The sequence below is a fragment of the Elephas maximus genome, chromosome 23 (genome assembly GCF_024166365.1).
Source record: "Elephas maximus indicus isolate mEleMax1 chromosome 23, mEleMax1 primary haplotype, whole genome shotgun sequence".
NCBI classification, from domain to species: Eukaryota; Metazoa; Chordata; class Mammalia; order Proboscidea; family Elephantidae; genus Elephas; species Elephas maximus.
In genome coordinates, this window is record NC_064841.1 from 79,542,203 (window position 1) to 79,830,560 (window position 288,358).

The following is a 288,358-nucleotide window of genomic DNA, read 5'->3' on the forward strand; positions in this document are numbered from 1 at the left end:
AAAAAACCCACTGCCATCAAGTCGATTCCGACTCATAGCGACCCTACGGTACAGAGTAACACTGTCCCATAGGGTTTCCAAGGAGCGCCTGGTGGATTCGAACTACCGACCTTTTGGTTAGCAACCACAGCTCTTAACTACCTCACCACCAGGGTTTCCCCATCCTAGTAAATGCACAGCTGTTCACTCAGTTGCAGTCATACTTTGCTCCACACATCCAGTTCATCACAAACTTACCCGTTTTACCTTCACAAGGTGTCTAGAATACAGCCGCTTCTCACTGACACCACAGCTACCATCGCTATCTCTGCCTGGACTACTACAACAGCCTCCCATGGATTTCTCAGTCTCCATTCTAGCTTCTCCTATAACACTCTGTTCCCCACAGCAGCCATAGTGATGTTTTTAGAATACAAGTCTTATCCTATTCAAAACCCTCCAAAGGTTTCCCAACACACTTGAAATAAAATACAAAATTCTTACAGCCTTCAAGGGCCTGTATCAGGGGTCAGCAAGCTACAGCCCAGGGGCCAAATCCCACAGGCTACCTATTTTTGTAAATAAAGTTTTATTGGAATGCAGCCACACCTGTTCATTTACCATTTCCTATGGCTGCTTTTGGAAACCCTGGTGCTGTAGTGGTTAAGTGCTATGGCTGCTAACCAAGAGGTCAGCAGTTCGAATCTGCCAGGCACTCCTTGGTAACTCTATGGGGCAGTTCTACTCTGTCCTATACGGTCGCTATGGGTCAGAATCGACTCCAGGGCACTGTGTTTTTGGTTTTTGGTATGGCTGTTTCTGAACTGTAACAGAAGGGCTGAGTTGTTGTGACTGAGACTGTTTGGCCCACAAAGCTGAAAATATTTACTCTCTGCTGACCCATTCTACACGATCTGAGTCCTGGTTCTCTCTGTTCTCCCGTCCCTCCTTTGCCTCCTTTGAACTCTCCTCTCACCACGCTGACCTTGCTGTTTCTCAAACATGCCTCCCCCTCAGAACCTCTGCACTTACTAGGCCTCTGTCTGGGTGCTCCTCCCTCAGAGAAATGTTGCTCTCTCTTCATATTCAGGTTTCTGCTCCAATAGGGAAGCTTCTGTGACCATCTGAAACAGCAGCCCATTCCTCCATATCCCCTTATCCATTCTAATTTTCTTTATAACACAATTTCCTTTCTTTCTCCTTTCCTCCCTTCCTCCTTCCTCTCTGCCTCCTTCCTTCCCTTCTCGCTTCCTTTCTCCTTCCATCCTTCCTTCCTGTGAATCCCCAGCTTCTGCCCACCCTGTTTTATGTGACTGTATCTGTCTGGTTCTCGGCTGTATCCCTATGCCCAGAACAACGCCAGCACACAGCAGAAGCTCACTTAAGCTTTGTTAAACGAATGACCGTATGCCTGAATGAATCTTCTCCTTCTACCTGATTCTATAACCTCATTTCTCTGTAATTACCTTGGAATGGATCGCCTTTGATCATTTTGTCTTTACTCTCAAGTATTCTGCATACCTCTCTTCCTGCCCCAAATATCTTACCAGGCCCTCTTTGCCTTGACTTTCATTTCTCTGCCTTTTCTTCCCTTCTTTTGCCTTAAGCAGGAGAATACAAGACCAGCCCACTGCTTAACCACTACGCCACCAGGGTTTCCAAAGCATATATTTAGAACATTGAATTTATCCAATAAGACTATTGATGTTAAAATTTTCTCCTCCCCACAAAAGGCAGTTTTGTTTTATTTTTCTCTGAGTGCATTTTTGCTTCAGTCTACTAATTTGTTCCCACTGACATTTTAGGGTTAGCTCTGTGTTTTAAGCAGTCATTCTTTCTTGTGTTATGAAGAGACTGCTAACGGACTGTGAAAACAGCTCCCCTCTAGGTGTGGGAGCTGCTCGGCTGAGCTTTGAACTTTGACTGGCGGTGTTTGCAGACCTCCCCCGGAGAGTCCTGCTGCGCTGCGCTGCGCTGCTTGGCTGCAGGGGACTGGCTTGCTGAATTAGAATGGCAGGCTGCTTGCTGGTGCTCAGGGGTCTTTTCCTTGTCCTCTTACTTCATCAGACCGAGCAGGCAGGTAAGTGTCTGGCTTATTTCTGCCCTTTTGAGTGGAGTTCCTGGGTGGTGCACACGGTTAACATGCTCAGCTGCAAACCAAAAAGTTGGAGGTTCAAGTCCACCCAAAGTGGCCCTGGAATAAGGGCCTGGCAATCTATTTCTAATAAGTCAGCCATTGAAAATCCTATGGAGCAGAGTCCTACCCTGACACACATAGGGAGGCCATGAGTCAGGACTGACGTGGTGGCAACTGGGTCGCTATTTTGTTTGTTTTGTTTTTTGGTCCCTTTGAAACCATCTGCCAGTAGATTTGGGAGGTGATTCTGTCTTAGGAGCCAAAGGAGCACCTGAGTGACCAACCATCAGGCCTTAATTCACCTTTCCGAAAGAGCGCTCACTTGGTGGCAAATATGTTGAGGATGATTATGTCAGTTTGAAAAAAAAAAAAAAGCAGATGCCAAGAGGGAATTGGGCATGTGGAGATTTATAGGGGAAAGTTTGTGAAAGAAAGGGGGAATGGGAGTAAGATGAGGCAGAGAGCCCCCAGAGGACAGTGCAAGTCTGAGACCCAGGAAGGAGGAAAGGAGGGCTGGTAGGAAGAGCCCAGACTGCAGTGCAGCTCTGAGGACATTTGCAGACAGACGATCAGGAGTCCTCCGCAGAGACCACCTGTTACCTGTGTCCTGCCTCAGGCAGAAGCACCCTGGCTCCCACACCCCTGCCAGGCCCAGGATTGGCTGAGAGCAGTCTGGGAGGGATGGCCTCAGAGTGACTGACTGGGGAACCTGAAGGTGCTGCCTGCCAGCTACCCTCCTCGCAGCCATGGCTCCACAGTCGTCCGCTAAAGCTGCCCATCAGACTGCCTAGGGTTCCATCATCGGCCCCATTAAGGATAGGACGGAGATTCCTGTGGCTTGGCCATCTCCCAGCTCTGACAAGGCTGACCCATTGAGCATTTAGAGTTACTAATCTCTTTGCTAAGAGGGAGGCCATGGTGAGAAGGTTCTTGCTCACTCTGCTTTAACATATGAACACTTACTAGACAACAAGAGACGTCATGAAAGACAAAGAAAATGGAAGGAAAGAATCTGAAAAGCTTTTGTGATTTGTATGACCAACTCTGAAAATCAGAGGAAGTGGAAGTGCGCAATTGCTCTACAGTGTGAAAATGGTTTAATGGCTGCTTCAGTGAGTCAAGTGGTCTGACCTTCCTTTACGAGGAAATTATGACCCCTGTTGGAGTTTTTAAATTTTGACTCTGTCCTGTATGAGTCGGAATCGACTTGATGGCACTGGTTTTTGGTTTTTCATATTCTATTACAAAATTAAATATTGTAAATGGAGGCAGTATAGAAACTGAGGGCTTTTGGTGTCTAGGCCTTGAAAACCATTTTGGCTCCCAGTTACCTTCCTCTGTGATGCAGCATTCCTTCTCATTCTGACCCCAGACTCAGCCCAAGGCCTCTCCTCTTCTACTTTACCCAGCTTCCTAAATGGCAGCACTGCCCACCGGTTGCCAACCCAGATGCCTGGGAATCTGTACCCATCCAATCAATCACCTCCCTGTCCCACCCTCCATCCAATCAATCACCTCCCTGTCCCACCCTCCATCCAATCAATCACCTCCCTTTTCCATCTTCCATCCAGTCGATCATGGAGGGTGGGAAAGAGATTGGTTCACTTTTTCCCTTCCATCTCTGCTGCTGCCACCTGAGTTCCGCTCGCCACCACCTGTCTCCTGAACGTCCAGTGTGGTAGCCACAGGCCACATGCGGCTACTGAGCACTTGAAATGTGGCCAGCCCAAATTGAGATATCTATAAGTTTAAAAAAATACACACCAGATTTCAAAGACTTAGTACAAAAGTAAGAATGTGATGTTCATTAATATTTTTTAATATTTATTACATGTTGAAATTATAATATTTTGGACCTATTGGGTTAATAAGTATATTGTGGAAATTAATTTTGCCTTTTTTTTTTTTAAATGTTTTTGAATGCGACTGCTAGAAAATTGAACACTATATATGGGGCTCACTGTACATTTTTATTTGACAGGGCGATGCTGGGTAGTCAGTCTCCTAATTGGTCTATCTGCATCCACTCTTTATCTCCAGATAATCCAATGTCTACACAGTAAATGGAATGATTTTTTAAAATGAAGCTGGTCATATCACTTTTCTGGTTAGAACCTTTAGAAAAAAATTCCAAACCCTTGACATCTTGTACCAACTAGGATTGCTGCTGTTGTTGTTTGCTGTCAAGTCGATTCTGACTCATAGTGACCCCATGTGACAGAGAAGAACTGCCCCACAGAGTTCTCTAGGCTGCAACCTTCACAGAAGCAGATCACCAGGTCCTTCTCCCACAGAGTGGCTGGGTGGGTTCAAACCACCATCAGAGCCCTGAACCATTTCCACCACCAGGGCTTAGTTTGGCTCTAAGTAACAGAAATACAAAATAACAGTAGCTTAAAAAAAAAAAAAAACACAATAGGAATTTGTGGAATTTCACTTCTAGAAGTATTATGGGTTGTATAGCTGGGAAAGCCCTCCCAGTAAAAACTGAAAATGGATTAAATATTTTTAGATCATTTTCAACAAATGCATCCCTGGGTTGGCACAAAGGTAAGACTTCAACAGAAACCAAAAAAATAAAGAGAAAATAGGAGGTGAGTATCAACACTACCCTTCACCCTTAGGGTTTCTACTGGAACTCGATAGCCTTGAGCTTCTGTTTTCGGGAATGCACAGAGCACAAGACACAGGAGATAAAACCAAGGACCTGCCAGAAGGCATCGCCTTTATTCTATTCCAACTCATGGTGACTCTATGTGTTACAGAGTAGAACTGCTCCATAGGGTTTTCTGGGGAGGAAACCTGGTGGTGTAGTGGTTAAGAGTTCAGCTGCTAACCAAAAGTTTGGCAGTTTGAATCCACCATGCGCTCTTTGGAAACCCTATGGGGCAGCTCTACTCTGTCCTACAGGGTCACTATGAGTTGGAATTGACTCAATGGCAATGGGTTTGTTTTTTTGTTTCTTTTGGTTTAATCTTTGGAAGCAGTTCTCCAGACCTTTCTTCCATGGAGCTGCTGGGTGAATTTGAACTGCCAACCTTCTGTTTGCATCTCATTGGCCAGTGCTTATTCCCATGGACACACTTAGCCCCAAGGGAGCCCAGTAAATAAAGGTTCTATTCTGGCCAGCCATGTGCCCAGGTAAAAATCAGGGGCTCTAGTTTTTTTTTTTTTTTTAGTCTATGACAGAGCTCTGGTGGCGCAGTTGTTAAGAACTATGCCTGCTAACCAAAAGGTCGGCAGTTCTAGTCCACCAGCCACTCCTTGGAAACCCTATAGAGCAGTTCTACTCTGTCCTATGGGGTCGCTATGAGTCGGAATTGACTCAACAGCAATGGGTTTAAGGAAGTTCTATGGCAAGGAGCCCTACTGATGCAATGGTTAAAAAAAAAAAAAAATCCATTGCCATCAAGTCAATTCCGACTCACAAGTGCAAAGGTTGAGTGCTAGGCTATTAACCAAAACAGTTCAGTGGTTCAAACCTACCAGCAGCTCCGTGGGAGAAAAGACCTGGCGCGTGCTCCTGTAAAGATTATACCTAGGAAACTGTATGGGGCAGCTCTACTCCGTAACACATGGGGTCACTATGAGTCAGGATCAACTCAACAGCACACAACAACAACATCTTCCTGAACTGTGAGAAATAAATTTCTATTCTTTAAAGCCACCACTTGTGGTATTTTTTGTTATGGCTGCAGTAGATAACTAGGCTCTCTTGGAGCCTCAAATTCTTAATTCATAAAACATTATTGTATCTGCTCCACTCCACCTAATTCATAAGGGTTGTTCATTCATCCAACAAAAATGAATTGCAGACCCACCATGTGTCAGTCAGCAGCGTTGGACATACAGTGGTGAGCGAAAGACACAGCCCTGTCCCATGGAGCTTAGAGTCTGATGGGGACAGGAAAAGCGAGCCGAAGATAGAATCAAGGCAGCTAGGGCACTTGCTCTTATCCCAAGTTCTTTTGAAAAGCAGATACCTTAGTACTTGGGTAAGTCCGTTAACATCCATACAATCTACACCTTTTCTTGCTCTACAGTATTTCTTTCGGCCTCAAAAGCAAACGAAGTTCTGGTAAGATGGAAGCGCGCTGGCAGCTATCTTTTGGAAGAACTTTTTCAGGGAAATTTGGAAAAAGAATGTTATGAAGAAATCTGTGTTTATGAAGAAGCAAGAGAAGTATTTGAAGATGACACAACAACTGTATGTACTCCCACCCCTGTGAAATCACGCACTTCTCTAAATTTAAACTTCTGCTGCCTTAAAGAATATAATATCTCAAAGAGACTAAGCATAATTAATTAACCTATCTACTTACTCTATGTGGTTGACATGACCCTAATTTTACAAATAAGGAAACCGAGACTTAGAGTTAAATAACTTACCCTCGATCGCGTAGCTACTAAGTGGTGGGCCTGGGATACTAACTCAGTATTGTACTTTTAAACTGTTTCTTCATATTAAGAAATTAAGCACATTGATTAGACTTCCACATTACACACGTCAAGCAGCTTGTCATTACCCTGACAATCACCCTGCTGGCATTCTAAATATCAGTGGATTAGCTTCCAACATCATAGTAACGTGCAAACAGCACAACAGATGGGTGGTGGAACACTTGAAAAAAAATTCTGGTCATTGTTTAGTGATTGGAATTGAAGTGAATTTTTTATATACACATCGCATATTTTTGTAGAGAGTGAAAACTTGAATGGGATAATCTTACAGTTGTTTTTGGTTTTTTTGGTTTTTTTAATCACTATCTCTTCGTCTACAAATGAATAGTTGCCTTAACACGTTCAGCAATGAGCCAAAGCCCCAAAGCCTACCCCACTCAGGAGAAAGATAAAACCAGTTCTGACTTCCATGGTGAAAATTTGGCACATTTGCATATGTTGGTCTGGAGGTCAGCTGAGTGCAGCTATTAATTTTTAGAAATTTTAGAAATTAAATTTTATCCCCTTTTTGTTTTCAGGAGCCCTGGTGGCACAGTGGTAAAGAGCTCAGCTGTTAACTAAAAGGTCGGCAGTTCAAATCCACCAGCCGCTTCTTGGAAGCCCAATGAGGCAGTTCTACTCTGTCCTATAGTCAGAATCGACTCGACAGCAACGGGTTTTGGTTTCCAGAAATTTTATTTTGGAAGCTTTGCAGTGTCTGCCTCTGTTCCACCCCCTGGCCCATAGCCCCAGGTCTGCTAGAAAATTAACCAACAAGACTCAGTCACAGGACAGCTAACCCAGTGTCTGGGGTCATTTCTGCTGGCTCCCTGGGGAGTCAGGAGAGTAGAATTCACACAGCAAGGGCAGGATGGAGATTTAACGTTAGCTTTTTCTTTATTCTAAGGCCCCTAAAAACGTTGACAGTTTGAATCCACCCAATGGTACTGTGGAAGAAAGGTCTGGCAATCTGTTTTCTTAAAGATTACAGTCAAGAAAGCCCTATGGAGCAGTTCTATGCTGTAACACGTGGGGTCACCACGAGTCGGGATCAGCTCAGAGGCAACAGGTTTGATCTCTTCTGGGCTCAAAGAGCTTTTCCAGCTTACAGTGTGAGCCCAGCTCTGGATTTCAGGTATCTCTTCAGAGCAGGTGGCCCGTTGTTTTCTTGCAGCTTTTCCAGCCTGGGGTAGACAAAGTTGATCAGAGAAAGGTGTCAAGCTCTCAGCTGGTTTTGATTCTGGTACGTCTTTCCAGACTCTGTCTCTTCCCGCTGTTTTGCGTGAAGTGATGATAAGCTAAAAGAGCTTTGTGGGTGCCACCTGTAGGGTCCTCTGCTGAGCCCCCTGAGGGGACAGGCCCAGAAGGGCTCGTTTCTAAGGACAAGCATTCTGCTCTAAAAGGAGGAAATCCTCAAGTCCCTCAGGTCCTGTTCTACTGACACTACAGTCTTCTCCACATCATCATTGTGTCTGCAAGTGTCCTCCAGCAGCCCTGGAGGTGCACAGACTGCACCAACCTTAAGGTTTCGCTTTGTTTTACGGGTGATTTCTTCATGATGGAGACTTACTTAAATTAAAGACAATGAGGTCAATACCACTTCCCACTCTACTGGAACAAATGGCTATTCCCCTTGGGGAGGAAAGACGACATTTAGGAGACAGAGGTAAAGGTCATTGTGTCCATTGTCATAGACTGTTCACCCTTCTCTAAATAGGTGACTAAAATTAGATGTACCTGTTATTGTTAGGTACAGTCAAGCAACCCTATGTACAACACAATGAAACGTTGTTCGGTCCTGTGTCATCCTCACAATAGTAGGTATGTTTGTATTAGGTATGTTTGAGCCCATCGTTGCAGCCGTTGTGTCAATCTCATTGAGGGTCTTCCTCTTTTTCACTGTCTACTTTACCAAGTATGATGTCCTTCTCCAGGGACTGGTCCCTCCTGATAGCATGTTCAAAGTAAGTGAGATGAAGTCTTGCCATCCTTACTTTTAAGGCGTATTCTGGCTGTACGTCTTCCAAGACAGATTTGTTCATTCTTCTGGCAGTCCAGTATTTCAATATTCTTCGACAACACCATAATTCAAAGGCTTCAATTCTTCTTAGATCTTCCTTTTTCATTGTCCAGCTTTCACATGCATATGAGGTGATTGAAAATACCATGGCTTGAGTCAGACACACCATAGTCATCAAAGTGACAACTTAGCTTGTTAAAACTTTAAAGAAGTCTTTTACAGCAGATTTGCCCAAGGCAATACATCATTTGATTTCTTGACTGCTGCTTCCATGGACGTTGATTGTGGATCCAAGTAAAATGAAATCCATGACAACTTCAATCCTTTCTCCATTTATCATTGTCATGGATTGAGTTGTGTCCCCCCAAGATATTTGTCAACTTGGCTAGGCCATTATTCCCAGTATTGTGTGGTTGTCCACCATTTTGTCATCTGATATGATTTTCCTATGTGTTGTAAATCCTCCTTCTATGATGTTAATGATGCAGGACTCAATCTGTAAGATTAGGTTTTGTCTCTTTTGAGATATAGAAGGGTAAAGAGAGCAGAGAGACATGGCGACACCAAGAAACAAGAGCCAGGAGAATGGCGTGTCCTTTGGATCCAGGCTCCCTGTGCTGAGAAGCTTTTTTTCCAGGGAAGATTGATGATAAAGACCTTCCCCAGAGCCTACAGAGAGAGAAAGCCTTCCCCTGGAGCTGGCATCTTGAATTCAAACTTCTAGCCTACTAGACTGTGAGAGAATAAATTCCTCTTTGTTAAAGCCATTCGCTTGTGGTGTTTCTGTTATAGCAGCACTAGATAACTAAGACAATCACGATGTTGCTTACTGGTCCAGTTGTGAGGATTTTTGTTTTCTGTATGTTGAGGTGTAATCCATACTGAAGGCTGTAGTCTTTGATCTTCATCAGGAAGTCCTTCACTTGTGTTATCTGCATAATGCAGGTTGTTAATGAGCCTTCCTGCAATCCCGATGCCGAGTTCTTCATACAGTCCAGCTTCTTGAATTATTTGCTCAGCATACAGATTGAATAAGTATGGTGAAAGGATGCAACCCTGGCACACACCTTTTCCGATTTTAAACCCTTGCTCTGTTCAAACAACTGCCTCTTGTTTAATGTACAGGTTCCTCATGAGCACAATTAAGTGTTCTGAAATTCCCATTCTTTGAAATGTTATCCATGATTTGTTATGATCCAGAGAGTCAAATGCCTTTGTTTAGTTAATAAAAACATAGGTAAACATCTTTCTGGTATTCTCTGCTTTCAGCCAAGATTCATCTGAATCCGGCTTGAATTTCTGGGAGTTCCCTGTTGATGTACTGCTGCAACCATTTTTTAAATTATCTTCAGCAAAATTTGCTTGCATGTGATATTAATGATATCGTTTGATAATTTCCACTTTCTATTCGATCATCTTTCTTTGGAATGGGCATGAATGTGATGTCTTCCAGTCAGTTGGCCAGGTAGCTGTCTTCCAAATTTCTTGGCATAGACAAGTGAGCGCTTCCAGCATTGCATCTGTTTGTTGAAGCATCTCAATTGGTATTCCGTTCATTCCTGAAGCCTTGTTTTTTGTTGTTGTTGTTGTTGTTTGTTTTTTGGTTTTTTCACAAGTGGCTTCTTCCTTCAGTACCATCAGTTCTTGATCATATGCTGCCTCCTGAAATGATCGAACATTGACCAGTTCTTTTCAGTACAGTGACTCCACATATTCCTTCCATCTTCCTTTTTTTTTTTAATTGTGCTTTAGGTGAAGGTTTACAGAACAAATTTGTCTCCCTTTCATTAGTTTATACACAAATTTTCCCATGACATTTGTTGCAGTCCCCACAGTGTGTCAGCATTCTCCCCATTACCACCCTGAGTTCATTTCCACTTGTCCGATTTCCCTGTCCCTTTCTGCCTTCTCATCTTTGCTTTTGGGCAGATGTTGTCCTTTTGGTCTCACGTAGATGATTGTTGTAAGGAGCACTTTCCTCACAAGTGTTTCTGTTTATTTATAGGCCTGTCTATTATTTAGCTGAAAGGTGATCTCTGGGAATGGCTTCAGTCTAAAGGCCATAGTCTCAGGAGTTCCTTTAGTCTCTCTCAGGCCAATATATCTGGTCTTTTTTATAAGTTTGAATTTTGTTCTACATTCTTTTCTCCCACTCTAACCAGGACCTTCTATTGTGATCCTGGTCAGAGTGGTCAGTTGTGGTAGCCAGACACCATCTAGTTCTGGTCTCAGGCTGGTGGAGGCTCTGGTTCCAGTGGTCCGTAGGTCCTAATCGTTCCCTTGAGTCTTCGGTTTTCTTCACTGTCCTTTGTTCTGGATGGAAAGAAACCAATAGTTGTATATTAGGTAGACGCTGGTAAGCTTTTAAGATCCCAGATACTACTCACCAAAGTAGGACATAGAATGTTTCCTTCTATCTTCTTCTGATGTTTCCTGCATCGTTCAATATTTTGCTCAGCACATTGCCGTGGAGTCAATTCCAACTCATACCTACCCTATTGGACAGAGTAGAACTGCCCCATAGGGTTTCTAAGGATCAATTGTTGGATTCAAACTGCTGACCTTTTGGTTAATAGCCATAGCACTTAGCCACTCTGCCACCAGGGCTCCTTCAATATTACAACTCAAAAACGAAAAAACCCATTGCCATCAAGTTGATTCCATCTCCTAGAGACCCCATAGGACAGAGTAGAACTGCCCCATATGGTTTCCAAGGAGTGGCTAGTGGATTCAAACTGCTGACCTCTTTGGTTCTTCAGTTCTTTCAGCTTGAGAAGTGCTGAGCATGTTCTTTCCTTTTGATATTCTAACTCTGAGTCCTTGCACATTTCAGTATAATATTTTGTTTTCTCAAACTGCCCTTTGAAATCTTATGTTCAGCTCTTTTACTTCACCATTTCTTACTTTTGTTTTTCCTACTCAAAGTTCAAGAGTAAGTTTCAGAGTCTCTATTGACATCCATTTTGGCCTTTTTTTCTTTCCTGTTTTTTTAATAACCTTTTGCTTTCTTCACATATGATGTTCTTCACGTCATCCTACAAATCCTCTGGTCTTCGGTCAATAGTGTTCAATGTGTCAAATCTATTCTTGAGATGGTCTCTAAATTCAGAAGAGGTATATTCAAGGTTGTACTTTGGCTCTCGTGGACTTGTTTTAATTTTTCTTAGCTTCAACTTGAACTTGTGTATGAGCTATTAGTGGTCTGTATTGAAGTAGACCCCTGGCCTTGCTCTGACTGATGATATTGAACTTCTTCATCATCTCTTTCTACAGATGTAGTCGATTTGATTCCTGTGTGTTCCATCCAGTGAGGTCCACGTGTATAGTCATTGTTTATGTTGTTGATAAAAGATATTTCTGATGAATAAATTTTTAGTCTTGCAGAATGCTATCATTCCATCTCTGACATTCTTTCACCAACGCTATATTTTTCCTCTACTGATCTTTCTTCTATGTTTCCAACTCTCACCTTCCAATCACCAGTAGTTATCAATGCTTCTTGATTGCATGCTTGATAAATTTCAGACTGCAGAAGTTGGTAAACATCTTCATCTTTGGCATTGGTGGTTGATGCGTAAATTCAAATAATAGTTGTATTAAATGATCATCCTTGCAGGTGTGTGGATATTATCCTGTTACCAATAGTATTGTACTTCAGGATAGATCTTGAAAAGTACCTAGTTGATAGAATTATGGATAGCTTTTATTTTCTTTTTCATTTTAAAATTCTTTAGGAAAAATAAATAAAAATTTTTTCTTCAAAGTATATTTTTCCAATTTTCAAGTGCAGTTTCCCTGAACATCTGGATCAGAAGGCTGTCTGGTGGCCTCTGGGGGTCATTCCTTTCCTCCCAGGGTGGGGGAGTGTCCCAAGCTCCCCTCCTCAGCCCTGGCCTGGGGGACAGGGTGGGGAGTGCCTGGCCAGCTCCCCACTCTGCCACGAGTCCCAGGGAGCCTCATTTGGTAAAGCAGGAATGTGCCCAGTTTGCTTAGAGCCTTTATGTGGAGTTAGGAAGACGTGCGGTCCAGAATTTGTTTCTAAAATACTCCGCCTGCATCCTGACAAGCAGTAAAGAGCTCGGATTTATCACACCTGATTCTTTGTGGTGTGGGAGGAGTCTGAGCTGAGGGAGTCAGCACGGAGGAGCCCAGGATAAAATGACTGCAAGGGTGCTCCATTCCTTCCCATGCTCAGCATGGTCTGGGGAGTGAACAGAGAAAAGGGGGTGTAGAGTCGGGGGTTCCTAGCTAAGAGAATATCAGGGTCCCACTTGCTAGCTTCCCTACATGGACCTTTCCACAGGGAGATTTCCAGCTTGTAGAAAGGGGAGCACAAGGTGTAAGACTGGTTTCTTTTCTGAGGATCTATGAGGCTGTGAACGTGGATGTCCTTCACAGCACATGGTCACAGTGAAAAAACACTCCTTTCAGGCTTGATAGTGAGAAATACAAACACAAGTTGCCTTTATTATGCCCAAATGCATGGATCCAAAAACAAACAAATGAAAAAAAAAAAAAAAAAAACTGTTGGAGAGTCATGGGTTCCAACTTATGGCGACGTCACCTATAAAACATGAAAAATTCAGCCAACTGCCCTGAAGATTTGGTATTCCCCTGGAGGAGTAAAAGATGACACTGATGAGGCTGTGGTAACGCTATTTGTGTTCACTGTCACAGATTGTTTCCCCTTCTTTAAATAAACCAAAAACCAAACCCAAGCCCTTTGCCGTTGAGTTGATTCTAACTCATAGTGACCCTATAAGACAGAGTAGAACTGCCCCATATGGTTTCCAAGGAATGGCTGGTGGACTCAAACTGCCGACATTTTGGTTAGCAGCCATAGCTCTTAACCACTATGCAGCCAGGGTTTCCTCTTCTTTAAATAAGTAATATAAAATATGCATTAAATATATATAAAGAATTTTGCATTCTTTGGTTAGACCAGCATTTTTCTATTAGGTGAGATAAGATCAACATTTTCTTATTTTGAAGTCCATCTTGAGGAACAACTATAGAAAAATGAATGTCCCATTTGTAATATTTTTATGTTTTAATTTTACAGAATAGATTTTGGAAATGGTATATGGGTAAGTGATTTTCTTTCATTTCTCTTTTAAGTATTATTTCTGATTAGTTTACCTTGAGATGAGGTAAGGGAGTCAGCCTAAGAACCCTTGGTAGTTTTTGGCCAGTGGATTTCAACCTTTTCAAACCTCAATGGCTCCTGGAACTACAGACATAACCCCGAGTGCCCTGGAATTATTTCTTCATGAGGATGTTTATCAGAAAGCTCCCACTTTTTTTAGGGGTGCCTCAAGTATATCCCGACAAGTCATCTAAGGCAATAGTTTTCAAAATATGCTCCCAGAATCTCAGAAGTTCATAGAGCTTCTGGGACTGCTTTGGGTAGGGGAGGAGTAGGGAAGGCCCTCACCCCTTTAACCAAAGCAATTCCCTTCATCTGCATTGCTTCTTGGGTTTTCTGGTAAAATTTATTTTGAAGAAGGCGTTAATTTTTTTTTTTTTTTTGTAATTTTGAAAAGCAGTGGCTCTACTCTAGAGTATTTTGGCTTGAGGGATGCTCAGACATTCCTGTGGAAAGAGATTTTGGTGGATGGTAGAGTACAGTGAGGACACCTGGTACTTAGTGCTCAACTACTAGACAGAAGGCTGGTGGTTCAAACCCACCCAGAGGCTCCCTGGGAGACAGCCTCAGCGATCTGTGTCTGAAAGGTCACAGCCTTGAAAACCCTATGGAGCCGTTCTACTCTGTACACATGAGTCTCCATGAGCCAAAATTAATTGGACAGAAACTAATAACACGAGTGTAATGACAAAAAGAGGAAAAGACATAGGGGTGACTGGAGGCGGGAGTGGACCAAAGCTTTGAAATTAGTAACAAAATAGTTCAAGTAATTATCAAGCAATCATGGTGTTAGTTAAGCAAAGAAGAAAGTAAGGTTGAAGAAAGGGAGAAAAGGTTAAGAAAGGGGCCTTGTGGGGAACAGAATCTGCTAAAGGAGGACACTGAGGGTTTTTCAGCATCGGGACCTTCACACGCCCAGCCACACTGGGGAGCTGTGCCCCAGCTTTCTGTGTGCTTGACAACTCAGCATTCCAGAGCCCTGTACCCACAAAGCATGGCCTGCAGAGATAAGGGGCGGTCAGAGGTAAAATTACTGAGAGGCTGAGAGACCCACTCACCCTGCCTCATCTCCTACGAAGAGGTTTTCATCTCCCACCTGTTGCTCTTCCTATAGGTGGCACCCAGTGCGACTCCCAGCCCTGCCTGAACAACGGGTCATGCCAGGACAGCATTCGCAGCTACATCTGCAACTGCTCCCGTGGCTATGAGGGCAGGAACTGCGCCTACGGTGAGGCCCTGTGCTGGGCTGCTGCCCAAAACCCTGAAGGCAAACTGCTTTAGCCACAGGCTTCACGGTTCAGACGGACCTCAAGTCTCTTTCCATCCAGGCTTTCCTCTCGGTCAGGACCGTCTCCCGGTGGTTAAGGGCAGGTTCCAGTGTAACCCACTTGAGCCACCTTTGACCTCATCCCAGGCGAAAACCTCTTGTTCACAAGATTCTTCATGGAAAAAGCCACTCACATGTGACAGCCGCCGTTCTTGAACTGCCCTTTACCCTAAGTACTAACTCCCCAATATTTTTCATGGTTTAGGGTCCTTTTTCTCTTCTTCCCAAGCCCACCCCACCTAATCCATTCATAATCCAGGTATCTGAGTTCCTAGAATACCGTTTATCATAAGCTGGAAGGGTATAGCATCTGGAGAGTAAATTCATAAGGTTTAGAATTTCAGTGTGAACTTTAATCAGCTGGCTGGCCTCACCCCTTAATACACCTCTCACAGTGGGTGACAATCTCAGGGGACCTTAGCTTTCTAATTGGCTCTGTGTTTGTAGACATGGAAGGATATCCACAATGGATTGTGGAGTGTGTTTAGCGGGATACAGAAAATGATGTGCAGATAGCTTTCACACTGTAGTTTTTGAATTTATGGGCTTACGTTTTGACTAATTTTGTAAAACTTTTCCTCTATACTATGTACCAAATATTTGTTATCAAAGAGAAACAAAGTAGAAATGTTACTTTTTCTGCCTGATATTATTCATATTTCAAAATTTTTCATGGAAAAAATAGGTCCTAAAAGATTAAAAGATGACCTGGCTGTGGAAAATGACATTTCAAAAGTTTTTTGTCATAAGTTAATTTTTCATTAATCAAACTCTACAGAGTGATCCTCACTATTCAACATTCATTTAGTCAATGAACATTTATTGAATATTTTTTTCTGGGTATGTAAGCATACATTCAATGACAAATCAGATTCTTGGCCTCAAGGAATTTGCAAATTTATAATTCCTTAATTTAGGCTTATCCACTTAAATGGTCAAACTTTAGGTTGACCATATAAAAGTGAATCTTTCTAAAAAAGATGAAAGACTTCCTCACTTAAAAGTAGCTGTATCATTTAACCTTTTCTTCACACTTATGGACCCTCATGAGCATGTGTATTATTGCAATATATTTGTCTAATATTTTATGTTTTCACCATGGTCAGCTTTCGTTTCCCACTACAGTAGCTTTTCTCTCTAAATTCACTACTTCTATTTTTCTGCTTTCTAGGAAAACATGCTAAAGCTTGCTAGAACGGAGTGTCAAGTCAGAGTGCATAGGCTCTGACCTTGGAAAGCACGTAATAGGTTCTAAGAAAAGACATAAATGATTATTGAATCAGAAGAGGTTTTTTCTTCCAAATTTGTATACTAGAGCTTTCTAGTTATATTCTAAATTATTAAAAGTCTAATTTTAAGGATCACTTTTTTTTTAAGTCAATTAAAATAATATTTTTCTAAGATTTCAAAGTTATTTGGCAGCTAGTGCCAATCAGTAAGAGAAAAATGCTTGAATTTCACAGCACAGCGTCCCCTTAAGGAGCCCTGGTGGCAGAGTAGTTAGGCATTTGGCTACTAACCTAAAGGTTGGCCGTTTCTCCACAAGAGAAAGACCAGGAGATCTGCTTCCGTAAAGATTATAGCCAAAAAAACCCTACCGAGCAGCTCTACTCTGTCACATGAGGTCACTATGAAACAGAATTGACTAGACAGCACCCAAGAACAACACTGTCCACTTGGAATCCTGAATTCCTTAGTAGAGAATGAGATTCTTAATCATTTGTACAAATTGATAGTTATAATGAGAGCCTAAACCTTCTTAATTAATAGCTATCTTCTTAATACAACTTCAGACAGAATCCTAATGAGTAAATATTCTGTTCTCTCTGTATTTCCTGGTTTATAGAAAACTGACCATCTTCTCTTTGTAGTCTGTGAACACATAAAATGTTGCTCTTTTTCACTATAAGTGGATGAATAAGTAATCTGTTTTGGCCAAACTTACTGAAAAAGGAGGATTGTGAAAGCAGCTCTTACAGGATATTTCCAGGGACTAAAGCCGGGCTTCCTGGGGCCACGGGGACCATCCAGTGTCCTACAGTGGTCAAAATCAAGCTCTGGGACTAGGTGGTCAGGTACTGAATCCTGGTTCCTCTGTCTCAGCTGTGTGACCTAGGAATGCTGCCAAACCTCTTCAAGTCTTGATTTCCTTGTCTGTGAAATGGGGGTGACAATTCCTGCCTGATTGGGCTGTTGTGAGCCTTCAAGTGAAATAATGCAGTAAAACCTTTATCTAGATGGTGCCCAGCACCTAAAGTGGAGTCTTATTAAGCAAGCATGTAAATTAGGTGATACAACTGTAGACATTTTATTTTATGTAGATTAAAAAAAGAGTAGAATTATATTTGCAGATTCATTGCGTATTATATATTGCATACCATGATATACTTTCTACATACCAATGGATGTATGTACACAAAACCATGTCTACTGTACATTATAGGTAACCTAACAGGCTTTGTGCAACTTTCACCTTACATGCTGACTTTTGAATGAAGCCCATGGGTAAGATGTTATCTCCACTGAAGTTATGTTGTATGTTAGCATTATATGTTAGCTATCATCATCCAGAACACAGGAAAAGTGATCCATATTTATGAAGTCCTGGTGGCGAGGTGGTTAAGAGCTCAGGCTGGTAACCAAAAGGTCAGCAGTTTCAATCTACCAGCTGCTCTTTGGAAACCATACAGGACAATTCTGCTCTTTCAGGATATAAAAATGCATGCAGCAGTATGGAAGGGCACAAGGCGATCGTCTTCTCCCAGGGCCATCTTTAAACAGCTTTTGTCCACTGTGCTAAGGACTCAAGTCATGACTCATTTAAACCAGCCTTCAGTTCCTCAGGAACACATCTGTCTACCCCAAGCAGGTTATTTTGATAATTAACGTGATTGGAAACTTTTAATATTCGCTCAAGGAAGAAAACAAAGACGACTGAAAGCAAAGCAAATTCTTAGAATATGTGAACTCCAGCAGATGAGCAGAACACCAGAGGTTTCCAATTAAACCTCAAAGGGACTAGGTAACCTTAGGGAGCATCTGTCCCTGTGTTCCGTTGGGTAAACACAGTATAAACGGCTCTTTCCACGTGAGATTTCAGGTGAAATGGTTACCAGAAGCCAGCAGTGCTCAGCAGGGCTGTTCTTTCTAACCTATTTTCTTTTCATTGATACATTAGAGACATTCCCAACAGTTTTCTCCTGGGTATACACAGACTAAACTGACGTTAGGAAGAATTCCTTGACTGCCAGGATAGTAAAACACCGAACTGATACCTAACCGAAGTCAAGAAATAAATGATCAGCCAATCATGTCCACTAAACGGTTATAGTCAAAAGGCTTACAAAATGGCTTCTCAAAGCTACTTCCAGTTCAATGACCCTGTGACTGCTGTGTCACAGAAAGAAAGGAATAACCAATTTTCAGCTTTTGGGAAAAAACTGGTGGTAGATCCCAAGACAGGAAATATATCTGAGACCAAGTTAAATTTTCTAAGGGCAAATAAAAAAGGTTGTCACTCTCTAAACTTTTGATTCCTGAAATATAAAAATGTGTGAAATGTTTGTATGAAGAACCAACAATTGGAAAAGAATGAGAACATTTGGACTGAAAAACCAGAACCCAAATGTGCAAAGAGATTATAAAAAAGACTGTTTTTCCATATTAGCATTTTCGTAATATGATTTTTCCTTCTCAGCTAAAAATGAATGTCACCCAGAGAGGACTGACGGATGTCAACATTTTTGCCATCCAGGACAGGAGTCCTATACGTGCAGTTGTGCTAAGGGTTATAAACTGGGTGCAGATGGCAAGTCGTGCGTTCCAAACGGTAAGTTCTCAAATGAGAAGAAGTACTCTCATTCCTGCAACTGTGAACTCATATCCCATACTTTTTCTGTAGGAAAATCTCACAGGCCACCTCTTCTTTTCGTAAGGAAGAGTAGCTATAATTTATCCTGTAATCCTTGACACCGTATTAAGAGCAGTGATAAAACCAAAAACCAAACCTGTTGCAATCGAGTTGATTCTGACTCATAGTGGCCCTGTAGGATGAAGTAGAACTGCCCCATAGGGTTCCAAGGAGTGGCTGGTGGATTCGAACTGCTGACCTTTTGGTCAGCAGCCAAGCTCTTAGCCACTGCACCACCACAGCTCCAGAGCAATAAGAGTGCCAAAAAAGTGCTGCTTTTGTGATGAGGCCCAAATTATATTTTCTGAGTTAATTCTTAAGTACCCGTGGTGAGTAACCTATAGTAGGTAATTTCACTACGCTTTATGTATGCATGAATTATCACAAACTAATCAGCACTAAGAAATGACTTCAATAGTTAGCACATGAAAAGAACCTACTGTTTGACTTGGAAGGTACTGATTTTTTTCCTCATTTTGTCGACACAAATGAAGAGAAGTGTGCATGTGGGATCCTGAAGCCTGAATGCATCGTGGAACTAAAGAAAAGCAATCAGGATCTTCAAAACATCCCATGGCAGGTAACAGAAAAACACTTTTTAAATGTGTTTTAATTTTCTGTTACAAATATCACCTTACTTGTTCTTTCTACTTCCTTTGCCAAATAAAAATGTAATGACTAAGTGAAACAGACGTCATGATTTAGGTGAACTAAATTTTCACATTTTCAAAGCACTTTCTAATACTGAATTCACAACTTCAGCTATCTTCACTGTTTGCTCCAAAAATTATAACATTTACAGCCCCCTAGGACCTTTCTTTTGTACTTCAAAAACTGTTACCAATACCGTTTTTCTTAGAATATAAACATCTTGAAGGCATTGGCTCAAATTAGCACTTCAGATTGTAAGCCACTCTGAGGTGGCACCGCTGTGCCGCCATCTGGGAGGCAGAAGGCCCAGCTGTTAAGGTTTTCCTCTCCAACGAATTGGATTGAATTCCATCTCCATTGTCTTGTTCACTCGATTTTCTCTTTGGCATTCATTTTTGTTATTTTCCTCTTTTCTCATTTGACTGATTTAAAAGTTAAGCACTATTTCTATTTTGTGATTACTTGTAAAATTTTTAAATACATAATGTAGCACTATATAATTGGTATTTTTACCAGTCTCCTAAATAATTTCAAGTACTTCACTCTAGGCTCACCTGCTATTTTATTTGGCATTTTATTCTTTTTTTTTTTAAACTCCATAAAATAGATATTATTATTATGGCCTTATGCCATCAATATTGGTTTAGATTTTCCCATGTTTTCCATTTTCCTTGCACCTCAGGCCTCCTCTGATCATTTTCTTCTGCTGAAATAAATCCTTTAGAAGAGGCATGTCCAACAAAAATATAATGCAAGCCACATATGTAATTTAAAATATTTTAGACCACACAAATAAAAGTAAAAACAGATGAAATTAATTTTGATAATATATTTCATTTAAACCAGTATATACAAATGTCATTATTTCAACATATAATGAAAACAAAAAATTGTTGTTATTAGGTGCAGTCAAGTCAGTTCTGACTCATAGCGCCCCCACCTACAACAGAAGGAAACACTGCCCAGTCCTGCGCCATCCTCATGATCCTTGTTATGCTTGAGCCCATTGCTGCAGCCACTGTGTCAATCCATCTTGTCGAAGGTCTTCCTCTTTTTCGCTGACCCTCTTCTTTACCAAGCATGATATCCTTCTCCAGGGATTGGGCCTTCCTGATAACATATCCCCAAAGTATGTGAGACAAAGTCTCGTCACCCTCGCTTCTGAGGAACCTTCTGGCTGCACTTCTTCCAAGACAGATTTGTTCATTCTTCTTACAGTCCACGGTATATTCAATATCCTTCACCAACACCATAATTCAAAGGCATCAATCCTTCTATCTTCTTTATTCGTTGCCCATGCATACAAGGCGGTTGCAAACACCATGACTTGGGTCAGTCGCATCTTAAAGTGACGTCTTTGCTTTTTAACACTTTAAAGAGGTCTTTTCTTTGCAGCAGATTTGCCCAAAGCAATGGGTCATTTGATTTCTCGACTACTGGTGTTGATTGCGGATCCAAGTAAAATGAAATCCTTGAGAACTTCAATCTCTTCTCCAGCTATGGTGATGTTGCTTATTGGTCCAGTTGTGAGGATTTTTGTTTTCTTTATGTTGAGGTGTAATCCATACTGAAGGCTGTGGTCTTTGATCTTCATCAGTAAGTGCTTCAAGTCCACTTCAGTTTCAGCAAGCAAGGTTGTGTGTGTCATCTGCATAACACAGGTTGTTAATGAGTCTTCCTCCAATCCTGATGCCCCATTCTTCTTCATATAGTCCAGCTTCTCGGATTATTTGCTCAGCATACAGATTGAATAAGTATGATGAAAGGATACAACCCTGACACACGCTTTTCCTGTCTTTAAACCACACAGCATCCCCTTATTCTCTTCAAACAACTGCCTCTTGGTCTAAGTACAGGTTCCTCATGAGCACGATTAAGTGTTCTGGAATTCCCGTTCTTCACAATGTTGTCCATAATTCATTATGATCCACGTAGTCACATGCCTTTGCATAGGCAATAAGACACAGGTAAACATCCTTCTGGTATTCTCTGCTTTCAGCCAAGATCCATCTGACATCAGCAATGATATCCCTGGTTCCATGTCATCTTCTGACAGTTCCCTGTCAATGTACTGCTGCAACTGCTTTTGAATGATCTTCAGGAAAACTTTACTCAAGCGTGATAATAATAATATTGTTGGATTATTTTCACATTTTGTTGGATCGCCTTTCTTTGGAATGGGCACAAATATGTAACTCTTCCAGTCGGTTGGCCAGGTAGCTGTCTTCCAAATTTCTCACATAGGTGAGTGAGCACTTTCAGCACTGCATCCATTTGTTAAAACACCTCAAATGCTATTCCATCAATTCTTGGAAACTTATTTTTCACCAGTGCTTTCAGTGCAGCTTGAACTTCTTCCTTCAGGACCATCAGTTCTTGATCATATGCTACCTCCTGAAATAATTGAACATCAGTCAATTCTTTTTGGTACACTAACTCTTTGCATCCCTTTTATCTTCCTTTGATGCTTCCTGCATTGTTCAGTTTTTTGCCCACAGAATTCTTCACTATTGCAATTCGAGGCTTGAATTTCTTTTTTTTTCAGTTCTTTCAGCTTGAGAAACGCCAAGAATGTTCTTCCCTTTTGGTTTTCTAAGTACAGGTCTTTGCACATGTCGTTATAATACTTTGTCTCCTCATGCTGTCCTTTGAAATCTTCTCTTCAGCTCTTTTATTTCATCGTTTTTTCCTTTTGCTTTAGCTACTCAATGTTAAAGAGTGAGTTTCAGAGTCTCTTCTGAGATCCATTTTGGTGTTTTCTTTCTTTCCTGTCTTTTTACCATCTTTTGCTTTCTTCACTTAAGATGTCCTTGATGTCATTCCACAACTCTTCTGGCCTTGGGTCATTAATGTTCAGTGTGTAAAATCTATTCTTGAGATGGTCTGTAAATTCAGGTGGGATATACTCAAGGTCATACTTTGGCTCTCGTAGACTTGTTCTAGTTTTCTTCAGCTTGAAGCTGGAAATGAGCGATTCATCTGTTCCATAGTCAGCTTCTGGCCTCGTTCTGACTGAAGATATTGAGCTTTTCCATCGTCTCTGTCCACAGATGTAGTTGATTTCATTCCTGTGTATTCCATCTGGTGAGATCCATGTGTATAGTTGCCATTTGTGTTGGCCAAAAAAAGATATTTGCAATGGAGAAGTCACTGGTCTTGCAAAATTCTATCATGTGATCTCCAGCATCATTTCTATCACCAAGGCCTTATTTTCCAACTCCCAATCTTTCTTCTTTGTTTCCAAATTTCGCATTCCAACCACCAGTAATTATCAATGCATCCTGATTGCACATTAGATCAATTTCAGACTGCAGAAGTTGGTAAAAGTCTTCTATTTCTTCATCTTTCGCCTTCGTGGTTGGTGGGTAAATTTGAATAATAGTAGTATTATCTGGTGTTCCTTGTAGGCGTATGGATATTATCCTATCACTGACAGCATTGTACTTGAGAATAAATCTTGAAATATTCTTTTTGACAATGAATGCAACACCATTCCTCTTCAATTTATCATTCGCAGCATAGTAGACCGTATGATTGTCTGATTCAGAGCGGCCAATACCAGTCCATTTCAGTTCACTAATGCCTAGGATATCGATGTTTATGTGTTCCGTTTCATTTTTGACAATTTCCAATTTTCCTAAATTTGTACTTGCTACATTATACGTTCTGATTATTAACGGATGTTTGCAGCTGTTTCTTTTTATTTTGGGTCATTCCACATTAGCAAATGAAGGTCCCAAAAGTTTGACTCTATCTGTGTCATTAAGGTCGACTCTACTTTGAGGAGGCAGCTCTTCCCCAGTTGTCTTTTGAGTGCTTTCCATACTGAGGGGCTCATCTCCTGGCACTATATCAGACAATGTCCACACTGAGGGGCTCATCTTCTGGCACTATATCAGACAATGTTCCATTGCTATTCATAAGGTTTTCACTGGCTAATTTGTTTCAGAAAGTAGACCACCAGGCCCTTCTTCCCAGTCTGTCTTCATCTGGAAGCTCAGTTGAAACCTGTTCACCATGAGTGACCCTGCTGGAATTTGAACACTGGTGGCATAGCTTCTAGCATCACAGCAACACACAAGCCCCCCCAGTACAACAAACTGACAGACACATGGGGGAATAAAAAATTAGAGATTTCTATATTCTTTTCCTTTCATAGCATATCTTCAAACTCTCGTGTGTATTTTACACTTACAGTGCATCTCAGTTTGAACCAGTTACATTTCAAACGCTCAGTAACCACATGTGGCTATGACTACCATAGTGGAAAACAGCTTCAGAAGTTCCTGTAATGAAGGTCTGTGAGTCATACATCCTTTAAGTTTTTATTTTGGTGAAAATGCCTTTATTCCACATTTCACCCTGATTCTTACAAAACAGTTTTTCTAAGCCTACAGTTCTAAACTGATACTTTTCCTACTAGCTCTTGAAGATATTATTTCAATGTCTTAGAACTTCCATAGTTGCTGTGGAGAAGTTGATTGTCAGTCTAATTACTATTCCTTCATAGGCGATATGTCTTTTCTGGATGCTTTTAATATCTTCTCTTTGTATTTGGAATTCCTCCATTTTGCTACACTCTATGACTAGGTGCAAAGTTCTTTTTATTTGCCTATCTTGGGTTTTGTTATGTTTTGGAATCTGTGAATCCTTGTTTCTTCAGAAAAAAAGTGCTCTCACGTTACAATGCAGTGGCTAAGAGCAAGCTACTGGATTAAAGTCCCAACTCTGTTACTTATTAGCTATGTGACCTTGGATCCTTGGAAAAATCATTTAGTGTCTTTGTCTCAGTTTCTTCATCTGTAAAATAAAGGAAATGATAGTATTAAATTAGTTAGGGTAGAGGCTACATGTGTGAAACAAAGACACAACATGGCTTAAATAAAACAGATTCTCAGTCAGCTGGTACAAGCTTAAAGGGCAGCTCTGCTTTATTTTGCTGCTCTTCCATTACCTAGGGTCTTGTCTTCATTAGCACGACTGAAGCTGGGTCACTGCCATGCCCCTGTTCTAGTCTGCAGAAAAAAAGTGAGAGAAGTACAGGGAAACCAGTTTTGTTTAGGCAAGTGAAAAGGAAGTTGTACATATCATCTCTGTTCACAGTCCATTGCTAAGAATTTATTCACGTGGCCTAACTTAGCTGCAAGGGAGGCCGAGAAAGTCTCTAGCTAGACATTCATATATCCACCTAAAGACTCTGTTGCAATGGAAGAAAAGGAAATGGATTTGGGGACACACTTAGCAGTCTGCCACAAGTTCCTAGGTCATAGGATTGTTAAATGAGGGGGGATGAAAGCCACTTCAAACATTGTCTGCATTGAAGGCTTTTCCTGGCAGCAATGTGGACAATTGGGTGGAGAAGAGAACATACCTCAAAGACTATTGTAATAATCCAAACTAGAAATGAAAAGGAACTGAATGAAGATTGTTGTTATTATGTGCAATAGTCAGTTCTGATTCATAGCGACCCTACATATGACGGAACGAATGCTGCCTGGCCCTGTGCCAACCTCACAATCGTTGCTATGTTTGAGTCCATTGAGTGAAGGTATAGTAGATAAAATGATGGAAAGGAAGGGACAAAATGACAGAATAATTTCATTATCAGCTTAATTAGTTAATTTTTTCTCTATCTAATATTGCTTTTCCTCCTTAAGTTTTCTAAGGCCCATGGAATAATAATATTTCCACTCTTTTTATCATTTTCTGTCCCATCGGTGAACTTAGGCAAACCTCAGAATACGGATGGAATAGATGGACAAATGGCTCGATGGGCACATTTAATGATGTCCACAACAAATGATGTTGGTGGTCTAACTCTACTGGTTACATCTTCTCGTCGGTTTCCATATCTACTCAAGGGAGTATTAGCTGCCATTTTAATTGACAGAAGAAATATTAATATCAATGAGAATAAGGGCTATAACCTATGAAATGAGGATTCTCTAAAAACAAATTAAGTATATTTGGAGGAACATTGACTTAGGAAAGCTAAATACTATTAAATTTTTATTGTAGTGCTATAAACAGTTCTGAAGTTAACTGAATTAATATACAGTATTTTCCACTAAGTTTCCAATACTAAGAGGATCCAACAGAATGCAGAAATCATTGAACGATATCATTAATATCACACACAAGGGTATAATTTTGCTGAAAATCATTCAAAAGTAGTTGCAGCAGTACACTGACAGGGAACCGCCAGGAAGTCATGCTGGATTCAGAAGCGGACATGGAACAAAGGATATCATTGCTGATGTCGGATGGATCTTGGCTGAAAGCAGAGAATACCAGAAAGATGTTTACCTGTGTCTTCTTGACTATGAAAAGGCATTTGACTGGTGGAGCAGAACAAACTATGGATAACACTGCAAAGAATGGAAATTCCAGAACACTTAATTGTGCTCATGAGGAGCCTGTACTTAGACCAAGAGGCAGTCATTCAAACAGAACAAGGGGATACTGTGTGATTTAAAGTCAGGAAAGATGTGCATCAAAGTTGTATCCTTTCACCATACTTATTCAATTTATATAATGAGCAAATAATCCAAGAAGCTGGACTATAATGAAGAAGAACCCAGCATCAGGATTGCTGATTTCAGTTTCAGCTTTGTGATATGCAGATGACACAATCTTGCTTGCTGAAAGTGAAGAGGACGCAAAGCACTCACTGATGAAGATCAAAGATCACAGCCTTCAGTATGGATTACACCTCAACATAAAGAAAACAAAAATCCTCACATCTGGACCAATAAGCAACATCATGATAAGTGGAGAAAATATTGCAGTTGTCAAGGATTTCATTTTACTTGGATCCACAATCAACGCCCTTGGAAGCAATAGTCAAGAAATCAAAAGACACATTTCACTGGGCAAATGTCCTATAAAAGACCTCTTTAAAGTGTTAAAAAGCAAAGGAGTCACTTAAAGGACTAAGGTGTGCCTGGCCCAAGCCATGTATTTTCAAATGCCTCATATGCGTGTGAAAGCTGGGCAATGAAGAAGGAAGGCGGAAGAATTGATGCCTTTGAATTATGGTGTTGGTAAAGAATATTGACTGTCAGAATAATGAACAAATCTGTCTTGGAAGAAGTATAACCAGAATGCTCCCGAGAAGCGAGGATGTCAAGACTTCGTCTCACATAATTTGGACATGTTATCAGGAAGGATCAGTCCCTGGAGAAGGACATCGTGCTTGGCAAAGTAGAGGGTCAGCGAAAAGAGGAAGAAGCTAAACAAGATGGATTGACACAGTAGCTGCAAAGATGGGTTGAAGCATAACGATTGTGAGGATGGCACAGGACCTAGCAGTGTTTCATTCTGTTGTACACAGGTTGCTGTGAGTCAGAACTGACTCTACTGCACTTAACAACTGACTCGACTGCACTTAACAACAACATTTTCCAATAAAACTCTGAAAAAGAGAATTAGTAATACATAGAGTTGAAAATTACTTTTAGAAGTTATTTTTTCTTACATTCTAATTAAGAAATTGGTCAGTCAGTTGCATTGCATTTTACTAAAACTCTAGAAGACTAATGCTACAAATGCTATCTTTCCTCAAACTTGGTTTTATGCACCTATAAAACAAGGATAATAATATGCTTCAGAGTTGTAGTGAGGATTAAAGATGTGTAGAAATTAAAGATAATGTACCTAACTTGTTAGTCAGTAAATGGCAACAATTATTAATAAACACTTAAAAAAAAGTTTCAAAAAATGAGGCTGAATTTTTTTTTTAATTTTTATTTTGCTTTACGTGAAAGTTTACAAATCAAGTCAGTCTCTCATACAAAAATTTATATACACCTTGCTATATTTTTTTTTATATATATATATATTGAGTCAGAATCGACTCTACGGCACTGGGTTTTGGGGTATATACCCCTAATTGTTGTCCCCCTAATGAGACAGCACACTCCTTTGCTCCACTATATTTTCGTGTCCATTCAGCCAGCTTCTGACCCCCTCTGCCCTCTCATCTCCCTTCCAGACAGGGGCTGCCCACAGTCTTAAGTGTCTACTTGATCCAAGAAGCTCACTCCTCACCAGTATCGTTTTCTACCCCATAGTCCAGTCCAATCCCTGTCTGAAGAGTTGGCTTTGGGAATGGTTCCTGTCTTGGGCTAAGAGAAGGTCTGGGGACCATGACCTCTGGGGTCCTTCTAAGATTAAGTCTGGTCTTTTTATGAAAATTTGAGGTCTGCATCCCACTGTTTTCCTGCTTTCTCAGGGATTCTCTGTTGTGTTCCCTGTCAGGGCAGTCATCGGTTGTAGCTGGGCACCATCTAGTTCTTCTGGTCTCACGCTGATGTAGTCTCAGGTTTATGTGGCCCTTTCTGTCTCTTGGGCTCATAATTACCTTGTGTCTTTGTTGTTCTTCATTCTCCTTTGTTCCAGGTGGGTTGAGACCAACTGATGCATCTTAGATGGCCACTTGCTAGGGTTTAAGACCCCAGACACCACTCTCCAAAGTGGGATGCAGAATGTTTTCTTAAGAGATTTTATTACACCAATTGACCTAGGTGTCCCCTGAAACCATGGTCCTCAAACCCCTACCCCTGCTACACTGGCCTTCGAAGCGTTCAGTTTATTCAGGAAACGTGTTGCTGAGGCTAAAATTTTTTGAAAAACTTTTTTATACTCTTCTAGGCATTTTTCCATTTTATTAGACTAGGTAAAAGTAAAATAATTAACATTTCTTGAGCTAGAACCTGGGCTATGTGGGTACATGCTTCATTTCATTTAATCCTCATAATAACCTCTTATATTCTCTGTATTACATTCCTGGTAGTATTCTTTGCTATGAGACCTGCTTTGTCTGGTATTAATATAGACAATTCAGCTTTCTTCTGATCAATGTTAGCATGGTATATCTTTTTTTTCAAACTTCCACTCAATCTACTTATATTTTTATATTTAAATGCATGTTTTATAACTGTTTTATAGGCAGTGTATAATTGGTCTTGCATTGTCATCCAATTTGACAAATCTCTGCCTTTTAATTAGGGCATTTAGATTCTTTATTGTTATTATTGATATGGTTAGATTTACATTTACCACCTTGCTATTTGTTTTCTATTTTTCTTATCTGTTCTTTTCCTTTTCTGCCTTCTGTTGGATTAATCATTTTTTCTCCTTTATTGGCTTATTAGCTATAATTCTGTTTTGTTTAATGGTTGCTTTAGGGTTTATAGTATACACCCTTATCACCGTCTACTCTACTTGTAACTTACATTATACTCCCTCACCACAGTAGAAAAACCTCATAACAGTATACTCCCATTTGGCCCCTACTGACCTTGTGCTATTGTCAAACATTTTACTTCCATATATGTTACAAACCCTACACCACATTTTTATTATTTTTAACAAGTTATCTTAATAAAAGGTATAAATAGAAAAAAATCTTGCATATAAACAGTAGTTATATGTTTAATGGAATGCAGCTACCATTTCCAGTGCTCCTAATTCCTTTGTGTACCATACTTCCATCCGGTGTCAGTTTCCTACTGCCTGAAGGACTTCCTTTACTATTTCTTATGGTGCAACACTGCTGCTGATGAAGTTTTTCAGCATCGTATTTCTGAAAAAGTCTTTACACTTCACCTTCATCTTTGAAAGATATTTTATCTGGGTATAGAATTCTAGGTTGACAGGTTATTCCTTTCAGTGCTTTAAACATGTCATCTCATCATCTTCTTGCTTACCATGTTTTCAAAAAGAAATCCACTGTCATCACTGCATTTTTTTCCACTGTACGTGTCCCCCCTCCCCCCACCCCCAGTTGTCCTTGAAATTTTCTCTTTACCACCGGATTTGAGCAATTTAATTATGATGTGTCTTTCTGTAGTTTTCTTTGCGTTTCTTGTGCTTAGGATTTGTTGAGATCCTTGGATCTGTGGGCTTATAGTTTTTATCAAATTTGGAAAAATTTTAGCTGTTAGTTTTCCAAATATTTCTCTTGTTCGCCCACCTGCTTTGGTAACTCCAATCACACATTAAGCCATTTAAGTTCCATAGCTCAGTGATGGTTTGTGTATTTTTAAATCTATTTCTGTGTTTCATTTTGAATAGTTTCTATTACCATGTCTTCAGTGTTACTAATCTTTTCTTTTGCAGTGTCTAATCTATTAATCCCATTTAGTGTATTTTTAATAGTTTTCATCGCTAGAATTTTAATTTGGATTTTTTAATATCTTCATCTCCACTTAACTTTTTGAATGTAATTCAATTACAATGGTTTTATTGTTCTTATCTGCTAATTCTAACATTTCTGTCAATTCTGGGTGTTTTAATAGAGTTTTCTCATTATGGGTCACATTTTCCTGCTTCTTTGCATGCCTATTTATCTTTAAATTTTTGCCAAACATTGTGAATTTTGTCTTGTCAGGTGGTGGATATTTTTATATTCTATATTTTTTAATTTTGTTCTGAGATGCAGTTAAGAAAGTGGAAATAGTTTGATCCTTTGAGATACAAGATTCATTAGCTAAGTAGGGCCAGAGCAGTACTCAATCTCAGGATAATTATTCCCTAATTACTGAAGCAAGACTTTTCTATGTGTTCGACTCAATGTCCCATGAACCATGAGGTTTCCCAGTGCAGCTGGGGAAACAGACACTACCCCAGCCCTATGAGTTCTCCTGCTAATACTTTGGGTGGTTCTTTCCCTGACCTTAGCAGCTCCCTCACATGCACACGCTAGTGGCTACTCTGCTGAAAAGGGAGGCCTATTTAGGATCTCCAGAGTTCTTTCTCTACGCAGTTCTCTCCTTTCCAGTACTCTGTCTTGCAGACTCTAGCCACTTTGGTCTTCCTGGGCTCTCAGCTCTATCTCCTCAATTCAAGGAGTGCATGCTGGCTTTTGCCCAGGTTATCTCTTCCTTCCTTCCTTGTGGGACAGAAACTCTCTTAAGGCAGTAAAATGAGGCACTCATCTCTCAGAGATCACTGTCCTTTGTTGCCTGATGTTTAGTATTTTAAAAACTGTTGGTTGGTATATTTTGTAGATTTTTAATTGTTTTAAGTGGGAAGGTAGATCTGATCTGTTACTCCACCTCAGCCTGAAGGGAAAGGATCAGCTACATCTTATGGCTGAGCAAACAAAAGCCTACGTTGTGGCTTGTTGAAGCAAATTTAAACATCAGTCATCTGTCTCCAGAGCAGGTATTTTTAACTGCTACACTGTATGGCCTCCTAATCCTGCACACTATCGCTAGCAATTGTCTGTTTTGACTTTTAAAGGTAAAATTAACAGATTCCAAAGGAAAAGACTTCTGTGGTGGTGTTATAATACAGGAAGATTTTGTACTGACAACAGCGAAATGTTCACTCATGCACAGAAACATCAGCGTGACAACGTGTAAGTATTTTATCATGAATTTTAATAAGATCACTTTGGAAATGAAAATTTTCCTGTGTAAGAATGAAAATTTAAAAGCTTCCTAACGCAAGACAGACTGAAATCAGCTTCAGTAATACTGAGATACTCATTATACAATCAGAACATATACATAAAACACCTAGCAGAATGTCTGGGCAGAGTAAGCAGGTAAATGTTAACTAATATTTAGTGTAAGAAATCACAACCTATAAAAATATTACCTCATTTGACACTGAAACAGAGCAGTTGTGGTGGAAGAGATAGGTAAGTAGCTGCAAGTCATAAAAGTTGGGTTCAAATTCTCTACCATATGTGAATTTGGGCCATGTCCCTGGGCTTATTGTCTGGCTTACCTGTGCCTGTTTTCTTATCTATTAAAAACTGGGCAATGATTTCTATAGGGAGGTTATAATGGTTACATAGTGACCTGTGAAAGTGTCCTATCAAATACCACGTGAATGCTAGCTTATGGCTCTGAAGAAGCTTAAAATACACTTTTACTCATCAATTTTCAATAAAAAAAAAAGTCAGCCTAAAAGCCTACTTCTAAATAGCATAATCATGATTTACTTGAAGTTTTTCATTTCTTCCTACTTTCTGACCACTTCACTCAACTCCATTGTATTCTCCCCACTTCTCTCCACCCCTCCAAAAAAAAAACTACAGAACTGAATTTGTTGTTGTTTTTTTCTTTGAGACAATGTGAGGAGAGGTCATGGAAATTAGTTGAAATACTTTATTCTTGTTATCATACTAAGCCTCTGTCTAGTAACATGGTTCCCTGAGAAATTAGTTTCTAATTATTTCAACCCTGAAAACCACTTTAAAAACTGGTAATTGTTCATTATTTCAGATTTCAGTAAAATGAGTAACGACCCACTGACGGTTAAGAAAATTCATGTGCACATGAGGTACAACGAGGACACTGGGGAAAATAACTTGTCACTGTTAGAGCTGGAGGAACCCGTTCAGTGCCTCTGCAACGGGCTCCCCATCTGCATGCCTGAGAAGGACTTTGCGGAACACGTTCTCATTCCCCGCAAAGCGGGCCTTGTCAGCGGCTGGACAGTCAATGGGACTGAATTAGGCGACTCACTAGTGAAGTTGCCAGTCACACGTTTGGACAGTGAGGAATGTGAAGAAGTACTTAATGTGACAGTCACAACAAGAATGTACTGTGAGAAGAGTGACTTGGGGGCCGGGCAGTGGGTGGAGGGAAGCACTGTCACAAGAGAACACAAAGGCACTTGGTTTTTGACAGGGATTATGGACTCGTCACATACAGAAGAGTATAGACAGGTGTTTCTTTTCACCAGGATATCAAGATACTCACTCTGGTTTAGACAAATAATGAATAATTAAAAGTCAGCTAAACAGAGTAAGATATGTGGTAGAATTCCAAATTTTAACTGCAACCACGGGGATAAACTGAAATTTTTAAAACAACTGTAAGGATATTACAGCTTCAGAAAAGCCTAGTCAGCATACGAACTACCAGAGTTACTGCTTGCTAGATCATTACTAAGTGTTGTGATCTTCCTATAATTTTTTTAATCTAAAGAGAGAGCTTAAAAGAGAAAACACATATTAATACATTAGTAATAAAACCCAGTTTTCTAAAATTATCGTTTTCAAATCTAATGCTTTATGATGCTAATGAGTCAATGAACATACTCTAATAATAAACATACTATAAATAAGTGTATGTCTTTAATATGGAAGCTTGTAAGAACTGCTGATCAGTTATGCAGTAACCTTATAATTCTGTTGGGTTTACCTATTGCCAGTGGGAGTAAGATCGTTGCTACATGTTGGAAGAAGTTAACTAGAAGAGGATTTACAAGCAAGGATAAAGATAATACTAAAAGGGAATATTGTATAGAAGCATTTTAGAGAAAAGGATTGGGAAGCGTAGAGAGACTGAGCAGGCAGAAAACTTTCGGCCTTTAAAAAAGGCTTGTGTACCAGGAAATGTACTTGCTGACCGAAGGAAACTCACAGACTCCAAGGCGGCCGCTGATTCGGGGTCTGAAAGCTTGCATCTCTCAGCTCTGCTCCTGAACTAGCTCTGTGACTCTGAAACAGTTACTTTTTGCCTCAGTTTTTTCATCTCTACATGGGAATACCTACAGTATCTACCAAGTAGGGCTAAGTGAAAGCTACAACCCTATTTAGCACATTTGTTGAATAATAATCTATTGTCATTGTGAAGACTGCAGTTTGAATCAAGAATAGAAAAGATAGAGTCCAGAACAAAACATTGTGCTTCCCTGGTGACCGTAAGAACTCTAAGTGGGGGTTTTAATTTGTACTGAGAATGAAAAGCGAGAGCAAACGGGTAGGAATGATGTAACGGTTTTTTAAGTTAATCAAAGTGAGTAGCAAAATTGCTCAACTGAGTGTATATAGTTTCTGGCTCAGTGGTTTAAGTACAATAAAAGAGCTTTTTACAGGCTTATGGCTCCGTGTACTCCATGGCACAAGGCGGGAGAGAAAACGGGAAACCAAGTAGAAAGTCTCTAACTTCAGACACACAATCCTTGGTGAAGGTGGCCTGCCTGGGATCTCTTTCTGTAGAAGAGACTTGCTGAAGAGCAAAAAGGGCTTTATTTTTAAGGGACTAAAAATGTAGGCTGATTTAAATATTCTTTTGAGTTGACAATAATTCAGATTTCTAAGTCTTAACTATTCTTAAACATGCTAAGTATCTGTTTTATTTTCTGGTGTTCTGCTTTAATCCCAGAATTAAACTTTTTTTCTTTTTTTCAGGCGGAGGGGGGGAGGCAATCTGCACATGAATTGGTCTACTCTAAAAGAATTGGCAATGCTAATCTAACTCAGACTAACGGGGAGAGCACTGGGGAGCTAAGGTGAATTTAGAAGTCTCACTGAAATTCAGTTGCATTATTTTCAAACTACCATAAGGTAACTGGGCCATTAGCTTAAATTCTACCGCGTGTCAGAGTAGGGCTGTGCTGCAGAGTTTTTAAACGGCTGATTCTTTGGAAGTGTACAAACAGGCTTTTCTTCTGAGGCACCTCTGCGTGGACTCAAATCTCCAACCCTTCTGTTAGCAGTCAAGCGTGTTAACCATCTGTACCACCCAGGGACGCCACTTAAATGCCAACTAATGATTTAAAAAAGAAAAAACATGCATTGCAATATTTACATAAATAATGCTGCAGAAATACAAGCAATCTTGTTTATGGTATTAATTTGCATTTCAAATATGAATCTGCTAAGGTAGAGTAGAAAACCTATTTGAAAAGTATTACAAACACAGCATAAGGAGAAGTAAAGCAAGTGAAGAATTTCATTACGGTAACTACGGGCTCTATGAAACAACGACTATTACAGAGAAGGCTAAAGGCTTGAAATGCCCGCTGAGACATGGACATTCAAAATGAAAAGAACTGCTCTCTTCGCATATGAAGTTTAATAAAATGGTCAGAAAGCACTTGAGATAAACAAAACAATAAAACTCAAGGTATGGGAGCTAGCTTAGCTTTGGTGACATTTTAGAGGGGCCAAACTACTTTACACTTGGGCAGAGATTAACGCCGATTATTTGATGTCTGTGATAAACAAACACAATGTTAAATGTCTTTGTGTATGCTCCTGTACTTGACCTAGGCCACTCTGCACACAGGCTTTTATACAAACAGTATATATACGCAAGTGAATTTATTGCTAACTGTAAACATATATTGCCTTAAACTGTCACTATTCAATAAATTGCCTGAAAATGTTGACAAACCTCAGCTTTCTACTATTAAAACCAGATGTATGAAATTCATGGTTATAGAAATTCAAATATTCAAATTACTAATAAAAACAAAACTTTAACTGGATGTTGAAGGATGGTTGAGGTCTTCTGCTGAGCGGTGGAAAGATCAGATTTCCACAGGTGATGCTGTTAGAGAAGAGTGGCCCAGTGGAGATAAACCTACTACAGAACACATACAGAAATATTGCGCACGCCCCGGAGCTGGTCTTGCCAGCGTGCAATCGTCTGCGGCTGCCCCAGTGGCCACACTTTTCTGTTATGGAATCTGGTGGCTCGGTTTACCTTGCTGCCGAGTGGGCAGAGAAACAGCCCTAGAGGCCAACAAGGATTCACCTGCAGGAAATCTGCTACGTTATTCTACGTTCAGAGTTTAGAAGTGGAGTTTATGTTCTCCCAGCTTGAATCTGGATGTGACTAAAGCAGAACTTACACTACACAACTAAGGAGACTAGGTCATCAATGCTGACATAGCTTCCACCTGCTTCTTTTGGGATACTCACTCTTGGAACCCAGCTACCACGCCATAACAAAGCCCAAGGAGCCTTTGGAGAGGCCCACGTAAAGTGGAACTGCAGACCCTGGACTGCAGCACCAACGTGCCTGCCACACGAGTGTGCCATCCTGGAAGTGGACCATCGAGCCCCCAGCACGGTCGCCCCAAATGATGCCACACGAAGCAGAGACAAACTGTCCTCACTGAGCCCTAACAAACTGCAGATTTATGAGCAAAATTAATGAGTGTGTTACTTGAGGCCACCAAGTTGTGGAGTGGTTTGTTATACAGCAGGAGGAACCTGACAGAGGCGCCAGGTACACAAATGGAAGTCTTCAGCTATGTAGCTACTGCAGAATAAAAGGGAATTCAAAATTTATAGAATGATTCCTCTGCACAAAGAGCTGCTTTCAAATTTGATGACTTTACAAAGATGAGCTAAGACAGTTTCTTAGCAAGTTTTCTTCATTAGCAATTTTTTCATGAAGAGAGGAAATATGCATACCCTGAAAAAGATGAAAATAATAGGCTATAAAACCTGGAAATATTAAATAAAATTAAATTCCACTTTTAAAAAGAAACCTTTTTAATATTTAAAAATAGATGTAGCCTGGAAGATATAATAAAAAATATGCCATCGTATAAATTCAGAAAGTCTTTTTATAGAAAGAGTTACAAAAAATTACAAAGTCTTTATGAATAACATTTACAAAAAGAAAACTGGGTAGCTGCCTTAAAGACAAAGCCTCCTTTGCAAAAACTTCAAGAATGCTTCAGAGCCAAGTAAGGTGTTCTCATTTTCTGAAAAAGGAGTTCTAGGCTTTTGCGAGGTTAACATTAGTTGTGAATGATAAACGAACACTTCAATTTATCTGTACGTGCATGCTGGCAAACTTGGTCTCACCATCCCTGAAAGGGGGGCCTTGAAAAGCTTCCGTGAGTAACATGACTGATGCTGTCAGTGCTGACTTCGGCAGCCTCATTAGAAACACAAGTAACGAAATGCTCCTTCCATCTTCACAGTTGTACAGTCAACAAACTGTAGACAGTGGGGGGAACGGATTTTGCTTGCTCACAACCAGCTTCTGATGCTGATGTGATATGTAGCCTTTAATGTGACCCTGTAGGAGGAAAAAAAAAGTAGAATTGGCTTTATTTCCAGATTTGAGCTCACCAAAGATGCTGAGTGATTTAATTAACTAGTCCCTTAGCAAAAGCATTTAAAAAAAAAAAAACAACAAAAAACCAAACTAGTTGTTGTCAGGCTGATTCAATTCATGGTGGCCCTGTATGTGTCTGAGTAGGACTGTGCTCCATAGGGTTTTCAATGGCTGCTTTTTTTCAGAAGTAGACTGCTTGGGCTTTCTTCAGAGGTGCCTCTGGGTGGACTCGAACCTCCAACCTTTCAGTTAGTGACCAACTGCTTACTGTTTGCACCACCCAGGGGTATCTCTCCAGTAATAGTGCAATTTAATGCAATGGGATGACAATGAATACATATATATGACAGAAAACATAGAAATATATATTACATACACGTACCCACTCTCTATAAAGTTTTTTGAATCTTATGGTATTTCCTGGAGAAAAAATTAGCTGTATTAGAAAATATCTTCACAAAAGCAAAGGACCTTTTAGTAATTTTAATATCCTTACATTAAAGACTCAAATTCTAGATCAAATTCTATTGCGAATAGCTGTTTAAATTAAAACAGGGAGATCATATACCATATATATGAGATTAGCCAAAATACACTGGACTTCATCAATATCCACGTCTTCTACTTGCATGAATTTCAAGGCAACTAGAAAAGCATCAAGAGACAACTGGTGTGTTTTGAGTAACAAATACCTGAAAGAAGAAAAGAGAAGTCTGTTTTACTAATTAATAAGATAGAGTACTTCAATGGCCAAAAAAAGGTACAGGGGAAAACAAAACAAAACACCTCTTAATAAACATTTTCTTACCTGTTAGATCCATAGGTACATTCTAAAAATAAAGGCTATTAAATATAATTTTGACTTTTCAATTTCAAGAAGCCACACTACAAATATATATTTTTATATTTACTGAAGATTTCATTGAATCTAAGGTGTGTATTTTTTCACATTTTAGTATCTCTGAAATCAGGATGTATCTTACAATGGACAGTACTTTTTAGTCAATAAAATATTGTCATTACAATTTTTTATATGCTACTACTCATAGATAAAAAAAAGCCTGATTTTGTTTGAGGGTTAATTAACATAGGGAACTAGGTCTCAGTAAACTTCCGGAATTAAAAGGAACGAGCGTATGAAGATTTAACTTTCTGACAGATAGGCATGATGGGGCAAGCTTTAGTTGGTCATAAATAAAGAAGCTGAGCACTCAGTCTTACACTCTCTGATAAAATGTGAAGTATTTGATTCTTAGGGCCAACATAAAAAAATATTTGTTACAATATCCTCTTACCACATATAACCTTGTGTTGTATCAAAAAAGTAAACCGTCTGTCCCAAAACTGTAGACAGAGCATTTGTTTAATCGTCTGTCTCAACACTGAGGCAATTAGGAGGTGATGGGAAGGCTTGGGAAGTTTAATTTTACTCCACACGATTAAAGGGAAGATTACCATCCTTGTCTCCAAAGAATACATATCCCTTTTACTGTAACATTTTTCATAACTTGACAGCCCTACTGTATGAGGTACACGAAGAGTGTAGCATTAATTAGTTAAAAAGAAAACACTTTGCTCACACTTTTTTAAAAAGGTTTCTGTAGGTGATGATCTTCAGCTTTTCAAGAATAAGGAAAATGCCACAACGAATGAAAAACGTCTCATGTTTGCTCAGAGCTTCGTTCAGCAGTAAGAGGTTGCCTTCACTGGGGTTGACAGAGGGAAAGAGAGGCAAGAACAATCGTAAAACACAATCCCAGAAAAAGATATCAGCAAAAAGCAATTATTTCTTACACAAGATTAGAGAAATTTCTTTTAATTTTATATTTTAAAAGATTCCACGTGATAAAGATAAAACACTCTACCTTACAGCTTTGGTGACTTCAGCAAACTGCATAAGATGATATTTTTTCAAAAGTTCAATAGTTGGCATGTGACCCTAAGACCAAAAGTGAATTTTTCAAAATAAAAACGTTTCCACTTTAAACAGAATTTTTTTCAATAAAATTCTTATCAAGGAATTAAATGTAAGACAAAATGCAACTTGTGTTTTTTTTAGAAATTCTCCTCAAGTATCTGAACAAGGATTAAAAACATCACCGTATCCCAAAAGAACACTAGTCAGAAATCAGAAAACCCACACAAGTCCAGCTTTGTCGTTCAAATGCATGTGACCATGACCCTATTTTCTCTGGGCCTCACGTCTCCTATCATTTATACAAATAACAGGAGGGGTGATAGCTGGGGAAATCGTAGCATAACTGTAAGATTGAGAATCAGTTAGAACATTTAAATCTGAGTGTCTCTATGAAGAAGGTCCAGACGTGGAGAGGGACAGGAACGGCACTGCTGCTTTCCCTTTATAAGTTATTCTGAATTACTTAAGTTTTTAACCGTATTTATATATTGCTTTGAAAATTAAAAACAAAAAACTTTAATGGGGGGAGAGAAAGCTCTATCACTTTGAGAATGTTTTAGTCAATTAACTTATCACTTACTTGGCATTTCTTTACAAATATCAAAGATTAATTTTTGGTGACTAAATAAAATACCTACAGATAGATTGGAACGACATTTTCCTTTCTTGGTTATGTAACCCATTTCTATTAACATTAACCACTTTAGATTTTTAGGGGAAATGAAAATAATACGCACTTTTTATCTGTCATATATGAGGCTTTTGAGTTAGTACTTTTAAGAAACAGAAGCAGAGGCAAAGCCTTTCTAAAAGGAACTAAAAATACTCCCCACGGAGAGACACGGGTCAGGTCACATACCAGTGCTTACTCGCTCTCTATTTTGAGATGTGCTCACACACAGGTCAGGCTGTGATCAAGTATACACCATCTGCTGTATTTTTAAAAGTTTACTAACCTCTTTAAAGCAACATGATCTATAAAAGCTGAGTAACAATCACTTACCAACAGCATTTTTACTGGAAGCAAATATATCAGGATCATCCGTTTGTTCTTCTGACTTGAGCGGTGACAATGCTCAAAGGCAAATGACAGATACTCCTCAGCTGCAGAAAAAGAGTCCACCGTCCCCATCAAAAGCTATACCAAGAAGCCAGCACACCCTGTACAAGGCAAGCTCGTGGAAGCTCCACAGATACATCCAAACTCCCTGAGGGAGCAAATTACTGGGCTGAGGGCTCTGGGGACCATGGATTGGGGAACATCTAGCTCAACTGGCATAACATAGTTGATAGAGAAAATGTTCCACATTCTACTTTGGTGAGTAGCACCTGCGGTCTTAAAGTTTTATGAGTGTCTGTCTAAGATACTCCACTGGTTTCACCCCATCTGGAGCAAGGGGTGAAACAAAAGACACAAGGGAAAGAGTAGTCCAAAGGCCTAATGGACCACAACTAGCCCTGCCTCCCCCAGACTGAGTCCAGCACAACTAGGTGGTGCCCGGCTACCACCACTGACTGCTCCGATAGGGATCACAATAGGGGGTCCTGGACAGAGCTGGAGAAAAATGTAGAAAGAAATTCTAACTCACAAAAAAAGACCAGGCTTACTGGCCTGATAGCGACTGGAGAAACCCCGAGAGTATGGCCCCCATACTCCCAGTAATGAAGTCACTCCTGAGGTTCACCCTTCAGCCAAAGATTAGACAGACCCATAAAACAAAACGAGACTAAAGGGCACACCAGCCCAGGAGCAAGGACCAGAAGGCAGGAGGGGACAGGAAAGCTGGTAATAGGGAACCCAAAAGTTGTGGGGTTGTTAACCAATGTCATAAAACAATATGTGTACTAATTGTTTAATGAGAAGCTAGTTTGTTCTGTAAATTTTCATCTAAAGTACAATTGAAAATATATATATAGAATTGTGTATAGAAAGAAAGAAAAAACTACAGTTGGAGTCAGATGATTTTGATTTAAAATCCAACCCTGCAACTTAACAGTTTGTGTCCTTGAAGAAGCCTTTTAACGTTTTTAACCTTATGTTCATCAGTTAGAAGATATTTAACAACCTCATAACATTGTCAACCTCATAGGACAGTAAGGCTTAAATAGGACAGATTTAGCAGGATGATTTAGGGTCTACATTGCTTCCCTTGAATATTATTTATAATGTTGAAGCCCAGGTCATAAGGCTATTGAGGAGGCAGAACCAGGACTGGGAAGCCAGGCTTACCCTCTCCCTGTTGTATAGGTTTGCTTAGGACTTGGCACTGACTGGAACTATTCTGCTTCCTGTGTAGCCTGGAGTGGTCACAGTCCACAGGCTAGTCAGCTTTGGCTGTAACAAGCCTTTACCATTTTCCCAATGTATGTACAAATTATGACCCTTACAACTTGTGCAGGGACCACAGAACAGTTACAGCATGGTCTGTCCTGTTGCTAGGCACTTGTTTGTGTTTCAGGTAGAACCTTCACAGGGCGGGGCAGGCCATTTAGGATGAAATGACACTCTGCCTTCTAGCCAGCGGCAGAGCTGAGGTGCCTCCTGGAGACTCTGGGGGCCTGCTAACGGCTACAACGATGATGCCTTCCAGTTAGTTCTGTGGCCGCTGTGCAGTGCTTCCGTGGTGCTGTTTGAATTATGGTCGTACACTTCAGCATACTTGAATTTCCCTTGGAAAATATGGTATATACTGCTTTGATTACTTTTACAGTGAAAAGTCAACATGCTTTGAGGTAAAAAGAACAAGCCAAGTGATTTTCTTCGTAAGTTGAAGAGTATGATAAAATTGTTGTTACTTGCTTTAAAAAAAAAAAAAAGCTACACCAAAAGCACCTAAATATATCTTTAATAGTAAACCCTGCATTTCCTGCCTGCTCCTTATTCCCCCATTTTACTCTTATATAAAAGGAAAAAGCCGCTTCCTTTATGATTATAAAAAACAGCTGCCCAGTTTCATTTCAGTGATCAGTGATTTTTCCTGAGTAAAATTTATAGCACTAACTTCAAACACGACCGCCAGGAAAGTCCTATTTAACTGAGGAAATTGACTTTCATTGAAACTGTTATTTGCCTAAGGTCATCTGGCAAGCCAGTATGATTAACATTTTAAAAGTTTAATATATATACACATAAGTAGCAAGGTACTCTGAGGTCAAAAGGCGGAGAGAAAACAATTCCTTATATTCCATTCAAAGAATAATCATACACTTAATTACTTCACAAAAAAAGGAAAAAAGGATATCCATGATAGACTGTAACACTCTAACATGTATTCTAGAAACCTCATATAGATTAAAGAAAAAAAAAACAAATCCACGCCAATCAACCAACTCATAGCGACCCCGCAGGACAGAGCAGAACTGCCCCATAGGGTTTCCAGTGAGCAGCTGGTGGATTCAAGCTGCTGACCTTTTGGTTGGCAGCCAAATGCTTAACCACTTCGCCACCAGGGCCCCAGTATGGATTAAGAAACTTAAAATATAATATTCATTTATTTAATCAACTTTAAAACAAAGAAAGAATGTAACATTGTTTAGACATATATGCTACCTTAATAAAAAAATACAGTGATTGTGTTCTCTGAAACTCTACCACTTAAGGTGCTCAAAATGCAATGTCTTATTTAAAATTCTGCAAAAAAAGATTAACACCATACCTTGCTTAAAGTCACTATCAAACATAGCCTTGCGTCCAACATAGTATTTGTATGTAACTCTCTGGGCGGTGGTATAATCATCTTTCAGATTTGAGCTGTCGATTGCTCTAATTAGAGGTTTACACAAATGGAGTTTATTGATCTACAATGAATAACAATCCATTTAAAATATTTTTTTAAAAGGCAGGTAGTATATATAAACATCTACTCCACTAGGCATATGCCTCCTTAAAATGGGAATTATAAACCCTATTTCGCGCATCAAAATTAGATATTGAATAATAAAAACTTAGATAAAAAACTACACGGCATATGTCACATTCACTTTGGAAGCACTTCAAAGACAGAGTCACCCTCCAGGACAGCTGAAGCTGATGTTCCACGATGAACCCACGTGACTGTCTGCAAAGACATGCTGTATGTAGTAAAGCAACATGGATAGGGAGAACACATCAAATATGTGATATGAATTTAAAGCTCCAAGAACAGATTATCCCAATTTCAGCTGTTGACATGTGATAGAGCTACACTCCATCTGGTCAACTTTACGTTGCAAGGAATGATTTATTTATCCATCTATCCATCCATCTACTTTTAAATAGTTAATTACTACAACAGAAGGTAGTAGGGACTGGAGTGAAACCGCCTGCATTTAAAGCCCAGTTACGCCATGCTGGACCAGTCACTCAGCATACTGGCGCCTTCGTCTGCCCTAGAGATGGTAACTCTGCCTCACCGGACTGACATTTAAATACAATGATACACGTAAAGCGTTGACAACAGTGCCCTGTACTTAGCAGGCACTCAGTAAACGTTAGCTGTTACGATTACGAACAGATTATGATCATTTCCCAAGCAATGTCAGGGAGGCTGGCTATTAATTAAAGAGAAATAACACAATATCTGGGAATAAGGGAGAGAGGAAATTTATACAGGTGTAAATTTTTTTATTATAAAATACCCAACGAGAAGCTTACCTTAAAATAAATTTTAAATAACTGATTCACCAGAAAGAGCATTCCCCACTTCTTAGAATCCTCTATACCAGCACGACTACGGAAAAACAATTTTTAAAAAGTTATATAGGAAATAAAAATTTTATTTATAAATCACAAAATAAACCTGCTAAACAAATTAATATCTTGAGATAAAAATCCCACAGCTCAAGTCAAATAAAATTATAAAAGGTGTCTTATCTAACAGGTAAAATTAAAAAGAGAGCAAACCAGGAATTCTGACCCAATATTTGGGTGATGCATTTCCCCCGCTGCACCGGTTTCTTCATCTGAAGACTGCTTAGTTTGCAGTGATATTATATAAAAGCTAATTGTTATAAAACATTTTTTTAAAAGCACATTTTTACTCTTATCATTACAAACAAAATGAATTACTAAAATATTCAACATGGATGAATCTCAAGAACACCAAGACATAAAAGTTCCAGAACAGGCAAAACAAATTACCACGTGAACAAAACCACAACAGTGGCTGCCTCTGGGTGAGGATGAGGGACGGGCTGTGAAGGGCAATGAGGAAAATTTCAGGAGGGATAGGCCTCTGAAGAGTGGTGTGGGTTATATGGTTGTACACATTTGTCAAAACTTAGCAAACACACAGTTAAGATTTGTGTAATTCATTATATGTAATTTTACCTAAAAAGACAAAAGAGAAACTCGGGTTTTGATTTAGAGGAAAGTTTACCGATGCATGCTGCAATGTTTAGGGGAAAATGCACTGATATCTGCAATTTCCTTTGAAATGCATAAAAAAGGAGATAGACTGATGGATGGTTAGAAGGGAAAGATCCACGGATAAATTTGATAAAGCAAGTAAAGTGATTCTTTCACCTTTGCTGAATGTTTGAAAATTTTCATTAAAAAATCTTGAAAAAAAGTTCAGAGCTGAGTCGGCTACGTATTTTTATTCTGCAAGTGCGTCTTCTTCCACAAAACTTACAGGCTTTCAGAGCAGTTAGTGCCAGAAAAAGAATGCCCGATGGCAGGGTGCCTGGAAATACTAAATCCAAGGGCATGAAGTCAATGCACATGAAAATACAAGTACCCAATATGGAAAGCAAGCCATGGAAAAATAAATTACTCAAGACCAAAACGCGCCAAACATTTAAAACAGTCTAAGAATATTATTCAGTTTTAAAATATAATTTTTAGGATAACTGTTTAACTGCTATAACCAGCTCTTTTATATGATTTTTGTCACTAACTAGTTGTATGACCAAGCGAGGCACTTCCTCTCCAGGTTTCACTTTCCTCACCTGTAAAATGGGGACATATAATAATAATGTTCCATCTACCTTGAAGTGTTTAAAAAAAAAAAAGGAAAAAATGCAGACGAGGACTTTGTAATTTATACTAAATGCCATATTGTACTTATGATGATGCCCCGGCCAGTCTGGCACCAGGGGCAATGGTCTCTTTTGGAGAAATGTGGCAAAAGTAGTAACGCCCAAGGGGAAATATTTGTCACTTGACAACCTTGAAGTTGCCAAGGATTTCATTTTACGTGGATCCACAATCAACAACCATGGAAGCAGCAGTCAAGAAATCAAAAGACGCATTGCATTGGGCAAATCTGCCACAAAGGACCTCCTTAAGTGTTGAAAAGCAAAGATGTACTTTGAAGACGATGGTGCGCCTGACCCAAGCCATGGTATTTTCAATCACCTCGTATGCATGTGAAAGCTGGACAATGAATAAGGAAGACCGAAGAAGAACGGACGCCTTTGAATTGTGGTGTTGGTGAAGAATATTGAATATACCATGGACTGCCAAAAGAATGAACATATCTGTCTCGGAAGAAGTACAGCCAGAATGCTTGTTAGAGGCAACGGTGGTGAGACTGCGTCTTACATACTTTGGACATGTTGTCAGGAGGGATCAGTCCCTGGAGAAGGACATCATGCTTGGTAAAGTACAGGGTCAGCAGAAACGAGGAAGACCCTCAACGAGGTGGATTGACACAGTGGCTGCAACAATGGGCTCGACCATAACAACAACTGTAAGGATGGTGCAGGACAGGGCAGTGTCTCGTTCTATGGTATATAGTGTCACTATGAGTCGGAGCCAACTCAATGGCACCTAACAACCACAGTATCACAGAAAAACAGACATTGTATGGTTTCAGAATGGCAAAAGATCAAAAAACACATGGAATCAGTATGTTGGTGAAAAAACTGACTTGCTCTGTGATAAATGTGTTATTTGCAATTTCAGATGGGCCCCAATGAGCACCCCCAAATACTTTAGATTGTCCCTAACAGGGTTCTCAGCCTATTTCCTAGGTTGTCCCTAAACAGGGTTCTCTGCCTACTTCCTAGCACACTCGTGCCCATTTATCACTTACCAAGAAATCCAAAACCAAATCCGTGGCTGTAGAGTTGATTCCGACTCATAGTGACCCTATAGGACAGAGAAGAACTGCCCCGTAGGGTTTCTGAGGAGTGGCCAGTGGATTCTAATCGCCGAACTTTTGCTTAGCAGGCGGGCTTTTAACCACTGTGCCACCAGGGCTCCCTATCATTTACCATTCCCTCAATTTCTTATGCCAAATATGTTCCCTCTTCGATCAACAGTTAATTTGTCGATCTCTTCCTGAATTCCCCCCCTCCTTTTCTTGATACTAGAATAGTAATTCCGAGTGAAACCTCTGCCTTTTTCTACTACTTTCAGTCCCTTTTCCCAGTTACCCTTTATTTAACCTCTTAAATGTTGCTGTTCCACTAAATGTCTTTTTCTTTATTGAGATATATAACTCACATGCCATCAAATCCATCTTTTTAGGTGTACAATTCAGTGCTTTTTCAGTCATTCATAAATTTGTGCAAGCAACATCCACTATCTAATTCCAGAATATTTCATCACCATAAAAACAAGGCCCATATTGGTTAGCAGTCAGTCATTATCCCTCCTCCCTTTACCCCGGCAACCACTAATCTACTTTCTGCCTCTAAAAAACCCAAACCCATTGCCATCAAGTTGATTAGGACTCATGGCAACCCCGCAGGATAGAGCAGAACTGCCCCCATAGGGTTTCCAAAGTTGTTCCCAGAGAGGCTGGTGAGTTTGAACCATCAACCTTGCAGTTAGCAGCCAAACGCTTAACCACTGTGCCACCAGGGCTCCTTTTTCTGTCTCTATAGATTTGCCTATTCTGGATGTTGTTGTTGTTAGGTGCCATAGAGTCAGTTCCGACTCACAGTGACCCTATGCACAACAGAACAAAACACTGCCCGGTCCTGCGCCATCCTTACAATCGTTGCTATGCTTGAGCTCATTGTTGCAGCCACTGTGTCAATCCATCACGTTGAGGGTCTTCCTCTTTTCCACTGACCCTGTACTCTGCCAAGCGTGATGTCCTTCTCCAGGGACTGATCCCTCCTGATAACATGTCCAAAGAATGTAAGACGCAGTCTCACCATCCTTGCCTCTAAGGAGCATTCTGGTTGTACTTTTTCCAAGACAGACTTGTTCGTTCTTTTGGCAGTCCATGGTGCATTCAATATTCTTCGCCAACACCACAATTCAAAGGCGTCAACTCTTCTTCCGTCTTCCTTATTCATTGTCCAGCTTCCACATGCACTATTCTGGTTATTTCATATAAATGGAATCATATAGTAAGTGTCATTTTGTTCTGACTTCTTTCATTTAGCATGTTTTCAAGGTTCATCTGTGCTGTAGCATGCATCACTTTTCTATGGCTGAGTACTACACTTCATTGTATGGGTATACCACTTTTTGTTTATACTTTTATCGGTTGATGGTCATTTAGGTTATTCCCACAAATATCACAAAATCTAGACAAGCAAAAATCTTTCCCTTTGTTATAAGGCAGTCTGATGACATAAAACTGCCAAGGTGTAGTCTGCCTTCTGTCACCCCCCCAGTGACAGAGGGTGCAACTATCAGCCTGGATCACTGAGAACAGCGGTTCCCAAACTGCAGTGCCTGAGCAGCCGAAGCAGCAGCAGCACCTGCCAACATGTGGAAATGCCAGTTCCCAGGCTGCTCCAGACCTAACAAATCAGAAATTCTGGGGGCTGGACCCAGCAATCTGTTTCATCAAACCCTCTGGGGGGCTGGACCCAGCAATCTGTTTCATCAAACCCTCTGGGCGAGTCTGCCGCTCACTACAGTCTGAGAACCAGCGATTCGGGTTGGGGCTTGGCAAACTACAAACCACAAGCCAAATCTAGCGAAGCACCTGTATTTGAACAGCTAGTGAAATAATAATGATTTTTTTGTTTTTAAATGGTTGAAAATCATCAAAGAATAATTTTCCATTAAATGTGAAAATTACATGAAATTCAAATTTCAGTGTTCAAAAACAACGAACACAGTGTTTTATCAGAACACAGCCGCACACACTCGCTGACGCGTTGTCTACGGTTCTTTTCACGCTCCCATGGCAGAGCTGAGCGTGGCCGACGAAGCCTGAAACACCTGGCCATTTACATAAAGAGTCTGCTCACCCCCATCTCAAGGACAAAGAGTGCTGAAAAATGAGAAGTTGGAACGCTTTCTAGGAACAATAGTATTTGTTTGTTTACATGGACAGCTTTGCTTTACCTTTCTCTATAATTTCTAAAACTCACAAATAGGCGTGTGATTATTAATGGAGGATGCCATGGGGCTTCAGGAGAAAAATGGAAACACTAAAGTAGAATCAAATGGGAAAGTACAAAATTTAAAAAATAATTTTTAATTTCTAAAATAGAAACAAATAATGGCAGAAAAGATCAGTCAACTTGAAGGCAGGTCAAGACAAATTACCCAAAATGAAGGAAAGAGAAAAAAAAGATTAAAAATAAATAATAATTACTGAAAACAAAAAATAAAGAGAAAACAACAGCCAGAGTAAAAAAGACCCATTATATACTGGGAACAATGGTAAGAATGACAACTTACTTCCCATCAGAAACAAAGGAAACTAGACGGAATGATGTTTTTAAAGTGCTAAAAGAAAAAAACCTGTTAATTTGCTAGAATTATCTAGCAAAATGATTTTTCAAAAATGAAGAAAAATGAAAGCTTAGAGAGTTCATTTTAAGTAGACCTGCACTTAAAAAAGAAAAGAAAAAAAAAGCTAAAGGAAGTTTTCAGGGTAAAGAAAAATGACACCAGATAGAAACACAGATCTACAGGAAGAAGAGCTCTAGAAATGGTAGATACATGGCTAAAGAGAAAAGCCGACTTACAAAACACTTGATTATTTTAAGCAGAAATAACAGCAGTGACTGGGCAGGTTTATAACATATGTAGAAGCAAAATATATGACAAAAATGGACAGGACAGGAAGAGGCAAACACTGTTGGCAATTCAAGAAGGACGACATCTGCCTTCCAAACCCTTACTTACGTGTCACTGGCACAGACACGAAAACAGCTCATCAATAATTCTGCTGCTTTTTCCAACATGTCCCCAACTTTGCTTTTTCCTTTCTTTACCAACTGTTGATCCGCCTAATGGAATATAAAAGCACTTATTTTTTATTTCCTCTAGATTCCTTAATTAAAAAAGAAAATCACAGTGCAGCTAAGAACAAAAATGGCTACAATGAGGAGTCAAAGGCCCAAAAGGTCCTGGAGAAATCATCCAGTCTATAATTTTTTTTAAAAAATTGAGAAATCTATAGATTATTCCAGCTCTTCCACAAATCAAATCTCCCTTCAACCAAGTCAAGCTAATAAATTACTATTTTTCATACCTACATCGCACACGGCATTATGCTACTAAGGAGCTTTTTCTAAGTCACTAAACTTCACATCGCCTATGAATTATAGCCATAACCCTTGAAACAAAAACTTTTCTAGATACTAAAGTCAATACAAAGTTTGACTATTCCCTTGTTTTTAGGAAGACAGTCTTAAAGAGGAAAGAATCTGTTTTCTCCCCCTCAGTCTTTGTAACAGTGGTTCTCAAAGTACATGCATGGATACCTAGGGGCCTCCAAGATGCCTGCAGGGGAGCCACACCATCACAGCGACCTTCACAATGACAAGAAGCCATTACTTGTCTTTTTTATTGTACCGACATTTACACGGAAGGTGAAAAAGCACTGGTAGGTGAAACCACTGGAGCCTAACAAGCGGCAGCCATTGCACCCTTCACCGCCATGCACGTGCAGTGAACAAATAAGAACGCTCGTTTCACTTTTAAAATGTCCTTGATGATCTAGTAAAATTTAATTTTACTAAGTCCTGATCCTTGAAGACATCTTTGTAATGAAATAAGAAGTATTTATAAAGCATTTCTGTTGCACACAGAAGTAGAGTTGTTTTCAGGAAAAGCATTTGGGCAGCAGTTTGAGTTCCAAGTTCAACCAGCTGCTTTTCTCATGGAACAAACAACTGACAGACAAACACGGTCATCTGGGCTTGGGTATCTGGCAGGCCATTTTCTCAAAAACAAATGAAACAAGACTGTCAGTTCTAGGCAAACAACTGACAGTATTTGTTGTTAATGATAACATTCGAGCTTTCAAGTCAAAAAGAGAATTTTGGACAACTTGGACTGACACCTTCAGGTGGCAGCTTCCTTGTTACTTCAGGACCTTTCTGATGAGGTCACTGGATATGCTAACAAATGTGGGGTTTTTGTTTTGTTTTTAACGTAATGAAATGTGTCAACATTCAGAAGATCCGTATAACCCAACAAACCAGTATTTTCCAAATGACAGTAATGTTACGAAATCATACACGGGGAAAAGATCCATTCAAAGTGCAAAAAAAGACCAACAGATTTTAACGTAACAGAAAATGCAAAGTTCACTGACAGGCATTTCGGAGTCCACACTGTAGCTAACCTTTAAAAAACTACCTCTGGAGAGTTCTGGAATTCTGTCAAAGACAAATATCTAACTTATCTGAAAAGGCTACTAGCATACCCCCTGCTTTTCCAGCGATATCTGCGTGAGGCCATATTATCATACACTTCAATCAAAACAACACACTGCATCCGTACAGTGACTGCAGAAGCAGACACGAGAATCCAGATGGCTTCTCCTGAGCTGGACATTACAGTGATTAAGATATAAAATAATGACACTCTTCATAGTAGTACATTTTGTTTGTTTTGGAAATAGTTATTTTTTATTTAAAAAGTTATGTTACCATATAAAAAGTTTATTATTTTAAATGTATAAATAACTTAAAAAATTTTCCCAGTTAAAATCTCTAATACAGTAAATATAAATGAACACAACCCAAATAATCAAAAGCCCTTACGCATAATCGGTAATTTTTATTTACCATTATTATATTCTTCAGCTCTAAGATTCCCATTTGACTCTTCTTTTTATCTTGCATTTCTTTGCTGAGACTTTCTATGTTTTCACTTATTTCGTGTGTGTTTGTAATTGCTCACTGAAGCATTTTTATGATACTGCTTTAAAATCCTTGTCAGAAGACTTCAAAATCTATGCCATCTTGGTGTTAGTTTCTGTTGTTTTTTGTCATTCAAAATCAAAAAAAGCTGAGATTTTCCTGGTTCTTGGTATGAGTGATTTTTAATTACAGCCTGGACATTTTGGACATTATGTTATGAAACTCTGATTTTCTTTTGTTTTAGTAGGTTGTTTCTGCTGACACCCTGCTGGGAGTGGGGGCAGACCATCACTTCTTTGCCTCTGGGTGAGAGTGGAAGTCCAGGCCCCCTACTCAGCCTCCTCTGACACCAAACCAGCAGAGAGACAGAAGGGCTTCTCGTTACCACCAGGTAACGGTGAAAGTCTAGGCAAGTTACCACTTGGCCTCCGCTGTCAGGGAGTGAGGGGAGCCTGCAGTTTTTCCAGTAATGTCTGGCTGGAATACAGCAGTTAGTTTCAAAAAGATTTCTGTTTTGTTAGGCTGTTTTGCCCCTTTCCTGGTCCCTTAGCAAGAAAGAGCAGTTTTCTTGGGGCTTGCTTTGCCTGTGCCTGCTGGCATTTCCAGATTTCAGGTACCCAGTCCAGGGTGTACAGATACAAAGAAACCCAGGGAGCTCAGGGCCATGTCACTCCTTGAGTCCCACTCCACCTCCTTCCCCCCACCTTTCAGAGTAATGTTTGCTTTACAACTTCCAGGGTTTCTACTGCATTTAACAGGAGAAATAGGGAGAACTGTCTACTGCCTCTTGTCTGGAACCAGCCATCAATAATTCTGAAAACTGTAAAGGGGTCCTTAGACCAAAAAGCTGAAAAATGCTGCTCCGTAACTGGCTTATGGTGGCCCTCAAGGGGAAACTTCTATAAAATCCAGGATCTTTACCTTATCATACCCTGACCTTTATCGTAAAAACCCTTAGCTACTGCCTCAATCTACATTAAGCTGGAATTCCTAAAATAGGGGTGGCCAGGACACAGGTTCAAGTGTGAAAGAGAACACGGATTCACTCGTTTGTGCGTGGCTTACCCCCTTTTTAAGTAACCGCATACCATAAACAGTTAGCCATATACAAAAACATCTCCCTCCATACATACAGTGTGAAAACCTGAGCAAATGTTTATTTAAATCTGTTCATACCAGCCCAAAAGGAATAATTAGGTAAGTTATTCTTTATTTATTGCTCTCCTTTTTTTTTTTCCAAATACATCCCAACCCCCACTCACTCCTCAAAATTTTTCAGAAGAATGACGTGAAATTAAGCAACAGACAGTCACAGAGTTTAGTTTTAAAATGAAAGTGACAGGAAATTAAACTTACATTATTGGCAAATACTCGAAGGTCAAGTGCTACTGCATACATGATGGGCAAAGCCCTAAGGGACAAAAAAGCAAATATATTTGAAAAGGTTATGAAGTCAGAGATCTCATCACCAGAGGCAGAAATAACAACAAGGCCCAGGGTCCTGTACAGAATGGGAGTTCCTTGTCCCCTCCAAAAATATGAAACTGTTTCCTTCCTTACCTTCCATTCAAGGCAGGCTGAAGTTCCTGGGCCCCTCGTTCAACGTAGAAGCCCAACAACAAAAGGCTGCACCCCTGCTCCCCAGACGACCTTCCCAGCAGACCCAACTCTCCTCAAAGGCCTACACCCCGGTCCATCTAGATGCCTGAACCTGAGACGGCACCTCCTCACGCTCTTCTGAGGGCGGTCTCTCCCCCTCCACTCCCCACTAGTACTCAAGCATTGCCACTAAAACAACTATTTGCTTTAGTAAGATCCCCTAACAGGAACCAGAGTATGTAATGCACAAAGCGCCATACAACAATTTTTTAATCCAGCTGGCAGTACTGGTCTTTCACGTGTAAGGTAAGTCTTCACTTTCAAAGGAAAAGGTGTTATTTTTAGTAAAAAAATTTATTGCAAGACTGCTTTCAATTTGTATAAACAAATTTCAGTATTTACATAGTTTGTTAATAAATCTGGGCAAGGAATTTAAAATAACCCAATTATTATGCATTACATCACATCAAAGGAACTGCAGTTGATCTACCTCTTTTATTCAATGTTTGAAACCAAAAATAAGTTCAAAATTGACAATTAAAAAGGAAAACAGTATTTAATAATTATTTGGGGGGATGGAATGACTGAGAGTAAAAGTATTTTTTAAAAATTCTGCAAATAACCTGACTGACCTACCACATAGGTTTACACCGGCTGCTGGGACACTACAGCGCATGCTGGTATTACCATGTGACAGCACATAAATATCCACATAAAAATATCCACATAAAAAATATATATTTATTTAAAACCAATTTTTAAAAAGCTTCTGCTTGAAATTGCCATTTGCCAATGTACAGCTGCTTCCGTCCACACTTACCAATTTTCTTCTTTGTGGGCCTGAAATGCTCGCAGGAACGATGTACTATATCAAGAAAAATATGACGTACGAAATTCAAATGATGCTACATATGATAAAAATAAAGAACAAGGAGGATTTTAAGTTTTAAAGGGTACAGGTCACCTTTTAGAAGTTTATGCTCAAAGCAGTACCAATTTCTTGAACAAAACAAACAAAAAAAGGTATGTCTACATTACAAGTATCTGAGCATCATTAAGTATATCTATTTCACACACACTTTGTCCAAATTAAAAATGACTTATTGTGATGCAGTTTTTAAAAATCAACAATGTCAAACATTTTATTTGGTTTCGTTGAGCCTAATCACATTATATGTAAGATAAGTGCTTTAAAAGTCTGTAATATAAAGTTTACTTTAATTAGAATTCTTGAATTCAAAGAAGACTTAGCTACCTAGTAGCCCACTTGCTTCTATGTATATTAAACAAGACAGTCAAAAACGAAGTAAACTAAAGTCTAGAGGCATGTATTAATACTTGGAACACTCACTCGTTGATTAGAGCCTTAGCTATAAAATATTGCTTGAATGATTTGAGTAAGAAATTGGCTTAACTCAGGTCTTCAGCGACCACGATCAAATGACAATGCATATCTGATTCCACTCTTATCCATCGAAGCCTGAATTTAGAAATTCTGATGTTTCAAAAAATTTAACCAGTTCCTATAACTATACTTAATGCCCTTAAAGCAAAAATATTATTTTCATAATAAAACTAAATAAAATCTTTAATTATAATCAATGGTCCTCCTTATATTTAAGTAACAAGATAACAGTCTTAATATACATGCTAAATTTAAGTACACAAGTCAAACAGCTAAAATGAGATTCTCTTCCAAAAGGTTTTCATTCCTTTCTAATTACAGGTATGAAAAATTGGCCCAATCTTTCAAAATTTTATACTCCAAATAATGCACTGCATTTGTTCTATACAGAACAACTAAAACAAATAAAAAAAGATATTGGACGATCACAGTCTGACATTTGTATGCTTCTATGAAATCATGGTTTCCCACTGCGTAAGTGCACCTGTTAAAGAAATGGCAGGAGATTAGGAACAGGTCAGAACATATATTCATATAGTAAATGCCTAGAAGTAAAACTATCTAAACCACCCATCTTACTTCTGTCACATGATACCCCAGTTCTCCAACTGACCATGGAATGAAAGATGGAATTCCCTATTGATAGGTAATCAAAAGCTGAAAGGAAGATAAAGAACACACAAATGAATATTTGAACTAAAATGGGTGGGTACAAGATGAAATCCCACATTAAGTTTTGAAACTGTTCTTTCAAGTCCCTGAAAAGAAAAACCCAGTCCCAAGAAGTTTTATTAATGTCTATTGATAATATACCGTGGACCTTTTACTGTATTAGTGGGTTGGCAATGAAGCTTTAACTAGATTCATGGCTAGGTAACGTCAGTATTGGTCAGTTTCATCATCAAACCTAGGACCCTACCAGACACCGCAAAGTGCTAGAAAATCACCGGGTGCCTCGTTGCTAGAATGAGTATGGTGGTGCCCCAACTCTGCTAAAGGTCTTATCAGGCTTAGAGTGCTTCCTTGCTTCCATACCCCATCTGCCCCTGTTCTGAAACACTGGCATTCAGGCAGGTTAATCGAATTTCACATTGCTTTAGTACATTAAGCTTTACACGAATTGATGCTTTAGAGATGAGAAAAGTAAATACAAAATAAAAAGTATTTTGCTTCATTCAGCTCTAGTTTATTTCCTGGTAAAGGCACAGAGACTAAAAAAAAAGACATATTTCCATGAATAAAGCAAGTCATGGTTGGGTTCCACGCTATTAAATAAAAGATTGCTTACCACATAACAATATGATGAAAGTTAAGTGATGTTTTTATAGTATTACACGACACATATACAGAGATACACAATCACAATTTATTTTTAATTTTAAAAACATACACGATGCTTGCACTGAAGAAGTCTACTAAAATTTGTGAAGTATAACTTGGCAAACTTGTCACAGGCTTTACCAAAGTGAAATTACAAATGCACTTTTCTACGTTGTCAAAGCAAGTCGGTCACCGCTGACATCAACCGCATGAGGTCAGATACAATCCCTGCTCAATCCAGCAACCCCCACTTCAGTGTTTTTCTTCCTCACCAACGTATTTTACCTCAAATGAGCCGCAAACATTTCATCGTAAGGAGGTTCCAGAACTTGCTGACACTTCTCTTCTGGAGACGGCAGCTAATTTATAAGAAGAAAAATGACAAAAATAAAATTAATAGGCATATAAAGAATTCAGTGTATAGAAGGAGCCTTAGACAAACCTGTTTCGAAAAAAGTTACACTTCACGGTTAACACTAACACTTTAAACTTTAAAAAACTCCCAGTGCCGTCGAGTCGATTCCGTTCTCATAACGACCCTATAGGACAGAGTAGAACTGCCCCATAGAGTTTCCAAGGAGCACCTGGTGGATTCGAACTGCCGACCCTTTGGTTAGCAGCCGTAGCTCTTAACCACTATGCCACCAGGGTTTCCCTTTAATCTTTAGCACCTCTGAAAAAAAGGTTCACTCCTTTAACAACCATGTATCAAGCACTGCTTAGGTACGTGAACCAGAACCTACAGACAATTCAGTTTTGCCACCACAGCCAGGTAATACTCTAAGCACTTCCATACACATCCCAGTACTTAAGAGGCAGTCAGTCAGGAAATATTTACTCAGCAGCTAATCTCTGCCATGTTACATATAAATGAGATAAAATGAGCTGCGAAAACACCACTTTAGAAATCAGCTCTTCAAAGCTGCCGTCTGTCTCCTGGTAACAGCACCTACCCTCTTTGTGTCCTAGGTTAGAGTAACTGAAATTTATTTTTTACTTTTCCTTTCCTCACAATGGCCAAATTTTAGATAATTTGAGCATCACACTGGATTAGCACACATTGAATTAAAAAAAAAATTTTGAGTCCATAATTGTACAATAAATAATACACACATATATAAATACATACATATAATACCTACATATATATATACATATTTAATACATGTGTATATAAATATATATATATAAACAGTACATACATAGCGTACATACATATGTAACTAGTACATACGTACATAAATAGTACATACACGTGTAACTAGTACATATATATATAATTAGTACACAGATACATAAACAGTACATATGTATATAAATAATACATACACATACAACAACATCGGAGAGACCATCACTACAGGAAAAGCTGATTCAGACAACGGCCATCAATGAATGAAACATGAGATGAAAGGTTAATGGGGAATTTTACAATGAAGGGATCAACCTCAGATGTAAAATGGGATGGAAGGTTGTGTGCCTCCTGAGATAATGCAGTAGGAAGCACCCAGCACCACCTATTAAGTACCCTAACCAAATAAATAATTCTGGCCAAATACACAGAACCCGAGTCTAACCAAGTCTCTGGCACTGACTCCTATTTAAATCAATGGTTTTCAACCTTGGCTGCACATTAGAATCACCTAGGAACCAAAAAAAAAAAAAAGCCTGTTTCCACCCCTCTTCTCCACCCCTCCAGACGAATTTAACTGGTCCAAGACACAGCCTACACACACACACAAACACGCACGTTGCCACTGAGTCGATTCTGACCCATAGCGACCCTATAGGACAGAGCAGAACTGCCCCATAAGGTTTCCAAGGAGCAGCTGGGCTGGTGGATTCGAACTGCCAACCTTTGGTTAGCAGCTAAGCTCTTAACCACTATGCCACCAGGGCTCCAGACACAGCCTAACCACTACCAAATATAATCATCAATATTTAAGCCCCTTTTCTTCCAAAGAAGCCCTGGTCATACAGTGGTTAAGTGCTCGGCTTCTAATCAAAGAGTCAGTGGTTCAAACCCATCAGCCCCTCCGTGGGAGAAAGATGTGGCAGTCCGCTTTCCTTAAAGACTAAGGCCTTGGCAGGAGGGGCAGGAAAGCTGGTAAAAGGGAACCCAAGGCTGAGAATGAGAACGGAGGCTGCTGACATGTCATGGAGCTGATAACCAGCGTCACAAAACGATATGTGTACTGCTTAACGAGAAACTAGTTTGCTCTGTAAACCTTCACCGAAAGTACAAAAAAAAAAAAAAGACAAAGGCCTTGGAAGCTATATGGGGTAGTTCTATTCTGCCCTACAGGGTCACTATGAGTCAAAATCGGCTCAAAGGCAACGGGTTTTTTGGTTCGGTTTTCTCCCGTGAGAAAAATTTCGCTCCCCAATAACAATATGCTTCAATATTATACAGGGAATCAGTAAGGAAACAGGACTTTGTAAAATTCAACAATATTTTCTACTGAAAGTGTTCTTTGGATATCACTTATTCTCTAAAGCCAGGAAAGCACATTTTAGAGCAGGTGTCGGCAAATGTTTTCCATAAAAGCCTGACAGGAAATACGCTAGGCTTTGCAGGGCACAAGGTCTCTGCTGGACCCACTCAACTGTGCTGTTGTAACACGAGAGCAGCCACAGTCGGTATACAGACAAGTGGACACAGTTGTGCTGTTGTAACACAAGAGCACACACAGTCGATACACAGACAAGTGGACACGGTTGTGCTGTTGTAACACGAGAGCAGCCACAGTCGATATACAGACAAGTGGACACAGTTGTGCTGTTGTAACACAAGAGCACACACAGTCGATACACAGACAAGTGGACACGGTTGTGCTGCTGTAACACAAGAGCACAGACAGTCGACACACAGACAAGTGGACACGGTTGTGCTGTTGTAACACAAGAGCAGACACAGTCGATACACAGACAAGTGGTCACGGTTGTGCTGTTGTAACACAAGAGCAGACACAGTCGATACACAGACAAGTGGACACGGTTGTGCTGTTGTAACACAAGAGCAGACACAGTCGATACACAGACAAGTGGACACGGTTGTGCTGTTGTAACACAAGAGCAGACACAGTCGATACACAGACAAGTGGACACGGTTGTGCTGCTGTAACACAAGAGCACAGACAGTCGACACACAGACAAGTGGACACGGTTGTGCTGTTGTAACACAAGAGCAGACACAGTCGATACACAGACAAGTGGACACGGTTGTGCTGCTGTAACACAAGAGCAGCCACAGTCGATACACAGACAAGTGGTCACGGCTGTGCTGCTGTAACACAAGAGCAGACACAGTCGATACACAGACAAGTGGACACGGTTGTGCTGTTGTAACACAAGAGCAGACACAGTCGATACACAGACAAGTGGACACGGTTGTGCTGCTGTAACACAAGAGCACACACAGTCGATACACAGACAAGTGGACACGGTTGTGCTGTTGTAACACAAGAGCAGACACAGTCGATACACAGACAAGTGGACACGGTTGTGCTGCTGTAACACAAGAGCAGCCACAGTCGATACACAGACAAGTGGTCACGGCTGTGCTGCTGTAACACAAGAGCAGACACAGTCGATACACAGACAAGTGGACACGGTTGTGCTGTTGTAACACAAGAGCAGACACAGTCGATACACAGACAAGTGGACACGGTTGTGCTGTTGTAACACAAGAGCAGACACAGCCGATACACAGAAAAGTGGACACGGTTGTGCTGCTGTAACACAAGAGCAGACACAGTCGATACACAGACAAGTGGACACGGCTGTGCTGTTGTAACACAAGAGCAGACACAGTCGATACACAGACAAGTGGACACGGTTGTGCTGCTGTAACACAAGAGCACACACAGTCGATACACAGACAAGTGGACACAGTTGTGCTGTTGTAACACAAGAGCAGACACAGTCGATACACAGACAAGTGGTCACGGTTGTGCTGTTGTAACACGAGCAGACACAGTCGATACACAGAAAAGTGGACACGGTTGTGCTGCTGTAACACAAGAGCACACACAGTCGATACACAGACAAGTGGACACGGTTGTGCTGTTGTAACACAAGAGCAGACACAGTCGATACACAGAAAAGTGGACACGGTTGTGCTGCTGTAACACAAGAGCAGACACAGTCGATACACAGACAAGTGGTCACGGCTGTGCTGCTGTAACACAAGAGCAGACACAGTCGATACACAGACAAGTGGACACGGCTGTGCTGTTGTAACACAAGAGCAATCACAGACAATAAATAAACAAGTCGACGTGGTTGTATTTTGGTAAAACTTTACTTACAAAACGAAGTCTGGGCTCTATAACCTGCTGACCATTTTAGAGAGTTAGAAAACAAATGGAAGACATCGTGGTACAGTGGAGCCAGCATGACTTTTGGAGACAGACAAGTCTGGATCAGAGTCAGCTTAACCACGTCTGAGCTGTATGATCTTAGATAAATCACTTAACCTTTTCTGAGCCTCAAAGAGTAGTTACTAAAATTAAATACAGTAATATAAAATACATATCTTAGTATTCAACATCATCTTAGTATAGTGTCTGACGCATAGCACTCAATGTTACTTAAATTGGAATTACGAAAATTATAAAAGAATTTCGAACTTTTCAAGTAAAATTGGTATTAGTTTTCTTCTTACTCAAACTTAAGAAACTGGCTGCCCTGTAATTCCCTCTAGGCCTGTGCCATGACTCTTTCACTTACTTGAAGCCGTGGGTTCGCAACATGAGGATGCTTAAAAGACACCAACTCTGCACAAGACGTTCCATCTCTGCTGTCAATTGCTTCATAAACCTACATTTGAAAAAAGAAAACCTAAGTAGAAAATGAAACACCCTATTCTAATTGGAAACCCTGGTGGCAGAATGGTTAAGAGTTCGGCCACTAACCAGAAGGTCCAAAAGTTCAACAGTTCGAATCCATTAGGCACTCCCCGGAAGCCCTATGGGGGCAGTTTTACTCTGTCCTGTAGGGTCACTATGAGTCGGAATTGACTCAATGGCAACGGGGTTTTTTGTTGTAATATAACCTGAACAATAGTTACCCCATTAAAATTAATTTTCTCTACTTTGATAGTAAGAATAATCAAAACATAACAAGTAGGTACTCTCATATGCCAGTGACAATAGCTACATTTCAAAAGAGGATCTTCTGGGGGGAAGGAAACAGGTTATTTACTCTTAAAAATGACGAAAAGGTAGAATATCATTATTTGCATATTAATGAAGGTGAATTATTTTATTTTCACATAACCACACTGACATTTGAAAATTCACTTATACAGCATATGAAAAAAAAAAAATCAGCTTAAAAAGCACCAAAATCAAGACTAAACCCATTGCCATCAAGTCAATTCCGACTCATACAGACCCTACAGGACAGGACACAGGAGAACTGCCCTATAAGGATTCCAAGGAGCAGCTGGTGGATTCAAAGTCCCGACCTTTTGCTTAGTAGCCGAGCTAGGTGGAAGCGAAGCATGAGAGGTTTCTCTGAGGCAAAGGGACAAATAATGGACATCCAGGACGTGAAACCACAGAGCTGCAGCCAACGATGCGTATCTGTGGAGAACGTCACACAGAAAATGGAATAAAATCCAAGGATCCAATCAGATGCAGAGAATGTTGACACAGGGTAACATGCGAAGAAAGGACTAGAAGACTGGAGGGTTCTGATGCTCGACAAAACACGTAAATTGAGGTACACGTTCCCTTGCACTTGGATTTGCCATTAATGTTTTACATTGCTGTGAATACAACTATATACAACTTTATTTTAAATATTGTATTTGTACTTCCACCCTACTGCTTAAGAGTCAATTTTGACTCATACGACCCTATAGGACAAAGCCAGAACTGCCCCATAGGGTTTCCAAGGCTGTATACCTTTATGGAAGCAGACTGCCACATCTTTCTTCCACAGAGCGACTGGTGGGTTCGAAATGCCGACCTTTCAGTTAGAAGCTGAGTGCTTTAGTCATTGCACCACCAGGGCTCCTGTGTTTGTATTTAGTTATCTATGAATACTTTACATAAAAAAATTATTTTTTGTTCAATTACATGACATATAACTTCATTGTTGTTATGGTTAGGCGCCATCAAGTCGGTTCCAACTCCTAGCAACCCCACGCACAACAGAACAAAACAACGCCCAGTCCTGCGCCATCTTCACAATCGTTGTTATGCTTGAGCCCATTGTTGCAGCCACTACGTCAATCCATCTTGTTAAGGGTCTTCCTCTTTTTCACTGACCATCTACTCTTCCAAGCATGATATCTTTCTCCAGGGACTAGTCCCTCCCAATAACATGTCCAAAGATTGTGAGACAAATTTTTGCCACCCTTGCTTCTAAGGAGCATTCTGGCCGTGCTTCCAAGACAGATTTGTTCATTCTTCTGGAAGTCCACAGTATATTCAATATTCTTTGCCAACACCATAATTCAAAGGCATCAATTCCTCTTTCGTCTTCCTTATTCATTGTCCAGTTTTCACATGTACACGAGATGACTGAAAACACCATGGCTTGGATCCTGCGCACCTTAGTCCTTACAGTAACATCTCTGCTTTTTAACATTTCAAAGAGATCTTTTGTAGCAGATTTGCCCAGTGCAATGCCTCGTTTGATTTCTTGACTGCTGCTTCCATGGGTGTTGACTGTGGATCCAAGTAAAATGAAATCCTTTACAACTTCAATATTTTCTCTGTCTATCATGATGTTGCTTATTGGTCCAATTGTGAGGATTTTGTTTATGTTGAGCTGTAATCCATACTGAAGGCTCTGGTCTTTGATCTTCATCAGTAAGTGCTTCAAGTCTTCTCCACTTTCAGCAAGCAAGGTTGTGTTATCTGCATAACGCGGGTTGTTAATGGGTCTTCCTCCAACCCTGATACCACGTTCTTCTTCATATAGTCCAGCTTCTCAAGATTTACTCAGCATACAGATTGAATAAGTATGGTGAAAGGATACAACCCTGACGCACACCCTTCCTGCCTTTAAACCACACAGTATCCCCTTGTTCCCTTCAAATGACTGCCTCTTGATCTGTGTACACGTTCCTCAAGAGCACAATTAAGTGTTCTGGAATTCCCATTCTTCGCAATGTTATCCATAGTTTCTTATGATCCACACAGTTGCATGCCTTTGCATAGTCAATAAAACACAGGTAAACATCCTTGTGGTATTCTCTGTGCCTTAGTCATCTAGTGTTGCTGTAACAGAAATACCACAAGTTGATGCCTTTAACAAAGAGAAATTTATCTGCTCACAGTCTAGCAGGCCAGAAGTCCAAATTCAGGGTGTCAGCTCCAGGAGAAGGCTTCCTTTCTCTGTAGGCTCTGGAGGAAGGTCCTTCTCATCAATCTTCCCCTGGACTAGGAGATTCTCCACACAGGAACCCTGGGTCCAGAGGACACACTCTGCTCCAGGGGCTGCTTTCTTGGTGGTATGAGGTATCCTCACTCTGTGCCCTTCCCTTTCTTTCCTTTTATCCCTCGTAAGATAAGAGGTGGTGCAGGTCACAACCCAGGGAAACTCCCTGTACATTGGATCAGGGATGTGACCTTAGCAAGGTTGTTACAATCCCACCCTAATCCTCTAATCTTGCCTCATTAGCCACAGGCAGAGATTAAGATTTACAATACATAGGAAAATTGCAGTCACAAAATGGAGGACAACCACACGATACTGGGAATCATGGCCTAACCTAACTGATACATATTTTGGGGGGACACAATTCAATCCATGACACTCTGCTTTCAGCCATGATCCATCTGACATCAGCAGTGATCTCCCTTGTCCCACGTCCTCTTCTGGATCTGGCTTGAATTTCTGGCAGTTCCTTGTTGATGTACTGCTGAAATGGTAAATAGTTTAAAAAAAAAAAAAAATTTCCATTTGAAATAAACCTTTGTGGGACAACCAGAAGAATGAAATAAAGGACAATGAAAGAAATAGTGAGTGTGGGGCAGAACTCAAATTCACATAAAAAGACCAGGCTTAATGATCTGACAGAAACTGGACAGAAGCCCGAAACTACGGCCCCCAGATGCACTGTTAACCCAGAACTGAAACCATTAACGAAGCCCCCTCTTCAAATATTAGACAGGACTATAAAACAAAAATAATACACGTGAGGATGGTGCTTCGTGTCACAATCAGATACCTGAGACCAAATGGGCGGCTCCTGTCTGGAGGCAGGATGAGAAGGCAGGAAGGGACAGGAACTGGTTGAATGGACACAGGGAACCCTGGTAAAAAGGGGGAGTGTGAGGTGACATTGTGGGGAGTGCAGCTAATGTCAGAAAGCAATATGTGAATAAATCTTTATGTGAGAAATTATCTTGAGCTGTGAACTTTCACCTAAAGCACAACAAAAGAGAAAAGAAATATCTACGGCCTTCAAGAAGCCATGAAAAGACTGACCCTTCTGGAGGAAATATATTCAAACTGACATTCATTTAAGTAAAACATGATTTTTAAAGGTGGAACATACAAGAAATTGTGAGGTAAATTAATTCAACCAGTCCCCTCCACACAGAAAATAAATAATGCCCAGTGAAACCTGTAGCACAAAATAAAAAGGGCAGATAAGGAGACACCTTTGCTATGACCTGTTGTTAGGAGAAACAATTCTCCTTGGGCTTCTTGTACTCTGAGATTTGCTGTTTGTACCATGACTTCAAGGCCCTGACCAGTTTTACTTGGGCCATAACTCAGGGCTATTTATATACCTGATTACCCTGAGAGACGTGGCGATGTCTCCCTGAACGCAAACAAAAAAAGCAGACTTGCTTACTGCTTGCTGTAAAATTGGTGGATTCCCCCAGTTCAGCGTTTCTCTCTTGCACGTGTGCACAGGCATCCATTTTGGCCACATGCACCACTCCTATGGGTTTTGGGGCAAAGGAGTAACCTTTGCAAACATGCTGATGCCCATGCTGCTTGGGATACTGAGAGTAACGAGGTCCTGTCTCTGACTTGGGAATCCCTTGTCTTCTGCCAGCATTCAACGGTCCATCAACAGATGAATGGATAAACAAAATGCTCTTGTTGTTAGCTGCCATGGAGTATTCTGACTCACGGTGACCCCACGTGTCACAGTGTACAACTGCTCGAAAGGGAACAGAAGTAGATCACATTTCTTCCACGGTACTGCTAGGTGGGTTCGAACTGCCAACCTTTACATTAGCAGTTAAGGACAAACCGCACCACCTAGGGACCTTGAAACAATATGTGGTCTACATAAAACATGGGACTTTAGTCAACCACAAAAAGGAATGAATTTCTGATACATGCTACAAAATGGACGAACCTTCAAAACATTAGGGCAAAGGAAAGAAACCAGGCAGAAGAGGCTGATACTGTGTGATTCCCTTTATATGAAATGTCCAGAAAAGGCAAATCCATACAAACAGAAAGCAGGTTAGTGGTTGCCAGAGGTTGGGGGAAAGAGGGAATGAGGAAGTGACTGCTTAATGGGTAAGGGGCTTCTTTATGGGGTGATGAAAAGTTCTGGAACTACGGAGTGGTGATGGCTGTACAGCATCATGAATGTGCTTAACGCCACTGAACTGTATACTTTAAAATGGTAAAATTTTAGGTTATGTATATTTTACCAGGAAAGGAAGGAAGGAAGGAAAGAAGAAAGGGATGGAGGGAAAAGAAAGGAAAACAGGAAGAAAAAGAACTGACCACTATATATTCAGCAAACATTGAATAAATCTTTATGGTTAGAGAAGCAGATAAGTGAAGCAGTGTTAAGAGATAAGGTTAAACAGATAAGCAAGGCCCATATGACATCCCAAGGTTCTGGAACTCCTCTTGTTGGAGACACAGAGGCAGATGTTCAAATTTTCTTTAATAAAATAAGTATCATTTACTGAGTATACGTGGTATTCCAGGCACTCTGCATTTATGGTCTCATCTAACTCATGAGAACTCATATGAATCCTGTGTATAGGTAGAGAGTCAAAGGAGTTACATAACTTGTCTGAAGTCCTAGTATTAGTAAATGGTTTGGTCAGGATTTGAGCTGAAGTCTTACTGTCTTTAAGAACTATGCTCTCTTTCCTCTACTGGGCTTCATTTACAAAGGCCATGTAGAAGAATCAGGTAAATTAAATAAAGAGCTACTAAAATATCTAGGTAACAGATAAAGAACAGATGGATATGAGTGACACTGAGGAGACAGACCTAACACGACTAGAGTGTATGTAAAGCCTGGAGTGTAAACAACTGTCCACGGGAACTAAGGTAAAAGAGGAGTCAATTTTTCCCAGGTTCCTGGCATTGATGAAGGGGTAAATGGTGATGTCACTCATGTATAACGTTCCTACACAACAAATTAAACATTGTTAAAAAGTGTAGGTATTACCGACTGCCATTTGGTATTAGCAAATCAAAGCGGCACTTATTTTTAAAAAATTTAAGAATCTGTTGTTTACACATATAATTTAAGTGACATGCCAACCCCACCAGAAATACTTTTCTCCATCAGAATCAGGAGGAAGTAGACTCTTCAAGGTCTCACATTAGTAGGGCATCTGCCTTTGGCAAAGAGGCACACACATCTTCATAGAGTTCTATCCTGGACCCATTTCCCTACACACATTCCACTTTTTTCCTGGATCATCCCATCCCTCTCAGTCTTTCCCACCATCTGTATAGCAAGGAGTCTCAGATTTACATCTTTAACCCAAATTTGCCTGTTGAGCTCAAGACTCACTTCCAGTAGAAGCTTTCTTACCAGCCTCATGTTAACTGACTTAATAGGATAAATGACTCTCTCCAAACCCTTGTAAAATACATTTGCTGATGTCCAAGGCATGATGACAACTTATGCTAGTAGGTTTCACACTAATACACCTCAAAGTTTTGCCAGCTGAGTTGTATATGTACCCAGATTCATGTTTTTATCATCAAATCTGTTTTTGCTACTTGTACATGTTATGGCAAGTATGTACTTCAAGGACACCACTGAAATTTAAATGTTTCTCTACAGACTAAGTTGTATATTTTAGAAAGGCTCGTTAAAGGTGAGTCTCTGAAAGAAAAACGAAATTAGGTGTGGGCAAGAAAATTGTAATAGACTAAGAAAAACAAAATTCTAGAGAGATTCTATATTCAAATACATACATATACGCTTCACAAATGTGTGTCTTTGTTCAAATTCAAATAAGCTGAAACTGGAAAACATGAACTGCAAAGATAAGGCCAACGCAGATCTACCCTTATGGAAAAGGTTTAATGTCTATATCAAAAGATTGGCAAATGAATGTACACTTCTATGCTTTAAATTAAAATAAAAGCACGTATCCGTTTTTTCATGATTCCCATTTTAACCAACTTCCTCAATTAATGAAACAACTACTGGCCCCAATCACATCAGACTCTAGTTACTGCCAGCTACCTCTCTTTACCTGGCTGCCATGTCAACATGTCCAAAACTAAATGTTTTTCCCTACAAATCTGTTCCACTCATCCATTGCCCAAGTTAGAATAGGCATCATTCTGGACTCCTCTGTCTCTTAACACACACATTCCCAATCACCAAACCTTAGTAATATTTCTTTCAAGTATTTCTTTATTTCTTAAGTCCATTCCCTCTGTTCCCTATCCTTATTATGACTGTTCTCGCTCTGGCAATGAACATAGTTTCACGGAAAGAAAGCAACTTTTGACTCTAGAGAGATCTATATTTTAACTATACTTCTGCCACTTACAGGGTACACTGACGTGAGACAAATTTTGTCGTTGTTGTTGTTAGGTGCCACAGCATCGACAACTCGTAGTGACCTCATGTGATAGAGCAGAGCTGCCCCACAGGCTTTTATTCTAAGCTGTAATTTCTAGGGGAGCAGATCACCAGGTCTTTCTCGTGAGCTGGATGGGCTTGAACTGCCAACCCTTCGTTTAACAGCCGAGAGCTTAAGTTGTGCCACCAGGGCTCTCTGACACAAATTTTACCGGTACTTTTTTTTTTAAATGGTAGTAATTGGAGCCCTTGTAGTGCAGTGGCTAAGCGCTCAGCTGCTAATGGGAAAGGTGGTTCGAACCCACCAGCTGCTCCGTGGGAGAAAGATGGGGCAGTCTGCTTCTGTAAAGATTTACAGCCTGGGAAACCCTATGGGACAGTTCTACTCTCGCTATAAGTCAATTCAATGGCAAGAGGTTTGGTTTTCTGGTTAAATGGTAGCTGTTGTTGTTACATGCTGACGAGTCAGTTCCAAATCACAGCAACCCTTTGTACAACAGAATGAAACACTGCATGGTCCTGCGCCATCCTCACAATTGTCAATAGGCTTGAGCCCTTTGTTGCAGCCATTGTGTCAATGCATCTTGCTGAGGGTCTTCCTCTCTCACTGACCCTCTACCTTACCAAGCATAATGTCCTTCTCCAGGGACTGATCCACCCACTGACAACATGTCCAAAGTATGTGAGACAGAGCCTCACCATCCTCACTTCTAAGGAGCATGCTGGCTGTACTTCTTTCAAGACAGATTTGTTCATTCTTCTGGTAGTCCATGGTATATTCAACATTCTTTGCCAACACCATAATTCAAAGCCATCGATTCTTCTTTGGTCTTCCTTATTCATTGTCCAGCTTTAGCACGCACATGAGGCAAGTGAAAATATCATGTCTTATTCCTCAAAGTGATATCTTTGCCCTTTAACACTTTAAAGAGGTCTTCCGCAGCAGATTTCCCCGATGCAATAGGTCATTTGATTTCTTGACTGCTGCTTCCATTGGCGCTGATTGTGGATCCAAGAAAAAACGAAATCCTTGACAACTTCAATATTTTCTCCATTTATCACCATGTTGCTTATTAGTCCAGTTGTGAGGATTTTTGTTTTCTTTATGTTGAGGTGTAATCCATACTTAAGGCTGTAGTCTTTGCTCTTCATCAGTATGGTAGTAACTATGACTAAATATTGGCTAGCACTAGGACTACAACAGTCGCATAGTTGCTAGCTCCATCTCCTATTTGAATTACCTCAAATTCATCACTTCACATTTCCACCAGTGCCTATTCGAAACAAAAATGGGACTAAACCAGACCCTTGGTTAAGACTTCAATGGCTGCCCAAGGGCTAAATCCAAACTTCTCGGCGTCGCTTACAGGCTCTTCAAGGCCCACGAGAACCCACGCCTCTCCCGCCGCAGCCCCCCGCATCCCTAAATCGAAAGCACCGACCATTTGGTTCCTCCCTGAATTCCCAGCAAATCCAGTAAGTCTATATACCCAAACCATGATTAATTCCCATCTTGCACACAAGAGCTCAGAAATACTCAGCAAACACTAGGTGACCTGCCCAGCAGACCGTGAAGCTGTGTCTGGGTACCGTATGTCCGCACCCCAGCCCTGTCGCTTCACACTAATGCAGGAAAGGCTGTGACGTCGACTCTCGGTTCGAATCCCTCCCAGGACACCCATGTCACCGCCGCCCATCAGTAAAGCCCAGGAGCCAACGGAGCAACGGGCAGGGAAGCAGTCACAGACCTCAAGAGAACGGAACACAACGGCGACAGCGGCCGGGGGCGCCCGCGCACTGCCACTGGTCCTCCCCCAGCGAAGAAATTACCTGCTGCAAGTACTGGTTGATGGTGATGTGCGCCATGGAAGCGGCGGCCAGTCCTGCGCTCAGTCTGGCCGACACCAGCCTCTCCCACTTCCGCCCGCGCGCTGACGTCACTTCCGGCCCAGCGGCGGAGCGCGCGCCCGCCGCCCGGCCACGCCTTCCTCTCGGGGTCGCTGGGAGGGGGCGCTCCCGGGGGGCCGGCCCTCTTCCACCGTGGGCTGAGGGAGGCGGCTGAGGGATGCTCAGGGAGGAGGCTCAGGGGGGAGGCTCAGCGGGGAGGCTGAGAGGGAGGAGGCCCAGGGAGGAGGCTGAGAGGGAGGCTCAGGGGGGAGGCCCAGGGAGGAGGTTCAGGGAGGAGGCTGAGGGATGCTCAGGGAGGAGGCTGAGGGAGGAGGCCCAGGGAGGAGGCTGAGGGATGCTCAGGGAGGAGGCTGAGGGAGGAGGCCCAGGGAGGAGGCTGAGGGATGCTCAGGGAGGAGGCTGAGAGGGAGGAGGCCCAGGGAGGAGGCTGAGAGGGAGGAGGCCCAGGGAGGAGGCTGAGAGGGAGGAGGCCCAGGGAGGAGGCTGAGGGATGCTCAGGGAGGAGGCTCAGAGAGGAGGCCCAGGGAGGAGGCTGAGAGGGAGGAGGCCCAGGGAGGAGGCTGAGAGGGAGGAGGCCCAGGGAGGAGGCTGAGGGATGCTCAGGGAGGAGGCTGAGGGATGCTCAGGGAGGAGGCTGAGGGATGCTCAGGGAGGAGGCCCAGGGAGGAGGCTGAGAGGGAGGAGGCCCAGGGAGGAGGCTGAAGGATGCTCAGGGAGGAGGCTGAGGGATGCTCAGGGAGGAGGCTGAGAGGGAGGAGGCCCAGGGAGGAGGCTGAGGGATGCTCAGGGAGGAGGCTGAGGGATGCTCAGGGAGGAGGCCCAGGGAGGAGGCTGAGGTGCCTTCCCGGCGGACTTCCTCTCGCCAGCTCTCAGCGAGGCAGCTCCCTCGCTCGCGTTCTCGGTTTTTGTTTGGTTCCACCGGCAGGCGCAGGACCACAGACTGGGGCAATGGGGGTTTTCATGGGAGTCCCTGGGGAGCCGAGGGTTGCCGTTTCTCGGCGGAGAACAGCCTCATGGCCTCGCTGCCGCGCGATACCCTCGGCTCCTGCGTGTTCAAAGGAAAAATCCCACCGCCGACGGGGACGGGACCGTGTCTACACACCCTTCCCCCGACCGCCCTGGTCCTCGGCGCCCCGGGCCGCGCACGCGCGGTGGCAGCGGCCGGTGTCCATCCCGCTGGCAGCGCGACCCCGCGGGCCCGTAACGAGGGCGGGGGCTCCTGGGGGTCCCGGGGGTCCGGCCGCTCCGGGGCCCCTCGGCCTCTCCGTACGAGCTTCCGCCCGCAAAGGGCCGCGCCACTGGCGGACCGAGATGGGGACAGCCATGAAGAGCCGGCCCCGAGTCCAGGGCGCTGCGCCGTGGGGCGGGGGACCCGGGATCGAACAGGGGACCAGGCGCGAATCGGCGGTTGGGAGCAAGCTCGTGGAAGGCCCGGCGGTGCCGCGGCTCGCGCGGCCCCGGCCCCCTTCCCGAGGCGGAGTCCCGCGGCCCGGGCCGGGGCAGGGGGCGGGCCCCGGGAAGTGGAGGCCGCTGGCGGGGGCGGAGAGGAGGCCGGGTTCCGGCTCCGGCCGGCGGCGGTGTTTACGGCGCGCGGGCGCAGGCTTCCAGCGGGCGGCCGTGCGGGCGCGGAGAACTTTTATCTGGGAGAAGGGACGGCCGGCGAGGGACGAGCGGGGCGGCGGCCCCGGGCGCGCTCTCGGCGGAGGCTCCCGGGACTCCCTTCGCTCCGCGGCCGCCGGCGAGGCCTAGCTCGCACCCCGGAGGGGCCGGGGCACCGGGCAGGGGCGGAGAAGGAGGCGGGGAGAGCAGGCCGGGGCAGGAGGAGGAGGAGGAGGAGGAGGAAGCGCGGCCGGGCCGCGACTGGAGGCGGGAACAGGCCGAGGGCGGGGGTGGGGCGGAGCGGCCGCCGCCGGTTTGTTTTCTCGGCAGTAGACATGGCAGACGAGACCCCCAAAAAGGGAAACTTTTCGGCTCTCGTCGGGCACACCAATGGCCTCACGAAACCTGCCTCCCTGGCAGCCGCCGCCGCCGTCACCACCAAACCTGGGGGCGGCAGCGGCTCCAAGAAATTAGTGATCAAAAATTTCCGAGGTAGGTGCGTGAGGGCGAGCGCGCCCGGGCTGGGGGAGGGGCGGCGGAGCCGAAACGGCCTCGGGACGGGCCTGCCCCGCGCGGCCCCGGGGGCTGGCGGACACAGCGGCCGGGCCAGCACGTCCCGCCGGGGCGACGGGCCGGGGCGCGGGGCGCGGGGCGACGGACGAGGGCGCATGGCGACGGTGCGGGGCGCGGGGCGACGGACGAGGGCGCATGGCGACGGTGCGGGGCGACGGGCCGGGGCGCGGGGCGACGGGCCAGGGTGCGGGGCGACGGACGAGGGCGCGGGGCGGCGGGCCGGGGCGCGGGGCGGCGGGGCGGCGGACGAGGGCTCGGGGCGACGGGCCGGGGCGCAGGACTACGGACAAGGGCGCATGGCGACGGGCCGGGGCGCGGGGCGACGGCCGGCCGCGGCGGTCCCGGGAGGAAGGGGCGGCCGAGCGACTTCCTGCGCCCCCCGCCGGCGGCGGGTGCGTGGGGCCGCGCGGCGCGGACGTCGGAGCGGCGACGGCCAATGGGGAAGGGGCGCGGGTCGGCCTCCCTGCGCACGCGCCGCGCTGACCTGCGCCGACCTCGGCCGCGCTGGACCCTGCGGGGTCGGGGACCCAGAGCCGCCGCGGTGCTTCGGGGTCCCGCCGGGCCTGCCCTCTGCGTCTCGGCCTTCTGTCGGCCGCCGGCTAGCTTTCTAGTCTGTGCTGCCTCGTGAGATCTCTGTGTAACGTGGACATCACTTTGGTCCAGTTCCCAGGGACTTTTGGACTCCGTACACCTTTCCCGGTACCGAGTTCAGGGAGGTTTGAAATCTTGTGCGAGACTAGGACGGCACATCCCTCCCCTAAGATAGAAAGAAAGAGGCCCAGTGAGTCGGCAGTTTAGCCTCCTGACTCAGGGCGCGTACCCGGAGCTCAGCACTGTGCGCCTCAGGACGCAGACCCTGCAGAAATAGGGATCGTCCGTTAAGTGTGTACACACGGACTTTTTAAACTTCACCTGACCGCCCTAAATATGGGACATTGGAGATTTATACCATATCAGGTCTTCTTTGTAGCAGTGTTTTGTTCTCATGACTCTATGCAATTGATAGAAAAATCATAAATTAGATAAATAATGTATGGTGATTGGCACAGCTGAACCAGAATAAGCCACTACTGCGCGCGTCACTGTACTTTCTGTTACTTCCTCCACCTCTTACCACCTCTATCTTGGATAATATCTCAAAATAAGCATCTTTGATGCGGGTATATACAATTACAAGCTTACTCTTTACCTTCCAATGTTAGATAATTTATATCAATTTAAAATTGCGTAGAGCTTAACTGTGCCACGTTTATAATGTTCTGATGTCAACTTGTTAAGGAAACTAAGATGTGTAAATTTGAAGTATTCATCCTAACTAACTATTAGTACTAAGTATTGAAATAAAGATGTTACCGTTGCTTAGTCCATAACCCAAGGAATTTATAAATGCAATACTTTGAATTTGGAAAACTTGATTTTCCTGTTTTTTCTGCTTTTAAGTATTTTTCTTTGAGAACATTTTAGAAGATGTGTTACTGTCCTGTGGCAGCCCTTCTCCACTGATTCTCTTTCTGAATTTACAGACAGACCTAAACTGCCGGATAATTACACTCAGGATACATGGCACAAGCTTCATGAGGCAGTGAAAGCCATACAAAGTAGTACCTCCATTAAATACAACCTCGAAGAGCTCTACCAGGTAAGGGTCCAAATGTAGTAAACTGTAGAGTTTGCTAGAATTTCTGTTGAGACGTGAATGTGGAATTTTCTTAGACCTGGAGAAGTTCCTCAGAACTTGATTTGGTTGACATCTTGTCATTACAGTTACCTGGTTGTCTCTCTAGTTGTTTAAACGCATCGCCCAGTTCCTGTGAAATGTGATACAGGTGAAGATTCTACATTCCACTTTAAGAGAGTCAGCAGTGACAGAATATGAATCCAGAATGTCTCAGTATGTTTGCCTCAAACAGGAACAACAGGAGTCCTGTGAAAGTGGGTCCTGGTGTGTTTTTGTTCATTGGTTCTTATTGGGTTTTTATTTTGTTTTCAGGCTTAAGCTGCCTGGGAAGATTTTAGTTATCACATTGCAAGAATAAGGTGGGATGTTTTTCAGAGCCATACGATTCTAGTAATTTCCAAATACGTAGCAAATTATTATTATCACATTATGTTTATGAAATTCTTAATTGTTTTTCTTGTTAATATAGATTTCTCGCTTCATTGTGTTTTGTGATTAATTGCTGAAATGAAGTTCTGTAAACACATTTTATGTTTAATATGAAGTAATGAAATTCCATTTTTCAAGGAAGAAAATGGTTAAAAGAACATTTTATTTGAATTTTTCATTTACAACCTGACTGGTTTTTCTGATTTTTTAAAGAATAACATTCATTAACTAATAGCGGCTACGTTTTAGGCTACAATATCATATCACACAATTATTTCCATTAAAAAGGCTTGCATTTTTAAAGTTACCTTTTTTTCAGATGATGTGAGTGATTGGATTATAAAAATTATGGAAAATACAAAGCAAAAATTACCTATGCTCCCACCAGTCAAAGAAGGTTACTGCTGACATTTTCATGGACATAGTAAATAGTTTGTCTTCCTGTATGTGTTTATGATGTTTTTAATCAGCTTTATTGAAATGTAATTTACACATAATAAAATTTTTTCATTAAGTGTACATAGTTCAGTAAGCTTTAGTAAATGTATACAGCCGTGTAACCACCACCATCAAGACGGGCAATATTTCCATCCCACAACTTCTCTGAGGCCCCTTGCGTTCAGTCCTGTCCCTGACTGCCAACCATCTGCAATTTCTCACTGTATTTTTACCACTTCTATATCTCAAAAAAAAAAAAAAAAATTTTTTTTTATTTATATCTCATCTAAATGTAATCATGCATTTTATAATGCTTTTTATCTGGTTTCTTAGGATAATGCTTTTGAGATTCATTCACGTTGTATGGCAGTAATTTCTTTTCATTGCTCAGTAGTAGTCCACTGTATAGATATACCACAATTGGCTTGTTCATTACCGCTTAATGGATATTTGGTTTCTGTTTTTTTACTGTTGTGAATAAAGCTACTGTGAACAGTAGTGAATAAATCTTTGCGTGGGCATATGTTTTTATTCTAGGTAAAAACCTAGAAGTGGGATTGTAGGGTCATATGGAAAATACATGTTGTTTAACTTTATCAGAAATTTCCCGTCTTCAAACTGGGGGCACCACTTTGCGTTCTACCAGCAGTAGGTGAGAGTGCCAGTTGCCGCACGTCCTTGCCAGCATTTGGTATTGTCAGTCTATTTTAACTTTAGTGCTCTAGAAAGTATATAGTGCGATCTCTTTGTGGTTTTAATTTGCATTTTCCTGGTGACTGATGATAGTAAGCATCTTTCATGTGCTCATTTGTCATCCATATATCTTCATGAAGTGTCTGTTAAGATCTCTTGCCCATTTTTTGAGTTGTTTATTTCTAATTTTTGATTTTTGAGAATTCTCGGTACTTTCTAGGTACAAGTTCTGTATCAAATGTTTCCCTTGTAAATATTTTCTCCCAGGCTGTGGCTTGTCTTTGGATTCTCTAACAGTGGCTCTTGAAGAGCAGTAGTCTTTAATTTTGATTAAGTCAAATGTACCAATTTGTTCTTCTATGGATTGTGCTTTTAGTATCTAAGAATTCTTTGCCCGTTCCAAGGTCACAAAGATTTTCTCTTATTTCCTTCCAGACATGAGGTATAAATTCAGGTTCAATTTTTTCTGTGTAGATGTTCAGTTGTTACAGTACAATCCGTTGAAAAGGCTGTCCTTTCCCCACTAAACTGCCTTTGCACTTTTGTCAAAAATAGGGTTTTTGTTTGTTTCCCATCTCTCAGAGATCACTGTCTTTCGTTTCCAAGTACCTCGTGCCTTGAAACTTGTTTCATATATTTTGTCTGCTTTTTGGTTATTACAGGTGTATAAGTAAACCCTGTCCCTCTGCTTACTTAAGTCCTGCCTAGTACCTAAACTCTCATAGGGCTTAAACAGTGTTTCCAGGTGCCCTGGCGTACCTGTGTGCTTCTGTGGTAATCTCAGGACTAGGGATGCTTGTACCCAAAACGGCAGTCACAGGATTGCTCGCTATGATGAGACATGACACGTTTCCTATAGACATCTCAGAAGATCCTGCTCACCAAGGTTAAGTTCGGGAGTAAATTGACCCCCTCACTGATCGTCGTCGTGTGCACTTAGTCATCTCCTGTTGTATAGGCAGACTCTGGCCCACTGTAGAGAAACACCAATGAATCTAAGTACATAGTTCAAGAGTGAGCAGCCTCAAATTTTTTGGAAGCAAGTTCCAGTTGCCATCGAATCGATTCTGACCGTGGCAGCCCCGTGTGTGTCAGAGGAGAACTGTGCTCTGTAGATGGATTCTGACCGTGGCAGCCCCGTGTGTGTCAGGGGAGAACTGTACTCTGTAGATCGATTCTGACCGTGGCAACCCCGTGTGTGTCAGGGGAGAACTGTACTCTGTAGATCGATTCTGACCGTGGCAGCCCCATGTGTGTCAGGGGAGAACTGTACTCTGTAGACGGATTCTGACCGTGGCAACCCCGTGTGTGTCAGGGGAGAACTGTACTCTGTAGACGGATTCTGACCGTGGCAGCCCCGTGTGTGTCAGGGGAGAACTGTACTCTGTAGACGGATTCTGACCGTGGCAGCCCCGTGTGTGTCAGGGCAGAACTGTACTCTGTAGACGGATTCTGACCGTGGCAGCCCCGTGTGTGTCAGGGCAGAACTGTACTCTGTAGATGGATTCTGACCGTGGCAGCCCCGTGTGTGTCAGGGGAGAACTGTACTCTGTAGATCGATTCTGACCGTGGCAGCCCCATGTGTGTCAGGGGAGAACTGTACTCTGTAGACGGATTCTGACCGTGGCAACCCCGTGTGTGTCAGGGGAGAACTGTACTCTGTAGATCGATTCTGACCGTGGCAACCCCGTGTGTGTCAGGGGAGAACTGTACTCTGTAGGTCGATTCTGACCGTGGCAGCCCCGTGTGTGTCAGGGGAGAACTGTACTCTAGGTCGATTCTGACCGTGGCAGCCCCGTGTGTGTCAGGGGAGAACTGTACTCTGTAGACGGATTCTGACCGTGGCAGCCCCGTGTGTGTCAGGGGAGAACTGTGCTCTGTAGGTCGATTCTGACCGTGGCAGCCCCGTGTGTGTCAGGGGAGAACTGTGCTCTGTAGGTCGATTCTGACCGTGGCAGCCCCGTGTGTGTCAGGGGAGAACTGTACTCTGTAGGTGGATTCTGACCGTGGCAGCCCCGTGTGTGTCAGGGGAGAACTGTGCTCTGTAGGGTTTTTGGAAGCAGATTGCCGGAGTTTTCTTCCAAGGCCCCTCTGGGTGAACCTGAACCACCAGCTTTTCAGCTACCAGCCAAGCTCATTAACCATTTGCACCCTGGGAGCAAATGAGATGCCAATTGTAAGTAGAGTAATTGTAAAAGTAGTGACCTCACGTCTTCCTGATCTCTGATAAAGCAGTCGGACGGTGCCTGTGACTTGGTGTTTCAAAATAAAGTCTCAGGTTTTTTCCGAGGTGATGTGGTATTTACTTTTCAAAAAAAATCCTATGTGAAAGTACCAATTCTCACCAAAGCTTGAAAGGTTTTTGGTTTTTTTGTTTTGGTTTTTCTTTTTTTTGAAAGTATTTGTAATAATTTAAAGGAGGACCTCTTATATTTCATGTTATTCCGTCTCCTCCCAGGGAGATGTCTTATCTTCCTGGGAAGGCCTCTTCCATCCCATATAAACTCTTCAGGCAGCCTGTCTGGGAGAAGGTAATTTCTGTGTGTCTGTTTCCAAGCTCCTTAATGGGTTTTTGTCAACTCTGTTTTTATTTGCTAAAAAGGGGACTCAAGGTATGGTAATGAAGAGAATCTTCACGCACACACAACATCCGTAGTCATTTTTCTCTTACAATATGAGAAGGATGCTTTAATTGCCAAGATTTTTTCCTGCTGTTTTTAAAGACCTAAGTTTTAGATTCGTAATAACCATTGCTGATGAGAGTGTATTTTACGTTTACAGGTATTAATGCTAATTGTCAACCTAATAAGACAACAGAAAACTTAAGACTCATTTGTTAGAAGGTTGCAGAGAAAGGCAAAGTGTTGACTTCAGACTGATTTTTGACACACGGAAACAAACCTCTCAGAGAGATCTACAAGTTCTGAGAAAAGCCATGGCACTTGTCTTGAGTCATGTAGTAATCTCTCTCTAAGATCCTCATACCCTTGATAGTTTTTAGTGGAGAACGGTACCAGAGTTATGCATTGGATGTGTTGATAGAACTGGAAATACTGATTTCAAAAAGAGGCACAGAAAATGGCAGACAAATAGCCACACTTTTTGATGGAGAAGTTTTAGAAAGTAGCAAGAGTCTGTTCAATACGTACGTTAACTTAAAAAAAAAAGCAAGGATAAGAATATACAAACTCAAATGTATTACCTGTTGCCATGGAGTCGATTCCAACTCATTGCAACCCTATAGGGCAGAATAGAACTGCCCCATAGAGTTTCCAAGGTGTGCCTGGTGGATTCAAACCACTGACCTTTTAGTTAGTGGCGATAGCTTTTAACCACAACACCACCAGGGTGTCTTCAAATATATTAGGTCTGATAAAGATATATTATACAGTAGCTTCCATCACTGAATAAAGTGAGCGTTCGTGTTAGCAGTTTACTTTTAGCATTTGGAACTGTGTATCTATTATGTACTCAATATTGGTAAATACAGCCAGGCTAGGCTGTCGCTGGTTTTCAGCAAAGCTGTCGCCTTTAGAAAACTACCCTCTTGTTTCTCTTTTCACTCAGATTTGGAGTCCTAATTTAATTTTTATATTGTTATTTATTCATTTCTTATAGACAGGGACCTGGGGGGTGTGGAGCACTCTTAGTATCTTTCTCCACAGTGGTGAGCCTATTCCAGTTTAAATGTGCCTCCCCACCAACGGGGACCCTCATCATCACGGTTATTGCATAATGAGGAGTTACAGCTGCTGAGGGAAATTTGATTAACTCCATCCTACTCCTGTCTGTAATAAGAACACTGCTGGCCTTTTAACATGTACTGTAAAGTGAAAATAGCCTATACTTAAAATACCAGATGGGTTAGACTTTTGCCTTGCCTTGTGCCCACAAGCCAGTGTTTCTTTTATAATAGCTTGACTAAGTCTCCGTGTGTGATGCAGTTTTGTTTGCTTTGCGTTTTTGAATTAGTGATTGCCTGCTTTTTTTCCTTTGTGATTTTTTATTTTATGACGCATTTCTTTCCTTTTTCTGTCTCATCTCAACTTTAATCCTAAGGGTCTTTATGTGAAACAGGTAATCTTGCAGAATTGGTATACCTTAACTTAATAATTTAATAAATGTTGCATAGTTCTTTTTATCCCACAGGTCAGTTTTTTAGTCTTTTGGTATCCCACACTTGAAGGGAATTACCTTGTGCAGGGAAGTATTTTGTTTAAGTAGCAGTAAATATACTCTGTGGTATTTGAGCCTAATGTGCTTGTTTGTTTTACTTTAACATGCTTGTGTATGATAATAGATACAGTGATCTGAAAAATGAGAGCAAGCTGTTAAGGAAACTAGAATTTGTGCTGCAGTGGTCTGTCAGAGCCACTGATCAGAAAGCAGCAGTTAGGAGAGTCTGTGTTGAGGGGGTTGTGCAAACAATACTTTTCCATTTGGCTAAGTTTATACACAGGAAGAAATCTTTTTCCTAATTCAAGTAAAATTCAAATGTTTCTTCTTCTCTACCTCCAATTATTGGATTGGTTAGATTTCTTTTCTCTGGAATGATTCTTAAAAATATTAACGGCCATGGCACGCTAATACTGAGTGCCTAGGAAGTGCCTTGTACCCCTACCAATTAAGAATTTGAAGGTATTTCTGAATACTGTATCGAAAGTTGATTAATTCCACAAACTCCTCAATCTCAAAACTTATTTGTGAGGAAAGTTCCTACGATGTGCTGCTCCTAAAATACTCAGGGTCTCTACCATTAATGAACCAGCAGTATGGGTAGAGAGACAAGGACTGTTCAGTCTTCTGAGGTAACTAGGTGGCTGTAACTTGAAGAAGCAAATGGTGACTCAGGAAAAGACACTAAGAAGGTAGCCAACACCTGGATTGGTCATCTGGTGCTGCTGTAACAGAAAAACCGTAAGTGGATGGCTTCAGCAAAGTGAAATTTATTTTCTCAGTCTGGTAGGCTGGAAGCCCAAATTCAGGGTGTCAGCTCCAGGGGAGGGCTTTCTCTGTCGGCTCTGGAGGAAGGTTCTTGTCATCACCCCTCCCTTGGTCTGGGAGCGTCTCAGCACAGGAACCTCAGGTGCAAAGGATGCGCTCTGCTCCCAGTACTGCTTCCTTGGTGGCATGAGGTCCTCTGTATCTCTCTGCTCGCTTATCTCTTTTATATTTCGAAAGAGATTGGCTTAAGCCATTCTCTAATCTTGTAGATCTCCTCAGTATAACTTCTCCTAATCCGTTTTATTACATCATAGCGATAGGATTTACAATGCATAGAGAAATCACATCAGATGATAAAATGGTCAACAGTCATACAATACTGGGAATCGTGACAGAGCCAAGTTGACACATATCTTTGGGGGACACAGTTCAATCCATGACACATTTGTTTTACTCCATGTTTGGCTCCTTGTTTTGAGATACCCCAAACTCTCAATTTTAAAACAAAATTAATCTGTGATTCATACAGTTAGTATGTGCCACATAGAACGTATGGGAGAAAGTTGGTTATCAGATTAAACAATGACACCACATCACAACAGGAAAAGGTTGTTTTGAGACACAGACTCTTGGTCCATGAATTAAAGTATTCAGAAAATTGTCCTCATAAAGATTTTTTTTCAACATGTACCATTTAGCTTATCCTAATTTTTGTTGAAGAAAATACATTACCTTCACATATCGTGTAAAGAACTTATTTGCAATTGTTAACGTTTGTGTGATTCACTAATGGCTAGCTATTGGAGCAAAAATAGCTTTGTTTTGAGGTTATCCTGGATTTTTTAGGAGAGGACAGGATGGCGTATCTTTGACTGGATTGTAAAGACATGAATACAAAAAGTGATGGGATTGAAGCATTAGAGAAAGGAATGGAAGGATATAAATATAAAATGTAGATAGAAATCGCTTATTTCTGTGGTAAGAAGATAAAATGGAGGGGAAAAGCTTACGTGTTCTGTTGTTATGTTGATAATGAACTTGCTCAAAAAGATTATAATTTTTTAGTTGTCATCATTCCGTGTTCTTTCCTGATGTTTGTAAAAATGCTTTCATGTGTTCTACATGGTAATGGGTATTTTTTAGTTGTCATCATCCATGTTCTCCCCTGATCTTTGTAAAAATGCTTGCATGTGTTCTGCGTGGTAGTAATATTTTTTTAGTTGTCATCATTTCATGTTCTCTCCTGATGTTTGTAAAAATGCTTGCGTGTATTCTGCATGGTAATAATCATGGCATTTTTAGTTTAGGTTGATATAATATGTAGCAGTTCCCCGAATATCATTTGGATTATTTTTCATTTTTCTTACCATTGTAAATACTGCTACAATGAATATCTTTATAAAAATTTAAATTATTTTTTTTCTAGTGGAATATAACATTTGAGTTAAACTCGGACTCTTTATTTAAAGTGTTTTCATTTAGTACCTTCTCACATTTTTTAAATGATTCAAAACTAGTTAGTACAAAACCACACATCTGTTTACAGTATTTAGTATTTAGATTGAATGAGATCCTGGTTTTGTACATGAGATTTGAAAGGAAATTTTATAACCGTTAAGAATATACAAACATTGTGTTTTTTTGTGTGTGGATTAAAATGTTTTAAAAAATATATTAAACAGCTTGTTTATTAAGACAAAGCTAAGCTAAAGTAAATTATACATTTAGCCTACAGCAAGAATAAGAAACACCACAACCTGGCTGTGTTGTCTGGGCATTCAGTTTTTTCTCCTTCGTCGTTACTGAGCTGTTGAGGGTGCAGTGCAGAGAGCAGGGATTGAGCTCCTATTGCTCCCCCGCCTCTTTGGAGCGTGAGCATTGAGGGAGACGCTCTTCCTTCTAGAGCAGTGACGTTTTCATCCCGATGTTACATTATAATCATCATACACACATAGCTCTCTTCGTCCCCCTGGCCTCCACACTCAGACTTAATAAAGCAGAATACCCAGAAATAAGACAATGGGACTGAAATACGTTCTAAAGTTCCCCCTTGTGATTGTGTGGCCAGGCTTAGAAACTATTAGAAAAAAAAGGATATTTTGAGATGCTTAAAAATTGTACAGGTACATTGCATGATGTTGTAAGTATTGTAGATAAGCCGTCAAAACTGCATTTCTGTCTTAATTATCGTTATCTACCTTTTTAACCAAACTATTACTGGATTCTGGTGTTCACCCGTAATTGCTCTAAACTTGAACAAAATAAACCATTTATTTGTAGATGATGTAAGTACTGTTGGGGTGGGGGTTTGCCTTTCTGTTAGGATTATAACTAATGTATAGATAGTTTTTTAAGAACTGATTTGTTATTTGAATAATGATTCTATTCCTTTTGTTTTTAGGCTGTTGAAAATCTCTGTTCCCACAAAGTTTCCCCGACACTCTACAGACAGTTACGCCAGGTTTGTGAAGACCACGTTCAAGCACAGATCCTCCAGTTTAGAGAATATCCTTTTTTGGCTGATGAAATTTCTCCTCATTACCTAAACCTTCTGAAACTGAACATTAATAGGTAAAGAGTTAATGAGTGTTCTTAATATTAAAGCACAGCTTTTTAAAGTTCCCTTTTATTTTAAGAATAAAAAACTTAAATTTGTTTCATGTGACTTGATATAATAGATTTTTTAATGAAATTTTTACTATTTGAGTTACTTTGCTGGTCTGAATTAAAGGGAAACAACGTCCATTTACTAGATCATGTTGAAGTGTCTAAAATATATCTTAAGTTTGAGTTTTCCTGTCCTTTATTCTATTAAAAACGATCTGTATTAGTTTTCTATAATGTGTAACAAATTACCACAAACTTAGAGGCTTAAAACAACACGGAACCCCCAGCTGAGTTCTTTGCTCAGGGTGTCACAGGCTGAAATCAGTATGTTGGCAGGGCTGTTGTCTCATCTGAGGCTCAGGATCGCCCTCCAGGCACATTTAGATCGTTGGTAGAATTCAGTTCCTTGGGGTTGTAGGACTGGGTTCCCCCTTTTTTCCTGGCCAGAAACGGGGGTCACTCTCAGCCTCCCTCAGGTCCTTGCCTTGTGGCTCCTCCCTCTCACAGGGTGGCTGTTTGCTTTCTTCTGGGCCAGCAGGAGTATCCTCTCTGGTCTGCTAAGACAGTCTTATATAACGTAACCTAATTAAGGGAGTGATTAATCCATCCTGTTCAGTCATGCCACACTCATGGAGAGTGGATTATACAAGGTGCGGATGTTGTGGGTCATCTTAGAATTTTGCCGTCCCACCATCTATGACTCAGATGTCTGTAAGGGAAATTCTGGGCTCTTTAGCATCTGATACAAAATCCTATACAAGCTGACCTCACTCTAGTTCCCCAGCCTCCTCTCATTAATAAAGCCACACACATCTCACTGTGTAGGAATTATAAAGTGGGTTGTATAATTTATAGAAAATCTACTCGTCACTGTAATTTTCTGGGCCTCAGTTTCTTCACGAGTAAAATTAAGTGGTTGGAACCTGCTCGTTTCTAAATTCTAGCTCAGGAATCATATCCCCTCCACCCTACCCATCTCTGGAACCCTGGTGGTATAGTGGTAAGAGCCCTGCTGCTAACCAAAAGATCAGCAGTTGAAATCCACCAGCCACTCTTTGGAAACCCTGTGGGGCAGTTCTACTCTGCCCTGGTAGCGCAGTGGTTAAGAGCTCAGGCTGCTAACCAAAAGGTCGGCAGTTCAAATCCACTAGCCACTCCTTGGAAACACTATGGGCAGTTTTAATCTGTCCTATAGCGCTGCTATGAGTCAGAATCAACTTGATGACAACAGATTTATTTTGGTTTTTTTTGTAGGGTTGCTATGAATCAGAATTGACTTTATGGCACACGACAGCAACCACCACCCATCTCTCTCGCTTTGAGAAACCATAGCATTAAAAATTCATGGACATGAAACCCCAGAACTGTCACAGCAGTTCGTATTTCCTAGTACTGAGGCTCTCAGTTATTTGCATGGCAGTGAAGTCCAGGTGGTCTAGAGAGCGACATCCCAGTTGGGGACAGTATTTGCAGTATTCCTCACAAGTGAATGCCTGAAGCCAATTCTAGTTCTCTTGCCTTGGCATCAGTAAGTACACCTCCATAGCATCTTCTGGCAGAGCTCTGTGCTAAAGATTATGAGGCTGTTCAGGACAGCAGTGACCACGATCAAAGGTTTGGGGAACTGGTAGGTGTGCAGTAAGTGTGTCCAAGCAGGCGTACTGTGAAGGCACACAGCAGCTTCCACTCATAATTTCAGTAAGCAGCACCACAGTCCCCCGCAAAGGAGCCAGGTGACAATTCCAGGAATCCATGGCCATGATGTTCATATCTTAAAAGTGGTCTGACTTTTATAGGAAGTTAACGGATTCCCAAGCCTTCGCTCTAAGATGTAGGAGCTTGTAAGAGTGAACTGGTGTTATTGTATCCTAATCGCGTTCCAGTTTACTTAAAAACTAGGAATGTACTTTCTGACTCCCTATTCAAATTATCCTCCTTCCAGTTTAGCCTACCCTGTGGATTGTACTAATTTGTTCATTAATGCACTCTTTAAAAAAAAAAAAAAAAAGCTTATTTTCTGTCTACTCTGCTAGCACTGGTGTTCGAAAACAGAAAAAACTGTTGGGACAGATGTGATTGCTCCTCCCCTCCACATGGTCACAGCTCTGTGGTGGAAGAGACCTCGATGCTGTGAAGAAACCATGATCATAAAATTTATTTTAATAAGAGGAGAAATTAAAAAAAAAAAAAAAAACACTTTTGGGTGGCACAAACTGTTAAGTGCTCGACTGCTAGCCAAAAGCTTGGTGGTTCAAACCCACGTGGGGCACCTTCCGAGAAAGGCCTGGCAGTCTGTTTCAGAAAGATCACAGCCTTGAAAAACCTGTGGAGCCATTCTGCTCTGCACACGTGGGGCCGCCACGTGTTGGAATCACTTCAGTGGCGGCTAACTACAACCACAATACTAAGCATTTCAGTCGTGAGGCATCTTGAGCTCAGAAATGTTAAATGTTAAAGGGACAGGAACTATAATATATAAAGCATTTGGGGTAAAATTCACAGAGAAAGTGACATTTGAATTGCGTCTTGAAGGATGAGTATGATATAGCCAGATAAAAAGGGTGAATGAGGATGTTATGGGCATCAGAAACTGAAATATGAAAGAGGTTTTCATGAAAACATTTGCATAGTTTGATGTGACTGTAACGCGTAAGGATTAATGGAATATGAGTCTGTAATGCTGAATTGAGGTTTGAATTTTAATCTCTGCATATACCGTTGAGTTGGACTTAAATCCTGTGACCATCAGAGTTCTTACAGACTTTTTAAGCAAGAATTCTATATAATTAGATTTGTGTTTTTGGAAAGTAACCTTATTTGATGAAATAAAGTAGGAAGACCAAAGACATCATGGCACTTTTTAAAGACAGCATGTATTTTTTAAGTATCTACGGAGGGCCAGGTATAACGTTAGGACCTGGGAAAAGTAAATATGAAAAAATGAGATTCTGGCATTTTAGAGCTTAAAGGCTCGTAGGGTTGGCAGAAACATAAATATAAACATTTCTGAAACAATATAGTAGGGTTTTAAAAGATTCAGAGCTGCTGCGACGTAAAGAGCAATCAGGTCTGCCTGGATAAGTGAGAGCACTCCACCAAAGAGCCGATGTCTGACTGTGTCTTCAGGGTCGAATCAGGAGTTGGCTAGGTGCCACAGGAGACAAAGGCGTTCCAGGCAAAGGGAAAGTGTGTGCAAAATCATGATACTGAGATAGGGAACAGTAAGGGGTTGGGAGCAGGGAGGTTTGCCGCTGATGGGGAACCTCTAGCATGGGAAAACTAAAAAAGTTTGTCTCAGAATTGTGAAGGAGCCTTTGTTGAACTAAAAAGTTGGGATTTTATCTGACAGAATAAGCTGAGGTATTTAGGCAGCAGAGTGGCACAGTTTTGTTTTCTAGAAAGGTAATATTGCCTTTTTTTATGCATTACGGTGTGTGGGCTACAATGGGTAGTAGTTAACTGGACAGTGAGACCAATTAGGAAACTACTTAATTCTAATAATTGTGTCCCCAGGACATGAGGAGGGTGGAACCAAGGCAATAGCAAGGGAGATAGAGAAGGTGGTAAGCTCAAAAGCAAGTTGAGAGTTGAGAGGGAGAGGATTGATGGTGGTGTGTTAGGGGAAAGAGGATGGGGATTAGAGAGTAGAGTTGTGGCAGACAGTTCGATTAATAACCAGTTAAGGAAAGAAAAAGGATTGGGAACAGGAAAATTAGTTTGATTTTAGACAAGTTGGGTATGAAGTAGGCAAGGATACGTCAAGGTAGAGACGTCTTTATGCAGTTGGAACTCAAGATACGGATCAGATGGTTGTAGACATGGATGAGATTGCCCAGGAAAAATGAGTAGAGCAGGAAGAGAAGGTGGCAGAGGACAGAATCCTGGTGAAAGTTTAAGGTGGCAACTGGTTTGTAACTGGTAAATAAAGATAGTATAATGGGCTTCAAAAACTGGGGAAACGACAGATTACGGTGACTAAAGCATTTAAGCTGCATTCATGTGTTTGTTCAGGAAGCAGACTTTGTGCTGGGCGCTAGGGATACAAGATGAATAACACTTCCTGCCCTAAAAGAGCCCATTTTTGCTGGTGAAGAGGGTTGTAACTTAACCCAGTCTTGTAATTGGCAGTGTTCATGCTATTGCGGGTACCCTCTCTCTCACTTGGCAGAGGATGCTAAACAAGCTAAGCTTCTTTAGGTTTCTTCTGCCTTGGAGATATTCCAGCACGTCTTGTAACTCTGCTTTCTAAGACTCAGGGAATGCCACCTACTTTATTTTGATAGTATCCTGAAGTTGAAGCCAATGACGAAGAACTCAAGGAGGCTTCAGGAAGCACTTTGTAGATTGAACAGATCGAGTGTCCAAGTAGAAAAAGAGCTCATGGGAAATTGAGTAATCAACTGTTACCTCCTTAGGCTACCACATCCTTTCACTTGTTCATTTATTTGATAAATTCTGTGTGTCTGCCCATTTCCGAATACATGATCAGCTGTTGATGTTATGCCTATTCCAGATATAAAGGGGACTCCTACACACGCGCATCCCATCCAGAAGCAGCCACTGCTGGAGCGGTCGTCACAGGGCGGAAACCATGCTGTATAGCTGGACTCAGTTGCATGAGTTTTTCTGAAATACCAAACCAGACTATCTTGAGAATCTAAACCTTGAAATAACGAGCAGAGCTCACTCTTCCCTTCTCTGACTCAGCTGTACAGTGTTGAGCCGAGGAAATGCTAAGACGCCAATTACTTAATCATAAGTGTATTATGTTTTTGTTGTTAGCTGACGCTGAGTGGCCCCGACTCGTGGCAGGACAATGGGATGGAATGCCGCTTGGTCCTGTGCCGTCCCCATGATTGGTTACTCATCGGACCATTTTGGTCTGCAGGGTTTTCTTTGGCTAATTTTTCAGAAGCAGATTGCCGAGCTTTTCTTCTTAGTTTGTCTTAGTCCGGAAGCTCCGCTGCAAACAGTTGAGCTTCATAGCAACACTCAAGTCCCCCTGACAAACAGGTGGTAGCTTCACATGAGGTGCACTGGCCCAGAATTGAATCCAGGTCTCCCACATGGGAAGCAAGAATTCTACAACTGAATCACCAGTGTCCCCGTTTTGAGTTACAGGTAAATTTATTAGCCACATTTTCTAGATGAAACTAAGGTCCAAGGCAACACAGCTGGTAAGTAGGTGAGCAAAATAGGTATAGCTTCTGCCCTCATGGTTTTGTAGATTGATGAGGAAGGCAGTAATTAAACAGTCACATAAAAATACGTGTAAATTTTGGTAAACATTAGAAAATGTTATTATTAAAGATGATAATAAAGAGACCTGATTTAGGTTAGAAACCACTGCTGTTGAGTTGATTCCAACTCATAGCAACCTTATAGGACAGAGTAGAACTGCCCTATACGGTTTCCAAGGAGTCGCTGGTGGACTCGAACTGCCGACCTTTTGGTTAGCAGTCATAGGTCTTAACCCCTATGCCACCAGGGTTTCCTGATAGAAGTAAGAGAATATCAAAGGTTGAGTGACTGGTGATTAATTTATGATGTGGAATGAGCGATATGTAATTGTTATCTCAAGGTCTGCCCACTACTGCCGAAGCCAGCGTATATTGCACAACTTTCACTGGGATTATAAAAGCTGGAAAACAGATTTTAGGAAATGTGGGTCGAAAATATTACCTGACCGTTTCCTACCCCAATATAAACATCTTTTTGGCTTCTTTCTTTTTCTTCTTTTTTCTCTTTCTCAATCCCTCGTGTTTCTTACGTCACTGTAATCACACGGGAAGCGTAGTTTTGCCCATGGTGTATTACAAGCATTTTACCCTTAGATATTTTGTTTCTTGAAGACCTGCCTGACACCTTATTAGGCTGCTTAAATCCTTTAACTAGGATTGGCCCTCCTCTGAAATTAGAAAAAGAGCAGTCATTCTGAAAGTAGAGCCAGCATGGTTGTTGGGAAACCTGTCTGAAGAATAAACCGTAACAAGCTTTCGATGAGTCTGGAAGACGGCGGGCGGGTGGTGTATCTTACATCCTGGGATTACTCATGTGCAACACTGTTGCAGATTATACCTTACGGTCTAAAACTGATTTGGATATTTAGAAGGCTAGAGCTTAGTAAATACCAGACTGCTTGGTATTAACTTATTTCATAGTGCTCACAGGAAATAACAGAAATTTTTAGTTGCAGATCTGTATTGATTTTTCAGACCTATTCAGGTAAAAGTACTTCTTATTTAATGAACTCTTCCAGTTGGGTGTTTCCATCCTCATAAAACAATGCACCAGAGAGCTCTGTGCTGGCTGTTGTCGCACCCCCGTCGCACACTGACATCAGGTTGATTGGTGTCAGTTCAGGTCCAGTGAAGCTCAGTCCTGAAAGCTCTGTAAAAGGAAGGTGGGGATGGTTACACAACTGGAAAAATGTAGACAGTGCGACTAATTGGTACGTGTAGAAACTGTTGAATTGGTGTGTATTTTGCTGTGTATATCCTCAACAACAAAATAAAATGATGTTAAAAAGAAGGGAAAAAAAAAAAAAAAGCTGTGTAGAGCCAGTTAAAACTTGCAGGATTTTCATCACGTGGCGGATATCTCTTGTTTAACACTTGGAGTCGGAACCTCTGAATTACTGTTGTGATGTCTTCCAGGCTTGAGCATTAGATATAGCCTCATCTAAATCTCCTGACAGGTTTTTGTTTTGCTTTGTCCCTTTTTTTTTTTTTTGTCCAGACTGTATAAGGTTCCTAATATAATCGTTACAGTTTTGAACAATTAATAAAAGAATTCTTCCAGAATTATTGACCACTGAACTCTCAGGCCTTCCCCTGTGACTGACGACCTAGTCGGAACGTATTGGCAGCGACTCTTGAGAATTCAGCAAAGACTCCACAGTAAACAGAGTCAAACGTTTTGGCCAGGACAGTGGTAGTTACGGTCATCTACACTTAGTATGAACATGATGATGTTAAGTGTCACCAAGTCGATTTTTGACTCAAAGCGGCCCCATGTGACACAGTAGAACCACCCCATTAATGTTTTCTGGGCTGTGATCTTTACCGAAGCAGATCCCCGGGTGTTTCTCCCACAGAGCCACTGGATGGGTTCACACCGCCAGCCTCTTGGTTAACAACCAAGCACATAACCATTCCACCACCAGGATAAGGCTGCAGATAGGCCCTTTATTCCCTCAACTATCCTCTTAATTTCTTTTGTTCCCTTCCTAAAGTCCTTCCGTCTGGTTCCCGTCCTCTTATTATCCACATACTCTGTTAGACTTCTGTTTGCCAGCTGAAGACTCCAACACTAGTCTGATTTGTACACATCAGGAACTTGACTCTGCTGTGTTTTTTTTTCTCCTCTCTTATATACCAAGAATTTTATATGTAATGTCACAGCAGCTCGGAGGTGTAGTGGGGCTCTGTTATACATGAGTAAACTAAGGCCTGGGGAAGCTGATAAGTGGTAGAGCCAGGATTTAAACCTAGGGGATCCCATGCTCTTTCCACTTCAACAAACTAGTATTTTGTTCTGTAAAAAGGTTGAGAAGATTACATGAGAATGAATGTGAAAAGTACTTTGTAAAGAAGCTTACAGAAATTGATTATTCTGCTTTTCATAAACTTGTGCTCATTTGTCCCAGGAGTCCATATTCTAGCTTCTTTTTCCAATATATTAACATTTTGAGCCTTTCTTAAAATAAATAGTCTAAGAATTAGGCTTAGAGTGTCCGTAATTTGGTGTATGAATGAGATCTCGTCTCGGTTTTGTAGAGCATCATTTCATTGGGGCTACAGGATAACCCTGAGCCATTTTTCTCTATGTAGCCAACCCTTTTCCTACTGCCAGCCTTCCCTATGCTATTAATAGTCAATCTGCTTACTAATTACTGAGACAACCGCTGGCTATTTACAGTCTTCAAGAACTCAGATATGAAATTACATTTACTATCTGCTCTTTGCAGAGTAGAGCCTTTAGTCCAGTCCAGCCACCCAAATCCGTAGAGCTTAGTGACCTGGTTGTTAGTTTCAGCTGGCAGGGGTCTGAAAGTAATCTGGCAGTGAAGTAATGAGAGAAGAAAGGGAAACTGGAAAGGGGGTTCAGAAAGGGAGTGATAAGAGGTGAAAGAGAATTACAGTCGAGGGAAGGAAAGGTGAGTACAGGTAGGGTTAACTACAATTAAAGTAATGAGATGTGGAAACTAATAAAACACATTTATGGCTTTTGAGTTTCTGGTCTTTCAATATTCCGATTATTAAATGATGTCTAGTATTCTATGGAGAAGAGAGATGAAATTAAGGGATTAAAATTTCAATAATTACATGACCAATGTTTTTAAAGTTTTCCTTAGCAGGTTCTGCACAGACTCACTAGATAGTGTTTTATTTTTAAAAAAGATTAACACATGCTGGCAAGATCATTGCAGACAAATGGTAAGCTTATGGACTTTTTCATTAATACTGTTTTTACATGTGGTGCAATCACTCCCTGAATTTACTGATGTTTTTTCTGTTCTCATTTATATATTTCTTCTTTTGTCATATTAAGCCTCTAGTTTAGCTAGACAGGAAGGCGATTTAAGTAACTGAAAGTCTTTGTCCTCTTTCAATTCATCTTTTTTTTTTTTACTTTAATCAAAACATATTCTCATTCATCTTCCCACACCCAGCTCTGGGCCAGATGTGAGCTGAGACATGGAAGTTCTGTTTAGGATTCTGTTATGAATCAAATGCTGTCGTCGGACCCCAGTGTAGTTAAACAGCAGAGAATCAAGAAGAGTGGGGAAGGTGAACTCTGCTTGCTCCTGAACAGGGCAGACTAATAACATGGCTCTCAGACCAATCAAGGGGCTGACATACAGTGACAGTGAAGCCCAGTCTCTACCCGAGAACGTCCATAAACTCCAGAATGAGTCTCTAAATTTTTCCTGAATCCCAGTTACACCTGGTAATCAAGCCTGAATTCCAGGACTTTCTCGCAACTAGGCTACCAGAGTCTTAGACTTTGTAGACATATTGATTATAATTTGATTTTATGTATATGAAGTTTTGGTGTGATCTGGCAATTAAGTGAGAGAAAAGGTATTAATAGCTTTCCTAAGTAGGTTAAATTCTTTTGTAAATGAAATAAGGCGACAGTGAATGTGACCTTGGTAGCTGCTGAAAATAGATGAATAGTTCCTGTGATCCAGTAATTGAATGTCTTGTTGGGAAGATTTTGTTTACGTATATAAGCAAATCTATCCAATAGGGTATAGTAAGTTCAGTGATAGAAGTATTACAAGGTTGCAGGGTGCTGTGATAGTGAGGTAAAGGGAACAGCTTTATTCCTCACTATTTAGTAAGATAACCTTGCAAAGTACAGTCGAGAGTATGTGGGGGGCCAGGAATCTCCTGATAATGCTAATGTAACAATGCAACACAACAATGTTAACAATAAACTACAACAATGTAACAACAATGTTAACAGCATAACATAACAATGTAACAACAATATGACAAACTTTTTTTAAGTTTAGAGCACTACCAGTCTAATAAGATTTGCCACATTAGTCAGGAAATAACCAAATTTAAAATCTTTATAGTCAGATTCGCTGGATAAAAGAGATGAACGTTGAACATCGAGGGCAAAAATGAAATAAAAAAAAAAATCAAACATGAGGGCCTTGATGGGCGGCATCTTTCCATCCAGAGACAGAGACTATTAGGTTTGAGATGACTGGAATAGTTATAGTTAAAAGGTCTAATCTTGAATATTTGTTTTAAAAAATAGGTATAAAGTTGTCTTCTTTTAACTTGCAGATCATGATTAGAAGCATTTTCTTGTTTCTGGATCGCACTTACGTGCTTCAGAACTCCATGCTCCCTTCCATATGGTGAGTGTCTGTAGTCTGGTGTACTGCGTCAGCGACCGCAACTGCAAGTGTAAATCTGGTCTGTGTTGTCAGCTGATTCATTTGGTAAAAATGTATATAGCCATTTGTTTCTATCTTTTATTTGAAATGTTTGGGTCCAAGATAAATCCCTTAGACGTGAAGCGCTGATGTTTCCAGCCAGCCAGTAAGGGGTGAAGGGTCGGTGCCAGGGGCAGGCAGGAGGGCCGGGAAAAAGCAAGTTCTTTTACTCTCTCCAGTTCACCTTTAGGTTCATAGCTAAGGCATTGGGGTAGAGGGGCTCCTGAGGGGTCCCCAACTATGAAGCAGAAGTGTTCTGAGTCTGCGTTTCTTTAACTAGTGATTGCACCATCAATAACAACAGACTTCAGGAAACCTGCAGCCGATGTCACACTGCTCGCTTCTGCTGTTGAAGGACTGAGGAACTGATGTACTCTACTCTGTGAAAGCTTGCCGGCTGCTCGTGAAACCACTGTTCTAAGTGTTTTAACATCTACTTAATTACTTAATCCTTAGAACAGCTCTATAGGGGAGGACCCTTATAGTCCCTATTTTATAGATGAAGAAACTGAGGCACAGAGAGGCTAAATAACTTGCTCTAGACGACACAGCTGACAAGTGACGGAGCTAAAATTGCTTCTTGGGCTGTCTGGCTGTAAAAATCTCAGCCCTTTATCTATAAGCATAGTTTATAACTATGTCTTATAAACTGTAAACGACGTTTGTAGCATAAATAGGTTATACTGCCTCTAATCTATAAGAGACAGAAAAGCTGAAATGACAGTATAGTGTAGTAAGAATTAGGATTAAGGTGCATGAGAAATGCACAGTGAAGAAGTCCTTAACTCAGCCTCTGAGACAGAGGTGAGAACTGGAAGAGGAAGAAGGAATCAAGCTGAACCGTGACCAGTTTTTTCCCCCTTGCCATGTTCGTTTTGAGGTTCTCCCTCTTTGAGAACAATCTTCTCGCTCAATAAACCCTTTCAGCTCTCAAAGACTCACTGATCCAGTTTTTCTTACAGCATGCTTATTTAAGCTATATCCAAATGGATATCTTTACAAGGAACAAAAATGAGAATTTAGAAAATGAGTTTTAAGTTTTGCCCTCTCTAGACCCAGTAACTAGAGGACACTGAAAAAACGTGATTAGAACACGGCCTCTGTGGGAAACACAAGAACTGCATTGTGACTAGAGCACGGCCTCTGTGGAAGATACGAGAACTGCAGTGTGACTACAGAGCACGGTCTCTGGGAGATACAGGAACTGCAGTGTGACTAGATAGTGGCCTCTGTGGGAGATACAAGAACTACAGTGTGACTAGAGCATGGCCTCTGTGGGAAACAAAAGAACTACAGTGTGACCTAGAGCACGATCTCTGTGGGAAACAGAAGAACTGCAGTGTGACTAGAGCACGGCCTCTGTGGGAAACACAAGAACTACAGTGTGACTAGAGCACGGCCTCTGTGGGAAACACAAGAACTGCAGTGTGACTAGAGCACGGCCTCTGTGGGAAACACAAGAACTGCAGTGTGACTACAGCGTGGCCTCTCTGGGAAACATAAGAACTGCGGTGTGACTAGAGCACGGCCTCTGTGGGAAACAGAAGAACTGCAGTGTGACTACAGCACGGTCTCTGTGGGAAACAGAAGAACTGCAGTGTGACTACAGCACGGCCTCTGTGGGAAACATAAGAACTACAGTGTGACCTAGAGCACGGTCTCTGTGGGAAACAGAAGAACTGCAGTGTGACTAGAGCACGGTCTCTGTGGGAAACAGAAGAACTGCAGTGTGACCTAGAGCACGGTCTCTGTGGGACATACAGAAACTGCAGTGTGACTAGAGCACGGCCTCTGTGGGAAACACAAGAACTACAGTGTGACCTAGAGCACAGCCTCTGTGGGAAACACAAGAACTGCACTGTGACCTAGAGCACAGTCTTTCTGTGGGAAACAAAAGAACTACAGTGTGACTAGAGCACGGCCTCTGTGGGAAACACAAGAACTGCCGTGTGACCTAGAGCACGGCCTCTGTGGGAAACACAAGAACTGCACTGTGACCTAGAGCACAGTCTTTCTGTGGGAAACAAAAGAACTACAGTGTGACTAGAGCACGGCCTCTGTGGGAAACACAAGAACTGCCGTGTGACCTAGAGCACGGCCTCTGTGGGAAACACAAGAACTGCACTGTGACCTAGAGCACGGCCTCTGTGGGAAACACAAGAACTACAGTGTGACTAGAGCACGGCCTCTGTGGGAAACACAAGAACTGCAGTGTGACCTAGAGCACGGCCTCTGTGGGAAACACAAGAACTACAGTGTGACTAGAGCACGGCCTCTGTGGGAAACAAAAGAACTACAGTGTGACTAGAGCACGGCCTCTGTGGGAAACACAAGAACTGCCGTGTGACCTAGAGCACGGCCTCTGTGGGAAACACAAGAACTGCACTGTGACCTAGAGCACAGTCTTTCTGTGGGAAACAAAAGAACTACAGTGTGACCTAGAGCACGGCCTCTGTGGGAAACACAAGAACTGCCGTGTGACCTAGAGCACGGCCTCTGTGGGAAACACAAGAACTACAGTGTGACTACAGCACGGCCTCTGTGGGAAACATAAGAACTGCGGTGTGACTAGAGCACAGCCTCTGTGGGAAACAAAAGAACTGCACTGTGACCTAGAGCACAGTCTCTGTGGAAAACACAAGAATTGCACTGTGACCTAGAGCACGGCCTCTGTGGGAAACATAAGAACTACAGTGTGACTACAGCACGGCCTCTGTGGGAAACATAAGAACTGCGGTGTGACTAGAGCACAGCCTCTGTGGGAAACAAAAGAACTGCACTGTGACCTAGAGCACAGTCTCTGTGGAAAACACAAGAATTGCACTGTGACCTAGAGCACAGTCTCTGTGGGACATACAGAAACTGCAGTGTGACTAGAGCACGGCCTCTGTGGGAAACACAAGAATTGCACTGTGACCTAGAGCACAGCCTCTGTGGGAAACACAAGAATTGCACTGTGACCTAGAGCACAGCCTCTGTGGGAAACACAAGAATTGCACTGTGACCTAGAGCACAGCCTCTGTGGGAAACACAAGAATTGCACTGTGACCTAGAGCACAGCCTCTGTGGGAAACAGAAGAACTGCAGTGTGACCTAGAGCACGGCCTCTGTGGGAAACAGAAGAACTGCAGTGTGACCTAGAGCACGGCCTCTGTGGGAAACATAAGAACTGCGGTGTGACTAGAGCACAGCCTCTGTGGGAAACACAAGAACTGCGGTGTGACCTAGAGCACGGCCTCTGTGGGAAACACAAGAACTGCACTGTGACCTAGAGCACGGTCTCTGTGGGACATACAGAAACTGCAGTGTGACTAGAGCACGGCCTCTGTGGGAAACACAAGAACTGCAGTGTGGCTAGAGCACGGCCTCTGTGGGAAACACAAGAACTGCCGTGTGACTAGAGCACGGCCTCTGTGGGAAACACAAGAACTGCCGTGTGACCTAGAGCACGGCCTCTGTGGGAAACACAAGAATTGCACTGTGACCTAGAGCACGGTCTCTGTGGGAAACACAAGAACTGCCGTGTGACCTAGAGCACGGCCTCTGTGGGAAACACAAGAACTGCAGTGTGGCTAGAGCACAGCCTCTGTGGGAAGGCTGAAAGAACTAAGCTGATGAGATGCCCTGGAGGCTGTTGATGGGTAGCCACTGAAAGACTCTAAGCTAAAAGTGACATGAGGAGATATTTTAGAAAGATCATTCTAACGGCAGTAGTGGGGGTAGATTAGAGCAAGGCGGGCCTGCTGGCAGAGAGCCCAATTTAAAAATTAGTGCAGTTGTCTGGGTAAAGAACTGAGACATTTTCAGTAAATATGTAGAAAAGGGTATTTAGAAGATAACTAGATAGAAATAAGGTGTCTTGGTATATAAGTGTGAAATTTGAGGGAGTGGGAGTCTAGGTTTACGCCTAGATTTTTTAATTTGACGCCTGGTTGGGTGGTGGTGATGTTCATAGAGAATGTATACAAGGATGTGGGGTATATTTTGGGGAAGAAGATAATACATTGAATTTGAGATACCCAGAAGAGCGGCCTAGACAAGAGAGGAGCTAGATGTGGGAGTCAGCGGTGCCATATTCCTGGGTACAGAGGGGTTCCCTAGAAGAGTATGAACAGTGGTGGTTTTCAGCTTGGCAGTATGGCCCACAGGAGCATTGGGAAGCCAGTGGGGTTGTTTTTTTTTTTTTTTTTTGATTGCCATGATGATTGAAGGGAAACAACTATATTTAGAATCAAGAGCCCGGGATGCTAAGTGTCCTACAGTACCTGAAAAGACCTACATGATGAATTGCCTTGCTCTAAACGACAGTAACGTTGAAAAATAATGATGAAGAGGGAAAAGACAAGAGGGCAGGATTAAACCTCCTGTGTACAGGATAGACAGGGAAGCCCATGAGAAATAGAAATACGAAGAAGTAACTGTTAGAAAAAGAAGGAAAAAGGCAGAAAAGTGTGATTAAGCAAAAGGAAGAAAGAGTTTTAAGAAGGGAGTGGTCACACGTCAGATGAAAGCGATTTCAGGTAGGATATGATCCAGATGGGTTCTTTTGATTATAGAAATAAGTTATTAATAATAGCACATTAGTGAAAGTCTTTTCAATAAGGTGCTAGAATAGAATGAGAGGACGAACAGAAGTGGAAGTTAGAGGGAATTAAGATAGGGTTTTTGTGTTTGTTTGTTGCAGGTGAGAGACTTAACTCATGTTTAAGTTCGGAGGAGGAAAGGCCTCCTGGAGAAGGAGAGGTGGAGGACACCCATGCCAGGGGATGATTGATGGAGGGAGGTTTTTGATGAGCTGAGAGAAGAGGAGGCAGTCCACATCACAGGTGGAAGAAGCAGGGGAGAGCTAGCAGGAAGCTAAGGCCATTGACACATGATGAGTTCTTTCTTGTTCGTGTGTGAAGGAGGAAGTGGTAGGTAGGGAACTGTGAGGAAGAGGTGAATCTTGAAATGGGCGTGAGGGCAACGGGAAGAAGTGCAGACCAGGCACGTGTAGGATCACCCTGCAGCAGCGAGAGTCCTGCAGAGCCTGGAACCATCGTCAGCATGATTGTAGCAGTATCCTGAACGTAGAAGGAGAGAGGCAGGTGACTGGTTAAGAGCCCTCGTGGCACAAATGGTTATGCGCTCGGCTGCATAAGGTTGGCAGTTGGAACCCACCCTGCAGCTCTGGGGGAGAAAGACCTGGCAATCTGCTTTCATAAAGATTATAGCCAAGAAAACCCGATGGGGCAGTTCTGCTCTATCATGTGGGGTTGCTATGAGTTGAAATCAACTCCACAGTTCCAAATAACAACGAAAGGCCTTACTCAGGTAAGTTTAGTAGTTTATGGCAGGACAAGAGAACAGAATAGTTCAGGGTATTGGTCTGCAGGTGGTGAAAGTGATGGACCACGTGATGTAATCTGTAGGTACGGATGGACGTGAGGCCAGGGAGACTGAGCTATTGGGAAAAACTGCAGAGGTCAGTGAACTGAAGATATTAATGGGGTTGTCGTTGTTAGCTGCCATCGAGTTGGCCCCCAATTCATGGCAACTCCGTGCATAACAGCTCCGACCATTGTGTTTCATAGGGTTTTCATTGGCTGGTTTTTCAGAAGTAGATTGGCGGGCCTTTCTTCCTGGCCTGTTTTAGTCTGGAAGCTCCACTTAAAGTTACTTAGCGCCATAACAACAGCAGGCCTTCACTGACGGGTGGTGGCTGCACCGGCATGCACTGGCTGGGAATTGAACCCTAGCCTCCCATGTGGAAGGCAAGAATTCTATCCCTGAACTATCACTGACCCTCTTAGTGGAGTGGAATAGAAATAATGAACATTTATTTAGCACCAATTACATGCTTGGCACTGTTTTGAAATGTTTTACAAGTCTAAATGAATACATTTAATCCCCACTTTACATGTTTACATTAATACATTAACATTTCCATTTTACAGTCAAGGAAAGAGAGGCACAGAGAGGTTCAGTTCCTTGACCAAGGCCATACAGCAAGCAAGTAGTAGAGCCAGGCTTGAAACCCAAGCAGTCTGTCTCCAGAGCTTGCACATTTAACTGCTATAGTTTACTGCCTGTACCTTGTGATTTAGGGATTATATTTGAAATATATAATGAAAGCTCGTGATATGTGGCATGTTCAGGGAACATAAAAATGCTTATTAAGATTACAATGAACAGTATATGGGATAAGTGGCTGGAAATCTACCTTTTGAGTCTTAACTATAGGTGTAACTCCCAAGAACCCTATACACAGCCTAACTATCTGTCAGCCACTACTGCTCCCTCTGCACTCCACCATGCCCCTAAAATGCCAATTCAGCCTATCTGGATAGGGCCCGGGGCATATGTATTTTTTTATCTACCTCCCCTCCCGTTTAATATGGTTAGCCAATTCGGAGACGTGCAGAAGTTTTTAAGCACAGCGTTGAGTGACATTATCAAATAGGTTTTACAGACAGCTGAATTACCTTTTTAAATTAAAAAAAAAAAAAAAAAGCTTCAAGTTTTGGTGTGTGTGTGCTTTTTTTTTTTTGTAATGACTTGAAGTATGATAAACTCTTAAAGTCACATTTCAGATTATATTTTTCAGTGGAAAGGACCAAATATAGGAGGGTACCAAGTGATCTGGAGAAAATAGAAAATTTGCTGGATGAGAGAGCACCAGTAGAAGGATGACAGACTGGAAAGGAAAAGAACACCGAGAGGCTATTAAAGGGTGGTAGAACAGGAGTAGGGATAGTGATTTCCAAAATCCTTCAGCATCTGTAATCACTCACCCGTGAACAATGGTGTGTACCATGCACTAAAGACAAGCAGATTTTTACAATATAGGTTTACTTTTTTTATAACAGTTTGCCTGACCCACTGCATAAAATAGCACAGCCTTGTTTTGGGGAAGAAACACGAGGCATACTAGACTGGGCAGGAAAAAAAAACTTGTCACCTGGATTTAGAGAAAATTAGCAAACCAAGTTTTTTTTGATAATAATATAGCTGGAGCTTCACCTAAAACTTTTAGAAGTGTGAAACTAAAATATAGTTTTGTTGGACGAACGGAAATGGGAACCCAGGGTGAAGAAGGGGAGAGTGTGGACGCATCGTGGGGTTGGCAACCACTGCCACAAAACAATTTATGTATTAATTGTTCAATGAGAAACCAATTTGCTCTGTAAATTTTCACTTAAAGCACAATAAAAAAATATAGTTTCTTTTTTTTTTTTCTACTGTTCGTACAGGGATATGGGATTAGAACTGTTTAGAAACCATATCATTAGTGATAAAATGGTTCAGAGTAAAACTATTGATGGTATTCTTCTACTAATTGAACGAGAGAGAAATGGTGAAGCTGTGGACAGAAGCTTATTGCGAAGTCTACTGAGTATGCTGTCTGACCTTCAGGTAAGTATCTTACTATTCTAAATACACCAATAATATTTTCCTGTAGTTTATAAGGAAAAAAAACTTGAATCCCTCCCTAATTACCTACGCCAAAATAAATAGATGTATCAAAGATTTAAGTATAAAAATGAAATCATGTAAGTATTTCTTGAAAACATGGGAGATTTTTTCTTTTTAATCCAATGAGAGAACAACTCTAACACTAAACCAACAGCCTCAAAAGAAAAGATTGATAAATAAAGCTACATAAAAATACAGATATCCTCGTGGAAAAAAATAACTAAACAAAGACCACACAGATAAAAGATAAAGGTCTGAATTCTTTAGTACATAAAGAGCTACTACAGACATAGACCCAGCGCTCCATAGAAAAACGTGCAGGTGACTGAAGCAGCACTTTGACAGAAAAGCAAGGGCACATAGACAGTGGGGCTGCCTCGCTCTTCGCCTGAATCTGCCTGTAAGGTATTAGCCATTGAATGATAGTTCCGGACAGCTCGTTGATACAAGGAACCACAGTGGTGCTGAGTGGGATCCCTCAAGTATTGGGATACGTTAGCACATTAAAAGATAAGTTTATTTTTTGTAATTAGTAAGTAACTGCTCATTTCTTAGGTATATAAAGATTCATTTGAACTGAAATTTTTGGAAGAAACTAATTGTTTATATGCTGCAGAAGGCCAAAGATTAATGCAAGAAAGAGAGGTGAGACTGCGTTGTTTCTGAATTCTCTTTTCTGTGGGTATGCATCTAGTTGTCAGTTTCAGAATGTTTGTCTTTTCACATACCTGCAAACGTTTTATTGAAAACCTTCTGAGGGCTACAGTCTACTGAAATGTTACAGTAGTAAGAATTTAATTTCTTTTCTTTAACTTAAAAACTATTTTATTGCCCTCCGTCCTTCCAAATAAAAAAACATTAAGATAGTTTCTGAAGTATGTAAAGGAACTCACGTTCAAGCAAGAGGATAGGAGATAAGTCCTAAATAGATAAATTGAACGTATCAAATAATTTCATCTGTGAAAAGCATTGAAAAAAAATTACCTAAATAACAAGTGATATGAACAAAAAAAATTTTTAATGGCCAGTTTCTCAGGTATTAGAACATAGTCCTTCTAAGTTAGCCCCTGTGGACTTGTCACCCATGTGTGTCACTTGTTAATCATAGGCTGGACCCCAGCCGTTAGTTCTTAATCCTAATTTTGGGGAGGAAGTTTTATGTCAGGTGCTTGGCATGGCTCCAGCCATCCAGATCAGAAAATGCTGTAGCAGATTTCCCGTGTTGTCATGGGACTGTAGGGAGACCTTTTGCCAATGGAAATGTGAAATGTATTATGAGATCTCCAGAGGCCACATGGCTTGGTGTCCTCAAATGAAGAGCCAGCCTGTTGGTTATGTTTTCTTGCTAATCCCGTCTGTTGCGTGGGAGACGAATTGCCATTAATTAAGCTTCTGTACCCTCCAACCCAAGTGCTGATTGCTCATTTTCCTGTGGACCTTCATTGATGGAGGAAGAATATTGTGGTACTAACCCAGGTCATTGTGAACAGGGCATAAGAATAAAATGCTACCTTTGTGTTAATTTTAATCTCGAATTAAGTTTAAGGAAGCTTTCTACTGTGTGTTCCCCCTTACACACACATAACTTTCCATTTTATACGCTACCCACCCCCCCCCCAGGTTAATCTGTGTTAATATTTGGCTTGTACATGTATTCTGGGATGGGGAGCCAAACCAAAAAAACCAAACTCGTTGCTGTCGAGTCGATTCCTGCTTATAGCAACCCTATAGGACAGAGTAGAACTGCCCCATAGGGTTTCCAAGGAGCGCCCGCCCGATGGATTCAAACTGCCAGCCTTTTGGCTAGCAGCCATAGCTCTTAACCACTGTGCCACAAGGGTTTCAGGGATTATGTAATTTATAAGCGAAACCTAATATTTGAGTTCCTTGGTATTCAAGAATCTTTCTTACTAAAGTGATTGTTCTGTTTAAAAGGTTCCAGAGTATCTTAACCATGTAAGCAAACGTTTAGAAGAAGAAGGAGACCGAGTAATTACGTATTTAGACCACAGTACACAGTAAGTGCTATTTACTTAGTTTTTGCAGTTTCACCATAGGTTAAACCTTTTCCTAGCTAGTTACTGAAATAAATAGCATTTTAGTAGATTAATTCAGTATTATCTAGAAGTATTTTTGCTGTAGCATATGCTGCTTATATTATTTGTCATTGTTCAGCTATTATAAGGGACATTTTTACTAAGTGCTGTGTTGTGATTTTTTTGTTCAAAGAAAGTAATTCAGGCTAGAATCTGGGGGTTATTAGACAAAAGGAGTTGTACTTATATTAATGGATTATTGGGAGATACTTATTTTGAACTTATTGGACATCTAGTTGAGCCTCTCAATCATACTATTTTTACTTTTCATCTAGTTCTTTTTTCCCCCCTCTAAAGCTGGGGTTGATAAGTAGCTAGGGAAAAGAAAAAGGGAGAAATGTTGTGAGTATCTGTGTTTTGGCATGGGATATTCTCTCAGGTAGTAAGAGCAGAGGCATAGAAGAAAAGAGATTAAAATGATAGAATGTGCAGAATTTGTTGACTCATTGGTTTGGCGAGAGAAGGGGACAGACAGGATGAAAGAAAGGAACAGGATTATGACAGTCTGAGAATACAGAATTGAGAGGACATGAGAGAAAAGATGAAATTGCTTTTAGGCATATTGAATTTGATGAGCCTTTATGAACTCCAAAATGTCCAGATAAGTGCAGGTTGAGCTGAAGCCACACAAGGTAGCTCAGGGATTACGTATATGGGGGATGCTTACACTTGGCTGAGGAGTAGAAGAAGAGCCCACAAGAGAGACAGAGAGCAGATAGCCACCGAGGCGCAAGAAGAAATACAGGAGAGAATGGAGTCAGGAAAGCCCAGGGAATGATAGATCAGCAGATGTTGCCAGTAGGTCAAGCAAGGATAAAGCCTTTGTTGATTTTGTTCACATGGGTAACTTTTATGAAAATACCTATAGGCCTTAAATAACCATTCTTAGATTTTCTTTCTTGTAAGAAATTAACAGATATTTGAGTGTCTGCTAAATTTTCCCGTTAACAATATTTTTATATAGTATTATTCTCTTTATATGTGTGAAATGGAAAAACAGGCCAAACTAGACAATGTACTACTTAGGGATAAGGTTAGAGACCAAAGGCCTGAATTCTAAGGTTAAGGAGAGCTGTTTATAACAGAAAATGTTCAAAGTCTTTTCAAGCCTTGAGGTCATGTGGGTGCTGCATTTTAGTGATAACAATTGTACTTTAGAGGTTGACATAATAATCACTACTGACACCAAATTCAGGTGTTCAGCATGCGTTTTAGGGGCTCTAGAATCTTCTCTGGAGTTTATATCTGCTATTCAGGTAGCTGTCAGCAGGTGATAGTAATGCCGTAACATGGAGGGCAAAACTCATTGAAAAAATAAAATAGAGCCTACATGCCTGCTACCAACAAAGCCTGAGGCAATCTACTTTTATTCCAAGACATGATTGCCTTTCTGCTGCTGTCCTTTTCTGCGAAGCTGTTGACCCATTTATGTTACTCAGTTTGCAAAGAGTAAATTGTTTTGTTTCTGACGCTTATTCTTTTTGCCCTGTATAGGAAACCACTAATTGCTTGTGTGGAAAAACAGCTCTTAGGAGAACATTTAACAGCAATTCTGCAAAAAGGTAAGTTTCCTAACTCTTGTGTGACAAGCTGAATGTTGTTTCGTTGCTAGGTGCTGTCAAGTTGGTTCCGACTCATAGTGACCCCGTGTACAGCAGAACAAAACACTGCCCGGTCCCATGCTATCCTCACAATCGTTGTTATGCTTTGAGCCCATTGTTGTAGCCACTGTGTCAACCCATCTCTTTGAGGGTCTTCCTCTTTTTCCCTGACCCTCTGCTTAGGAAGCATGATGTCCTTTTCCAGTGACTGATCCCTCCTGATAACATGTCCAGAGTGTGTGAGATGTAAGTCTTGCCGTCCTTGCTAGTAAGGAGCATCCTGGTTGTCCTTCTTTCAAGACAAATTTGTTTTGAATGATGGCCCTTAAATTATTAAGAAATGAAGTGAAACGTTATAAATAACAATATAAGAGTATTTGTTATTTTAATAAAACAGTTAGTAAAAATCTTTCTTAATAAACTTAGTAGTCTGTGAGGGAGAAGAAGAAAAAAAAATCTTAAGAGTTTTAGTGAGAAAGAGTTCAGTGAACTGTGTCTGTAGAACTGCAATTGACTGCTAAAGTCGCAATAAATACTACCTGGGCTGAAAGGTCCCAAGAGATCCTCTAGATAACAAAAAAACACTTTGAAATGTGGGTACCAGGCCAAAGGGCCTTATGCCACCCTTACTGTACAAATAGCTTTTCAGCTTGAATACTTACAGTAATGCTTGTTTTCCCTCATTGCATTATTTATCATGTAAACTCTGCAACACAGGTAATGATCAAAGAGCTTTTGTGAATATAAATACGCGTAGTTATTCACAACTATCACTAGTATTATTCAGGTGTGTTAAATGGTATAATACCCTTTGGAAGCTAGTATTAGATGAGTTACCAAAATTTGTGGTCGCATTAAGCCAGAGTATACTTTTCTATCCCAATTATCTTTGAAAAAGCAGCAAATGGAAAAAAGCACGTAATATTGCTAATTGTAGTTTTAACTTAGACTTTACATTCGTTGATGGTGATATTAAAGCTTTGTTAAAGACTAATTCAAACCTGGGTGCTTTGAGTACCGCTGAGACTGCGTCTTGTATCCTGTACGTTTAGAAGTTAATGGTGATGCACCTCATTCCATGTCCTCTTTTTATTTCTGGCCTTCGAAGTAGGCTTCTTTCTCTGAACACTGTAACAAACACAATCTAAACTTGTAGCACTTCAGTGCTTAAGGGGACTTTTTATAGCTCTTAAGTATTTAATGTTACCATTCGAAAGTCATTTTAAGTATCTTTGGAAACAACCGGATCTCCTCTAAGCTTTTGGAAAACATAAAGTTTAGTTTTGGGAGGGCCCTAAATAGTACCCAGATATATTCTGGTTTGGGTTCTACTTCGCCAGATAATAGTATTATGTCTAATGGATTATTTAAAATTGGGACCTCTAAGCAAGACCAGAAACAAGTCAAAAGGGAAGAGAATTAAAATTGGGCGTTGTTGCGCATCTGCTATTGTAAACTACTGTACTTTACGTTAATATCTTTCAATCTTAGATCAGTCCTGTGATACCATCCCCGTTTTAAAAATAATAAAACTGAGGCTCAAGAAAGCTTGATATTAGCATCCCAAATCACATAGCTTGTAAGTTGCAGTGCCGTGATTCAAATCGGGGTATGTTTTTCTTCTGTACCACGCGGAAATTCATGCAAGTGATGTGTTTTCATGTAAATGAGGCCTTAATTTATTGTCTGCCGTAAAAATAAATGTATTTAGAATTTGTATCAGGTGTTTTAAAAAATGAGTCACTTTACAAGAAAAAAGATTTCAAGAAAATAGTAGCTTTGCATAAATTGCTTCAACACGTACTTTGATCAGCAAAATCATTTCAAGAAAATAGTAAATGATACGTGTAAAAGGCTTCCTCTAAATTGTATCAGAAGTATTTAAAAAGCAAAAAGCTATCATTTTAGAATTTTTTAAAAAGACATTATTTAGGGTTTCAGTAAGATAAATTATAAAATTAAAAGTTATTTGGTATTTTATAATAATTTTTTTTAAGTTATTTACATCAGTAGATGAAAACATAATTTAGAGAATAACTCACCTTTGGAGGTCTTGGTGAGGATTTGTAATTATAACACCAGCATGCAGTTTAAAACTACCTGTGTGTGTTCCTAGTGCTACACCAGCATGCAGTTTAAAACTACCTGTGTGTGTTCCTAGTGCTGCCGTAACAAACTACCATAAACTGGGTAGCTTAAAACAACAGAAATTCACTGTCTCTCATTTCAGGAGGCCAGAAGTTGAAATCAAGGTGTTGGCAGGGTTTGTTCTTCCTGGGGGGCTCCGAGGGAGAAACCATCCTGTGCCCCTCTTAGCTTCTAGTGGTCCCAGCAGTTGGTGGTGCTCACGTTTTCTCCTCTGTGTGTCTCTGTAATGCTGTCTTTCCCTGTAGGAACACTAGTCATTGGTGTAGGGTCTGCGTGAGGCCAGTGTGACCTCATTCTGATTACCTCTGGAAGGACCCCATTTCCAAATAAAGGTCATATTCTGAGTTTCCAAGTAGACATGAACTTTTGGGGAATACTGTTTAACCCGCTGCACCACCTTCAATGTGTGACATTGCACCCATTTTACAGAAGAGCCTAAGCTGTATGAAGTAACGTGACATTGTTACGATAAAGCAGATATCTAGACTATCTATAAGAACTCTTCTGATTGAAGTATGGTTTTATAAAATCTTTATAAAATTCAAATATCTAAACAGTAAAAACTTTAAAATGCTATGTTGAATATTTTAAAATATCTGTTTAACAATAAATATTTTTCTTGCAGTTTATTATATATGTGAATAAAAGTAATCAGCTAAAAAAAAAAACAGATGGAGAGCTTGTGCTTTGACAGTAAGCTTCCTGACCGATGGAATAAATCAGCCCTTAACCTAGAACTTGTACGCCTCCTGGGTTAGATAATTGTATAAGCATTTTTCAGAAGATGGTTGCTTTAGTGAAGTGAGAGGGCTTTTAGTGACATGAAAAAGTAAATACATCTCCCAACAAGCTCAGGAAATGAGATTCACCTAATAGAATCGATCTCAAGATATTCAACTAGACCCACTTGTGTATACTCCCTAAATTTCTAAATTATGTATTAACCTTTTTTGGGAGCATATTCTAGTTCAGTTTTCATTAATGTTGATTTACCAATGTAACGCGTTAACATTTACTGTATAATTTCAGGGCTCGATCACTTACTTGATGAGAATAGAGTGCCCGACCTCACACAGATGCACCAGCTGTTCAGTCGGGTGAAGGGTGGTCAGCAGATACTGCTGCAGCACTGGAGCGAGTATATCAAGGTACTTAGGTCTCTGTGCTGACGGGGAGCAGGACTTCTCCCTTCAAAGTGCTCGTAGTGCCCTGGCGAAGGAATTGAAGTATTTTGAAGTACCTTTTGTTCTTTGATCATAGATGATAAAGAGGACAGTAGTCTTCCTTTTCCTTCCACATCACCTCTTTAAATATTTAACTTTATATTTTTTTAATATGACCCCAACAGTAGTGAATATCATCCCAGTATATGTCTTAAAGAACAATCATTTGGCCATTTGTCGTCAGCATTAATACTGGTTTAATTCTGCAATCATGATTTTCAAAAGCTAGTAGTTTTTTGAAATCTGTTTTTAAACCTGAGCTCTTCTCATGTTTTTGCTAAATGTGAACTTACAGACATTTGCTATGTTAATATTAGGTTGGTCCATATGCTGATACATTTCCTAGCAACCCAAATATAGGATATACTATTTAAGCTTCTATTTTAAAGCATGTTTTTCTACATATATAGAATGTCCAATTCAACCCAAATACAGAGGCTTCTTGGGTATCACCTTTCAGTTATTAAAAGAGGTGTAATCATTTTAGTTGCATATAATCAATTAAGGTGCATTGTACCACTTCACTGATAGGTCTTCTTCAGAATTTCCCTGGCATATCTCTTGAATGGAGCCGTGGTGACGTAGCAGTTAAGAGCTACTAACCAAAAGGTCGGCAATTCAGATCAACCAGCCGCTCCTTGGAAACCCTATGGGGCAGTTCTGCTCTGTCCTTTGGGGTCGCTGTGAGTCAGAATTAACAGCACACGACAATGGTAAAAAGAGAAACAAAACTTCCAGGAAATTATGCCCCAAATGGTTACATGCTGTATTATTCCATTTATATAATATTTTTGAAATGACAAAATTTAGAAATGGAGGACTAATAGTTAACACGTTGTTAGGGATAGGTAAAGGGAAGAGATGTAGGTGTGGTTATAAAAAGGAAATCAGCACAATCCTTGTGGTGTTGGAACGGTTCAGTACCTTGACCTTGATGGTGGGCACGTGAACCTACACAGGTGATAAAAAAGTACAGAACTTAATATACCCACAAACGAGCACAAATAAAACTGGGGAAATCTGAGTAAGATTATTAAAGAGTACAAGTGTCAATATCCTGTTTACGATATTGTACTATAGTTTTGCAAAATGTTACCACTGGGGGAAGGAAACTGGGCAGAGAGTATGTGGGATCTCTCCATATTGTTTCTTACAACTATATATGAATCTATAATTATCTGCAAAAATTTGAATGAAATAAAAAGATAAACAGAAGATTGCCTGTTGCCTTATGGAACAATCAGCCTGAAGTCTGCATGTGGAAAACCTGTGCACATACAGCCTCAAGATTTTGTATGGTCACATTTAAAGTCATAACTGAGTTATACCACACCAGCAATAAAGCTTTAAAGAAAAGTTGATGAAGATTTATAAGTTTTCTTGCCATTGAGGTATTCTTTAGAGAGATTATGTGCTGAACTCAGGGAGTTCACCTTTGCAATTTTCAATCTGTGTAGCAAAAATCAGAGGTGGTTTATGGCTGTTACTCGTTTGTATCAACCGTAAGCAGCTGTGTCATGACACAGTGGAAAGCTGCGTTCAACACAGCATGTCGTCAAAATAAAGCTGGCCCTTCTAATTGAAAAATAGCCTGGGAAACTGACCAGTGGGCATGATGTTAACTTGTTAAGACAAGGTTTGTGTGTGTGTGTTTTTAAGTCATATACATGTATTATTTAACATACAGTCAGTACAAAAGCCTATAGAATAAGAAGTAAATCCCCCCCAGCTCTGCAGGTCATACAGTTTCCCTCTCAAGAGGGTATTTATATCAGTTTCCTTTCTGTCTTTTCACCGGTAATCTGCCTGCATAGCAAACATGATGTCTAAGTATGTGTGCATATTCCATTAAGACCAGTTTTTCCAAAAAATATATTTAATAATAGTTGTATTCAGCACATCTTCACTTTGTAGTTTATGTTGTCAAACAATTAACTATTGTTGCCACAGGTAAATTTTTAGTAATGTTCAATATAACGTTTATAAATAAAAAATAGAGGGCAAAAACTGGAGCTGTTCATGATTAGAAGTGAAGGAGAAAGAACACTATGGTATGGAAATCCAAATAGGTGCAAGGTAGGCACCTTCTCAGGATGTGTCAAATGAGCGGCTGTTCCAGGGCTAAATAAGTATGACCTGGCTCAGTGTTTACAGAAGAATTAGCTGTAAAACACCACTCAAGTAGGATGGCCTGTCACAGTCAGATACACCGTATCTTTGTCCCAAGATTCGCAGTGCACGTTCGTGAATAAAACTCTTTCTGCGGTTAGAAATATGCATGTCTTGTTTCATTCCCAATATTTTTTAAAATGTACTTGGCCACTGAACTCCTCTGTGATGGCACACTCATTAATCTTTACTAGGGGAGTTTTTAAGTAAAAGTTGTTAAAAAGCAATGGACATTTTCCCAGTAACTTGTAAATTCTTCCAGAAACGGCATTGTAACACTGAACCATTAATTATATAGTCACTGAACAATTTTTAAAACGTGGAGTAAATTTATGAAACTCTTTTCAAATTACTTAACATTTAATACCAAAAGTAGTTTATATTAAACTATTACAATTGTTCGAGAGCAAGAGAAGTAATTTTTGGTATCATAAATTTGTTGACAACTTGGTATTTATTTGTTTTTATAGACTTTTGGAACAACAATAGTTATCAATCCTGAAAAAGATAAAGATATGGTGCAAGACCTGCTAGATTTCAAGGATAAAGTGGACCACATCATAGAAGTGTGCTTCCAGAAAAATGAAAAATTTGTCAACTTGATGAAGGAATCCTTTGAAACGTTTATCAACAAGCGACCAAATAAGCCTGCAGAATTGATTGGTAGAAAAAAATTTTTTCTTTAATATTTTTTAAATATGGAAAAATAAGGCAAAACTCAAGCAAATTTATTCCCCAAATGCCCGTGCTCTTCATGGGAAGGGAGAAGGAAGGCCTTGTATCAAACCTTCTTAGGACCCATGTTTTCAAAGAAAACCGTATACACACATGTGTCTTCACAAGTAGAAACACGTGGTGCTTCCACAAGGCGAATGTAGTAGTCTTGTAAAGAAATGAAGCTTGACCTCACAAAAGAAGGTCCAGTAAAGGTTTGTTCTGCTGATGTGGGCCTTGTTCCTTAGAGGATATGAATTTATGTTTACTGGACTAGCAGCTTCAGAGCTGTGTTTTGTAAAGATCAACTTAATTCTCCATCTTGATTACAAGCAATTAATTTGTGTGCAGAAACTGGATTGAGAAGGTTTATTATATATGAACACTTCTGCATTATGAGGACAACTTCTTCAGCCTCTGGATAAAATTCAAAATGAGATTTCTTAATCACCGTCTTTGCATCCTCTATTTAGTATTAAAATAGAATAAAATTGAGATCTCAAAGGTAGCACTTTTTAAATTGGACTGAAGATGCCTTTTAACTCCCTGAGGAAAAGGGAACCTAGAAAATTCATAGATCCACTAGAAAATACTGAGATGAGAACAGTTTTTACTTTATACAGTTACTTCATGGTAATATCCAAGTATGTCAGGATTCCTAGAATTTCACTACTCAGATACTCTGCAAAGGGATAGAAGAATAAGGGCGGCGAGGAGATACACGTGATACAGGGTTAGACAGGAACTGACGATTGTTGAAGGTGTGCAGTGGGATGTCACGCTCATCATACATCTGTCTGCTTCTGTACAGCTTCAGCATTTTCCATCATAAAAAATTAAAAAAAAAAAACAACAACAAAAGAAATTCAAATTCACAAGGCAATATGATTTTACTTTTGCACCACTTTTTTGATTGTGATTTCTCTAGAAGAAGCCTCATGTTTAGTTCTTGGGAATTTGGGCTTCTGGAGGTCTTGGGTCCTGTAACTGTACCTTCCTCCTCCCTCCCTTCAGCCGCCCCTCCTAGCTGATCTGTGTAGCCTGGGAAACAAGCGCCTAGTAAAATCACTGTTACTCTGTACTCAGGGATGAGACAGTGTCCCCTTGAATTTGACCACTTGAAGCCCTGAGAAAATTCCTTCTCTTTGAGAAAACCTGGTCAGAGTTTATCATACCACATCTTGAAGATAGGGTATTCCAGAATCAGGAGCAATAATGTAATATGAAACCCAACCATATAATTACTTAACAGGGTAATTTTTAAACGTGAGGATTTTCTTATTTTACATAATATAAAATTTTTTAAAGGCTCTTTTACTTAAAAGAACAAATTCTCTTGCTTAAAATGAACCATGATGTCTTTTTAAAGTTCCCTGCCCTTGAACATGCCTTCAGTTTGCTGGTAAAAGCAATACACATTCATTAAATCAGTTATCTTTTTACTCTGAAATTAGAAAAGATATTTAAGCAAACTTTAAAAATTCAATTTTTAGCTGTGTTAAAGTTTTAGAGAGCATTCTCACGTGATTTGAAAGTAGCTATATTAGAAAATTAGATATTTCCCTTTTCTGTCATAAAGTAGTATTTTGGAAAAGTTATTGTAGAAATTAAAGATGTTCTTTTTTTCTAATTTAGAAAATGTGTTGTGTAATGGCCACTTATCTCTGACATAATCTAAGCTTTTAATCTCGCAGCAAAGCACGTTGATTCAAAGTTAAGAGCGGGCAATAAAGAAGCGACAGACGAAGAACTAGAGAGAATCCTTGACAAAATTATGATAATATTCAGGTTTATTCATGGTAAGAAATATTATATATTATTTTACTAAAATCAGGTACTTATAAAATGCTATAAAATCAAAATGTCTTAATTTGGGCCCCGTTTTTTCTTGAGTAAATTGGCAGAAACATTTTGCATTTTCACGTTAATACAGAAAACAGAGTGATAGAGCCACTGATTGAGTTGAAAGTATTCTTTTGTGGAAATTTAACACAAGAAATTTCAGTATCATTAAAGCTGATGTGCATTAAGGTGAGGACTTTTTAGGGTTTTTCAGCAGTCAAAGTATTATATTTGTGTGCTAACTGTCTAATATCTCATACTGTTCTTGTTTGGTTATAAACAGGCAAAGATGTCTTTGAAGCATTTTATAAAAAAGATTTGGCAAAAAGACTCCTTGTTGGGAAAAGTGCCTCAGTAGATGCTGAAAAATCTATGTTGTCAAAACTGAAACACGGTAAGCATGTGCGGACCCGGGCATTTCCCCTGCGTTTAGAGAATTCGTTGCAGTGGTAATTGTTGCTTCTGGTACATTTTCAACAACACCTTTACTTTGTAACAGAGTGTGGTGCTGCCTTTACCAGCAAACTGGAGGGCATGTTCAAGGACATGGAACTTTCAAAGGACATCATGGTTCATTTTAAGCAGGTGAACTTGTTTTCTCAAGTAGAGCAACTTCTTAAAAATTTTAGATTATGTAAAATAAGAAACTTCTCATCTTTAAAAATTACCGTTAATGTTTTATATATATGATACCATAAATGCAAAGGAAAAAGAAAAGGAACCCCTAAAAACTTTGATTTAAATGAGTCTAATATTACACTGATGACGTAGAGAAGAGGAAAGATTTCAGGTGACTTTAGAACACGTTATTTGGCTGTGTATCTTCAGTGGGATATATCTAAAGACTAAAATTAATGCAGACAAATGTTAAACTTTTTTAAATTGCAGTGTTTATTTTTTTATAAATTGTTTATCTTGGATTTCTCTATTTGTTTTTAGTATATGCAGAATCAAAGTGATCCAGGCTCTATAGACCTGACAGTCAATATCCTCACAATGGGGTACTGGCCAACATACACACCTATGGACGTACACTTAACTCCAGAAGTAAGTGTGTTAAAGAAGATCTTGTCGATTTTTCATACCTGAGTACTGCCAAAGCAGCATAGGCTGTCCATTGTTACACCTGTGCCGTGCACAGACATGCTGTCTCTCAAGAAGTATTTAACGAGAGTATTTTTAAGTCAGACTCTCAAAATTAAAAATCAAAATATTCTTGGTGTAGTGTCTGGAAAGCAGCATTTCAGAGTAACCTCGCTGTGCATGAACGTCCGTCGCAGCCTGCCGGTGGCGCCCGTTGACTTAGCCTGATTTAACTTGCTCGCTGTTAGTGAGAGCATCAGACTGAACACGTCATCCGCACAGGCATCTTGTTTTACAAGTTGTTTGCTTGTAGAGTTGTGAGCTTTATATGTCTGGATATTATTTCTTTCCATTTTAGACAGTGCTAAATAAAGCCTTACGAATGGCATTGTTTAGGGCCTTACGTGCCAGCCGTAGCTCTAGTTCTATAGGGAATTCACAGACACGAGAGAGGACCTGTGTTAGTGAGCTTTACGTTCAGCGGCAGGAACAGGCATGTGCAGCAGTAGTTGTGACGCAAGGTGAAATGGGGAAGGGGCTTCACCAGAAGGACAAGGGAGTGAAAGAGATGGATTCTGATTTGGAACCAGGGAAGGTTTCCTGGGGAAAGTGACACTTAAGCCCGGTCTGGAAGATGAGTGGTACTTTCATAGGGTTAGGGCCGGCTGGCCAAGGGGACGGAAGGAGCAAAGAAAGGCGTAGAGCTGTGGCGCTGTAGAGCCTGAATCACTTGTCTGGCGTTTGACGTTGACTGTGCCCTCTCCCTTGAAACTATTTCTTCAGTGTGTAAAACAATATTTGTTCTTGACTTTCTTCTGTTTCTGAACCCACCGGTCAGTTGCCTTTATAGTTTGCTTCTCCTTTCTCAGCCTGTAAATGTTCAAGTTCTCCAGAATTCACTCCTCAGAGCTCTCCTCAGTCTTCCTCACACTCTTCCTCTGTGACTCATCCTGTACCCACTGCCAGGCTACGCCAACCAGCTTCTGAGCTTCAAGTGTGTGCACACTTGCCAACTTGAATATATTCAGATATCTCAAACTCAAGGCCTCCAGAATTACTCTTCACCCTTCATTTTTCTTCCCTAAATCTTGCGTCCTGTGGAAACGGTACTACTATTGTAGCCAGTTTTTCCAAGGCAGAAACAAGGGAGTTGCATTCCCCTCACTCTTCATCTGCCCACCGTCTTCTCTCCGTCTTGCGTCTCTCCTCTTCTTTTTCCTGCTGCCCTAATTCAGTCCCTTCTTGTTGCTCATTTTTTTACTTCATCTGAAATGTCACTTTCCTACTTAAAGTTCTTGAATCCCTCCTCCCCCACCCCACCCCGCAACACACACATATATTTTTAGAAAAAAAGCTAAACTCCCCCACTAGACATAAAGGCTCTTAGGGTCGGCCTTGCCTCCTCCTAGCCACTCACCCCTTGTATTTTATGCTCCAGCTCTATTGAACGACTTGGCAGCTCCCAGGTCAGAGCATTTCTCTCGTGCCTCCATGTTTTCCATTAAATGGAACCTCCTTCCCCAGACATCCTCCGTGCTCTGACCTAACAAACTGACTTGGTCCTACTAGTGAAGACTCAGTTAAGACTTCTCAGCAGTCACTTTTGCCAGAAAACCATCCCTGACCCCCTCGCTGTATCACTTGGGATTAAGCACCTCAGTCCACCCTTGCCTGCCTCTAGCATAGCACTTACCACATTGCAGGTTTTTAAACTTTACTTTGAAATAATTCAGACTTATAGAATGTTTGCAGAAAAATGGTTTAAATAATTTCCAGATGCCCTTGACCCAGTTTTTCAGCGTTTTGTTACGTGTGCTTTATCATTCTCTTTCTCTGTCCCGCCCCACCCGTATATATAGATTTTTTTTTTCCCTACACCATTTGAGAGTAGGTTGCCTCACACCCCTTTACTCTTATTGCTTAGTGAGTTCCTGAGAACAGAACCAGAGTACAGTTGTCATATTCAGAAACTTAAAAACCTAACATCCATACAGTACTTTTATCTGATATATGATATGGTCCATAGTCTAATTTTATCAATTCTCTCACTAATGTGCTTCGTAGCCTTTTTTTTCTGGTATAAGGTCCAGTCCAGGATCACATGTTATTATGTTTAGTAGTCATGTTTTCACTCTCCTTTCATCTGGAACTCAGCCTTTCTTTTTCTTTCATGACACTGACATATTTTGAAAGTACAGCCCAGTTTTTATAGACTGTCTCTCTGTTTCTGTTCCCTCATGATTCAGTTCAGGTTATCCTTACCTGTGTAATGTGTGAAAGGGCACGTGATAAACTATTGTTGCTGTGCTGTCAAGTCGGTTCCGACTTACAGTGACCCTGTAGGTCAGAGTAGAACTGCCTCATAGGGTTTCCTAGGCTATAATCTTTACGGGAGGAGATCGCTAGGTCTTTCTCCCAGGGAGCAGCCATTCCATCCGTCAGCCTTTTGGTTAGCAGCCAACTATTTAACCAGTGCTCCACCAGGGCTCTTTCTGCCTCGTACTAGTGACATCAACTACGATCATTTGGTTAGAATGTTAAACCTGGTTTCTGCACTGTCTTATTCGTATTTTTCTCTTTGTAGTTATTAAGGAATTTGTAGGGAGATGTTTTAAGACTCTGTAAACCTCTTTATTTCTCATCAAACTTTGACCAACTTGATTATTCTTGTCTGAATCAGTTTTTACCTTGTTGGTTACAGACTGGTGATTTTTTTTTTCTTGCTCCGTCATTCCGTCTATATGTTTAGTAGTCTCCATTTTGCACCTTTCACTTCCATTTACTTATCTCTGTTATCTTTATCATTATGAATTCATGGGTTCTTATTTTATATTTTATGCTCCAGTTGTACTAGATCTGGCCAGTGGGGGCACCTTGCAGCTGGCCCCTGTGTCCTTTTGACATGCCTGTCATTGTTTGAGTACTCTTTATTTTATAGCAAAAGATGGTCCAGGCTCACCATACTGTATTTTAATTAGCTATTTTTAAAAGTTTCTAGATCCCAGTAGACAGAGCCTGTTAAAGTCAAGGATTCAGGATGTTAACATTGATATCTGAAACAGTACCTAACAAACTAGGTGCTTAATAAATGTTTGCCAAAAGAATATGTAATCTATTATTTGGAACATGAGAAGGTGAAAACATATAAAGTGAACCTAGAAAGATAGGTTTGTGCCACATTGGCTAGTTCTACACTAAGAAATTTTTATTTTTGTCACCAGGGAAGGAGAACTGTCAAAAGTAAGTTTTATGTTTTGTCCAAAAGAAACTCTTTAATCTTTTATACACATAAACATGATCCTCCCCTGGACTTCTCGTTTTTCTATAACATAACCGTGGTGCTATTATGGCATCTAGTAAACAATTTAATACTGTCTAAGCTAGGTCACTGCACTTGGCGGTGTCCTGACGACACAGCTGCTTTACGCTGATAGCCTGGGCGTGCTTCTTACGCCCACTTTCACTCTCAAAAGTGTTTAGTTTGGGCGCATCTGCATGCTTGCTGTAATCTAATACTCATATACATATTTTCCCCAGTTGTGTCAATTGATTTTTTTTTTTCTAGTGTCTCAAAAAATTTTTTTCTTAGTTTTAGTAAAATGACAGTGTATGATGCCAATGAGGTTACAGTCAAACCAGCATGCCCAAATATTGCTGGTGGTGTGCCAAGTCAGAGCAGCCTTTTCAGAATACGGTTTGACAGGACGTGAAGTAAATAGGGAAATGTTTGCGTTTTCAAATCAGTGATCAGAGTTGAGCAAGCCGAATGAGTGAATACATCTAAAATGCCTGGAACGGTAGTTAGCACACAGAAAGCGCTCACGTTAGCTGCTGCTGCTATTATCCCCACTACTAGGAATTAATCCCAGTGAAAGAATTTGTTGGAAGAAAAGAAGGTATGCTTTAGGAGGCTTCTCAAATTACTGATTTTATTTTTAGGGAATATGTTTTATGAAAGAGTCCTTATCTTTTAGAGGTGTATACTGTAGCATTTGAAAATGAGATAATGCCTGGATTCGATGTTGTCAAAGATAGAGAAGGGTACACTGGGATGATTATCCTAATTTTTCTGCCTGCTTCTGTATGTTTGGTAAATCCCATAACTAAAATTTGTAGAAGCAAGATGTTTGTTACAGTATCAATAAAAAAACCCGTTGCCGTCAAGTCGATTCCAACCCATAGCAACTCTATAGAACAGAGTAGAACTGCCCCCATCAGGTTTTCAAGGCTGAAATCTTCACAGAAGCAGACTGCCACGTCTTTCTTCCCCGAGTGGCTGGTGGGTTCAAACTGCCGGCCTTTTGGTTAGCAGCCTAGCGCTTAAACCCCTGCGCCACCAGGGTTCCTTTGCAGTGGACTACCCTGACACACGTACTCACTTAACTCAGGCCATTTCAGTAGTGTTGCTCAACACAGCTATGAAATGGAATGGTAAGGAATCTTATGATCAACCCTGTAATTTAGGACAGCAGTTTTATGGATTGTTGTTGTTCTTAGGTGCCATCGAGTCAGTTCCAGCTCACAGCTACCCAGTGTACAACAGGACAAAACACTGCCCGGTCCTGCACCATCCTCACAGTCATGGTTATGCTTGAGCCCATTGTTGCAGCCACTGTGCCGATCCATCTCGTTGAGGGCCTTCCTCATTTCCTCTGACCCTCTACTTTACCAAGCATGATGTCAAGCATGATCCTTGCTTCTCAGAAGCATTCTGGTTGTATTTCTTCCAAGACAGATTTGTTCATTCTTTTGGCAGTCCATGGTGTATTCAGTATTCTTTGCCTCAATCCAAAGGCATCAATTCTTTGATCTTCTTTATTCATTGTCCAATTGACAACACCAAGGCTTGGGTCAGGCGCACCTTAGTTTTCAAGGTGACGTCTTTGCATTTTAACACCTTAAAGAAGTCTTTTGCAGGAGATTTGCCCAATGCGATGTGTCCTTTGATGTCTTGACTGCCGCTTCCATGGGTGTTGACTGTGAAATGAAGTCCTTGACAACTTCAGCGTTTTCTCCGTTTATCATGATGTTGCTTACTGGTCCAGTTGTGAGGATTTTTGTTTTCTTTGAGGTGTAATCCATACTGAAGGCTGTGGTCTTTGATCTTCATTAGTAAGTGCTTCAAGTCCTCTTCACTCTCAGCAAGCGAGGTTGTGTCATGTGTTGAAAAAGTAAGAGGATACCAGTTAAGGGACAGTCGCAGTGGTGCATATAGGAGATAAATTCTAGCAGAGAAAATGTGAAAGAAAGGATGGGATTGAAAACCATTATTAGACAAAATTAATATAACTTAATTTTTAGAAGGAAGAGAATGAGAATTCTGTTAAGTGCCTCTTAAAGTGATTCCTGCGTGCTAAGTGCTGTCCTGGGCTAAGTGTGCGGGGTGAATGAGACGTGGATCCTGGTCAGTAGGAGCCCACAGTCTCTGGGGAGATAGAGTACATGTGTGCAAGAGCAGTAGGTTATAAGTGCTGTCAGAGAAATAGGTACAAATGTGAGTGTATGAAAGTGTCTGAATTATTTTCAGTCAGTCTATGTCAGAAAGGCTTCATAGAAATGTGATCACTGAGCTGAGTTTTGAAGGATGAAGAGGAGTTTTCCAAGCAGACACGAAGTTGACAGGCATTACTGAGAACAGCTTGCACAAAAGGAGAGAGGCATTAAAAGCTTATTGGGTTCAGAGAACAACAGGTGTTTATTCACTCAACAAATGTTTATTTAGCACCTGCTATGTGCCATGAGGAAATTATGTAACAATGAAAAAACCAGGTGTGGTCCCTGCCTATTTTTAGCTTAATGTCCAAAGTAAATAAATAACAAATTGAAATAAATTCTATGAAGGATAAGAACGGTAAGAGAGGCGTCTCAGAGAAAGCAGTTCTGAAAAAGGAGCTGGAATTGTTAGGGAGGTAGGTTACTAGGTCAGGCTGAGGAAACAACGTGAAAACCTGAGGTGAGATGGGAAGGTACATTCAGTAAAATGAAACAAGGTAGACTACAGAGAGCCAGGGGAGGGGGCACAAGACAGGCCAGTGAGGTCAGAGATCCCAGAAGAAAAGGGGCCTTGTAAAGCCACGTTAGAAATTTTACTCTTGTCTGTGGCCATACCACCTGCATGTGCCCGATATCGTGTGATCTTGGGAGCTAAGCAGGGTCAGGCCTCGGTAGTACTGGCATGGAAGGATTTTACTCTTTATGGTAAGAGTTTGGGGAAGCCATCCAGTGACATTAAGAAAGGAATAACCTGATTGCCCAGGGAAAGTGTATAGAGGGAGGAGAGTAAAGGGATGGAATATAGAACCCTGGCGAGTACCAGCATCTGTGGAGTGCGTGGGAAGACCAAGAAGAAAAAGGCTAAGGAGTAGAGAGATGGGGAAGCCCAAGAATTGAGTATCACAGACGTCAGGAAGGAAGAAGTCCTCAGTCAGCTGTTTGAAAAGCTATTGAGTGATCTAGCTACATGAAAATTGATGAGAGTCCATTACATTTACAACACAGAAGGCGTTGGTGACCTCCGATGTAGCAGTTTGGATACACATAGAAACCAGATGTGAATGGAGTGAAAAATGAAGGAGATATGGAAGAAATAGAAATATATGTAACAGCAAAGGGAAGCTCGAGAAAACATATAATGCAGAAGAAAAATTATATAAAAAGCTGTATCAGAGAAAGACAGTATTTAATCCGTAAAATAAGAATAGGTAGAAAGTTTGGAAGCTAAGAGAAAACCTCCTAGAAAGTAATAAAATTAATGCCTAGCCCATGTAGTAGTTTCTCTGTCAAGCACTAGTCTAGCTGCTTTACATCACAGCAGTCAGTACCCATTATACAGATCAGGAGATGGAAGCCCAGAAAAGTTAGATAACTGGCCCGAGGTCAGAGCTAGATAGTAGCAGAATGGAATTTGGACTTGGGCAGTCTGGATTCCGGATCTACACTCCTAACTATTGCACCATCCTGCCCCAAGGGAAACGCAAAGACAAAGGAAATAGGAGGGGAAGAAAGATAAAAATTGACGAATTTAAGTGATCCAGTAACATACACCAAACAGATGTCCCAGAAGTGAAGAATAGGGGGGAAAAAAAAAGGATGTTCAAAGATATAACACAAAAATAATCCCAGTTTTCAGATTTAAATGAAAAAAGTGACAACAAGGCGTATTACCAAATTTCAGAACATTGAAGATAAAGAGAAAATTCCAAAGAGTTGGGGGAAGCCGGTCAGCTGCAGATAGCTAGCATTTAGACTGGGGTCTGATTTCTCAGTAGCCCTGGAAGCTAGAACAGTCGTGGAGAAATCCAGTCCTCATCAAGAGAATGTCTAAACCTGAAAAACAAAACCAGCATGTCATTTAGAGATTTGGAGATAAATACCAGAAGAAACAGCTAAAAGAAATGGAAATAGTTGTCTCTTAAGAGTGGGACTGAAAGGGGTTGCGGGGGGGGTGAAGAGACGTGGGCTAGGCTGCTCTTTTACAGAAATTGCAGTACCGTTTGGCTTTAAAACTCTACATGTACATTTGATAGAATTTTTTAGTTTTTTGTTTTTAAAGAAAGGAACCCTATAATCAATCAGTAATTTAATAAATATGTAATCTTTTTTCTCCCAATGTGTGAATTGGAAATGAATTGAAGACAGGGGGTACAGACAGTATTTCTGGGGAGTTTGGCTGTGAAGGAGTGCAGAGAAAGGGGCTAATAGCTGGACCTGTATTCAGGAGAGGACAAGCAGCATCTTTCTGTGGAGGGTTGTCAGGTAAAGGAGTTTGCTGTTTTTGGACACTGTGCCACAGTTTAGGCCCTAAACTGTAGCTGATGGGTGGGGCAGTGAAGGAGTTGGGATTTTAGAGAGGCAAACAGGATGAATTGGGGAGGCGTGGAGGATGAGTGAAAGCAAGCAGCTAGTAGTCTATGTGTGGAAAGTGGTGATGGCCTGCACTAAGGAGAGGCGGGGCAGATTTTAAAGAGATTCACTAAATTCATTGTAAGACACATTTTCTTTCACGTTTGGACGTCTCTGGTTTTAGAATGCACTGACTGCCTTATTTTCTTAATGGTACATAAAATAATTGTATGCCTTACAGTCGATAGTGTCATGTGTTAATGGAAAGTAGATAAGAGTTGATGGCTATTTGTGGGCAAGAGAGAAAGATGGATAAACTAAGCATAAATGAAATTTCTGGCCTCACTGGAATGAAAAAATGAGATCATCCAGTGAAATCTGAAGATGGCCTGAGCAAGCTGCTGTGGACCTGCAGAGATGGTCTCTAACTTTAGGACAGCATCTCTCATTTTGCTAGCTAATCAAAAAACCAAACCAAACCCACTGCCATCGAGTCGATTCCGACTCATAGCGACCCTGTAGGACAGAGTAGAACTGCCCTGTAGAGTTTCCAAGGAGTGCCTGGCGGATTCGAACTGCCGACCTTTTGGTTAGCAGCCTTAGCACTTAACCACTACGCCACCAGGGTTTCCTTGCTAGCTAACAGTCTTCAGTGTATGTACTGACCGCTGACCATAGGGAGCCCAGGTGTGGGAATGTGGACTACTGCAGAATACAACCTGTCTTTACTGTTAAACAAATTCAAACATTATTCCACCTGTAATGGAAAATCCCAATGTCCTAGAATGGTAAACATTTTAAAAGGCAATAGAATTCAGAAAAATAACTGTTAAAATACAGAACCCATCTTTTCTTTCGGCTGCAAAACAAATGTTAAAACTTTGTAAATTATATGTGTGATTCTTTAGATGATAGTGTTTAGCATAATTAAGATTGTTGGGTTTTTTTATGATTCACAGATGATCAAACTTCAGGAAGTATTTAAGACATTTTATCTCGGAAAGCACAGTGGTCGAAAACTCCAATGGCAGACTACTTTGGGGCATGCTGTTTTGAAAGCAGAGTTCAAAGAAGTAAGTTCTTTGTCTGTTTCATTGTTTTTTTTTTTAATTTTTTTAAGTATGCTAGTAAATTTTTTTAAATTGGGATTGTATTTTGGTAGTAAAGAAAGGAAAAGATTGGTTCTGTATGATTGAGCACGGGCTTTTCTAAGTCAATAAAATTAATTTCCCTCGTAATTCTTTTATTAGTCAAAACACTGTCTAGAGATATTGGGGAAACTCATGTAAATACGTTCCTTTTAGTGTTTCCAAAACAGCTCACCTCCTTGGAAATTAAAGTTGATACTTGAATTCTAGAATTAAGAAGCAAGCAACTTAGCAAAATATATACACGATATTTGTAACAGTTAAAGGGTTAATAGTAAAAACCATGTGAGATCAGTATCCATGAAAACATGATTAAGCTTCTCTCCTCATCAAAGGATGCAAACAACAGTACGATAGGATGCCACTTTTTGACTACCAGATTGAAAAAAGCTAAAAAATTTTTTTTTAGATAGTAACTTCTGCTCACTGCTGAAAGGAGCAAACATGGTGATGAGCTTTATGAAGGGCATTTTAGCAAAATACATCCCAAAACCTTTCAAACCATGCATGCTTTGTCTTAGTAGTTCTAATTCTAGGAACTTACTTTAAGACATTTTCACAGATTAATAAATAAGAATATTTTTTGCAGTGCTGTTAGTAAGAGTGATAATTTTGAATCAAGGGGGGAGTACATATATCGATAAATGAGAAAAACATGTTACAAAATAGTATACAATATAGAGTCCCCTCATATTCTCATTTAACTTCAGTTTAGCATATAAAATTCAATTATGTCCACTAAGTAAAACCATAAAATTCATGTTTTACGTAGATACTATATATCTGTGCATTGCTTTGTAAATTATATACATACATTTTTATTGTATGCGTATTATTGCACGAGTTTATATACATAAAACTACACATTCTACTCCACAGTGTCATGAAATTTAATTTCAGTTACCTTCCATTTCAGCCTTATTCACTGACTTATAAGTGAACCTCTGCGTAATATGTACCAACAGCAGTGACTGAGCTCTCTCCGTTCATAGAGAAGGAAACACCAGAATTGGGATTGCAGCTATCTCTGGGCCGTTGCATTACTAGGTTAGGACCGGGGTACAGACGAAGTACCTTATCCTGCTACATTATCCCAGTATATGATTTCTTCATGCAGTCAGTTTCTCTTTAGGAAGAAATGAGTACTTTAAAAAGCAAAACTAGTTAGCATTTTCCCACGCATTAGTTTCGGTGTGTGTGTTCTAACTGTAAGCGGTGAAGCTCTGCAGCAGGGACTTCGTGAACAGACGGGGGACTGCTTGAGATACAAGCCTAAGTCTGTTTGAGTCGTGCACGTTACAGGAAGGTGGAAGGGGAAGCTGGGCTGAAAGGTTTACTGTCATTTATGTACTTAGTCCTTCGTTTAATAAGGTCGTGCCTTCTCTTAGTGTGTCCACTGAGAGAACTTCAGGAGGATTAAAAAAAAAAAAGGTTGAAGGAGCTATTAGGCTGTGTCGGGCATCAAACGATGGTTATTCTTTCTTGTTCAATGGTATTTACCAAGGAGCTTTTACTACTTAAAAATATTTCGAGAGAAGAATTTCTAAGTATAATCCCTAATGTTTGTATTGTTTTATAATCAATATCTTGATTTCTTCTTATTTGGTGGGTATTAATTTTTTACTCCCCTCACAGAAGGTTTGAGAACAAAAAAAGTCCTCTTACAATTTTTCAAAGATTGTATAAACACAGCTTCGAAAGTAATATATTAATTTTTTTTTTGTTTTTTAAGGGAAAGAAGGAGTTCCAAGTTTCCCTGTTCCAGACGTTAGTGCTTCTCATGTTCAATGAAGGGGATGAATTCAGTTTTGAAGAAATAAAAGTGGCTACTGGTATAGGTATGAAGAACCTCTAAATGAATGTATAGTTTTCAGGTGTCGGTATTTTCAACACATGTTCGTTTAAAGAGAAGACGTGGACTGGGTCTCCGCTGTCTTCACACTTTGTGATTTTTTGTCGGTTATTGTTCAGTGTGTTCCTTTAATACCGACCCTTGCCTGCAATTTTCTCCCGGTTCAGAGGACAGCGAACTACGCAGAACGTTACAGTCTCTGGCTTGTGGGAAAGCGCGTGTGCTGGTGAAAAGTCCAAAAGGGAAGGACGTCGAGGACGGAGACAAGTTCGTGTTTAATGGAGAGTTCAAGCACAAGTTGTTCAGAATAAAGATCAACCAGATTCAGATGAAGGAAACTGTATGTACCGACTTGACCTTAACTTACAGGGTGTTCGTCAGGGAGCCGCTCGTTCTTGTACTCGGCTTCCTGAGCGTTAGAGGTCTGGGGTGTATCTCTAACACACTCGGCTTCCTGAGCGTCAGAGGTCTGGGGCGTATCTCTAACACACTCGGCTTCCTGAGCGTTAGAGGTCTGGAGCATATTTCTAACATACCTAGTTTGAATACATAATGAGTTCACTTTAATGTAGCTTTCATTAACTCTTTATATTCACAATAGGAATGAAAATCAGAAAAATATTTAATAGTTATCATTCCTATTCACAAAAATAGCGTGTCGGATCTTCTTATATCAAATTCTGTTAACGTGGAGAGAACATGTAATTTCTCAAACCCAATTACTTTTTATTTTGCGCAGTACATTTCAGCAAGTCTGTGACCCTCAGCCTCAGGTAGAGATTCTGGAATGGAAGTTGTGGGGCCTCTGGAGTCAGTGGACCCACTGAAATTGTGTGTGTAATACTGTGTGTACAAATAGAGTGTCTCTAGTTTTGCTCAGGCTCTCAGAAGAATCTTACCCAGAATGGGTTATGAACCATACGCTCTAAGGCCGAAAGTGCAGAGGACTCTCGCAGTCCTAGGCTGCCATCACACTTACAGACAGGAGGCCCAGATGGCCCTCTGATAATAGTCACAGTCTGTAAAAGGGTGTCCAGCTGGCCCCATCTTGTACACGTACGTATCAGATCTAGATGGGAGCGAGTAGTAGCCTTGAGAAGGAGCGAGGTCAGCTCAAAACACAGCTGGAATTGATACGAAGTACTATCACAAATACTTTCTCCACCTCCACCAGTAGACGGTGGTCGCTTCACTTGTCCAGCTTTTACCTAGAAGTATTAAAATGAGCCTACTCAGAAAATACGTTCAGTTTACGTGAAGAAAAATCAAAAAGACCAATAAATATATAAAAGATGTTCACTCTTGTCAATTTTTTAAAATAATATTCCATTTTTTACCTGTCCACTTGGGAAAGGTTAAAAAGTTTGATAATATCTAGGGTTGACAAGTATGTGGGTAAACAGGCATCCTTTCTTTCTTTTTAAAATGAGAAATTTTGATTAGTACAACTTTTTTGGTGACAGTTGGACATCTCTGTTAAGATTTTAAATGCTCATATCCTTTGAAATTCCTTCATACTGTTAGGAATTTATAATAATTAAAGAGTGTAAAATTTAAGAGTTAAAATTCAGAAGTGGAAACTCATCTGTTTCCCCGAGAGATAAGCACTCTGACCACTTCTTTTGTAGTTGAATACCTGATGTGCTTATGTAATCGTAAAAAAGGGAGGGATCACTGTATTTTGTTCCTTATTTTGTAGTTGTATACCTGATGTGCTTATATAATCGTAAAAAGGGAGGGATCACTGTATTTTGTTCCTTCTTTTGTAGTTGTATACCTGATGTGCTTATATAATCGTAAAAAGGGAGGGATCACTGTATTTTGTTCCTTATTTTGTAGTTGTATACCTGATGTGCTTATATAATCGTAAAAAGGGAGGGATCACTGTATTTTGTTCCTTCTTTTGTAGTTGTATACCTGATGTGCTTATATAATCGTAAAAAGGGAGGGATCACTGTATTTTGTTCCTTATTTTGTAGTTGTATACCTGATGTGCTTATATAATCGTAAAAAGGGAGGGATCACTGTATTTTGTTCCTTATTTTTAGTATCACAGACCCCATTGCCCTTGTTGAAAGGTATGTAGGTTGTTTCCATCTTACGGCAATCAGAAATAAGGGTACGTTAAATATCCTGATACAAACAGTTTTGTGAACTTCATACTTATTAGATTGTTCCTTTAGTTTAAAATTCTGGCTCTGGAATTGCTGGGTAAAAACTACTTTTTTTAGTTTGACCACTCTTGGCCGAATTGAAGTCTGATGGATTTTACTAGATTACAACCCGAAATTTCATGAGCATGCTTTCTCTCACCTCCACCTGCCTTTTGCCCACACTATTCTGACAGGTACAAAAATAATTCATTGCAACTTTAATTTAAATTGCTTAGATTTCTAGTAAGATTGATCGTCTTTGTGCCAGTTAGTCATTTAGAAAAATTAATGTACCCTTTCTAGTCCTCAATTCCTCATCTTTTGAAATAGGCATAATACTGCCCCGAAGATTGTGAGGATTAAGTGACTAATGTTTGTAAAGCTCTTAGGCAAGCAGCTGTCAAGCAGTCAGTAAACGCGGCTGCTGCGGCCTGGTGGCTAACCATTTGTAATTTTCTCTTCTTCTAATTGCTTGTCCAAGTCATTGTTACATTTACTGGAATGTCTTTTTCTTATTAATCGGTAGATGTTATCTTCGTATTTCAAGAACACCCCTTGTCATTTATGGCAAGTCATTGTCTCCTCTTTTGTTGTTCTAAGAATTTTTTGTTTGCTTGTTTGTTTTCCCCGCGTGAAAATTCTTAAATATAGTCCTTTAAACGGACTGCAGGTTTAATTACCTCCATAAACCACTACAGTGAGGCCAAAAGAAATGGATGGTGCCCAGATACAAGCACAGAACATTTTGATCAAGGACCCGTCAGGTAGATCCTGATCTAAAGGAGGAAAAGTGTGGAACAGGATTTCAAACTCATACGGAAACCAGGCTTAACTACAGCCATTGAGACTGGGGGAGCCCTGAAACTAGTTCCCAGAAATAATTAAACCTTGAACCAGAACTGTCCCAGAAGCTATCGTTAAACTAAATGACAGTTTAGCCTAATTAATAAAAAAATGTTTGCCTTGAGCATAGCCCTCTTATAAAGGATTACTTATATAAACTTAATCCGACAACAGTTAACCTAAAGCACAGATGAGAACTTGAAGGGGCAGAGAGTCTAAATTAATGGTGATGAAGCAGTACGGATAGAGACAGTGAGAATGATGGCACAATGTGAACTGTCTAACCGTTGTTATTGAACAGCTCACGGAGAAGCTGTGAAGAGAGGTACATTGGGTTGTGTATGTTACCACCAAGAAGAAATAAAATATTTTTTTAAAAAAATCATGGAACTCACTTCTACCCAGATACACATGGGGTTGCCGTGAGTTGAAATTGAGTTGTTAGCTGCTCTTTTTTTTTTTTTTGCACTTAACCATGTTTAGCTGCAGAAAAATATATATATAAATATATGTATTTTTACATTTAACTGTGTTTCACTGCAAGTATATGTATACTTATATATATTTTAATATATACATATACTATATATTTTAATATATGCATATGTTCTATATGTATATAGTCCTTTATGGTTTCTGGCTTTAATGTCATGCCGAAGAAAGACCTTCTTCCCTTAGCCCAAAAATTTAAAATTAATAGTCTATATTATTTTTCTAGTAGTTTTTACATTTAAATCTTTGAGCAATATGGAAATTATTTTAGTATCAGAAAGCAACCTAACCTCCCCTCTCTATTTTAACACCAGATTGAAAATACCATCCTTTGGTAATTTATTTGAATTGTCACTTATCTATCAAATTAGTACATTATGGATCAGTTTCTCAATTCTGTTCTAAAAATTCTGTTGATTTATTTTCTAGCCATCACTCAGATTCTTACAATTGATATACCTGTTTGTACAAGTTTATTCTCCCAGTGAATTTTAGAATCATTTTATCATGTCTTTTCTTCCCACAAATAAGAAACTGATATTTTTATTCAGACTGCATGGAATTAACTTGCAGTTTTCACCTTAAATCTGTATTATCTTCCGATTCACTTAAATATATATATATATATATATATATATATATATAGTCAAATCTTTTCATCAGAGTTTTCTAGTTTTCTTCCAGTCTTGCACATTTCTTACTAAATAGTTACTACTAGCAAGTTACAAATTTTCATTCATTCAGCAAATATTTACTGAGCACCTGTGGTGGTCCAGGTCCTCTGCAAAGTGTGGGAAATTAAGCCATTAACAATAAGGAATAAGTCCCCACCTTGAAGTAGCTTTCAGTCGTGTCCAGAAGACAGATAGCAGACGATCACACATTGACTGACTTGTTACAGCTGAAGTCAATGTTATGATGGAAAGGTGCAGGAAAGCCTCACATAATACTGTGGATCGGGGCAGGCGTTCCCAAAGGAATGAGCTGAGCATTTTTCAAGAACTGAAAGGAAGGCCCGTGGCTGCAGGTTGCTGAGCCAGACTGAGGAGGCAGACACCAGCCAGATCATACAGAGACCAGTCAAGCTTATTAGTGATTTGGGAAAGCACTGAAGAGTTTTTAAGCAAGAAGGGCCAATGAAATACTGACCCCCTATAAGAGGGATCTATTTTCTTTATATTGTTAGCCAGTAAGTACCAGCGTGTACATATTAACACTGTTTGTCTTTGTGTATTTATCTTATATCTAGGTGCTTTACAGAACATTCATTAGCTCTGATGGTTTTTCAGTTGGTTTTCTTGGATTTTCCATGTCATTTGCAAACAATGATCATTTTCTTGCCCCACTTCAGTGTACCTCTTCAGTTTGCTCTCTCTTACATAGCTATAACCATTAAAATAATGTTTTTAAGGGGTAGCAGTGCTACTAGGCTTCCTCATCTTTTTTCTGACTAATTTTATCTCTTGTACGAGGAATATTAACCTTTTCTGGGGTCATGGATCCCTTTGAAAATCAGATGAATGCTATGGGTCTGCTCCCTTCCTGGAACATATTTCCCTTATGTACATGCACAGACCTCTCTCCCTGCCAAAAAAAAAGAAAACATGTTTTTTCGTATGTAACGCCCCATTAGGTTGCTGTTTGACATTAAACTGATAATTCTATTTACTAATGTTTCTGGTAACTGCTGTTTATCATGTTCAGATTCTTTCCTTTTTTTATTATTCCTGGTATGCTAAAGTTTGTTTTAAACCAGGAATAGAATTTGAATTTTATTATGACTTTGGCATCTATCAAGAAGATCGTACGATTTTTACCATAAAACTATTACTGTGATCATTTCAATTACATAATAGATTTTTTAATGTTAAGTTAAGCTGACATTTGTGGAATAAATCGTGATGGGTGTTACATTTTGCTTTGTTTACTATGCTGCTAGATTTAATTTACTAATGTCTGATACAGGGTTTTTGCAGCTTTTTTATAAAGGAAATATACTTACAAAAAGTCTTTCAAAAAAAAATTTTAAGTTTTGGTATTGGAGTTTTGCTCTTTTTGGAGAGCTGAGCTTTTACTAAAGCAAATAAATGCATAACAAAGCAGGATTCATCTGAAGTTCAGCTCTTCTTTGCATCAAAAGAAATTTTCTCATAAAACTCAATGAGATGAAATAATTAATGCTGAAACTGTATCTTTATACTTGGCTTTTTTTCCCCTTTTTTGTACAGGTTGAGGAACAAGTTAGCACCACTGAAAGAGTGTTTCAAGACAGACAATACCAGATTGATGCTGCTATAGTAAGAATAATGAAGATGAGAAAGACTCTTGGTCACAATCTTCTAGTTTCTGAACTGTATAATCAGCTGAAATTTCCAGTAAAGGTAAATGTATTAGCTTAATTAAGTTTACACACACACACACACACACACACACACACACACATACTGCCATTGGGTCGATTCCAACTCGTAGCAACCCTACAGGACAGAATAGAACTGCTCCATAGAGCTTCCAAGGAGCGCCCGATGGATTCGTACTGCCCTTGGTTAGCAACTGTAGCTCTTAAGCACTGCAATTAGTCTAAAACTTTGAAGGACTTATGGGAGTCCCATCTGACACTAGTAAGTATTTGATTCCTGTAGCCTTGAAAGGAGGTCTGTGCATACACAGTATTTTGCTCAGCTTACGGGACATGGCTGTGTATGTTACTCTTTCCTACCACAAGCCACAAGTGTTTTTCCACTTTACAAATGAAGACACCAAGCAGTTAAACAGTAGACTTCATGGTGAGACTAAATAGTGGCACCTAGCTCTTCTTTTACAGGTAATAGGTTTTTCACCCATATCTTATAAAATATATGACCTATCACAGAATAGAAGGTTGTGCTATTTGGAAAATAGACTGTATATTATATATCGTGTCGTGTGTGTGTATGATACAGGGAGACCCCTTGCTCATAAATTCCTATATACACATTTGCTTCTTAACACAGCGAAGTTGGCGGTAGCCTTCCTAGGCAGAGACAAGCAGTTAAGTATCATGTTATATATGGACTCATCAATTCAGTCATCTGTTTTTAGCAAAGGAGCACATGGAGTTTTTGATTATACTATATAAATATAACATATAGTAAATATATCAATTTATTTATATAATAAAATGTACTTAGGGAGAAATATTGTTTAAAAGGATGAAAGTTCTCCAATAAGACATTATCAGATATCCCTTGTAAAGAACAAATATTTGTTACATAATAGATCTACCATGTGATTGTAAATAATGATTTAATAGTGATTGTAAATAACGTATATACGTTTCACAGATTTCAAGTTTTCTGCAGAAAGCCTTGCTCTGACAAATTCACATGGAAACACTTTTGATCAAGATATAATATAATCTTTGTCTTTGAAGTAGGGAATTTTACTTTATTCATTTCATGATTATTTAAGTAATTATAATTATATCATTTGTCCTTGATGTATTATATTCTTCTATGTTTGTAAATTTAAAGTCAGTATAATTGGGATTTTGTGTGTGTTTTGTTTTTCCTTTGTAGCCTGGAGATTTGAAAAAGAGAATTGAATCTCTTATAGACAGAGACTATATGGAGAGAGATAAAGACAACCCAAATCAGTACCACTACGTGGCGTAACGAAGTCAGCAGACTATTTTCTTTTAGTCTGTGTTTCTTTTAAAACACTAGAATGTACCTTCAGAGGAATGAAACACATCTGTGCTGTTTCCAGGCCTTTCCGTGATTGAACCAGCTTGTGGATTACAAGGAAAGGAGATGATTCTAGGGTCATCCTTCAAGAGGCTTAAGGATTTTCAAATGGGATATGTATCTTTTTTCCCCTCCAGTTCTTCTTGTTCTTTTTGGCATGTAAAAGATTGCTGCTGCTCTGTGCAAAATAATTTTGAGATTGAACAAGAAGATAGTGGCTAAGAGAAGCTCCTTTATAAGGTCTTACTCTTGTGTCAAAAGCTGAAAGTTTGGTTTTTTTGTGTGTGATCATGAATGCACAATTACAAAGACCCTAAATGCTGCATTCTTTAGCTACAAAGATTACTTAGGTATTCCTGAAGACAAGGTATCTTAGTGGATGAACACTTAGATTGGAAATAGGAACCCTTAATTGGTGAACATTAGGAGGAAGCAGTCAGTGTTAAAAACTGGCTGATCAATTATGCAACCTAAATACTGGCATCTGTTTGTTTCATTTGTTTTCAGATAGTTTTAAACTTTGGTGACTGATTTTTTCATAAATCAGGTTTCTAGGTGAGATCTCTGATGTGCCAAAAGGACATTGTGTGTCTGATGTTTAATAGAGTGAGACTTTAACATGTTTATTTTGCCCGAGTTATTTGTAATTTTCTGTTGAAGGGTTTTGGGAGGTTAGTGTGTTTGTGTTTACCATTCTAAGATTGAGTCTAGCAGTGCCTGTTTTTTGCATTAGGGTAACTGCTGTTTGATTTTTTTTTTTTAATGGAAATATTTGTATTATTGCTATAATAAAGTTTGGTTTTCTTTTTACAGTATGCACAGGGACAGTAATTGTTCTATGTACTATACCACTGTAAAAGGTTTTATAGGAGACTTCAAAGTCTTGACATTGTGAAGCAGAAGTTATTTTGTCGAAAGATTAAAAGGATTTTGTTGGTATCTGGTTTCATGTTGTGTATGTATAAGTGAGGTTGAGCAGCAAAGTTGCAAGTTCAGTAGTGATGTTAGTATGGTAACTACGAAAAAGATACTTTTGTGGTAACATTTAAAAGTACTTCTTTATATTTTACAAAATAGCATGTTTCATTTTGATTAAAAACTACCAAAGGAATTTTGATCATGGTATGAGTATTTAAAGCAATATTTTCTGGAATATGCCAAGTTTATATAATTTGATTTTGTGAAAAAAATTCTCCCTTTTTGAAACGTGCGTGTTTAAAATATGACATCTTATGGGTTTCCATATTAAAATCTTCACTCTAAGTATCATTATTTCTATATTTGTAAATGTTCATTTGTGAGTTCTATAATAAGTGGTCTTTAAACGAACGCATAGATTTCTACTTATATTTTAAGTTCATTGTGTCTAGAGATTGTTAATATTGTAATTTAAGGTAGACTTACTTTGAGTAAAATTAGTTTACTTAGCCTTAAGAATACATTAATAAAATGTTGTGGTATGCAAAGTACACAGCCCTCATAACTCTTTAGTAACAATAATTCTTTGCTAAAACACCAAACAAAAAGAAACCAGAAGTAGGGAAATACCCGTCACCCTTTCATATGATTATTCTCTCCTGTTCATCTCTACTACAAACTACCAATTAGGAAGAAAATTGATCTTACTGACTTCATGATGATTAAGGGAAGTGCATTTTAACATTCTATTCGTCTGTATCCATGCTCTTATTTATCAGTATCATTTAATGTTTTGTTATAGTTAAAGGTTAAACTGGTAAAACAAATAGTACAGAGAAAACAATTAAAAAGCTAAAGGCATTTAGACAAGAAAAAGAAGCTATAAAATTGCACAGGAGGAGAAAATTATTTGCAGATCAGATGATTTTATACCTGGAAAGTTTAAGAGTAGCAAATGAAAAAAAAAAAATCAAGTTAATTACATACAAAATTAACAGAAGTCAGTAAGTAGCCTTCCTGTATGTATACAACCTGTTACAAAATATAATGGAAGATCCTTTTTTCTATAGCAACAAAAAAGAAAAAAGACCCAGTAACAGAAAAATGTATCAGAAGAATTTTAAAATTAAGAATACAAAGAAGACCTGAATAAATGGAAGGTACACACTATTCTTACATGTATCATAAGATGTCAAACCTCCCTTGCTTTATAAATTTAATTAGAACCCAAATAGATAAGCAGATTCCAAGGTTCAAATTAAAAAGCAGTTTGCAAAATATTCAGAAATTGCTTTAAAATATATCATAAGGCTATGTCTTGGTTATCTACTGCTGCTATAACAAATACCACAAGTGGATGGCTTTAACAAACAAGCATTTATTCTCACAGTTTGGGAGGTTAGAATCCTGGATTCTGGGTGCCAGCTCTAGGGGAAGGCTTTCTCTGTCAGCTCTGGGGGAAGGTCCTTGTCGTAAGTCTTCCCCCAGAGCTGACAGACAAAAAGCCTTGCCCTGGCGCTGGCACCCTGAATTTGGACTTGTAGCTTCCTAAACCATGAGAGGACAAATTTCTCTATGTTAAAGCCATCCACTTGTGGTATTTCTGTTATAGCAGCACTAGATAACTAAGACAGAGTTTTTGGTACCAGGAGTGGGGTGCTGCTCTAACAGACATCTACAATGTGGGAGTGGTTTTGGAATTGAATAATGGATAGAGGCTGAGTTTTAAAGTGCCTAATAGTGAAAGCCTAGATTGCCTTGAAGAGGCTGTTGATGGAATTATGGACATCAAAACAATTCTGGCGAGGGCTCGGGAGGAAGTGAGGAAAGCTGTAACACCGGAGATGGGGCAGACAGTGAGAAGCAGCAGCAGAGAAATTGCAGCAGCAGAACCAGGAGACTGGTGTGGGAGCAGACCCATGGAACAAGAGACCTGAGAGCCTTCGGGCAGGAGGCTTCCTGGTGGAGTGGGGTGCCTCCGGGCACTTACAGGTAGAGCTAGGCTTGCTGACCCACAGAGTGAGAGAGCTGAGTGCCTTCCTGCCAAGGTTTACTGGCAGAGTGGGGTGCCTCCAGGCACTTAAACTGGTAGAGCTAAAGAGCTTTGTAACACTTCCCAACTGGGCTAGCCCCAGGGGCTGAGAAACCAAGGAAATAAGAAGCAGAAGCTGAAGAGACAAGAAGCATGGGAAGCAGAGCTGCCTTGGTCTCACAAGGTAGGGTCACTACCTCTAGGGTCTCAAAGGGTGGGACCACAGCCTGCCACATTTCAAAGAGTCAGATCTTCACCATTTTGGTTCCAGAGTGTGGGGCTGCCATGCCCAAGGGGCAGAAGAATGGGGCCTCCCAGGTTCAAGGGAGTGGGAGTGCCACTCAGATGGACTAGGATAATGGGGTTGCCCAAATCTGAGGGAGGAGAGTTGCTGTCCCAGTGGGCCTGGAAGATGGAACTGAAGCCCAGGGCCAAGGGGCCTCTCCACCCAGAATCCAGAGTGTGGCCATTACCCAGAGACTGGAGTGCAGGCCATTGCCTAGATGGTCTCAGAATTATTTTCAAGCCTCGAGAGCTCATGTAATGTGTTCTGCTGACTTGGTGCCTGTTATCCCTTCTTTCCCTCCAATTTCGCCCATTGGTAATGGAAATGTCTACCTTGTGCCTGCTCCACCATTGTACTTTGGAAACGATGAAGAGAAATTTTGCCCCAGGATGGAATTTGCACTTGGAATTGATCTAAGACTTTAGGGATAATGTGATGGGGTGAATGTGTTTTACATGTGGTAAGGACATGAATTTTGGGAGGCCAAAGGGTGGAATGTTATGGATTGAACTGTGTCCCCAAAAATGTGTGTCAACTTGGCTAGGCCATGATTCCCAGTATTGTGTGGTTGTCCTCCATTTTGTGATGTGTTTATCCTATGGTTAAGTGCTAAGGCTGCTAACCAAAGGGTTGGCAGTTCAAATCTGCCAGGCACTCCTTGGAAACTCTATGGGGCAGTTCTGCTCTGTCCTATAGGGTTGCTATGACTCAGAATCGACTCGACAGCACTGGGTTTGGTTTTGGTTTGGTTGTAAATCCTAATCATTTATAAGGATCAGCACAAAGCTGGTTCTTATGAGGCAGAGGTTAAAGATGTCCCAGATGTCGAGCTTCTCCAAACTGCTGTGCCACTCCATCATCTCTAACACCAACTACTCCCTCTCCCCTCGGTACTCACCTTCCCATCTTTGGGTTCCCTAAATCACTGCAATGTCTCACAGAACTCATGAACTGTATAAAGGAAGTGGCTCACGCAGTTGTGGAGGCTGGTAAGTCCCAAATCCGTGGGTCAGGCATTGGCTTCTCCCAACCTACATGGCTGCAGGGGCTGATGAACCCAAACTGGCAGTTCAGACCACAGACGCACAAGGCTGCGGAAGCTGGTGAATCAGGTCAGACAATAGTCTGACGGCCCATGGGACTATGTAGGCTGGCGAATCCCAGAGTCTGCAGGTCAGACAGCAGGCCTCTGGTTCAAGTCCCAAGAACTAGAGGTCAATTGATCACTAACTGGCTGCGGGATCCAGATGCAGAGAGAGAGAGCGCCTCACCAGGACACAAACATGCATCTTAGATGCAGTCCACAAGGGTGGGACTTGAGTCACGCCCTCCTGCAAGGCTGGGACCCAAGACACACCCTACACCAATCCTGCCTCATCAACATGTAGAAGTCAGGATCCACAACACACAAAATGGAGGACAACCACACAATACTGGGAATCGTGGCCTAGCCAAGTTGGCACAGAACCCCAACCATCACAGGTTCCGTATACCTTACTGCGTAGTACCACTCAATCGTGTGTGAGTCACAGACCGTGGCTGGAAGGGCCATATTAGGTGGTAATTCGTTACACTGTACCTAACTTCTGATGTTAATTAGCAGGATTAAAAGCAGTTATGTTAATGAGGCAGGACTCAATCCACAGGATTAAGTTTTATCTTGAGTCAGTCTCTTGAGATACAAGAGGGAAGAGAGCAGAGGGACTTCATTACCACCAAGCAAGGAGAGCCAGGAATGGAGTATAGCCCTTGGACCCAGAAGCTCCTAGACCAGGGCAAGATTGATGACAAGGACCTTCCCCCAGAGCTGACAGAGGGAAAGCCTTCCCCTGGAGCTGGCACCTTGAATTTGGACCTCTAGCCTCCTAGACTGTGAGAGAATAAAGTTCTGTTTGATAAAGCTATCCACTTGTATTTCTGTTACAGCGTGCTGGATGACTAAGACAGGTTGCATTTCTGCATATTTGCAAGTATTTGGGAATCGTCCTGCAGAGGTGGCTTAACGGGCAGAGGAAAGTCCTCTATAGGAGAGTGATTGGGATAGAGAGTACAGGCAGAGGACATGGTGGGGTATTTTTTCTAGTCATGTTCAGCTGTTTGGTTGCAGGTAAAGAGTAGGCAGGAAGTGGGAAATAGGCAAGGATTTCACCAAGGCTGGGGTTCTGTTGTTAGAGAGGGGTAAGGTGGTTGAGTGTGTATGCAAGGGGGTGATCAGTTATACTGAACCATGGAATGAATCTAAGCCAGGAATGAAGAGATGCGAGGATGTGAATGGATGGAGGTAACGTACAAGGAAAAAGTGGTAAATGGGCTGAAGCTCACTGCAGGATCGAAGAGTTGTTGGAGTTAGGATATTAAAGGGAATGTGTAGGAAATATAGGAGGTGGTGACAGAAGTACACACTTAAAATTGAAAGGAGGAGACACAGTTAATGGCAATTACAAATCTAGGGTAATATGGGAGTGTGTAACTGAAGTAGGGTCAAGGACAAGATCATGGAAACTGAAGGGAATAAACCTAGAGGACAAGGTGTCATCCACGTGGATATTGAAATAATAATGATGACAGGCCCTAAAACCTGCAAGTGATAGAAATCATAGGGTCTGAAGGTGATGGCAACATGGAAAGAAGAGTGGTACAGTCCCTTGGTGTGTAATTCAAAGAAGCTGGTTTTTTTAAGGAGTCGGGAGAAACAATGCCCTGGAGGTGGCAATGAGTAGAAAACGGAACCCCTATTCTATCTCCAGCCTCAGTATTGATGAAATATGGAAGAGAAAACAGCCACCACTTGATAGACTGCAAAGAGAGCAGGGTCCCCAGGGGACAGGTTTTGGTTACATGAAGGAGGTGACCAACTGTTAGGAGTGCAACTTTTTCGCTACTGATGTTTCTTTCCATGTGAGGGAGCTCTGCTGGTATGACATTTCCTGGTCTCCCTCCAAAGGGGAGACGTATTTATGGTAATCTGATTGGTGAGTGTAAAAATAGCATGGGAGCAGTGTCTGACCTCCTGTAACTTCACGAGGGGGAAGGAGAATCAAGATCAACAGCCCAAGGCTGATTCCTATGAGGTGGAGGTCAGATATGCCTCCTCTCTCCGCCCTCTTTACCAATTCTGACACCAACCATCCCTCCCATGGCTCTCTCTACTTCTCTGCTGGGTTCGATAATTCAGTGCAATGGCCACACAGAACTCACAGAAAATATTCACGATTATGGGGTGTATTAGGGAAGTAACAGTTACAATTCGAGCTAAGGAACACTCAGGACACAATTCTTCTATGAGGATAGCCTCTTCCCAGCTGTGCTCACTGGCACGCCTCTTTCAGGCTTTTGGTCTCTGCCTAAAGGCACTCAGCTTTCTGTCTCCATGGGCCAGGAAGCCCATCACGCCTGCTGTCTCCTGCTGCCGGGTCTTGCTGCCTTTGGTGCTATATAGTTCTTCCTCTGTCTCTTGGTTCCGGGAGCTTCTCAGCACAGGGATCCCGGGTCCAAAGGACATGCTGGCTCCCAGTAGTTCTTCCTTGGTCATGGGGGGGATCTTCTCTTCCCCACCTCTGGGATGGCTGACCTCAAGCCCAGTGTTTTGGCAAAACTGACTAATCCCTTTTGTGGGAGACAATTACCATCTCAGTAGAGTCCCACTCAGTCACTTGGGTGGGAGTTAAAAGACCATGGCTAGAAAGGCCACACAAAAGTGACCCATCACACTGCAGTGAGTTTGGAAAAAGAAACAAGATATGTGTGCCCCAGCCTCTTTCTACTTGGAGTAGGCCTGCCTGCAGAGAGCACAGGTTCTAGTCTTCTCCGTGTTAAAAACTGTATAAGCACTGACCCCTGTGTAGGTAGGCCTGGGATGATCCAGAACTACCTGTGGCTGAATCTTTAGGTCTACCTAACACAGAAGTGGAAACCCTGGTGGCATAGTGGTTAAGTGCTACAGATGCTAACCAAAAGGTCTGCAGTTCAAATCCACCAGGCACTCCTTGGAAACTCTATGAGGCAGCTCTACTCTGCTCTATAGGGTCGCAATGAGTCGGAATTCGCAACAGGCAATGGGTTAATATAGAAGTAGTTTATATCTATGGCATATAATTTGATTATTAATTTCATTAGGAATAACAATGGTAATTTGATCTCTGTCCATCTTATTCTTTTATTTATTTATTTAGAACTTAGGCAGGGAAGAAGAGTGCTTTTTATCAGGAATATTCGGTGAAAACGTTTGAGATGTAAAGAAAGGGCTCAATTTCCAACAGATTGTGAGTTCCAGAAAGATCTATAAAAAGGACTTGGGCTTTGGAAAGAGGTGGGTGTCATGGATTGAATTGTGTCCCCCCAAAATATGTGTCAACTTGGTTAGGTCATGATTCCCAGTATTGTGTAGTTGTCCTCCATTTTGTGATTGTTGTAATTTTCCTGTGTTATAAATTCTAATCTCTGCCTGTGGTTAATGAGGCAAGATTAAATTGTGTTAAAAAGGATTAGGGTGGGTTGTAACACCCTTACCCTGGTCACATCCCTCATCTAATGTAAAGGGAGTTTCCCTGGGGTGTGCCCTCCACCACCTTTTATCTCTCAAGAGATAAAAGGAAAAGGGAGCGAGCAGAGTAGGGGGTGAGAGGGTACCTCATACCACCAAGAAAGCAGTGCCAGGAGCAGAATACGTCCTTTGGACCTGGGGTTCCTGCACGGAGAAGCTCCTAGACTAGGGGAAGATTGATGACAAGGACCTTCCTCCAGAGGCAGCAGAGAAAGCCTTCCCCTGGAGCTGATGCCCTGAATTTGGACTTCTAGCCTACTGGACTGTGAGAGAATAAAATGCTGTTTGTTAAAGCCATCCACTTGTGGTTTCTGTTACAGCAGCACTAGGTGACTAAGAATTTGGTACCGAGAATGGGGTGCTGCTCCAGCAGATACCTAAAATGTGGAAGTGCTTTTGAAACTGTGAATGGATGGAGGACTCAGAAGGAAGTGAGGAGTACTGCTTACACCAGAGATGACGTAGATGGTGAGAAGCAGCAGCAGAGAACTAGCAGCAGCAGAACCAGGAGACCAGCTCAAGACTGCGCTGGAACCGACTCACGGAGCAGAAAATCTAAGTGCCTTCCAGCGGAAGTTTACTGGCAGAGCAGGGTGCCTCCAGGCACTTATCAGTGGAGCTACAGAACTTTGGAAAACTTGCCCCAGCAGGCCAGATGTGAGCGTGAGGCCCGAGGGCCAAGACGCCCAGGAATCAGGAAGCAGAAGCTGAAGAGACAAGGAACACAAGAAGCCAAGCTGGCTCAGTCGCAAAAGGTATGGCCATGACCTCTGGGGTTTCAAAGAGTGGAGTCATGGCCTCTGGTGTTTCCAAGGGTGGAGTCACCACTCAGATGGACTAGGAAGGAGAATGGTGCACCTAAAGCCAAGGGAGCAGAGTTGCCGTCCCACTGGGCCTGGAAGGCAAAACTGAAGCCCAGGACCAAGGGGTCTCCACACAGAATCCAGAGACTGTGGCCAATACCTAGAGTCTGGAGGGCAGGGCTATTGTGTAAATGGTCTCAGAGAACAGGGGATTATTTTCAAAGCCTTGAGGGCTAATGTAATGTGTTCTGCTGACTTGCTTGGTGCCTATTATGCCTTCTTCCCCTCCAATTTCTCCCATTTGTAATGGAAATGTCTAGCTTGTGCCTGTTCTACCATTGTACCTTTGGAAATACAAACTTGTGTTCTAATTTCACAGATGAAGAGGAATTTTTTGGATTTCCGTCTTGGAGTTGATTTCAGGCTTTTGCTTTGATATGATGGGGTGAATGTGTTTTACATGTGGCAAGGACATGAATTTGGGGGGGGCCAAAGGGTGGAGCATCTTGGATTGAATTGTGTCGCCCCAAAATTTGTGTCAACTTGGTTTTAGGCCATGATTCCCAGTATTGTGTGGTTTCCTCTATTTTGTGATTGTTGTAATTTTCCTGTGTTATAAATCCTAAACTCTGCCTGTGACTAATGAGGCAAGATTAGATTATGTTAAAGAGGATTAGGGTGGAATGTAACACCCTTACCCTGGTCATATCCCTGACCCAATGTAGTTTCCCTGGGATGTACCCTGCACCACCTTTTCTCTCTCAAGAGATAAAAGGAAAGGGAAGCGAGCAGAAGGGGCAGACCTCATACCATCAAGAAAGCAGCACCAGGAGCAGAATGCATCCTTTGGACCTGGGTTCCTGCATGGAGAAGCTCCTAGACCAGGGGAAGATTGATGACAAGAACCTTCTTCCAGAGCCAACATAGAAAGCCTTCCTCTAGAGCTGATGCCCTGAATTTGGATTTCTACCCTACTTTTTTTAGACTGTTAGAGAATAAATTTCTGTTTGTTAAAGCCATCCATTAGTGGTATTTCTGTTAGAGCAGCACTAGATGACTAAGACAGTGGGAAACTGTGTCACGTGGGAAGAGAGGACTGGCAATGATGTAGGACATGGAGTGTTGGGTTTTTTGTAAAGAGATGTAAAGCATAATGAGATTAGACCCTTTGATCTTTTATGAGAAGTGGATCTTCAGTTGTAATGTGGAATAGTCTCTCAGGTAAATGTAAATGTATATATTAAAATTTTAAATGTCCATACCCTTTGACCCAGTAAATTCCATTTCTAGGCAATTATCCCACCATATACTAACACTCATGTGTAATGACTTATGTAAAAACGTCCTCATTCTAGTACTGTAATAGCACAGATAGAAGAAAGAATCCTGAATGTGCATCAGTGGGGGATTCATTAAGTGGTTTTACATTTATACATACATTGTTACCATGATGTTACCTCTATGCAGCTTACAAAATGAGATCTGTATATTGATAAACCAAACCAAACTCATTGCCATCGAGCCAATTTTAGCAACCCTATAGGACAGAGTAGAACTGCCCCACAGCGTTTCCCAGGAGCACCTGGTGGATTCAAACTGCCAACCTTTTGGTTAGCAGCCTAACTCTTAACCACTGCGTCACCTATATATCGATAGGAAGTGAATTTCAAGATATGATGTGAGAAGATAAAGGTATAGGGCAGTGTTGTAGTGCTACCACTGTGTGTGTGTGTGTGTGTATAAACTCATTGCCGTCAAGTCAATTCCAACTCATAGTGACCCTATAGGACTGAGTAGAACTGCCCCATAGGGTTTCCAAGGAGCAGCTGGTGAATTCATTCTGCCAACCTTTTGGTTAGCAGCTGAGCTTTTAACCACTGCCACCAGGTCTCCATATATAGATACACACAGACATATATGTAGATATATATCTAATTGAACAGAATAATAACAGTTGTCTCTTCAAAAATGGGGTTCTGAAAGGCTGGGAGCAGTAGTAAAAATTTCCTTGCATACCTTTTGTGTAGTTTTTTAATATTACACCAAATCAATGTTTTTAAATAAAATTGGTTATTATAAGTTATTCAGAAAAACAAAATGGCTCCACAAAATCCTTACAATAAAAAACAAGAATCACTCAACCCCAAGTAATCCCACTTCCCTTCTCACCTCTTCCTCCCAACCTAGGCAATTGTATTATTTTTAGTTTTTTAATGGATTACCTCTATATCATATATGTTACATATAATATCTATAAGTAATATATTGAAACCACCATTTCTTGATCCGTGAACTTACCCAGTTTCTCAAGGATACCTATTATCTAAACAAGAAATTAGCGCTTATACTTTCCCCATGACTTCTCTCCCTTTTTTCTCCCAAGTTTTGACAGCCCTGTCATTACTTTTATGTTTTTATATTTACGTTCACGGGTAAAATTTTCCATGCTTTGTCTGCAAGTTGAAAACTTATAAATGGCATTTATAATTCACCCTGAACCAAGTAGCATGCCTGAGCCCAAAAAGAATGAAATGTAATTCCATACCTGCACATCTCAACGGTGAATATTCTGATGAGCAGAGATAAATGAACTACCTTTTTTTACACTCCATCAAGTGCTCAAAAATCACGTTATATTTTAAGTTGCTTCATATTTAGACTATAGCTTTCTTGCCCAGCTTTTCGTTTTCTCGAGAGTTTTTAATTGATGTTATTGTTTACAAGGAGCCCTGGTGGCACAGTGATTAAGAGCTTGCCTGCTAACCAAAAGGTCAGAATTGACTCCACGGCAATGATTTTTTGTTTTTATTGTTGACAAAAGAAACACATACCTTTGTCTTATGACTAAGATCATCAAGCTTCTTACTACACTATTTGCATGAATTCGTTTCTTGAATACGTTTTTCCCAGAACCCTCTGATGTTGTTTTAATTTGGACCATTGGCTTTCTAGGCCTGCTGCATAGGTATGACTTTGGAATCCCTTCTCATCACATTGCAGTTTAGGTCCACTCCTTGGGTCCCAGTCTTCTTTGTTGTTTTAATTTATTTTACTGAAGGAGATCCTCAAATTTTTTTTTTTTTTTCTGAAGGAATGGATGAGAGACAAACTTTCTGAATCCTTGGTTGAATGTTTTATTTTGCTTTTGTGCTTAATTAATAGTATGGACTGCACATAAAGTTCTAGGTTCAGAAGAGTTTTCTCTGATAACTTGGAAGGTATTGCTCTGCTCTGTAGTCTTCTTGTTTCCAGCTCTAAAGTTGGATGCCATTTTGCAAATAATCTGTCTTTCTTGAAACTTTTGAAGTCTTCTATCGTTGAAGTTTTGATGTTTCACAAGAATGGGTCTAGGTGCAAGCCCTCTTTCATTTGTCCTACTAGGTACTCGGCGAGCCTTCTTAATCAGAAGATTTATGCTTTCCTTTTGTTCTAGGAACTTTTCTTCAATTATTTCCTACGTTATATCCTCCCCTCCAACTTCTTTGCTTTCACTTTCTTTAAAAGTAATTTTTTTTAAAAAGCAAATAGGCCAGAAGGTCTTATAATGGAAAGTAAATCCATGGCCTCTCACAGTGTCCTCTCCATTTCTGTTTCTGTTGGCAGTTTTCCTAGTGATGGCTTGTATATCAAATAACCGTTCCTGGTTTTCTGATAGTTTTAATGGTAGAATGTTTTTATTTTATGGCTACAATTATCTTCTTGAAACTTTCTGAGAACACTAATTCAAATTTTTATAGTTCTTTTCTCTTCCTTCTTGTCTAAGGCAGGGTTGGAAAACTCTGTCTGTAGAGGGCCAGATATGGTCACTGTCCCATAATCTTTGTCTTTTTTTCTCCCCCTCAAACACATTAAATATATAAAAACCATTCTGAACCCCCTCCCCACCACATAGATGAGGGGGGCTGCTGTAACTAGAGAAGGTGTTTGGGATCTTTTATATCAAAAAAGCAAAACATGAAAAAGAAATCAAGGGAATCCCACTCTATACTGTCCAGTCACATGCGAGCTTTCCTGGACCCCATGACAGTCTGCTTTGTACTGAGTGGAAATAAACTCAAAGCTACCAGAAAAGAAAAATTTCTTAGTTTACTTACTGTACCAAAATAGGCTGCAGGCCAGATTTTGCAGACAGGACGTAATTTGCCAAACCCTGCTCTGGAGTCAGTTGGTTTGCTTGCTCATATTGGTTCCTAGTTCCCCAGCATCAACCTGATCTTATGTCTTTGGTGCGCATGTACTCCTTCCTTATTTCTGCATTTTGTTAATGCCAACTTATCCTTAAAAATTAAGTTCACATGTCATCTTCTGGAAGACTTACTCATCCTCCATCCCAATTTAGCTTAGAGACCCTTCTTAACTTCTGTGCTTCTTACTCATCTCACAGCTCTTACCATACTGTTTTGTAATTTTGGGTTCCATTAAGACTTCTTAAGTAGAGTGCAAAAGTTTTTAGGACACAATTTTATAACTGAATCTGCAGTGCCTAGCACACAATAGACACTCAGTAAAAGTTGATGAATGAATGAATGAAAAGGAACCAGCTTTCGGCCAGAACGACCATCTTGCAGTAATTCGCTAAAATGACGAACACAAAGGGGAAGAGAAGAACCACCCGCCATATGTTTTCTAGGCCTTTTAGAAAACATGGAGTTGTTCCTTTGGCCACATCCACATGAATCTACAAGAAGGGTGATGTTGTAGACATCCAGAGAGTGGGCACTGTTCAAAAAGGAATGCCCCACAAGTGTTACCATGGCAAAACTGGAAGAGTCTACAATGTTACCCAGCATGCTGCTGGCACTTTGTGAACAAACAAGGGCAAGATCCTTGCCAACAGAATTCATGTGCATACTGAGCACATGAAGCACTCTAAAAGCCAAGATGGCTTCTGAAACACATGAAGGAAAATGATCAGAAAAAGAAGGAAGCCAAAGAGAAAGGTACCAGGGTTCAACTGAAGTGCCAGCCTGCTCCACCTCGAGAAGCACACTTTGTGAGAACCCATGGGCCTGAGTGCTGGAGCCTATTCCCTATGAATTCATGGAGAAAACAGGTGTAAAACAAAGAGGCCTGCGATGTAAACATGTTATGTCCTTGATTTCGTAGTATTTACATCACAATTTGTTTCTTAATTTTTTTAAGTGTCTTTTCTATTAAAATTTGGTGTTTGCTGGAAAAAAAAAGAAAAGGAACCAGTAGAAGAAATGAATAGGAATTACATAAGAATAAAGAAAAATATGGATGGAATAGAAACCAAGGAAGAAGGGAGTTTTAAGGAGGAAGTGGTAAAGTGCAATGAGATTGGGAAATGTGTACACACTGTGGTAACTAGGGCCATTGCAGTTTGTGGGCTGGGGAAGGACACAGGCAGACAGTGATGACAGCTTGAGTCAGAGGCAGAGACCAGGGAGAGGGTCTTCTGAACAGATCAAAGTTGAGCAAATTTATACACTGGGAGAAGGGGACTACATAAAGAGGGAAAGAGGAAAAAGTCGAAGATGCAGAAAAGAGTAACTGATGAATCAGTTTTCTAGAATAGGTCAGAGTAAAATCAAAGTCCAAGTATATGTATCCATAGGTGTGTGTGAGGTAGGCAATGCCGATGCCTAAGACAGGATGTCATACGTAATGTGAAAATGGACATACATAAATTTGATGCAAGCAGATAAAAAGCTTAGGAGATTTTAAAAGGATCTCTATCACGAAAGGTCTAGGAATCAAAGTCAACTGCCAAGTAAAGTGAAAAAAATTTTGCATCTTAAAATGAAGCCTACTTTTCAAAAACAGAATTAGCAACCATTTCAAGGCACTGGACTCAGTAGGAAGCCCTGGTGAGACAGTGGTTAAGAGCCCAGCTGCTAACCAAAAGGTCGGCAGTTGGAATCCACCAGCAGCTCCTTGGAAACCCTATGGGGCAGTTGTACTCTGTCCTACAGAGTCACTGTGAGTTGCAGTCAACTCAGTGGTAATGGGTTTAGTTTTCTGGTTTTGACTCAGTAGAGTCCAACCTTTAACACTGGTTAAAGGTCGGAACTTTGAAATCAGATGGCCCAGAGGTCAAATACTGGCTCTGTCACTGTTTGGGTGCCCTTGAGCAAATTATTTAAACTCTCTAAACATTGGTTTTCTCATCTTTTAAGAGGAGATAACAATCCTAGTTACTTCATGGGGTCGTTCTGCATTAATACATATGAAGCTGCGTATAGCATATACCGTATACCCAATAAAAGTGAACTAATACTGTTATGGGTTGAACTGTGTTCCCTGAAAATATGAGCTGGAATCCTAACCGCTGTACCTGTGGGTGTAATCCCTTTTGAGAATGGGAGGGGGTTCTTTTTTATGTTAATGTGGTCATATCGGTGTAGGGTGTATCCTAACCCTAATCCCTTCTGGCATATAAAAAAGGTTAGATCAGACACACGGGAAGGCACAAATGGGGGTATGAGGGGAGACAGATGCCATGTGAAGATCACCAAGGAACCTAGCAACACTGAGGATACAGAAGCTTAAAGAGACAAGGATCTTCACGCAGAGCCAGCAGAACTTTCCCCTAACCCATGAACTGAAACAAAAACTGACAATGCAGAACTCCATATGCAGTGAAAATATTCTTCCTAAATGAAGGCAAAATAAAGACCTTTTCAGACAAACAAAAATGAAAAGAATTTGTTTCCAACAGACCTATAGTAATAGAAATGCTGAAAGAACTTCTTCAGGCAAAAGGAAAATGAAACCAGATGGAAACTAGGATCTATCTAAAGGAATGCAGAGAACCAGTAGTAGTAAATACAAAAATGGTTTCACAATTTTCTTTAAAAACACTTAACTAGCGGAGCCAAGATGGCGGACTAGGCAGACGCTACCTCGGATCCCTCTTACAACAAAGACACGGAAAAACAAGTGAATCGATCACATACATAACAATCTACGAACCCTGAACAACAAACACAGATTTAGAGACGGAGAACGAACTAATACAGGGAAGCAGCGATTGTTTCCAGAGCCTGGAGCCAGCATACCAGTCAGGTACGGCACAAGCACAGAGACCTGCTCCACCCCCCTGAACTAACCCCGGGAGGGGGACTAGCCGGTTCCACGGGCGGCGTGGGACGCAGCCGTTAGGAGAAGTCCCCGGGAGGCAGTGACTGATCTTGGAGCAGAAAGAGCAGCACCCGAGCCGGGGAACCGTCCCACAGGGATTTGGACTGCACGCAGGTACGCCATAAACACGGAGAGTTGCTCCACCCCCTGAACTAACCCCGGGAAGGTGACCATCCGGGTCGCGCGGGCGGCGTGGGACGCAGCCGGTAGGAGAAGTCCCCGGGAGGCAGCGACTGGTATTGGAGCGGGGAGAACAGCGTTCCAGCCGGGACACTCGGTCGCGGCACAAGCACGGGGAGCTACTCCACCCATCTGAACTAACCCCGGGAGGGGGCCCACCTGGTTCACGGGGACGGCACGGCCACGCGGCTGGAGGGACGAGAAGTCCCCGGGAGGCAGCGACTGATTTTGGAGTCGAGAGTGCACCGTCCCAGTAGGGGAGCCTTGACGCTGGGCGTGGGGCTGGAAGCGGAGGATCTGACCGTGACTCCAGCGGGCCAGACCCCCCGGGGGCAATCTCCACACAGACAGCACACATAGGCGACGCGCCCGCGGGAATCTCAGATATAATAGTCTTTCCAAGCAAGACAAGCAACTCTGGCTATATTCTGAAGTGCTACTCTCCTATCTCTCTGTTCCCTCCCCCACCCTCCCCAGGCGGCTTCATTAACATCTGAATAGCCTGAGCCAGAGGGAGAACTCTGATAGGGATCTGACTGCAGTTTTTTTTTTAGCGGATTTTCTGGAAAAACTAGTTTCCCAGTGATGGCTCGGAGACAACAATCCATATCAAACCACTTAAAGAAGCAGACCGTGACAGCTTCTCCAACTCCCCAAACAAAAGAATCAAAATCTTTCCCAAATTAAGATACAATTTTGGAATTATCAGATACAGAATATAAAAAACTAATTTACAGAATGCTTAATGATATCACAAATGAAATTAGGATATCTGCAGAAAAAGCCAAGGAACACACTGATAAAACTGTTGAAGAACTCAAAAAGATTATTCAAGAACATACTGGAAAAATTAATAAGTTGCAAGAATCCATAGAGAGACAACATGTAGAAATCCAAAAGATTAACAATAAAATAACAGAATTAGACAACACACTAGGAAGTCAGAGGAGCAGACTCGAGCAATTAGAATGCAGACTGGGACATCTGGAGGACCAGGGAATCAACACCAACATAGCTGAAAAAAAATCAGATAAAAGAATTAAAAAAAATGAAGAAACCCTAAGAATTATGTGGGACTCTATCAAGAAGGATAACCTGCGGGTGATTGGAGTCCCAGAACAGGGAGGGGGGACAGAAAACACAGAGAAAATAGTTGAAGAACTTCTGACAGAAAACTTCCCTGACATCATGAAAGACGAAAGGATATCTATCCAAGATGCTCATCGAACCCCATTTAAGATTGATCCAAAAAGAAAAACACCAAGACATATTATCATCAAACTCACCAAAACCAAAGATAAACAGAAAATTTTAAAAGCAGCCAGGGAGAAAAGAAAGGTTTCCTTCAAGGGAGAATCAATAAGAATATGTTCTGACTACTCAGCAGAAACCATGCAGGCAAGAAGGGAATGGGACGACATATACAGAACACTGAAGGAGAAGAACTGCCAACCAAGGATCATATATCCAGCAAAACTCTCTCTGAAATATGAAGGCGAAATTAAGATATTTACAGACAAACACAAGTTTAGAGAATTTGCAAAAACCAAACCAAAGCTACAAGAAATACTAAAGGATATTGTTTGGTCAGGGAACCAATAATATCAGATATCAGCACAACACAAGGTCACAAAACAGAACGTCCTGATATCAACTCAAATAGGGAAATCACAAAAACAAACAAATTAAGATTAATTAAAAAAAAATACACATAACAGGGAATCATGGAAGTCAATAGGTAAAAGATCACAATAATCAAAAAGAGGGACTAAATACAGGAGGCATTGAACTGCCATATGGAGAGTGATACAAGGCGATATAGAACAATACAAGTTAGGTTTTTACTTAGAAAAATAGGGGTATATAATGAGGTAACCACAAAAAGGTATAACAACTCTATAACTCAAGACAAAAACCAAGAAAAACGTAACGACTCAACTAACATAAAGTCAAACACTATGAAAGTGAGGATCTCACAATTTACTAAGAAAAACGCCTCAGCACAAAAAAGTATGTGGAAAAATGAAATTGTCAACAACACACATAAAAAGGCATCAAAATGACAGCACTAAAAACTTATTTATCTATAATTACCCTGAATGTAAATGGACTAAATGCACCAATAAAGAGACAGAGAGTCACAGACTGGATAAAGAAACACGATCCATCTATATGCTGCCTACAAGAGACACACCTTAGACTTAGAGACACAAACAAACTAAAACTCAAAGGATGGAAAAAAGTATATCAAGCAAACAATAAGCAAAAAAGAAGAGGAGTAGCAATATTAATTTCTGACAAAATAGACTTTAGACTTAAATCCACCACAAAGGATAAAGAAGGACACTATATAATGATAAAAGGGACAATTGATCAGGAAGACATAACCATATTAAATATTTACGCACCCAATGACAGGGCTGCAAGATATATAAATCAAATTTTAACAGAACTGAAAAGCGAGATAGATACCTCCACAATTATAGTAGGAGACTTCAACACACCCCTTTCGGAGAAGGACAGGACATCCAGTAAGAAGCTCAACAGAGACACGGAAGATCTAATTACAACAATCAACCAACTTGACCTCATTGACTTATACAGAACTCTCCACCCAACTGCTGCAAAATATACTTTTTTTTCTAGCGCACATGGAACATTCTCTAGAATAGACCACATATTAGGTCATAAAACAAACCTTTGCAGAGTCCAAAACATCGAAATATTACAAAGCATCTTCTCAGACCACAAGGCAATAAAACTAGAGATCAATAACAGAAGAACGAGGGAAAAGAAATCAAATACTTGGAAAATGAACAATACCCTCCTGAAAAAAGACTGGGTTATAGAAGACATCAAGGAGGGAATAAGGAAATTCATAGACAGCAACGAGAATGAAAATACTTCCTATCAAAACCTCTGGGACACAGCAAAAGCAGTGCTCAGAGGTCAATTTATATCAATAAATGCACACATACAAAAAGAAGAAAGAGCCAAAATCAGAGAACTGTCCCTACAACTTGAACAAATAGAAAGTGAGCAACAAAAGAATCCATCAGGCACCAGAAGAAAACAAATAATAAAAATTAGAGCTGAACTAAATGAATTAGAGAACAGAAAAACAATTGAAAGAATTAACAAAGCCAAAAGCTGGTTCTTTGAAAAAATTAACAAAATTGATAAACCATTGGCTAGACTGACTAAAGAAATACAGGAAAGGAAACAAATAACCCGAATAAGAAATGAGAAGGACCACATCACAACAGAACCAAATGAAATTAAAAGAATCATTTCAGATTATTATGAAAAATTGTACTCTAACAAATTTGAAAACCTAGAAGAAATGGATGAATTCCTTGAAAAACACTACCTACCTAAACTAACACATTCAGAAGCAGAACAACTAAATAGACCCATAACAAAAAAAGAGATTGAAACGGTAATCAAAAAACTCCCAACAAAAAAAAGTCCTGGCCCGGACGGCTTCACTGCAGAGTTCTACCAAATTTTCAGAGAAGAGTTAACACCACTACTACTAAAGGTATTCCAAAGCATAGAAAATGACGGAATACTACCCAACTCATTCTATGAAGCCACCATCTCCCTGATACCAAAACCAGGTAAAGACATTACAAAAAAAGAAAATTATAGACCTATATCCCTCATGAACATTGATGCAAAAATCCTCAACAAAATTCTAGCCAATAGAATCCAACAACACATCAAAAAAATAATTCACCCTGATCAAGTGGGATTTATACCAGGTATGCAAGGCTGGTTTAATATCAGAAAAACCATTAATGTAATCCATCACATAAATAAAACAAAAGACAAAAACCACATGATCTTATCAATTGATGCAGAAAAGGCATTTGACAAAGTCCAACACCCATTCATGATAAAAACTCTTACCAAAATAGGAATTGAAGGAAAATTCCTCAACATAATAAAGGGCATCTATGCAAAGCCAACAGCCAATATCACTCTAAATGGAGAGAACCTGAAAGCATTTCCCTTGAGAACGGGAACCAGACAAGGATGCCCTTTATCACCGCTCTTATTCAACATCGTGTTGGAAGTCTTAGCCAGGGCAATCAGGCTAGACAAAGAAATAAAAGGTATCCGGATTGGCAAGGAAGAAGTAAAGTTATCACTATTTGCAGATGACATGATTATATACACAGAAAACCCTAAGGAATCCTCCAGAAAACTACTGAAACTAATAGAAGAGTTTGGCAGAGTCTCAGGTTATAAAATAAACATACAAAAATCACTTGGATTCCTCTACATCAACAAAAAGAACACCGAAGAGGAAATAACCAAATCAATACCATTCACGGTAGCCCCCAAGAAGATAAGATACTTAGGAATAAATCTTACCAAGGATGTAAAAGACCTATACAAAGAAAACTACAAAGCTCTACTACAAGAAATTCAAAAGGACATACTTAAGTGGAAAAACATACCTTGCTCATGGATAGGAAGACTTAACATAGTAAAAATGTCTATACTACCAAAAGCCATCTATACATTTAACGCACTTCCGATCCAAATTCCAATGTCATATTTTAAGGGGATAGAGAAACAAATCACCAATTTCATATGGAAGGGAAAAAAGCCCCGGATAAGCAAAGCACTACTGAAAAAGAAGAAGAAAGTGGGAGGCCTCACCTTACCTGACTTCAGAACCTATTATACAGCCACAGTAGTCAAAACAGCCTGGTATTGGTACAACAACAGACACATAGACCAATGGAACAGAATTGAGAACCCAGACATAGATCCATCCACGTATGAGCAGCTGATATTTGACAAAGGACCAGTGTCAATTAACTGGGGAAAAGACAGCCTTTTTAACAAATGGTGCTGGCATAACTGGATATCCATTTGCAAAAAAATGAAACAGGACCCATACCTCACACCATGCACAAAAACTAACTCCAAGTGGATCAAAGACCTAAACATAAAGACTAAAACGATAAAGATCATGGAAGAAAAAATTGGGACAACCCTAGGAGCCCTAATACAAGGTATAAACAGAATACAAAACATTACCAAAAATGATGAAGAGAAACCCGATAACTGGGAGCTCCTAAAAATCAAACACCTATGCTCATCTAAAGACTTCACCAAAAGAGTAAAAAGACCACCTACAGATTGGGAAAGAATTTTCAGCTATGACATCTCCGACCAGCGCCTGATCTCTAAAATCTACATGATTCTGTCAAAACTCAACCACAAAAAGACAAACAACCCAATCAAGAAGTGGGCAAAGGATATGAACACACATTTCTCTAAAGAAGATATTCAGGCAGCCAACAGATACATGAGAAAATGCTCTCGATCATTAGCCATTAGAGAAATGCAAATTAAAACTACGATGAGATTCCATCTCACACCAGCAAGGCTGGCATTAATCCAAAAAACACAAAATAATAAATGTTGGAGAGGCTGCGGAGAGATTGGAACTCTCATACACTGTTGGTGGGAATGTAAAATGGTACAACCACTTTGGAAATCTATCTGGCGTTATCTTAAACAGTTAGAAATAGAACTACCATACAACCCAGAAATCCCACTCCTCGGAATATACCCTAGAGATACAAGAGCCTTCATACAAACAGATATATGCACACCCATGTTTATTGCAGCTCTGTTTACAATAGCAAAAAGTTGGAAGCAACCAAGGTGTCCATCAACGGATGAATGGGTAAATAAATTGTGGTATATTCACACAATGGAATACTACGCATCGATAAAGAACAGTGACGAATCTCTGAAACATTTCATAACATGGAGGAACCTGGAAGGCATTATGCTGAGTGAAATGAGTCAGAGGCAAAAGGACAAATACTGTATAAGACCACTATTATAAGATCTTGAGAAATAGTAAACCTGAGAAGAACACATACTTTTGTGGTTACGAGGGGGGGAGGGAGGGAGGGTGGGAGAGGGTTTTTTATTGATTAATCAGTAGATAAGAACTGCTTTAGGTGAAGGGAAAGACAACACTCAATACATGGAAGGTCAGCTCAATTGGACTGGACCAAAAGCAAAGAAGTTTCCGGGATAAAATGAATGCTTCAAAGCTCAGCGGAGCAAGCGCGGGGGTCTGGGGAACATGGTTTGCGGGGACTTCTAAGTCAATTGGCAAAATAATTCTATTATGAAATCATTCTGCATCCCACTTTGAAATGTGGCGTCTGGGGTCTTAAATGCTAACAAGCAGCCATCTAAGATGCAGCAATTGGTCTCAACCCACCTGGAGCAAAGGAAAATGAAGAACACCAAGTCCACATGACAACTAAGAGCCCAAGAGACAGAAAGGGCCACATGAACCAGAGACCTACATCATCCTGAGACCAGAAGAACTAGTTGGTGCCCGGCCACAATCGATGACTGCCCTGACAGGGAGCTCAGCAGAGGACCCCTGAGGGAGCAGGAGAGCAGTGGGATGCAGACCCCAAATTCTCATAAGAAGACCAAACTTAATGGTCTGACTGAGACTGGAGGAATCCCGGCGGTCATGCTCTCCAGACCTCCTGTTGACACAGGACAGGAACCATCCCTGAAGACAACTCATCAGACATGAAAGGGACTGGTCAGCGGGTGGGAGAGAGACGCTGATGAAGAGTGAGCTAATTATATCAGGTGTACACTTGAGATTGTGTTGGCAACTCTTGTCTGGAGGGGGGATGGGAGGATAGAGAGAGAGGGAAGCCGGCAAAATTGTCAAGAAAGGAGAGACTGAAAGGGCTGACTCAAGACGGGGAGAGTAAGTGGGAGTAGGGAGTGAGATGTATGTAAACTTATATGTGACAGACTGATTGGATTTGTAAACGTTCACTTGAAGCTTAATAAAAGTTATTATAAAAAAAAAAAAAAAAAAAAAAAAAAAAACAAGACTAAAGGGACACACCAGCCCAGGGGCAGGGACTAGGGGGCCAGAGGGAACAGGAAAGCTGGTAATAGGGAACCCAGGGTTGAGAAGGGAGAGTGTTGACATGTGGTGGGGTTGTTAACCAATGTCATAGAGCAATATGTGTACTGACTGTTTAATGAGAAACGAGTTTGTTCTGTAAACCTTCATCTAAAGTACAATAATAATAATAATAAAAAGACATGAGGGTGGCCAGAAGTTTAAAATGCAATGCACGATGACAAGGTATTTAAAAAAAAAAAAAAAAAAAAAAAAAAAAAAACACTTAACTATTTAAAAGAAAAATAATAACATTGTATTTTTGGATTTGTAGCATAGGTACAAGTAAAATGTATAACAAAATAGCATCAAGTATGGGAGGGGACATATGGAAGTATACCTTTGTAAGGATGTTGTTACATTATACGCGAAATGATCTAATGCTATTTTAAGGTAGAGTGTGAGAAATTAAAAAGGCTTGCTGTAAACCCCAGGGCAACCCTAAAAATATTAGCAAGTAAGCAAGAGAGGGAGAGCGAAAATACACTAAGAGGTCAAGATAGAGAAAAAATACAATGCTGAAAAATATACACTCAAAGGGAGATAGGAAACTAGGGAAAGAAAGAAATAAAGAACACAGGACAAACAGAAAAGAAATAGAAAGATGATAGAATTAAGCCTAACCGTATCATAAATTACATTAATAAAAATGGCCTAAACACTCCAATTAAAAGGCAAAGATTTTTGGACTGGATATACAATCAAGACCAAAGTATACACCACCTGAAAGAAAGACACTTTAAATATAAAGACACGGAATGGAAAACAAAACAAACAAACAAAAACATGAAAACTACTCATAAGAAAGCAGGAATGGTTATATTAACATTCAAAGTAGATGTCAGACAAGGAATATTACCAGAGATAAAGTGGTACATTTCATAATGATAAAAGGGACATTCATCAGAGGATTTAACAACCTTAATTTATAGGACAGAGCAGAGCCTCAAAATATATGAAGCAAAAACTGACAGAGCTGAAAAAAGTAATAGGAGAAATAGACAAATCCATGATTACCGTTTGAGATTTCCACACTCTTAGTAATTCGTAGAGTAAAAAACCAGCCAACAAACTCATTGCCATCGAGCTGATCTGACTTGCGGCAACCCCGCGTGCGCCAGAGCAGAACCACACTCCACGGGGTTTTCAGTGGTTGTGATCTTAGGGAAGAAGGTCACCAGACCTTTCTTCCAAGGTGCCGCTGGGTGGATTCGAATGACCAATCTTTCAGGTAGTAGCTGAGTGCAAACCCTTTGCACCACCCAGGGTAAATAGAAGATCAGGAGGGACACAAAAGACTTGAAAAACACTATCAATTAACTTGACCTAATTGACAATTACAGAACATGACCCCAAACAACAGAACATATTCTTTTCTTGTGCACAGGGAACATTCACCAAGACAGACACACGGAGAATCATAAAACAAGTCTCAATATATTTAAAAAACCTGAAATTAAGCAATGTATTCTTGAAGCACGTGGAATTAAATTAGGAAAAAAAAAAAAAAGACTGGTAAATATTTGGACTTAAAGCAACATACTTCTAAATAAATAATAATTCTAATATAAATTTATATTTATAAATAAATAATCCAATGGTCAAAGAAAATCATAAGGAAAATTAGAAAATATTTTGAATTGAATTAACAGAAAAACACAACATACCAAAATTTAAACCATGCAGCTAAAGAAAAGCTTAGATGGAAATTTATAGCTTCAGATGCTTTCACTAGAAAGGGTGAAAGGGTTAAACACAATGACCTTAAGCATCCACCTTAAAAAAGTAAAAAACCAAGAGTAATTTTAAATCCAAAGTAAGAAGAAGGAAATAATACAGATAAAGGTGGAAATCAAGAAAATAAAAAACGGACAAGTAGGGAAAATAAGGAAAATCAAAAGCTAGTACCTTTGAGAAGATCAACAAAATTGATAAAACTTTAGACAGACTAAGAAAAAAAGAGAGCGTGATCAATATCAGGAATGAAAGACAGGACATGACTACAAATCCTGCAGAAAATATGATGAATCACTTTATGCCAATAAATTTAACAGCATAAATGACACGATCGAATCTCATGAAATTGACAAGTGACCAAAATGGGCACAAGAAGAAATGCTGTTGTTAGATTCTTTGCAATCAATTCCAACTCATAGTGACCCCATGTACAAGAGAACTAAACACTGCCTGGTCCTGCGCCATCCTCGCAATTGTTGTTATGCTTGAGCCCATCTTTGCAAACACTGCGTCAGTCTACACAATCACAACCAACCACAATCAACGCCCATGGAAGCAGCAGTCAAGAAATCAAAAGACCCATTGCATTGGGCAAATCTGCTGTGAAAAACCTCTTTAAAGTGTTGAAAAGCAAAGATGTCAACTTGAAGACTAAGGTGCACCTGACCCAAGCCACGGTATTTTCAATCACATCATATGCATGCAAAAGCTGGACAATGAATAAGGAAGACCAAAGAAGAATTGACTCCTTTGAACTGTGATGTTGGCAAAGAATATTGAATATACCCTGGACTGCCAAAAGAACGAACAAATCTGTCTTGGAAGAAGTACAACCAGAATGCTCCTTAGAAGCAAGGATGGCCGGACTATGTCCTACATGCTTTGGACATGTTATCAGGAGGGGTCAGTCCCTGAAGAAGGACATCATGCTTGGTAAAGTAGAGGGTCAGCGAAAAAGAGGAAGACCCTCAACAAGATTGATTGACACAGTGGCTGCAACAATGGGCTCAGGCATACAACGATTGTGAGCATGACGCAGGACTGGGCAGTGTCTGGTTTTGTGGTACATAGGGTTGCTATGAGGCGGAACCTGGCAGCACCTAACAACAACAACAATGTGTCAATCTATCTTATTGAAGTGCTTCGTCTTTTTTGCTTACTGTATTTATCAAGCATGATATCCTTCTCCGGGGATCGGTCTTTCTTGATAACATGTCCAGAGTACATAAAACAAAATCTTGCCATTCTCAATTCTAAGAAGCATTCTGGCTTTACTTCTTCCAAGACAGATTTGTTCATTTTTCTGGCAGTCCGTGGTATTGTTCTTCGCCAATACGGTAATTCAAAGGTGTCGATTCTTCTTTGGTCTTCCTTATTCATTGCCCAGCTTTTGCATGCATATGGGGCGATTGAAAATACCAAGGCTTGGGTCACGCACACCTTAGTCCTCAAAGTGACACCTTTGCTTTTTAACACTTTGAAGAGGTCTTTTGCAGCAGATTTACCCAATACAATGCTTCATTTCTTTCTTTCTTTTTTAATGCTGATTCATCAGAATCCATGTGTGTTAGAGTAGAACTGTGCTCCACAGGGTTTCAGTGGCTGTTTTTTTTTTTTTTTTTTAACATTGATTTCTTGATGTTGCTTCCATGGAATCCAAGTAAAATGAAATCCTTGACATAGTCAGCCTTTTCTCTATTCATCATGGCCTTGCTTATTGGTACACTTGTGAGGATTTCTGTTTTATGTCAAGGTGTAATCCATATTGGAGGCTGTCATTTTTCTATCTTCATCAGTAAGTTTTTCAAGTCAGCAAGAGGAAATAGAAGATCAAAACAGCTCTATATCTATTTAAAGAAATTAAATTTGTAATTAAAAATTACAGGGGCAATTTTTTAAAATGGGTCATCTGTCTTCATATTGTTGAATTCTAAGTACTCTTTATGTCTTACAGATATAAATCCTTTGACAGCCTGATGTACTATAAATATTCTGTGGCTTGCCTTTTTGTTTTCTTAATGATCTCTTTCAAAGAATAAGCCTTGAATTTTATTAAAATCCAATTTATCAGTATTTCCTTTATGCTTCATGCCAAAAACTTTACTGATGAATTCTGTCAAACCTTTAAGGAAGAAGTGATACCATCTCATGTCCAAACTCATTGCCATTGACTAGATTCTGACTCATAGTGACCAAATAGGACAAAGTTGAAATGTCCCATAGGGTTTTCAAGGCTGTAAATCTTTACAGAAGCAGACTGCCACGCCTTTCTCCCTTGGAGCGGCTGGTGGGTTCAAACCGCAGACTTTTCAATCAGCAGCTGAGTGCTTTAAGCACTACCCCACCAGGACGTCTTCCATCTTACATAAACCCAAAACCAAACCAAACCCATTGCCGCCGAGTCGATTTTGTCTCACAGCGACATTATATTACAGAGTGGAACTGGCAGTGTTTCCAAAGCTGTAATCTTTACGGAAGCAGGCTGCCACTCTTTCTCTCACTGAGCAGCTGGTGGATTTGAACTGCCAAGTTTTGGTTAGCAGCCGAGTGCTTTAACCTATAGCCTTCCATAAAACTGAGGAGAGAATGCTTCTCAACTAATTTTATGAGTCCATCATAATGCTGATACCAGAACCAAAGACATTACAATAAAAGAAAGGCTCCCAGGGAGAAAAGCCTGGCAAACAACTCCCATAAAGATTACTGCCAAGAAAACCCTATGGAGCAGTTCTATCCTGTCACACGGGGTCACTATGTGTCAGAATGTACCCAATGGCAACTGACAAAGACAATCCCTTAACCGAGAATTAGAAATTCAAATGTAGTGATAAGAAATGTAGCGATATGAAATGTAGCCATATAAAATGTAGCAATATGAAATGTAGCCATATAAAATGTAGCAATATGAAATGTAGCCATATAAAATGTAGCAATACAAAATGGCCAACAGACTGCCTGCACACGCAGATCAGATGGTGTCTCAGAATTCCAGCAGGAATAAGACTGTTAGAAATGAGGGCTTCGCCCAGTGGCATCGACCACTCCATGGCTGTTAGCTATGTCAATCCAGTATGATCCAGTCGTACATGCAAGACACAAACAATAGGAATGGATTTATGGTAAGCTGGTCCCGCCCCCTACATGTAAGGAGAGGGGCTTGCTTACCCCTCAAAAGCGGACCCTGCTTACCCCTCCCCCAATCGCCCATGTCCATTTTTATGTCACTCAGTGGGCATGCCATGGTTCAGGTCAGATCCTGTGTTCACATCACTGCTGCCTCTGGCTCTGACCACGCTGCCCAGGGCCCAGGCGGCTCTGCCCATGCTGCCGTGGGAGGGAGGATGCAACCCCTTCACAGGGCATGCTCATGGTTAAATGCTCGGCTGCTAACCAAAAGGTTGGTAGTTCGAACCCACGAGCCACAGGAGAAAGATGTGGCAGTCTGCTCCCATAAAGATTTACAGCCTTGGAAACCCTATGGGGCAGTTCTACTCTGTCCTATAGGGCTGCTAGGAGTCGGAATCGACTAGTGGTCAGTGGGTTTGGTTTTTTTTTTGCTACATCTCCCTATTGCTGCTAAATTTAATATTGCATTGGCAGCATAGAACCATTTCGAAACCTCCCCCGCCCCCATCCCTTTGAGTTATAATCATGAGTTGCAAATAAAGAAGTGGTTTCACGTGGATTTTAGTTCCTGTCTGTGTCTTCCAGTATTACAACTATGCTCTGGTCAATGATAGTTCATTTCTTAAGTAAGAATGGACTCTTAACAACTCTTCAAATCCTAGGATCCTTAGACAACAGCCTTCGATTGGGTTTATAATTAAAAACACGAGCACAATTGAAAACTATATAACTTCTCATATTGCAAATGACTTGGACTTCTAGTTTTAAAAAATCTGCTTTCTAAGAAGGTAAGTTTTGGTTTTATTTTGTGAAAGCATTCCTTTTTCATAACCTGAAGGCTATCATGATTTAAGCACTTCAAGGAAACTAGTAAAATATGCCTATTTTAAGAAGCTAAATACAAATGTTAACACTGAAGCTGATACTGTAACAAGCAAGCTCATGCGGCAAAGCAATTCAGCAACAGGTAAGAGCCTGTTCGTGCCCTTTGACCCAGTACTTCTTTTTCAAGGCGTCTGCCATATGGAAATTATCAGAGATGTGCACAAGACACATGCGTAAAAGATGTTCCCAACAGCACAATTTTAAATAGCAAAAATTATAAGCAATATAAATGTCCTGTAGGAGAGAGCTGAGTTTTAAAAATTAGAGTATGATGAAAGTCTTCTTTCTTTTTTCCATTTATGATATGTTTCACTTGAAAATGTACTGTTTTATATTTTCTGACATTTTATTAATTAGTACTATTCTTCACTTATCAGCCATAACTGTAGTTATCTTTTCTACCACTAACAGACCAAAAGTAAATATCCTTAAGTGGGCAAGAACTGGAAGAAAGTCACTGGGTAGTGAACGATAATAGTATATGATTCAAACCTAGGATTATCTGACGCCAAAGCCCAGGTTCTCTACAACCCTGACAAAGCTAAACTCTGACTATAAACTCCACTGATTAACACCCATTGATGACCTCCGTCTGTCACAGGAAAACAGCAAGGCTCCTTGGCATGCTAACACTCTAGTGACTCGTATTCTCCCAGTTGCAATGCTTTAACCTTAATTACTACACACAGGAGCAACTCTTCTGATAAGTGACATATCAGTGGATTTTTGAAGAAAAAATCAAAGAAAAAATAATGGATAACTTTATTGAAGCAGAAATACATGCAAATGAACCTAAGTGCCTGCGTCAGGCATCTAGTGCTGCTATGACAGAAAACCACAAGTGGGTGGCTTTAACAAACCGAAGTTTATTCTCTCACAGTCTAGTAGGATAGAAATCCAAATCCAGGGCTCAGTCAGCTCCAGGGGAAGGCTTTCTCTACCAGCTCTGGAGGAAGGCCCTTGTCATCAATCTTCCCCTGGACTAGGAGCTTCTCCACGCAGGAACCCCAGGTCCAAAGGATATGCTTTGCTCCTGGTGCTGCTTTCTTGGTGCTGTGAGGTCTCCCCTCTCTTCTTACTTTCCTTTCCTTTTATCTCTTGAGAGATAAAAGGTGGTGCAGGCCACACCCCAGGGAAACTCCCTTTACATTGGATCAGGGATGTGACCTGAGCAAGGGTGTTATATTCCCACCCTAATCCTCTTTAACATAAAATTACAATCACAAAATGGAGGACAACCATACAATACTGGGAATCATGGCCTAACCAAGTTGACACACATTTTTGGGGGGCACAATTCAATCTATGACAGTGCCCATCAACAGATGAATGGATAAACAAATTGTGGAACATACATACAATAGAATACTACACAACTATAAAGAACAATGAGAAGTCCATGAAACATCTTATAATATGGATGAATCTGGAGGACTTATGCTGAGCAAAACAAGTCAATCACAAAAGGACAGATATTGTATGGTCTGTTATAAAAAGTCAAGAATAGGTATACACACAGAAAGCAACATTCTTTGATGGTTACTGGGAATGGGAAGGGGGACTCACTTTCTACATAGGAGACACTTATTATTTTGGGGGGTGGGAAAGGCAATACCAAATATGGGTGAAGTCCAAATTCATGGTGCCAGCTCCGGGGGAAAGCCTTCTCTCTGTTGGCTCTGGGGGGAGGTCCTTGTCATCAACCTTCCCCTGGTCTAGGAGCTTCTCAGCACAGGGACCCCAGGTCCAAATGATGCACTATACTCCTGGTGCCCCTTTCTTGGTAGTATGAGGCCTCCCTGTCTCTCGGCTTGCTTCTCTCTTTTATATTTCAAAAGAGACTGACTTAAGACACAATCTAACCTTGTAAAATGAGTCCTGCCTTTTTAGCATAACTGCCACTAGTCTCACCTCATTAACCACACAGAGATGGGATTTACAACACATAGGAAAAATCACACCAGATGACAAAATGGTAGACAATCACACAATACTGGGAATCATGGCCTAGCCAAGTTGACACGTATTTTGGGGGTACACAATTCAATCCATGACAGTGGCCATCTAAGATACAACTATTGATCTCTACACATCTGGAACAAAAGAGAACAAAGGAAATGAAGATTCAAAGAAGAAACTAGGCGGTAGGACTAATAGCCCACACAAACCATGGCCTCTTCTAGGCCGAGGCCGGAAGAAGTAGATGGTGCCCAGCTACCACTACCAACTTTTCTGATCAGAAACACAATAGAAGGTCCTGGACAGAATGGGAGAAAAATGTAGAACAAAACTCAAATTTCTAAAGAAGGCCAGACTTACAACATCACCCACAAATAATGTGCTCCCTTAAACAACCAACTGCATGAGACCAAAGGGTCCACTTTTACCCTGAAACAAAGATGAGAAGGCAAGGAGGGGAAGGGACACTAGATCAGTGGAAACAGAACTAACAGAATGGAAATAATGAGAATGCTGACACACTGTGAAAGTTGTAACCAACATCACGGAACAATTTGTTTAAAAATTGTCAAATGGGAACCAAATTTGCTGTGTAAACTTTCATCTAAAACACAGTAAAATACTAAAAAATAAATAAAACTTTTTAAAAAGTAAGTTCACCAAGTTTCTGTAAAGGGTAATGAAAAAATTTAGAAACTGATAGTGATGATGGTTGCACAACACAGTGTGTGTCACTAATGCCACCGAATTTACACATTAAAACGGCCAGATGGCAACTGTTGTGTTATATATATTTTAACCATAATTTAAACAAAAACTATTAAGTTAAAAAAATATGTGCAAGTGATTCCGATTGTTTGATGAATGACTAAATGAAAGAATAAAATGTAATACCCTTTAATGATTGCTGGTGGGGCTATAAACTGGCAATACATATTAAACACCATTTCCTTTTACCTAATAATTTAGCTTCTGGATACTTAATCTATGGAGAAAAATCTTAAACATATACAAAAGAATTTTATCCTTAAAAATGTTCATATTACTTTTATTAGGAAAAAGGGAGGGGGGATTTAAATGGTGGTATCATTAAGTAAAATGTCATAGTGAAATGATATATAACTTAAAATTATATATCTCTCTCTGTCTGACACTTTGGTTGGCAGCCGTAGCACCTAACCACTATGCCACCAAGTGAAATGATATATAACTTAAAATTATATATCTCTCTCTGTCTGACACTTTGGTTGGCAGCCGTAGCACCTAACCACTATGCCACCAAGTGAAATGATATATAACTTAAAATTATATATCTCTCTCTGTCTGACACTTTGGTTGGCAGCCGTAGCACCTAACCACTATGCCACCAGGGTTTCCATATATACATAAAATTACATATATTAAGTGAAAGTTTAAAACCAAGTCAGTCTCATACAAAAACTTACATATACCTTGCTATATACTCCTAGTTGCTCTCCCTCTAATGATGATACAGCAAGCTCCTTCCCTCCACTCTCTATTTTTTGTGTGCATTCAGCCAGCTTCTGATCCCCTCTGCCCTCTCATCTCTTCTCCAGATAGGAGCTGCCCACATAGTCTCCTGTGTCTACTTGCTCCAAGAAGCTCACTCTTCACCAGTATCGTTTTCTATCCCATAGTCCAGCCCAATCCCTGTCTGAAGAGTTGGCTTTGGGAATGGTTCCTGTCTTGGGCTAACAGAAGGTCTGGGGACCATGACCTCTGGGGTCCTTCTAGTCTCAGTCAGACCATTAAGTCTGGTCTTTATACGAGAATTTGGGGTCTGCATCCCACTGCTCTCCTGCTACCTCAGGGGCTCTCTGTTGTGTTCCCTGCCACAGCAGTCATTGGTTGTAGCTGGGTACCATCTAGTTCTTCTGGTCTCAGGCTTATGTAGTGTCTGGTTTATGTGGCCCCTTCTGTCTCTTGGGCTCATAATTACCTTGTATCTTTGGTGATCATTTTCCTTTGCTCCAGGTCGGTTGAGACCAATTGATACATCTTAGATGGCCACTTGCTACGGTTTAAGACCCCAGACACCACTCTCCAAAGTGGGATGCAGAATATTTTCTAATAGATTTTATTATGCCCTGAAACCATGGTCCCCAAACCCCTGCCCCTGCTACGCTGGCCTTCAAAGCATTCAGTTTATCCAGGAAACTTCTTTGCTTTTGGTTTAGTCCAGTTGTGCTGACCTTTCCTGTATTGTGTGCTGTCTTTCCCTTTACCTACAATAGTTCTTATCTACTATCTAATTTAGTGAAGACCCCCTCCCTTCCCCCTCCCTCACCCTTCTCATAACCATCAAAGAATACTTTCTTCTCTGTTTAAACTATTTTTCGAGTTCTTATAATAGTGGTCTCGTACAATAATTGTCCTTTTGCAACTGATTAATTTCACTCAGCATAATGTCTTCCAGGTTCCTCCATGTTATAAAATGTTTCATGGATTCATCATTGTTCTTCATCGATGTATAGTACTCCATTCTATGAATATACCATAATTTTTCCACTCATCCATGGATGGGCACCTTGGTTGCGTCCATCTTTTTGCTATTGTAAACAGTGCTGCAGTGAACATGGGTGTGCATATATCTGTTCGTGTAAAGGCTGTTATTTCTCTAGGATATATTCCAAAGAGTGGGATTGCTGGATCATATGGTAATTCTATTTATGGCTTTTAAAGGAAGTGCCAAATCGATTTCCAAAGTGGATGTACCATTTTACATTCCCACCAGCAGTGTATAAGTGTTCCAGGCTTTCCACAACCTCTCCAACATTTATTATTCTGTGTTTTTTGGATTAATGCCAGCCTTGTGTTTTTTTTGTTGTTGTTGTTAGAGTGAGATGGCATCTCATTGTAGTTTTGATTTGCATTTCTCTAATGGCTAATGATCGTGAGCATTTCCTCATGTATCTGTTAGCTGCTTGAATGTCTTCTTTAGTGAAGTGTCTGTTCATATCCTTTGCCAATTTTTTAATTGGGTTATTTGTCTTTTTGTAGCTGAGTTTTTGCAGTATCATGTAGATTTTAGAGATCAGGAGCTGATTAGAAATCTCATAACTAAAAACTTTTTCCCAGTCTGTAGGTAAATCTTTTTACTCTTTTGGTGAAGTCTTTGGATGAGCATAGGTGTTTGATTTTTAGGAGCTCCCAGTTATCTTTTTTTTTTTTTTAGTTATCTAGTTTCACTTCTGCATTGTTAGTAATGTTTTGTATACTGTTTTTGCCACGTATTAGGGCTCCTAGCGTTGTCCCTATTTTTTCTTCCATGATCTTCATCATTTTAGATGTTCTATTTTTTTCTGGGTTTTTAATTTAGGTCTTTGATCTATTTTGAGTTAGTTTTTGTGCATGGTGTGAGGTATGCGTCTTATTTCTTTTTTTGCAGATATTCAAAGTCCACGGACCGTTTATGCCTGGATAAGAGCCGCTTCTGTCCTGAGCTCCCCAGGTTAGTGGAGCTGGCGGATTATCTTTTCCCCAGTTGTGAATCTATTCCTTCTCCAAGGCCAAGAGAATGGCTCGGGATGTGCAATAGGACCTATCTCAGGCCCAGGGAAATCAACAGTGACTGAAGCTAGCTTGGGGGCTGCGGGTGCAGTAAAATATACGCAAGAACTTAGCTTTTGCCGAGAGTGTCATTCTTCTCCGGTTCCAGAGGTGTCAGTAGGCTGTGCAGCTGGCTTTTTCTCCCCAAGGAAACTGCGTCTGAACACTACCACCAGCCCAGCGCAGCCTGAGGGTTCCCGGCAGTTCAGGTCTGGCAACTCCTCTCCACTTCTGAACCATCTCTCCCTCCCCCTGCTGCTCGGTCTGTTTTCTAACTTTGCCTTTGATGTTCAGGGCTTCTAGCTTGTCATAAATGTAATCATTTCACTTGTTTTTTGGTGTCTTTGTTGTAACAGGGTTCACTGGAAGCATCTGACTACTCTGCCATCTTGGCCCCGCCCTTAAAATTGTATTTATTGAGAAGAGATAATTTATTAGGCATTTATAATTGCATAGAAAAACATTCATGAGTTAAAAACAAACAAAAAAAAACTTAGGATACAAAATTATATGTTTACTATCTTTTTTAAAAAGCACATATGTACGGAAAAGAGACTTTACCTAACTGGTTGCTGATAGTGAATTTTTCCTTTTTTTCCAATTTTTCTACATTTTTCAATTTTTCTATCATGTATAATTATTATTTTCATACTGTAAAATAAACTACTTTAAAATAACTTGCTAGAGTTGAACAAATTACAGTGTTCTTATATATAAGGGTTAACATCATAAAGATGTCAATTCCCCCTCAGGCAAACCAGGAGTCACTGTACAAATTGTGGTCTCTAAATACCATTTAAGAAGCCCCGGTGATGCAGTCATTAAGCATTTGGCTGCTAACTTAAAGGTTGGCAATTCGAACCCACCAGCTGTTCCACGGGAGAAAGACGCAGTAGTCTGCTTCTCTAGAGATTCCAAACCAAACCAAACCCGTTGTCATCGAGTCGATTCTGACTCATAGTGATCCTATAGATTATAGCCTTGGAAATCCTATGGGGCAGTTCCACTCTGACCTGTAGAGTCACTATGAGTCAGAATCAACACAACGGCAACTGTTTCTTTCTTTTTTTTTTTTTTAAGCACTAAAAGGAAACAGAGCAGATTCCAGATCTGGTATAAAAGATGTTCACGACAAACTTGGGACATCTCTTAGCAGAAGGCAAGGAAGACAAGGAGAGTAGACGGATGTAGGAGCCAACCTGAAGGGCTCACATGAACCAATATGGCATGATACTTTAAATGAATAATGACCTCAAAAGAGTGAAAATATATCAACTATATAAAAACGCATGATGATACTTAAAAAAAATCCTTATGGTTCTCCTTTAGAAGTCGCTAAAAGTTGCACCATGTCATTATTCTGAAAATAAAAGAACTGAGAATTTACCCTGCTTTTTCTGCACGAACTGTGTTTCAGAGAAACCAAGGGTTGATGATGGCATATTCTTCGGTATGGAATTATTCTAGCTAGCAAATGCAACAGGAATGCAACAGGAAATGCAGTAGGCATTAAAAATCACCAATTTGACAACTCATACTGAAAAACGGACCTATGGAGCAATCATCAATGCATGATAAAACAATTGGGTAAAAGGTTGATGGGGAAATTTATAACGGAAGGGACCAGCTGACAAACATCTCTGAAAATGGGCAACTAGATATCAAATATCTCCTGATATGATACAGTCAGAAGTAAATAATAGCACTTCTTAAACCTTTAATGCACATACAAACAACCAAGGAATCTTGTTGAAATGCAAATTCTGATTCAGGGGGTCTGCGGTGGGCCTGAAATTCTGCATTCTGATAAGCTCCCAGATGAAGTCTCTGCAGCTGGTCCACAGACTACACGTTGAGTGACGAGGGCACGCACCACCATTTATGACGCTTCCCGGCGGGGGGGGGGGGGAGGGCGGGGAATGAACCTCAACCTAATCAAGCTTCTAGATCAAACTACCAGTTTACAGGAAGTACCTCCACAAGTACCATCATAAGGGAGAGATCAGTCAAATCTAAAACGTGGGATATTCCATCAGACATGAACCCTAGTTTTTCCAACAAATCAGACATGAAAAAGAGGTAGGGAGAGCTGTTACAGATTAAGAGAGCCTTAAAAGACATATCAACCAAATGCAATGTATGGACCTTGCTGGATCCAATCTGAACAAACCAACTGTAAAGATATGTTTGACTTGTACACCAATGTTCATTGAAACATTATCCACAATAGCCAAGAGGTGGAAACAACCCAAATGTCCACCCACAAAGGAATGGATAAACAAAATATGGTAAAACTCCCAGACCCATACACATAAAATGGAATATTACCCAGCCATAGAGAGAAATGAAGTTGTAATACGTGCTACAACATGTTTTACACTATACTGAGTGAAATCAGTTAGACACAAAAGGACAAATATTGTATGGTTCCACTTACATGAAATATCTATACATAGAAAGTAGATTAGTGGTTACCAGAGGCTGGGGCAAGGGGTGAGTGGGGAGTTATGGCATAATAGGTACAGAGTTTGGGGTTGTAATGCTTAATACTCTGAGACATGTTTTCTCCTTTTCAAATGGGCAATTGAGAGCTTGATGTAACTAACACCATAATGATACTCTAAACTATAAGTTTTTTTCTTTGGTATTTTGTAGACTCTCACTTTCAGTGTCCTTTTTTTATTACATCAGCTGCACTGGTATCTTTCCAAAGAGGTGTGGGGCCTTCTTGGCTCTTGCAGCCTCAGTCTCCCTCCTTTTCTTTGTTCTCTCGGGGGATGATTTTCAGCCTGCAAGGTGGCAGCTAGGAAGGCTGCCTTGCACTTTTGGTCTGTAACTTTCTTTTTTTCTTACTCCTTATCTCAGTTAGAGTCCAGATGTCTGGCATGGATATCTTTAGTCTAATAGTTTCTTGTAATTGTTCTGTGATGTATACTCATCTGACATCTGTGGGCTGCATGCCTGAAGATACTATGTAACCCTTGCAAAAATGATATGTAAGCTCTGATGTAAAAATTGCCTTTCGGGTCTCCATGAAGACAGCCAACATTGCTGTCAGACTTTCTGTTGGTGTCACCTCCTAATAAGCTTTCTCTCTCTTTCAGACTTGGAGTACGTTTTGTTGGCTCATCTGCTCCAGGGCTTGGGCCCTAATTAGGCAACAGGGTGATAAAAAAAATTTCAAAATAGTGGTGATGGCTGAATGATATCGTGAATGTAATTGTCACTGAACTATATACTTAAAAATGGTTAAAATGGCAAATTTTATGTTGTACGTATTTTACCACAACAAAAAAAGATATTTTGAGACAGGCTGGGAAATGTGAACATAGACTGCACATTAGTTATTAAGGAATTATTGGGCTTTGTTTTCCTATTAGTTGAGCTAATGGTATGTGTTATGTACAGAAAAAAGTATTTTCATGAAATGCGAGTCTAGCATTTTCATTCTAACACTCGAACAACAAAACAAAAAACAAGTGGGGAGGAAGGAATGGATGTAACAAGACTGGCCGTAAAATTGGTAATTTACAGAGTTGAGTAATGATGCAACCTGACTGTACAAATGCCAGTAAATTTCCATTAGTCCTTAAACTAGCCCAAACCAGATTTGGCCCACCCCCGCATTGCAGAAGTGCCAGCTGTGATCACTAATTGACCTCAACAGAGGATACGGCAACAGGAAGAACAAATCAGAAGGAAAACCATCACCCAGACCCTATTCCAAAGTGAGAGGTCTGACAAAAAGGTCACCTGTTTCCTGGCTGCCTTCTAGAATTTTCCCTCCCCAGTATGTAGTTTTTAGTTAGTATGCCTAAGCAGCTGCCACCTTGCTGCCCAAATCACATATAAGGCCTGCTTTTCCATAGCTCAGGGCATTGGATCTGAGGACTTCCTCCCAGCTCCTTGCTCTATGCATTGTAATAAAGTTACTTTCTCTTTCTTAAAGACCAGGTGTCCAGATGACTGGCAAGTCAGAGCACGCTGGACAAGGACCCACCTTCTCTGGTTTGGTAGCAATGGTAACGGGTAAAAAGTATTCTTTATATTACTGTATTTGAAAATTTCACTAATATTAAAAACAGTTTTTGGAAAATATTACGGCTTTGTTAATTACTAATTTTGCTTACCAGTTCTCAAGAAAAATTATAAAGAGCAAATGAGAGAAAAAAAAGACACACTGCTTTTTCCTCTATTCATTTCAACTTTACCTACTACCAATCATTACTTCATCTAATTCAGATACTGAGCCCATATATAAATTACCAGATCTTCCTTCCAGTGGCAGAAGCCTTCAGGGAAATATGCATTCCAGTGTTTGAGTGTTGCTTAGGGTATTAAAAGATTTTACAGTTAAAATATTAACTAGTAACTGATCATTATTACCACAATGATGTCCTGAATTCTACTCTTCAACTCTGTTAAGTAACTCTGAAGTGGATAAAGCTGTCTGTTCCTTTTCCAACAAGAAAAACCTCTCTACTGCTTATCACACTAATCGATCAGTTAAAAAAAAGGGTGGGGGGGTAAAAATAAATAAGAGAATTCCTCATCAGACATGGAATCATCCATTGTGTTTATTTTTCCATGTCTTCCCTTCAGTCAGAAATACAGCATGTCTGGCCCATAATAAAGGTACAATAAGACAAACAATAAAAACCCACCATAGGGTTTTTATTGGTATAGCCACAGTGGAAAACAGTCTGGCAGTTCCTCAAAAAGTTGAATGTAGAACTACCATATGACCCAGCAATCCCATTCTAGTTATATACTCATCAGAAGTGAAAGCAGAATGCAGATAGAAACCCATATACGGCTGTTCATTGCAGCACTATCTGCCAAAATGTGGAAGCAACCTAAATGCCTATCAACAGAGCAGCGGATAAACAAATGTGATATATACACACAATGGAATACTACTCAGTCATGAAGAGAAATGTAGTCCTGATGTGTGCAAAACACGGATGAATCCTGGGAAAACACTATGCTGAGCAAAATAAGTCAGTCACAAAAGACAAATATTGTATGATCTCACTTACATAAAATAAGCAAATATGTAGAAACCAAAGATCATTAGTGGTTACCAGGAGTGGGAAGAAGGGGAAAAAGGGAGTTTCTGCTTAGAGGCATTGAGGTTATGTTAATGGTGGTAGGATAATTTCGAAAAGGACAGTGAGAATGGAAGCACAACTTGAAGAACGTAACCAGTATCACTGAATTATACATATACAAATTGTTTTTTTAAAAAAATAAACAGTCTTCTAGTAAAAAAAAATTCCACAAACCAAAGATCAAAGACAAAGTGGGAAATATTTGTAAAATATCCTTTACGTATATAATAATTTTTATAAATCACTAAGAAAAAGATGAAGATTCCAGGGCAAAGACTATTAACTGTAGCTCACAAAAAGAAAAAAAAAGTGACAATATTTTATTTTTAGCCTATCAGTTGGCAAAGATTAAAAAGTTTATTAATATCCAGTGTTGACAAGGCTATGAAGCAATAGGCTTGGATTGGATGGGAATGTCAATTGGGATAACTTTTCTGAAAGACAATCTGCAATTTGTATCAATATTTATATATGCTCACTTTTGATCTAGTAATTAACACTTCTAGGAATTTGTTCTAATGAAATATTCAGGCAAGTGTACAAAAACCTAGGTACAAGATATTCATTACAGCCCTTTATATAATAGCAAAATATGAACAAATTTTTGTTCAGTTAGAGGGACTAAATTATGGTAAATTTGTGTGTGCAAAAAAAAAAAAAAACTACCATATTAATTTACCATTTTTTTTTTTTTTATCAAGTACCAAAAAAAACCAAACCCATTGCTGTCAAGTCGATTCCGACTCATAGCGACCCTATAGGACAGGGTAGAACTGCCCCATAGGGTTTCCAAGGAGTGGCTGGTGGATTTGAACTGACAGCCTTTTTTTTTTTAATTTTTATTGTCTTTAAGTGAAAGTTTACAAATCAAGTCTGTCTCTCATACAAAAATTTATACATACCTTGCTATATACTCCTAACTGCTCTCCCCCTAATGAGACAGTACACTCATTCCCTCCACTTTCTCTTTTCTAGTCCATTCCGCCAGCTTCTGACCCCCTCTGCCCTCCCATCTCCCCTGCAGACAGGAGATGCCAACATAGTCTCTTGTGTCTACTTGATCCAAGAAGCTCACTCTTCACCAGTATCATTTTCTATCCCACTGTCCAGTCCAATCCCTGTCTGAAGAGTTGGCTTTGGGAATGGTTCCTGTCTTGGGCTAACAGAAGGTCTGGGGACCATGACCATCGGGGTCCTTCTAGTCTCAGTCAGACCATTAAGTCTGGTCTTTATACGAGAATTTGGGGTCTGCATCCCACTGCTCTTCTGCTCCCTCAGGGGTTCTCTGTTGTGTTCCGTCAGGGCAGTCATCGGTTGTAGCCGGGCACCACCTAGTTCTTCTGGTCTCAGGTTGATGTAGTCTCTGGTTTATGTGGCCCTTTCTGTCTCTTGGGCTCACCTTGTGTCTTTGGTGTTGTTCATTCTCCTTTGTTCCAGGTGGGTTGAAAACAATTGATGCAATTTAGATGGCCACTTGCTAGCGTTTAAGACCCCAGATGCCACACTCCAAAGTGGGAAGCAGAGTGTTATCTTTATAGATTTTATTATGCCAATTGACGTAGATATCCCCTGAAACCATGGTCCCCAAACCTCTGCCCCTGCTATGCTGGCCTTCGAAGTATTCGGTTTATCCAGGAAACTTCTTTGCTTTTGGTTTAGTTCAGTCGTGCTGACCTCTCCTGTATTGTGTGTTGTCTTTCCCTTCACCTAAAATAGTTCTTATCTACTATCTAATTAGTGAAAACCCCTCTCCCTTGCTCCCTCCCCTCTCTCATAACCATCAAAGAATATTTTCTTCTCTGTTTAAACTATTTCTTGAGTTCTTATAATAGTGGTTTTATACAATATTTGTCCTTTTGCAACTAATTTTACGCACCATAATGCCTTCCAGATTTCTCCATATTATGAAATGTTTCATGGATTCATCACTGTTCTTTATCGATGCATAGTATTGGGGGTTTTAGTATTCCATTGTGTGAATATACCATAATTTATTTATCCACTCATACATGTTTGGGCACCTTGGTTGCTTCCATCTTTTTGCTATTGTAAACAGCGCTGCAGTAAACATGGGTATGCATATATCTGTTTGCGTAAAGGCTCTTATTTCTCTAGGCTATATTCAAAGGAGTGGGATTGCTGGATCATATGGTAGCTCTATTTCTAGCCTTTTAAGGAAGCGCCAAAATCGATTTCCAAAGTGGTTGTACTATTTTACATTCCCACCGGCAGTGTATAAGCGTTCCAGTCTCTCCAACCTCTCCAACATTTATTATTTTTTGTTTTTTGGATTAATGCCAGCCTTGTTGGGATGAGATGGAATCTCATTGTAGTTTTGATTTGCATTTCTCTAATGGCTAATGATTGTGAGCATTTCCTCATGTATCTGTTAGCTACCTGAATGTCTTCTTTAGTGAAGTATCTGTTCATATCCTTTGCCCATTTTTTAACTGGGTTATTTGTCTTTTTGTAGCTGAGTTTTTGCAGTATCATGTAGATTTTAGAGATCAGGAGCTATGATTAGAAATGTCATAACTAAAAACTTTTTCCCAGTCTGTAGGTAATCTTTTTATTCTTTTGGTGAAGTCTTTGGATGAGCATAGGTGTTTGATTTTTAGGAGCTCCCAGTTTTTGCCACGATAGGCTCCTAGTGTTGTCCCAATTTTTTCTTTCATGATCTTTATTGTTTTAGATTTTCTATTTAGGTCTCCAGTCCATTTTGAGTTAGTTTTTGTGCATGCTGTAAGGTACGGGCCTTCTTTCATTTTTTCGCAAATGGATATCCAGTTATGCCAGTACCATTTGTTAAACAGACTATCTTTTCCCCATTTAACTGACTTTAGGCCTTTGTCAAATATCAGCTGCTCATATGTGGATGGATTTATGTCTGTATTCTCAATTCTTTTCCATTGGTCTATGTATCTGTTGTTGTACCAGTACCAGGCTGTTTTGACTACTGTGGCGGTATAATAGGTTCTAAAATCAGGTAGTGTTAGGTCTCCCACTTTGTTCTTCTTTTTCAGTAATGCTTTACTTATTTGGGGCCTCTTTCCCTTCCATATGAAGTTGGTGATTTGTTTTTCCATCTCATTAAAAAATATCGTTGGAATTTGGATTGGAATTGCACTGTATCTATACATGGCTTTTGGTAGAATAGACATTTTTACAATGTTAAGTCTTTCTATCCATGGGCAAGGTATGTTTTTCCACTTATGTAGGTCTCTTTTGGTTTCTTGCAGTAGTGTCTTGTAGTTTTCTTTGTATTGAGTATTTTATCTTCTTGGGTTGAACTGCTGACCTTTTGGTTAGCAGCCATGGCTCTTAACCACTATGCCACCAGGGTTTCCTCTATCATGTAGTATCATAGAATACTTGCTAAGTCTCATTTCCTGCTATTTTTTTTACACCCTGTTCTCTTGCTGGCAACAAACAATTTTTAGTCTTTAACAAGGTTATAATGAGGTTGAACAGATTTTAAACATAGCATGTATTAGGCCAGGGCTCTTAGGCTCCGGTCTAAGCAGAAAAATAATTTACTAAAAGGACTTCGAGTAGTTTATAGAATTTTCAAAAAGAATGCAGGATAATGCTTGGAAGACAGGAATGTACATGGAGCAGCCAGGGCCACAGCTAAAAACACACCACAGAATCAAACTGTGAAGACCTGGCAGTGCCAGCACTTAACTCTGCCTCCTAAACTCCATTTTGCCGCTCTCACAGCTGATATCACCACCAGACATCTGAACGGATTCTCAGTGGTGCAGCTTCTTGGCAACCACTAGCTCCCGATTCAGCCTAACAGGCTGAACTTGGTCAAGAGCCCACACCTTAGCCGCTATAGGCTGTTTTTTCCAGCTTGTACAGAGGGCTCTGCTTACCCCAATATTCACAAGATGGGGAATTCTCCAAATATAGAAAGGAGGTTCCGAGGCTGGATAGCCAAAGAGAAGTTCATTATACAGCTTCTGGGGCTTCCTTGTTATTCTGCAAAGAGAAGCAAAATTACTAGGTGTTTTTGTTCCTTTGCTCAAGATTATTTGACAGTTTTTCATTATCAGTGTGTTGGGAGAAAATAGCAATATTTTAGAATTTCTCCAACTATGTCTGAATTTAACACTCCGCTTCATAGAAAGAACGTAGGTTCAAATAACACGTCCATGTACTGTGCTGATACTTATGTTAACGAACCATTATTGATAAATCACTTCACAGTAAATGTATGAACAGACCCCAGATTTAAAACTTCCCTTTTCTTCTACTGCAGACCTCATTTGGCCTTCAATTTTAACATCAGCGTGGCTAATACTTCACCTAAGTGGGAGTGAATTCTCCTGTTTAGACTGTTTCCCCATCTGGAACAACGAACAGACAAATCCCTGAGAATCTAAAACAAATATCAGCAAATCTACCCTTCACTCAGTTTCCTTTCTCACAAACAACAGAACAAAAACCACCACCAACTCATGGCCTTCCTCAGAGACTATTTGCTCCCATTCTACTTGCAGTCCTCTTCAGTTTCATGACTTTTTCCAGCCTGTAATGTATTAGACACTGGGGGCAAGGAAAGGAAAGCTTGACAGGAAGAAATGACAGCAAGGAAGAAGACAAAATCCTCAAAGAGCAAATAAATATAAAAACAACAACAACAAAAAACTACAAAAATCAACAACTATTTAGTACTTAAAAACCAAACCAAACCCGTTGAGTTGATTCTGACTCAGTGAACCTATAGTACAGAGTAGAACTCCCTCATAGGGGCACCTGGTGGATTTGAACTGCCGACCCTTTGGTTAGCAGCAGCAGCAGCACTTAACCACTAAGCCCACCTGGATTTCCTATTTAGTATAGTGACCAAAAACAAAACAAACCCTTTGCCTGGAGTCAATTCCCTAAAGGACAGAGAACTGCCCCATAGGGTTTCCAAGGAGCACCTTGTGGATTCAAACTTCCAACCTCTTGGTTAACAGCCATAGCTCTTAACCACTACGCCCCAGGGTTTCCAGTATAGTGATAGGTAATAATCTACAAACTTGAACTGAAGTGGCTGACAGTACATTTCCTACAGAGGTGGGGAGCAGGGTGGGATTAGAAAGAAAAGGGAGAGGTAGGCATTTATTTGAGTTAATAATTGTACCAGAAAAAAAGTGAAGGCAGGTGAGGTAAACTGGTGAGTTTGGCAAGAGCTCAGAACAACAGCAGGAGAAAGGGAAGATCACTCAAAAAGCCTAGAGGCTTTTCCCCCCAATTAGAATGGCAAATTAAGGAATGTGACCTCTACCTTGCAGGCAATAAGTGATGAACTAAGAGAGGTGCTAGAAGCAGTGAGACTATTTTACCCCGTGTTGAATGTATGGATTCGACTACAGGAGTGTTTCTCAACTTTTTTGATAAACACCCGCATCTCTATTCTGATACATCCTGTGGGAAAACCTCAGAGCTGGGATCACTGACATCTGAACCCCCTTCACCCAGGATGATTTTGTCCAGGGTGAAGCTTGTTTTGAAGCACAAAAGTGTAATATTCAGTATCTTTTTTATTCAAGCATCTCCTGGTTGTCCTAACCTCTACTTCGACCTTCCACGAGTATCAGTGGACAAAATGGGTTCTAAAGTTAAAAACTCCAGGATTTCAAGTGTTACCTAACCGCGGAGACTAGAAAAATGTTTTAATATCGGGTCCTTTGCAGAAATCCTCAACACTGTTAGGACTGATCACTCGGCGATCTAAGGGTCAAGAGCTCTCAGTAACACTATTTTACAGTTGAGCCGTCCGCTCGGTGGCGTTTTCCCAGCGCCTGCGGTGAGATCGTGGGAAAGCTGTACTTCATCTGATTTCACACCCCTTCTCCTCCTAAGAGCACTGCGGCGTGGAGAGGTCGCGGTAACTGAGGAACTCACTTCCCACCCACGAACGTTCATCGATTTCCCCCCACTCCCGACTGGCAGTGCAGTGACTGACGTGAGAAATGTGCACAGTCATTCACCCTTCACCTCCACAACTCTACTGCCAGCGCCAAGGCCGCGTTCACAACCAGCAACAACACAGTCCACCGCCACTCTCTCAACCGAATGGGCTTTTCTTCAGACGACTGAAAGGGAGCAGCCGCTGGGGCGGCGTCCCGCCCTGCGCCGGGTCTGAGCCGGGCTCAGGGGCGTCCCCAGCCTCTCCTCTCCGTTTCCGGCCCTCCCCCGGCCGCCCTGTCACTCTCCCTGTCCCCCGTCTAGTTCCCGCTTTGCCCTCGGCGGGAGCACCCCGTCGGGAGCACCCCAGCACCCAGCTCAGCCCCCTCGGAGCCGCCACCCCGTCAGCAGCACCCCAGCACCCAGCTCAGCCCCCTCGGAGCCGCCCGCCGCGGCCCGCGGGCCGGACCCCGGGCCACGTGTCAACTGCGGCTGAACCCGCCGCCATGACGCAGCCCCGAGCACGCTACGCCGCCCGCGCACGGTCTCGCGAGAGTCCGCCGGCCTGGCCCCGCCCCCGGCCCCCGGCTCACGTGACGGCGTGGGGTGGCGGCGCCGCGGCGGTCACGTGACAGGCAGCGCCGACCGCGGGGTCTCTGGCCTGCAGGAGCCGAAGCGGCGCGGGCTTCTCGGGTTCGTGGGAGCCGCCGGCCCCGCCGCGCCTCGACCCCCGGCTTCCCGCGCGTTCGCTTGGTCCCCGCCTCCCGAGTTGAGGCGACTGCGGGGTGCCGGTCGCCAACCGCCGGCCACCTCGGGAGCTTCGCGCGCCCTCGGCTCCCTCACGCACCGGCCTCCCCCGGCCCCGCGCCCATGGCAGCCCCCGGCGGTGCTCGGAGGCGGCCGCTGCTGTGGCTGCTGCTCGGTAAGGCGGCGGGGACGGAGGGGCGCTGCGGGGCGCCGGCGGCGGGGCTCGGAGGGCCGCGGGGTGCGCGGGGTGCGGGGCCTCCTGTGGACCGACTCGGCGGCGGCCGGGGGCGAAGCCTGTCCTGGCCGTGTGGGGGCGCTGTGAGTCGGCATCGACCCGACGCCCGTGGGCTGGGTGCTGGCTCCTCAGGGCGGCGACTCCCGGAGGGCGGCGGCTGGGCTCGCGGTTCGGGGCCGTGGGACCCGGTGGCAGAACCTCACTGCAGGCCGGTTCGGGGCTGTCGGACCCGGAGGCAGAACCTCGCTGCAGGCCGGTTCGGGGCCGTGGGGCCCGGAGGCAGAACCTCCCTGCAGGCCGGTTCGGGGCCGTGGGACCCGGAGGCAGAACCTCGCTGCAGGCCGGTTCGGGGCCGTGGGACCCGGAGGCAGAACCTCACTGCAGGCCGGTTCGGGGCTGTGGGAGCCGGAGGCAGAACCTCACTGCAGGGTGGTTCGGGGCTGTGGGACCCGGAGGCAGAACCTCACTGCAGGCCGGTTCGGGGCCGTGGGATTTAGAGGCAGAACCTCACTGCAGGCCGGTTCGGGCTGTGGGAGCCGGAGGCAGAACCTCACTCGCGGTTCGTGGCTGCGAGCTGAGGCGCCAGGAGGTGGAGGAGGAAGGGCTGCGCCTTCATCGCTCGAGATCTTAGATGAGGACGCGGTTCCGCTCCGCTTTGGTATTCACACTTCGTCGCGGAATTAATTTTTCCTGTGGTTTTAAGTTCTCAGCGAAACTTGTCAGCGGTGGTTCTGTGGTCTGGTAGTTTCTGAATAGCCGCGGTCGTTAGTTTAACTTACTGGCAGGTTTGTCGGGGGGGCCTAGGCGATCGACGCTGTGCAGCCCCAGAAAGCAGGGACCCACCTCTGCGCCTCGCCTCAGTCGCCTGGATGGGTGACCCACATCGAGCTCTTGACGACAAGAGTTTTGCCTAGAAGAAAACAGAGAGGTGGTGTGGTCATTCTCAGCCTTTTAAAGCGAGTACTTCATATTTTTCTTTTTCAGTACGCTGTAGGTATGTGTATGTTTATGTATGTTTATAATACTGTGGATTTAAATTTGTTAGGATGATTTAAAATCGTCTTTATTTTAAAATTTTAGGAGTTTCCATGGCAGACAAACTGAGAAGCAAAACTAGGCTTCACACTCCAAGTGGCCTGTTCGTTTCTAATGTAAAGAGCCTTGTCCTTGATGTATGGTAATGGGTGCTGGTTCCTGCAAGTCAGAGTAAGAGAATCCATTAACACGTTGGGAAGCACCCTTACACCCCGTCCGTCTACAGAATTTATAGGAGCGTTAGGTGCCCGATAAGTGTTCTATTGATTGGGGAATTTTGTTCTTCTTTTCTGCTCTAATAACGAAGAGGAACGCTTGTTGTCTCTTCACCAAGTATCTAGTCAGGGATGTCGGTGGACTTCTCTCTGGCATTCTTGCTCACCCAGTACCCTCACTGGTATAGGAAGACTTGTCTTAAGTGCTCGGATCTGAAAGATGAAACAGAAGAGATCTAGGTACACACTCCTAAACACACCTGCACATGAATTCTTCAAATATCTCAAAGTCCCATCTCTAAAATTCGGTTACTGTGACTGAATGGATTTTGTTTTCACTTTTTTGTTTTGTATAAGATGAATTCTTCTAATTGCATGAATAGCCACAAGAGATGCCCTTATTCCAGTAATAAACATGAAACCTTGCTCCGGACCTGTGACCCTTTACCATTTACCAGCGTGTGAAATTAGTTACAAGAGGAGTTGCTGAAACAAGTTTTGTCTTGTCTAGATGACTGCATTGTTATTTTATTAGGAGAGCTCGCAACGTTGTGATTCATCTCTCGTTTTATATTTTTAAATATAAAGAGAAAAATCTGTAACTTCATGTTATTGTGCTATCCTAAAGTATTGAGCATATTCATTGCCAGTATTTTTCCTTTTTCTCTTTCTACTATAATTGACATGTCTGTTTCTATTAGAAGGTAAAATGTTATGCCTGATAATTCAGACAGAATAGTCTCTCTCTACTGCAATCTCATTTTGTTCTGTTGCAACCAGGTGTTTCTCTAAAGCATGTTTATTTGGTCCCCAGCCAAAGTGGAGAAATAGGATCTCAACCGTATCCACTGTCTTTCAGCAGAAACTTTGTTGTGTCGTTAGCTGCTGTTGAGTCGGTTCCCAGCTCACGGGGACCCCACGCACAGTGTGTTTTTTTTGTTGGCTGATACTCTAAAGTAAATCACCAGGCCTTTCTTCCGAGTCCCTGGTTGATGCTCGTGAGGTCGTTGGCTGAACCACCGTTGCCCCCAGCAGACACGTGAGTGCCTGGTGATGTGCACGGCACAGTGCATGCCCTGTTGTCGGTGGACCCCGTTCGTTAGAACTCAGCTCAGTGTAAGTTGGACTCTCCTCTTTGGTGGTTTATTGTGGGGTGTGTGTGGTCACTGGATTATCTATAGTTCGAATTTCCACTTACATCATAATTAAGATTTACTGTATAGCACTAGACCTTTGTACTGTACGATTTGATGACAATAACTAACCTCAAAGAGTGTGTGTGTTTGTACCCTTTCCTTTGGATAAGTGCTGCTTTAATTCATTCCAAAGATTTTCTTGGTTTGGGTGGGTTACATGAGAGGTGAGATAGATGGGCAAATAATTCATTTAAAACGAGTCAGATGTGTTCAGTTTCTCTTAGAGTGAATTTTATTTAAAATTAATCGCACAAAGCAGGAAATTAATTCAAGCCTTGTGTTTCTTTTTGGTCTGCTCTCTGTCTCTAGCTTGCGCTCTCTCCAGTCTTTTTTGGTTTTGGTTTTAGCCAAGAAGACACCGTTAATGTAAGCTACCATTTGTCATTTAAACAAAATCAGAGTTCATATTCTGGGTTTTGAAAAACACTATATAAATATTTTAGCAAGGCAGACTTTTTTTTTTTTAATTGAGTATCTTATTCCTGTGAAATGTGTGTGGCCAGCATTAGGAAGGAAGACAATTGGTAAGAGAAGAAAAACGTTTTCTTCGCTAAAAAAAAACTATTAAAAGTATAATCAATCATTTAGTAAATTTTTGACATTGGGAATTAAGGTGCTTTTTATCGTTTCACTGATTGATAGGTTTTCTTTGAAATATGCCTGGCATATCTCTTGAATGGAGCCCTGGTGACGCAGTGGTTAAGAACTTGGCTGTTAACCAAAAAAGGTCAGCAGTTCGAATCCACCAGCCGATCCTTGGAAACCCTGCGGGGCAGTTCTCCTCTGTCCTGTAGGGTCACTATGAGACTCGACTGCAGTGGGTTAGGTTTTGTTTTTGGTTTATCTCTTGAGTATTTCACTTTTAATGCTGAAATATATTTAATTGCAGTTGTTTGTGGAGAAATGGATCGTACCATTTCCAGCTGGTGAGATAGTACATCAGCCTTGGCCTGTTAGTAAAGTGGAGTCTTGATGGCGCAGTAGTTAAGTGTTCGGCTGCTAACCAAAAGGTTGACAGTTCGAATCCACTAGGCGCTCCTTGGAAAACTGAATCGGAGTCGACTCAACGGCAATGCGTTATTAGTAAACTTTCTTTGTTCCTTTTTTTGTTGCCTGAATAGCTCTTCATAAAATTAGCTTTTAACTCCAAGTACAATATACCTTTTAAGTGTTATAATCAACAAAAAATCGAACATTTAAAAAAGATTTTTTAAAAAATTTGGATTTAAGTCTATTTAAAATAATGTTAATTTTAGTGAACAATTTTGCCCCAAAATGCATCTTTTTTTTTTTTAAATTTCAGACTTCTAAATTGGTAATTTCTCCTACATTAATAATTAGGAATTACTTAAAGCCTCTTTTGTGTTAAACACTTTTTAAAAAGCACAGACCAACATGAACTGAAACTTTATTTTCTGATACACAGGAGCGTGTGTACTTGCATAATGTGGCTCTTTAACCATCCATGTCTATTCGATGATCTCCTTCTTTCAAAATGAAGAACTGTCACTTAGAAGGTTAAAAAAGTTCTGTACTAATCAATGTTACCCTTGATTGTGAGCGATTGTTAATTATTCAAGTCTAAGACCAAATTCCTCATTGGATGTGAGATTAAAATGTTTTTGTGTCCTGTAGTTTTGAATTTCTAGTTTAGGCCCATCCCTGACAGCGTTAGTCTAGGTTTCTCTCTGCTTCAGCAGGAGTTTCGTTACAAGGGCTTTTACAGTACGTACTTCCCTATGGCATTATTTGGTTGTGGTGATTATTTGTTGTGCGTGTGTCTCTGTACCTCAGCTTGCAGCCCAACTTGTGTGTGACACACAGTAAGTGCATAGTAAATACATGAAGAAACATCCGCTTTTGGTTAAAGTGGTAGCTCTTAACAAAACATATGCATAAATCCTTTAGTTCCTTCAGGTGGCAAATTCTCATTTCAAAAGCAGATGCTTCACAATTCCAAGCATGCTCATTTCACTCAGGAAGTGCTTGAGGGAGAGAACTCTGAGCGTATTGTGGAGCTGACCCTCTGGGACTTGAATCCCAAGGGCTCGAGCTTCCGACTTCAGGCGTACGTAGGTTCTCTGTCTGGCTCTGCCACCGTTACTAGCCACGTGATCTTGAGCAATTCAGGTAACTTCTCTGTGCCTTAGTTTCCACATCTGCAAAAGGAACCAAAATAATGTCTGCCTATCTGGGTTGTTAGATTAAGTAAATTAATTGCAAGGTGTTTAGAGCAGTGCCTGGCACACAGTAAGTGCATTATAAGTGTTCGTTAAATAAAATACTTGTTGAGGTACTGAAGATAAATGGTGAGCTTGATAGGTTCACCTGTACCTGTTCGGAACTTAATATTTTTATCGAAACTCGTGTCGTTGCCTTGTACTAAATGCTTTTCATTCACTGGCTCATTTAATATGCTGAGCAGCGTTGAGATGTCCATTTTACAGGTGTGTAAACTGAGGTTTGGGAGGTTGCTGCTGCTTAACAAGCAGTGGTGACAGAGTCAAGTCCTCAACCTAGGTCTTCTGACTCAGGAGAACATCTCTTCCCACAGATGCGTTTGTTGTAAAGAATAAAAGTTCTAAAAGTAGGAGTATTTTGAAGGGATAAGCAGATGTTGCTCCTTTATAAAACCTCTTGAAAAAAATCACATTCACTTCCGAGTGAAGGACTGCCAGAGATGAGCAGCCTCAGACAAGCTAGGGGGTTGACGTAAACAGGTGGTTACAGCCAGACGGTGCTTGTGTTGAGGTTGCAACACCTATTAAATCACCCTAGACATTTTAATTAATTTGAGAAAATTTTTTTTTTTTACTGATTGCCACTTTGACAGAATTAAAAAAAACCCTCACAGCTGCTTCTAACCATTAGCGTAAGTACATTTCTCTTAGAATTATGTGTTCTGATGCTGTTGTAGACATTTTTCTCTTGACCAAAATTGGCTTTTGGGGTAAGTTTCTTAATAATTCAGATCTTTTGGGTCTTCCCAGGATAAATATGGGCCCATATAGTGCTGCTGAAGCTTATTTTAAATTTGGTTTAGCAATACTTCTTTTTTTTTCCTTTTAAAGTTCAGCATATTTACAAAATGAAAAAATTGTATGAAAAGTTACGTAGTGTGAGATGTTTCCTAATGAAGTACTTTGGGTCAGTAAAAAGTTTTAAAAATGATTTAGAAAATTATTAGTGTCCTCTGTTTTGAGTGTGCTGCCCTCAGAGTTCACCTGAATCATATTTACACTTAATGATATGAATCTGCTCAGATCACACATGTGTAAATGTTTATTATGAGGGCATGTGCTAACTTGTAGCAGCAAAGACAAGTGACAGCACGATTTCTGCATGGGTTACACTGCATGGTAGCAGCTGGTAAATAAATGTTTGGTTTTAGAACGAACAAAACCATGATGTAATGAAATGTGTGGCCCGTTCAGTTAACTTCTCTACCGCAGTGGTGAGATTACATTTGCTGTTAAACATCTGAGTCACAGGGCTTTGGGGATATGAAGAAGATAGAGGTGGTATTGGCCCTCAGAACGTACACAGAGAGAAAGTACTTCGTGGTGATCATTGTAAAGCTGCAAAGTCCCAAGAGAGTTCTGTCCCTTCATTTTCAGGATAAGGCAGCTCTATCCAGAGAGGTTATGTGATGTGCCTAATGTCACACAAGTCAAGTTCAAGTCATGGATATAATCACCATTTTTGAGGACCTTTCTGAAATTGGGAAAAGAGCTCAGATCTTTGAGCCTATGGACTTACCACATCACCACTCGATAAAAAGTAAAAACAACATCAAACTTCAGACAGCAGTTAAGACCGGGATAGTTATCACAGGCTCTGCCATAGAACCCAATGATTTCTGTAGGAGATAAATATTATTTTAGCTTGAGACGGGCAGGGTTGAGTTGTCTTAAAGGCCCCACCAAGTCTTACAGTAAAATCTTCTGAGGATTATGGAGTGGTACAGGCCTAGTATTGACCCAGAAATCTGGTAGGAGACTTCCAGGTAAGTATTCTGAAGTAAAGCATTAAATAACTGTGGACCAGTTTGGCAAATGGATCAGATGGATTTACAGCTGACATTTTCAGAATTGTGTCTGGGAGGGATAGAAGATCCAGAAAAAACAGCCTGTGCGATCCACTTGTCTAGTTCTTTAGTCGTTTAAGAAACACAGTAGAATCTTCTAATGAAATTCGTCATTGCTGCAAGCTGTAGAAAACAGAGATGCCGGGTTTATTTTCAGAAAGGTGTTCATTTGAGTGTTTTCTCTTTCCTGAAAATAGCAGGCCTTGTGCATGGTGCATCTTCAGTGTTCATTGTGGAAAATGGCAATGGGACAGCTTGCATAATGGCCAATTTCTCAGCTTCCTTCTTAACGAGCTATGATACTAAGAGTGGTTCTGAGGTAAGAGCACCAGGGTGAGTCACGCAAGATTATTTGAACATTTTAAATCTTTGAAAAGTAATCCTGCCTTAATACAGTTCTTTTCATGAATGTGTATTTCCTTCTAGGCTCGTCAATAATATATGTTATTTTATATAATGTAGCTGTAGTCATAATGTGCAGACCACTTTGTGTTCTGCTTTTCACTCTTTTATCGTGAACATTTTTCTAGTTACCGTTATAATTATCTTTTAAGATCACAGTGTAATATGTAATTGTTAACCATAGTTTGTTAAACCACACTCCTTTTGGTAGTTGGTAAGTTTTTAAATATCCCTTTTGATGCCCAGTGCACTCCTCTGTGGATGTAGCTTTTTTGGTCTGTTGAATTTGCCTCAGACGAGTCATTGACCAGCTGTGGCCAGTTTACTCCGGCTCATGGTGACCCACGTGTGTCCGAGCAGAGCCGTGCTTCCCAGGGTTTTCAGTGGCTGCTCTTTGGAAGCAGATTGCCAGGGCTTTCTTCTGAGGGGCTTCTGGGTGGACTCCAGCCTCCAACCTTCAGGTTAGCAGCCGAGTGCATTGGCCCTTTGTGCCACCCAGGGGCTACTGGGTAAATGTCTCTATGCGCACACGCACACGCACACAAACAGCCGTTTGACGTACGCTGCTACAAGCATTGTACTAGCGTGAGTAAAATGTCCTTGGCGTTCAGTCGTCTTGTTCAAACTTTGTGCTTATATAGGATAAGTGAGGTTTTTTACATTTCCAAGATTTCTGACAAATAGCATGTATTTGTGTTTCTTCCTATTCATGAACATTTCATATACTCACTCCTGTTAGTACTTAACTCTTGTAAATATATCCGAATCACATTTTCTCTTCTTTGTGAAATGATCGTTTGTGTTCGTCTACTTCCATATTCACAGCACCATATCTTTTTGCTACTTCTCAGAGAGCAGTTGTGGGGTCCAGGATTGCCGGAGAGATAAGACCTTCCTTAAAAGCACTCTGGACTTTTTGCCGGCTGCTTAAGCCTTATTGATGTATTTATATTTGTCTTCTATGATGTGGTCTCTAGTAAAATAGAAGAAAACTGGAAGGGTTTTGTTTCATAAAAGCTTCTTCTCAAGTTATGAAGACTTGCCCAAGCACTTTTGAATTTCTACTTCACTTTTTTTGTGTTTGGGTTTGGAGGTTGGATTTTTTACAAAATTTTAATATCCTCATATAGTGATTGTAATATATACATGGAAACCCTGGTGGCATAGTGGTTAAGTGCAATGGCTGCTAACCAGAAGTTCGGCAGTTCAGATCCACCAGGCGCTCCTTGGAAACTCTGTGGGGCGATTCTACTCTGTCCTATAGGGTCGCTAGGAGTGGGAATCGACAGCAGTGGGTTTTTTTTTTTGTTTCGATATACAAATGGCATCATACATATATCGACATGTGCTTTACTGTTTCACAAAAACGTGTCTGTCAAGTCATGATTCTGTGTCCTGTTTTTAAGGACTGCCTTAGTATACAGCCAATCCATAATTAATTTAATCAGCCCAGCCGTTTAGATGAATATTCGGTTGTTTTCTAGTTGTTCTGCCTGTACAAGTAAATTCAAACAATTTTGCAATAAATATTTCTATTCTCTTTGCCTAAAGAAACGTTTTTAAATAAAACTTTGTATAGCAAAAAACGGTAATAGCTTTTTTCAAAAAATGTATACAGTGTAAATTAACAAGAAAACTTTAGTTTTAATTTTGTTGTGAATTAAAATACTAGTGGAAGGAGAATTTTTAATTACAAATAAGACAGCTTTAACTTGAATTAGAATTATATTTTCAGTCTGTTACTGAAATGTGTAATACTTTATATTTTTTTTATTGTACTTTAGATGCAGGTTTACAGAGCAAACTCGTTTCTCATTAAACAGCACACATAATGTTTTGTGACATTGGTTGCCAACCTCATGGCGTGTCAACACTCTCCCCTTCTCAGCCTTGGATTCCCCATTTCCAGGTTTCCTGTCCCCTCCTGCCTTCTCATCCTTGCCCCGGGGCTGGTGTGACCATTTAGTCTCATTTTGTTTTATGGGCCTGTCTAATCTTTGGCTGAAGAGTGAAACTCAGGAGTGACTTCATTACTGGGCTAAAAGGGTGTCTGGGGGCCATACTCTCTGGGTTTCTCCAGTCTCTGTCAGAACAATAAGTCTGGTCTTTTTTTTGATCAGAGTTTTATTCTACATTTTTCTCCAGCTCTGTCTGGGACCCTCTATTGTGATATCTGTCACAGCGGTTGGTGGTGGTAGCTGGGCACCATCTAGTTGTGTTGGATTCAGTCTGGTGGAGGCTGTGGTAGTTGTGGTCCATCAGTCCTTTGGAATAATCTTTCCCTTGTGTCTTTGGTTTTCTTTATTCTTCCTTGCTCTAGATGGGGTGAGACCAGTATCTTAGATGGCTGCTCACGAGCTTTTAAGACCCCAGATGCTGCTCACTGAAGTAGAATGTAGAACATTTTCTTTATAAACTATGTTATGTCCGTTAAGCTAGATGTTCCCTGAGACCATGGTCCCCACAGCCCTCAGCCTAGTAATTAGGTCCCTCAGGGAGTTTGGATGTGTCTATGGAGCTTCCATGACCTTGCCTTGGTCAAGTTGTGCTGGCTTCCCCAGTATTGTATACTGTCTTACCCTTTACCAAAGTTACCGCTTGTCTACTGTCTATTTAGTGTTTTTCCCTTCACCCCTCCCTTCCCTTAGTAACCATCAAAGATTGTTTCTTTTTGTGTGTAAACTTTTTCATGAGTTTTTATTGTAGTGATTTTATACAATACATGTCCTTTTGTGATTGACTTATTTCACTTACCAAAACGCCCTCTAGAATCATCCATGTTGTGAGGTGCTTCACGGATTCATCATTGTTTATTGTTGCATGATCATCCATTGTGTGTACGTACCATAGTTTATCTGTTGGTTGTTTCCGTCCTTTTGCTGTTGTGAGTGATGGTTGACACCTAGGTTGTTTCCGTCCTTTTGCTGTTGTGAGTGATGCTGCAGTGAACACGGGTGTACATATGTCTCTTCGTGTGACGGCTCTTATTTCTCTAGGATGTATTCCTAGGAGTGGGGTTGCTGAATCGTATGGTATTTCTATTTCTAGCTTTCTAAGGAAGCACCATACCGTTTTCCAAAATGGTTGTATTATTTTACATTCCCACCGGCAGCGCATAAGAGTTGTAGTCTCTCTGCAGCCTCTCCAACATTCGTTATTTTCTGTTTTTTTGATTCATGCCAGTAATTTCAGGGCGAGATGGTATCTCATTGTGGTTTTGATTTTCGTTTCTCTGATGGTTAGTGATTGTGAGTGATTCCTCCTGTGTCTGTTAAGTGCTTGAATGTCTTCTTTGACAAAGTGTTTGTTCATATCCTTTGCCCAATTTTTAATTGGATTATTTGTCTCTTTGTTGTAGAGGCGTTGAATTTTCCTATAGTTTTTAGAGATTAGGCCTTTGTTGGGTTTGTCATAGCCAAAAAATTTTTCCCAGTCTTTAGGTTCTCTTTTTACTCTCCTGGTGAAGTCTTGATGAGCATTTTAAGTGTTTAATTTTTAGAAGATCCCAGTTACCTAGCTTATCTTCTGGTGTTTGTGTATCATTAGTTATGGTTTGTATCCTGTTAATGCTGTGTGTTAGGGCCTCTAGACTGAACGTATTTTTTCTTCTATGATTTTCATAGTTTTTGGTTTTATATTTAGGTCCTTGATCCATTTTGAATTAGTTTTAGTGTATGGTGTGAGGTATGGGTCCTGTTTCATTTTTTTTTTTGCAGATGGACATCCAGTTTTACCAGAACCATTTCTTAAAAAGACTGTCTTTTCCCCATTTGGTGGGTTTTGGGTTGTTGTCAAAGAACCCATAGGTGGATGGGTTCTCAGTTCTGTTGCATTGTTCAATTTGTCTGTCGTTTTACCAGTACCAAGCTATTTTGACTACTGTAGCTGTATAATAGGTTCTGAGGTCAGGTAGTGCAAGTCCTCCTACTTTATTCTTTCTCTTCAATAGTGCTTTACTTATTCGAGGCCTTTTCCCTTTTCATATAAAGTTAACGATTAATTTTTCCATCTCTTTAAAGAGTGCTGTTGGTATTTGAATCGGGATGGCATTGTATTTGTAGAACTGTCGTTTTCACGATCTTGAGTCTTCCTATCCATGAGCATGGTATGTTTTTCCACTTACGTAGGTCTCTTTTGGTTTCTTGCAGAAGTGTTTTGTAGTTTTCTTTGTATAGGTCTTTTACATCCCTGGTTAGATTTATTCCTAAGTATTTTTTAGGGGCTATTAGAAATTATATTGCTTTCCTGATCTCCTTTTTATCATTCTCTTTATTGGTGTATAGGAATCCAACTGATTGTTGTATGTTTATCTTGTAGCTTGCTCCTTTGCTGAATCTTTGTATTAGTTCCAGTAGTTTTTGACCTTTTTTTTTTTAAAGAAACTTTTCGTGCTAACAAAATATTTGTCATTTCAGTGATCTGCATATGTACAATTCAGTGATATTAATTATGCCCATATTATAAAATAACAGCAATACTTGGGATGGAACTAAGGTCTAAGTTTATGTTAGATTCTTTTGATGTTTCTGAATTCCTTTAGTAATTATGTTCTGAGTTTTTTTGTAATTGTGTTTGTTCTAGAATGTGACCTTTGACCTGCCGTCTAATGCGAAAGTACTAAATACCAGCTCATGTGGTAAAGAGAATACTTCTGACCCCAGTCTAATGATTACTTTTGGAAGAGGACACACATTAACACTAAATTTCACAAGGAATACAACGCGTTACGGTGTCCGGACGCTAAGTTTTGTTTATAATTTGTCTGACACGGATACTTTCCCCAATGCAAGCTCCAAGGGTAAGAACCAAGTTAACTAAAATTGACGAATGTGAGATGATGGAAAATTGGATTGGTGAGGCTTGTCTTGAAATTGCTTTTAACTAAGTACTGCAAGTAGTTTAAAATTACGTTTTGTTTCTTTTTTTTTTTTTTTTTTTTTTTAATAAGGAATCAAGACTGTGGAATCCACAACTGACATCAAGGCAGACATAGATAAAAAATACAGGTGTGTGAGCAGCAGCCAGATACACGTGAATAACGTAACTATCACACTCCGTGATGCAACCATCCAGGCATACCTTTCAAATAATAACTTCAGCAAGGGAGGTAAGGACTGCAGTAAATAAAGATTACTTCTTTATATCCTAATGCCTGAATGAAATACATGCTGAATAAGTGCTCATATAACCAGGGACTAAGTTGCTAGCTTGTATCTTTGAAGAACAGTCACCAACCCTTTTTTTCTCTTTTTAGAGATGGTGATCTCTAAGGATGAGGGTGAATATATCTTGATGAAAAAAGGGTAAAAGGGCAAAGCAATTGAAACCTTCTCTGTTACCTTCCCTTGTTACAGGGCTTATGAGATCAGGGTCACAGGATCTCTTTCAGTTGAAGCTAGGTGCCTTTACACAAAGAAGCAGTCTTATCTCTGTCCCAGCTCAGGCAGCTTTAGGGACAGGTGGGAGCAAGGACCAGGTGGTTCTTTCTGATTAGCTTGTGATCCACACAGGGTCTGTCTACTCATTCAGCTGTTGATGCAGATTTTATCCAAGGTTTGTTTAGTGGTTAAGAGCAGGGACTGGAGTCAGACAGGGGTCCAAGCAACTTACTAGCTCTGTGATCTCGGGCAAGTCAGTTAGCCACTTGAAACCCATTTTCTTCACGGGTGAAATGAGAAAAATAACCTCTTGGAAGGTTGTTAAGATTAAAAAGGAAATTCGTGTAATTCGTGTAGTGTTTATCTCAGTGCCGTGTCCAGAGTAAGTAGTAAATAACACATTAAATGTTTTTATGGTTTTTTAAGAAAATTCTCTTCCCTAAATCCTGCCAGCCCTCACACACTGTCATCGCTGCAAGGTGGGAGTGCGATTGCCTTAGGGTGAGTGTGGTACTCCCTTTAGAGAGCCAACTTCTCCCCTGCTGGTAACAGTTTACATTAAAGACAGCACAGCCTTTCCTCACCTTGAGAGCTGTTCGGCAGGCAGACCTTTAATTTGCCGGCAGACCTTTAGTTTGCCGTGTGCTTTTGCCTCCCTCAACATCCACCAGCTGCTTCTTGGGAATCCTCTGCAGCAGGTCTTTTCTGTCCTGTGCGATCCACGTTGTTGTCATTAGGTGCTGTGGATTCGGTTGTGACTCATTGTCCAGCTTTCACATACATACGAGGGGATTGGGCCAGGCACACCTAAGTCCTAAAGGTGACATCTTTGCTTTTTAACATTTTAAAGAGGTCTCTCGCAGCAGATTTGTCCAAATGCAGTGTGTTCTGTGTACAACAGAATGAAACGCTTCCTGGTCCTGCGTTGTCCTCATAGACGTTGATACGTTTTAGCCGTTGTATAGCCACCGTGTCAGTCCATCTCGCTGAGGGTCTTCCTCTTTTTCCCGACCCTCTGCTTTACCAAGCATGATGTCCTTCTCCAGGGACTGATCCCTCCTAATAACATGTCCAGAGTATGTGAGACGCAGTCTCGCCATCTTTGCTTCCAGGGAGCATTCTGGTTGTACTTCTTTGAAGACAGATTTGTTTGTTCTTCTGGCCGTCCGTAGTGTATTCAGTATTCTTTGCCATCACTGTAATTCAAATGCATCAGTTCTTTGGTCTTCCTTATTCTCTGTCCATGCTTGGGCCAGGTGTACTTAGTCCTCCAGGTGACATCTTTGCTTTTTAACATTTTAAAGAGGACTTTTGCAGCAGATTTGTCCAAATGCAATGCATCCTTTGATTTCTTGACTGCTGCTTCCATGGGGATCGATTGTGGATCCAAGTAAAATGAAATCCTTGACAGCTTCAACCTTTCTGCATTTATCCTGATGTTGCTTATTGGTTCAGTTGTGCAGATTTTTGTTTTCTTTATGCTTAAGTGTAAGCCATACTGAAGGCTGTAGTCTTTGATCTTCATTAGTAAGTGCTTCTAGTCCTCTTCACTTTGAGCAAGCTAGAAGAGTTTCAGAGGGTCAGCTGCAGGTAGGCGTACTCAGAATGAAGGGGAAAAGAAAATACGTTGAAAAAGGCCTCCAGATCTACAGTACAGTAAGAAATCTCAGTAAGCTCAGGGGGCTTACTCTGTGCCAACACAATATAATAGTTGATATAATGAATCGTTTTTTAAAGTTTAAACTTTCTGTTTAAGATTCATTCAGAAAGGCTCAGCTAGCCAATAAACTTGACTTGTCAGGAAGAATCTTACATCCTTGCTGATTTTAGCTAGCCAGCATTTTATTATACCACTTTTTGTCTATTCTTGGTGCCTTGTTTGGCTCTTTGTTTTTTTGGCAGTGGTTGGTATTAATGTTACTTTGCAATTAAAGAGATCAATATTTTCCCTGAAGATAGAAGGAAATTTAAAATAACATATGTACTACCATGACATTATATATTGTTTTAAAGTATTTGATTTATAGTAAAATATTCAAATTGAGCTATTTTTTAATCTCTTTGTTGTGCCAGTTTTATTCTTTTGGTTCCTAGACACTCTTGACTTATTTTTTTCTTGTCTCTCTTAACTAAATTGAAAACTTCTTGAGGGAAAAGATCTCATATCAAATATATTAAATATGTTCTTATATCTCCCTATTTCTGTTCTATACATTATGGATTACTAATAATAGTTGAATGAATATATTTGTATGTAATACATTGTGGATTACTAATAAATAATAGTTGAATGAGTATATTTGTACGTAAAGCAGTACTTTTTTGGTCATACTGTGACCCCTTTTGCTCATGCCCATGTCAGGTTTTTATTTGATAAATTACAGGTTGAGGATCCTAAAGTAGGCTCTGTGACTCTTACTTATTATTAGTGTAATAGTGGCCTTGATGAGAAAGCCCTTGTTTTCGCCTTCTGATACGTTGTCATGTCCAAGATTACTTGGGGACTTAACAGATTTTATTCTAAATGGAAATAAAGCACAAACCAAGCATAATAAATTGAACTGACTTTTTTGTCAGTTTTGTTAGTTGAAGATAAGTTCTTAAAAAAAAAAAAGGCATCTTCTTTTCCAAAGGTCTTTAAAAGTAGAGTAGATGATTATCATACTGAAATGATGTAAGTACCATTCTGCCTGGAGCCTGGAGGATAAACTAGAGGAGCGGGTCTCAAATTCCCAGTGTACATCCGAATTCAGATTCCATCTCCATGCTGCCTCTGCTGTGGTAGGTTTGGGGTCAGGCCCAGCCCAGGCATCTGGGTTCTAACAGCTCACCAGGGGATTTTCATGGAGCGCTGAGAAGTGCTATAACAAGGTGTACCTCGCGGGTACTTCCCACTTAGGAGGCCAGGGTTTTACTTTCCACAGGAAGTGTTACAGCAGTGTCTTGTTTTAAAGCAGAGGATTATCATCTCTTCACCTTCTTATCTTTAATGTTTGATATACAGGCACTTAGTGACTGAGCGCAAGGGCTCCTCATTGACCATTTGAAGTTAGAAACAAACTACTTCAAAATATAGTTTACCCTAAATTGTACATGCTGCCCAATTTTGTGGATTTTTTTTTTTTTTTAATTCCTTAGGAACCAGATTCTCACTCATAGTCTAGCATAAATTGAAGGAATTGGCACTTTTTATTTGAGTCTCTTCTTAATTGCAACATAGAGGTTTATTTGAGTATATTCTCCTGCCAGAAGGTAATTTTAGGCTTTCTGGGCATATGAGCTTTTGAAAAGCATAGAAGACTACCAGGAAGGATGCAGTCTTTAGGATAAGCAGCCCTGCGTCCTTTTCTCTATTGTCTTCTTGTCAGAGAAGGCTGAGAGTAACTGGGTAGCAGCCCCAGCCCCACTGTCTTCCCAGAGGCCTCTGTGACAACACTTTCCCTTGTAGTTGCACGTACACTTTGGTGCACTTTATCTGATTATCTCCTGCCTTGTGAACCTTCTGCAGGAATGCTTTGGTGTTTGTAGTAGGTACTTCAGTATTTAAGGAAGGAAAGAAGAAATGTATTGGTTAAAGAGTGGGGATTTTTCCGTTTATATTTAGATAGAAGGAAGAGGACATTTTATCCATACAGTCAGATTTTTTCTGACTAGTAGTTAGACCTGAGGGTATGTTACATGTGTTTCCAACTTGATGTCTTGTAAACTGCTTTGCTAAAACAAGATCCGAACGTGAACCTTGGCTGGGTTACACATTAAAAAATAATTGCCAAGTGAGTGCAGATTCTATTTCCTAAATAGATACTATATGGCCATTTAGAGCAGGATTTGGACTCTGGCCTTTTTAATTTTGATTTGCTTTTCCACATTTAACTTCAGTATGACTGTAACCTTACGTCACAACCTAGCCCAAGGGTAAGAAGCAAACACTACGTGTCAGTACGTCATAGGTTAGGACTTCACCTAGCAGTCTTTGCTGTACCATTAAACTGAGGTCAGATTTGGTTCACAGAGGTTGATACATTTCCTCTATAAGCTTTGTTCTTTTTTCGGCTACCTTTATATATTATTTTATGTCTAGAAAGGAATTTTACTTTTCTAAGATTAAATTGTTTACAAGCATCCTAAGTGAGTTGAGCTTTTCATTCAGATAGTGCATTAAATAGCATGTATGTTACAGTAGTAGATCAAAGTCTCCTGTCTCTTCCCTTTCCCAAGTAGATAAAACGTGAGAGCAGCAATTGGCAACGGAAAAGTCTTAAAACTTTGTCTTTAGCTTTGAGCAAGAAATAAAAATGTAATCAGTAAAATTTACACATAGCAAATAGGGTATTTTGGACCGGCTTCCCATCGCTCAGCCTAGGGAAATGTTGAAAGGACAGGAACTGAATAAATTAATCCTCAGCCTCTTGAATGTTCACAGAAACAAAGTGGTAAAAGAAAGAACCTAATTTTGAGGTTAATGGTGCCACGTATCTTGTTTTTTTAGAACCTTAATTGCAATCTCTTATAAAAGGCATCTGTCTGCTCCTGTAGAAAGTGTTATCTTTGTACTTTCGGATCAGTGTGTCATAATTTTGAATATAAATCTTTGTTGCAAGCAGTCTTGGTGGACCAGTCAGATCCTGAGGACAGAATCAAATTCATACGCCTTCGTTTGTCCCAGAGGGCGTGGTGTAGCCTCTGTAACCACACCAGGAACCCCCGCCGCCATCACTCTGCTCTGGCCTCACTGCACTCCAGCCTCCCTAAGGTCCTATTTCAGGGTCTTCAGATACTTAACACACATATGTCTTGTGCCTTCTCCTAAACTAGAATGCTTGCTGGCTCCCTCACCACCAAAAAAAACCCAACCTGTTGGCGTCGAGTTGATCCTGACTCGTAGTGACCCTAAAGGACAGAGTAGAACTGCCCCATAGGGTTTCCAAGGAGTGGCTGGTAGATTTGAACGGCTGACATTTTTGATTAGCAGCCATAGCTCTTAACCACTAAGTCACCAGGGTTTCCCATGCCCGCCCCAAGTAAAAACCCCAGTCTACTGGCTAGCCCCTATTCATCTTTTAATTTCAGCTCAAATGTCATGTCTTGAGACAGACCCCCTAACTCCTTCATCCTACCTTAGGACGCCCTCAGCTTTTCTCCCTCAGAGGACCCTTTTCTTTCAAACAGACTGATTTGTAATTGTGTGTTTAATGTCTGTTTCTCTTACGAGACTAAGACCCAAGAGCCCAAGGGCCCTTTGTTGCTATTCTCTATATAGTCATTTCTAGTGCAGTGCATGGCACACAGTAGGAGCTGATAATAGTAGTCGAATTTATCACCATTCCAAAGGGTGCGTTGCTGACCATCCAAAAAGCGGTTACCCAGATAACTAGTTCCTGCATGAGAAAGTTAAAGGTATTCTTGACCTCCAAGATATAAAGGTTTGTCGTACAAAAGAGGGTGAGGCTGTGGGCTTGAGCTGTTGCACAGAGAGTAGGACAAGGAAGAGCATCTAATTAATAGTAGTTGTATGGAGACCAGTGAATTGACCATGCTTGAAAAATTCTCACTTGCTGCTCTGCAGTCCTTCCCACCTGGCTCTCTGGGACAGTCACACTCCAACACATCTGTTGTATGTAATGATTTAACTTCTGTCCTATACATTGAAAAGAGTGTTAGCAGGGCTTCTGGCCAGTTCGGTCCAGGTGATCTTGTTAAAATGTAGGTTCTGATTCAGTATATCTGGGGTGGAAATGCAAATTCTTAGCAGGGGTTCAAACCAGAATGAACAGGTTAGAATGGTATTAGTGATGTACCATCCTTGGGAAAATTGAGAAAACAGTTGCTCGTGTCATTTTCTGTAGGACTGTTTCAGAAAGTATGCTAGTGTCTACAGTGAGTTCAAACAGTGATTTATATTTTTAAGCTCAGAGTCTAGATTTTATTATAAGTATTGATATCAATAAGAAATCTAGGTTTTAAATTTCCTTCCTGTGAACAGAATGATTCATTTTCAATATTCCTCCAGAGACACACTGTAAGCAAGATGAAACTTCCCCGACAACAGCACCTCCAAGTCCAAAGCCTACACCTCCTTCGCCTTCTCCAGTGCCAGAAAATCCATTTGTGTCTCAGTACAATGTGAGTGGCAGTAATGGAACTTGTCTGCTTGCCAACATGGGGATACAGCTGAACGTCACCTACGAGAAAAAGGATAACACGGTATGTAAATCATTTGGGGGCATCTTTCTTTTTCTGTGTTAGAGAGCGGCATGTTACTACAACTCACTGTCAGGAGAATTCAACTTCATAGTGTACAGCCTTTTAGAATATGAATCATACAGAAAAAGAACCAGTGTGCCTGTTTTTTTTAATATATATGTGTTTTTTTTTTTTTAAATTGAACTTTAGATGAATGTTTACAGGACAAACTAGTTTCTCATCCAACAGTTAGTACACACATTGTTGTATGACATTGGTTAACAACCCCACAACATGTCAACACTCTCCCTTCTCAACCCTGCGTTCCCTATTACCAGCTTTTCTGTTACCTCCTGCCTTCTAGTCCCTGCCCCAGGGTTGGTGTGCCCTTTTAGTCCTGTTTTGTTCCATGGGCTTGTTCAATCTTTGGCTGAAGGACGAACCTCAGGAGCGGCCTCATTACTGAGCTGAAAGGGTGTCCCGGGGCCATACTCTCAGGGTTTCTCCAGTCCGTCAGGCCAGCAAGTCTGGTCTTTCTTTTTGAGTTAGAATTTTGTTCTACATTTTTCTCCAGTTCTGTTTGGGACCTTCTATTATGATCCCTGTCAGAGCAGTCAGTGGTGGTAGTCGGGTACCATCTAGTTTCACTGGTCTCAGTCTGGTGGAGGCCTTGGTAGATGGGGTCCATTAGTCCTTTGGACTAATCTTTCCCTTGTGTCTTTAGTTGTCTTCATTCTTCCTTGTTCCCAAAGGGGTGAGACCAGTGGAGTATCCTAGATGGCAGCTCATAGGCTTTTAAGACCCCAGACACTACTCACTAAAGAGGAATGTAGAATATTTTCTTTATAAACTCTGTTATGCCAGTTGAGCTAGATGTTCCCTGAGACCATGGTCCCCACAGCCCTCAGGGAGCCTGGATGTGTCTATGGAGCTACCGTGGCCTTGCCTTGTACAGGTCGTGCTGGCTTTCCCAGTATTGTGTACTCTTACTTTTCACCAGAGTTACTGCTTATTTTTTGTCTATTAAGTGTTTTCCCTTCCTCACCCCTCGCCTCTCTCATAACCATCAAATATTGTTTCTTTACTTTTCATCAGTTTTTACAGTAATGGTCTCATGCAATGTTTGTCCTTTTGTGGTTGACTTATTTCACTCAGCATAGTGTCCTCCAGATGCAGCCGTGTTATGAGATGCTCCACGGGTCCATTGTTGTTCTTTAGTGTTGAGTTTATTGCTGTCATTTTGTAGTGCTTTTTTTTGTGGTGCTAACTTTTTCTTTGTTCCTCTTACTTTCCTGTGCTGAGTTCCTTTTTGTAGATTCCTTTTTTTGGTAGATTTTGTGTTTATTAAGACTATGTTTTTCTTGTTTATTTTGATGAGTACGTTTGTTAACGTTCTTTGTGGTTACATTGACATTTACCGTTGTCTTCCTAGGTAGTACGTTCCTATTATTACTTGGTATTGCCTTGCCTTCCTCTCCATTAGAAAGTTCTATACCTATACCATTTATTCCCTCTTTGATTGTTCTGATGTTGTTGTCATTTATAGATTAACCTCTCTGGTTCCCTGTTGAAATTGTTTTGGTTTTAGATAGTCCTTGAGAGTTCATTTCCTGGGTTGGTCTCTGGCTGGTATAATCTTGCGTCCTGGATTCAGGCAGTGGTCTGATGTTGTGTGTTCTTAGACCAAAGGACTCCCTTTAATAATTCCTGTAAGTTTGGTTTGGTTTTTACATATTTCCTTAATTTCTGTTTATCTGGAAATGTCCTAATTTCACCATCATATTTGAATGAAAGTTTTGCAGGATATATTGTTTTTGGTTGGCAGGTTTTTTCTTTCAAGGTTTTATATATGTCATCCCAATGGTTTCTGCCAAATAATGAGAGCTTAGTCTGATTGTGACTTTTTGTTTTTCTCGAGCTGCTTGCAGGATTTTTTCTTTGTCTTTGGTTTTAGCGAGTGTGATTATGATATGCCTTGGTGTTTTTTTTGGGGGGGTCTATCCCATATGGGGTTCGTTGAGATTCTCGGATGGTTAGCTTTTCATCATTCATGATATTAGGGAAGTTTTCTGTCAGCAAATCTTCAGTGATCCCCTCTGTGTTTTCCGTTTTCTCTCCCTGTTCTGGAACTGTGATCACTCACAGATTTTTGCTTTTGATTGTATCTCACATAATTCTCAGGGTTTCTTCATTTATATATATTTTTTTCTGATTCATTCTCAGAGTTGTATCCAAGTGTTTGTCTTCAGTTTCGCTGATTCTGTCTTCCATCGTTTCAGACCTGTTCCTCAGCCCTTCTGTGACACTGCCCGTGTCTGAAATCTTGTTCTTTAGCTTTTGGATTTCTAATTGTTGTTTTTGTATGATTTCTAGTTGTGAATTTATTTTGGCATTTTGTTCCTGTATTACTTTCCTCAGTTGTTCCATTTTTTCCCTCATTTTTGTCTGCTTTTTGCTTCAACTCTTGGATTGCTCTGAGTATTAGAGATTTGAATTGCCTGTCAGGTAGTTCTAGTTAGTTCTAGTGCCTTTTCTTCTACTGGAGAGTCATCTGGTGTTTTATTTTGGATGCCTACTGGAGCCATCCTGTCCTGTTTTTTTAAATATGTTTTGATACTGTCTGCTCTGTTCTGGAAATTTAGTAGTTATCTGTTTTCGTTTCTTGATTGTACATTTTTTTTGTTTCGTCCTGCTTTTTTGTTTTATTTGGTTATGTCCGAGCAGGTGGGCTGTGCATTCTTTGTTGTTTGCTCGTCTGTAGTCATGATACTTTTCACCTCCTTGCCCAGTGGGCAGGGCCAGTTATTCAGCTGTGGTCCAGGAGGGCAGGTCCAGCTGAAGGGGAGCAGTGGGATGGGTTGTTTGTGGCACATACTAGGGCTGACAGGGTGGACCAGGAGTCAGTGCTGGGAAGGTTCCAGTAGGCAGTGCCTGTGCTGTGGTGTGATATTCAGTGCATGGTGCAGGTAGGCAGGAAAGGGGGGGAGGTTGTGATGTGTGGAGCTAATAGTGGTATGGGAAAGAGGAGAGAGAGACAAGAGCCAAATACAAACAAGCAAATAAAGAAAAAGGAAAAAAAAGCACTAACAGAGCTTGCTGTTGGAGTGGAGAGATGAGAAACCGAGAAATGGAGAGAAGCAAAAAGGAAAAACAAGGGAAAAAGAAAAAAATAACTAAATAAAAATTTGGAAAAGAAAAAAAGAAAAGCCCCCAGGAGTCCTGGAGTCCCACTGGTGGGGTTGCTAAGACTGGGGAAGTGGCTCCCAGGCAGTGCAGTATAGCCTGGCTAGAGGGGGTATAGATGTCACACAGCACCAGGTGTTCAGGAGACAGGAAAAGAAGATAAGTAGAGAGACGAGAACTGAGAAATGAAGACAGGCAGAAAGGGAAAAAGAGAAAAGGAAGAAGAAAAAAGAAATGCCCCCGGGGATCCCTACACGGCCACGTAGACTGGGGGAGTGGTTCCTAAGCCATGCAGTTCAGCCTGGCTAGAAGGGGCTCCCGAGGTACGAACAGAAAACAAACAATACAGAACAAAGCAACACAAGGGGGAAAAAAAAGCCCCAGGGATCCCATTAGCATGGTGTTGTGGGCCAGGGGAGTGGTTCCCCAGTCAATCGTGGTTTCACAGCCTTTTAAGAAGCAAAGATGGTACATGGAGCCAGGTGTTTCACAGAAAGGAGGGGAAGGTAGTAGGAGGCACAGAAGAAACCAAAAGAGAGGGAAAGAAGCAATATCAGCTCGGCTCCTGCCAGTGTGGGCAGAGCAAATCCAAGCATCCTGAGGCCAAAGCAGTTGCCTCCCAGCCAAGAGACTGCAACCAGCGGGAAGCAGAAGAGGCTGAAGGAGGGGAGAAGAAGGGGGGCACCTGGGAAAGTGTATATCGTTTGTTACCGGGTACTCTGTCTCCTTCTGGGAACGTCGTGAAGCTGCTTTTTGCTACTCCCTGTCCGGTGATCTCCGACGTTGGTGGGGCGAATCCAAGCAGCACGGATGCTGCGCTTCTGATCAGCCAAGTCATCCTAGCCAACCAGGAAGTGCGGAGGTGGAGCAGCGGGGAGGGAATAGGGGGTGGGAAAGCGTGTATCCCGTATCGCTGGTTACCGGGTGCCTTGTCTCCTGCTGGGAATTCTGCGAAGCTGCTTTTCCACGCTCCTCGTCTGCTGATCTCCAACGGGAGTCCAGGATGGCGGACCTGTGCTGTGTCAGCTGATGGTTCTTTCTGCACGTATCTCTCCTCAGTCTCTGTCCTCTGTCAGCATCTTATTCCTTTCTGTGCTTGGCTGAGTTCTCTAACTCTTCATTTGGCACTTCAGGTTCCAGGAATGATGTCTGTCTGTGTTTTACGTGGTTCTTTGGGTCTTTGCTGTGGAGGGACAGTGTGGTGCTTCTGTCCATGGTGCCATGTTGGCAGGAGGTCCAGCGTGCCTGTTTTTGTAAATAAATTTTTGGAACACAGCCATATGCATTTGTTGACATGCTCTCTGAAGCTGCTTTTCTCTAAAGCAGCGACTTGAGTAGCTGAGACAGAGACCACATCGTGTGGCCACCAAGCCTCAGATACTTGTATTTGGCAGTTTTTAGAAAAAAATTTCCTGACCCCTGCTTTGGAACATTAAATTTGGTTAAACTGTTATCACCCAGACATTTAGGTATTATGTTCCTGCTTTTCTTTTGAAATAAACGCTCTCCTTTAACGGTGACAAATAGCTTGCTTGCGGTGGATTTTAAAATGTGTGACTGAAGGGATGAGGGGTGAGAAGGACATGAGGGTCTGTACTTCTCATATGGGCGTGCATCATTCAAAGAGCAATCAGAAGTAGCAGGAAAAAATATTTTGGAACCAGAAATCTGTAGTTATTTTAATATTTCCCTTCTGGTTTTGGTTATAATTAATGTGGTCTCAAAGTTACTGTTTTAAGGCTGTTTTTGTTATTTTCTAGAGTGTGGAGGACCCAGGGCATAAAATGGAGTGGTAACTTGTTTGTTTTTCTTACTTAGACTGTGACAAGAATATTCAACATCAACCCAAATGGTACCAAAGTCAGTGGAAGTTGTACCTCTCATTTAGTGACTCTGGAACTCCGAAGTGAAGTTATAACTCTGCTTGCTTTCACTTTTGGAATGGTGAGGATTTCTGTTCTTTTTAATGCTCCGAGAATTTGTGTGTCAAACTTGCCTTGATGTCTTTTTTTTTTTTTTTAAAGTAGGGCACATATTTTTATTTACATCTTACAACCAAAGAAACCAAGGTTCAGTAAGTTATAATATTAATTTTCTTTTGCTGTGTTACAATATTCCCAAAATTTAGCATTTTAGAATAGGCCACATTAATTATCTTAACAGTTTCTGTGAGTCAGGAGTTCAGGCATGGTTCACTTAGGCCCTCTGCTTAGGGTCTCCCAAGGCTGCAGTCAAGGTGTCACACATGGCTGTAGTCCCACCGGAGGGTTAAATGGGGAAGGACCTGCTTCTAAGCTTACTTAGGTGCTGGGAGAACTCTCTTCCTCGTAGTAAAAACCTGTTGCCATCAAGTCGATTTCGACTCATAGCGACCCTATAGGACAGAGTAAAACTGCTCCATGGGGTTTTTGAGGCATGCGTGGTGGATTTGAACTGCTGACCTTTTAGTTAGCAGCTGTAGCTCTTAACCACTATGTCACCTCATAGTAGTTGGAACGGAAATTTTGGTTTCTTGCTGGCTGTTGCCGAGGGCTGCCCTCAGCTGTAGAGGCTGTCTGTGGTTCCTTGCCTGTGAGTTCACCAACATGACCACTTCCTCAAAGTCAGCAGGAGAGAGAGAGAAGACTCCAGCAAGATGAGAACCTCATCAATTCTGCTATCTTTGATGGAATTCTATCGGTTAGAAGCAAGTCATGGTTTCACTACCCTCAAGGGGGAGGAGATCACACAAGGACATGAGCATCAAGAGGCGAGGATCAGGAGGGCTGCCGTGAGAGTCTCTCTGCCACTCACCCAAAGACATAGTTTCAGGGGCAGAACCGGAGTTATAACCCATTGTTAGATATCAGTTTCAACGTTCTTCCCATGTATGTGTTCAGCCGATTTTCAGGAAAAATTTAATGAGTATCTCTTATATACAATATACTGTATCAGGTAAGGGTTGTAATAATGCAGTAATGACATAAGAAATCACCCCAGAGAACAGGCGATAGTTGTTGTTATTTGTTGCTGAGTCAGTTCTGACTGGTGATGCCATTTGTTACAGAGAACAGCCGCTCTGTAGGATTCTCTTGGCTGTAATCTTTTTTTTTTTTTTAACCTTTGTGTGTGACTTTATTTACCAGGCTTTGTCATTTGCTAACTGGAGCTACACTTTTTTTTTTTTATTATTCTACTTTAGATGAAGGTTTAGCAAATAAACTAGCTTCTCATTAAACAGTTAGTATACATATTTTTATGACATTGGTTAACAATCCCACAACATGGCAGCACTCTCCCTTGCCTTGATTTCTTAACTCATATCTTACTGTAATTGACTTTCTACAATTTTTTTTTCATGTTCTTGAATATCTAGTGCCTAGCAGGATCACTGTTTTGCTCCTTGAGAAAGCCAAGGCTGTAGTGTGTGCTGGTCGTGGCGGTGGCAGCGAGAGCTGAGCCTGAGCACAGACCGTCTTGCTGGCAGAGCCCTGAAGTTCATAGCTCTGCCTGAAGAAAAAGGAGCCTGTCCCATTTTTTTCTGTCTTTCCTATGTTGAAGGTCTTTTTGGTTCCTCAGCGCGCTGCTGTTTTTGTTAAAAAGTGCCATCATTCATTTACTCAACATTTAATGAGTGCCCACGATGTGCCAGGCAGCTACTGTTAACACTTGAACTAGTGGGTAGTCTGAGTTGGGGGTGCAGAGAGGAAAGAGGGTCTTCGTTAGCAGGTAGAGTTTACAGCTCAGCGTGGCTCTCAGCCTGTGTGATGATAAGGACCCTCCCGTTACTTAGGTTTCTCCTCCTTATCTCAGACTGTGCTGTGTCAGCAGGTGCTTGTCCTGGTCCCCTTTTACTTAGCAGTAGTGTTAGTATGCCCTGTGCCACCTTTTCTTTGTCCCTGCCTGGAAAGAGTTCTGTAAAGTTAGCAAAATAACATATGAAGAATATAAGTGTCACTCATTGTAAATATTTTTAATATGCCGTGGGTTTCGTGTAATTTTAGCTTACCTTGTAATGCTTTCCTGTACCATTCAGAAAGAGTTTAATTTTTTAGAATATAGCTCCTTCAACCCCCACTGTAGCAAAGACTCTTGATTTGGTAACAAGGTTCTGCAAGGAACTTAACAGAATTTGTGTATTCTCCATATTTATCTGATGCCTTTATAGACAGAATATTTTGTAGAGGCTTTCTAAAGCTAGAAATATGGAAGGTCAGATTTATTATTGAATGGCTTTTAAGTGTGACCAAAAAAAAAAAAAAATTAAATTTGGTAAGTTGAATTCAGGATTTTTTTTTTTCTCTTTAAGAATGCAAGTTCTAGCCGGTTTTTCCTACAAGAAATCCAGTTAAATACAACTTTTCCTGATGCCAAAGGTAAGACTTCCCCAGCTCAGGAGAACACACCTCCCCACCCGGGATTTCTTGGAATAACCAGACTTCTTAAATGTATTTGCAGACCCCTCTTTTAAAGCCATCAATGACTCACTGAGAGCACTTCAAGCCACGGTTGGGAATTCTTACAAGTGTAACGCTGAGGAAAGCATTCAAGTCACAAAGGCATTTTCAGTCAACATATTCCAAGTATGGGTCCAGGCTTTCAAGGTTGAAGGCGACAAGTTTGGAACCGGTAGGTAGCATGGATTGCGATTTTTACAGTGATGGTAGGAATTGAAGCATTTGAGACTCTTCCACAGTCCTGATATTCTGTGGTTCTGTTTTGGGTATTCAGTAGCTTCTATATTGGCGGTAGGAGTGGGCGTGGAGGCTCCACCTTGCATTAGAAAGACACGGCATTATTTTACAGACATGAACACGACACAGTTTAAGAACACAGCAATGTCATCTTAAATAGTTGTGCTCTTCCCTCTGTGGAAGTTGAATATAAAAACGTATCCATCTGATGTGCTCAGGGGCCCTGTATGCAGCCCAGGCAACTGACTTAACAGTGACAACTGAGTGGCAGTTGTTGGGTTCTAATGTTGTGGGACTGTGTTGTGTGCTGTCGAGTCAATTCGACTCATAGCAACCGTGCAGGACAGAGTAGATTCCTCACAGGGTTTCCTAGGCTGAAATCTTTATAGGACCAGATCAACAGGTCTTTTCTCCTGTGGAGCTGCTGGTGGGTTCTAACTGCCAACCTTTAACAGCCGAGCACTTAACCACTGCACTACCAGGGCTCCCTTGTGGGACAGTACATTTCCATAATTTCATAGCCATGCAGAAAGCCCCATTCTCTTCTGGAGGGTTCTCTAGGTGATTGTTAATTAGAATCTGGACGCCTGCCTTGGTTTAGTTTTCTCTGCCCTGCTGAAGAGTGGGAAGAGGTCAGGAGGAGGGACAGACCTGTTTGTAAGATCTGTACAGTGAAAGGAGCCCTGGTGGTGAAGTGGTTCAGAGCTTGGTTGCTAACCAAAAGGTCAGCACTTTGAATCCATCCTCTTTGGAAACCCTATGGGGCAGTTCTCCTCTGACCCATGTGGTTTTTTCGTTTGGTGGAAACAAACGTGGCCACGTGATGCATTTTCGTTTTTTCTTTTCAGTGGAAGAATGTCAGCTGGATGAGAACAACATGCTGATTCCCATCGCTGTAGGCGGTGCTCTTGCAGGACTTGTCCTCGTTGTCCTGATTGCTTATCTCATTGGCAGGAAGAGAAGCCATGCTGGGTATCAGACGATTTAGCGTTCACACTTGCCCTCCACCGCCACCATAGATCAGCAGCGGTTGCAAGAGACCTGTACTCATTTTCCCTGAGCTTAAATTGGTATTGAAAGGGAGGCATACTTTCTTGCAAACTGTTTTCCAAGTCTGCTTTATCAAATGTAAAGTTCATCTTGCAACATTTACTATGCACAAAAGAGTAACTATTGAAATGACGGTGTTAATTTTGCTAACTTGGTTAAATATTTCGCTAACTGGTTAAATATTAATATTTACCAAAGTAGAACTCTAAGATAAAGGTCAGAATGGTTTTCCAAATTGATACTGGCTCCACTGTCATTTAACTGTCTAAGATTCTGGTGTTTGGTTTCCTCATTCTTTATTGTATTCAGATTTAAGCCTTACAAAGGGAAAATCTTTGGTCTTAACACTTACAGCTGATGAAGGTTAGTTAATTGTTAGACTGACATGTTTAAGAAGTTTAAAATAGTAGAGAAAGAAAAACTTGAACAAGGACTCCAAAAGATGAGAATAAGAAATGCTTAAATAAAGCTTTAAAAACGAGGACAAGCTTGGCCTGTTTCGGGGTGAACAGTCCAACGTTCAAGGATTACAAAGTTAATTGGGCGTATCCTTTGGTATTTTTCATGCTCTCACGAGTAAGAGCTGGTACTTTTTTAAATATAAAATGGGTGTTATTTTTATTTACTTTTTTGTAAAGTGATTTTCAGTCTTCTGTTTGAAGTTCAGGGTGATCCTATCTCTGCACTTGTGTACAATGTAGATTTCACTCTACTGATTTATCCGCTTACAGCTTGGTTGGGGTTGTACACTTTAAGGATCAGTCCATATGTAATGCATTGCCTGTAACAATGCTAATAAAAATTCTGTTTCTTTGTTTGTCTGGACCTAGTACTTCTGTCAGCTAAAAATAAGAGATCATGAAAACATGTTAAGTATATTCAGGGGTTAAGTGTATGATGATAATAACCACAGGGGGAACATGGAGGGGGGGTGGTCTGTGCAAAGCGACACCTGGTTTTGGAAGAGTTGATTTTGTAGCCATTCATTTGGATGGTAACTGGAGGGGAACGTTAGTTGTCTCTTAACCTCAGTCTTCAATCATAGCAATACAGCCACGTTGGTCTCTGTAGGCAAACGTTTATCTACATCATGAGGAAGTTAAAAGTAAGGAACCAGGATGGAGAGAAGAGGCCAGAGCACGTGGCTTCTTTACTGAAAATTATAGTCAACTTCAAAAGACCATATTTTATTAAGATTCAGGTCAGTAATGGAGAATGAGGGTGTCTGTAGGGTTTTATTCTTAATGACTTCCTCTGCTAGTTGATAAGACGTATAAAAGGCCTGTTCTTGTGTGCCATCAAGTCGATTCCAGCTCAGTGGTTACACAGCTCCAAGAGTACCTTCTTTCGAGTTGTGTAACCATTCTCACTCTACTTTTCTGAGTTGTTCCTCCCTCATTAACATAAACTCACTGCCCCCTGAGGTTCCTGTCTAGTCTTTCGAGTTGCTGTTGTCAGTTTGAACCAATATAGATCTAAAAGAGCATAATGCTCAAGGCAGACCTTTTTTTTTTTTTTTTAACTAATTAAGCTAAACATTTGTTTGGTTTTAAGATGACTTAAGGAGATACTTTTGGTTTAAGATTTAAAGATGATCTCAAGGCAGTAGCTTTAGGGGTTCATCTACCTTCTATGGCTGCAGAAAGTCTAGAGTTAATGAGAACTTGAAATTCTATTAGCATTTCCCCTTTTGATCAGGATTCTTTTATGGAATATTTGATCAGAATATTCAGTTATGGTAGCTGGGCACTGTCCAGTTCTTCTGGTCTCATGGGAAAGGAGGCAGTTAGCCACACATTCCACTTCCTCCTCCGATTCCTGATTCTCCTTCGTGCATCAGGTGCACAGAGTCCAATTGTTGTGCCTTGGATGGCCACTTGCAAGTTTTTAAGGCCCCAGGCACTATGCAACAAACTAGGAGGTGGAACAGAAGCACTAACCATGTTATTAGGGCAATTAACTGGGAAGTCCCATGAAGCCGTGACCCTAAACCTCCAAACCAAGGAACCAAATCCCATGAGGTGTTTGGTTGTACATAAGCAGCCTCAGCAGCTTTTTAAAATTTTTTTGTCATCGTAAATATATCACACAACTTATGCCAATTCAACTTTTTATGGGTGTACACTTATTGACAGCAATTAAAATAACTGGCTGTGATTTTTTCATCGCAGTTAACCTCCCTTTTCCCTCCCCTCCTGTGCGTGGTAACCACTTACAAACTTTGGTCTCTGTACGTTTGCTTTTTTTTGTCTTTTTATATAAGTGAGGTCATACAATATTTGTCCTTTTGTGATTGGCTTATTTTGCTCAGCACCAAGTCTTCAAGCTCCGTCCATATGGTAGCATGTATCAAGACTTCATTTTTCCTACTGGCCGAGTAGTATTTCATTTTTCGTATGTATCATATTTTGTTTATCCATTCATATGTTGGTGGACATTTAGATTGTTGCCACCTTTTGCTGTTGTGAGTGAACATTGGTGTACATGTCTCTTTTTGAGTCTCTGCTTTCGAGTCTTTCGGGTATGTAGTGGTGGAATTGCTGGGTCATATGGTAGTTCTGTTTTAGTTTTTTGAGGAACTGCCATGCAGCAGCTTTTCCACAACTATACAATTTTTCATTCCTACCAGGAGTGGATGAGTGTTCCTAGTGGGAATGAAATGGTATCTCATTGTGGTTTTGATTTGCATCTCTGATGGCTAAAGACACAGAGCATCTTTTCATCTGTTTGGTGGCCACTTGCATGTCCTGTTTGATGAAATGTCTGTTTAAGCGTTTTGCTCATTTTATGATTGGGTTATTTGTCTTTTTGTTAAGTTGTTGAAGTTTTATACATTTCTTGGTTCTTAGATTCTTGTCAGATACGTGGTTTCAGAAGATACTCTCCCATTTGGTAGTTTGTCTTCATTTTTTTTTTTTTTTTAGTCTTTCGATGAACAGAAGTTATTAATTTTTATGAGGTCTCATTTATTTTGTCTTTTGCTGTTTGTGCATTTCTTATTATATTAGATAATCTATTGTTGAAAGCTCAGTCTGACCACATTGCTCCTGCTTGTTCTTCTGAGAATTTTATGGTTTTAGTGTGCACATTTAGATCCTTAATCAATTCTGAATTTGTTTTTGTATATGGTGTGAGGCATGGATCCTGTTTCATTTTTCTGCATGTGGAAATCCAATTTTCCCAGCACCATTTATTGAAGAAACTCTTCTTTTCCTGTTGAATGGACTTAGTACCCTTGTCAAAGATCAGTTGACCATAGATGTGTAGGTATATTTCTGGACTCCCAGTTCTGTTCCATTGGTCTGTGTGTATTGCTATTCCGGTACCAGGCTGTTTTCATTACTGTAGCTGTATGTTTTAAAATCAGATGTGAGCCCTCCTACTTTGTTCTTCTCTTTCAACATTGTTTTAGCTACTCGGAGCCCCTTGCTGGAGCCCCTTGCCATTCCATATAAAGTTAAGGATTAGTTTTTGTATTTCTGTAAAGAATGCTGTTGGGATTTTGATTGGGATTGCAGTGAATGTATAGATCACTTTGGGTTGTATTGACATCTTAACGATATTAAGGCTTCCAGTCCATCAACATGAAACATCTTTCCATTTATTTAAGTCTTCTTTAATCTCTTTCAGCAGTGTTTTATACTTTTCGTTGTATAAATCCTACACATCTCTGGTTTGATTTACTCATGTATTTTATTCTCTTAGATGCTATTAGGATGGAATTGTTTCCCTAATTTCCCTTTCAGATTTCTCATTGCTGATGTACAGGAACTCAGCTGATTTTTGTTTGTTGACCTCGTACTCTGCAGCTTTGCTTAATTCCTCTATTAGCTCTAAGTTTTCTCATGGACTCTTGAGATTTTCTGTGTATGGATCATATCATCCGCACATAGAGATGACCTGGGTACCTTTTCTTTTCCTTGTCTTACTGCTCAGGCAAGGACTTCTAATGCAGTATTGAGTAGAAGCGGTGAGAACGAGCACCCTTGTCTCGTTCCTAATTTCAAGGGGAAAGCTCTAAGTATAATGTTGGCTCTTGGCTTTATCATGTATACCCTGAATCATATTAAGGAATTTCCCTTATATTCCAGTCTTTTTTAGGGTTTTCATCAAGAAAGGATGTTGGATTTTATCAAATGCTTTTTCTGCATCCACAGAGAGATTATGTGGTTTCCCTTTGTTCTATTGATGTCGTTTATTAAAGTGTTAATTTATTTTTTGATGTTGAACCATCCCTGCATTCTTGGAATAAATGCCACTTGGTCATAGTGTCTCTTTTAGTATGCTGTTGGATTCTGTTTGATAGTATTTTTTTGAGAATTTTTGTATCTATATTCGTAAGAGATGTTGGCCTGTCATTTTCTTTTGTTGTGTCTTTGTCTGGTTTGGGTATCCGGGTTATGTTTGTTTCATAGAATGAATTAAGGGCTATTCCTTCCTTCTGTATCTTTTGGAAGAGTTTAAACCATATTGGTGTCAGTTCTCAGGATGTTTGGTAGAATTCCCCAGTGAAGCCATCTGGTCCAGGACTTTTTTTTTTGATTGGGAAGTGTTTGATCACCGATTCAATCTCTTCACTTGTTTTGGGTCTGTTAAGAGTTTCTGTTTCCTCTCGAGTCGGTTTGAGTAGGTTGTGTGCATCTAAGAATTTGTCTGTTATTCAGTTTGTTGCCATACAGTTGTTCTTAATATTCTGTCATAGTTCTCTTTATTTCTATCAAGTCAGTTGTAATGTCCTCTCTTTTTTTATTTTGGTTATTTGCATCTTTTCTTTGTCAGACTAGCTAAAGTTTTGTCAATTTTATTGATCTTTTCTAAGAGCCAACTTCAGGTTTTTTCATTCTGTTTTTCTATTTTTGATTTTTTTTTTTCTGCTCCCATCTTTGTTTTTTCCTTTTTCTGGTAGGTTTAGGCTTAGTTTGCTCTTTCATTTGTAGTTCCTGGAGTTGTTGAATTAGGCTGTTAATTTGAGATTCTTCTTCTTTTTTTATATAGGTATTTATTGCTATAAATTTACCTCTGAGTACTGCCTTTGCTGCATCCCTTAAGTTTTGTTATGTTTTGCTTTCATTTTAATTTGACTCTAAGAAATTTGTGATTTCACTTTTGATTTCATCCTTGACCCACTGATACTTTAATAGTGTGTTGTTTAATTTCCATATGGTTGTAAATTTTTTATGGTTTTTTTTTTTTCTGTTACTGATTTATAGCCTCACTCCATTGTGGTCAGAGAAAACAACACTTACATGATTTCAGTCTTTTTATCAGGACTGACTTTGTGACCTAAAATGTGGTCTGCCCTGGATAATGATCCATGTGTACTGGAGTAGAATGTATATTGTTCTGTTTTGGGATGGAGTATTCTATATATGTCTGTTAAGTCTAGTTGGTTTATAGTGTCATTCAGGTCCTCTGTTTCCTTGTTGATCTTCTTTCTGAATATTCTGTCCCATACTGAAAGTGGTGTATTGACGTCTCCAACTATTATTGTAGCACTGTCTATTTCTTCCTTCAATTCTATCAGTTTTTGTTTTCTATATTTAGGTGCCCTGATGTTGGGTGCATGTATGTTTATGATTGTTAAATCTTCTTGATTAATTGATCCTTTTATCATCATATAATGTCTATCTTTATCTTTTCTGACAGATTTTGTCTTAAAGTCTACTTTGATACTAAGATTGCTGCTGTAGCTTTCTTGGTTATTATTTGTATGGAATCTTTGTTTACATCCTTTCACTTTCAATTTACTTGTGCCCTTGGGTTTAAGCTGTGTCCCTTTTAAAGAGCATATAGTTGGATCATTTTTTTTTTATTATTCTGCCACTCTGTCTTTTGATTGGCATGTTTAGTCCATTTACATTCACTGTAATTACTCATAACTGACTGACTTCTGCCATTTTTGCATGTCTTAAGCCTTTGCTGTCTTGGCCCTTTAGTACTGCTTGGTTTTGTGTTTTGTTGGTTTATTGTAGTGAGCCTTTTTGGTTCCCTTCTCCTTTCCTTTTGTGTGTTTTTTATGTATTTTGTTAACGGCTACAGTGAATATCATATTTCTCATTGCTGTCTTTCTATAGATTCTTGCAGCTTATTAAATTTTTCATTATGTTCTTGAATAACCTTTTTAATTTCTTCAGCTGCTTTATCTGTGTGTTCCTTGGCTTGTTCTGCATTTTGCCCGATCTCCTTCCTGATGTCTTGAAGAGTTCTGTATATTAATTTTTTGTATTCTGCATCTGTCAATTCCAGGAAGGCACCATCATCCAGAAGATACCTTGATTCTTTGTTTTGAGAGCTTGTTAAAGCAATCATGGTCTGCTGCTTTATGTGATTTGATATTGACTGTTGTCTCCGAGACATCTATAAGTTATTGTATTAGCTTATTTTGTTTGCTTACTGTATCCTAGCTTCTTGCATTGTTTTGGTATGCCCAAATAGGCTGCTTGAGTGAGGTAGCTTGATTATTTTTGCCTTTTAAACTTTAAAGTCCTGTAACCAGATGGCTGGAGCTGTTACCAGGTATATGAGCCTAGGAGTCCATTCACTTCTCTTGTATGGATTCAGCTCAGGTGCCCATCAAGTATGTGGTACAGGCTTTGTCCTACAGTCTTAGAGGGTCAGAGGTGATTGGTGTAGGTACAGGTATCTGGTTGCAGCATGAGGTCACGCTCTGAACAAGGCAGGGTGCTGACAACCATCCACTGAGTGTGAGGAAAGCGCGTCTGTGTTCCCTAGAGCGCACAGGTGGGTGAGTTCTGCAGACGGACCATGAGCACCCAGTGCTTTTGGTTGTAAGGACTGGGAAGCACCACTTATCCTTGGACCCCTGCCGTGGGTGGAGCCACCAGTCCTTAGGCCCCTGATGTGCGCAGGTCAGTACCCTGTTTAATAGGCAAAGTGGTGTCAAACATCAAACAGTCATCTCTCCAGTTCACAGCTGAAACAGTTGTAGTCTGCCAACAAGGGTCTGTTCTCCTGAAATGGGCCCACAGAGGTCCATGCAGTGGTGAAAGATATTCAAAGTCCACGGGCCATTTATGCCTGGATAAGAGCTGCTTCTGTCCTGAGCGCCCCAGGTTAGTGGAGCTTGCAGATAATCTTTTTCCCCAGTTGTGAATTTGTTCCTTCTCCAAGGCTGGGAGAATGGCTCAGGGCGTGCAGCAGGACCTATCTATCTCAGGCCCAGGGAAATTGACAGCCACTGAAGCCGGCTTGGGGCCTGGGGGCACGGTAAAATATATGCAGGTACTTAGCTTTTGCCGAGTGCACCTTTCTTCTCTGGTTCCAGAGGTGTGAATAGGCTGTGCAGCTTGCTGTCTCTCCCTGAGGAAACCGCCTCTGTAACGCTACCGCCAGCCCTGCCGTGGTCCCTCCAGGGAATGGTGCCTGAGGGTTCCTGGTGATTCAGGTCTGGCAGCTCCTCTCTGCTTCTAAACTGTTTCTCCCTCCCCCTGCCGCTCAGTCCATTTTCTAACTTTACCTTTGATGTTCAGGGCTCCTAGCTTGTCATAATCATTTCACTTGTTTTTTTCAGGCCTTTGTTTTAAGAGGGATCACCTGAAGGGTCTGACTACTCTGTCGTCTTGGCCCTGCCTCTGAGAAAATTGAATGTTATATTTAAGAGCTTGTTATTTATAGCATTCTAGGGTAAATTTGTACCAATTTCAGTAACATACAAGAAATGCTATGTATCGTTTCTCTCCTTCTCCCCCTTGTGTTGTTACCACTAATTACATCTTTATATTTCATGTGCCCTGTAACATAATTTTATCCTTGCCTTTTATGTATTCATTACTTAAAAAAAGATACAGGAAGCAGTTAGAATTATTAAGCATGAATACTTTATTACTAGCCCTTATATTTGTCCATGCATTTTCCCTTTATTAGGGATCAATCTTTTTACGTATAGCTTTGAATTACTTTCTAGCGTCTTTTCCCTTCCATCCACAGAACTCCCATTAGTATTTTTTGTAGGGCCAGTCTAGCAGATATGAACTCCTCTCTCAGCTTCTGTTTGTCTGGGAATGCTTTAATTTGACCCTCGTTCTTGAAGGATAGTATTATTGGCTGACTGTTTCAACACTTTACATATAGCATTCCATTGCCTTCTGGCTCCAGTGTTTCTGAGGAAAAATCAGTATTCTTATTGGGGATCCTTTGTATGTGACTGTTGTTTCTCACTACTTTCAGGATTCTCTTATTTTTGAGAGCTGAACTATGATGTGTCTTGGTGTAGATCTCTTTGGGTTCATGCTGGTTGGTGTTCTTTCAGCTTCTTGGATTTGTAGATTCATGTCCTTTGTTAGATTGGGGAAGTTTTCTGTCATTATTCATGCAAATATCTTTCTGTCCTTTTCTTGCTCTCATCTCTTTCTGAAATTCCCATGATGCATATATTAGGCCTCTTGTTGTCTGATAATTCCATTAAACTGTGCTCAGCCTTCTTGAGCCTCTGGTCTTGTTGCTTTTCAGTGTCTAATTTTAACTAACTTATCCTGTAATTCACTGATTCTTCTGCCTCATTAATTTGTTGGTACAGCCTTCTTTTGTGTTGGTCATTTCAGTTATTGTCCCTTTCAGTTGCAGTATCTTTTTTTAGATCCTTATTTTGTTCTTGCATTGTTTTCCTTCTTTTAGCTCTTTGTGTTTTCCCTTAGACTTTAATTATGTTTAAATCTGTTTTTTGTATTCTTCCCTTTTTTTCACTATTTGGTCATCTGTTGATGCACTTTCACTACCTTTGTCATGTTCATTTGAATGGGCCATTTTTTTCTCTGTTGTGTGTCTTGTGATTTTTTATTGGGTGGGATTTTCAAGCTTGTTAACTTTCTCAATTTTCCCCAGTATTTGGTGGTTTTGCCCACACTATATTCTGCAAAACACTCATAGGTGGGCAGAGCTGTTGGACTTTACCATTTCCTCTCTGCCTCTGTGATAGCTCCTTCTCCCTCCCTGATTTTATTGGTATTTAAAAGTTCCAGATCTCGTTTTTCAACTTTCAGTCTCCCCCAAACACACCAGAGAACACAGTGTGGTCAGCCTGTCTGCCAATGGGCACCGCCTCTCAGGCGAGGTATTGTGTACTAATTGATCTGCCCTCCAGGGGTGCAGTCCCCCCTCTCTGATATTTACTCCCTTCCCTTCTCTCTTCCTGCAGTTATGTTTTTAGTCAGAAGACCCACACCCAGTGAGCCCTCTTCGGGGCTGGGTGTTGCCCTCCAGTTTTCCCCAGAGTTTCCTTTCCTGCTCTTTGGGGGCTGTGAGCTAGAATCAACTTGACAGCAACAGGTTTGATTTTTTTGTTGTTTTTATATCTGAGCCGGCATTCAAGGGAAGCACAGGCAGACTTTTCTCCATTTCAGGAGGAGGAGGGGGCTGGCACTCCCCAAAAGGACCTCCGAGAGATCTGCCTTACTGGTTTCAGAGCCCCAGTGGCCCTGTGGTGGTTGGGGGTGCTGTCTCCACTTAGGTGATCCACTTCCTGACTCCACCGCTGGGAACTTTCTGTAGGAGTTTGTATCAGCCCAGCAGGCAACAGTGACGGGTTGCGGGAGGGGTAGTCACACTCTGCACGGACCCCCAGGGAGGTCTGCCTTGTTGCTGTCAGAGCCCGCTCCATAGTCTGCTGGCTGTGAGTGCAGCCTCCACTCAAGATGCCTGCTTCCTAACACACAGCAGCCCCAGTCAGTAGTTCTCAGCACTGACTGGAAGGGGGAGCAGACAGACCCAAAGTGATCTGTCCTGTTGGTTTCAGAGGCCTGAGGCAAAGTGCTTACTGTGGGAGCAGACTCTGTTGCAGGGGCCTCTGTAGCAGTTTGCAGCCGCCTAACAACAAACAATTACTAGGTTGTGGGGGTGGGATATCATGCTCTGGTCAGAGCCCTATGGAGGTCTGCCTCGTTACCAGAGGCCTGCTGGTAGGTTGTTGGCTCTCAGTGCAGCCTCCACTCAGGACTCCTGCTTTCTAACACACAGCAACCTCACTCAGCAATCTTCAGCGCAAACTGAAAGTGGGGGCAGACTAACCCCAGCTGACCCCCCAGGGAGGCCTGTCTTGTTGGTTTCAGAGGCCAGAGCTGTGGGGGAGTGTGCTGACTGTGGGAGCAGACTACTGCAGGACCTTTCTGTAGCAATTCACAGCAGGCTTGTAGCTGATGGTGTCTGGGTGGGTGGGCGAAGTGCTGGTACATCCCAAATGGACCCCCGGGGAGGTCTGCCTTGTTGATTTTAGAGCAGAAGGCTTGGAGTGCTGTCTTTGTACTGGCGGGGCCTGTGGTGGTTAGGAAGTAAACTCTCTTTTCGGGGCCACCACCCCAGTTCACGGCCCCTGGCAGCCTGCATGGGGAGGGGCAGGGGCAGTGGAAGAAGTGATTTTCCTGCTATATGGTACTGGATCTGTTGATCCTTGCCTGTCTGTAGTTCCCCACTATTTTTCTCTGCTCCTCAATTCAGAGTCCTTCAAAGCCAAACACTGTTTGTTACATTGTTGTATATGTGGGGGAGGGTCAGATGGTGGTTTGTTTATGCTATCATCTTCCCAGCCCCAAGTGGATTTTTATTCTCAAATATGATGAGATTTATTTTTTATAAAACCTGAGAGAGCCCTGTATAATTCTTATATTGCTGTGTCGGCTGCATTCAACCTTAAAGAGTTCTAGCAGTCCTTTTCAAACCTAGAAGAGTGGGCCATGTGAGCAGAGATATTGAGATGGGAACAAGGCTTCAGTTCTCAGCAGCCTGTTGCTGAGGAAGTAAAAACTCAAGGTCCCTGAGGATGGGGTCTTTTAAGGCCCTGAAATAGCAAGATGTACCCAAGAGTTACAGAGACTAACACATATCTCTGGTGAATTTCTCCAGCCTAAACAGTAGAGATAAACTCTTGGCACAGTTCATGCCACGTGTTAAAATGATGCAGAAATGATCACTTTATGCCTAATCCAGAATTGAGAGAGATGAACGGTCACGGCCTGTTACCAGTGCCAGTGTTGAGGTCTTTGCAGTTTTGGGATTCATAAATTTGAGAGCATTAAGAAAATACCGTATATTGAAGCAGGCAGTGGAGGCTACCAAGGAATCGACTGAGCCAGAAGGTCCCATCATACAAACCCGATGCCCCAAACAGTAACCCTGGAAGTGGACAACATTCTTCTCCCTGGCAGATTCAAAGCAGTGGTGTGAGGCCATGAATGTTCTGATACCAGGGGTTAATGCTAAGGAAAACCCAACTACGAGGTGACTTGTTATGGCAATTTCACCTGTTTGTATTTCAAGAGGAACCATACTTGTTTTGGGGTTCCTTCCAGGAAGTTTGACATCTTATGAAATCCAACTAGCTAGGTTAGTGTAAAACTTCCCAGTTACTTCCAGTGAACTGCGTCAGACGTCAAGCTCATCCTGCTCAAGGTAGAGCCTCACAAGTTCCTGGAACACTGAGGCTTTTGGAGCCACGTGTTAAGTGTCAGGACCACAAACTTAGGACCATAAGCCAAACCACACATACGTAGGTGGTGGTGGTGTCTTCCAGGAGCGGATGGAGATCAAACAAAATGTTTAAGCCCACCAAGAAAGCAAACATCCTCCTCCTGTAATGCAGTGAGTACCACTGTATTACGGCGATGCTCATCTTAGCCTCCATGAACATTTTGGGAGTGAAAGCAGCAAAGAATCAAAAAACCAAAGTTTAGGATTGCTGTGCCAGTAATGAGCCGTTGCAGTAAACACGAGTCACTTGAGTTCTCTGGATGGTTTTTAGCTGTAAACTGAGAAGGCTGGCCTCAACCTCCTAGCCTCAGTCATCTCCAGGACCCTCGTCACCTTCCCGAGCTCAGTGACTGACCCCGCGCTGAGTTGCGATTTACTGCAGTTTCACTTCCTAGCAGAGCCGTAAGCCTTACGACAATGTCTAAGTTGTGAACTTGGGCCACTAGCACCTTCTGGTCCTGACGCCAGCGTTGTTAACGGATAAGCTTGTGGCATCTGCTCCACTCTTTCCCCGGCGGAAGGGAAGGCACCTTAGCGATGAAGGCTGCCTGTCTCCTGCTAGAGGTGAGAAAAAGGGGCCGAGGGGTTTACAGCCACCTGGTGAGATGGGAGGAGGTGGCGGCACCAGAACCCAGAGCTTGGGGGGCCCAGTAGCCAGGGCTCTCGCAAAGGCTGCCGCAGTTTGATGAGTTTAACGGTGTGGTTAAGCCAGGCTTCCTTTTACTAAGCACGCTTAGAGTTCAGAATGAATTCAGTGTCGACCTCTTTCTGAGAGGAGGTGAAAGGTCTGTGGAGGCAGATGTAACTGAAGCAGCCAGTCAGCCGAGGTGTGCAGGCAGAAACCTATAGGGAACGCTAGAATGTAACAGATACCGAACGAAATGAGAAAACAGAATAAAACTTTCCCACAAGATTTTAGCAAACAAGTGTTTGTAATTGGAAAAACAAGGAGTGTTTTCAAGTGACCACAGAAGGTGGTTAAGCTGCCGAGGGTGCACGTTTGGGAACAGCCATTAGCAGGCATCTCCTCCTGTCCGTTGCGGGGCTCAGCCTAACCAGACCAGACCCCCTTGCCCCCAAGTCGATTCCAACTCATAATGACCCTACAGGACAGAGCAGAATTGTCCCATAGAGTTTCCAAGGCTGTAACCTCTACAGAAGCAGACTGCCACGTCCCTCTCCTGCAGAGCAGGACTGGTTAGCAGCCAAGTGGTTAACCACTGCACTACCAGGGCTGCTTATACCCTGCCCAAACCAAAACCAAACCCGTTGTTGCCATCGAGTTGATCCCGACTCATAGTGACCCTATAGGACTGAGAGGAATTGCCCCATACAGTTTCCAAGGAGCGCTTGGTGGATATGAACTGACGACCTTTTGGTTAGTAGCCGTAGCGCTTAACCACTACACCACCAGGGTTTCCACAGCCTGCCCAGGCAACATCTCTTCATTCAGCCTGGGGGGCACACATCACTATTTCAGGCAGGGAGACAAGTGAAAGGGACACTCAGTAGGGGAGATTCGGAGCCATGCCCTGCCAGAGGAGCAAGTCCTGGAACTTTATAGCAGACTCCTGCCTCCCTTACCCCGGGCTGGCCTGGGAGTCTGGTGAGCCTTAGCCTCAGGGGCCCATCTGAAACACCCCTCCCTCCTGGGAGGGCCTAGGATGAAATGACTGGACGGAGGCTTTCCTGGGCCTGTATCAAGTTCCCCTTTCTAAGGGCTCACACACGTGTGGTTTATTCTTTGCGTAACACAATCTTAAAAATAACTTTAAAAAATTACCTTTCTAAAGCAAAATTACTGGCTACATGCACACCCTCACAGAAGAAGGGGCAGAATATTTTAATTGGTATTAAGAACACAATAGTGACAGTTCACTATTTGGATTTTAATTTTTAATCTGAGAATCACAAACTCACAGGTGTTGACATTTTATTAAATACAAATGCATGTATCTCATATTTTCTATATTATTGTCTCAAGTAAAAATATTTTTTCTTTAGAAATCTGTGGCTTCATGGCTCATAACCTAAGCTGTAGAATGACATGATTTGAAAAGTTTTTAAAAAAACCACGACTAAAGTGTGGTGACAGTTATTTACAACACTGAAAAGGAAAGTGGTAAAAACTGGTCGAGTGTCAGCGCTGGAAACGATGCGCGCTGTCAGTGCAAAGTGTGGGGGAATGTGCAGTTGAGGGGACCGCCGACTCATCCCTGAGTGAGTAACTTCGCTCTGCAGCTCTCTCGAAGCTTGGTGATGGTTGTCATGGATAAACTTCCAGGTTCTGAAAATATTTTCTGGAACAGAGAAATGGAATTAGTTTACAAAGAAGCTCAACAACACTTTTACCTCAGCTGGCCCCTGTGAAAGGCTAAACTGCAGCAGATGGACAGACAACATGCCTCAGGTGAAGCGGGAGGGAGGAGCAGCTCCCAGAGCTGGGCAGGCAGCCACCACTTGGTCACCATCCCATCTCTGTTCAGAGGGCTGAGGACCCCAAGTCTGCCCGCTCAATAAAGGTAAAATGAATCAACTAACTTAATGATGAAAAGGCAGTTTTTTTTTTCCTTTAGTTTTTTTAACCAAAGAATGGTACCATCACAAAACCACCCAATTAACTCATACAACAGACTCCATACAAAATAGAACTTCCAATTTTTCCTACAGAGTCAACTAACGAGAAGCAAGGCCAGCAAACAAATCCACCAGAAATCAAAGCTTAATTTTAGCTGCTGGTTTTCGAGGAAGGGACTCTTGGGGTGCAGTAGTTAAGCACTTGGCTGCTAACCTAAAGGTCGGTGGTTGGAACCCACCAGCTGCTCCGCAGGAGAAAGATGTGGCCGTCTGCTTCCCTGTGCGGCAGGCCCTGTCCTATAGGGTTGCTAGGAGTCAGTATTGACTCGGTGGCAGTGGATTTGGGTTTTTTGGTGGTTTAGCGATAAGGAGCCACACTGAATGTTGGCTTGACCATCGTTTTCCTACCTGATGGCCATGGTAAGAAGCACTGCAGAAGGAAAGGGCTTAGATATTGCGTAACCAGGTCATTACTAGTTCTTGAATAATTTAGTGTTGTTAAAAGTCAGACATTTTAAAACACCTTATATTTGTGTAGTACTTGGCTATGTTTTAATGAAATCAAATGTTTTCATACCCATTTGACCTTCAACTCGCTCTGTGAGAAAGACGCTGCCATTTAAAACATGAAGAAAATAGTACAAAGGGAGGAAGGTGGACAGAACTGTGAACATACGTACTTATCCATCCCAACTCAGGTATATTATTAATTCCCAAAACAGCACCATACTACAAAGTAGCATATGACAAGTAGAAAACATCTGACCCTATGACAGGATTGAACTGAGTTTGTTATCATTGCTATTTGCAAATTAAAGACAAGAACGTTTAAAAGCAACCCAGAAGTTGAGAGGCAAAAGCTAAGCCAGTGAAGGCAGCAGAGCCAAGTTGGAGTGGTTGTACAGCTCACAAGGCCCACTCCCTGGGGAAGTGCTCGCTCTGTGCCTCTGTCATGGCTGATGGGACAGGGTGGGCCCTTGTGCCAGCCAGAGTCTCTCTACTGGGGTTTTTGGCATTGGGATTAAGTGACCTCAGACACATGGCTAGGATAAATATGTAAGCTTTCTGGGCTCCCATATACTTACTGCCTGTTCTTTGAAAAGTGGGTGTTGTAGGAAAAACGAAGAGCAGAGAGAGCGCGCACAGCAGATGTGCAGAGATGGGTAAAGCAGTGGTGAGAGACAGATCTAAAACACTGCCAGGCGCCCCAATGGCTTTCCCCTGCCCAACTCCAGTCCTGGAGACTCACAACACCCTATATCCTTAAGGTGTTCACCCGTTTAATATGCTTAAACTCATTTGAGTTGGTTTCTGAAGCTTTCAGTCCGAATCCAAACTGATAACACTGAGGTTATACTATGTACAGTTAAGTCTGTACCCACGAACGCAAAACCTATTTTTACCAATATTTTTCTTAGGTCTTGGTGGGAAAACAAACATCTAGGTCCCCAAAGCTTTAAGGATCACACAGCGAGGTAAAAAAGGGAGTCATTCAGACTCTCTTAAAAAAACCAGATTAACAGAAAAAAAAGAGAAAGAGGAAAAAGGTGATAAGTGAATATTTTCCAAGAAGTATCAAGAGGTTACGGAAGACAAGTGTTTATGATGACAACTTATGAACTATAAACAGGCACACCAATCCAAGTGAGTTACTTATCTTCACCACATGAACTGTTGGCAAACTAGCTGAATTCAGCTGAACCCTGGGGGAGAATGTATTTGTGCAGCTCACTACTGTCACAATGAGCCAGGTCTGTCCTCTGCTGCTTGTTGCACGAACATGGGCCTATTGACCTTCCAGGGAAAGGTGGTTTTGAGAATCTTTCCTTCAACACAAGTCTATGAAGACCTCGGGAAACACTGCACTGGGGGGTAATAATACTTGACTGGGTTCTTTTTTCCCTTTTGTTCACTTTATATGTGTGTGTGATTTAATTTACAAGTCTAAACCCAAAGATAAGTCTTCTATATCTTGATAAAAACTAGTTTTTAAGGTACCAGAGCCCAAGGTCCCTTTTTTTTTTTTTTTTCAAACTTGCTGCTTGTTATGAATTGAATTGTGTCCCCCTAAAACGTGTTGTAAATCCTAACCCTATACCTGTGGTTCTAATCCGATTTGGGAATGAATTTTCTTTGTTATGTCAATGAGACAGTATTATCAGAGAATGTGTGTTAAATCAATCTCTTGGGAGATATAAAAGAGAAGATTAAGCACACAGAGGGGAAGATAAAAGCCACATGATTGCCAAGATGCCTAGGAATAGAAGCTGAAAAGAGACAAGGAACTTCCCCCAGAGCCGACAGACGGAGAGCCTTCCCCTAGAACAGGCGCCCTGAATTCGGATTTCTTTTTTTTTTTTTTTAGTTCAGACTTCCAACCTGCTAAACTGCGAGAAAATAAATTTGTTTGTTAAAGCCACCCACTTCTGTTATTTCTGTGATAGCAACACTAGATAACTAAGACACCGCTGTACTAAATCTTCTGCTAAAGAGCTAATTCTAGGAAAGTAATAACCCATTTCCAAAATGCCTTGATTTCAGAAATTCCTCCTGAGCTCCACTTTTGCATGACTAAGCTACAAGCGTGGCAGAGAGTCAGCACAGTGGAACTTCCAGTGGGGCATCTCTACCAGATTGCCACCCCCAAAATTTATCCATCCATCCATCCGCCCGCCGCCCGCCCACCCCCCTGCCCATTCCTCCATCCATCCATCCATCACCTTGACTTAGGAAGCTACAGACTTAATTCAGCCACCTGGGAACCAAAATTAACCCAGTGTTCTTACGTATGGCCTGGAATAACATCCTCCAAATAGTCATTTTTATTGGCCTGCAGTTTGCAGCATATTACAGTTTATATCTTCACGGATATTCTGCTTTTTTATAATTTATTTTTATTTTTGTTGAGAATATACACAGCAGAACATACGCCAATAATCACTACATGTTCACAGATACTATGTCTGCATATTAGATAGACACAATTTGTGGGTCTACTTCAGTCATTCATTACTGTTGGGATATTCAATTCTGAGGGTCTAAAGAATTTGCTAAGATTTTCTTCTGTTCAACAAGGCCTTGACACTTAGGCAAAAACATCCTGAATGGGCTGCTTCTGCCTCCGTCAAATCTCCACCATGAGCAGGGTGTCCTGGGGCACCAGCATGTGTTCGCTCCAGCTCCTTGCCAGACATCTGTTTGCTCCATGGAGAACTCTGACCTGAGCTGGGCTCTAAGGAGAGGACAGTTGTAGGAATGACACAGGCCAGTGACACTCCTGGACGTTCTTACTCTTCCTGTAGAGACCCTGTCTCTCCTGGTGTCTGTTACCCTCAGAGTGGTGGGTGGGGGAGCAGGCACTTAGGTGTTCTGCTAACCTTTCTGAATGGTGACTTCTCAGGATGTGGTAGTTTGAAAGAGAATATTCAATATAATCTCATATTCAGAAATATATATTAAAAAGCTAATAATTACTCAAAAAAAAAGGAAAATGCTACAAAATCTCATTAATGCGATATGCAAGGAATGTTTACCTTCTAGCCAAGAATATTCTGAAGGAGGGAGTCAGTAGGTAGTTCCTTGTTGAAGGAAAAGATGGTTTACAAATGGGGACAGGCTAGGGAATGGGAAGTATTCAAGTTTTATCAAAAAGGATGATGGGCTAAGCACGTTTCTGAAGATTTGAAGAAACACATGGACCCATCTGTATAGAAAAATACACTTACACACAAAGTGTTATATTTGATTTCAGAGTTCAGTGACCACCCCCTCCCAGCCCAGAAGGAGCTCTCCAACATAAGCCGAGGATTTCAGAAAGAAATACCAACGACTCTTAAACATAAGAAAATGTTCAACCTCGTGCATTAAAAAAATGCAAACCACACCATGATACCAGTTTTCACTTTCCTGATGGGCAAAAATAACAGTCGGCTAACACTGTTGCTTTAGGGTGTGGGAAAACAGGTAATCTCATATACTGTGGGTGGGAGCATAAACTGATACCACCTCTGTGGAGGGCAATTTTCATATCTCCCTCTGGAAATTTCTCCCAGGGACCTAATCACATATGTGCAAAGTGATGTGTGTGCAAGGTTATATGCTATAGTGTTATTTGTAAAAGCCCAAGACTGGAAACAACTTAAGTATCCATCAATATGGTACCGGAAAAAACAATTAAGGTGCATCCATACTACGGGAAACTCCGCAGCCAAAGGCAGAATGAAGGCTCTTTGCATACTGATATGGAATCACCTCCAAAATACAAAAAGTGATAAATGCAGAACAAGCACGATATACTACCATTTATGTAAAAAGGGGCCAAAAGACCATGCCTTTCTTAGTTATCTAATCGACTGTCATCGAGTTGTTCCCAACTCATAGTACCCTACAGGACAGAGGAGAATTGCCTCATAGGATTTCCAAGGCTGTAAATCTTTACGGAAGCAGTTACCTAGTGCTGCTATAGCAAAAATACCACAAGTCTTTAACAAACAGTAGTAGTCTTGCCATCCTTGCTTCTAAGGAGCATTCCGGTTGTACTTCTTCCAAGATAGATTTGTTCTTTTGTATACAGTTGGTGCTATATTCAATATTCTTTGCCAACACCATAATTTGAAGGCATCAGTTCTTCTTTGTTCTTCCTTGTTCGTTGTCTAGCTTTCACATTCATATGAGGCAACGGAAAATACCATGGCTTGGCTCAGTTGCACCTTAGTCCTCAAAGTGACATCTTTGCTTTTTAACACTTTGAAGAGGTCTTTTGCAACAGATTTGCCCAATGCAATGTGTCTTTTGATTTCCTGACTGCTGCTTCCATGGGCATTGATTGTGGATCCAAGTAAAATGAAATCCTTGACAATTTCAATCTTTTTTCCGTTTATCATGATGTTGCTTATTGGTCCAGTTGTGAGGATTTTTGTTTATGTTGAGGCATAATCCACACTATAGGCTGTGGTCTTTGATCTTTACCAGTAAGTGCTTCAGGTCCTCTTCACTTTCAGCAAGCAAAGCTGTGTCATCTGCATAACGCAGGTTGTTAATGAGTCTTCCTCCAATCCTGATGCCCTGTTCTTCATATAGTTCAGCTTTGTTTATAGGTTTGTCTTAGTATATGTGTTGTAAATCCTAATCTCTAACTGTAGGCACAGAGGTTAGTGTTTATAACACATATTTTGGGGGAACATAACTCAATCAAAACGATTTCCTTGTACCATTTTGCACTTTTAAAATTTTGAATCATTAAATATATGGACTTATACAAATAAATACATAAGATAAGTGCCTCAGATTCTGAATTAATGGGCTATAAATCATGGAATTACATCAGGTAACATTTTGTCCAGTTTTTCTTCTTTTAGTTTTGACTCTTAAACTGTCAGTGAATCCTAGAGCCGTTTTGAGGCCAGTCAGGGCTCTTCATTAATAGATTAAATTATAAGAAACCAGATTTAAGAAGTAGAAAAGGCAGAGAGTTGGACTAACTTCGAGTAGGAGAAAAACTACAGGCAGTCTCCCGGTTATGAACAACTGACTTAAATACAACCTGTAGTTATGAACTAACACTCCGTAAAGCCTATTACATTAAAAATTCAAAGTACATACAATGGTTTGTAATAACAAATGGGTGCTACTTTGCGACATACATCAAAACATTATTATTAGTATTACTGTATATTATGTTAAAGATGTTTTAGTGTATCTGAAAGTGTTTAATATTTTTTATACACGGAAAGGTACACTATAAGACAAACATTTGACTAACTGATGTTAGATACAAACCGTACCTGTCTTAAGTACAAACTTGATTTAAAGACAGACTTAGGAACAGAACTCATTTGTAATCTGGGGTCTGCCTGTACTTCATAATGAGGAGAAAAGATAATGGCAGCAGGAAGAGGGGCAGAGCTGAGGATGAGCTCGGGCCAACAGACTGGACACTCGGAGCTCTGGGATCTGATTGTGGGGCTGGGGTTCACATACACTGTTGTAAGGGACAGGCAACAGGACATGACCTGAGAAAGAACAAACACTTTTACTGAATTGGGGACTGGCTATCACATTGTTTATGCTTAATAATTTAATTACCATTTGTGCAGTTATTATTTACAAATTCATGGTTATAAATTAGGCCAAGTATAAGCTAGTATTTTTTTAAATTTTGAAGAAATTTCACTTCACCATGAAGGTTGGATGAACCCCTGAAACTACTGCCCTGAGATAATCTTTAAACCAAAAATATCCCCTTAAGTCTTCTTAAAATCAAGCAACAGTTTAGCTTAACTAGTAAAAGGTATCTGCCTTGAGTATTGTGCTTTTATTTATTTTTATTGTGCTTTTTAGAAAAAAAATTTAATTTTTTTATTCAACTTTAGATGAAGGTTTACAGAACAAACTAGTTTCTCATCCAACAGTTAGTTCACACATTGTTGTATGACATTGGTTAACAACCCCACGACGTGTCAGCACTCTCCCTTCTCAACCCTGGGTTCCCTATTACCAGCTTTCCTGTTCCCTCCTACTTTCCAGTCCCTGCCCCAGGGCTGGTACGCCCCTTTGGTCTTGTTTTGTTCCATGGGCCCGTTCAATCTTTAGCTGAAGGGTGAACCTCAGGAATGGCCTACGAGCTGAAAGGGCTTCCAGGGGTCATACTCTCAGGGTTTCTCCAATTTCTGTCAGGCCAGCAAGTCTGGTCTTTCTTTTTGAGTTAGAATTTTGTTCTACGTTTTTCTTCAGCTCTGTCCAGAACCCTGTATTGTGATCCCTGTCAGAGCAGTCAGTGGTGGCAGAAGGGAACCATCTTGTTGTACTGGACTTAGTCTGGTGGAGGCCTTGGTAGATGTGGTCCATTAGTCCTTTGGACTAATCTTTCCCTTGTGTCTTTAGTTATCTTCATTCTTCCTTGTTCCCAAAGGGGTGAGACCAGTGGAGTATCCTAGATGGCCGCTCATAGGCTTTTAAGACCGTGGATGCTATTCACCAAAGTAGAGTGTAGAACATTTTCTTTATAAACTCTGTTATGCCAGTTGAGCTAGATGTTCCCTGAGACCATGGTCCCCACAGCCCTCAGTCCAGCAATTTGGTCCCTCAGGGAGTTTGGGTGTGTCTATGGAGCTACCATGGCCCTGTTTTGTACAGGCTGTGCTGGCTTCCGTAATATTGTGTACTGTCTTACCCTTCACCAAAGTTACTACTTATCTATTGTCTATTAAGTGTTTTTCCATCCCCACCCCTCCCCACCCTGGTAACCATCAAAGATTGTTTGTTTTTGTTTGTAAACCTTTTCATGAGTTTTTACAGTAGTGGTCTCATACAATATTTCTCCTTTTGTGATTGACTTATTTCACTCAGCATAATGTTCTCCAGATGCATCTATGTTATGTGATGCTTTGCAGATTCATCATTGTTCTTTATTGTTGTGTAATATCCCATTGTGTGTATGTACCAGTTTGTTTATCCATTCATCTGCTGATGGGCATCTAGGTTGTTTCCATCTTTTTGCTATTGTGAACAATGCTGCAATGAACATGGGTGTGCATATGTCTATTTGTGTGATGACTCTTACTTCTCTAGGATATATTCCTAGAAGTGGGATTGCTGGATCATATGGTATTTCTATTTCTAGCTTTCTAAGGAAGCACCATATCATTTTCCGAAATGGCTGTATCATTTTGCATTCCCATCAGCAGTGCATAAGAGTTCTGATCCCCCTGCAGCCTCTCCAACCTTTGTTATTTTCTGTTTTATTGATTTGTTCCAGTAATGCCAGGGCGAGATGGTTATCTCATTGTGGTTTTGATTTGCATTTCTCTGATGGCGAGAAATCATGAGCATTTCCTCATGTGTCTGTTGGCCACTTGAATGTCTTCTTCGGTGAAGTGTCTGTTCATATCCTTTGCCCATTTTTTAATTGGATTATTTGTCTTGTTGTTGTAGAGGTGTTGGATTTTCTTGTAGATTTTAGAGATTAGACCTTTGTCTGATTTATAAGAGCCAAAATTTTTTTCCCAGTCTGTAGGTTCTCTTTTTACTCTTTTGGTGAAGTCTTTTGATGAGCAGAAGTGTTTGATTTTTAGAAGATCCTAGTTATCTAGCTTATCCTCGAGTATTGCGCTCTTTTAACGACTATATGGGGTCAAATTGACAACAGCAACTTGGAAGATAAGACAGGAACCTTAGGGGCCAGTGAGCTTATGTTAATGAGGGAGGAACAACTCAGAAAAGGGGGGTGAGAATGGTTGCACGACTTGAAGAACGTAATCGGTGTCACTGAAACATACATGTATAAACTGTTGAACTGGTGTATGTTTTGCTGTATATATTCTCAAAAACAGCAGCAAAATAAATAAAATTATACAGTGGGTATATATATATATATATATATATATATATATATATATATATATATATATATCTCTGTATGGAAACCGTGGTGGAGTAGTGGTTAAGGACTACAGCTGCTAACCAAGAGGTCAGCAGTTCAAATCCTCCAGGCACTCCTTGGAAACTCTATGGGGCAGTTCTACTCTATCCTGTAGGGTCACTATGAGTCGGAGTCAACTCAACAGCAACAGGTTTATATAGATATATATACATGTATATATAATATTTATATATGTATATAAAATAAATTGCCCTTTAACTTGTGAGGTCTGACCTAGCTCCAGGCAGTTAGGGTCAGAGGAGAACTGCATTTGCAGTTGTTCTCAGAGAGGACATTTAGAACTGATGGCAGAAGACACACAGACAGATGCCATACAGACTCATGGACTGAATTGTGTCCACCCAAAATATGTGTCAACTTGGCTAGGCCATGATTCCCAGTATTGTGTGGTTGTCCTACATTTTGTGATCTGATGAGATTTTGCTAAGTGTTGTAAATCCTACCTCTATGATGTTAATGAGGTGGGATTAGTGGCAGTTTTTTATGTTAATGAGGCAGGACTCAATCTATAAGATTAGATTGTGTCTTAAGTTAATCTCTTTTGAGACATAAAACAGAGAAGGGAGCAGAGAGGAGAGGGATCTCATTACCACGAAACAAGAAGAGCCAGGAGTGGACCCGGGGTTCCTGTGCTGAGAAGTTCCTAGACCAGGATAAGATTGATGACAAGGACCTTCCCCTAGAGCTGACAGAGAGATAAAGCCTTCCCCTGGAGTTGGCACCCTGAATTCGAACTTCTAGCCTCCCGAACTGTGAGAGAATAAATTTCTGTTTCTTAAAGCCATCCGCTTATGGTACTTCTGTTATAGCAGCACTAGATAACTAAGACCCAGGCCCTTCACTATATCCTGGTGATCTCCTTTGAAATCATCAACTCGGACATACCCTCTTTCAAGAGTCACTGTTGTTGTGTGCCATAAAGTTGATTGCAACTCATAATGACCATATATGACAGAATAGGTTTCCAAGGCTGTAAACTTTATGGGAGCAGATAGTCAGGTCTTTTCTTCTGTGGAGCTGCTGGTGGGTTTGAACCAGCTACCTTTTGCTTAGTGGTTACCTACTGTGCCACCAGGTCCCCTTCAAGAATCACTGTAACAACTGAATCCCACACTCCAGCAGAGCAGCACCGACCCCTCACTTGTTTCCAGTGCTACATCTCTACTAATGTTCTGATCATGTCAGACTGTAAACCATACTAAGCTTAATGAATGACAAAAATCCCTAATTTTTAGTTTTTTTTTTTAAACATGTTCTGTTACCTGCCACAGAAACTCTGGTGGTTAAGAGTGGTTAAGAGTTCGACTGCTACCCAAAAAGTCTGCTGTTTGAATCTACCAGGCACTTCTTGGAAACCCTATAGGGCAGTTCTACTGTGTCCCATAGGGTTGCTATGAGTAGGAATTGACTTGATGGCAATGGGTTTGTTTTTTTTTTTTGGTTTGGTTTAGTTACCTGCCGCACTACCTATACTTGAGCAGATCAAGGATCCAAGACTTGACAGTTATCTCTGTTAAATTTTATCTCATTCAGTCCTTTTTGAGCTTGATTCTGACAGGCAGTGTATTTATTCACTCTCCTTTCCAGCTCCAAGCCATCTGAAATTTGATAAGTGAGCCATTTCTAAGGTCATCTAAGTCTGTATCTTGGCCCCACTCCAGCTACTCCATTTTCTTTTTCAGTCCAGCTGTCTTCAACTCCTGACATCTGCTCTAGTGAGGTCAACTGCCTGCTGCACTGAACAATCTATTAGCTAGGGACTTTGCTAAACACTGACATAAATAATACCATTCAAAACTAAACTCTAGGGTGTGTGAACTATAATTATCCATTTAATAAATGGGGAAACTAGGGCTCAAAGAGGTTATGAGACTTGCCAGACATCATGGCTAATTGACAAGCTGATTCTGTCTGAATTCAATGCTCCTTTGCCATTTGCTGCTTAAATCCCCTCTATAACATGCTCATCAGCCTCTGTTTAAGGACTTCCAAGGATGGAGAACTTACCACCTTCAAGATGAATCATTCTGTCATTGGTGATTAGTCCTAATTTTACTTTACGACCCCCCGCCCCATGAATCACGATTTAATTGCTATCTCATTATTTACAGATTTATATTAGACATTTTTCATCAGTAATCATGATTGCCTATTTATTGAACCCACTGGCTGGGAAGCACTACTTGGAACAAGCTAAAATATCAACCTTCACAGCTTATCCCTTTCAGAGAACAGCAAAGAAGAGCTGAACCATGTTCTCAGGTAACTGCAGAATCTTCTCCCTGCGAGGCGACAGGTGATCACCCAGCTTCTGGGTAAGGCCTGTGTATAAGCAAGGAGCCCACCTCCCTGTAGTTTTGCCCACAGATGAATTCAACTCTCACGTCAGAATGGTTTTTCTCATACTGTGCCAAGGCTGCTTCCCTGTAACTTCCACATATTTGTTCTAGCTTTATATCCCAGAGCAACCATGGACAAAGCGAAATGACACTTTCCATTTGTCAGTCCTTCAGCCCCTTAAAAGGAGCTTAAGTCATGTATTCTCTGGCAAAGCACCCTTTATGAAGGAAGGCCGTCCCAAGTACCAGAAAAAAAACCCAAAAACCTGTTAACCGTCGAGTTGATTTCAACTCATAGAGACCCTATAGAACAGAGTAGAACTGCCCCATATGGTTTCCAAGGAGTGGCTGGTGGATTTGAACTGCTGACCTTTTGGTTAGGAGCCACAGCTCTTAACCACTGCACCACTAGGGCCCCAAAGTACCAAAACACCTCTTCTTTATTTCTCTAACAGGTCTCGCTATTTCCCAACTTGAAGCTGCTCTTCCAGTTAGGGGGCTGGCTACCTCCAAGGAGTTTGGGAGAATCACTCTTAGCCATCTAAAAAACCCAGGCCAATGTAAGGTGTTATCACTGGGGGAGAGCAGGTAAAGGGTACGTGAGATCTCTTTGTACAATTTGTGCTGCTTCCTTTGAATCTATGATTTCAAAATAAAAAGATAAAATGGAAAATGCATTCTAGATTAAGAACCCTAGGCTCTAGCATTCAAATTTTTACAAAGTTATTTCAACTTTGCACTCTGCACGTGGGTCCCCTTGCCCTCTCCCTGCTATGCCATTTAAAATCTTCCCCTTCTGGGGCCTGCGGAATGCCGAGTCATTCAGCAACATTCTCTGACCACCACTCAGTAGAGAGGTCCCTACCCTCAGGGAGCTGGCCTTACAGGCAGGGCAGATAATAAAACAAACCAAGCCCTTTGCAGTGGGGCCAATTCCGGCTCCTGGTGACCCCGTGTGTGCAGAACAGAACAGGGTTTTCAAGGCTATGACCTTTTGGAAGCAGATCGCTAGGCCTGTCTTCTGAGGCACCTCTGGGTGGGTTTGAACCATCAATCTTTCAGCTAGTGCCTAACCATTTATGCCACCCAGAGACAGAAAAGAAACAAATACAATTCTATTAGTGCTAGGAAGGAAATAAACTGGGATCCAGGGTACAGAAGAAAAGGGGGACCTAATTTAGGCAGGATAACTAGGAAAGTTCTCGCTGAGACCAGAAACCTGAGGCAGCAGTTACATGAAGGGCTGGGGGAAGGGCACTAGAAAGAACAGCAGAGGCAAAGGCCCTGAGCCCCTCATCATACAACACTGCTGACTCTCCGAGAAACTAAAACCAGTGGACACTGACTCATGGCGACCCCAGTGTGTCAGAGTAGAACTGTGCCCCGTAGGGTTTTCAATGGTGGATTTTCTTCCAAGGCACCTCTGGGTGGACTCGAAACTCCAACCTTTCAGTTAGCAGCCCCGTGTGTTAACCATCTGTGCCACCCAGAGACTCCTATGAGAAACCAGAGATTGGATAAACTAAACACCCACAAGTTTCACTGAATTTAAAGCCTTATCTTCTTCCCCTCTACCTGAAGTCTTTCAGGAACAAAGGGTTAGGACAGTTTGTGCTCTCCACTCTCACGGCTTCCACCCCATTCTCTGGTGAACCCTGAACTGGCCCTACAGGTGTTCAGAGGAGGCAGCAGCACATCTGGTAGGATAAGAGGTGAACTGCAACCAACCTGCTTGGGGCAGGTCACTGGTCAGAGGCAGGTCCCTCTGGTTTGAGGCTCACGTGAGAGCAGCCATGGGAACTCCAGCAAGGACTCAGAGGCTTCTCAGCTGTCCCCAGGGCTCTGAGAACAGGAGGCTGAGAACGGCTACAGCTCCTCCTAGAGAGAGCTGCCTGAGAGGGGAGGCTAAAGGGCAAACAGCCACAGGGCAGTGCGAGGAACCCACAGCTCAGGCAGAGGTCTAGAGGGAAATGGCGCTGAGCAAGACGGGCAGGTGCGGCAGGTAGGGCACTCCCACCAATGAGCTAGCCAGCTATTAAATACCTCAAACTACCATGTGTCAGAGCAGAACTGTGCTCCCTAAGGTTTTCAACAGCTGAGTTTTCAGACTGTCTTCCTAGTCACCTCTGGGTAGGACTCAAACCTCCAACCTTTCAGCTGGCGGCCAAGCGAGTTAACTGTTTGCACCACCCCGGGACTCCATTAAATACCTCAAGTGCCAACCAAACATGAATGCAGCAAAGTAAAGCGAAATTCTCTCTAAGCCTTGTATGGCTTCTAAGTATCTCAGATACCACAACCTTTTCCCCTCTCTGTGCTCAGGTTAGAAATAAAGTGGACACTCACCTGCATAAACGTGTGGCATTCTGTTACAAAATTCCCTTTTGTAATCTGCTTAAACTTATCACAAATGTCTGCAAAACTGGTGGCTTCCAAAATAAAAGCCTGGTGTTGTTTAATTAAGGTTAAGGCTACCCGGAAGATAACTTTTGAGCCTTCGTTGAATAAACAATCCCAAATTCGAAGCACGGTCTGTAGAAAAAGAGATGTTAAATAGAAAAATCATGCCGTCACTTAGAGTGCCATCTGAGACTAGTCCTGCAGTTTACGTCCCGCAAGGCTCCAGACACACCTGCTCTTACCTCTACAGGCAGGACGTCAATGAACAAGCAGATAAACCAGCGGGACACCACCAAGGTCCACAAGACGCCATGCCCCTCCATCAGCTCGGCAACCGCTGGGATCTTCATTCTCACCAGCTCACCAAGCACTTCCTGGTCCGTTTTCAGACCCAGCATTGCTGGGCTGTAGTAGTCTTTTACAGAGAAAAGAAAGACAAGAAATGTAAAGTACACACTCAAAAAGAAAACCAAAACTTTCCAGCTGACAGCATCATCCCTTGTTTCCCTTTAAGCCGGCTCAAACAAGGCTAACCATGTTATTTCTTTTCAAAATTAAAAGGGGAAAAAACCAAAACTTTCCAGCTGTCAGCATCATCCCTTGTTTCCCTTTAAGCCGGCTCAAACAAGGCTAACCATGTTATTTCTTTTCAAAATTAAAAGGGGAAGAATAGAGGCAAGATCCCACGCCCTGAAGCAGCAGTAATTCTCCGGAAGTGAGAAGTTAGGCCTCCCGAGATGTCCACCAGGGGGCACACTGGCACTTTGTGTCTGGACGCCTGGCCCGGCTAAAGGGCCCTGCTGGGCACCAGTTAAAATCGGCAGGTGGCAGCTGCTTTTGCACTTCAGCTGTAGGGTTAGTCCCGGCAGTAATGAACAAAGCAACCCCAGTCTCAGTTGCTTACTTTAGCGACTGTAAAAGTGACCTCCCTGGAGCAACGGCGGTTACATCAGTTACAGGGAGAGCTGAGGAGGGGAGGCACCACAGGGTTTAAGAGTCCTGAGGCTGGACAAAGCAGGACCGGGTGTGGTAACTTTCAGGGAACAGCTCTGTCTGTCCACCTGCAGCGGTGTTCACTTGAGCAAGAAATGCAAGCTGGGTTTCTACGGGCAAGAAGCTACTAGAGGTCAGGACAGGAGAGCCCAGTTACCTGCTGCCCACCTGATGCCAGATAACTGACCCTTTCAAAGTGGAGGTGGTGGTATCCCCACATTATAAAGCATGAGGGTATAACCTCAAAGAGATGAAGAAGCTTGCCGGGAAGAGGTGGTGGCCTTGGGCAGGTCTACTTGGCCCCGCTTGGGCACTTCACCCCACACCGCAGTCCTGCCTCCTGCAGAGCAAACACACAGGCCAGGGGGAAAACCAGAGAGACCCAACACGCGGACATAAAATATGGAGCCCTTCAATCATTAGTGCTGTTAAAAACCAATTTTTTAAAAACTTGGCCTAAACGCAGATTTCTAATCACGTGGTTGGTGTTTAAAATGTCTGCATGGAAAAAGGATGGATTTTGGGGGCTGCCGAAGCATCTCTCCAACAGCTGGGAGGATTCTGCATCAGCAGGTGTGCTGACCCCTCCTGAGTTTCACGGGGTCATGTGTTCTGATTCTCTCACAAATGCAGGATTCCCAGTAAGCTAGTCACCCAGTCTTCCCTTCTTAGCACTCTGTCCCACAGGACGGCTCCTTCCCTTAGCATCAATTAGGCACCTTGGCCTTTTCCCCCCTTCCATCCTCCTAGTCAGACTTTCTTCGGGGTTTTCCCTTCCTTTTTTACTTCTATTTTTCTGATTTTTTGGTTGTGAAGATGCAATAAATGCGAGCATTATGGATGAATGTGAAGTAAGAACTGAAGGTCATTCACCCCATGCCAGCGTCCAGAGATAACTGATTACTGCCAGACAGTTCGGTACATCTTCTATACTTTTTATTTTTATATACACACACACACACATTTATTTACTTATTTTACCAACAGGGTCAAATTATACATTGTTCTGAAAGTTTTTTTTTTTTTTTCTTTTCACTTAACAAATTTCCCTGGACTATTCTTCATAGCACCTCACGCAGATTTACTGCACTCTTTTTAAAGGGGGCAAGGCACTCTTCTATATGGATGGGCCACAGTTTACTTAACTGGTTCCTCACTGATGCACATTTATGCTATTGCCAATTTTTTGTTATAAGTGATGCCACAATAAAGAAATCTCTGTGCACAAGTGTGTAGGGTAAATTCCTGCAAGTGGAGTTGCTAGGTTAAAGGGCTTTCACTTCTGCAGCCTGAGGCAATCCTGCAGGTTTTCTCCAACTTTGCGCAACATTCACAAAGTGATTGATGGGCAAGGATACTTCACTATGTTTCCCAGAAATTTTAGAAGAATGTGTCAAACTCCCCCCAAAATTCATTGCCATCAAGTCATTCCAACTCATAGCAACCCTACAGGGCAAAGTAGAACTGCCCCATAGGGCTTCCAAGGAGCAGTTGGTGGATTTGAACTGCCAACCTTCTGGTTAGCAGCCATAGCTCTTAACCACTGTGCCGCCAGGGCTCCCAAACTTCCCCAGCACTACAAAATACAGAAAGGCAAAAGGCAATGTTATATGTCTAAATTTATCCCCAATGAGGATTGATGGCTTAAACTGGAAAAAATATTTTTACTATTGTTAGTGCTGCCTGGGGAGTCCATGACGAAACCACGCCTTTAAGACAGATAACATCCTCTGGGCTTCTCCAGCTGCCCCATTCTCAAAGGGCCTGGATGCCAGCAGCCAGAGGTCCTCTCACAGCTCTGTTAGCACACACTCTGCTCCAAGTCCACCCACCTCCAACAGATTTCCTTTTCTATCTTTCTTTTGAATGGACATACATGTTTTACCAAGGAACTTTTGGGTTTCCTACACAACCTTTTAGCTTGTTAATGTGATGTACTAATAAATTTTACTATCTTAATTTATGCTATAAAAATTTCATTAAGTGAGGAGCCCTGGTGACGTAGCAGTTAAGCACTTAACTGCTAAATCAAAGGTCGGTGGTTGGAACCCCCGAGCGGTTCCTTGGGAAAAGACCTGGTGATTTGCTCCCATAAAGATTACAGCCTAGAAAACCTTATGGGGCAGTTCTACTCTGTCACAGAGGGTTGCTATGAGTCGGCATCAACTCGATGGCACCCAACAACGATAACAACAACACAGTCTTAGCTCTCTACACTTTCCCATGAACCTCCCCACCAATCTTGTTTGAAAACCAGGTGAAAAATAAAAATTAAAATGGAGGTTTACAACAAAAATTCAGTAAGTAACCTATTTAATAAAACAGGAAAATTAAAGCCATTGTGCCAAACCCGGTCTCTTACTCTGTTGTCCACATGTGTTCTTGGTTGTTCATCATGGGGGGTGAATGTGGTTCAACGGAATCATAAATAATGACACCCAGTCACATTACTAACTTTCAAAGGGTAAACATACAACAAGGGATGCTTAATACTAACGTGTTCTGAAGATAACCGAACAGACATCAATGCAGTTATAAAACATCAGGGATTAAAAAGTCTTCATGTTCTTATTTTGCATCTATCTCTTGAAATCTTTGAATGCTTTGCTCTTTTTTTCCTTTGTGACCCAGCAACATTCTATTCCAGTTGGCAAGAAAAGAGCAAAGATTCTTTAAACTGTACTTATTCCTTTTTATCTATTAGAGTGTCATTAGTGCTAACCTGAATTCTACAAGTGACATCTCTAACACAAACCAGACTTGAGCCCCAGGGAGCAGTCAGGTGATTTGCAGAGAACAAGGGATAAGGACTAAGCACAGCATGACCTTGTTCTCAATTACAGAGAGGCTTTACAACGGCTTCCAAAAATAAAGGTGTTAAACTCATGCCCTAAACTGCTACATACCTGAGCAGGGTCACTAGGTAGAAACTGAACCCACCACACCTTGAATGCATTTTCCTTGCGTATTGAAGGCAAAGCAAACTACTACTTATTCTAGGCCTGGGGTGGCTGCGGCATTTTCCTAACTATTCTTTCTAAAGGAGAAGAGCCTTACATTAGAGGTTTAAATTGAGTTGTGCACAAGATCAGAGAAACGCCTTAACACCCACAACTGGGGCCAACACCGATGTTCCCTGGAAATGGCACCCATGTTGCCTCTGCCTTCCGGCTGCCCCCCCATGTCATTTTTCTTGGGAACATTCATGCTTTTGCAAACAATCTAATAAACTGCTTACAGAGGTTCAGATACAGCACTGTCTGTGCCCCTAAAACAAGGTAGAGAACCTAGCCCTAGTATCCCCCTCACAACTGTCCGGGGTCAGAATACGCTGGTTTGCATTCACAGACAGAAGAAACGCTGGAAGAAGCCACACCAAAATGGTAACCATAGCAGCCTAGGAGTGGCTTTGATTTTCTCCTTTATTCTTGATTTTATGTTTTCCTAAATTTCCAGAATGAACGTGTATGAGTTACGTTATCACATAAGCACATGTTCTTTAAGGGCAAATAAAACCAAACCAGTGGCCGTTGAGTTGATTTTGACTCGTGACGGCCCTATGAGTCTCAGGGTAGAACTGTGCTCCATAGGGTATTCAACAGCTGATTTTTTTTGAGAGAGTAAATAAAAATTAAAAATAAGGAAGAGGCTGCCTCCCCTCTCCTTTCTTTCAGCATTCACTTTAAAAGAAAATGTGTAAGGTGTCTTTGAAAAGACACCAACTTACTGGGCTGAAGGCTGGGGGCCACTGTGAAAATCAACCTGGCGCTTCCTTAAAAAGCTAGACGTAGAAGTTCCATACGATCCTCCCCTGGAAATACCGATTCAGCACTCTGGGACAGACCTGGTCTGGCTTCTAGGAGAAATGTCCAACCCAAGGAAGTAACGCTACTGGCACTGGACCCAAGTCAGAAAAAACAAGTTCTATACAGTCCAGCCATGAGACACGGTGATCTGTGAACTTCAATTCCTTCAGCTATGAAAGGGGGAGAAAATCACTTTTTCTGGGAGCTTACAGGGTTATTGCAGGCTTCCACAAAGTAACAACCCAAACCAGCTGCTGCTGAGTTGATTCCAACTTGTGGCGACCCTATGCGTGTCAGAGGGGAACGTTGTCTCCACAGGGTTTTCAGTGGCTGCGTTCTCGGAAGTAGGCTGCTGGAACTTTCTTCTGAGGCGCCTCTGGGGGGGCTTGCAGCTCCAGGCTTTCAGTTCGCAGCATGTTAAATACTTGCTCCACCCAGCGACTCCTCCAAAAAAGAGCCCACTTATAATTGCTAGAAAAGTATGAAGTTCTTGAGAAATAGGACGTATTTTCTTTCGGGACACACGAATGACACGGCAACTTCTGAAAAACCCTCAGATTACATCCAGTCATCTATTGCCTACGCACCTCCATCAAAAAATAAATTACCTTCCTCAAAAAAAAAAAAAAAAAAAACCCAAATTTCTAATCACTCATCAAAACCTCAGATCTCAGTTAACTGCACATCTGACCTCTAAATTCACCAGCTACAGTTCCAGCCTCCCTCACCCTCTAATACGCCCACACACAAGTCACATTCCAGTGAGCAGTCTGTCCGGAGAGGCTTCCATGGAGCTGGGGTTGGAAAAGCAACTGTCTAATCGAAATCTGGGGCCAATCCCTCACCCACTGCCCTCAGGAGCAGAGCCCCAAGTTCACTTCCTCTGGGTCCAAAATCCTTGCTACTCCTCAGGTGATGTTAGAGGGAAACTCCAGATAGGGACTGAATGGAATCCTGAAGACATTTCATGTTGGCAGATTTGGCAATATATTATCAGGAGCCTTAAAAATGACCACATGGTTTGACCCCAAAATTCCAATTGTAGGATTTTTATCTTAAAAATAACTGGAACTGTGTGTGTGTGCAAAGCTCTATCTATAAGGGCATCTTGTTGTTTAATGTCATTATTTAATGACAGTGGGAAAAAAAGGAGACAATCTAAATGTCCACCAATATTTAAATAAGGTACAACCCATTCCTATGCTGCAATACTGAGGAGCCATTTTAAAAAATTAAGAAAAAAAAAATTTTTTTTATGACTTGGGAAAATTCCCACTACATGCTGTTAAGTGAAAACAATAGGATGTAGAAATGTATATGATTCCAAATTTATTTCTAAAATAGGTATTATAAGTGAATAAAAAAAGACCAGAAACAAATACTGAAAACATAATACTGGTGGTTATCAGTAATTGTAGGTGGTAATTTTTTTCTTTATCTAAACTTCTCTCTCTTTTTCAATATTATTAATAAAATGGATGTATGACTTACAAAAATAAATGAGATAGTGTATGTCAACACTGAGGACAGAACCTTGCACACAGTAGAATAGGATAAATATTTGTGTCTGCAAGGGATGTAGCATGTTGACGCCAGGGTATCAATGTTATACATGTTCCAGTGAAAAAATATGTCTGCCCCTTCCTGACTTTAAATTGCGTATTGCAGGAAACATCAATCTCTTTGCAACAGAGAATAACTTGGCTCCTTACCTAACGCCCCAGATTGACTGTGGTAAAGAGGTTCCAAAGGTAGTGTCTTGGTTATCTAGTGCTGCCGTAACAGAAATACCACAAGTGGATGGCTTTAACGAACAGAAATTTACTCTCTCACAATTTAGGAGGCTAGAAGTTCGAATTCAGGGTGCCAGCTCCAGGGGAAGCTTTCTTTCTCTGTCGGCTCTGGGGGAAGGTCCTTGTCATCAATCCTCCCCAGTCAAGGAGCTTCTCTCAGTGCACAGATACAACAGACATGCTCTGCTCCTGGCACTACTTTCTTGGTGGTATGAGGTCCTCATGTCCCTGCTCAATTCTCTCTTTTATATCTCAAAAGAGACTGACTTAAGACAAAACCTCATCTTGTAGATTGAGACCTGCCTCATTACCATAAAAAACTGCCACTAATCCCACCCCATTAACATCATAGGGGTAGGATATACAACACATAGGAAAATCTCATCAGATGACAAAATGGTGTATAATCACACAATACTGGAAATCATGGCCTAGCCAAGTTGACACACATTTTTGGGGGATACAATTCAATCCATAAGAAATCCACTCTCATATTTAAAGCTATGAGTCTGCTTATAAGTCTCATACAGGTTCTGGGATCTGAGGGAGATCCTGCAGAAGCACTCCTTTTTGACCCTACCACTGACCTGTTCCAACCCCTGGGGGCAGCCCAGGCAGTGACAAGGAGGCCACAGCCCTGTGAGTCCTTCCCAGCCCACTGGCTCCCAGAGTCTCAAACTGGAGTTATCATACGGTCATGTGTGTCTGCTGTGTTCCTATTCACAAGGTCTCATGCTTACAATTAAAACTTCCTCTAGAGACACATCTGTGAATATTACTCATTAGTTTTTTTAATCTTCTATAAAACATGCAGGCAGCTTTTGACAAAGCCAAGAGACCTATGAATGATGTCAAGATACACCAACAGGCTAAACCTGGATGAACTCAGAAAAGGTTAACACTGTCTCCAAGGTACATCTAGGTGTTAAAGGTGAAGAGATGTTAAGAACAAAAACTCCACTGTACCCAACCTCTGAGTGAAAGATCTAATTTCTCTCCATCTTTAGGACATAATGCTTCCTTCCCTGTAAATACACAGTCAAGGTCAGATCCTCTTAGAGAATAAGTCAAATCTTCCCTAAGGAGTTAATGTAAAAGCCTTCCCTTTGAATCCATGTAAGGTGTGATGCAAGCCTTCCTCAGACCAAACTGCAGATCAAGGCAGGAATGCTAGGAATCTTAACTTTTTTGTTCACATTAAAAAAAATACTTTACCTTGAAATAATTTCTAACATACAGAAAAGTTATAGGAACTGCACAAAAGAAAACTCCTATATCCCCCTCATCTGGATTCCCAACTGTTAACATTTCATTACTTTTGCGTCATCTCTTCTCCCTCTTCCTCTCCATCCTTCCCTATTTGTGGGTGCGCCCACATGCACGCGCAAACACAGACACAATCTCCGTTACTCGTCTTTTTTCTCTGAACTAGCTGAGATTTTAAGCTGTAGACTTGGTGTCCTATCACACATAAGCCTCCAGTGCGTACTTCCCCAAAACAAGAGCTTAACCACCACACAGTCCTTTAAAACAAGAAGTCAACGCTGATACAACACTACATTCCAGCCCACAGAACCCATCCAAATGTCTCCAAGAACTCAGCAAATACTGTTTCCATGAGCACTTCCTGCGGAATCAACTAGAGAACATGACTGAAAAGCCAAAATGACTGGGAAGACATCAACATAAGGACTGGTGATGTGTATGAAAGCAGGGCGTCTTGGAGAAACAGCAGGTTCCAGGTCTGGGGCAGGAAATGTACACGATGAGCCCGGAAAGAGGTCAGACACAAAAGGACAAATATTCTATGACCCCACTGATGTGAAATATCTAGAACCAAAAAAAAACAGGAAAGGACAAATACAGTATGACCCCACTGATGAGAAATATCTAGAACAGGCAAATGCAGAGAGACAAAAATCTATTAGTGCTTCCAAGGGCGGGTGGGAGGGGGCGAGTGGGGGTTACCGCTTAAGCGGCACAGAGTTTCTGTTGAGGGTAAGGAAAACTTTGGAAATGGACAGTGGTCATGGCCGCACAGCATAGCGAACGTGATTAACGTCACTGAATTGTACCCACAAAAATGGCTGACGTGGCAGATATTTTGTGTGTGCATGTGTACGTGTGTGTATATACATATATATATATCTACAAAGAGCCCTGGTGGTGCAGTGGTTAAGTGCTCAGCTGCTAACTGAAAGGTCAGCAGTTCAGACCCACCAGCCCCTCTGTGGAAGAAAGATGTGACAGTCTGCTTGCATAAAGACTACAGCCTTGGGAACCCTGGAGGGGGCTGTTCTACTCTGTCGTATGAGTTGGAATCGACTCCATTGCAACAGGTTTTCAGTTTTTATATATATCCACACCAAAAAAAAAAAAAGATAAAATATGAGAAGAAAAAAAAACTGGGCAAGACTAAACTAGGGATGCACACTCAAGTGACAAACTACAGAAACGCAAGGAGGCAGTTACTATAACGTGAGGGCAGTGGCTGTTTGGAAGGAGGGTGATAGCTGTGAATGTGATGGGCTTCTTGACCAGGTGGTCATTACAAAGGTGGTCTGTCTTATAACTCATTAAGCTAAACATGTTTGTGTGGTTTTTCTGTATCTCTGTTTAATAAAAAGAAAGTTAAAAACTAAAAGAATGCTTCACAGTTCATACATTTATGACATATTCTGGAGCTGTTGAAAGGATAAGGCGAACATGCATGGAGAGGCCTCCAAGACAGAGTGGCATGAAAGTGTGTGCTCACGTGAGGACTGAAATAAGAGCTTTGAAAGTACATAAAGTTAATAAAAAAGACAAACAATAGCAAGTGTTGGCGGGGACGTGGAGAAACTGGAACCCTCACGCAGTGCTGGTAGGAATGTAATATGGTACAGCCGCCTTGGAAAACATTTTGGTGGCTCCTCAAAACGTAAGTTATCACGTGCCCAGCAATTTCATTCCTGGGTGTATACCCAAGAGAAATGAAAACATACAGGTACACAAAAATCTGCACACCAGTGTTGACAGCAGCACTATTCACAACAGCCAAAAGGCGGCAACAACCCAAGTGTCCATCAACTGATCAATGGATAAAATGTGGTGAATACATACAATGAAATATTATTCAGACATAAAGAGAAATGAAATTATGACACATGCTTCATTTTGGGTGAACCTTGAAAATACACCAAATGAGAGAAGCCAGATACAAAAGACCACATATTATATGATTCCATTTATAACAAAGGCCCAGAATAGGCAAATCTATGGAGACAGAAAATAAACTGGTGGTCACTATGAGCTTAGAGGCGGTGGGCAGCAGGGTGGGTCTGACTGCTCATATACTACAAACCACTGAGTTGTACACTTTAAATGGGTGAATTGTGTTATGTACGTATGATTCGTATAGTAATTATGCCTCGATGAAGTTTTTTCATGTACATAAACTTTAAAAATATACATAAAGTACACATACACACATAGAGAATATTTCTGGATATTTAACAAAAACAATTCTGAGCAGAATTTTCCCTGGGTTCCTGGAGTGGAAGGTAGACTTGCTTTTCACTGTGTGTATCTGCGTCCCTATTCTCACCCTTCCCCAAGCCATACTGTTTGCATGACTTATTATTTGCAGCCAAAAGCTAACTAGTTAATGAAAATTAAAGTCAACTGAAAAGATGAAACAAATGAGCAAAACATAAAATTTTTTTTAGAGAATTGATATTTCTACAGGTATTAATTTGGTTCAGTAGGGTAAAATCAATAAACTACGCTTGAAAGAGAGTAACTGTTCATCTCTGAACTAAATGACTTTTTTTAGGATTCTGAATTTATGGTTTTATTTTTTAAATGTTAATATTTTTAATTTTATTTATTTTGTTGTTATTGTTGAGAATATACGTAGCAAAACATACACCAATTCAACAGTTTCTCCATGTACAATTCACTGACAGTGATTACATTCTTCGAGTTGTGCAACCATTCTCACCCTCCTTTTCATTCATATTCTATATACACACACGTACTGAAAACAAGACTGCGCCTCTTCATAGTTCATATACCGTTAAGTTACTGGGACAGAAACAGAAATGTTTGTATAAAGCAAGCCTAGGGCTTGAACTTGGTTTAAGTAAGGTACCTAATCTCTCTAAGTCTTGTTTTCCTCATCCATAAAACAGGGATAATCAATTTATTTTGCAGGATCGTGATGATTAATGTTAACGCATTCACGATTCTATTGTTAAAGTATGCAACAGAATGGCAGGAGTGGTATCTCCTCCAAAAGGTATACTACAATATCAAAGTCTTTGATCCTAAGCCATTCCGTTGTTAAATTCGGGTTAACAAAGTTTATTTTAATGCAAAATATCTATACAGTAATAAAAATGATACTGAGGCAACACAAAAATAATCCTGAGAAACCAACGAACTGCATCCATTTATGAGAGCGGAGAAATTACGGTGCTTCTTCACAAAGAGCTTGTAGTTCATAAATCAAGCCTTAATCAAACCTTGCTTAACTCTGAGACACAGATAGTACTTTGAAAAAAGGGATCTTAAATGTCCACTTTATGCCAAAGTGCTCTCCCAAGTACACAAGACTCTTTGCTAATATTTTTTACTTTTTTCTTTCTTCCCAAGTACCCCCAAGTAAGTGAAGCGAGGGACTAGGAAAACGCCATATTGCTGGCCACAACCCATCTTGTTCATCTAAGTAGGTGGAGGGAAAGACAAGAGGCGGTGGTGTGGGGAGCAGGAGGGAGGCTGTTTGGCTCAGTGGTAGAACTCTCGCCTTCCATGACGGAGTCCCGGGCTCAATTCCCAGCCAACGCGCCTCCTGAGCGTTCACCACCGGTCTGTCAGGGGAGGCTCGCGAGTTGTTAGAAAGCTGAACAGGTCTCAGCAGTTTCCAGGCTAAGACAAACAGGGAGAAAGGCCTGGAAATCTGCTTCCAAAAAGAAAAACAGCAAATGAAAACTCTATGGATCAAGACAATCCCATCTTGTTGTACACTGAGTCACCACGAGTCAGGGGCCTATGGCAGCTAACAACAACAAGAAAGACAAGATAAAGCCCCCGGGCGGTGCACTTGGCCGCTAACCAAAACGTTGGAGGTTTGAGTCCACCCAGAGTTGCCTCAGGAGGCCTTGTGACCTACTTTTGAAAAGCCAGCCATTGAAAACCCTGTGGGGTATAATTCTACTCTGATACACATGGGGTCGCCATGACTTGGAGTTGACTTGATGGCAACTGATTTAAAGACAATACACTTAGCCAAAAGCAATGTCAAAAAAGAAAATATTCTATAAACTAAGACATATCCAACCTTAGAAACAGCTAAGTGCTCTAGTTAAGTACTAAGTGAGTGGAAAACTGGGCAGTTAATTATTTTAAGAGGTCATTAAATTAGAACTGTCTTAAATTCGCAACTTATTAGAGTACAACTCAATAAACTGCTACATTTATCTGCTGTAATTAAATTAGGAGACTCTGAATGGGGGAACAGCAAACACTTTTTTCCTAAAACACTTTGTTGCTTTTTTTTTTATTATTATAAAAATACCATATAATAATGGCCAATATAAAGAGGGCTTAAAAATTCTAGACTGTGCAAAATATTTCATACGCATTCATTTCATTTAATAAGTTCACGACTGTAAATGTTAAGCACTGAGGCTTATATAGGTTTAGGAGCTTGCCCAAGGTTACATGATTATAAAGAGGGAGAGATGGAATCCAAACCAATGTAGTCTAACTCCAGAATTGATGCTCTTAATCCCAGGGATGAACTGCCTCCCTGTGAAAAAGCACAAGCAAGCTTAACAAGAACAGGTGCGTAAGACTATAAATACAACACGCAGATGGGATAGAGCCCACAGGTGAAGTGAAACAAGAGGGATGCACAAAACGCTACTACATGCTCAGATGTGGTTCGGATGAGTGGGGTACAGTAATCCTTATTCTTCCCACCTCTTCTCCTCAGGGACATCTGTGGCTGACCTCTGGGCCCTAACAACCACCACAGCAGTCCACATCTTGGCCATGTCCTTCTAGTCTGAGCTGAGGTATTTCTGTGAGGAACAATTAACAGCCTGTTTCCTTGTATTTCAGGGGAAATCAGGTCGAACCAGTTTTTCAGGATGTGAATAAATTAATTCATTATTGTGTTTTGATCCAGCTCTTGATGTAATATCCCGTGATGACACTCCCCACCCCCAAGTCTGAGGCAAGTGCCCTAACCACAACTGAAGTTGGCACCTGGTCCTTATTTTGTGCTTTTCTAACAAGGCGAAGGGAGCGCTTTCTACCCAAGGAAATGGCAGTGTCCATGCTTTTCTTACTGTAGCCTTCTGCGTGGTGCCTTTGTTTGAACAGTGACTGATCATGACAGCCATCGTCAATTCTAGAACAGGCGGCTCAGTATCACCGGAGTTCTAAATCGAGTTCAGGAAGTCTTCATGTGGATGCAAAAAGGCTAAGTTTGGCATGTAGTGACCATGTTTCATAAGCGACACACCAAACACTACTGCTTATTTTCTTATAACACAGTAAAACCAGCCAAGGAGGAGGATGCTCGGGGAAGGGCACTGGCAACCTGGTGAGCAGGCAGGGGTCCAGTGTGGAGAGGTGGGCTCCAGAGCCGCTCCTTTTACTGCTTACATGGCGTTGCACAGGTACTTAATCTCTCGGCCTCAGTGCCCTCCTTTGCAAAAAAGATGGTAATGCTATATTTGCATCAGGTTTAAGATACACTTTTCTCACATTTTAACTTCTCTGCAATATTTTACAATCACGGCACCTAAAGGCAACAGTCATTATGAAGGTATGCTGAAGGCTTTGAAATTCAATTTCATTGTAAGTCTGTATTCTTTGCCTGATTTTCTACTTTCCTTAGAATATTTAGGAATTCTTTACACAATCCAGATTCTAACCCTTTGTTAGTTATATGGACAGCAAGTATCCTCTCCAATGCAGCAGCTTGTCTTTTGACTTCATTTATAATGTATTTTGTCAAAATTAGTTTTTCAATTAAATGTAATCAAAATTATCAATCATTTCTTTTATAATTAGTGCTTTTTGGATTTTCTTCAAGAACATCTTCCCTACTCCAGCATCACAAAAATGTTCTGTATCTTACTGTACGAGTTTCAAGGTTTTGCTTTTTCACATCTGAGTCTTGACTCCAACTGGAATTGAAACTGGGATCTAATTTTGTTTTCTTCCATGTAGACGCCAACTGTCACAGTAAGAGGATTAATAAAATAGTCTATCTGTTACCCACACACCAAGTTCAGACTGACAGATACAGATTGATTGGTATCTGGCATCTCTATTCTGCTTCGTTGGTGTAGTTATCAGTCCATAAACCAGAGCCCTGGTCGCGCAGTAGTTAAGAGCTTGACTGCTAACCAAAAGGTTGGCAGTTTGAATCCAACAGCAGCTCCTTGGAAACCCTATGGGGCAGTTCTACTCCATCCTACAGGGTTGTTATGAGTCGGAATCCGCTCAATGGAAGTGGGCTTTTTTTTATGGGTTTCACCTTCTAAAGCCCTATGTAATTTACCTATTTACCATATTTTAACACAAATAACGCACAACTTCTACACGTTGCTGTAAAAATTTTTACATGTTGCTGCAAAAATTTCTTTTTTACATGTTGCTGTAAAAAATTAGCATAGCACCCTTAAGAGAACACCTCGCGGGGGGGGGCGGTGGTATGGCTGGCAAACATAGAAGGTGTGCATTATTCGTATAAAAATATGGTATTATACTTTTTTTTTGCTGTTGTTCATTGTTTGTCTCCTTGCTAGGATGTGAGATTCACAAGGGCAGGGAATTTTGTTTTGTTTACTGATACGTCTCAAACACCAGGAACGCTGCTGGAACATGACAGGTTTTCAACAAATTTTTGGGAAACCAACAACTTTTTGTTGAAAAGAACAGAACGGACCACATATAGATACTCATTATAATTCAGTCTCTGGACGCAAAGCAAGAACAGCGAAACTGCTACAAAGCTCTGTTAATATTTCATCTGCAAAGTTGCTTACCTCCATCTGCCTTTTCATCTTCACCATTTCACTTTAGTTTGGTCTGCACTGCTTCAAGCTGAGGCAGTTAGAATTATCTTCCCACTCCTCCTATCCCCTCTAGGGTCTTCCCACTGCAATCCCTCACGCTCAATAATGCCATATGAATCTTTAAAAAACGCTGTCTTGGTTGGGTCGCTCAGCCTGGGAATCACTGCTCAGCTGCTCTCTTGCACTCAGAGCCTCTCAGTGCAGCTCTCCTTGTACCTCATGCTGCTCCATCCAGGCTGGTCTCTGACAGTCCGTGTTTTACACTCCTGTTAGTACTGAAACATGAGCAGTGCTCTCAGTTTTCCTCTATTTGGATCCTATCTTTCTTTACTGATGCCATTCACGTGTCATCTCTTCAATGACGATATATACATAGGTTTTAGAGTCAGATAACCACGTGTCTAAATCCCAGCACTTCATCTCTCAAGGCCTTAGTTTCTTTATCTGTAAAATGGGTTCAATCTATGTGGTACAGCTGTCCTGAGGATTAGATGAGAAAGTATGTGCAGTTTACACGGAACCTGAAATATAGTAAGTGCTGAGTAAGCAGTCGCAATGGCTATACACTAGGAGCTCTGGTAGCACAATGGTTAGGAGCTCGGCTACTAACCAAAAGATCAACAGTTCCAATCCACCAGCTGCTCCTTGGAAACCTTACAGGCAGTTCTACTTTGTCCTATAGGGTTCCTGTAGGGTCTATACGGTCACTATGAGTCAGAAACGACTTGGCAGTAACAGGTTTGGTTTTTTTTGGGTTATAGCTATACACTACTACTGCTTGTTCAGCACCTTCTACATTTCAGGTTTCATGCTACAGCTATACAAGAGCCCTGGTGGTGCAGTGATTTAGAGGTACAGCTGCTAACTAAAAGGTCAGTGGTTCGAACTCACCAGCCACTCTGCAGGAGCAAGACACAGCAGTCTGCCTTTGTAAAGGTTATAGGGCAGTTCTACTCTGTCCTATAGGGTCACCTTCGTAAGGGTTATAGGGCAGTTCTACTCTGTCCTATAGGGTCACCATGAGTCGGAACTGACTCGATGGCATTTGGTCTTTTGGTTTATAGCTATACACCCTTCTCATCTCTAACTATATGCTAATTTCCTGGAGATGGGAGTCGGGTATCTAGAGAAGGTGATAGGGTGATGACTGGGTCTAGAGCTACTGGTCATAGCTTTCTGACTCAGGGAGGGAGGAAGGGGCAGAAAGGTATTCTGGGAAGAAGGCATAAAAATAAAACTGTCCTAGGGCTCATATTCTTACTTTGGGGACACCATTAAACCTCCCCATCCATCAGTCACCAAGGACTTTCCCACTCTCCCTCAACACACTTCGCAGGCTGCATATTGCTGTTTGCAAGTATTTTTGTCCTTAAGGCTGAGAGTGACCTTCATTTTAACCAATATCACAATCCTGGTCAGAGAAGAGCAGAAAGCAACATTTGCTTACAACTCCTCTCTCACCCAAGGGTGCCACTGGTTAATTTTTTCCCTAATGTGATCTTTTTTTCTAAATTTTATTTTGTTGTTTTTGAGAATATACACAACAAAACATACAACAGTGTCTACATGTACAATTCAGTGACAGTGATTACATTCCTCCACTTGTACAACCATTCTCACCTTCCTTTTCTGAGTTGTTCCTCCCCCATTAATATAAACTCACTACCCCCTAAGGGTCCTATCTAATCTTTCGAGTAGCTGTTGTCACTTTGATCCCATATAGGTAACTCCTAAAACAGCATAATGCTCAAGGCAGACATTCTTTACTAGTTAAGCTAAACTACTGTTTGGTTTTAGGGCTTTAGGGGATATTTTGGTTTAAGTTTTAAAGATCATCTCATGGCAAGAGTTTCAGGCGTTCATCCAGCCCCCCGGCTCCAGAAAGACTGCAGTCTATGGGAATTCTGTTCTACATTTCCCCCTTTTGATCAGGATTCTTCTACAGAATCTTCAATCAAAATGTTCACTAATGGTAGCCAGGCACCACCCACCCAGTTCTTCTGGTCTCATGGAGACAGTTAGCCGCACATCCCATATTCTCCCCCTATTCCTGACTCTCCTTCTTCCTCTGTTGCTCCTGGCAAATAGAGACCAATTGTTGTGCGAGCTTTTCAGACCCCAGGCACTATCCAGCAAACTAAGAAGTAGAACAGAAGCACAAAATGCATTATTAGGCCAGCTATCTGGGAACTCCCATGAGATCATTATTCTAAACCACCAAACCAAGGAACCAAATCCACTGAAGTTTTTGATTGTATATAATCAGCCTCATCAGCTACTCTCCCTCTTTTTTCTGTCATTGTTGTAAATGTATCTATCACACAACGTTTGCTGGTTCAACTTTTTACAGGTGTACAACTTACTGACTGCAATTATAATAATCAGCTGTGCAATCCTACCCTTGGAATCAATGCATTTTTCCATCACCATTAGCCACCGCTTTTCCCCTCCTACCTGCCGCTGGTAACCACTAATAAACTTTGGTCTCTATATATTTGCCTTATCTTCTCCTTTTTTTAGTTTCTCACTCAAAAATTTACACACAAATCATTTCATGACATTTGTTGCAATCCCCGCAACGTGTCAGCACTTTCCCCCTTTCCACACTGGATTCCCTGTTTCCATTCTTCCAGTTTTCCTGCCCCTTCCTGCATTTTCTTCTTTGCTTTTGGACAGGTGTTGCCCATTTGGTCTCCTATACTTGACTGATCTAAGAAGCACGTTCCTCACGTGTTATTGTTTGTTTTATAGGCCTGTCTTGTCTTTAGCTGAAAGGTGAACTTATGAATGGCTACAGTTCTGAGTCAGAAGGGTGTCCAGGTACCATAGTTTTTGGGGGTCCTACAGTCTCTGTCAAACCAGGAAGTCTGGTCTTTTTTGTGAATTTGAATTTTGTTCTACATTTTTCTCCCACTCTGTCTGGGACCCTCTATTGTGAAACCTGTCAGAGCAGTTTGTGGTGGTAGCCAGGCACCATTGAGTTCTTCTAGGCTCAGGCTGGTGGAGGCTGTGGTTCATGTGGCCCATTAGTCCACTGGACCAGTATTTTCCTTGTGTCTTTGGTTTTCTTCATTCTCCTTTGCTCCATATGGGATGGGACCAATAGATGTATCTTAGATGGCCACTTGCAAGCTTTTAAGACACCAGACATTACTCATCAAAGTGGGAGGCAGAACATTTTCTTTATGAACTATGTTATGCCGATTGACCTACATGTCACCTGAGACCATTTCTTCTCTTTTTATGTAAGTGAGGCCATACAATATTTGTCCTTTTGTGACTGAGTTATTTCACTCAGCATGATGTCTTCAAGTTCCATCCATATTGTATGTAGCATGTATGAAGATTTTGTTTCTTCTACAGGCTGAACAGTATTCCATTTATGTGTGTACCACATTTTGTTTATGCATGCATCTGCTGATGGGCGTTTAGGTTGTTTCCACCTTTTGGCTCCTCATGTGAGTTTACATCATACTTCATATTCTGTATTACGCTTTGCTAAAATTGGTGGTAAATTTACTCATTAACAAACAGAAAAGGAGAAATACACAAAAAGAATGACTTTCTCCTAAGCACTAATAATAATTGCTGATATTCAGTGTGCTCTTGCTAGTATTCACAAACATAATAACAAATATATATAAGAAACTATAAAGATGGTGTGGGGGCGATGTCTGACCTCCTCTAACTTCACAAAGGGGAAGGAGAATCAAGATCAACAATCCAAGACTGATTCCTATGAGGCGGGGGTTAGACATGCCCCCTTTCTCCACCATCTTTACTAATTCTGACACCAACCATCCTTCCCATGGCACTCTCTACTTCTCTCCTAGGTTCGATATTCATTGTAATGGCCACACAGAACTCACAGACCATACTCATGATTATGGGGTTTTATTAGGGAAATAATAGGTTACAATTCAGGCTCAGGCAACACCCAAGGATACAGTTCTTCCATCAGGACAGCCTCTCCCCTGCCATGCTCCAAGCCATGCCTCTCTCTGCCCAAAGGCACTCAGCTTTCTTGCTCTGTGGGCCAGGGGGCCCACCTGCTGCTGGGTCTCTGCTGCCGCTTCCGTCACCACTTCTCAAGCTCTATCTCTCTCTCTGTCTCCTGGTTCTACGAGCTTCTCAGTGCCGGGGGTCCCATGTCCAAAGGACTAGCTGGCTCCTGGCTGCTCTTCCTTGGTGGTGGTGGGATTCTCTCTTTCCCATCTCTGGCGTGGCTTATTTCAAGAAAATTGGGATGGCAAAACTGACCAATTCCTTTGGTGGGCTACAATTACCCTATCTGCACAGTCCTGCCCAATCACCTGGGTGGGAGTTACAAGACCATGGCTAGAAAGGCCACACAAAAGTGATCTATCACACCACAGAAACCAGGTTAATCTCTCACAGATTTTGTAATCTGGAGTAAAAGATTTCTTAATCAGAATTGCCATGTGCCACTACAAGTCTTGACACAAAAGGGCACAGACTAACAGATGTGCCAAACATATGATCTCAGCCACATTCAAGCTCTAATGAAGAGAGAGACAAAAACTCCACTGGGTCCAGAGATGCCCAGCTGCTCTAGCTGGGGCCAATCTTCCTAAAGATTTTTCTTCTCTTTCACTCAACTGCAAAAATATTTTTAACCTCAAATCCCAAACAATTCAATTATGTTTTAATTAAATCTTGACTTGTCAGCAGAATTTCAATAACACCAGACAGAGAACAGTTAAGGGATACAGTTGAATTTCTAACTTACCAGGTAAAATTCTGCCAACAAGGGCATCTAATAGCCAAAAAGATTCTTCTTCATTCTTTGTTATAAGAATCAGATATCCTGCAATAAAATTCATTCCCTGAAATTACAAAAGTGAGAAACAGAAATTCACATTGAGTTTTAAGCCACCTTGATTCTCTCATGGTTTGGCTGCTAATTATTAAGTTCCAATTTCTTTTACTCAACCCCTAAAACTGTTTTTTTTTTTTTTTTTTTAGGTAGAACTTTAGAGATACTAAGCATCTGCCATTTAGTAATGTTTTTAAGCCTATATGAAAATGAAGAAAAAGGAAATATTTAAATGAAACTCTTTGGAATACTGCTTTAGAATACTAAAATCAATGACTTTCTCTTCAACTGCTTGTAACCTGTGACAAAATAATATAACTTATGACTGGTTTTTAAAAAAGGTAATCTAATATATACTAACAGAATAAAAATATTCATCAGAGGGTACACTACACCAATGACCACATTTAATAAATAATAGGATCTGACACATTGAAATACTTAGAGAATTTTGTGATGGGGACTGGTTTGGAAAACTCATGGTACATACTTGTCAAATGGCAGGAGCTACCAGAAAACATTAAATATATGAAACTCTTAATTGAAACAGCTGTTGTTGTTAGGTCCTGTCGAGTCAGTTCCAACTTATAGCGACCCTATGTACAACAGAACGAGACACTGCTTGATCCTGCACCATCTTTAGCAATCTTTGCTATGACTGGGCTCATTTTTGCAGCCACTATATCAGTCCATCTTGTTGAGGGTCTTCTTCTTTTTCACTGACCCTCTACTTTACCAAGCATGGTGTCCTTCTCCAGTGACTGGTCCCTCCTGATAACATGTCCAAAGTACATTAGACAAAGTCTCACCATCCTCACTTCTGAGGAGCATTCCGGCTGTACTTCTTTCAAGACAGATCTGTTCGTTCTTCTAGCAGTTCATGGCATATTCAATATTTTTCACCAACTCTATAATTCAAAGGCATCAATTCTTCTTCAGTCTTCTTCATTCACTGTCCAGCCTTTGCATGCATATGAAATGACTGAAAATAGCATGCCTTGAGTCAGATGCACCTTAGCCTTCAAGGAGACATCTTTACTTTTCAACACTTACAAAGGTTTTTTGTAGTAGATTGCCCAATGCAATACGTCCTTTGATTTCTTGACTGCTGCTCCCACAGGCACTGATTGTGGATCCAAGTAAAATGAAATCCTTGATAACTTCAATCTTTTCTGCATTTATCATGATGTTGCTTATTGGTCCATTCGTGAGGATTTTTGTTTTCTTTGTGTTGAGGCGTAATCCATATTGAAGGCTGTAATCTTTGATCTTCATCAGTAAGTGATTCAAGTCCTCTTCACTTTCAGTAAGCAAGATGGTGTCATCTGCATATTGCAAGCTGTTAATGAGTCTTCCTCCAATCTTGATGCCATGTTCTTCTTCATATAGTCCCGGTTCTCAGATTATTTGCTCAGCATACAAATTGAATAAGCATGGTGAAAGGACACAATGCTGACGCACACCTTTCCTGATTTTAAACCACGCAGTATCCCCTTGTTCTGTCCAAACAACTGCCTCTTGGTCTATGTACAGGTTCCCCAAGAGCACATTTAAGTGTTCTGTAATTCCCATTCATCGCAATGTTTTCCATAATTTGTTATGATCCATGGTCAAATGCCTTCGCATAGTCAATAAAACACAGGTAAACATCCTTCTGGTATTCTTTGCTTTCAGCCAAGATTTGACATCAGCAATGATATCCTTCGTTCCGTGTCCTCTTCTGAATTCAGCTTGAATTTCTGGCAGTTTCTTGTCTATGTCCTGCTGCAACCATTTTTGAATTATGTTCAGCAAAATTTTACTTGCCTGTGATATTAATAATATTGTTTGGTAATTTCAGTATTCTGTTGGATCACCTTTCTTTGAAATGAGCACAAACATGGATCTCTTCCAGTCAGTTGGCCAGGTATCTGTCTTCCAAATTTCTTGGCATAGGCAAGTGAGTGCTTCCAGCACTGCATCCATTTGTTGAAACATTTCAATTGATATTCTGTCAATTCCTGAAGCCTTGTTTTGTGCCAAGGGCTTGGACTTCTTCCTTCAACACCATTGGTTCTCGATCATATGCTACCTTTCGAATGGTGGAACACAGACCAATTCTTTTTGGTACAGTGCTCTGTATGTTCCTTCCACATTCTTCTGATACTTACCGCATCATTTAATATTTTCCCCTTAGAATCCTTCAATACTGCAACTAAAAAACTAGAGATTTAATTTTTTTCTTCAGTTCTTTCAGCTTGAGAAATGCCAAGCATGTTTGTCCCTTTTGGTTTTCTAATTCCAGGTTTTTGCACATAACATTATAATACTTCATTTTGTCTTCTCGAGCCGCCCTTTGAAATCTTCTGTTTAGCTCTTTTAATTCATCATTTCTTTCATTAGCTTTAGGTACTCCTGTTCAAGAGCAAGTTTCAGAGTTTCTTCTGATATCCATTTTGGTCTTTTCTTTCTTTCCTGTCTTTTTAATGACCTTTTTTGCTTTCTTCGTGTTTGATGTCTTTGATGTCACCCTACAGTTTGTCTACAGAAGCAGCTAGGCCTCGGGAAAAAGCAACTGGAAGGCTTTACAGCAGCGAGTTAGTATTGATCTCTGGGTGACTGGATTTCAGGTGGCTTTTATTTTCTCCTTTTTTTGTTTGTACTTTCTAGAACAAATATGTATTTCTCTAGTAATAAAGGAAATAAAAACTAGCTTTTATAAACGAACAAGATCACTTAACATGATACAAAACTTAGAAAAAAAACTTCTTAAGCCAAATATTCCTACAAATTTCTGGCATTAGCAGAGGGGACAGGAGCTGGCTGAATGGACACAGGGAATACCGGGTGGAGAGGACTGTGCTGTCTCATTAGGGGGAGAGCAGCTAGGAGTAGATAGCAAGGTATGTGTAACTTTTGTATGACAGACTGACTTGATTTGTAAACTTTCACTTAAAGCACAATAAATAAAATAGAAAAACAAATTTGTGGCATTACTATAAATTATTTTAATCTGGAAATCAATGAGGGAATGTTAATCAAGAGCAAAAGCACACACATGTACACACACGCACTTCATGTCCTCTCACCCTGCGATTTCACTTAAAAAACCAGACCTAAGAACATGACTCAAGAAACAAAAACCATCTGTACAGAGACGATCATGTTGTTGCTACTGGTGAAGGCAAAAACTAGGTAAGAGCTCCATGACTGAGAACAGACACCCACGAACAAAGGATGCTGCCTGGAGCTGGGAGAAGACAAGGGCATCACTGTCACAGATGACAAGCATGTGGCCTGTGCTGAACCACGGAAACGCATGTATGTGACCATCTGCAAGGATAAAAAGCAGCACACAGAGCGGCACGAAGACTATGACTCCATACATATACCTTTACACACACAGAGACAGGTGAACAAAAGCCAGAAGAGCTTTTGGGATTACGCTAATATTTAAAATTATGTGGGTTAAAAAAAATAAAGCTATTTTACTGTTGAATTGACAAATGTTGTGTTATATATATTTTTACAACAATAAAAAAACCCCAAAAGAACAGTATGTGAAATAATCAAAACACAGCTTCTAAGCCATTCTGCCTTCCCAATTCCTATTCTGTATCAATCCAATTCATAAACTTCCTAAATCATAATGCCTTAAAAAAAAGGCTATGGCTTTAAATATTTCCCAGTGAGAAAAGTGGTAAAACACTTATTTAATGACTTCTTCCTCATGCCTGAATAATAAATTAACAGTAATAAAAGCTGAGAATAACAGAAATTCTGTCTGAGAAGAATGGAGCCATCCTGGCTTCATCTTTATGCAGACACCACCTACATGTAACAGAGTAATGTAAAAATATAACCTCATGAATTATTTAGGTACAGCGATGAGTAGTCTCTATCACAGCTCTTTGCTGCTGGTCTTTTCAACATGATGTGCCTCACTCCTTGCTCGCATTTTCCCTCCCTTTATCAGTGGGATCCACTCCTTTTGCTTTTACCAAAGAGTAATGACAAGTGCTGTCGGAGCAGGGACTCAAGTTGCCAAAGCAAGCCAAATTTTGTGCAAAATTTATTCAAATTTTATTTAATGAACCAAGCACTTTTGGCTCCCTGGCCTTTCTAATAAGTCTCTGGAGCAATCATCCACATACGGGTGTCACTATGGATTGATCTCATTCGCTGTCCTCTTACGAAGCCTTTTAACAGGCTGGCTGCCTCTAAGAGCACGGGAAGCATGAAGCTTCAAAAGCAGAAGAAGCTGCTTTCCAATTCCCGTGACGGTCGTGTGCTTGATGCTCACAACCATGGTGACAGGGTATCGTCTGTTGTTTTTATTCTGGACAAAAGACAGGGAGTGCTCTCCTAAAAACATTCACACAGCCCAGAACCCTGCCCGGAATCCTCCAAGCTGGGGCTGGCAAGCCCCTGCAGACCAGCTGCCTCTGCTCTCTAGGGAGCACAGAGAACTCAAGCAGCAGCCGCAAGCAGAGAAGTCCAGGCAATCAAACACACATGCGCCCGTAAAGAGACCAGGGATAACTTCTCATGTCCCTAAGAGTGGTTCTTCTTGGTTTTCTCTATTATGTATAAAAGTATCCCTTTGAATGCTACCAAACTGAGACCATTTCATAAACTAACAAGAAATGATTTTTTCCAATTCACATGGTAATTTATACAGAAAATCAAAAACAAGATTGAATCAAATTGGTAGACAATGAAGCATACTGCACCCCTTATCTTTAATTTCATGGAAGATCTGACTTACAGAATGTAACCTCAAAGGAGCACACCCACCCCAGAACACACACACACAATTTGCACTAAGGTAATTCAGGTTCCCATTACCTTTGTATTCAAATAAATACCGTATTCACTTAATTTACTTCCTGTTTCCCAACTTTCCACCCTCACCCCATCTAACTATCACCTTGACACCAAAAAGCTGTCATTAAATAGACGTTTTGTGGCTTTTCTCATTGGAAAATATTTAAAGCCATAGTCATTTTTATGACTTAGAGAGTTTATGAATTGGATTGAAAAAGAATATTTAACTTATATCTAAAGAAAATCACTGTTGTAAATTTGTGCAGTTCTCATTCTCTATGCCTTCCCATCTAGTTTAGGGGTTCCTGCTATGCTTACCTGGCAATATCCCACACCTTGGTTATGATGCCCATATGCCAACAGCACATTGTACAGGGTCTTTTGTAAACAGGGGTCTGCAGTTTTTCGGAATTTTACGTTGTCGGGAAAGGTCCTGTTCATATCTGTAGGAAAATGCATGAAAAGCATTATTCAAAAGACAGAAATAGCAGACTGATCTCGTATATATTCAAAATCATTCTTGTGTATCTGTCCCTAAGGGAGATCCCCAGAGCTCATTCCTGGAGTGCTGGGATTCCGTCTAGGATTTAAGGAATGGTTTTCAACCCCGAATCACCTGGTGAACTTGTGGAAAAAAAAAAAAAAAGCCTGGGCCCTACTCCTAAAGAATCTGATTTAACTGGCTTAGACTACATTGGAATATTTTTAAAGCACCCCACTAGGTGATTCTGATGTGTAGGTAAGGTTGAGAATCACAAGTTGAAATCAAGAACTCCGACCTTTCTTGGGAAAGGAGTCTCTCTAAAGCAGATCATGAAATATATCCTAAGAACGGCCTGACCTCTCTTCATGTGAGTGATGTTTACCAGCACCCTCAATGCAGTCAAGGAAAAGGGCAGAGTTAGCATGTCAAATGGAGTCTGTTGGTGTCAGAGAGGAAATGAGAAGGGCATTCTTTGGGTTTCCACATGCCCTGCTCCCAGCTCTAGCCTGAGGATAGAGGCTAGGTCCCAACAGTCCTTTCTCTCAAAATCAGTGACGGCAGGCAGGTCTCTCAGAGCTGAGGGCCTTGATGCTGCTGGAGGCCCTCCTACCAACACAGGAGTAAGACGCTAAGCCCAGAGACACCTCAACTCCTCTACCCCACCCGCCTCTTTCTGGATACACACCTTTCCCCGCTTTCCTCCTAACCTCAGGGACCTACATGCACCTCTGCTCTCAGGCTTACCCTCTTCCTGAAAGCACTCTTAGCTAAGGAGGACTCAACTCCAGGATGATGGAAAATAGTTGGAAAATATTTTACACAAAACTTTGCGAATTTCTCACAATTGCAAAGGTCCAAAAAAGAAAGAATTAGAGCATACCAGTATTCCCTTTCACAGTAAACAGACAAAGCCGAATACTGAGGCTAAAGCTCAGCATCGCTGACCTTCATAGGCAGGGAGGTTTCTCTGCCCCACCCTCTTCCTGCTCATCACGACGCCCTGTTCCCTCAGCTGTGCACCTTCGCGCGCCCGTGCCTGTCAGCAGCATCTCTGATGATGTTTTTGCTCTGGCCACGCCATCCTCCACCAGGGCCCAGGAGAGGGGAACCCAGAGGCTTTACTAGTTCACCAAGACAGCCCTGTGCCCTCGCGCTGACCCAACTTCACGAATTTTTTAAGTTGATTTTTACATGTTAATCTTGTGGGCAGGTAGAACAGAGGACATACATTGACTTAAACAACTACATTTTCTTTTTCCTGATTCTAGTGACCCTAACTGGATTAAAATACCGGTGTTTGCCACTATATACTATGTATGACTGCCAATACAGTTTCCCTATAGGACAGAGTAGAACTGCTCCATAGGGTTTCCAAGGAGGGCTTGCTGGATCTGAACTGCTGACTTTTTGGTTAGCAGCTGAGCTGTTAACAACGGTGCCACCAGGGCTCCAGTATGGATTGGGGTACTTTTAATACGAACTGGAGATACATATATATACACATATCAATACATATGTATCAAAATATGACACACACCAACCATGAACTTTTCCTCAATACTACTAGACGGAACCACGTCTGTTTTCTTCACTCTGTACTAAAGGAAATCTAATCACGATTTTAGCACTGAGGCCTATATAAGCACTAACAGCATTTCTATTGCCAACCTCTCCCCCTCAACACAACGACCTTATCTTCGTTTATAAAAAACTATATCTGAGCAGAACATTATGTTTAATGCCTCGGAGCACACCGTTTTTTTTTTTTTTTTTTTAAACAAAAGAGAACTTTTCTCCCCTGGGATTCTAGACATTCCAAAAAATGGAAGAGGTCAAGTGGAAATGAGAATGTTTTTACTATTTCAAACTAGAGTGACCAGCTCTGCTCATTGCTACGTGGCATTTTTTAATATGAAAAGTTTTTCCAGATTTTTTGAAATCTTCCTATGGGAAATTGAAATGCCCCTTCTCTCTACTTAGCAGCAGACACGGGCAAGGATTTTTAGTCCCTACAGCATGAAATTGGCATTGCGAGAATAACGCATCCAACATACCGTCCTGTAAAATGATTTATCCAAAGGTGCTGAGCACTAAACAGTTTTTAAATTCATTTTTCAAATGAATATCAATATTTTGGAGTCCCTGGGTGGTACAAATGGTTAACACACTTGGCTTCTAACCAAAAGGCTGGCAGTTCAAGTCCACCCAGGAGCACCTCAGAAGAAAGGCCTGGCAATCTACTTCCGAAAAATGAGCCACTGAAAACCCTACGGAGCACAGTTCTACTTTAACACGGGGTTACCATGAACCAGTCTACTCCACAGCAGCTGGTAATCAATATTCTATTTTTTTTAAATGCGCAGCCTATCTTACAACTAAGTTCTCTTCTTCTAAGACTGAATAAGCATTTCCGGCCACGCTGAGCGATGAACAGCCAGGCTGTGACTGGAGGCAGCCAGCTACTGCTTCTGTCCCATGACCTGTGGTTGCATTTTGCTCTACAATAACCAGGATGCAGCAATCTGGCTTCCACACTGGCGGGCTCAGTCAGCCCCCAGTTCTCCCAGCCTCTACTGGGAAATCCCTTTTCCACTAGCTTCATTGCTGTGGGTATGAGACCCCCAAACACGCAGGAGCCAAGTCTACCAGCAAGGGGTGAAGGATGGCCACCCACCTTCTCATTGTCACAAGTCATTCCAACCTCTCAGCAATTTAATTTTTTTAATTAAGTCTTTTAAATTTAAATTTGTATTTCTCAAAAACGGTTAAAATCAGAATCAAATGTAGTTCCTAAGAATCTAATTATTTAATTTAGGTTAAACTTTTTTGGGAAAACTTTGTACTTTTTTTTGATAATTTTTATTGTGCTTTAAGTGAAAGTTTACAAATCAAGTCAGTCTCTCTCACAAAAACCCATATACACCTTGCTACACACTCCCAATTACTCTCCCCCAATGAGACAGCCTGCTTTCTCCTTCCACTCTCTCTTTTTGTGTCCATTTTGCCAGCTTCTAAGCCCCTCCACCCTCTCACCTCCCCTCCAGGCAGGAGATGCCAACATCGTCTCAAGAGTCCACCTGATCCAAGAATCTCACTCCTCACCAGCATCCCTCTCCAACCCATTGTCCAGTCCAATCCATGTCTGAAGAGTTGGCTTCGGGAATGGTTCCTGTCCTGGGCCAACAGAAGGTCTGGGGGCCATGACCACCAGGGTCATTCTAGTCTCAGTCAGACCATTAAGTCTGGTCTTAGGAGAATTTGGGGTCTGCATCCCACTGCTCTCCTGCTCCCTCAGGGCTTCTCTGTTGTGCTCCCTGTCAGGGCAGTCATCGGTTGTAGCCAGGCACCATCTAGTTCTTCTGGTCTCAGGATGATGTATTCGCTGGTTCACGTGGCCCTTTCTGTCTCTTGGGCTTGTAATTGCCTTGTGTCCTTGGTGTTCTTCATTCTCCTTTGATCCAGGTGGGTTGAGGCCAATTAATGCATCTTAGATGGCTGTTTGCTAGCGTTTAGGACCCCAGACGCCACTCTTCAAAGTGGGATGCAGAATGTTTTCTTAATAGATTTTATTATGCCAATTGACTTAGATGTCTCCTGAAACCATGGTCCCCAGATCCCTGCCCCTGCTACGCTGGCCTTCGAAGCATTCAGTTTATTCAGGGAACTTCTTTGCTTTTGGTTTAGTTCAATTGTGCTGACCCCCCTTGTATTGTGTGCTGTCTTTCCTTTCACCTAAAAGTAGTTCTTATCTACTATCTAAATAGTGAATGCCCCTCTCCCACCTTCCTCCCTCCCCCATCTCGTAACCACAAAAGAATGTTTTCTTCTCAGTTTAAACTATTTCTCAATTTCTTATAATAGTGGTCTTATACAATATTTGTCCTTTTGCAACCGACTAATTTCACTCAGCATAATGCCTTCCAGGTTCCTCCATGTTATGAAATGTTTCACAGATTCGTCACTGTTCTTTATCGATGCGTAGTATTCCATTGCGTGAATAAACATAATTTGTTTATCCATTCATCCGTTGATGGACACCTTGGTTGCGTCCATCTTTTTGCTATTGTAAACAGTGCTGCAATAAACATGGGTGTGCATATATCTGTTCGTGTAAAGGCTCTTATTTCTCTAGGATATATTCCAAGGAGTGGGATTGCTGGGTCGTATGGTAGTTCTATTTCTAGCTTTTTAAGGAAGTGCCAAATTGATTTCCAAAGTGGTTGTACCATTTTACATTCCCACCAGCAGTGTATAAGTGTTCCAATCTCTCCACAACCTCTCCAACATTTATTATTTTGTGTTTTTTGGATTAATGCCAGCCTTGTTGGAGTGAGATGAAATCTCATTGTAGTTTTGATCTGCATTTCTCTAATGGCTAATGATCTTGAACATTTCCTCATGTATCTGTTAGCTACCTGAATGTCTTCTTCAGTGCAGTGTCTATTCATATCTTTTACCCATTTTTTAATTGGGTTATTTGTCTTTTTGCAGTTGAGTTTTTGCAGTATCGTGTAGATTTTAGAGATCAGATGCTGATCAGAAATGTCATAGCTAAAAAGTTTTTCCCAGTCTGCAGGTAGTCTTTTTACTCTTTTGGTGAAGTCTTTGGATGAGCAGAGGTGTTTGATTGTTAGGCGCTCCCAGTTATCTAGTTTTTCTTCTACATTCTTTATAATGCTTTGTATACTGTTTATGCCATGTGTTTTTTCTTCCATGATCTTTATCGTTTTAGATTTTATATTTAGTTCTTTGATCCATATTGAGTTAGGAAAACTTTGTACTTTTAAGAGCCAGCAACCCTATGCTTATGTAACTGCTCAGAATATTGGAGGATAAAGAAGTTAAAGCCAAAAATATCAGTATTCCTAGAAAAGTATTATAGTTTGACATCCATACCATTGATTCCAAAAAAGAAAACTCTGTGTGTTGTCTCATGTTACATATGTAACTATATATGCAAATTTGTTTGTTGTTGTTGTTAGGTGCCATCGAGTCTGTTCCAACTCATAGCAACCCTATGCACAACGGAACGAAACACTGCCCAGTCCTGTGCCATCCTTACAATCATTGTTATTCTTGAGCTCACTGTTGCAGCCAGTGTGTCAATCCACCTCGTTGAGGATCTTCCTCTTTTCCGCTGACCCTGTACTCTGCCAAGCATGATGTCCTTCTCCAGGGACTGATCCCTCCTGACAACATGTCCAAAGTATGTAAGACGCAGTCTCGCCATCCTTGCTTCTAAGGAGCATTCTGGTTGTACTTCTTCTGAGACAGATTTGTTTGTTCTTTTGGGAGTCCAGGGTATATTCAACATTCTTCACCAACACCACAGTTCAAAGGTGTCAACTCTTCTTCGGTCTTCCTTATTCATTGTCCAGCTTTCACATGCATATGATGTGATTGAAAATACCATGACTTGGGTAAGGCGCACCTTAGTCTTCAGGGTGACATCTTTGCTCTTTGACACTTTGAAGAGGTCCTTTGCAGCAGATTTGCCCAATGCAATGCGTCTTTTGATTTTTTGACTGCTGCTTCCATGGCTGTTGATTGTGGATCCAAGTAAAATGAAATCCTTGACGACTTCAATCTTTTTTCCGTTTATCATGATGTTGCTCATTGGTCCAGTTGTGAGGATTTTTGTTTTCTTTATGTTGAGGTGTAATCCATACTGAAGGCTGTGGTCTTTGATCTTCATTAGTAAGTGCTTCAAGTCCTCTTCACTTTCAGCAAGCAAGGTTGTGTCACCTGCATAACGCAGGTTGTTAATGAGTCTTCCTCCAATCTTGATGCCCCGTTCTTCTTCATAGAGTCCAGCTTCTCATATTGTTTGTTCAGAATACAGATTAAATAGGTATGGTGAAAGAATACAACCCTGATGCACACCTTTCCTGACTTTAAACCAATCAGTATCCCCTTGTTCTGTCCGAACAACTGCCTCTTGATCTACGTAAAGTTTCCTCATGAGCACAATTAAGTGTTCTGGAATTCCCATTCTTTGCAGTGGTGTCCATAGTTTGTTATGATCCACACAGTCGAATGCCTTTGCATAATCAATAAAACACAGGTCAACATCCTTCTGGTATTCTCTGCTTTCAGCCAGGATCCATCTGACATCAGCAATGATATCCCTGGTTCCACACCCTCTTCTGAAACCGGCCTGAATTTCTGGCAGCTTCCCGTCGATATATTGCTGCAGCCGTTTTTGAATGATCTTCAGCAGAATTTTGCTTGTGTGTGATGTTAATGATATTGTTCTATAATTTCCACACTCGGTTGGATCACCTTTCTTGGGAATAGGCACAAATATGGATCTCTTCCAATCAGTTGGCCAGGAAGCTGTCTTCCATATTTCTTGGCATAGCTAAGCGAGCACCTCCAGCGCTGCATCTGTTTGTTGAAACATTTCAACAAATGCCATATGCAAATTTACATATACTAATAACCCACTGCTGTCGACTCCTAGCGACCCTACAGGACAGAGGAGAACTGCCCCACAGAGTTTCCAAGGAGTGCCTGGTGGATTCAAGCTGCCGACCTCTTGGGTAGCAGCCATAGCACTTAACCACTACGCCACCAGGGTTTCCACATATACTAAGTACGAATTCCTTACGGCAATTATCCTGCTGTATTTCGATTACTTATGGAGTTCCTGGGTAGGGCAAATGGTTAACACGTTCAGCTGCTAACAAAAATGCTGGAGGTTCGGGCTCACCCAGAGGCACCTTGGAAGAAACGCCTGGTGATCTACTTCTGAAACCCTTACAAAACGTAGCTCTACTCTGACCCAGATGGGTCAACATGAGTCCAAGCCGAAACAACAGCGACCGGTTACTATGATTGCTCACTTGACCGCCTGTTCACTTTCCTAAGTGTTTCTCTGTGGGAGGAGTCTGGTCTTTTTAATACCATTTGCCTTGTTAGCTAGCTAGGTGCTCTAATAATTGCTGAACAAACTGAAAATAATACTCTCTCCTCATGAGCACTCAAGTTTTATTTTCCTTTGAGAAAATATATAATTCCAAATTAAAATCAGTTGATACATCTTTAACAAGGTAACTTTTCTCACCAACATCACGGAGTTAAAAACTGGGTGAAAACACAACTCCTCCCTTGGGATGCTGTTGCCTGCCCTGCTTCCTTCTGGATACACTGCACTTACCAGAGGGGCCAGTAACACTTATCGCCTTGGGATGCTTTGCCTGGCCTCCTTCTGGGTACATTGCATTTACCAGAGGGGCCGGTAACACTTATCACCTGTCCGGATGGCTTCCTCCAAGCTGTCATTTCTCTCTCCCTTGAGAAGTCTGTGGTAGTAGCCAGGATTCTGTTCCATCTGAGCCTGAGCTCCGCTCACTCCCATCCAGACGCGCGCTCGGTGCTCGAGTGGAACACCTTTCCGGATATAGCGCTTCACTGAAACAGTGAAAAAGTGGTGGTTTAGGGACAGCCAAGTACTAAAATGAGGTCAGAAACCTTGGGAACAGGCCCTTTCGTCAAAATGGCATCAAAGGTCAATGCTTTCAGCTCTCACTATTTCTCCCCCTAAATAAAGAAAGTATTTGAAAGATCCAAAATTTCCATCTCTCCACCAGAACTGTTACATATACTATTTATAAAATTCCACTCTCCCCTCCTAACACTGAGCACGAACTAGGCAGACCAGAATAACCCTTAGATATTTTTACTTCAAAGCCAAGTGACTAGGATGACTGTCAGCGGCTGCACTGTTCACTCCTTGATCCATCCACTCACCACCCACCCCAGAGACGTCACGTGCTTACAGCTGAGGACAGAAGGAGGAGTTAGACACAGTATACAGAGTCAGTGCGGGAACAGCAAAGCTAGGTATACACATATTTGCGAGGAAGACTACGGCAAAGGAAGTGAGGGCAAAGCTGAGTGATAAAAACAAACAGTAGCCTGAAGTCACCTTTAGCTAAGTAACAGTTTAGCTCAAAAAGTAAAGCTCGTCACCCTTGAGTGTTGCATTCTTTTAAAAAAATTACCTACATAAGACCAAATGGATAACAGCTATTTTACTTATTTATTTTTTATTGTGCTTTAGATGGTTTACAAAGCAAATGAGTTTCTCATTAAACAATTAATACAGATACAGTTTTGTGGCATTGGTTACCAACCCCATGATGTGTCAACACTCTCTCCTCGACCTTGGGTTCTCCATTGCCATCTTGCCTGTCCCCTCCTGCCTTCTAGTCTTTGCCCCTGGGTTGGTGTGCCCATTTAGTCTCGTTTTGTTTTATGGGCCTGTTTAATCTTTGGCTGAAGGGTGAACCTCAGTACTTCAGTACTGAGCTAAAAGGGTGTCGAGGGGCCATACTCTCAGGATTGCTCCAGTCTCTGTCAGACCAGTAAGTCTGGTCTTTTTTTGTCAGTTAGAATTTTGTTCTACATTTTTCTCCAGCTCTGTCTGGGACCCTCTATTGTGATGCCTGTCAGAGCAGTCGGTGGTGGTAGCTGGGCACCATCTAGCTGTGTTGGACTCAGTCTGATGAAGGCTGTGGTAGTTGTGTTCCATTAGTCCTTTGGACTAATCCTACCCTCCTGTCTTTAGTTTTCCTCATTCTCCCTTGCTCTAGACGGGCTGAGACCGGTGGAACATCTTAGATGGCCCCTCACAAGCTTTTAAGACTTCAGACACTACTCACCAAAGTAGCATGCAGAACATTTTCTTTATAAACTATGTTATGACAATTGAGCTAGATGTCCCCCGAGACCATGGTCCCAAGCCCTCAGCCCAGTAATCTGGTCCCTCAGGGAGTCTGGATGTGTCTGTGAAGTTTCTGTGACCTTGCCTTGGTCGTTGTGTTGACTTCCCCAATATTGTGTACTGTCTTACTCTTCACCAAAATTATCACCTTTCTATTGTCTGGTGTTTTTCCCTCTCACACTTCCCCTCCATCATAAACATCAAAGATGGTTTCTTTTTGTGTGTAAACCTTTTCATGAGTTTGTATAGTAGTGGTCTCTTACAATATTTGTCCTTTTGTGATTGATTTATCTCACTCAACATAACGCCCTCCAAATTCATCTATGTTGTGAGATGTTTCACAGAATCATCATTGTTCTTTATTGTTTCATAGAATTCCACTGTGTGTATGTACCACAGTTTGTTTATCCGTTCATCTGTTGAAGTGCATCTAGGTTGTTTCCATCTTTTTGCTATTGTGAACTATGCTGCAGTGAACATGGGTGTGCATGTCTATTCGACAGCTCTTCTTTCTCTAGGATACATTCCTAGGAGGAGGATAGCTGGATCGTATGGTATTTCTATTTCTAGCTTTTTATGCAAACACCATATTGATTTCCAAAAATGGTTATACCGTTTTGCATTCCCAAGGACAACAGCTATTTTAAAGCATAGATGAGAAGTTTGAGGGATAGGAGTTTAAGTTAATGAGAGTGAAACAAGAATAGAAATAGCAAAACTGTTGACACAATATAAAGAATGTAGCCAATGTCACTGATCATTATGTATAGAAACTGTTGAATGGGAATGAGTTCTGCTGTGCATATTTTCACCAAAAGTAAAATATTAATTTAAAAAAACAGAAAAGCAAAGCCAAAAAGAAAAAAACCAAAGAGGAGATAACCAGGAAGATAGGAAGAGCAGAAGCAACACTGTAAGTGTAAGGGACACATAGAAGGGGAGAGACCACTCAGTTGATCCCTGGGAGCTACAAGCAGACAAGGAAGGGAGGAGCAAGACAGGAGCAGATGTAGGCAGGGGGCAGATGATGGAAGACCTCGTGTGCCAGATGTAGGCAGGGGGCAGATGATGGAAGACCTCGTGTGCCAGATGTAGGCAGGGGGCAGATGATGGAAGACCTCGTGTGCCAGATGTAGGCAGGGGGCAGATGATGGAAGACCTCGTGTGCCAGATGTAGGCAGGGGGCAGATGATGGAAGACCTCGTGTGCCAGATGTAGGCAGGGGGCAGATGATGGAAGACCTCGTGTGCCAGATGTAGGCAGGGGGCAGATGATGGAAGACCTCGTGTGCCAGATGTAGGCAGGGGGCAGATGATGGAAGACATCGTGTGCCAGATTTAGGCGCATGGGTCTTAACCTGAGGTGACAGGGAGGGAGTCAGGAGTGATTCTGGTCAGGTTTGTATTTGGGAAGCTCTCTAGCAGCTACAAAGAGGATGGGCTGAGGGGGCTGAAACCTCTGAGAAGGCCAAGATGGAGAATACAGGAGAAACAGCAAGTTTAGGGATGAATGCTGAGAGTTCAGTTGTAAACATCTGAAGTGTGACATGCCTAGTTGGCAGCTTAAGGGCTTTGGCTGGAGATGTAAATTTGGCAAACATCAAGATAAATATGGTAGTTGAACCAAAAAATGGATAAAATCAAGCACAGATAACATGTAGCATGGTGAAACCCTAACCACTGTATCTGTGAATGTGATCCTATTTGGAAATAGGGCTTTGCCTTTATTTTGTTAATGAGATCATACAGGAGTAGCGTGGATCCTAACCTTAACTCCCTCCAAGTGGTGTCTTACAACGGGGAGTACAAACAGAGAGTCAGACACCAAGGGGGAGACGCCACATGACAACAGAGATGGGTGCATTTACAAGCAGCCACGGGTTGCTGGCAGTAACCAGAAGCTAGGAGAACACCACAGAAGGCACTGACACGGGCGAGCTCTGATTTGGACTTTTAACATTCAGAACTCTGAGAAAATAAATTTCTATTTTTTAAAGCCACTTGTTTTGTGGTATTTTGTCGTGGCAGCCCTAGGAGACTAAGACAGCCTGAGAAGAATTGGCAGCTGAGATCAGAACACTACATTCTGGTTACTGCATTTCAACACCACATTTGAAGGACAAACAGAAGAGGGAGAAACCTTGGTGGCAACTGAGGCTGGAGAGCCAGAGAGAGATGCAAGGAAAACCCTTAGCAGGTGAGCCCCAAGGGGCTGAGGGAGATGGGAGGTTCAAGTAGAAAGGGGTGAAAGCTAGCAGAGAGCCAGGGAGGCAAGAACTAAAAAAAAGGGGAGCCCTGGTAGCATACTGGTTAAGAACTCAGCTGAGTGGAAACAAGAAGGAAGGGGAAGCACAGAACACAGTTCTTTCTAAAAATCTAGATGAGAAAAAGACAACTCTATCGAAGGAGGTGACAAATTTCAAATCAGGAAGAGCAGGAGGGAGTTAGGTAGAAGTCGGACACCTGAAGTAGTCTGTGGGCAGAGAGAGGGTGAAGTACAAGACAGAGGAGCAAGGTCTGGGGTGAGATGGGTGCAAGAGCACAGAGGAAAGCAGGAGATTCTCTGAGAGCAAAAGAAAGAAGGTGAAGTTTCGGAGCAGTGCCTAGGAGAGACAGGTCACAGGTCGTATGAGGGCCCAGCTGGGGTGAGAGGTCACACACTTGTGGTTGCACCGCCTGCAGGGTTGTTGCCCCAGTGGGTCCAGGCACCCTGGTGAAAGAAAGAGGTGGGGGTGGCATTGGTGGGGGGTGGCACTGCTGCATGGTAGCTCTGCTGGGCAGCTGCCAAGGAGGACAAATGGACAAGGGAATCTGAGATGCTGGTGATAGAGGATTTCAGACGATCCAGGTTTTATAGACAAGGTCACAAAACCACAGGGAGCTGAAAGACAGGGCAGATGGAGGAAGCCAGAGACTGGATGCTTTCATGGAGCTGAAGAAAAAGCGTGATGATGTGCAGTGAGTGGCAGGACAACAGGCTGGGGCTGGACAGGGGGACGTCTGAGTGTTCAGATCTCAGACATGAAAATTCCAAGGGTGCTCATGGAAGTGGGTGGACAGGAGGCTTCCCAGCTATCACTGTGGATCGGTCACACTTAGGGACACTGGTGTTAAACCCAATGACTGTAGGGGTGCTAAAGCAGTCAGTGAGTGTGGGGGAGGTAAGCAAATAGCAGATAAAAGAAGGGGGAGATGAGGCCACAAGTCTATGAAAAGTCAAAAGCCATACAAGAACGTTTTTAATTTTTTTTTCCCCTGACAACTGCACATTATAAACATTTTCCCTTCACTCCCTTCCATTTTCTACTTCTAGAGCCGAATCAACACACCCTTACATAGCTGAGTGTCCTTGGGCAAGCTGAGTTACTTCACTCTGTCCTTCAATTTTCTTATCTGTCGAACAGATAAGAATAGTAATAGCATATGCCTCACACAACTATCATGACGACTGCATTAATTAACATAGATAAATCACTTACAACAGTATCAGGCACCAGGGTTTTTCAGTCCCCCTAGCCTAGTACAGGGTCTGATCATCTAATGCTTAGATTAGTTCACTTCTCACTTGGCTCCTAGAAATATCTAGCTTTTAAATCTTTTCCTATTCCATTTCATCCCATTCCCAGCTACCCTCCTTTAGAGAGCACAAATGGAATGCTGACTACGTATCGGTTTGGCGCAGGATGGGGCAGTGTTTCATTCTGTTGTGCATGGGGTTGCCGTAAGTCAGTGTCCGACTTGAAGGAAGCTGACAACTACAACCAGCCTCTACCCTCAAGGCACTCAGAGGTTTACCACTCCCCACGGCCTCTGCCACAAACCCCAACTCCAAGCTGGATGTTTCAAGGCCTCCATTAGTGGCTACCCATAGACATTCAACCTCTGCTCTTGGGGCCTCCCACTTTGTTCCTTCCAGCTGAACCAGATTGGCAAGGTTAACAAACCTGATTTCCCAATTCCTATCCTCCTCATTCTTTTCCAGGAATCCAGGGCAGTATTTCCTTCAAGGATGATTTCAATAAGCACCTTCTCTGGGAAGCCTGTCTTATCTAATCTTATAGGTTACTCATTTACTCTGGGTACCCTTCCTATTTTTTAACTCTATTACCCATGCCATCCAGTTGATTCTAACTCACAGCAACCCTACAGGACGGAGTAAAATTGCTCCAGGGGGTTTCCAAGGCTGTAATCTACAGGAGCAGATAGACAGGTCCTGTGGAGCAGCTAGTGGGTTCCAACCATAGACCTTTTGGTTAGCAGCCCAGTGCTTAGCCACTGTACTTGTAGAGTTTTAAACTCTACAAGTACAAAATCAGGCATGTTTTACTGCCTCAGAACTACTCTCAGAGTAATTCATGTGTTTGGGTCTCTCACAGTCTGGGCTGGACACAGAGAGATGCTCATATTTATCCCTTTTTAACTTGAGTGCAAACTTGTAACTAAGCACTGCACTAGGGGCTTTTACATTCATTCTATTCTAATTAATTCTTTCCCAGAGACCATCCTAACTCCAACAAGGTATTTGTGGGTGCCTCTCTCTGGAAAAACATTTTCTAAAAATGATTTGTGGTGGAAATATTTTCAGTCCTAGCAATTAATCAGCAACAGAATGTCCACACATACCGCAAGAACCTATCAGGTGACTTAGACATAACCAAACACCTCTAGAGATGAAGCTTCTAGGCTCAAAGGCAAAGGACCACAGTCTCAGGGGACATCTACGTCAATTGGCACAACATAGTAAATAAAGACAATATTCTGCATCCTATTTCAGTGAATAGTGTCTGGGGTCTAAAAAGCTTGAGAGTGGCCATCTAAGATACAACTGTTGGTCTCTTCCCATCTGGAGCAAAGATCCAAGGGATCACTTAGTCTAAAGGACTAACGGACCACACGAACCATGGCCTACATAACCCCAAGATCAGAAGAATTTGATGGTACCGGGCTACCACTACCAACAGCTCTGACTGGGGTCACAACAGAGAGTTCCGGACAGAGAGGGAGAAAATTGTAGAACAAAAAATCAAATTCACAAAAAGGACTAGACTTACTGGTCTGACAGACTGGAGGAACCCCTGAGACTATGACCCTAAGACACCCTTCTGGCTTGGAACTGAAGCCATTCCTGGAGACCACCTTCCAGCCAACAACAGACAAGCGCATAAAATAAACAATACTCACCGAGAGGAATGTATTCCTTATTACACAAGATCAAAAGGGTAATATTTGCCCAAAAGCAAAGATGAGAAGGCAGGAAAGGGGAGAAAATCAGGATGAAAGGAAACAGGAAACCCAGGGTGGAAATGGGGAGAGTAGTGACACATTGTGGGGAATGAAACCAAGGCTGTGAAATACTCTATGTATAAACCATTGAATGGGAAACTAATTTGCTTTGTAAACTTTCACCTAAAGCACACACACACACACACACACACACACACACACACAAGAACTTGTCAGGTGCAGGCAAATACAAAAGTCCAGGGTCAGGCTGAGCTCACAGAAAGAGGACAGCACCAGCAAATCTGTGTGAAAAGCTGTATCTAAGTCACATGTAATCCCATAACCCCAAGCAGATCACCTGAATGAATGCAGCAGTCATTTATATATAATTATAGGAATGTTAGAAATGTTGGAATAAGGGAGGCTAGGGGAGCATTCGGAGTCCTGGTGGCATAATGGCTGAATGCTTGGATGCTAACCAAAAGGTCAGCAGTTTGAACCCATTCAGCAGCTCTGTGGGAGAAAAGACCTGGCTATCTGCCCACATAAAGATTTACAACCTAACACCCATGTTCACTGCAGCATTATTCACAATAGCAAAACGATGGAAAAACCTAAGTGCCCGTCAACAGATGAATGGATAAACAAGCTATGGTACATACACACAATGGAATACGACGCAATGATAAAGAACAACGGCGAATCTGCAAAACATCTCACAACATGGACGAATCTGGAGGGCATTATGCTGAGTGAAAGAAACCAATCACAAAAGGACAAATATTGTATGAGACCACTATTATAAAAACTCATGAAAAGGTTTACACACAAAAAGAAACAATCTTTGATGATCATGAGGGAGGGGGAGGATAAGGAGAGGAAAACACTAATTAGGCAATAGAAAAGTGATAACTCTGGTGAAGGGTAAGACGGCACAGAATACTGGGGAAGTCAGCACAACTTGACAAAGGCAAGATCACAGAAGCTTCTCACAAATACATCCAAACTCCCTCAGGGACCAAATTACCGGGCTGAGGGCTTGGGACCACGGTCTCAGGGGACATCTAGCTCAACTGTCATAACATAGTTTATAAAGAAAATGTTCCACAATCTACTTTGGTGAGTAGCATCTGGGGTCTTAAAAGCTTGTGAGCAGCCATCTAAGATTAAGATACTCCACTGGTTCCACCCCATCTGGAGCAAGAGAGAATGAAGAAAACCAAAGACATAAGGGTAGGATTAGTGCAAAGGACTAATGGAACACAACTACCACAGCCTTCACCAGACTGAGTCCAGTACAAATGGATGGTGCCCGGCTACCACCACCAACTGCTCTGACAGGCATCACAATAGAGGGTCCCAGACAGAGCTGGAGAAAAATGTGGAACAAAATTCTAACTGATAGAAAAAGACCAGACTTACTGGTCTGACAGAGACTGGAGCAATCCTGAGAGTATGGCCCCTCGACACGCTTTTAACTCAGCACTGAAGTCGCTCCTGAGGTTCACCCTTCAGCCAAAGATTAGACAGGCCCATAAAAAAACAACAATACATGTAGCTCAACCATGTATAAGAGACTAAATGGGCACAGCAACCCAGGGGCAAGGACAAGAAGGCAGGAGGAGGCAGGAAAGCTGGAAGCATGGAAACGGGGAACCCAAGGTCAAGAAGGGGAGAGTGTCAACACTTCGCAGGGTTGGTAACCAATGTCACAAAATAATGTTTATTAACTGTTTAATGAGAAACTGATTTGCTCTCTAAACGTCAATTTAATGTACAATAATAAACCAAAACAAAAACAGATTCTTCAATCTTAAAAAAAAGATTTACAGCCTAGAATACCCTATGAGTCAGTTCTACTCAGTCCTACAGGGTCACTGTGAATCGAAGTCAACTCGATGGCACACAACAACAGGGGCACTTTCATGTAACATTTCTCCTCAAAACAAATAAAAAAAAGAGATCCTTATATCCAAGGAAGCTAATTCTCATAAACATTGAGAAATCTGATGAATACCTGAGGTGAAAAAAAAAAATAGCTATATTGCTTCACATTGAATTCACTTCATCAAATTTCCATTAGTTTTGGTATAATGATTATTGTTTTATATTGTTTGTGACTGGAATGATAAAAAAAGTATTTGAGTTGTCTCTGTAAATTGAGAATTATTTCATTTTATATGAATATTTTTGTTGACAATCTCATGCACGAAAAAGTAACTAGTAATTTCCTAATGACAATGCAAACACATAGGAAAAGAAGCCAGGAGACACGAGGTACCTCAATTAATCGAGAATGAGTAATTTCCCAGGCAGAAGGGAAAGATTTATAAAATTAACATACAAATTAATTAAGCCCAGGGATGCTACACTGTACCTTCAGCGACCTTAATTTAACCTGCAAAACAGTTAATTTTCATAGCAAATATTCAAAGCTTTGCGATCCTTTTAAATCACATCACATCATTATTTTAAAGAATTCCTGCATTAAGAAAAAAGAAATACAATCACACACAATTTGTTAAATTCTACAAACTGCCGTGAAAACCAAAAGATCCGAGGCATAAAGTATATTGAACAGAAAAACAAAACAAAACAATTATAAGAATAACCTTACAGGCTAGTCAAGAAAAGCATTCAGAGTAAAATCTTGTTAATTCCAACTCCAAGGTGATCCAAAGTTTGTGCTCATCTGTATGTGAATGCCTTAATGGCATCAGAATGTAAGTTCTCTGAGGGCAAAGCCTTGACCATCTGTTCACTGTTGTGCCTCCCGTGCTTAGAACAGCACATCTGGGATTATGATTTATATTGAGATTTGGCTCTAGATCTCATGACCTCTTAGAAATGGAATGTAGCCAGAAATGCACTGAATGAGTTGTTAATCATTCTTTGCTGAACAGCAAGGATGAGGTGGTCAGTCTCAACACATGCAAGAACTGTTCTAACTTAGAGGCAAGGTAGCAAAGAGGAAAGGACATACAAACTCAATTATATTTCTATATACTTGCAATTAACAATCAGAAAAAAAAATTTAAATAGGGTCATTTACAATAGTACCAAAAAAAAAAAAAAAAGAGAGAGAGAGAGAGAGAAATACAGAGGTATAAATCTTACAAAATATCTACAGAATTTATACGTTAAACACTTCAAAAAGAAATCAAAGAAGACCTAAATATATGGAGAGACATACCATGTTCACGGACTGGAAGACTCAATATTGTTAAGATGTCAATTCTTCCTAAATTGAGCTATAGATTCAATGTAATTCCAATAAATGTTTCAGGAAAATATACTGTAGATAATGACAAATTCTAAAACTTACATGGAAAAGTAAGGGAACTAGAAGAGCCAAAATGAAGTTGGAGGACTCATATTCTCTGATTTTAAGGTTTACTATAAACCTACAATAACCAAGACAGAGTGGTATTGGTGAAAGAATAAACACATCGATTAATGGAATATAATAATCCAAGGAGACCCACACAAACAATTGCTTTTTGACAACAGAGCAACGGAAATTCAGGGAGGCTGGATAGTCTTCTCAACAAAGAATGGCTAAAAAAAAAAAAAAAACAGAACACCAACAATGTGAAGTGCCAGCAAAGATATGGAGTAACTGGAATGCTCATAAATTTGTGGTGGGAATGCAAATTGATATAGCCACTTTGGAAAACACCTTGGCAGTTTCTAATGAGTTCAACGTACACTTACCGTGTGACTTAGCATTCCTACTCCTAAATACTAATCCAAGAGAAATGAAATTTTAAACTTAGCACAAAAACTCATATATGAACGTCTATAGCAACCTAAATGCCTTCAACTGATAAATGACTAAAAACATTTTGGTATAACTATACAATAAAAACTTCTCAATAACAAGAAAAAAATGAACCATTGATATAGGCAAGATCATGGATGAGTCTCAAATGCAGTATGTTAAGTGAAAGAAGCTAGACTCCTGGAAAAGACTAAACTCTATGAATGGAGAAGAGATCGATGGTTTGCCTGGTGCTGGGAGATGGGACTGACTACAAACGGCAGCACTAGGGAATTTTTGGGAGTGACAGAACTCTTCTGAAGTTGATTGTGGGGAGAGTTACGTAACTCTGCACTTGTCAAAACTCATGAAACTGTACACCAAAAAGTATGAGTTTCACAGTAGATTAAAAAAAGTATTTACAAAATATAAAATGTGGGGGGGGGGGAGAGAAAAATGGTTAAAGATGCCAGCTTTGGAGTCAGATATTCTACTGTTATGTCTTACTAGTTCCAGACCTTGAGCAAGGTGCTTAACCTTTGCAAGCCTCAGTTTCTTCTGATGCTGAACAAGTTTTGGTGGAGTATCCAGAATAAAACAAGTAGGAGGAAAGGGCTGGCAACCTACTTGTGAAAATTAGCCAGTGAAAACCCTATGGATCACAACGATCCGATCCGCAACTGATCATGGGGATGGCACAGGGCTAGGCAGGGTTTCATTCCACTGTGCATGGGGTCACTATTATTTGGGGGCTGACTCAACGGAGATAAAGCACTTAGCCTAATGCCTGAATTATAATAAGGGCTGATTTAATCTAAGTTAGTCATAACAGCAATAGTGATACCCAGAAGTTTCACAGAATAAAGCTTTCTGCTACTTTCTTTTTGATATGTTTGTCACCTGAATTTAGATGGTTTTTTTAATATTCTAAGTACAGAATACCCTTCAACATAAAGAAAACAAAAATCCTCACAACTGTACCAATAAGCAACATCATGATAAATGGAGAAAAGAATGAAGTTGATAAGGATTTCATTTTACGTGGATCCACAATCAATGCCCACAGAGGCAGTAGTCAAGAAATCAAATGACATATTGTTTTGGGCAAATCTGCTGTAAAAGACCTCTTTAAAGTGTTAAAAAGCGAAGCTGTCACTTTGAGGACTAAGATGCACCTGACCCAAGCCACAGTATTTTCAATCACCTCATATGCATGTGAAAGCTGGACAATGAATACGAAGGCCACAGAAGAATTGATGCCTCTGAATTATGGTGTTGGCAAAGAATACTGAATATACCATGGACTGCCAGAAGAATAAATAAATCTGTCTTGGAAGAAGTACAGCCAGAATGCTCCTTAGAAGCAAGGATGATGAGACTTCATCTCCTGTTCTTTCTACATTTTATTAGGAGGAACCAGTCCCTGGAGAAGGGCATCATGCTTGGTAAAGTAAAAAAAAAGTAAAGGGTCAGCAAAAAAGAGGAAGACCCTCAATGAGATGGATTGACACAAGGGCTGCAATAATGTGCTCAAACATAACAATGACTGTGAAGATGACGCAGGACTGGGCAGTGTTTCGCTCTGTTGTACACAGGGTCACTATGAGTTGGAGCTGACTTGACGGCACCTAACAACAAGAGTGCAGTAAGTTTGTTTAACAGTCTTTTATACTTTATTTTTCTAAGTTGATGGACAAAGAGGAAGCTGTTTTCTTGATGGCTACTGGTATATACTTGCTACTGAAAAAAAGATGAAAAAATCTATTGCATCCACAAATAGCAAAATCAAGCCAAATAAGTTATAGCAGTATGTCTTGATACATACTGAATGCAAGATTTGAGGATAATAGTACTACTGGAGACATTAAGATAGAAAGTACAGATGCAAATCCTCCAAAAAAAGAAACAAAAGATCAGAAGGACCAAAAAAGCAAGATATGAAGAACAGGATAAAAATGGAGATCTCAGGTGTGTGCGTGTTGAAATTCAGTGATGTGGTTCTGAAAACTGAGCTCCTTGGCTATTAATCGCATACTGAGGGCTCATCTTTCTTCACCATGTCATCTTTCCCTGGTGATGTCACACACCTGACTATACTGCAGTCAGTCCAGAATATCTGGCAGGAAAATATTAGATCCACATTTCTGGAATACCTCATCTACTCCAGTTTTATGTCTGACACAACTTTCTAGGAGCTTTGCCACCGCTAATAAGCTCCCAAGCTGCCGAACAGGAAACCACACTGAGGCACCAGCAGGGACATATAGATCACAGAACTCATGTGATCTCCACATTCCTCTCACCTGATTCATCGGTGTTCCTCACTTCCTAGAAAAACATGACTTGCTGGCAGGCTATTCTCTAGTCATCCTAACACTCTGGCTCCCATCCCTCTAGTTGAAGCCTCACCGGGAATGAAATATATTTGATCCTTAGCCTGTTTATATCAATTATACGCATTACCATAATTAGACAACTTGATTGATGTTACAGATTGAGTTGTATCCCCCCAAAATATGTGTTTTAACTTCTAACCCCATACCTGTGGTTATAATCTCATTTGGCAATAGGTTTTCCTCATTAGGGTAAGAAGATGGCATTAGTGTAGTGTGTGTCTTAAGTCAATCTCTTTTGAGATATAAAGGAAGCAGAGATGGGGAAGGTGGATGTCACATACATGAAGATCACCAAGGAACCAAGAAATACAAGATGAGAATAGACAGGGACCTTCCCCTAGAGCCCACAGAGAAAGAAAGTCCTCTCCTAGAGCTGGTGCACTGAATTCAGACTTCCAGCCTCCTAAACTGTGAGAAAATAAATTTGTTTGTTAAAGTCACCCACTTATGGTATTTCTGTTATAGCAGCACTAGATAACTACGACAATTTAATCTTACATAAATCAATCAAACATTAAAACAAGAAGTTGTTACTTCCATAAAAACCAGGTTGAGTGTTTTCAGAAAGCTGATAGGGGCAAGTGCTCAAAACAAAAAAAAAAACATGAAACTGTTGAATTATGTATGAGCAAGATAACTGTAAAAGAATGGGAGAAAAGAATAAGAGTATAGAAGGGTCCTGCATTTAGAGTGCTCTACTTGGAAAAAAAAATGACAATGCATTATGAGTGTGGTTTAAGCAAAAAAGAAGATACAGAAGCGAAATTAGCTGACCCCTTCTGCCCAAAGAAAAGAAGGATGATAGAATAGAACCAAATGACAGAAGCAAAGACAGAAGAACAAATGTGCATTTGTGTTTTATAGAAAAGATTTATGCACATAGGTATTTTGAAAAAGGGTTCCCTGCTTTAACCGACCTTTCGTTCGTCAGACTAAAGCTAACCACCAGTTGGAACCACATAGGACAAGGGGCTTCCCCTGCATTAAAAGCGAACCGCAGAGACAGAGAGGAACAGCTCCAGGTGAAGACGCGTCTGCAAGCCAAGCGACACCTTGGGTTGCCAGGAGCTGGACGAGACAAGGAAGGCGCCTCCCCCAGAGCCTTCTGAGGAAGCAGGGCCCTGCTGACGCCTGCGTTCACACTCCTGGTCTCCAGAACTGAGAGAATAAACTTCTGACCTTGTTAAAAAAAAAGGAAACCGTAGGAGCTTCTGTACAGTGTGCTATCATCTGTGTGTACACACGCACATGCAAACACCGTTCCTGGAAGGAGACAGAAGAACGGTTACCCACAGTTGCCTATACGAGGAGACTGGAAACTAGGGACTGGGATGCAAGAAAAACGCAATTCCACTTTACATCTTTTAGCGTGATTAAAATATTTTACCCTGTTTTTTATATAAATTATATATATATAATTATATATACAAACCAAACCCATTGCTTTAGAGTTGATTCCAACCCACAGCAACCCTATAAGACAGAGTAGAACTGCCCCATAGGGTTTCCAAGGAGTGGCTGGTGGATTCGAACTGCTGACTTTTTGGTTAGCAGCTGTAGCTTGCCATAGCTCTTAACTGCTGTGCCACCAGGGCTCCATACATACACATACACATACACATACACATATATATGTGTATATATATATATATAAAATTTTAAAAAGTTAAAAGACCAGTTAACTTTTAAGAATAAAGCAAAAGATACAGCCACTGTGGAAAACAGTTTGGTGTTCCTCAAAAAGCAATCACAACCCTAGGTCTATAACCAGAAGAAGAGAAAGCAGGAATACAAACAGAAACCTGTACACCAATGTTCACTGAAGCACTTTTCACAATAGCCAAAAAGTGGAAACAATCGAAATGTCCATCAACAGATGAGCGGATAAACAAAATGTGGTATATACATACACTGGAATACCACTCAGCCATAAAGAGAGATGAAGTCCTGGTACACACTACAACATGGATGAACCTGAAAAACTCATTCTGAGTGAAATAAGTCAGTCACAAAAGGATAAATACTGTATGATCCCACTTACATGAAATAAGCAAATATATAGAAACCAAAGGTCATGAGGGGCCATTAGGTTTATGTTAATGGTGGTGGAGTGATTTAGGAAAGGATAGTAGGAATGGTTGTACTACTTGAAGAATGTAATCAGTGCCACTGAATTGTACACGTAAAATTATTGAGATGGCACGTTTTGTAAAGTATATTTTCACCAAAACAAAATTGAAAAAAAAAAAAAGAATAAAGCGAAAGGGAGAATGAAGGCAGGAGTTCAGCTGGAAACATGTTAAACATACAGAGGTGGAAGCAGGGACCGAACATCGGTGTGCCAGGGTTTACTTACGATATTTACAAAGGATATTAGCTTCAGGGGCCGGAGTTGACTCATTTGTAAAGCAAAAAAGACCAACCTGAGGCACTTCCAGCTCTATGATTTTATGAAATGCTGTTATTACCAGTTTTTAGTAAAGCTCAGTGGTATCTCTATACTGGTTCACTCCCCAATCAGAAGCCTAGCTATTAACAGTCTTCCCCTCCCAAGTCTCACACACCAAGTCCTGGAGATCAACCAGCCTCCATCCAGCCCTCCCAGATTCAACCCCACAACTATGTCCTACTATGTATTAGGCCCACTTTGCTGGGCCCTGTTCACTAACCAAAATGGCCTTTTTCAAAGTAAAGATTGATCATGTAACTCCCACTGCTTAAAAACTCTTTTACAATTTGCTTTTCTTGGCTTGATCATGATTGATACACCTCACAGCCCTTTGGCACCAGGTCCTCTGGCTTCGTCTCCGAATCCTTCCCATGGCATACCTTGCACTTGGGCCATACACCTCTGTTCATTTGCAGCTAAGAGTCCCACCCCCACCTCTTTGCTCATGGCAGCCCTATGGACAAGGAAATGAAATGATGCCTGGTCCTGCGCCATCCCCAGGATCGGCTGGGGACTGGACTATTGTGATCCATAGGGTTTTCACCGGCTGATTTTCGGAAGTAGGTCGCCAAGCCTTTCTTCCTAGTCCGGCTTAATCTGGAAGCTCTGCTAAAGCCTGTTCAGCATCATAGCAACACACATGCCTCCACGGACAGATAGGTGCTGGCTGTGCATGAGATGGAATGGCCAGGAATCAAACCTGCATCCCCAGAACCCAAGATTAGAATTCTACCACTGAACCACCAAGGCCCTGCCCACACCTCTTAACCTTTGTATATGTCCTCTCTCATTCAAAACTCTGCTTTAGTGCCCCCTCTTTCAGGAGACCTTCTAATAATCCCCCTTTCCCCTATTTATCTGAGTTCGCATACGGCCCTGGGCCCACTTCCACCACAGCCCTCACCACACTGTGTGGCAAGTACTGATTTTCCTGTCTCTTTACCTGCTACGCTGTCTGGAACATCATAGGCAAACATTTCATTCATTCATTTAACAAATGTTTAAGTAATTATCCCAGCCCAGCCTGTTCCAGGTGCTGGGGATGCAGCAGCGAATGAAACAAAAATCCCGGCCGGGAAAGAGGGATCTCTGATTCCAGCAGGGGAGCAAGCAACGTACAAAATAAATAAGGTCCATGACGTGTTACGCAGCAATGAGGAGAAAACCCTGCAAGGGGGCAGGAAGCATGTGCACGTGTGGCAGGAGGGATGTACAATTTTAGACAGGTGTGCAGGGAAGGCCTCAGTGAGGTGGCATCTGAGTAAAGACGTGAAGGAAATGAGGCGAGAGCCCTACAGACTCTGGGGAAAAGAACTCCAAGTAGGGGGAACAGATAGTGCAACGACTCTGAGGTAGGAGCAGGTGAGGGGAGCTCAAGGAACAGCCAGGAGGCCACTAGGCCCAGAGTGAGTGATGGCTGGGGAGAGAAAAGGAAATGAGGTCAGAGCCCAAGGTGAGGGGTGGGGCAGCGATCATGTAGCATCTTACAGGACGCAGGAAGGACTCTGGCTTCTACTCTGAGGAAAATGGAGAGGGTTTTGCCATAGGAGAATATAAATGGAGAACTTTGCCCAATTTAGTTCTGAGGAGTAACGAATCAGTTGAGAATCCCTAGGTAGCGCAAATGTTTAAGCACTCAACTACTAGCTGAAAAGTTGGCCGTTGGAACCCACTGAGACACACCTCAGAAGACAGGGTTGGTGATGTCCTTTCACAGCCCTGAAAACCCTAGGAAACCGTTCTCCTCTCCACACACAGGGTCGCCACGAGTCGAAATCTACTCAACAGCAACTAACAGCAGCTTTCTCATCAACCCCCAGACACGACCCTTCTCTTCGTTTGGCATGAGTGCTGCAGTTCTCATTCATATCTAGCAAGAAGGCCCATCTCAAAGTGGAAAAAGAACAGAACGTTCCTTACCTTAAAAGAACAAGTTCTAACTGAGTTCAAAGCTGTAAGCCATTACCAAACCTGAGTAGGACAGGCCATTTTCCTTTTCTTCCTTCCTCCCCTGAGATGCAGCGTAATGAATACAGACATGTGCTTATTCTTAGCAGGGGGGTGAGCCCTTCCTCCCTTCTGACCACCCAGGGAGAAGGCTCTGGTTGGTCTGATACCTCGTAACCATACGTTCTTTGGCACAGCCCTAAAAACACACATGCCCAAAGTCCAACACATCCTCTCTAATTAGGGTATTTAACGATTAGGGCTCTTTCCTGCAGCACTTAAATTCACTTGGGTTTTAGTCTAGCAGATGTGTTTACTGAGTGAGTAAACAGATTAGGCTTTGAACTCACCTTTCATACTTTTCTGGACACTATTACTTCCCTTTAAAAGCTTAGACCATTTTATTGCTCTTCTAGTGAGTATTACCAGATAGGTGGAAAAAAATTCTTCATAAGATGCATAATCAAAGTCTTCAGGCCTTTCAAATCCATACGGATCAACCCTACAAGAAAAACAAAAACTGTAGACTAAGAATAAAGTTTTCATACACACGCGTGGTGCCCTACTGGCGCAAGGGTTAAAGCGTTTGCCTGCTAACCCAGAGATCAGCAGTTCGAACACACCAGCTGCTCTTTAGAAACCCTATGGGGCAGCTCTAGTCTGTCCGATAGGGCCACTATGAGTCAGAATCGATTCCAATAGGGCCAATATGAGTCAGAATCGACTTCAATAGGGCCACTATGAGTCAGAATCGACTCAACGGCAACGGGTTTATACACACAGGTGACCTTTTGGGAGCCCTGGTGGCGCAGTGGTTAAGACATGGCTGCTAACCAAAAGGACGGCAGTTCAAATCCATCAGCTGCATCTGGGAAAGTCTATGGGGCAGTTCTACTCTGTCCTATAGGGTCGGTATGACGGCAACTGGTTTTGTGACCTGTTGAAGTCGTTAAATCTTGTTCCAAGGAACGCTACCAAAATATATACAGCGGTGCCCAGTCACCACAATTTTTCTCAGCCAAGCATCAGCGTTTTTATGGATACAGGCTGCTGTGGAAAGGAAAAGGACAAGGAGCCTGCGTGGGAAAAAGCAGCAGCACACTGACTTCAGAGCCAGCCAGTGTTTAATTGTAACCATTCTTAACGCCGGAGGAGCAACACTGAAAAACGAGATGACGGCCCACGACAGGGAACGCTCCCTGCCAGTCACCAGTCACAGGTCCTGGTGAGGCCGAACCGCCAACCCCGGGAACCCTGGCCGCGCGCCCCTGGTCCCTCCCCAGCCGGCTGCGGGAGGAAAAGGGTTTTGCCGACCGAGGCGCGGTGTTGCGATTCCCAGCCAAGGGACAGTGCACCGCGCGCAAAGCAGCGCCAGCGGGCGACGCGGCTCGGTACGCGCCCAGGCACCCCGCCGGGGGCTCCGCGACCGTTCGCCAGCCGCCCGGGCAAGGAGCGTCTCCGTAGGCGCCGCGGCCCCTCCGCGCAGGGGCGCCCCGCCACCTACCTGGGGACCCGGTCCCGCGCCGCCTGCGAATCCGCGTCCCCGCGGCGCCCCTGCTCCGCCGGCGCAGAGTCCATGGCGCGGGGGCTCACGGGGAGCTGCGAGGAGGGGGCGCTCTCCGCCGGCCGGGCCCGGGGCAGCGGGAGGGCGGCGAGGAGAGCCGCGGCGGAGGAGGCGCCTGGGGCCGCGAGCTGGGCGCCCCGCCCCGCGCAGACCCGCCCGCGTCCTCAGCCGCCCCTCCCGGAGCCAGGCGGATCCCCGGAGGCCGGGGCGTGAGCGGGTCCGAAGTTCACCTCCCGGGGCTCCGGGAGCTCTCGGTCTCCCTCCGGGCCCGCGGCGGCCGCTAGGAGGCGGTGCGAGGCGGCTAGGTGCGCCCAAGTTGGGGGCGCTCGCGGCGGGGGCGTCCGGCACCGCCTCGGCGCGCTCCACGCGGCCCCCTCTGCGCCTCCGCGCTGGCGGGCAGGCAGGCTGGGGGCCGGCGGGGGCGCGCTGCTGCACCTGCTCCCGCGGCACCTGGAGAGGCAGACGCTGGCGGCGCTGCGGCGAGAAGTTTCCTGGGGAGCTGGCGCAGCGCTTCCAGAGCCTGGCCAGGGGGCCGCAGCTCTTCCCGGGGCCCCTCCGCTGCCCCGCGCCCCGGGCCCAGGCTGTCAGTCTCGCGCGGGGGAAGGGAGTGCGAGGTGGGCGGTGAGATCCGGGTGGGGACAGCGCGCGGGGCCTGGGGTACGGGGAAGACGCGGACTCGTGGTACGTAGATCTGGCGGCCCTGGTCCTCCCAGGAGCAGTCGAGGGGCTGGGCAAGCGCCCCTGCGTCCAGGCTTTTGGGTTTCGGACCTTCGTTTGCCGGGTCCGGGAGGCCCAGGGCTGCTGGTGGATTGGCAAGGGGCAGGCGGGGTTGGGGTTCAGCGCGCAGGCCTCCTGCGGCCTTCGAGCCGGGTGGGGTGGATCAGAAAGGTTAGGAAAAAATAAACTCAGTGTTTATTCTGATTAGATTCTCTAAAACTATAGTGCCTGTGCGAGTCGTAAGGCAGATCGTCATTTGACTCCTGTTTTTCTTCTCTATACAGAAAATTATCAAGTCTTAATTTTTATTTGCTTCCCTTCAGCCTGCTCTTCAGAGCTGAAAACAAACAACATGTAAATTATCAGTTTATAGTCCCTGTACTTCAGCCCCTCGGGAAAGCACTCACCTAGGGAAAACTTGCCCCGTTTCTGCGGTTCCCAAAACGCCCCCGAGGCTTTTAGCTAAGCGCCCATAACAGAAAGGAAGCAGGGAGTTACATTTCTCCTCCTGCTTCCACACCCTTAATCAAATCCTAAGTCTGCCAGTGAGCCAGGCTTTGGAAAATTACAAACCCTGCCAGAAAACCACATTATCCGTAAAATTGGCTAGCTGTGGTTGCTAAAAGACCAGCAGATGGAATTTCCGGGAGGAGATTAAGTGCAGGTCCACCTCCCGCTGGGCCTGGAGATGAGTTTGTTAGGACTGATGTTAGGATCCTGCTCCCCAGCCCTGAAAGTCAGAGGACGGATGGGAGGCTGCACTGCTTTCACTGCGGTCTTCCCCCTGCGTTTGTTTCCGAGTCCGGGGAGCATGAGTCACAACTCAGGGTACTCGCTGCAGTTTAACGTTAGCACGATCACATTTGCCTTTTACTTAGGGGAAAAAAGTAAAACACCGTAGCCATAGAATTTGTGTATAAACTGCCCATCCCTTATGTTCCAGGGCGGTCTTAATTTTGAATATCATCTTCTGGTCTTCATACCAACCAACCAACCCGATGCCATTGAGCAGATTCCGACTCACAGCGTCCCTGTAGGACACGGTGGAACTGCCCCACAGGGTTTCCAAGGAAAGGCTGGTGGATTCCAACTGCTGACCTTCTGGTTAGTAGCCAAACTCTTAACCACTGTGCCACCAGGGCTGCCTGGTCCTCATAATTCATTAAAATATCCTAGAGATTTTGATATTTTGGCATGAGAACCATATCTAAATTTCACACATAAGAAATTTGCCAAAACTGTGTCTGGAATTTTGTTTTGGAAATGTGGTATGGTAAAAGTGGATATTCTCAGATTTTTACCATACTTTTGTAGCCTTAGCCCTCCATGCTCCCAAGGGTCTTTTTATTTTTTAATGGATACAGAACAGTTGGCAAATTCGGTTTAGTGTTGAAAGGGACCTTCTCTCATGCGAGTGTCATGTTAACAAATTAATGGTGCTCAGGACCCTAGTCTAAACTTCACCCAGTCCACCTTTGAGAACAATGTCTCAGAGACTCCAAATGCATTTTTTTTTTTTTCATTAAAAGAAGCCATAGACAACGGCTAGATGTGAGAGAAATACTAGTATCAGTGTTTTACTTCAAGCCTAGGAGGGCCTTTGTGAACTAGCTTGGAATCTTAGCTGTTTTTCAGGAATGTTCCATCTGAGAGCTAAACGAGGAGCCTGAAAAGTAATTTGTAGAATATTACTTGCCCCTATATTGGGGACATGTGTTTACTAATTTTTACCCTTCTCTATACCTTCAAGGGTAAAAATTGGTAAAGAGATGTCCTCAATACAGGGGCAAGTTGTGTCCACCAGGCACTCCTTGGAAACTCTACGGGGCAGTTCGCTGTGATCAGAATCCACTCGACGGCAAGGGGTTTGGGTTTTTGGTATATCCTTGAAGGGTCCCTGGGTGGTGCAAACAGTTCGTGTTCAACTACGACTAACCTGAAGGTTGGCAGTTTGAACTCACCTGGCAGTTTTGCAGAAGGCCTGACGGTCTGTTTCCATAAAGATTAAAACAAAACAAACAAACAAACAAAACCATTGCCTTCAAGTTGATTCCGACTCCTAGTTACCCTATAGGATAGAGTAGAGCTGCCCACAGAGTTTCCAAGTGGTGGCGACTGGATTAGGACTGCCAGCCTTTTTGTTAGCAGCCAAATGCTTACCCACTGCCCTGAGAAAACCCTATGGAGCAGTTCTGCTCTTCAACACATGGGGTCACTGCGAGTCGGAATAGGCTCCAAAGCAGTGGGTTATAACCCGGAAGACCAGGAAATTGAGGGTTCAGTTGAGCATAGCCACACGTATCTGTTCCTTGATTTGCCTGCTTCTCCGGCTCTGAGAAAATTCTGGAAGTTTTCAGCTCAGTTCAGAAGCGTTTTGCTTTTGGAAGACAAAGCAGCTCTTCTTTCGGTGATTTATAATCCCTGATCTGTTCTATGGATTTGATCCCTGTCCGACCTCCTCGGGATATTTACCCAGCAAATATCCCTCCTTCTGCAGAGACTGAGAGCCACAGATGGGGCTGCATAGCCTTACGCAGCACGCAGGGTCTTCCTCTGGGCCTGTTACTGTGTTCACTTTTGCTGTATCTCACACAAACTCAAAACAACCGGGCAGACATCCCCCGAGGATCTGTCTGGCACCCTCTTTCGTTTTTGCCCTGTTTCAATGTTTGGCAGTCTTTCTCTCTCTTCAGGCCCAAGATGCCTTATACCAATCTAAGCAAAGGACTCTCTGAAACACCTCTCTAATTCTGAACTTTCTTTTGAGGCCCAAACCTCATTTCCTACTTCTGCTCATTTCTCATGCCAGACTCAACATCTCCAGCCCACCAACCTGCCTCCTGGCTTCAATTTCTCTGTTAACACAGATCTGCTGTTTTAAGTTCCCCAACTCTGATCCTTGGAGCCCTGTTGGACACTTCTCACTTCCTTACCTTCAAGGTCCCTCTTTCCTGTAATCATTGCCACTTCTAATGATTCCAGTTTACGTCCCTTCCACTCATCTTCCTCACAACTACCCTTGATCTTGTCACATCACCGCCCTGCCAGGAAATAGAAATCCCCTGGATTAGAACTTGTATATGATGACAACATCCTTTGCAAAGTATATTCTGGGGCTAGATGAAACGAGTTGTGAACGTTTTCTGTCTCGAACAAGTTAGATCAGAATGGGGCTGCCTTCCAGGAAGAGTGGAAAGCAAAGATAATGAGAAAAAGAATTAAGGACTCAATGCTGAATGAAAATTACCAGCCAGGAGGAGATGAAGTTAGAAAGGTCTCCAGACAGTTTAAAAACTACTTGTCCCCCACCTCCCAGGCTCCCGCCTCCCCTTACCACATCTGGCTGGAGCTCCCTGTTTAGTAACAGGAAACAACTGGACCACGTATCATTGACTTATCTCCATTTGCCTCCAAATGCTAAGGGCTGTGACAGTTTCTTGGCAACCCTGACTTCCCATACCAGGCAGATCATATCTGAAGTAAAGAAACCAAATTGCATACCTTCAGGAACAGGCCTGTGCTGGCTGCACTAAAGTACACCAGCCAACCTCCTGGATTCTTCCCCCAGCACTGCCTGGTGCGTCCCTTTTCCCGCTGCTCCCATTAAGGTTGTGTAATTAAACTTCCTTTGCAGTGTTAAAGCCATCCCCTGACATCCATTAGAAGCATTCATTAGTCCACTGGGCTGAAAAGCTCAGAATAAGCACAGTCAGCAGACCAGGCTAAAGGAGGATGCATTTGGTCTGAGAGTCACTCCCAGCCAGGTCTCCATGGATTATGCCTCCAATGGATGACACCTTCTTCCCTCAGGAACTCAGCCAATTTTCATTGCTTTTTTTAAAAGTTGCTGTTTTTTTCCTTTAGTTTCTTGGGATGCCTGTCCCCTTATGACAAAAGAAATATCTGTGCAACTATCGTCAATGACTGCTAAAGATTTTAGGTGAAAAGTCAATGGGTGGGGGAGGTGGAGAAGGAAGACATAATGCTTACGGACACTGAGCTTCTGGTAAGGGTGATGGAAAAATTTGGGAATGTTTAATGCTGACAATTGAAAAACATGATAACCCAAAAAACCCAGTGCCATCGAGTCAATTCCGACTTATAGTGACCCTATGGGTCAGAGTAGAACTGCCCCGTAGAGTTTCCAAGGAGTGCCTGGCGGATTCGAACTGCCGACCTTTGGTTAGTGGCCGTAGCACTTAACCACTACACCACCAGGGTTTCTGAAAAACATGATAAACATTTTTAATGTCACTGAACTGCACACGTGAAGATTGTTGAAATGGCAAATGTCTTGTTACCTATTTATTTACCACAACTGAAAAAGTTGATGGGAATTTTATCGCGGAAGGACAAAGACAACGTTTGAAACTACTGATCAGTCATAAAATTACTAAAGTGGGAAAAGACATTCTGTACTTTCTGTTGTGATACAATGGAAGTGCCCAGTACCACCTTTGAGATTTTCTTGCAAGTCACGGAACCTGTAGCCAGTCAATCTCGTACTCAACACAGGAGATGGAGGAAGGTGGGGTGCAGTTGTAAGAAATTCTGTAGCAGAGCTACTCAAACTTTAATATGGAAGTGAATCGCCTGGGGAACATGTTAAAATGCAAACCCTGACTCAGTAGGTGTGGGGTGAGGCCTGATTCTGCATTTCTGACAAGCTCCCCAGTGATGCCAGTAGTGCTGGTGTGTGGAGCACACTCTGTATAGCAAGAATCCATAGAATAAAATGACCAAAAGGGCTAGAGACAAAAAGGCAGGGAAAAACATAGATCAAATGAGACTTAAAAAACATAACAACTAAAGGTAATGTATTGACTTGGTTTGGATCCTGAATCCAACAAACCAAGGAGAAAGATATCTTCCAGTGACTGGGAGGAAATTTCTGTGGAGCCCACGTGGCACAGTGGTTAAGGGTTTGGCTGCTGCCTGGTGAAGAACCAGATGGTAAAAAAAAAATAATAAAATCAGCACCGTGACTTTAAAGAGCCTGCCGCGGCCTCCACAAAGGAGCCCAGCTAAGTCCAGGTATTGATCACTGACAAGTGATATGTTATCTCCAATCTCTGATCGACAGGAGGGAATGATTTAGGAGATAATATTGGAGCCATTATTCCCTGTCCTAAAATGTGACTCAGCTGGAGCTGGACTCAGGAGGACATGTCAACTGGGCCCTGAGGTATAAAGACAATAGCTAGGACAATCTTGAAAAACATCTGTTAGGGAACATTTTACATAAACTAATGAAAGAGCACAAAAGACCCACATACTTTCCACTCATCTTTTTCTATTAGCATTTAGTGAATAGTAAGATTTATTGGACCAGCAAAGACTCTCCTGACTGTTGTTACCGAAACCTGTACCAGTGACTGTTAAGAAAGACGATTCAAAACGTAGAATCACATTGATTTAGCAGTTTTTTATTTTTTCTTCATTGTGCTTTGGGTGAGGGTTTGCAGCTCGAGTTAGTTTCTCACACAAAAATTTATACATTTATTGATTTAAGACATTAGTTGCAATCCCCACAGTGTGACAGCACACTCCCCCTTTCTACACTGGTTTCCCTTTGTCCATTCGACCAGTTCCTGTCCCTTTCTGCCTTCTAGTCCCGCCTTTGGAGAGGAGTTGCCCATTTGGTCTTGTGTGTCTGATTGAACTAGAAAGCACTTTCCTCATGTGTATTATTTTTGTTTTGTAGTCCTGTCTAATCTTTGTCTGGGGGGTGGGCTTTGGGAATGGTTTCAGTTCTGGGTTGATAAAAAATGAAGGTGCCCCCCCCCCCACAAAAAAAGGGTTTGGCTGCTGGTGAAAAGATTGGCAGTTCTAATCCACCAGCTGCTCCTGAGAAGTCCCATGGGGCAGTTCTACTCTGTCCTATGGGGACGCTATGAGTTGGAATTGACCCATCAGCAATGGGTTTTTTTGGAGATAATATTGGAGGAAATTTAACATGGACTTGTTGTTTGATGATGTTAAGGAATTACTGTTAATTTTATTGATGACATTGTGGTTATATTTTTAATATATATGTGTGTGTATACTTATATATTTGTATATATGTGTGTATACACAATATATTTGTAAACTTTTTTAAGGAAAGAGAGCATTATTTATGGTAAAGTTTGGTTTTAAAAATACTTCAGCAAGAAAAGAAGAAAGAGACAGTAGATGAAAAAAGAATGGCAAAATGATAACAAAGTTGAAGGTGGGTGGTGGGTACATGGGGAGATGTTTATGTAAGTTTGAAATTTTCCATAATTTTTTTTTTTGGTAAGAGTGAAAGAGCAATGTTTTTTTCTCCCTAGCTGGGAGGCTGGAAGGGGAAAGGGAGCTGCCAGTCGTGGAGCTGACCCTTCTAC

At 41.4% G+C, this 288,358-nt stretch overlaps 5 protein-coding genes, 1 long non-coding RNA gene and 1 pseudogene across 12 annotated transcripts; 4 read left to right on the top strand and 3 right to left on the bottom strand.

The window, feature by feature from the left end:
- Positions 1–1,716: 1,716 nt before the first annotated feature.
- Positions 1,717–33,485, top strand: PROZ (protein Z, vitamin K dependent plasma glycoprotein). The gene is made up of 8 exons (XM_049867341.1): positions 1,717–2,059; positions 6,160–6,323; positions 13,639–13,663; positions 14,837–14,950; positions 18,747–18,878; positions 19,454–19,539; positions 30,858–30,975; positions 31,850–33,485. The coding sequence occupies exons 1-8, from the start codon at positions 1,990–1,992 to the stop codon at positions 32,356–32,358; spliced, it is 1,218 nt and encodes a 405-aa protein (XP_049723298.1). The 5' UTR covers positions 1,717–1,989; the 3' UTR covers positions 32,359–33,485.
- Positions 33,486–33,628: 143 nt separating this feature from the next.
- PCID2 (PCI domain containing 2) lies at positions 33,629–68,388 on the bottom strand. 4 transcript variants are annotated; one of them, XR_007515067.1, is made up of 15 exons: positions 68,282–68,388; positions 59,404–59,493; positions 54,958–55,031; positions 53,769–53,836; positions 52,768–52,807; positions 51,705–51,759; positions 48,382–48,485; positions 42,988–43,063; positions 42,011–42,152; positions 39,358–39,458; positions 38,302–38,375; positions 38,017–38,142; positions 37,005–37,128; positions 36,181–36,397; positions 33,629–35,782 (listed from the first exon to the last, which is right to left on the bottom strand). XR_007515067.1 is itself a non-coding variant. In XM_049867342.1 (14 exons), exons 1-14 carry the CDS (start codon positions 68,315–68,317, stop codon positions 36,308–36,310), a joined length of 1,200 nt encoding a protein of 399 aa, XP_049723299.1. In that variant the 5' UTR covers positions 68,318–68,388; the 3' UTR covers positions 35,867–36,307. The 4 variants fall into 4 exon arrangements, 3 of the variants coding, with proteins under 3 accessions (XP_049723300.1, XP_049723301.1, XP_049723299.1); XM_049867342.1 differs by lacking the exon at positions 33,629–35,782 and having other exon boundaries at positions 35,867–36,397; XM_049867343.1 differs by lacking the exons at positions 33,629–35,782; positions 53,769–53,836; positions 54,958–55,031; positions 59,404–59,493; positions 68,282–68,388 and adding an exon at positions 53,299–53,748 and having other exon boundaries at positions 35,866–36,397; positions 52,768–52,852.
- Positions 68,389–70,212: 1,824 nt separating this feature from the next.
- On the top strand, positions 70,213–130,603 carry CUL4A (cullin 4A). Of its 2 annotated transcripts, XM_049867189.1 has the most exons (20): positions 70,213–70,450; positions 72,055–72,170; positions 81,115–81,218; positions 89,689–89,758; positions 91,127–91,200; positions 98,511–98,673; positions 99,289–99,378; positions 100,669–100,751; positions 102,324–102,391; positions 105,608–105,726; positions 108,441–108,633; positions 110,379–110,483; positions 110,810–110,920; positions 111,026–111,111; positions 111,466–111,573; positions 120,411–120,524; positions 122,332–122,437; positions 122,619–122,791; positions 128,168–128,320; positions 129,497–130,603. In XM_049867189.1, exons 1-20 carry the CDS (start codon positions 70,294–70,296, stop codon positions 129,590–129,592), a joined length of 2,289 nt encoding a protein of 762 aa, XP_049723146.1. In that variant the 5' UTR covers positions 70,213–70,293; the 3' UTR covers positions 129,593–130,603. The 2 variants fall into 2 exon arrangements, with proteins under 2 accessions (XP_049723146.1, XP_049723145.1); XM_049867188.1 differs by lacking the exons at positions 70,213–70,450; positions 72,055–72,170; positions 98,511–98,673; ... (12 more) ...; positions 128,168–128,320; positions 129,497–130,603 and adding an exon at positions 72,317–72,463 and having other exon boundaries at positions 91,127–91,561.
- On the bottom strand, positions 93,022–93,559 carry LOC126066279 (uncharacterized). The gene is made up of 3 exons (XR_007515052.1): positions 93,497–93,559; positions 93,190–93,452; positions 93,022–93,099 (listed from the first exon to the last, which is right to left on the bottom strand). It is a non-coding gene; the product is annotated as an uncharacterized LOC126066279 (long non-coding RNA).
- Positions 130,604–142,823: 12,220 nt separating the features above from the next.
- On the top strand, positions 142,824–143,352 carry LOC126066394 (60S ribosomal protein L21-like; annotated as a pseudogene).
- Positions 143,353–175,404: 32,052 nt separating this feature from the next.
- LAMP1 (lysosomal associated membrane protein 1) lies at positions 175,405–204,007 on the top strand. Its single transcript, XM_049867424.1, has 9 exons — positions 175,405–175,720; positions 182,511–182,632; positions 187,297–187,513; positions 187,664–187,822; positions 194,104–194,297; positions 199,278–199,403; positions 201,748–201,814; positions 201,897–202,067; positions 202,981–204,007. The coding sequence occupies exons 1-9, from the start codon at positions 175,669–175,671 to the stop codon at positions 203,118–203,120; spliced, it is 1,248 nt and encodes a 415-aa protein (XP_049723381.1). The 5' UTR covers positions 175,405–175,668; the 3' UTR covers positions 203,121–204,007.
- Positions 204,008–216,478: 12,471 nt separating this feature from the next.
- Positions 216,479–281,545, bottom strand: GRTP1 (growth hormone regulated TBC protein 1). 3 transcript variants are annotated; one of them, XM_049867434.1, is made up of 8 exons: positions 281,217–281,433; positions 280,063–280,214; positions 262,465–262,623; positions 255,045–255,169; positions 249,834–249,930; positions 230,659–230,831; positions 230,363–230,548; positions 216,479–216,960 (listed from the first exon to the last, which is right to left on the bottom strand). In XM_049867434.1, the coding sequence occupies exons 1-8, from the start codon at positions 281,288–281,290 to the stop codon at positions 216,871–216,873; spliced, it is 1,056 nt and encodes a 351-aa protein (XP_049723391.1). In that variant the 5' UTR covers positions 281,291–281,433; the 3' UTR covers positions 216,479–216,870. The 3 variants fall into 3 exon arrangements, with proteins under 3 accessions (XP_049723391.1, XP_049723390.1, XP_049723389.1); XM_049867433.1 differs by lacking the exon at positions 216,479–216,960 and having other exon boundaries at positions 230,381–230,548; positions 230,649–230,831; positions 281,217–281,544; XM_049867432.1 differs by lacking the exons at positions 216,479–216,960; positions 230,363–230,548; positions 230,659–230,831 and adding an exon at positions 239,435–241,916 and having other exon boundaries at positions 281,217–281,545.
- Positions 281,546–288,358: the final 6,813 nt, after the last annotated feature.

Excerpts from the sequence above, each read along its gene's own strand:
- PROZ (XM_049867341.1), top strand. The coding sequence starts at position 1,990 with ATGGCAGGCTGCTTGCTGGTGCTCAGGGGTCTTTTCCTTGTCCTCTTA. Across the intron at positions 6,324-13,638 it reads TTGAAGATGACACAACAACT|AATAGATTTTGGAAATGGTA; the intron begins GTATGTACTCCC and ends TTAATTTTACAG. Across the intron at positions 14,951-18,746 it reads GGGCAGGAACTGCGCCTACG|CTAAAAATGAATGTCACCCA; the intron begins GTGAGGCCCTGT and ends TTTCCTTCTCAG.
- PCID2 (XM_049867342.1), bottom strand. The coding sequence starts at position 68,317 with ATGGCGCACATCACCATCAACCAGTACTTGCAGCAG. Across the intron at positions 52,808-53,768 it reads TCAGACTGTGATCGTCCAAT|CGTTCCTGCGAGCATTTCAG; the intron begins ATCTTTTTTTAT and ends GATATAGTACAT. Across the intron at positions 48,486-51,704 it reads TTCGAGTATTTGCCAATAAT|GCGGATCAACAGTTGGTAAA; the intron begins GTAAGTTTAATT and ends ATATTCCATTAG.
- CUL4A (XM_049867189.1), top strand. The coding sequence starts at position 70,294 with ATGGCAGACGAGACCCCCAAAAAGGGAAACTTTTCGGCTCTCGTCGGG. Across the intron at positions 70,451-72,054 it reads AGTGATCAAAAATTTCCGAG|ACAGACCTAAACTGCCGGAT; the intron begins GTAGGTGCGTGA and ends CTGAATTTACAG. Across the intron at positions 102,392-105,607 it reads AACAGCAATTCTGCAAAAAG|GGCTCGATCACTTACTTGAT; the intron begins GTAAGTTTCCTA and ends GTATAATTTCAG.
- LAMP1 (XM_049867424.1), top strand. The coding sequence starts at position 175,669 with ATGGCAGCCCCCGGCGGTGCTCGGAGGCGGCCGCTGCTGTGGCTGCTG. Across the intron at positions 194,298-199,277 it reads ACGAGAAAAAGGATAACACG|ACTGTGACAAGAATATTCAA; the intron begins GTATGTAAATCA and ends TTTCTTACTTAG. Across the intron at positions 199,404-201,747 it reads TTGCTTTCACTTTTGGAATG|AATGCAAGTTCTAGCCGGTT; the intron begins GTGAGGATTTCT and ends TTTCTCTTTAAG.
- GRTP1 (XM_049867434.1), bottom strand. The coding sequence starts at position 281,290 with ATGGACTCTGCGCCGGCGGAGCAGGGGCGCCGCGGGGACGCGGATTCG. Across the intron at positions 262,624-280,062 it reads TGTCCAGAAAAGTATGAAAG|TGAAGCGCTATATCCGGAAA; the intron begins GTGAGTTCAAAG and ends TCACTGTTTCAG. Across the intron at positions 230,549-230,658 it reads TTGACGTCCTGCCTGTAGAG|ACCGTGCTTCGAATTTGGGA; the intron begins GTAAGAGCAGGT and ends CTTTTTCTACAG.